Source organism: Netta rufina (genome assembly GCF_964035555.1).
Source record: "Netta rufina genome assembly, chromosome: 23".
Classification (NCBI taxonomy): domain Eukaryota; kingdom Metazoa; phylum Chordata; class Aves; order Anseriformes; family Anatidae; genus Netta; species Netta rufina.
The window spans coordinates 6,857,800-7,080,919 of NC_140147.1; the positions used below are offsets into that span (position 1 = coordinate 6,857,800).

At 45.2% G+C, this 223,120-nt stretch overlaps 9 protein-coding genes across 16 annotated transcripts; 6 read left to right on the plus strand and 3 right to left on the minus strand.

Moving 5' to 3' along the window:
- Positions 1 to 42,651: 42,651 nt before the first annotated feature.
- Positions 42,652 to 44,759, plus strand: CITED4 (Cbp/p300 interacting transactivator with Glu/Asp rich carboxy-terminal domain 4). Its single transcript, XM_084300509.1, has 2 exons — positions 42,652 to 42,693; positions 42,906 to 44,759. Exon 2 carries the CDS (start codon positions 42,918 to 42,920, stop codon positions 43,530 to 43,532), a length of 615 nt encoding a protein of 204 aa, XP_084156635.1. The 5' UTR covers positions 42,652 to 42,693; positions 42,906 to 42,917; the 3' UTR covers positions 43,533 to 44,759.
- An 18,130-nt stretch (positions 44,760 to 62,889) lies between these two features.
- STX12 (syntaxin 12) lies at positions 62,890 to 78,157 on the plus strand. Its single transcript, XM_084300504.1, has 9 exons — positions 62,890 to 63,073; positions 66,623 to 66,692; positions 68,576 to 68,675; positions 70,496 to 70,633; positions 71,499 to 71,542; positions 73,400 to 73,505; positions 74,004 to 74,076; positions 74,247 to 74,329; positions 76,728 to 78,157. Exons 1-9 carry the CDS (start codon positions 62,962 to 62,964, stop codon positions 76,818 to 76,820), a joined length of 819 nt encoding a protein of 272 aa, XP_084156630.1. The 5' UTR covers positions 62,890 to 62,961; the 3' UTR covers positions 76,821 to 78,157.
- A 1,080-nt stretch (positions 78,158 to 79,237) lies between these two features.
- PPP1R8 (protein phosphatase 1 regulatory subunit 8) lies at positions 79,238 to 105,781 on the plus strand. 2 transcript variants are annotated; one of them, XM_084300872.1, is made up of 8 exons: positions 79,238 to 79,368; positions 95,006 to 95,066; positions 100,085 to 100,238; positions 100,863 to 101,083; positions 101,710 to 101,854; positions 102,417 to 102,481; positions 103,095 to 103,448; positions 104,013 to 105,781. In XM_084300872.1, exons 1-7 carry the CDS (start codon positions 79,307 to 79,309, stop codon positions 103,446 to 103,448), a joined length of 1,062 nt encoding a protein of 353 aa, XP_084156998.1. In that variant the 5' UTR covers positions 79,238 to 79,306; the 3' UTR covers positions 104,013 to 105,781. The 2 variants fall into 2 exon arrangements, with proteins under 2 accessions (XP_084156998.1, XP_084156997.1); XM_084300871.1 differs by having other exon boundaries at positions 103,095 to 105,781.
- A 9,962-nt stretch (positions 105,782 to 115,743) lies between these two features.
- THEMIS2 (thymocyte selection associated family member 2) lies at positions 115,744 to 123,437 on the plus strand. Its single transcript, XM_084300599.1, has 5 exons — positions 115,744 to 115,854; positions 120,884 to 121,024; positions 121,142 to 121,342; positions 121,531 to 122,754; positions 123,313 to 123,437. The coding sequence occupies exons 1-5, from the start codon at positions 115,761 to 115,763 to the stop codon at positions 123,405 to 123,407; spliced, it is 1,755 nt and encodes a 584-aa protein (XP_084156725.1). The 5' UTR covers positions 115,744 to 115,760; the 3' UTR covers positions 123,408 to 123,437.
- Positions 123,438 to 126,521: 3,084 nt separating this feature from the next.
- On the minus strand, positions 126,522 to 131,343 carry RPA2 (replication protein A2). Its single transcript, XM_084300836.1, has 9 exons — positions 131,282 to 131,343; positions 131,058 to 131,152; positions 130,861 to 130,962; positions 130,633 to 130,746; positions 129,574 to 129,648; positions 128,828 to 128,941; positions 128,394 to 128,504; positions 128,125 to 128,219; positions 126,522 to 127,351 (listed from the first exon to the last, which is right to left on the minus strand). Exons 1-9 carry the CDS (start codon positions 131,295 to 131,297, stop codon positions 127,267 to 127,269), a joined length of 807 nt encoding a protein of 268 aa, XP_084156962.1. The 5' UTR covers positions 131,298 to 131,343; the 3' UTR covers positions 126,522 to 127,266.
- A 295-nt stretch (positions 131,344 to 131,638) lies between these two features.
- On the plus strand, positions 131,639 to 137,471 carry SMPDL3B (sphingomyelin phosphodiesterase acid like 3B; the record flags this gene model as incomplete). Its single annotated transcript, XM_084300600.1, is given in 8 exon segments — positions 131,639 to 131,952; positions 133,387 to 133,484; positions 134,038 to 134,181; positions 134,762 to 134,934; positions 135,082 to 135,262; positions 135,845 to 135,978; positions 137,096 to 137,437; positions 137,439 to 137,471. Coding segments are annotated over 8 exon segments (1,419 nt in total).
- A 1,926-nt stretch (positions 137,472 to 139,397) lies between these two features.
- On the plus strand, positions 139,398 to 142,665 carry XKR8 (XK related 8). Its single transcript, XM_084300464.1, has 3 exons — positions 139,398 to 139,715; positions 140,570 to 140,766; positions 141,636 to 142,665. The coding sequence occupies exons 1-3, from the start codon at positions 139,423 to 139,425 to the stop codon at positions 142,373 to 142,375; spliced, it is 1,230 nt and encodes a 409-aa protein (XP_084156590.1). The 5' UTR covers positions 139,398 to 139,422; the 3' UTR covers positions 142,376 to 142,665.
- Positions 142,666 to 144,208: 1,543 nt separating this feature from the next.
- EYA3 (EYA transcriptional coactivator and phosphatase 3) lies at positions 144,209 to 205,783 on the minus strand. 7 transcript variants are annotated; one of them, XM_084300747.1, is made up of 19 exons: positions 205,679 to 205,777; positions 186,555 to 186,646; positions 183,886 to 183,980; positions 179,367 to 179,410; positions 176,614 to 176,696; positions 174,645 to 174,711; positions 173,716 to 173,858; positions 167,772 to 167,909; positions 163,084 to 163,166; positions 161,386 to 161,569; positions 157,294 to 157,433; positions 154,982 to 155,065; positions 154,363 to 154,452; positions 152,536 to 152,594; positions 151,441 to 151,601; positions 149,275 to 149,389; positions 148,745 to 148,866; positions 148,373 to 148,473; positions 144,209 to 147,552 (listed from the first exon to the last, which is right to left on the minus strand). In XM_084300747.1, exons 3-19 carry the CDS (start codon positions 183,916 to 183,918, stop codon positions 147,472 to 147,474), a joined length of 1,728 nt encoding a protein of 575 aa, XP_084156873.1. In that variant the 5' UTR covers positions 183,919 to 183,980; positions 186,555 to 186,646; positions 205,679 to 205,777; the 3' UTR covers positions 144,209 to 147,471. The 7 variants fall into 7 exon arrangements, with proteins under 7 accessions (XP_084156873.1, XP_084156874.1, XP_084156872.1 ...); XM_084300748.1 differs by lacking the exon at positions 186,555 to 186,646 and having other exon boundaries at positions 176,614 to 176,693; positions 205,679 to 205,783; XM_084300746.1 differs by lacking the exon at positions 186,555 to 186,646 and having other exon boundaries at positions 205,679 to 205,783.
- A 2,241-nt stretch (positions 205,784 to 208,024) lies between these two features.
- On the minus strand, positions 208,025 to 213,970 carry PTAFR (platelet activating factor receptor). The gene is made up of 2 exons (XM_084300560.1): positions 213,877 to 213,970; positions 208,025 to 209,649 (listed from the first exon to the last, which is right to left on the minus strand). The coding sequence occupies exon 2, from the start codon at positions 209,589 to 209,591 to the stop codon at positions 208,545 to 208,547; it is 1,047 nt and encodes a 348-aa protein (XP_084156686.1). The 5' UTR covers positions 209,592 to 209,649; positions 213,877 to 213,970; the 3' UTR covers positions 208,025 to 208,544.
- Between the last annotated feature and the right edge of the window lie 9,150 nt (positions 213,971 to 223,120).

Here is a 223,120-nt window from a genome sequence, read left to right on the forward strand (position 1 = left end):
ATTTCCAAGGAACAGGAAGTTTCAATGGGAAAAGGAGAGAGAGACAGTGGGGCTAACCAGAGGTATTAGACCTGCCCCAGAAAAGCTGCAGCAATACCAAAGAGCAGTGTGATTCAATCTGCCTGCAGCTCCAACTGTAAGGGCACATCTCCCCAGCATGCTTGAGCATGGGAGACAAAGGGATAAAGATATATATAGATAATACTAACACAGAAGAGCTTCACTGGAAATAATTAGCCCTTGTTAGGAGAAAATCCTAGGGGGAAATATATATGTGTGTATATATATATATATATATATATATGTGTTGTTGTTGTTTGATTTGGTTTGATTTGATTTGGTTTCATTTGGTTTCATTTTCTCTCCCTGGCCAGAAGATTCCCACTTCTGTCCAGCATTTATAATCTGGGGCCTTTGAAACTGTATTTTTCTTCATCACACTGGTCATAAATTACAAACTCTAATGAAGTGGATGATCCTGGGCTACAGGGTCCTGAACTGTCCAGCAGCTGGTAAGCTACCTAATGATTAGCCTTAATTAATAACACCATTGTAAAAGTGTCTGGATCTGCCCAGTGCAAGTGCATCTCCTGATTTTTCTTCAGAGCTGCTACATGAAAGTATGTGCATTAGCTGAGTTTTATTTTAAAAGGGGTTAACTTGTGCCCTCTTCTCCCCCAAGCACAGTAACACAATCAATCTCACAAGAGCTGCTTGGCTTTCCCCTCCCTACTCTATCTGTTACTTCTTGGTTCTTAATAAATTATTCAGCTTTCCTAAATATTCATAGGGGTCTCATTATCAACTAATTTTGCTTATTTAAAACAACTGCATAATCAAAACACTATAGTGTTTCGCCTTTCTTACAGCAATTAATTATTCATGTGCTGGGAATCTGCATTTAAATTTATTGATTCTTTAAAAGGCACATTTTTCACACTGGGGTGTGTGTGTGTGTGTGTGGAAGAAACACTGGTTATTTCAGTTTTGAACATTTTGTGAACATTTTGGTCCAAACTCTCATTTAAAAAAATCATATGGTGTTTTCCCGGGAACAGACGGCAGGCAAACCCATAGCATCATCAAATGCACATGGAAATCCTGAATGCAACAAAAGGGAGTGTTTTCAACATTGAAATTATTCACTTGCACAGTCTTGACTTGCAGCCTTTTCCTAGCATGCTGCTACTGGATTATTGTTGCAGCATCCATTATACAATGACTTCTGTGTGTCTTTAGGTGCTCTCAGTTGAGCCACAAAGAACACACTTGGCAAGGAAGGGACATCTTGCAAAGGTATGCGAAGCTATCAGTATCACTGAATTCACTCTGGGATTATCCATCAAAGAAAGCACTGAAGACAAAAGCGCATAGAGGATCAAGGAGGAACATGCACCAAAGCATGCAGTCAGCCTTCAGGCCTGCTCAGCCACTAGCACTAAGCAAGGCAGGACACCACACACACACATGCCCCCAGACATACATACCTATTGTTTCCTATACTGGTCTGCTGCATCTGGTCTCATTCTGAACTCCATCTGCAGATTTATATAGAGAAATCCATCCCCAGACCCCACACCCTTCTTGGGTATATCTCTGAGGAGCTGGCCCCATTCTGCTCTTAGATTTACAGAATCACAGGATAATTCAGGCCTGAATTACTCTGGAGGTTTCTAGTCCAACCTCCTGTTCCAAGCAGGGTCAGCTATGGGATCAGATCAGGTTGCTCACAGATTGTCTTGTCTAGAAATATTGCAAGGATGGGAACTGCACAACTTCTGAGCAACCTATTCCAATTTCTGGCTGCCTTCATGGTGAAAATGTTTTTCCTCATATCTTCTGAAACTCTCTTTTTCAGTTTCCATTGTCTCTTGTCCTTCTGTCATGCAGCACTGTGAATATTCTGGGTCTGTCTTCCTGACAAACTCTTTCCCAAAACACTTCTGGTTATCATTTCTCACCAAGCCTTAAAGAAGACCTGCTTAGACCTCACTGTAAGCAAAGAGGGAGTTATAAACACCTGAGCATCTTCCTGTAGTTTTTTCCAGGTGCTCAGTTGCTGGCAGATCACATCTGCTGGTGATTGGAGATCTGAAGGGGAGAAGAAGAGTGTCTCCATGCTCCCCAGCTGAAGTCTTTGGTGTGAATCCCAGTGCACATGGCTCTTTCCTGAAGTATGGAATGAGCCTCCAGTCCAGGGGTAGGTCCAAAAATGCCAGGCAAGATACCATGAATCATACTTTGCTTGTGCTTTTAGGGCATTAGCAATGCTTCTTCAGCTGGCAAGAGTTGCAGATGTGTCAGTTTTTGCAGAGAAGTTTCCATCTTCAAGTCCCTCAAGAGCTCCTGCTTGGGGACACTCCTGCTTGGGGACACTCCAAGCTCAGGACAGTGATCACATCTGCAAAGCCAGTGTCCAAAAGCTCCCTTCTCAGCCCCTAATGGCCATAGCAGTATTCATAGGGAGCCTGGGTTCCTTGCCAGTATGGAAATTTCAGTTCATCTTCAAGTCCAACACTGACCAAAAGCAGGACAGCAGCACATGAAGTCCAATCGGTTTTCAGTGCTGGCGTTCAAGAGGAGCCATTCTGGTAGGGCTGGCTCTGGGCCAGGTGTCCTGCACAGGGCACAGGTTACTGGATGAACACCAGATGGTTAATTTTATAATTTTATTTGTCTCTTGAGAACTAACTAACTGCTTAACATGTTTTAATTTGTTTTCATACTCTTTCATGCTCTCATTAAAAAATAAAAATAAACTAAATCAACAACAACAACACTAGCCACAGGAGGAACATGAATCTGTAAGTTTTGTTATAACACAGCAGAGTACCAGGACAAGATCTCCCTTTCTTGCTTCCCCCGCTTGTCTGTCTGCATAACTGTCTGGCTGGATGGCCCTCTACCTTTCATCTGTTTGGCTACAGCTTCACAGGATGTCATTTAGAAGTACCTGCCACGTGGAGCAGCCTAAGGACTTGATCCAAATCTCAGCCTGTACCTGGCCTGTGATGGTCTGGAGTTTTCAGAAAGGACTTGTTCAGAAAGGACCAGGTAGTGGCAGCCACAAATAAGGCAGAAGGAGCTTGAATAGCAAGATATCTTGCACAAAATATACAGTAGGTTGCTGTGAACAACACCTATGCCATATGTTTAGCTTGAGGCAGTGGTGCACTGTCCTTGAACGAGGGATTGGATCTGCTCCTCGCTGACCATTCTTGGCCTAAGCACTGTGGAGATGCCAGCACAGTGTGTCACAGCAAGGTCACCTCAGAGTTGGCAGGATTACGCTGGTTATAATGCCCTTCTGTGAGTCACTCACAGCTATGCCAACACTCCTCACATAGCACTTGGAGAAGGTAATTGCACTCAGGGTGACCTCCAGAGACTAAGGCACCAAGGAAAAGGCAGGTACTTTCTGGACGTTCTGGATGTCTTCTCAATGACCCAAAAGACATCGCTTCTCCTCCCAGTTTATGACACCTCTGTGATCACAGCCTCCACTGCTCCTCCCTGCAGAGCTCAGCTCCGTGGTCTCTCCACCAGCTGGAGTTTGATGACCTGAATACTTCTGCCCTGTCCCACCTTGTGGTCTGCAGACAGTGCAGGGAGGGTCAGGGCTCTGGGTGAATGATGCAAGAAGGGTAGGAAAAATGGAAATCACAGACAGAAAAGCACCGGGGGATGAGGGCAGGCTAACACTTGGAAACTGATCCTCATAACCAAGGTGTTTAAGATGCTGAAGTGGTTGTTTGTAAAACAGGATCCCATAAATCTTTAGAAAAGAATTAAATTACTTAAGTGAGAGAAAACTTTCCTGAGATAAAGTAGTTAAAACTGCTGCTCATATCAAGCAGATGAATTTTTAGGAGAAATTTCATTTAGGCAGAACAGCAGAAACTTAACAGAAATCCCAGTTGTACACAAAGGGACTTATTAACAAAAATCCTGCTGTAGCAAAGACATGCACACACGTTTAACTTTGCAACTCAGGAGCACCAGTGAGTCTGCTTACATTGCATCTGAGCACTTGTTCTCAGAAGCTAATTTTGTACAGAAAGCAGCCCTGAAAGAGCAGTTTATGGGAAACATAGCCAAGAAAACAGATAACAGGAAAGGAAAACAGACTGTTTCAAGCCTGGGTGCTGAGGAAGTTTAGTGTGGTAAGGAGGTTTTGGTTACTGTTAAGGAAGCAAGTTTGTCCTCTTGTCTTGGAAATCAGCAGAAGGAGGTCTGGGAGTTCAAATGAAAAGCATCTGAAAGACATCAGCATGATTTTAGCTGGGAGAGTGCTCAGGCAGGGACTGCACTCCACCAAGATGAGTCACTTAGCAGAGCATAACCTTTGTGTCACTGGGACAGATCGTATCTTGCTCCAGGAGTTACAGTCCTGTGTGTAAAGAGCCTCTCTGCAAAAAAGTCCCATTCACCACCTTCAGATTGAAATCTACCCTTTTTGGGCCCTTTTCCACCTTGACAAGAAAGGACAAAGGTACAAGAATGCTGGGTTCACACAAAGCACACTGCTGATTGGCACTAACAACCAGGACAAGGAACACCGAATCTCACGCGCAGGTTAACATACCTCCAAAAATCAACCCTGCCTAAATTGCATAAGGAACCTCTGTTGGACTCAGCATTATTGCCCCTTGCAAAAACTGATCATTTTTCCTCTCTAAAATCAGGCCTCAGTCTCAATTTCTGTCTTTATTCTGCCTCAGTTTCCCTGTTTCAGCCCCCTGAGCTTTTTTATCTGGGGATTGCAGTGCAGAACTGGAACCAGGATGCCTGGGAACTGCTGAGGGCAGAGAAGGTGTCATTTTCGACATTTTGTTGGGTGAGAATGATACAGTCACCTTCCTCTTGCACACTTCCATTCCCCCCCCCCCCCCCCCCCCCCGTTAAATGAAGATGGTTCTATTTACCCACATTCACAAATTCAGTTTTATAGTCTGGGTTAATGCTGATTTCCAAGTGAATGCACTAAAGTGTCATCCAGTCCTTAGCACCTACTCAGAGCTTCCCTGATGGATATTCCCCTTGGATATTAGGATAAATTTATTCACTGAAAGAGTTGTGAGGTATTGAACAGGCTGCCCAGGGAGGTGGTTAAGTCAACATCCATTGAGGTCTTCAAGAAACTTCTAGGGGGAACTAGAGGGGAAAACGTGTGAGGAGCGGCTGAAGTCACTTGGATTTTTCAGCCTGGAGGAGACTGAGGGGAGACCTCATTGAGGTCTACAACTTTCTCATAAGAGAGAGTGGAGAGGCAGGTGACAAGTGACAGGACCAAGGGAACAGCCTGAATCTGCTGCAGGGGTGGTTCAGACTGGATAACAGGAAAAGGTGCTTCTCCAAGGGGGTTGTTGGGCACTGGAACAGGCTCCCTAGAGATGTGGTCAAAGCACCAAGCCTGCCGGAGTTCAAGAAGCATTTGGACAACACTCTCAGACACATGATCTGATTTTTTTGGGTGGTCCTTTGGGGACCCAGAAATTGTATTTGATGATCCTTGTAGGTCTCATCCAACTCAGGGATTCTATGATTCTATGATTAAGGACATCCCTTGACTCCTTTTACCTATCACAGCTGTACCACCTTGAGCATGTCCCAGATCTACTCTTCAGAGACAGGTGACTGACTTGCTCTTGACACTGATGACCAGGCAGAGCCCAGCACATACATACCCATTCCCCACCTACCCATGGCTTGGTGTGACCAGATGGGTGGCATGAAGTCTGGAATGTCATAAGAACAAATCCACAAAGAGGTAGTTAATTGTGTGTCTTTGCTACATGTGTCTGAGCAGCTTCCTGCAGGGCCCCGGTGGGTGTGCACACTGGCACCGTCGGTTCACAGCTTGCTGCCTGCCTGCAACCATTGCTGCCCTCTCTGCCTGCCCCATGGGAACAGGGAGCGGCAGGGAACGTCTGCATTCCATAAGAAGCTGAGATACTCATATAGTCAGTATTAATTACAACACTTAACATTTAATTAGAGGTTTCTTTGATTTCCACTGTATACTTAAAGCTGAAAAAACTTTCTAATTGTCTCTATGTTTCTATAGCTCAGGTATGAACTTACACTCTAGCAATGGCAGAACCACTCGGTGTGTTCCAGACCATCTCATGCCGTTACCAGTCTACTACCCATTTACAGGCACCTAGAGAGAGCTGAGAGGGGGAGCCAGTTGTTCCCCATTGACCTCACCCCTTGCTTAAAACAGCATGTCCCAAAAATGGCCTCAAGCAGTTGATCTCTCAAGAGAGCTGATCTCTCTCATCAAGATCCCTTGCAGAGCTGAAGCTATGGGGCCAGTAATCCACAGGGAAGCTGGGACCTCCAGGGACAAAAGACTGCCCCAGTCAAGCTCCTACTAAATGGACTGTAAAAATGATCTGATGTAATGCAAAACTATGCAGACGGATTGCTCTCAGAGTCACACCCTGTGTGTCTCCCTTTGTGCCTGCACCCTCACAGTGATGTGTTCAAGAGCAGCGCAGCAGGGACAGTATGGGGACTTGCATTGTAAAACTGAGTCACACAGTGAAATGCTCCATTCATGAAAGGACACATCCCCTTGCTGCAGTTCCCTGCTCCCTTCCCATTCTCTGTGGCATCTGCAGTTGCTGCCCATGCTTGGGTGGAGGGTATAAGTCACCGTGATGTGTTTGCATTCATTTGGAGCAGCACAGCTCCAGGACTGGAGGGGTACGTGGGGAGCAGTGACGGGCACCATGAAGAGAGAAGGTCCTTGTTTCTGTACTAATCCCAGCACTCTTCCAGGAAGCTGGACCTGCAGATCTGGGCCTAAATTAGGAGTTCAAGCACCCGCCTGGGAATTGAATGTCTATTACCTCAGCTGTGCAGAAAGCTGCTACTTCCTCCAGCCAAATTAGGGGTTGTGTAACCAGGAACAAGAGCACACAGTACATTTGTAAAGTCACCAATTTTCTCATGGAGATCCTCCCCCAGTGCTTGCCAAAGGGACAGGTCCAACTGGCCACAAGCACCTGGACCTTCCCAGCAGCAGGTGTGATCTGTGCCATCACACTCTGCTGTGTCGTCCCCAAACGCAGATAGGAGATCTGCCTGATGCAGCCGCTCCCTGCCTGCCCTGGAAACCAAGCCACCACAGCAGTGAGGGATGTGCCCATGGGCTGCGTGTACAGGAAGGAGGTCTGCTCCACAGAGGTAAGGAGCAATGGGCTGAACCCAACCTTTGAACCTGAAGGCAGGGAGCAGCAGTTGCCTCGTGTGGCTTCCTGCAGCAGCCTTGCCAAACTGCAGCCTCTTGTGTGCCCTTTCTGCCCTGGTGCTGGTCATCACTAGAGCCTGTCATCACTAAAATCACCTGGAGAGGCTTCCTGATGTCTTTTCCCATGGATTATGCCAGTTCCAGCCACAGAGGATTGGAAATCTCCCTCTCTCTTATCACATGTAATGCACAAGCACTTCAGGGGAACAGCAGCAAAATAAACCTGAAGAAGTATATCCTGCAGACACAAAGCAACACACCAAAGACTGCCCATACTGCTTGGAGCATACATGCTCCCATCTTGGCAGAACAGGCCTGGCATCAAGTCAGACTGACCATGTCACAACAACTCCTCTTCAGGCTGCCCCGTAAGAAGGATCCTGCAGCAGCCCTACAACTCCCCACTCCACAGGCAGCACTGGAGCATTGAAGGGGAGAAAGGACTAGTGGTGTTCGTCTCAGGGAGCTTAATTCCCTGTGGCTCTGGGCCCTGCAGAACCTTTAAAGGCTGCACATCATAGAACCAGGGATGTAGTAATAAATATGTCTTCATTTCTGCAAGGGAAGAATGAGAATATGCCCAGCACAGTAGCAATGTGACTACTCCACTCTGGCCTATGTGGATACAGCCAATATAAATCCTACTGAGTCCCCACTCATTCTCATCCTGCTCTGCTTGTGCTCAGGTTAGCATGCCAATACCAGCATGCAGTGGCATCTGCATCAGTGCATCAGCTCTAGCTGCATAGCTGCATAGGGTTAGCCCCAGGAGAGCCAAGAAGGCCCTCTGTAGCCAGGGGTCTTTTAATCAAGATCATCTTTCTCACCACACAAGGAATTCAGCCCTTCTGAGATGGCTGGGGGGTGATTATCCCCACAACTGGGCTAATTGGGGGGAGGAGGGGGGTGGTTAGATAGGAATACAAAACATACATCCCATCAAGCACACTGTGTGGCAAAGGTGGTCAGTGTAGACCCAGCAGCTTTGCAAAGTACCGTGGTCCCATATGGGCACTGGGCTCATCATACTGGGACTATGCAACAGGACAAACCCCAGTCCTCTGCATGCATCAGTTTCTCTGTCTCTTGAAAATGGGAAAAATAATTCACTGTTTTGGAGAAATGCTAATCTGAACTTAAGATTCTGAAGGTTCTATGCATGAGTCTTGTAGGTCTTTTTGAAAGATCTCTTGAGGACTGTCTCCTAAGACAGCCCTGAAAGGGAATGTGGCTGCCATCTGGAACATGGCACAATGGCCTAGGAAAGTTCACATGGAAACCCTGGACATTCCTGTCAGCTGGTGGCACTGAGCGGGGGGGGCGGGGGCGGGTGTGGGGTGCGTGGGGTTCTCTGATGCCAATACTGATTTGGTGAGCTCATGAAAAAATCCAGCTTCACTGTCTCACTGAAGAAAAAAGCGGATGCTTGTTTCCACAGCACAGCACTTGGGAATCCACCTCTCCTCTGTCTCTTTCTTGCCTAAGCCAGTCCATGGCAGGCCTCAAGTCAGATGGTCACAACAGGTCATTGCTTAACCCATAGGATGTTCCCCAAGGACAGAACCTTTGCATTTTGGTCTAATGTCACAGTGGAGTCACCCTGGGAGTCATTCAGCCCCAGGCCACATCTATCCAAGCACACAGCTGGTGTCCAGTCCCTGTGGCAGTGCACAGCCCTGCACCGTGAGACACAGAATAAACAAGCCTGGGGCACAAACATCAAATTGGCCTGGGGATGGGTGGATCTGCTGCTAGCAGGTGGAGTCCGTTGATTCCTCTAGAGCTTGGAGAGAAATAGCCTGTATGACAAGGACTGTGAAAAGGTGGCTCAGCCCTGACAACCGGGTGGAGAAAACGTAAGGAAGAAATTAGTACCTCCATCCCGCAAACAGGGGTTTTGTGTCCTGCTTAACCTCCAAGCACACCCCTATTATTGCTTTTGTTTTTTTTGGGTGCAGGGGGCATCAGGCTCTGCCTCACTGCCAGGGAAGATGGCCCCAGATGTGTGAGAGCAGGGAGAGGAGACCCAGGACATGCTGCACCCTGAAAATCCTTCCAGATTCTTCTCCTCCTCTGTGCCCTGATAATGGCACAGCCTCTGGATGCCCCAGAGATGTTTTGCATCCCCTCTCCATTGACATACCAGCCGAATTCCTGTTGGGATACCACACAGAGCTGCCAGCGGTGCAGATGGGGGTCCTAGATCTTTCAGGATGTGACCAGTGACTCTGCTGGGTACAGCAGGTCTCCCCGCTTCACCAGTGACCTGTGCCTGGGAGCAGGCTACAGGGGCATCAGGGCAGAAAGATCAGCCTGCAAACTTCTCACCAGAGCTGATAACAAAGCACACAAATTCACATCTGCTGCCACAGTGAACCACCCCAGGGCAGCTCCACATGCTGCATGTTCCAGCAAAACACATCTCACAAGAAAGCAGCTGTGATGGGACTCACACAGGGCTGTGGAGGAACCAGGGGAACCACACCAGCTGTGCCATGCCAGCTGCTGCCTGGCTGCTCCATGTTAGCCACTGGTCCCAGCAGCTGCTAGGACATACTGGATCACTGCTGGATGCCAGCCAGGGGTCAATTTGCAGTGTGACCATCGTTGGAGGTTTCTGCTATACATACCCATGTTCCCATCTAACTCCCAAGGGCTCCCTCCTCGTTCTGCTCAGCTAGACTCCCAGCAACCCAAATGGCCCTGAAGGCCCTCCAGGCCATCTCCTGGTGTCACTGAGGACAGCCATGATCCTCCTCCCTGCCCCCCCCCTCCATCACAGCACCTTCTCCCAGCCATGATGCCCCATCACAAGCTGTACACCACTTCCTTTTGACTCAGCCTATTCACATTCACTGTTGCCACAGTCTCCATGCTGACTAACTGCCAGGACATGGGGTGTTCCTTTGTATTTAAAAATTGCAGTGTGCTTGCTAAGCAAGGTACCACAAGGACCCCTCTGGCCTTTGTAGGATCTGTTCAGTCCTCACCTGGCTTGCTGTGGTATACAAACTCTTTCTCTACCTCAGCCAGTCCCAAGGGTTTTCCTTCCCATTTAGGGGAATTACCACATTTGCCTGTGTTTGTTACAAGCTCAGAATGAAACTCTTCAAATTCCATCTTAATGGGAACTTGCCCCTAAGGGACTAAAACTTTTCCTTCACAGCGGTCTCTGTCTGAGCCCTGTGAGTACTTGGAGCTCTTCCCAGTGTTTACCTGGAGCTGCAAATAGCTGCCATTCAGCTGAACTGCATGAAGTTAAAGCCCATATTAGAGATTTCAGCAGAGCAGAAGCTGATCCTCTCTGGGTGGGCTCTGCCCCCCACTTGTCCCCACACCCACCCCACCTGCCCAGCAGGCAGGAGCCAGGTCTTCACTTTGTATCCCACTTCCAGTGGGGCAAGCAAGATACCAGACAGTGCTGCAGAAGAGAAAGGGGGCTGGACATGTGGCCCTGTAGATCTTAGACCTCTGCATTGCTTTGGCTTGATCCAAATTCTGAACCATCACTTTAGATGATTCAAGCTACTGCAAGTGGGTTTCTAGGGTGATGAAAGGGAAAACTATTGGCATTGGTATAATCCCAGTTGATCTGAGTGTTGGGAAAGGCAATAGCACATGTATTTCATTACTGACAGCCAAAGGACAGAGTAATTGGCATTTGAACTTACAGGATAACTGAGGAATGGGCCTGGAGCATCATGCAGTTGGGATGGCAAAGCCCTCCACTTCATGTGCAGCAATGGCCAAAAATGCCATCCTGCAGTTAGAGGAGAGAAGCCCTCACAATGGTTCAGGGACCAAGGGTCTGTTCAAGGCACTGGGAAAACAGTGTGCAATCATCTGGCAAAGTGCAGAAGCAGAGAGTTGGAAGGTGTTGGGCACCTCCTGTGCAGGACAGAGCAGACTGTGACTGCCCTTGACTTCAGAATTAATGGCTAGTCTATGAAAGGACCTCTCCCTGCTCTGATCAGTGCCGCTGCTCCTGAGTAGGGAGCAATGTCTACCTTCCCCATTGCCTTGTAACCTTCCTCTGCCATTAAGACAATTGCCAAAGGAGCTATGGTTCATTGCCACAGTACAGTACGTCAGCCCAGTGTGGAAGGAGCCAGCATTTGTGGGAGGCTACAAGGAAAAGTCTTTTCTTGTCTAGGCCTGTGCATCCAGGGATAATATCTTTCGGTAGTGCTTGGCTGACTCAGTCTGTAATCATAAGTTTATCTCGGGGTCAGGGTGCAAGCTCCCCTTTGGACAGCAGCGAATGGTATTGAGGTCAAATGAAGGATGGTGGCCATGGTAGAGAAAAGGGACTGGCACTCTAAGCCTCACCTCATCTTAAGAAGAGCAGGACAGATTTCAGGTTCAGGTCATCCTTCAGCACCATGCCCATGCTTCATAAATGCACTGCAAGTTCTGTCACAAGAGACCATGGGCCACAGAGATCAAACACTTGCCAAAGAGGCCTGGCTGTTTCACACTGCCCCCACTGATGCACAACATCGTACATTTCTGAATATTCAAGGAGTCACTGGGTGGGCTGTGAATAACCCCCATTTCCCTGCACATTGCTGGTGTCTCAGCTTGTCCAGGATGATCCTGCCTTTTCTGACTTAACTGTTAAACAGCTGCCCCTTTCTGCTCTGCTTCTCAGCAGCCCTAAACTAATGGACTTCAGATGACTAGCGATGAAGGCATTAAAGCCAGGATTTTTAAGTGAGTCAGGAGAATTGGAAGTCCAAAATCCACTGACATTCAAACCTGTTGGTTCCTGGAAGAAAACTCCTTTTTCAGCAATATAGGAGCAGCGTATGACTTTTCTCCCCAGAGATGTGAACAAGCCCTTTGCTTTTCACATGGTGATCAGTCCCACTGACAGCTACATGCTGGCTGTGCAAATGAGGTTCATCGTGCACATAACTTCTGCATTAAAAACCCACATAATAAAAAAAATGAGATGTCATGCTATGCTGCATTATGTCACATTATGTCATGTGATGTCACCCTACATTATGTCAGATCACAAAGCAGCTGTGTCCTGGTGATTCAGTCATTGAGGCTGAAACACTGTCCTCCCTCCTCCCAAGGCAGGTGGTCAAGTATGGGTGACATATGAAGAACACAGAATGTTGTGAAAATACTAAAGTATTTCTCCAAGTAACTATTTTGAAGGTACAAAATGAAATTTCTGAGAATTTACAAGAAAATTGTTTGATAGAACAAGAGTTAACATTAATGCGGAGAGAACGCTTTATGAAAGTTGTCATCCAGCATCAGGTAATGTTTCCCCAGCAGACCACATCACTGAAACAGAATATGCTTCCAGCCTCTAATACAGGTGAAATTCTCTGAAGTCTCAGGGAGAGATTACATTTCAAGAACATTTTCTCAGAAATAGTGGAGCTGGTTGCCTATTGCTCTCTGCAACAGCTATCACTCATTCTGTCTGTCAGAGCTGTGCCACCCCTTCTTATTTGCAATTAACACAAAGTCACAGCACTGTCATTAGGAAAGCTCATCTCTCAGAAAGGCCACTGCAATTTAAACCTAGCTTTAGCCCCTAGTTTCCCATTTGCTATGGCTGTTTCGTGCATAATTAGCCCCTGAAAATGTTTTATCATCAATTTTTAAATCTGGGCCACCCCATCTAAACCAACAGTTCTGGCTGCTCTCCAGAGATCTTTAAACACTTCACGTTTGTGTTTGGTCTGCACTGTGCTGCTCCTTGCAGGTGGAATTGATCTGCATCAGGTGAGGTTTTCTGTCATTTTTCACCAGGCTGCACCAGAGCTGTGCTGAGCACAGCCGAGCAGCTCTGGCATTGTTGATGAGCCGGAAAAAGTCACGATGCTGATTATAGTCTGTCAGCTTCCCTAACCACTTCCAGCAATTAGATTTAAGGACTTTCTTACTAAATTTACAGAAATTGCTTCCTTCCCTCCTGTTCCTCAGAGCAGAATCAGCAGAGCCTGATCCCAGATCTACCCACTTGCACTGTCAGGACAAACAGTTCCCAACGCATCCCGGCCAAACTGCGGCTCCAGCCCTGGTGCAGCCTACCCACACAGGCACCAGCAGGCTTCCTCTTGGCCCTGACCTGGACCAATTACCCAAGAAAAAGGCAGAAGATATTTACCTCGAAGCCAGGTGCACATCGTTGGTCAGGGGAAACAATGTCAGCTCACATGAGCTGGAAACCGGGCTCAGGTCAGGAATCAGGGGGCTGGTTGCTGATGAGTCCCAGGGGATTTGTGCACTGATCTCTTTCCCTTTCCCCTCAGTCCCACACACATGGTTCTCATGCAACTCAAGCTCATCTAATTTCCAAGCTCCTCCGGTTTTGGGAGGGCAGGAGGCAGGGCCCACCCTTCCCCTGCTGCTGCCTCGCAGCCCCTTCCCTTGCTCCTGCTTTGATTCTAGTCATACTAACAGCTACTTTCAGGGCTGATTTAGCTGAACACAAAGCAGTTTTTGCAGGGTTACTTTACTGGCTGATTAACTCCCTGAATGAGCTCAGCCAGCACTAGCACAGAGGCAAACAAGAACATGCCACCAAGGGCAGGAGACACAGCAGGGTCACAGAAACCTCCACTTAGATCAGCCCTAGCCTGTGAAATGGATGCATGAAAGATCAGATCCCTGTGTAACGGACAGTTTGCCTCCTCTCTGCCTGCACTCTGTGTTCCTTCTCTTCCCTCTGTCCTTGGTATAACACAAGCTGTACTTTTCAGTGGCAGACACATATTTTTTTCCTCTTGAAAAGTGCCAGACAGCCCTGTGACACTAAGAAGGAGGCAGAATCTGTACCAGAGTCCTCATCTCCCATAAGGTCCATCCCCAGGAGATAGATCAGCAGACATCCTGCAGAGCACTGCACTGCGCAGTGTGTCCTTTGCACGTCAGACTCAGACAGAGGGTGAGGGAACAGAGCTTCTTGAAACATTTTCAGCTCACAAGAAGCAGTGGCATGAATCCACCCAGAGCCCCAGCAGATGAACATAGACCTGCCCAGGTGAGAGCATCCTGGACCACTTGGGCTAGAGGCCAAGGCAGAAGGAATCTGGAGGTCAGCCATTCTGCTCCGGTACTGGGTTGTCAAAGAAGGTCCTTCTCATTCACCTTAATGCAAACACCCAATAATGGAGGTTTTTGTGCTGTGTGGTGCTGAAGTTTGAAGCGATTCCTTGACAGGAGAAACTGAGGCTGGACATAGCGAAGTCTGGATGTTGTGGTCGTGCAGAATAACTTGAGTATCCCTGGTGGAGCAGGGTGATTAGAGGCCAAACAGTGAGCAAGAGGCAAGCAATGAAGGCTGCCAGGACTGAGGTGCAGCAACAACCTTCCTGGGCAGGTGCACAACTCAGTGGGGGGAGACTGAAATTTCAAGCATGGGAACAAAAGGTAGGGAGCTCTGCATGTTGTTCAAATGTTGGTGAGCAGAGCTGGTGCTGAGCCTTCTCTTCCCCCCCCCCACCACCACACAAAGTGGGGCTGTGTGTCCAACAGGAGCCTGAGATGTGTTTCTGCTCTCCATCACCTTCATCTTTGTGCTCTAGACACTTTCAAAGGTCCTCTTCTTCTAGGGTCTCCCCTGGCCTGTCACAAATGACAAATTCCACTGAAATCTTAAACTCATTTTACTCCTGGGTCTTCTTCCCACATCTCTATTTCCCCCTCTCTAGTAGCTCCCCTTTCCAGGGCAGGGATAAAGACCCTGCTTCCCTCTTGCTTTATAGGATTATGAGGAGCAGCTGGTGAAAGCAGGGGTAAAAGCCTTTAGACTATTAGTGCCAAGATGAGGGGACCTTATAAAAGGTCCTGTCCCTGAGGACCACAAATCTGACTAAATGGCTGTGGAAAATTTTGCACATAGATGTGAGCTACATTGAGATGACTTTAGGTTCAATTGGAGACATGGACACAGAGCAGGATTTTGGGGGGAGCGATAATGTGACATAAAACAGCAGGTGAGCAAGAGCTTGCAGATACAACTGAATTCAGGCAATTCCTAAATATCGCAAGTCAGGCAGGCGGGGCAGGAGGCCGGCGTGGCTGACCAGGAACGTTCTAATGGAGATTAGGCGGAAACAGAGAGTGTTTCGCTACTGGAAGGAGGGCCAGGCATCATGGAAAGAATACAGGGATGCTGTTCGTGTTTGTAGGGAGAAAGTTCATGTGGCCAAAGCACAGCTAGAGTTGAAGCTGGCTGTGTCTGTGAGAGAAAATAAAAAGGGTTTTTTTAGATATGTAAATGGAAAAAGGAGAACTAAAGAATACATAGGACCGCTCCTTGATAGGGGAGGTCTCCTCACAGACGATGACATAGGCAAAGCAGAGACGCTTAACGCCTTCTTTGCCTCTGTCTTCAATGCTGATGATGGGCTTCGGGACCCAGGGTGCCCTGAGCTGGAGGGCCGGGACGGTGGGGATGACAAACTCCCAACTGACCCTGAACGTGTGCGGGATTTGCTACTCCACCTGGATCCCTACAAGTCCATGGGTCCGGATGGGATTCATCCCCGGGTGCTGAAAGAGCTGGCAGACGTCATCGCGGAACCTCTTTCAATTATTTTTCAACGATCCTGGGAATTTGGAGAGGTCCCGGTAGACTGGAAGCTGGCAAATGTTGTGCCGATTTTCAAGAAGGGTCAGAAAGAAGACCCTAGCAATTACAGGCCTGTCAGTCTCACGTCAGTGCCTGGTAAAATCATGGAGAAGATGGTTCTCGGACTTATTGAGGCGCACCTGGGGGACAAAGCAGTCATTGGTCCCAGCCAGCATGGGTTTGTGAAGGGTAGGTCCTGCCTAACTAACCTGATTTCCTTTTATGATAAGATCACCCGTATGGTGGACCAAGGGAAACCAGCTGATGTGATTTTTTTGGACTTCAGCAAGGCTTTTGACACGGTTTCCCATAGGATCCTACTGGACAAAATGTCCACCATACAGCTAAATAAAAACATCATACGATGGGTGAGCAATTGGCTAACGGGCAGGGCCCAAAGGGTTATGGTAAATGGGGCTGCGTCAGGCTGGCGGGCGGTCACCAGTGGGGTCCCTCAAGGCCCCATTTTAGGGCCGGTACTTTTCAATATTTTTATAAATGATCTGGATGTAGGAATAGAGGGTATTTTGAGCAAGTTTGCTGATGACACCAAACTTGGAGGAGTTGTGGACTCGAATGAGGGCGTAAAGGCCTTACAGAGGGATCTGGACAGGTTGGAGAGCTGGGCGATCACCAACCACATGAAGTTCAATAAGAGCAAGTGCCGGGTCCTGCACCTGGGATGGGGAAACCCTGGCTGCACGTACAGACTGGGCGATGAGACGCTGGAGAGCAGCCTAGAAGAGAGGGATCTGGGGGTCGTGGTAGACAGCAAGTTGAATATGAGCCAGCAGTGTGCCCTGGCAGCCAGGAGGGCCAATCGTGTCCTGGGGTGCATCAAGCACGGCATCGCTAGTAGGTCAAGGGAGGTGATTGTCCCGCTCTACTCTGCGCTGGTGCGGCCTCACCTCGAGTACTGTGTGCAGTTCTGGGCACCACAGTATAAAAAGGACATGAAACTGTTGGAAAGTGTCCAGAGGAGGGCTACGAAGATGGTGAAAGGCCTGGAGGGGAAGACGTATGAGGAACGGCTGAGGTCACTGGGCCTGTTCAGCCTGGAGAAGAGAAGGCTGAGGGGAGACCTCATCACAGTCTACAACTTCCTCGTAAGGGGGTGTCGAGAGGCAGGAGACCTTTTCTCCATTAACACTAGTGACAGGACCCGCGGGAACGGGGTTAAGCTGAGGCAGGGGAAATTTAGGCTGGACGTCAGGAGGGGGTTCTTCACAGAGAGGGTGGTTGCACACTGGAACAGGCTCCCCAGGGAAGTGGTCACTGCACCGAGCCTGTCTGAATTTAAGAAGAGATTGGACTGTGCACTTAGGCACATGGTCTGAACTTTTGGGTAGACCTGTGCGGTGTCAAGAGTTGGACTTGATGATCCTTAAGGGTCCCTTCCAACTCAGGATATTCTATGATTCTATGATTCTATGACTGTGCTACACTGAACAAGTGAAGTCATTGCTTTCAAACAGACCCTGGGACTATACTGTGCCCTAAACTTGTAAAGGCTGCTATTACCTCAGCACCAGTCTGAACCATTATTTCTGGAAGTAGATGATTTTTCATTTTGCTTTCCAATTATGTGAAAATATTTGCATTCATCCATGGGGCAGAACAAACTGTTAATCTCCAGGGGGTTGCTCACCTGCACATGAATGAGCCACCATATGCTCAGGCTGATTCTCGCTCAGTGAGCTCCATCAAGGTAAAAAATGGACCAGAAGTAGGCACTGAGCTTTCCTGCAAGAGACACTGCAGTTGGCTGGCTCTCTCAAAGCACATCCTTTACCAGGTATGAGACTCATCTTGAACAGCACAGTGGAGGCTCTCTGGGTCTAAACTATTGGGAGTTCAGGGAAACATCAACTAAGCACCCATACGCTCAGATCAGCCCTTTGGTCAAGCTGTATCTCTTGTTCCAAACATTTGTCTCAGTGACCATACAGGGAGACAGTAATGGGGTTGGAATCACGAATGACATAGTGGAGGTGAATAAGGACCAATTAGTCTGTTTCCCAGTTCTTGTCCATAACCCATCTTCCCTTCTTTCCCTCCAGCATGTCCTGGTCTCCACCAGAGCAGGCCCCACCAGCACCCACACAGAAGATGAAGTTTCTGCCACAGCTCTGCCTCTTGCCTCCACACTCTGGAAGGTACCTGTGCACTCAGGGTTTGTGCAGCCCCTTTGCTATGCTCACACTGGCTCTTGCCCAGGCAACCCCAACTGCTGATTTTTTCTGGGTTCATTAGCAAGGCTCTCCTGTGATTACTGGTTCGTGTTATTTCTTAACTACTGGGAGAATCATGTCCTTGTTCCAAGCAGTATGAGCCAGAAACTGCAGCTTCTGCAAATACCTCATCACATTAGCATTCCCTACACAGCATGCATCCGCATTCCCTCTTTGGATTTGTCTTGCCCTGGGAAAGCCCCTCTCATGAGACCTGGCCTGTCAGCACTCAGGTTGTAATACAGTCCCTCAGCACCATGTCGCTGAGGTCTCCCTGAGCTCATGCACACAACTGTTCCCCTGAGATGAAGCACCCTACAGCAGATAAAGATGGGGAGCCTTGCAGTGTCTCAGAGATCCACAGATAACAAGGCTGTAAGGAGCTGAATTTGGCTGGTCTGACCTCCTGTCAACCCAGAGACATGGTCCTGGACAAAGCACTGGTCCTTGGAGGTATCAGACAATTAGCAGAGGTGTGGAAAAGCCACCTCTCTCAGTTGGCTCCAGCAGTGGCTCTCAGAGTTTGGTGACTCACACTGCCTAAAATCAGGGCCTGCTTTCCCATGTGAAGGTTTCAGCTGACAAACATTGGACCATGTCCTGCCTTTTCTTACAAAACTGAGGCATCACTTAATGCTGGAGATATTCTCCCAAGAAAACTTCTGTGCTGACCAACAGTTATTTCTAGCTCTTCCCTTTTCCTGCAAGGCAATGGGGAATCCAAGAGTGATCTCCCATGTACTATTTTTCCATTTGTTAATCTGAAAAGAAGAGACTATGGTTGGCAGAGAAATTCAGCTGCATGTGCAGAGGAGAGCAAGCAGTGCTACACATCCCAGGAGAGAAATCTAGTTACAGTTGTTCTCATTCTTTGCTTTTTATTTGTTTTGCTTTTCATTCACTTTGCTTAGCACGCTTGTTTAGCTGGCAGGAAAGTTCTTCATCAGAAAGCAACGTCCCTCAATGAAGGGTTCAGAAAAGCTTCTATTCTTGATTTAAAAAAAAAAAAAAAAAAAAAAAAAAAGAAATAAAATGGTCCAGCAGTACCTCTTGAGTGTAAGATTTCTGAGGGTTTCTTTACACCTCTTCTGTTCCTGTCTCCATGCTGTGCATTGGTCCCAGATGGACCATTCATGGGGAAGCACAGTGAGATCGGAGTATAGCCATGCCTGCAGCCCCAGCACTGAGACCCTCGGGGCTATGCCATCCCACTGCAGAGCCAGCTGGGACAACACCCGAATCTGGCTGCTGCCTGAGAACATACCTGCATGCTCGTACCCCCTGCAGGCAAACGCAGGGCTGTACCACCCCCCAGCTGCCTCTCCCACTTTGGGAAAACATGACACAAATGGTTCAGAGGCATGGCCGCCTGTTGGCAGTGCCAAGGGGGGCTCGACTCCACCGGGGCAGCAGACAGAGCGAGTAAAACCTCTGGGAGTACCCACAGACCTCCCAAGGGGTTGCCTTTCCATTGTCTGCGTGACTTTGGAGTTGGAAAGAGATGGAAAATTCCCACAGGAACCATTTTCCCATGAGAAGGACCACACAGAAGAGCTTTTTCTGTATGTGCTAGTTCTCCCCGTGCATTTGTCTTAGGAAATGTAATATCTATAATTTAGGAACACTCTGCAGACACACATCAATTTTGGCAGATTTTCCACTAAAAAACTATCAACTCCCCCTCTTCCCCCCCCCCCAGCTTCTCCTGATCTTTAGCCCCAGGACAGTTTGGTTTTTAACGGCAAACACAGTGCTGCCACTCACAGCCAAACAAAAATCTGAAGTCTCCCATAATATCAAATTGGCTTAAAGAACATTTTAATGATCATTTTATAGCATAATTGTTAAAAAAAAAAAAAAAAAAAAAAAAAAAAAAAAAACAACTGGGGAAAATTAGGTTGGTATGCTTTTTTCTCTATGTCCGAGTCTGAATAATCTGAGTGTCTCTACACAAGACTCTTTTTCTAAGTGGCAGCTGAGATTCTGTTTGACATCTCCCATGGATAGAGCTTCCTCAGGGACAAGAACTTGCATGAGTACCGATTTTGTTTTCAGTATGAGCCCTGGGGCTTCCCAAATGCAAAACCTCAGGCAAGTTCCTCACAAAATGATATGCAACATTGGCTTGCTGCTTCCTTCTGATTCAGGCTCTGCCTTATACAGCAGAAACCAGCAGTGAGCTCACACACACACACAGCAAACCACAAACTAGAGTGCAGTAGCAGAACAGAACAAGGCTGAGCCAGTTGAGGAAAGTTATTATATGCCATACTTGGTGATGGTGAGTCCATGCCTGGAGAGCTCCAGACATCCCTCCAGCAGCACCTTGGTGATTCTACAAATCACCCATCGCTCCATACCACCCAAGGTTTCCAGATCTGCCAAAAATGTGAAAGAGCAACCCAAACAGACAGGTTCCTCATAGCTGCTGTCAGGTGTAGGTATTTTATCACTCTCCCAAGCTGCAACACTGCTCATTTGGAACAAAGATGGTTGAGAAACATTGCAAAGGCATGAGGCATTATAAGAGTGCAAAATATTGTTTCTTGTGGTAGCCTCAAATGAACCAGGCAGATCTTCACTGGCTGTGAGAGATGAAGGGGAGGGAAAGGAATGTGAAAGGAAAAGCAGACAGAAAGGTGAAGGAAGGAGGACGGGGAACCCACAGAGGTGCAGGTGCAGTTCTGTGGCTGTGCTTCTTGTAAAATTGCAAGGAAGCTTGAGGAATGGTTTTCATTTCCCCCCAAAATTATGGTCTGTGTCTGTGGCAAGGGTAGCCAAGTCCCTTTGCAAGGTGGACACAAAACATAAGTGGAATCAAAGAGATGTTGTTCTCTTCCCTCTCTGTGCATAGCTGTCCTCCTAAGGACCCACCGGAGCATACTCACCTCACCCCTCTAGTCACCCAGAGACAGGCACTGTCTCTTTGCTTCATTGAATATTATGCACTTTACACAAAGTGAAATAAGATCATCAGCAGGCCTTGAGAGAGCTCAGCCTCCCGCCTCCTGCTTTCTGCAGCTTGGACCATGGACGTGAGGACTCAGTCCCCAAAAAGGTCCGTGCAGAGAAAGTAGGGGCAGAGTATGTCTCTCCTCACCTACTCCTATGCCCAGTCTGCCCATGCTTCATATTCAGTTGAAACTCTTGGCAATTGCAGCCTAACGTTACAAATCAATCAATGTGACCCAAATGCATTTCCAAATGAATAAACCTCCCCAGTTCTAGCTGGGATCACTGGGAAAGTAGGGTTCATCAGCTTGGCACCGTCCATTTCCCCCACTTCCCCAATGGACGTTTATGTACCTACATCCCTCACCGAGAAATCACTAAAGAAATAGATTTGGAAAGCCAAAGAGAGGATGCTAGGTAATAGAAGCAGCCACAGGAGAAATCAGAGAGAGTCCAGAGATTGGATGGAGTCTTCATGCTGCTAGATAACCCCAGAGACCTTACAGCAGTCATGGAGCCTGTTGGGGAGAGCTCTGGACATCCTGCAGGTGCCTCACCAAGTACTTCACCTACTTGTTCATTGGTACAATCATCCCTGACATATCTTCCATTCTGCCATGAGAGCTCTGCTGTCCTGGGGGCTGTGGGCAGGAGCTGGGCAGCAGAGCCAGGGGAGTGATGGTGGAATGAGATGTGGCCCTTTCTGCTCACATTTCTAGAGATCTCACTGGGTGCAAACACACTGGACCCGCTCCAAGACTCCCTCTCCAGGATCATCACCTCCTGCATCAGTCAAAGCAGCATTTCCTCACCAAGCAGACCTCATCCACAAAGGGTCTGGGTATGTCTGCTCCAGGACCACTGGTTCCTAGCACAAGACTCTGAATGCACCTCACACTCCTCATCCTGCCTTGGCCCCAGAAATCCCACCAGGGCTTCCCCATGTGCTTCTTTCTAGAGACACCAAAGATCTATCCAGTCTGATACAGAGCAACAAGGCTTGGCCCTTTCTGATGCTGGCTCTGCCACCCAGGCTGGATGAGAGCACCCTGTCCCGCCTCAGGAAGAGGGGGGCTCTTGCCCACGGCCCTCCCTCCCTGCTCCCCGACACACACAGCTGCCTGCACCCATGTGGACGCTCGCTGCCTCCTTCCCCTGCTGGGGAAGCAGCTTCCTCCTTGAAGAGCCACACAGGAAGCACTGCGGTATTTATAGATCTCTCTGAGAGCATCTTGTACAAACTCGGGGAAAAACCTACATTCAGTCTCTAACAACCTCCATGCACCCAGGGCTGCACTGGGAGTGGGAGATGTTCTCAGTCCACTCATGGACACACATGTCGTGGGGAGGAGTCTATAGAACCAAGTCCCCCGTACAGACTGGATGAGGAGCCTTTCCCAGCACTATTTCTGCTCTTCTCTGCTGCTGCCTCCTCACTTGCCTCCTTCCATCTCTCTACCACCACCCAATCTCTCTTCCTCCCTCCTCCATCTTTCTCCACTCTTCTCCTCCGCTCTTTGTGATCAAAGCAGCTGTTCCCCATCCAGCCAGATGCACTGAAGAAGGAAAACAAACATGCACATGCAGAGAGCAGTGCTTCAGAGGAGGGAGGGACAAAACCTGCTGCTCTGCATAGGGTAAAGACCAGCAGAACAGTTAGAGAAAGTCAAGGACATTCTGGGTTGTAGGGAAGCCATGCAGAGTGAAAAGATCCCTTCTACGAGGAATTTCAGGATGTCATAATTTGTCTTTGGTCTCTACCAGGCTAAAAGACATGGAAAAAAATGCATACATTATTTTAAGTATTTCCAAGTTTTTGCTTCTATTCTGAATTTTAAGTTATTTCTTACTCTCACATAAAACAGGAAAATACTGAGATTTCAAAACATCACTTAAAGGTACATCTGAACTTCTATCTCCTGGATGAATTCTGCTTCACTTGGCCTCAATTCTGTGATTTCCTGGTAGATTTGTATGCGTCCCAGTTCTGACCCTAACACAAGTCCATTTCGAAGCCTAGAAATGTTTCAGTTCAATTCCAACTGGCCTGGAGGTACCCTCACCCTTAGCTGTGTGCTGCACTTAGACCTCTGAGCAATCTATAAAACACAAAAGGTGATGATCTCCTTGGCACTTCACCACAAATCATTCCTTTCATCCCTACTGCTGGCAAAACTTGCCTAGCAAACTTCTCCTCGAATGGGAGAGGCACACTGAATATTTCCTACCTTTCGCCAGATATTGGGGCCACACAGAGCCCAGCCTGGACGTGCTCAGAGAGGCTTGGAGGAACTGCCACATCCATCCCAAGGGTGACACTCATGAAGAAGAGACCTGCAAACCAGCCTTGAGGTGACCCAGATGTGGCTTGCTGTGCTGATTCTGTGTCAAGAAGGGCTGCTGATGCCTCAAAAGCACATCACCAATTATCATCTCAGCCACAGGCCATTGGCTACATCCCCAGCAAAGGAGACAGACCACTTATTTCTTATTCCTCCACCACAAACATGGAAGTGGCTCTTCCAACAAGGCTGGAAATGGTCTGAATGCACACATTCATTGTCTAGAAGCAGGTCTCCATCTACCCTGAGCAACTATTAGTGATTGGGATCTGGGGAAGTGGGAAACTGTCATCCAAGTGGTAGGTCCTCATCAGAGCCTGGGATCACCCATACACCTTCTACTGGCCAGAAATGGCACTGATCCCAGCTGCCAGCTGCCAGTTGAAGCTAACTTCACTTCTAGGGTTAACCGAAGTGGTAACACAAAGTCCAGCAGCACAGACTGTGATCACCACAGCCATGGGCCTTCATGTCTCATGGAGCTGTTCCACCTAAATCAGACCCATTTCTGGCAGACATGGCTGTCATGTTTAGCAAACACACTGTGTTTGAAAATTCAGTTGTCCAGAAAAATGCTCTTTGTCAATTCCTCCTGTGTTTCAGTTCTGCTGCAGCACAGCTCTAAGGAGAGTATGCAGTCAGAGGAAGGTCTACACACATCTTCCCCAGGAGAGACAGCAACAGCAATCCCTGTGCAGCAGTGCAGCGAACAAGGCAGTGACCAAGGCTTGAATTTACTCTTTTGAAATGACATCTAAAGCCAATAAGGGTACTATCTGGCCTGCATGACTTTCAAGTTATTTGCTGTGGAACAGACGGGATAAAGAAAAAAAACTATCTTCCTCTCCCAGGTCAGGAATAACTTCCAAGAAGTCAGCAGGATTGACTGAGACCTGGCATTTAGTAATAGTTTCTGTATGCAGCTGTCATGGCTGTGTTGTTTAAGACCATTTGCTCGCTTATCGCAACTCTCATGGATCCATTGACACCATCTGCTCCTTCCCTTTCATATACCAGGGTGGTGCCCTGATCCAGCCCCTCTGCCTTCCAGGGCAGGGCAGAGTGAGCAGAGCAGAGGGAGGCTTAGCCAGAGATTTGCTCCAGAGCTATGCCCATGCCCTGCAGAGGCCAGCCAGGCTTTGCTTTGAAAGATCAACATTCATCCCATGTTTTTCCTTTAGCATTTCTAGCCACTAGAGTTTGGGCTGCTTCCTGGTGCTGCAGACAGACAGAGAGCATACAGGCCTGCATACAAGAAGCATGGACACAGCAAGACTTAATGCAGCACTCGCTACCCACCCACAGGCATTTTAGAGGGGCTACAGAACTGATTTTGGGCGTCTAACACAAATAACTACAGCGCTGCCAGTTCTGTAGAGGTGCTATTGGTTCAGTGGACAACTGCAACAGCCTCCCATGCTCATATGAAAACAGAGCAGACTAAAAGCTCATCAGGCCAGGTCCAAGCAGTTTTATTTCTGGAGGGTTGCAGTCTTCAACCTTGTTTACATGCAGTTTTCAATTGTTTTTGAGCCCAGAACTGGTTACTGGTCACGTGTCCAGGGAGGAAATACATTCATAGGATCAGCAGAGATGAGAGAGAGAGAGAGAGAGAGAAATCAGTTGTTTTTTTGTTTTTGTGGTTGGTTTGTTTGTTTGTTTGTTTTGTGTGTTTTTTTTTGTTTTGTTTTGTTTTTTAAGCAGGAAAGGAATCATGAACAAAAAAACAATGCAACCTGAGTGCCAGTCAAATGAACACAACTATAACGGCTTGATTCTTTCATAACATGTTTCCTGCGGAGGGCAGCGGTAAAGTGTGACACAATCACAGCACTCAGCCCTGCACTGCAAGGGTACAGCAGGCAGCATGGTGCACAGAGATCTGCACCCTCCTCTGCACCAGCAACAGCTGGATCTTCACACAACCATCAATACTTCTATTGCTGTAGTATCTCTTCAAGGCAGGACAGGGTTTCCATTCCCATGTTACAAAATGCTCAATGTGTGAGAGGATCTAGGTAACTGCTGAGCACTGGGGCATCTTGCCTTAAACTGCATAGCTGTGCAATTCTGACATCGCTGCCACAGGGCCACTAAAGCATGATAAGGAGTTGCATGCTCAATCACTATATACCTTCAGCAACATGGAGACATGGCAAAGCTGGACAACCTTCTGCATGGGCCCAGCACACTTAAATCTGAGCCATCCTCGGTTATCTGCACTGTCTGAGTACTTCCTCCTCAGTTGTTATGAATGGTCATTTACAAAGAGTGGCCATAATCTCAGGGAGAACATCCAGGTCTGCATGCATTCCTCTGAAAGCACAAGCAAAGGAAGCCCTGAGGTCTCAGCATCTCATTTTGCTGCAGAGAAAGGAGCTAGCAGATGACTAAATCCACATGCTCTCTATCCATTTATCCCATCCCATCCTATCCCATCTCCCTTTCTATGCAGTGTCAGGGGCATAAACAAGGTAACCTAGAAGGACTTACACCAAACAGCATTTTAGTTTATAGGCACAATGTATGAAATCTTTGCTAAAGCTGCATATTTAGGACCTTTTTTTAGCTTAGCAGAACACAGTGTCTTGGCTGTAATGAGACAAGTTCCAATATTCCAGCAGAGAACGTGGGAAAAGTTATTGATGTGAGATAATTCAAAACCCACATGGATTTTGCCATTTAACTACTGTCACTCCTTAAAGCTGAGCCCACAGGGGCTACCAGCAAATATACCATACACCCTCGTTTGGCCTGTTGCCCCTCTCTCCATGCATATGTGTTACCTGAAAAATCTTTCTTGAGTTTGGAAGCTGAAGAGCAAACCCCCGAGCCCAGGGAACAGCTTTTCATGGCCCTATCTTCTGCTGGCAGTGAGCTGGGATGATCTGCCTTTGCCTGTAAACTATTATCTCTCCATGCTTTCTGGGAAAGACCCAAGCTCAGGCTGCACCTTGAAGATAACTGCTAACATGGGAATATTTATGCAGGTCTCTCTCCTGGCGTCAGGCCAAGCTGCCTGTGGTTTGTGGCCTACAATAACAAACGTCGAAGCAGAAGATAGTATTTGTTTAACTGTTTGTTCTGTCAATACTGTAGCTTGCAAAAGCCCAAAGATTGCACAGCCGGAGCTGGCAACTTTTAGGAAATCATCTGTTCTTGCACCAAGAGAAGGGGCCATTTTGCTGCTAGGTGGAACTCTGCCAGGCTTTGCTCCTCTCTGGAGATGCAGGGGTGGGGGTGGGATGGGGGTGATTTGCTTTCCAAGAGAGATGGCTCTGCTCCCTATTACATTCTGTGCCTGGAAGTCTACAGCATAAAACTGTATCCCAGACTGCCTGGGCCTCACCGTGCTTTCGGCAAAAGCCTCTGCACCTGAAGTCTTCTCCTGTGGAAACCCAAAGCCTCTGTCTGTGGCAAGGTCCATGAGCCAGACAACTACTACCAGAGTGCAGCAGTGTGAGGCCCAGACTGTAGGAACCACCAAGATATATGGCTTTGTTAGACTGCAAATACTGACAAGTTGCAGGCCGCACAGCTATTTGTGCGGAGTGGTTTACTCTGCCCTGGAGAAAAGTCCCACAGGATGCCTAGTGCTCCATATGGTAGCAGGCAGCTTAGTGTTTTGTCCTCTTTTGCCCTGAACTGCAAAACTTCCAGACTAAGTAGAAAAGTGCAGATGTTCTATGCTGGAAACTCAGCATGGTCGTGTGGGCCTCATTTCCTTCCTTTTCCAACAGACCTTAGTTTCTTGGAGCACATAAGCTCATAGGCTGGACTTGGCATCCCCCTGGGACAAGAAGAGACCTTGGGCAAAGACAGGTCTCCAACCCCAGGTAGCTCAGCTACACTTGCATTCTCCTGTTTTAAAACTCTTACAAGATGAAGAGTTGTCTTCAGATGGAAGATCGTTCTTGGCTCTAATGTGAATCTTCCTTCCTGCAGTTGAAGATTCTTGGACATCTTCTAGGCACTATGGACATGGCAGAGAGATATGCCCTTCACCTTCACAACAGACCTTCTGTTTGAATACTGTTCTCCTGTCTGCATCAGTTGTCCCTTCTCCAGGATAAACCTCCCAGCACACCCAGTTACCGGGGTTCTGCTGGTGTTTTCTCATCTCAAACACTCTCTAGTTGCTTTACTTCTTTCCTGAAGTGCTGGAGCTCCATGAAAATGCTCCCCTAAGACTTCAGTGTTCACAACCACAGTGTTAGATCTGCTCAGGTGTGCCAGGACCACAGTTAGCCAAACTTCACCACTCACATTTGTGGGTGTTCAGCACTGCAGTTCTAGCTTAGCTACCCCTGTTAGACACAGATTCATACCCCACCATAGGGAAGGTGCAGCAGCATCCAGAAATCCCAGTACAGATTTCACCCTGTGGTCAATTCTACAAAGACATCTAGCAGACATCCCTGCATTCAGTTCAGCTCCTGCTGTCTTGTTGTTTTCCTTTGAAACATGAAGACATCTGGCCACAACTTGGTGCCAGGTGGAGTAATACACATTGATAATAGTGTATAGCCTAGGGCCTTGAAAGGTCCCAGGTTGCACAAAGCAGAGTGAATAAGCAGCAATGTGTTTTCTGGAGCAGCAGGTCTAGCGGGTAGCTGGATCTGTGGGCTTTTCCCAGGAAGCAGGTAAGTTCCCTGGTGAAGCTTGTGAGGAAGAGATAAGTGCAGCATGCAGTCAGAAGAAGCAGAGGAGGGAGGCAGCCCTGGCACCAGGACCCCACCTCTCTGCAGGTCCTGAGGCTGCAATTCTGCTGCCTCCTTTACAGCTCAGTCCCACTTTCCTTTCCTATTTGTGAGAGCACAGCTTTCTGTCTCGAGTGGCTTGAGTTTCTTATGAACTAGAACTGAAGTGCTGAGCTGGAAAAGCTGCTGGTTTCATTGCTTCTCAGAATAGCAGCTTTTTTTTTTTTCTCTAAGCTTTATTTATAAACTGCTGCTCTTGGGATGTTTTATGACAAAGACAGTGAGTCCAGGAAATCAGCAGTGGTTTCTGTTATCTGGAGCACAACCACACAAGAGAGGGAAAAGGGTGTCACACTCCAAGAGCCTGTTCATGGAAATTAGTATCTCATTACTTTGCCCCCCTGAGAGTCAGATATTTATAACCCCTCACATCTCTTCCTGCTCCTTCCTGTCACCAACTTCAAAACTTGTTCCTACTTTTAACCCCACAACAGTAGCCAGCAGGCGACAGTCACATTTCTTCCCTTCCCCCATTTCCATGTGTAATGCTTTGCTCACCCATTGTACAGACAGTTGCACTGCCTGCACTGGTTCAGGTCTGCCCCAGTACAGACAGACCCAAGCTCTCTCAGTGTTTGGTGCACCCATGGTGGGTCCAAAAAATGTAACACAGGTTGAAAATGTAACAGGGAGATGTCAGTCAGCAGCAGAACACACCAAGAAGTTCCCCACAGGAAGACAAAGTGCTTGGAAGCTCAAGGAGATCTCAAGAAAGTCTCAGAGAAGCAGCACCTAGCAAGCACTGTGCAAACTACAATACACGGAAGACACGGACTTACTGGAGCAGGGCCACTGTTCCAGTACTGCTCCTGCAGTGAGGTGCAAGCCCACAAAAATGATGTAAGGACTGGAGCACCTTTCGTATGAGGAGGAACTGAGAAACCTCGGACCTTTCAGCACTGAAGAGGAAGGCCAACATTTTGCACAACAGAATCTGAGTCTCCCCAGGCTTTGGCACTCATGCTGGTAATATGGCATGGGACAACCTGACCTGTATGCCCATGCCAGACTTGCAGGACACTCGTGTTGTTTTGAAGGTGATCTACAAGTGCACCACTTTCTTGTCACCAAAGCCTCACCACTGGAGCCTATGGACAAAGCCAGCTCCACACAGGACAGCCCTGTCCATACCAGCACCTGACTGAGCATCACACAGCTGCCTCAGACAGGAGGTCCTGAGAAATCTTCATGCCCCTCAGTACAGAGCCAGTGAGGACCTTCTGGCCCAGAGCCTGCTGGCTCAGGGAGAGAATACCACAGACAAGGCCGTGATGCCACAGTGAAGTTTGTGGAGCTGAGTGACTTACAGGCTTGTAAGAAGCTGCCACTGCATAGGCCACTTGTGAGACCTACGCTTCCAGTCCTGCTGTGATAGCAAGTGTGGGAAGTCCCTGTGTGCAGCATAGACACACAGACATCATCACAGATGGATGGTCTACACCTTCCCTTGTCTTTCAGGCAGTGTGCATGGATACAAATGCCTCTAGGCCTCTTCCATGAGCCATGCCTGACACATGATGCTGACACAGGGACACCCTTGTATATTTCAGATGCTGTTCATTTGTCTCCCACCATCTTTTCCACCTTTGAAAGTGGATCAGGCCTTGATCTGAATCATTTGGAGCAACTTTGTTATAATACAGTGCTTTGGCCAGAGACCTCCAACCTGTTCAGGATCCAGCCAGACTTCACTGCTCCCCAACTACAGCATCTTGAAGCAATTGCCCTGGGGAGAACAGCCGAGTGGGTGCTTGTTGACTGCCCAGCCACACAGGAGCAGCAAGGGCATTCAGCTATAAGGGCTACCAGTGCAGGATCCCCCTCAACTACATTGCCTTCACTTTCCCCAGCATGATGTGGTCTAGCTGTCCCACATACCCAAATTTCAGGAACCCAAATACTGTACAGGCTAGTCCAAAACACAGGCAACACCTGCCACATTCCTGAGCAGTGACACTGGGTTACCCCATCAAAGGCTTAAAAGCATTCCCCAGTGACCAAGAAATGGAGACTGTGAAACACACCAAGATCTAGATGAAACCATGAAATGTGTATCACGAAACATGTGATCTACAGCAAAGAGTGATCATTCCAGGAGTGTTGGCAAAGTCTATGTGCTAAGGGTGTCACCTACTCCCTATACCTCAGAAAGGAAAACTGCAGCTGCTCACAGAACTTTGAGAAAGGAAATCTTAACTGGGGATAATGCTGGGGAAATATATGCAACATGGATCAGCTCTTCAGGTGACAAGATCAACAGCATGTTGATCAAGTAACCCTCATGGGCTACTTGAAGGCCTCATGTCCGTGTTGGACCTTTCCAGACTTCTTGAGTCCAAACCCAGCACCTTTTCAGTTGACAATCTCCAGCTGAAAATGCCCAGAAGAGAGCTCAGGGACCATCTGGGCTGTACTGCCCTGGCTGCAGTATGGCTCCAGCTTGTTTGTTCTCACCCTGGTCCCGGCAGCCTAGTGCTCCTCTCTGCTTAGCCTTTGGGGAGCCAGCTCCAGGGGTCCCAGCACAGGGCCCTTTGGACCTTTGCCTTGGGGTTCTTGTGGCCAAAGTACAGCTGACAGTTGACTGCAGTGCAATCAGACTGTGGGGTTGAGAGGTGGTGCAAATTGCTATCCAAGGTTGAGGGTGCATTTCATGAGATACAGTGGGCCAAACTAATGCCACATACGCATAGCAAGAAGGAAATCTTCCTTCCCATACCAACCCCCTTCCTCCTTGCTTACCTAGTGCCAGATCCAGCACTCACTAGACCCCTCCCTAAAACAGCAGATAATCCCAGTGAGAAAATGATTCAGCTACCTGCAAAAATGCATTCATTTTCTAAGGACAACACTAACACAACTAGCTCAGCCCAAGAGATGGGAATGCCTTCACAGTGCTGCTGTAACAAACAGCATGTAACAAACAGCATGTTCATTTGTCTCCCAGCATCTTTTCCACCTTTGCAAGTGGATCAGGCCTTGATCTGAATCATTTGGAGAACCTTTGTTCCATGAGCAAGCCACAGGCACCCATACTGGGACATAGATGGAATTGTGGTGGCCTAAATCTCCCCCAGGGCCTCCACTGCTGTCTCAGGTGAAGGTATCTGTAACCATGCAGACCTGTCACCCAGCCTCACGCTGGCACCTCACAAGGGGCTCTGATTTTCTAAGACAGATTCCCATTTCAGACTCTAACCTTTTCTCTAAATTAATTTCAGGCTGCAGAGCCCACTTACCCTCTCAGACCTTACCTTGTGTCAGGAAATTATATCTTTAAAGGGTGCCGGAGTACTAGTGACCCTGCCTCATGTCTCCACAGCCACTAGATCCATAGAGAGACTCAGACGCCTCCCTTTAGATGATCCTACACAGGCTGTGTGTGACCCCTGCGTGCAAGACTCGACAGCAGTGAGAGAAAGGGCAGGTGGTAAAGGGCAGGAAGGAGGGATGCTTTCAGGTCTTCCAGGGCACCAGGCACTGCCTGTAGCTTCTGTGTGACTGGGCACCCATGGCTCTCTGCAGCTTCCCCATAGGATGCTAGCCAAATAGGTCTCACAGACAGGAGGTTTGCCACAGAGTCTGACTTCCATTCTCCTTCATTCATTCTTCACTCCATAACGTGACTCCAAGTTCTGCATCCAGCATCGAGGCAGGGACTTCCTTGCATTGCTTTGGTGCCAGCTGTTCCCACCTCTGCTGTAGCCCACCCCATACCCACAAGCACTATCTCAACACCACCTTCCCTGGAGCCCAGACTGAGGGAACACAATGCTGAGAAAAGAACTAAAAATGCCTCTCAAATGCACACAGCATGGCCACTGGCATACAGGAGGGTTTCTCCCTCCACCTGGCACTCTGCTACTTTCACCAGCTTGTCCCTTACACAACAGATGCCTTCAGCAATCAGTGTTCCCAAAAAGGGCAATTGCATTTTAATCCTGACAACGGCAGCAGCAACTGTTTTCCTAACATTACATGTGCCAATAGCTCCCATGGATTTCAGTAGATATTGGCCCAAAATATACATTTTAGGCTATCACATCTTCTTCTCTGATTATTCCCAATTAATTGATAAAACTCAGCTATGCGTCCAGTCCATTTTCTTCATGTAAGAACAAAACATACCCACATGAAAACTGGGCATCCTCTGGCCATAAGCCCCACTGCTTTGGCCAGCCTCCAGGCACCTGGCACATGTCCACTGTACCAGACCAGTAGTGCTGTTAGAGCCTACTGACTGCCCTGCCAGTGACACAACAAGATTGCTAAAATCCAGGCAGGTAGCAGCAGGACAGCTGCTCCATGAGATATGTACAGCAATGGTTCTTTCACCTCAAATAACAACCGATGTTTTCTTTGTTTTTGAGATCAGAAAGAGGTACTGCTCCCTGTAAGCTTTTACTATGATAAAAAGGATAATGGATTATGTGAGATTTTTTTTTGTTGTTTTTTATTTGCTCAAAATAAAATGAACTTTTTCATGCAGAAGTTTTTCCATTAAACAAAAAAGTACTTATCAGCAAAATCCTTGGCTTAGCTAGCAGTTTTCTCTGCTGAAGCATGGCCTGAGTAGAAATGTCCCATCCAGATCCAGGAAGATGTTGCAGACTAAGGAAATAGCAATGGCCATTGCAGATATCTTCTCCCCAGAGGTGTCTATAGCCTCCCCAGGTGGTTCAGGCTGTGTCAAGGGCCCCTGTAGCAGTCTGTTGTCAGATCTTTCCCTTCTTTATGTAACCAGCAGTTTCTCAGCCCTCACGCAGCAGTGACTCATGCACACAGCTCTGTCCTGTCCTTCCCAACCCAGTGGCTCTCATCAGTCCACAGCCCAAGCCAGGGCTCAGCAGAGCTTCCTGGTTCATTCCCTGACATAGAAGGGGATCTGGCTTTAGGACCAAACCCCAGAGGCTTATCTCCAAAGCCTGGAAAAGCCACTGCCTGCTGTGAGTTCAGCCAACAGCCACCAAACACTGACAATCCTCCATGTACAAAGCCACGTGTTACACAGCCTGACATCTTATCTGACTGCAATGGCTGCGATGTTCTGCCTTTGGAGGAGGCTGGTCTGAAAGCATGACCCCACGCAGCACAGGGGCTGTTCCCCAGTGGCACAGCCTAAGGTAAGTAGCTCCTGCTGGTGTAGTTGATTGTACTAGTGGGCATGTCAAAGCTAAAATCCAGATACATAAACACACGGTGCACTCTCACAGGACACCTCCACACTCTGTCACCATGTGCTGCCAATTAGCTAACAACAACATGATTTGTTTTCAGGAATACTGAGCTGATGAATAACAAAAATAGGAACCTGAGAAACAGGTCTTGGTGACCTGAATCCCAGGCAGCTCTCCCAGAACAAAACTTTCGGTTGTCCCGAGTCACGCACCCTGTTTCTCTGCTGGCCTTACAAACCGGAGCAGCTGGGCACCCAACCCACCAGCAACCTCACATCTTACCAAGGCTTCTGAGGGCTCATCACAGCTCTCATTACAGTCTATGCTCAGACTGCTTAGTAGGTGAAATAGCACTTGAGCATCCTAATGCACTCCAGGGCGTAAGATGGAGCAGGAGTGGGGCAGAGGAAGTACTGTCAGAGCCATGAGGGTCTGGAAATACCAGGAAGAGCATCATTGCTACATCAACCAAGGGAAAACAACCACTGCCATTTGAAAAAGAGGTTGCATAACATGAAGGGAAGAGAGGGCAGATAAATAGCAACAGCTGCTTCTGATGGTAATGCAAGAAACACCATGCTACAGCCCCCCTCCAGAGACTCACCACTGAGGCCCTGACTGCCCCACATCTCCAGACGCAAGACAGTTGCATGAAGCAACTTCAGCAGGCCAGAGAAACCACTAGCAGCTAATCTGCCTGAAGACAGCAGCAATGCAGGCACTAAGAGATAAGAAGAAATAACCTAAATGTCTCTGACTTCATGCCACAAAGGACAACTGCAAGCTGTGCCCTGCAGGACCAAGGAGCATTTGGGTAGTCATCTGGGGAGTCCCCACTAATGCCCAGATCCAGTGCTCCCACTGCCACACACCAGATCCTGCTAGGATGATCCTGGGAGGAACTGACAGAGGGAAAGTGCTTCAGACGGGGTCCGGAGAAGACACAGCCTTGAAATGAGAGCCCTAACTCAACAGGCTTATTGACAGAGAAATGAAGTGCTGCTCCATGCTACAGATACAGCCTGAGGGAAATCAGACCGAGACATCCAGAGAGGCCACATGAGCACAAACTCAAAGGGAGAGCTAGGCCTTGGGCTAAGCAGTTGTTTAACCTGAAGCAGACCCATGGGTTCCTGGCATGAGAGGGCATTAGTGTTTTGGCATGCCTTGCACAGGGAATAGGACACACTGGGGAACCTGGGCAGGAACATCATGGGACTGAAGGAACTGTGTAAGAACAAATTTCCATGTTATTACATGTGGACTGTTCGTTTGTCACCAGAGCTGGCTTGGTGCACCAGCTTGCAGTCCATGGACCACAGACACCAGCTGTCAGGAAACATGAAAGTCTTCAAGGTGGAAAAGAAGGATAGGAACAGAAAATACCAAGAGAGCACCAGCAACGTCTCTGCAAGGCTGATGGCCCAGGCTGTGGCCAGCAGAAGGATAGGGTTGGTGGAACAAGGCTCTGTTCCACAGAGACCTGAACCGGCATTGCCCTCAGCTCCTTTGGCTGCAGCAAGCCATGGGCTGAGCTGGGAGGGGTGACAGCACGGGGAGGAGGTGAGTGGGGACACGTGCAGCTGGGGCAGGAGCCAGTGACGTGCATGGCACGTCCCATACCACGTTGGAGGCTGTGCTGGTAAACCGGTCTGGCAGGCTCCCAGCAGCTCCCAGCAGCTCCCAGCAGCTCCCAGCAGCTCCCAGCAGCTCCCAGCAGCTCCCAGCAGCTCCCAGCAGCTCCTAGCAGCCGTGAGCCAGGTCCAGGCTGCACCTGGGTGGCTGGGTTCTGTTCTGGCTGCCAAAGCAGACCGCACAAAGGAGCTCTCCATGCGGTTAAGAGGGATAAGTGGAATCTTGGCAGGGTGGGGAGAGGCAGCTGGATGGCTGGGGGCCGGGCACTGCACCAGCAGTACTGGGGCTGGCTCTGCTGGTGCAGTCAGCACTCACCATGGTACAGGTCTGAACCCAAAACAACTGCACAAGTGCAGTGGAGAGCAGAGCAGGGCAAAGCTGTAGGGCAAAGAGCCTGGGATGCTGAACAGGACATTGCTGAGCCCCACACTTGCTCTGCAGGCATCAGTGAGAAGAGGCCAGACCTGCTGCCCCCTGCTCTGGCCCAGCAGCTTGGCCCCAGTCCCACCGCTGGTATTTCCAAGCTGGGGTGTGCAGTGCTGGTGGTCCCCACTGCAGGCAGACCCCAAGAACACACAGGAGCAAAGCAGGAGCGAGCCCAGGGAGGCACCTTGTTGTGCCAGGGTCGCCTCCCTGCCACCTTCCCTAGGCTGGAAGTGTGAAGCAGTGAGCAAAGCAGGAAGCAGCCAGCACACGGGGTGTGCTGTGGGCCCAGAGGGAAGCAAGCAAGAGAACACAATTGAGGAAGCTCATGTCTCAGTTGTGTGCGTCTCAGCCAAAGTCCAAAGCAGGAGGCGCTTACAAAGAACAACAGAAAAATTCCAGTGATGTTATCTGCCCCCACAGAACAAGATTAGCCCAGAGGGAAAAAAAAAAAAAAAAAAAAAAAAAAAAAAAAGCTGTTTACAAGCTGGGGCCAGCCAGCTCAGTGGCTGGAGCACACCAATGCGGGGGTCAGCCGCTGGCCTGGCTACATCTGCCACCTCAGAAGAAGCACAAAACTCCTCAATGCCTTGCTCTGGCCTCAGACCTTTGCACCACTTAGCAGCCCTGATGAGTGCAATGCTGCTGGCGGCGCGCGGTCCTGTGTCGCCATAAGAGCAGGCAGGTAGCCGTGCATTCCAGGGTACGTGCTGGGAGCTTGCATGTGAACCCCTGCACACCTGGCCACAGAGAGACCAACCATCTGCAGCAGAGCCATGTGGAGGCACAGCCTCTCCCCCCCAGCATCTTTGCTGCCAAACCCCAAGAAGTTGAAGGAGAGCCTACTTTCCCTGTAGCTGACCACCAGCTGCATACATTTGCTCTCAGCATGCACAGTCCATGCTTCCAGCAGGGCTATCAGGGAGCAGCCTTGTCCTTCACCCCCCTTCCTTGGGACATTTGCACTGCTAGTCTCTGCCTAACACCAGACCTAACACCACTCTGCCTAGCCACCAGACCATCATGGTCCATGCCCTGGAGAGAAGCCACACCATGCTCTCTTTGGATCTCTACTTGTTTGAATTCAAATTAAAGTGCTTTTAAGAGACTATAGTTCTTTCAGGGTTGACACAGCCACAGTTTGGAATGGAGGGTTTGCCCAGCTCGTGCAGTCAGATTCCCCATGTCCTGCTTGGGGAAATGGTGTTTGCCCCCTTGCTTGTCAACATCAGACCCATCTGGAGACAAGCAATAGGCTCTTAGGATAAGATAGGCTCTTTATTTTAGATCTCTAAAATAAGCTGCTGTTGGCCAGTACTCCCCTTTGTCAGAAACTCCTGTGAGACAGAGCTACACTCCGTGTCAAGGAGCTTAATATTTAATTGAACTTCTAAATCTTTGCTTGTTGACATAGTTACTTAAAGACAAATTGGAGAAACTCCATTGGAATTTGCTCCTGGTTCAGTGTTTATAGCACCATTGCTTCAGCTGGATTTCTCAGCTTCAAAGTAGAGTTTTTCAAACCACTGTGATCATCCTTACAAACAAAAAATGACAGCTCTCAGCATTCCTTTCTCCTCTCCCAATTGCCAATAAATGAATCTGCTTGGAAAGCACTACACGTGCAGCAGAAATTCACTGGATCCTTTCAAGATATGGCACAGAGAACTCTAGAAGCTGAGAGTGAATGTTTCGTTAAATTGGATGTCCCGACATAGTCAGATGTTGAGTAGAAAAGTTTTTAACTCCTTGGCAGTGCCGGGAGAGGCAGTGCATGTGCTCTCCTAGAGAGACCATGTAGGAATTGGACCATGAGGAATCCTTTCACCAAAAATGGAAAAACGGCTAGCAAATTCTGGCACTATGAGTGGGTAACCTGGGATCTGGGCCACCTCAAGTCCAGCAAGATCTGTTTAGCCATGTTGTGCCTGGCTCATGCCTCCTCTTTCTCTTCAGGAGGCTGTCACACTGGTAAGGAGCTGGCTATGGTTTGGTGAGCTGTTCTGGCAGCTACAACCCACTCCTACTGGTGTCTTCCTCAGGGACCCTTCCTATTCCTCCTTTTTCAAATTCCTAAAATTTAGGTGCCATCTTTGCATGATTGCAGGGGGTCATGTGAGGACAGAAGGTTCACAGAGAAAGAGGTAGGTGGAAGCTGGTTGCCACCACCCTAATGTTTGCTCCCTGCTCCTGAGAGCACCCAGGAAGACCAAGCTGTAGCAAACATCCTGAGGGGCTCCCAGCCCTGGGAGCTGGGCTTGGAGCATAGCATACAGCCAGGAGCAGTTCCAATACTTCCCAGAGGCATTGGACATCCTGCACAGCTGATCAGCTGCTGTGCTGAGTGACTGTGAACATCCAGAGGTACTGGGAGAAGGGGAATAAGTAACCCTCCAGAGACAACCTACAGTGTGCACGGGCCAGAGCGGAGGGCAGTGGCATGTGGGCAGCTGCGCACCACAATTGTTTGCATGGTCCTTCATGACTGCATGGGAGAAGTGTGGCAGATGTTATGACTGCCTTGCTGTTTAATAGCTGTCCCTCCTGCACACAATGTTCCCTTGCCATTTTCTGCACCTCAGGGAACTCAGTGCTTGCTTTCATGACTCAGATCTGGCTTTGTCCAACCCAAGGTCTTCCCAAACGCCAGAGTCAACCACCCATGTCTCACATTGCTTTGCCCATGGGAGGTACTGCAAGCCAAAAGAATGCAAGAGGAGCAGCTATTCCAATGCCTGGCATCCTCTGTACTTTAGGGGGGAAAAATGCTTCAGGAATCCTTTGTGATTCAGATGAGGAATTAAGTTGATGTGAAGCTGATTTATGCACACTGCTGCCCTGCATCTGCCCACAGCCATGGACCCAGTTACAGCAGCATGAGACAGTTTTACCTGATGAATCTCAACTTAGGTCACACCTCTGCAGATTTCCAGCCTTCCACTCCACATTTCTGCTCTCTGTCTTTGTCCTTCAGTGAGTGGGGGACTGCAAAGGGACTTCTTCTGGATGTTTGTCCTTCAAAGACAAGCTTTGTCCTTAACAGATATTATTTCAAATTGCTTTAGCTTCTATCTGCACACCTCAATTGCTTAGAAACTTGCAGGAGCTCTTCAAAGCCAAGCATGGAGTTAGACTCCAATCCAAGAATTTTTGAATGATGAGGTTCCTCAGATCCTTCTGTTGACACTCAAATATATGGCTCACATGGTTACTCAAATTGTTCTGCAGTCTCCATGCAAAGGTAAATTACACCATATAGCAGTGGGTGGGTTGTAAGATGAAATGTATAGTGGGAATTGCTTGGTCAGAGGAAATTCCACAAAATAACCTGTGCCTGGCCTCCATCCATCAGTACATCCTACATCCTACTTCTAACCACTCTCCACCTCTACCCCCAACCATACTTTGAGAGAGAGAGAGAGAAAGAGAGATAGATCTTGGACTGTAGGTCAGTGACTGGATTTAGCAAGAAACAGTTGCCACATATGCAAAACATTTAAAACATTGCAAAATAAAAGTGTTCGTGTCTCTGCTTACAAAAAGCTCCTGTCCATGCCACCTCTTGTCCCCAGGGTTTTGGGAACATGCAGATATTGCCACAGTGATATCACTGGAGCTGTGCAGTCAATGCATGATGACAAAGGATAAAATATGGGTAGGGAACATCATCTATAAGCAAAACCGCAAGTAATACAAGCTAGCTGTAAAACAGGCTGCAAGCACCCTCCTAAGAATGAAAAGAAAATTTTGCAATGTTCTGGTGGTCAGATTGCTAACTGATGCCCACCCACGTGTGCCTTGACCTGGGACACAAACACACAGGTGGCACTTCCAGATTCCAAGTCATGCAGAGCCAAACTAGTGCCTCTGGAGCAGCAATCTCATTAATTCCCAGACCAGGTAATTCACCCTCCATAACACAGGGCTGATGACACCAGTATAGACAGACTGGGGAAGTCCCATCTCAAGGAAGCTGTGAATGACACACTCCTGGGGGTGGCTTATGTGATGACTTTAAGGCAGAGATGGCCAAGCGACAGCCCCCAGGCTGGATCTGATATGCAGACAATTTATCTGCTTTCCCGGAAAGGCGAGTCTGTCCATGGGCTCATTACAAATGGCAGGGCATGGGGAGATGGAGGAGAGATTGCAAACCTGGGGCTAGACCAAGTCATATGAAGTGCCATGTAAATACAGCTGCAGTGGTTTGGGTTCTTAATACTTGAGAACTCAATGTGACAAGGAAACACTGCTTCTTCTGCACCAAAAAGACTACCGGGCAGCATGAAGTGCATCAAACAGGTCTGTGCTGGTCCTTGTGAAATAAAACATTGCTGCTTAGTGAATGGGAGGTCCTCAAGACACAGAGCACAGGACAATGTCAGGTAGTGTGGCAGACACACATCTCTCTATTGCAGTGCCTCCCACCCCCATACCCTTCCCTTGCAGGCACTCAGTTCCTCTCAAATCACCACAGGTTATGCCAGTGAAACATCCAGGGGACAACATAACAAGATAGATCAGACAGCTGATCTCAGATGAGGAAGCTCCATTTCTGGTCAAATTATTTTCAGTCTGGATGAGTTGCTGATCTGGCTCCTCCTTCCAGAAGGAGAAGGGACATGAACGAGTGTGAAAAGGGAATAGATTTTCATGCTTCATGTACAGTAAGCATGCTCTTTCATCTGCCAACCTGTTTCCAAAGTGAATGAGCTATTTACCACCCTTGGGGTATTCTGTAATTTAAATGCAGAGAGCCCCTTCTCCCTGTTACACTTGTACAGGAATTCCTGCCACTGACCAGAACTTGCACTCCACACTGCACCGCTCCTCCGAGACAGAGAGGCTTTCTTGTCTGGAAAAAATTGCAAAGATGAGGGCAGACACTCCCCTCATGTTTGCTTCTCACCTGGGTGTGCTTCTGCATATGAACTCTCAGTCAGACAGGTATATGTACGTGAGCGTATGTTTATTAGCACTAAAAATGCATTTGTCAAAATCTCTAGAGTTAAAAAACAATCATTACATAATTACATTAAACAATTAAACAACTGATTTATCACTTAGAGGCTCACCAACAACACCTGAAACTCATCCCAGTCACTTAAGAAGGCAGAAGGTGACAAACAAAAGCAGCTCACAGAATGTCCTGGAGGTTAATGGCCCTGTGCTCTGTCCTGGTAAGGGAAGATACTTTCTGTTCCTGGCTGCTTACGTCTAAAAGCTGATGGCTTCTGGGCATTATCTGCTCTAAGCTGCTGCTGCTTTAAGGTGTTTTGATACAGAGATATTCTACACAAGCAACCCTTCAGGTCAGTGCTGTGTGATTAGGCACTCACCTGAGATGCCTGTGCTGCCTAACTTCAGTCCCTTTATGATAGTATATACTTAGACCTCATTTCTCCAATAATGCAGTTAAAAACAAACCTCTTCAGCAACCTTTGAAAAGCTTTGTTGGCACTTCCTTCTGCTTTGTGGGGTCTGTGATCATAATGAATGTGCAGAACACAAAAATGCTACCTAGCTCAATGCAACAATCTGCTCCAAGTCTCCTGAAAAGTGGAACAAACAGAAGTGGAATGAAGTTGGGGAAGCAAGTTTAACTTTGCCATCACCTGCTTTCCAAGTGGGTAGCCATGCAACACTAATACCTTCAAGAAAGAATTCTCTGGGTTCTTTCACAACACAAATATAAAGGGGAAAAATCACCACTGTGCTTTTATAAACTAATAGAAAGTGTCATGGCCTGTAGAGAGCACCAGTGTCACTGTAGGTCCATGGTAAAATAATTTGTCTAACATGGGTCTGTGGACGAGCATATGTGTTCCACTGGGACACAGCAATCAAAAGCTGCACTAACGAGGTAAAGACACTACTGCAGAAAGTTATACTAGCAAATCTCTGCTTGTAACATTCATGTACTGGTAGCTCTGCTTAGACAATATTGGTGCATACCTGCTAGGAGGACACCGCTGGCAGAGTAATCAAGGCACCTAGTCAATGCCACTAAGAACTGACCTCAGTCACCTGGGCTGGTAATGCTGCACCATGTGGTAGCACCCCATTGCTGACCACAGAGCCAGAGCTGGCATCAAGCAAGGGTCCTTCTCACAGTAGCCAGCACCCTCCTGCACCAGGGTGCACACTTATAGGGGCCAGTGTGCTGCAGCCGTCGACAGACATCTGCATGCACATCCTTTGACACGAACAAGAAAGACAGCACAGCCACCAAAATGGATCCCTGCACCCCCAGCCAGCCATGTGATCAGGTAGAAAGTCTTTTTCAGAGGGACACTGGGGAAGAGGAAAGCACTGGTGGGGTGACTCCCTCCTGAGAGCTGATCTTACACTGTTGGCAATATTAAAGGCAAACAATGTTCCTGCCCAGGAAACAGGTGAGGACTATGTCAAATGCAAGAGAACATAATGCAAGCAAATGCAGTTCAAAATGCTTCACGTGAGTGCACCACCATTCCCAACATGCATGGGCTGGGAACAGAAATGACCTGTGTGAGGCTTCACAGCCACCCCAGGCCCAGTCCTTACCCCAAACCATATGAGCCCAGTACTGAGCAGGGATGACCCACGTTTTCTGCAGTCTGCGATCCCTGGAGGAACTGTGGCACCTGTACCACACTGAGGGCTCCCCAGCCCCACACACTGGGGACTCCATTGTTCCCATGCTCCCACTCAGCCACTCCACAACCTCTGCCCTTGTTGGTATCAATGCACACCAGGATCGAGCACGCATCGCCTGTGGGGGCCTTAACACCAGGCAGCACGGCTGCATCTTGGCATCCTGCTCAGAAGCAGAACTTGCCTTAAAGCCTCCTTACGGATTAAGAATCCCCAGCAGAGCATCCGCAGGACACTGGGGGCTGCTGGACTGGCGGCCCTGGAGCCCACCCACCCCTTTCCTCCCCAACTCGCCCAAGGAGCCAGCACCTCGGACCCAAGGGGGGCCACCCGAGCAGCTGGGATGTGCCAACTCCGGTGCCCTCCACACTGGAGGCAGCCGGCACCCCTCCCTCCCTCCCTCCCTCCAGTCGCGCCATGTCGCGACCACGGGGCGCTCGGAGCACGGCTCGCGGAGCTCGAGCAGCCCCATGCCCGCCGCAGCAGCGCCCATAGCGCGGCCCTCCCGCCCCGTCAGGGGCCGGGCGGCCTCGGGCCGCGCTCCAATGGGTGCCGGGGGGCCGGGCCGGGCGGCCCGCCCCTGCCCGCGCCTCCATAAGAGCGGAGAGCGGCGCCCCGCGCCCGGCGAGCTGAGGCGGCCGAGCGGGCGCTGCCGGAGTGTGGACCCTCTGCAGCCCCAGGTCGGTGCGTACCCGCGCGGGCAGACCCCGGGACCCCGGGGCGGCGGCGGGGAGGCCGCGGCTCGGCTCGCCGGGGCGGGGCGGCGCTGCGCCCGCCGGCCGCGGCGAAGGTGGGGGGTGCTCCGGGATCCTCGGTGGAAGCCGTCTGGGACGGGAGCGGGGAGCGGTGCTGCCCGCGGGAGCCTCGCCCTGAGCCGCGTGTCGCCTTGCAGGGACCCGGAGCCATGGCTGAGCACATGATGATGTCCGTGAGCCACGGCGGCGCCGGGCTGCAGAGCTACCGGATGGGTGTGAGTGGGCTGCAGGGACCACCGCAGCACGGGCAGCACGTGCTGAGGACGCTACCCGCAGCTGGTCAGATGATGCCGTACGGAGGGGCTGGAATGGATGGTGTGATGAGGCCGAGACCCAACCTCAGCGGACAGATGAACCACCACCAGATGCAGAATGCGATGATGTTCAACGGCCCGAGCCAGCAGCAGCAATACATGGGGCCAGTGGGCACCCAGCAGCTCATGGCTAGCATGCACCTACAAAAACTCAACACCCAGTACCAGGGTCACCCTCTGGGTATGAGCAACGGGCCCATGGCAGCTGGTGCTCAGCAGTACAGAGTGGGGCCAAGCCAGCACCCAGGCATGCAGCACATGCCCTCACCAGCGCTGACCTTGAATGTTATGGACACTGATCTCATAGATGAGGAGGTTTTGACGTCCCTTGTCCTGGAACTGGGGTTGGACCGGATTCAGGAGCTGCCAGAGCTGTTCTTGGGACAAAACGAGTTCGACTTCATTTCAGACTTTGTTAGCAAACAGCAACCTAGTGCCATCAGCTGTTGAGGGGTTTTGAGCTCCTCCTTGTGTCTTAGTGGTTTTGAGTTTGTTTATAACTTCCTTCTCCACCTGCCATCCTCCTCCCTTCCCATGCCTTGCCCTGTCCTGGATTCCTGACTTCCCCAAAGAGACAATCATCGGACACTGGCTTGCAATGGATTGCTTTTCTCTTCTGTGTGGTTTTTCATTTGGGAGTTCCTGGGGAGGGGGTGTGTACCCCAAACAGAACAGATCAAGAGCTCTTGCTGTAGAGCTGCCTCTAAATGGCTTTAACAGGATTTCTGGTTTAGTAGAAATAATGAACTTATGACTTTCCACAACTAGGCTTTGAGCACAGGAAGTGATGGGCAGCTGGCAACCCTGCTGGTAGCTGGATTTGCTGGAGGATTCTGTCATGCCAACAGAGTTAAAGGATCCCCTGAGAGAGGATTGTCTCCCTGCCTGGTGCATGGTTTGAAACAGTTTCCCCTTGCAAACATGGGTGGGGTTAGATATTTCTTGGGACTTCTTACTGTGACAGTAAAAAGGTCTTCAGTCTTGTCTGTTCAGCTCAGAAAGGGGGGTACTTCCCTTCCAGTAAGCTATTTTTCCTAACTGGCTGAGAAAAATAAACTATGCATTGGGGAAGGGTGTGCATAGGTGCCTGAATGTTCATTTCTGTGAGACTTCAGATCTCCAAACCCATATAGCTAATCAACTGTAAAATTTACTGAGTGTTTGGGCTGATTTAGGCATAAGGCTTAAAGCTGCAGTCTAGCTCCACTTTTTTTCCACCTCTGAAACCAAATAAAGACCATGCAACTGTATATTCCAAATATAATCTTATTTATTTTTTCCTATGATTATTTATTTGCAAAGGGCTCCTTTTGTTATTTGGCTTTGGGACCGCTGGGAATGATGCATGGAGAGTACTGCAGCTTTAAGATGCTGGCTTCAAAAAAAGAAAGCCTGGGATAGTTTTCAGGCTGTTCTTCAGGCAGTCACTTCAATGCAAGGTCTTTATGCTGAACGCACAGGGCCGTGTAAATCCAACACCCTTCTGAATGTGATAAAGATGACTTGATTCCTAATTCCCTTACTCAGAAAAGGTTAAATGTAAAAGCTAGTGGGGTTTTGTTTCCTCTGCTGTCTCTTGTTTCCAGGCACTGTGGAAAGCTCCTGTTAACTCCTAGTTGCTGCTGCCCCCTGCTGCTGACAGTTTCTAGCAGCTGTCACTCAACGACCAAGTGAGAATGTACAGATGAATTTGCAAATAAAAGCTGAAACATTTCCAGTGTGCATTTGTTCAGTGCTTGTCTCTGGCACAGGTGTAGTGTTGAGTACTGGGGAGAAGTGGTTTGTTTTCTTGTTTTTTGCTCTCATCTGTGGGCTGTGAATTCAGTTGCTAGTGTTCCCAACCTGACACCTAAGCTGTAAGGGTTGTTTAGTTTAATGCTTGAACTAAGTCAGTCCTTCAAGTGTGACTGGGAGGATGAGATGTGCTTCCTCTGTACTGAGGCTAGTTTCCCAATGTGGATGGTGGTTACCCTATCATGGTGGCTGCTGCTTGCAAGCTGTGCAGTCCTGTTCCTGCCTGATCCAAGGTGCCCAGACAAAAGGATGGTGACTCCTTATGCTTCTCTCAGACCAAGTGCAACTCTAACAGCTGGGTTGCAGCTATGCTGTTTTCTATACCACAAAGGCTCTGAAATTCAAGACAGCCTTTGGGATCTCTTATTCCTCCACAGCTGAGATTTTTCTTTTTAAAGGGTTGCTGACCAGTCTTCTTACAATTCAGAAATATTCCAGGGATATTCTACTGCCTTGTAGGGATGGGACAATGGATGGTGTTATTGAAACCAGATAACTTTGACCACACTTCAGACTGTCAGATTGCCTGTCACTGTCCCCTGGCCCTGTTCCTTGCACAGCTCAATAGCAAGTGTTAAAGTCCTGTCCTCTCCTTGTGCATAATCACCAAGTTTTTGGTGATTATGCCTGTGTAAGATGGAGAGCTGTCAAAAAGTAAATGGCAGGACTTGTGTTGCAGGTGCAGAGAGAACTGCTTGGGCTGTTTAAGACGAAGAAGAGTTTTGCTTTCTCTTCACAGAGTTTGCACAGAGGTTGTAGTTAAGTGGCTAGGAGTTGGTGACTGGTTTTATTCCTCAGAATGTTAATTTGGGGTTCAATAGCTCTAGGCTGTCGGGCGTAGTTGGGGGGGCAAGCAGGCTGTGTGATATGCTATCATGGCCTGTAGTGTTACAGCTACAAAGCAGGGAACCGTATTCACCCCACAGCTGCAGGACTGTCAACTTCAGCATTCTGTGAAGTGGTTTCCCAGGAACAGGAACACATTTCTCTGTAAGAAGTATTTGGCATTTGATGCAATCTGGACAGAGGGACATGTCTGCATATCCTCTTGGCTCTGTCTCTACATCCTGTTGGAAGGCTGTGCAGTGCAATGTTGGTTTAAATCAGAGCGCAGGAGCTGAAACTACCAGAGATGCAGAGTGACTGTAGGGTCCCAGTCAGAATTGTATTGGGAATTTGTCCTAGCAAGCTCAGTTGAGTTTATGTCAATGCCAAGTTGTTTTGTTTTGTTTTTACAAATGCAGACTTCAGAGCAGGAATGAATTCCTCAAGTGTGTTACCTCTGCTTTTCCCCAAAATATAGTGCTATGGTCAGCCTGTGTGATTTCCTAGACAGCTCAAGCCAAAACCATGTATGGTTTCTGCTAGTGGTTTACTGCTAGGTATTTTCACTGGGGTATACTGGATGAGTCCAGTCATCACCTCTTTACCAATGCCTTCTTGGTTTAGGTGCAGTTTCAACTACGCTTCTTCATGCTGTCTACTTTGTATGCCTCGTGTTAGTCACACATGACCTGCTGCAGCAGTACGAAGTGCAGCTTGGGCTGCTCTATTCTCCTTCATCACCCTGCTTGACAGGGAAATCTGGCCATCCAGGTTTCCTGGCAGGGTGGCTGGCATGGCGCAGTGAGAAGTGCCAGGTGGCATAATGGGGAGACCCAGCTACCTGGGTCTGCAGACTAGTTTATTGAAGTCATTCGAGATTACAAAAAATGCATCTGTGCTCAACTCTGCCTTTCTCAACAAGCTGTCACTGACCTCTTCATCCAGCAGGAGGGCAGCAGGGTGATGGTCCAAAGCACTGATGTCTGCAGGGGGCTGGCAGGCACCACAGAGCACTGCAAACCATTGCTGAATGACAGCACCAATCAGTCTGGACAATGAGGACAAAAGTGGCCTCCATGCAGGATATGTTCTTCCAACCCAAAGATGACTCCTTGTATCATGTGTTTGTGTGCACAGAAAACAGGTGTGAAACACCTCTGATCCTGGCTGGACCCTCTGTTACAATCCAAATAGACTTTGTAATTATGCTCGTGAAGCCTGGATCTTGAGGCAGCCTCTGGCAGTACATGAGCATGAAAGTACAGAAAGGCATATACATCCCTGTCTGACCACACATGTTCTCATGGTGACGGAGTTTGCTGATAATGCTTGGTGGTTCAGAGTAGCAGAGGACTGGAGAAGGATCTGCTAATAGTGACTGACTGGGCGACAGGATGAGCAATGACTGGTAAATATTAAATGATATGTGTAGAATTGATCTTTTTTGACTTCACACACAGTGCTGATCTCTTAAACTAACTAAAGTCCCTCAGGAAAAATCTTAGTGTTATAATGAATATTCCTATGAAAAAATCTTAGCATGCTGTTCAGCAGGAGACAGAAAAGCAATGGGAAGGCTGGAAGTCATTTCTCTCTATTAGGAGAGAAATAGAAAGAAGAATCAAACAATGAGTGTCCTACAGTATAAATACACAATTTAGCTGCATCCTGTGTACTGTCTGTACTAGTGAGTTGTCCCAAATGCTGGCCTTATTATCACAAAAAAAAAAAAAAAAAAAAAAAAAAAAAGATAAGAAAGCTAGAGAAGCTGTAGAGAAAGGGAAAACACCTGAGGCAGATGAATGTTTCACAAAAAAAAAAAAAAAAAAGCCAAAAAATACACTGTGACTCTTCGGCTGGGAGGCAAAAGACTGTGTGGCAAAGTTTTATAGAACAAGTAACAGGGAAGGTGAGTGGGGAATGATTTTCACCAAGTGTAATGGAAGGTATTTGTTGATCTCTGCAAATTTAGGTAGTGGAGGCCAGGTTGAATCCTGAGTGAGCAGAGGTATCTCTTCATGCAACATGTAGCTCAAACAGTAAAGCTCCACCTGAAAGTGATTGGTTGGGTGGTGGGGGGAGAGGATGACACACGTTACATGAATTCTTTTGTATGATCAAAAACCCAGCTGACGGTTAAGAACTGTTAAGAGCAGAGTAGGAAGCTCCACAGAAGCCATCCCTGTATGTCTGCATGGATCACCTCCAACTTGGGCACCATGTGCTGTCCTCCTCCTACTGCCTCCCTGGCTTAGAGAGGGTGGAACTGGGAAAGGTTCAGAGAAGGGCAGCTCGGGTGTTCAGAGCTGTGGGGCAGCTTCTGTGTCAGGCCCGACTAACCAGAACTGTTCAGAAAGGATCTGAGAAGTGATGCTGTTGTTCACTCTTCTGCATGTGCAAGAAACGAGCATTAAAGGAGACCTGGCAAATCACAGGTCCAAAGCAAATTGAAGGAGGTGGGTTTTTCTACAGCACATAGTTGGGCTGTGGGACTCCCACCAACAGGACATTGCAGATATGCAAGGTTGCTGAGGGTTTGAGGCACAGCTGTCCAGCTTCCTGAAAAAGAAATCCACGGAGGGTTTGTAAGCACATTAAAAATGTCTCACTTAGGATGCTGCAAACAAGAGAGGGTTAAGAACTGGAAAACTGGCCAGGGCAGTGACATGTGTGCTTGCCTTATGCCTGTGTTCTTCCAAAGCCATCCACTGAGAACAGTCTTGGAGGCAGGATATGAAACTAGACAGTGTTTTGCCTGACCCAGGATATCTCTTATGGCACAAGATGTGATAGGTGCTGAGACACATGGCTTCAAACAGCAGATAGACAAAAAACTCAAGGAAAAAATCCACCTGAATAAAGGTCCTGGTTTTGATCCAGGATGTTTCTGAGCCACAGATCATTCAATGCCAGAGAGTGAAGGAGCACTGCAAGCCTGCCAGGCTTCCCTCTGCCCTAGGCACTGCTGTCAGATGCACCTCAAGGCAGTGCTGTGTACCCCAGGAACCTATGGTCTGACAAAGCCCAGTGTGTCACCCATCCGTGTGTGTATCATCCCTCACTGTCCATAACCAGAAATTTGGACATGGGCCAGAATTACACCACCAAAAAGAGACAATGTCCCATTTGCAGCCAAAGGGATTGAGGACTTAAGATGATAACTGCTGGGGAAGGCCAAGGCAAAAGTCCATCTAGCCCTGGAGAAGAAATTTGAAAAATTGGGTGATTGTACATGGTCCTTCTGATGCTCCCTCACAGGTTTTGGAAAGTAGTGGTCTGAGGAGCTCCTGAGGCACCCGTTACGTCTTTACCATGTTAAATACACAGCTGTGGACCTAACCACCTAAACATACATTCAGTTTTTAATTCATTGATGTTTTACTTCAGCAACATTTTTTGCCAATGAAATCTGCAAGGGAATTATGAAGGCGTAAGCAAGCTCTTGCTAAGATCTTTAAGCTCTGTAAGCTCCTCTTCATTTTAAACCTGCCACCAATTTATTTTGTTGGGTGCGCCCTAATTCCCAATCATTCCATAGTCATCTGCTGCACACCAATAATGATTTTATAGCTTCTTTGATGCTCCTTACAGAGCCTCTTCTCATTCAATAATCACTTCATGATGTAGATTGTCACTACCACCTTTTTCTGTCCTGTCTAGTTTTACAGGATGGCATAAGAAACAGCAGTAGTTTAAACCATAGATGCATCATGGATTTCTCCAATGCTAAAATTAGGTCTGGCTGTTCTATTTTTCATTCATCCATCAAAGAACCACATAAAGATTTAGACTGGAAGGGATCTTTGGAGGTCATGTTGTCTAATCTCCTGCTCCAGCCAGGACTGTCTTCACTAGATCAGATTTTTCAGGGCCTTATCCAGTCAAATATTGAAAACCTCGGAGGATGGGATTTCTCCAGACCCTTGTTTCAGTGCTGCACTGCTCTCATTTCTTTCCTGATTTCTTCCATTTCAAGTTGCTTGCAGGCTGGCACAAGCATTGACCTGCTATTTTCAGAGATCTGTATGCAGGGACTCCATATATCTCTCCCAGAGGATAATATCACATGTGTGATATTATCACATGTGTGATATCACATGTGCCTTTGCATGTACTGCTATGGTTCTCTCTCCTGTGAGCCGTACTGGCCTAGGAGATTGAGGAAGACCACCTCTGCACGTAAAAGACTAGTGTGATCGTTGCCCAAATGCTTGCATTCCTAAAAACTGCAACCAAGCACCATCCCTTCATTTTCCCACCATCTCAAATACTTTCCAGGGGTGTTCTTGATAGGGTCATTGTCCTATGTACACTACAACTGCCAACTTGTACAGACTGATGCCATCATGTCATAAGATGTTTTGCCCTCCTTGCTGCCCATGATCTGATGGGCATCATCATTTGACATGTATTAAAGGCACAAGCAATCATACACATGACATTCAGGGTGACACTGCCCTGAACTCAAGGCTGGGTTTTAGTTTTAGGGCTCTGTTTCTTCACCTTTCTCTTAAGCCTTGTATCTTTGAGTTTGCAATTGCCTCAGAAGTTTGGGGTGTAGAGTCTTATCTTCTCTTCTCCATACTGCCAGGCCTTCTAACCTTGGCGCTCACAGATTCTGCATCCCTCTCCCCTTAGAAAAAAAAATGGTTGAATTTTCTTGATCTTAAAACAGCAGGAACAGGCTTTGCTCAGTTCCTCTGCAGCACAATCCTGGGGTCAGTTTGTTCCTACTAAAGACACACAGGACAAGAATACAATTTGCTCTTGAGACATCTTGACTTTGCTTGTGAGTCCTCTGGGCTATCAGAGGGGTGAAGAAGGAAGGAGATTTTGCAATTTTCCTCATCTTCTAACACTTCCAAAACACTTTTAGTAAGAAATATTCAGTCAAATATTGGCTACAAGAGAGAACTATCTCAGATATGGTTTTCTCCTCTAGCCATGCTGTAAATGTTACTAGTCAAGCATTCATGGCTCATAAAAAATAAAACCATAGTTATACCCAATATTATCCTGTTCAGTTTCCAAAACAAATTACAGCATTTGCCTCAAAGGATAAGCTGGGTGCTCAGGACACCCCTCACCCAAACAGCACCACACCTACAGGGTTTAATGCAATGCTCTGAACATTAGCTCCCATCCCATCTTATAGGTAAGTGCTTCCTCAGGTCCCAGCTCTCCTCCCATGGTATATGGCAACAGAAAGAGGCAGGGAGATGCATCAGCTGCAGGGCTGGTGCCTCCCAAGAAAGCCATTACTGTGTTTGGACAACACTTAGGCACCTGATCACTGCCTGTTCGCATAGGCTCCCTCACAATAACGTTGCCTCACTGCATTGTCAAGAAATAAGACTGATTTGGATGAAGGCAGCCAATTGCAAACACATGAGTAACAGCTGCCACAATGGGGCAGAATCACTTTGGCTTTATGTAGCATTGCAGCCTGACCCTTCAGGGGATCAAACATACCAGGGTAATTTGGTGCTTCTTTAATTCTGATTTGGTGCTTCTGCTTTTAGCAAACAGAAACTAGAGTTAGGCCTGCTTATGTGAATGCCAGAAACATTGGTGTTAACCCCTGCTCTGGATCCTCAAGTTACAAGCACCTGCCAATGAGGATATGTCTAAGAAGGATGGTGTTGCTTGCCTGAAAGAAGAAGAAGAAGAATCAATAATAAGAAGAAGAATCAATAACCTCTTCCAAGGCATTGATCAAAGCCAGTTCCCAAGTCCCTTAGCAGATCCAGAAGTCCTCTTTTGACATGTCCTGTATATATATATATATATTATATATATATATTGACTGTATAGTCCACACACCACTGAACATCAGCTGTCTGCTGCTTGGTGCTGATGTTTGAAAGGAGGCTAAGAAGTCTCTGTTCCCACATCCCAACATGCTCCTTCCCTTATGCAGAGTGAGGAGCTAAGAGGAACTCACCGTCCTTACTCCTGATGCTGCTTAGTCAGTATATGAGAGAAGTGAAGCCACAGACTCTTTAGGCCTCTTGTCAAAGAGGCATGACAGATGAAACACATTGAATCAAGCTGACTATCCCTTTTCAAATTACTCTGGATCACCTCAGAAGTCCCACAGCTTTATTTGTAATTGAACTTGCTAAGCAGCAGTTTTGTATCAAGCTGAGGTTCCAGACCAGCTCACACTGAGCTGTGCACCTCAGAAAGAGAAACTAAGAGAGTTAAAGCTGGCCCAGTGCAATGACCTGATGCACATTCCCGTCTCCAGCTATAGACAGTGCTACTAACAAGTTATTTGCTCCAGTAGCTCCTTTTCCTTCTTACTTTGCAGTCTCTTTTCAGAACACACTGCACCAGGTAAGATATTTCCAGCTGTGGGCAGAGCTTGCTCTATGACTAATCATGCATATTCTCCAATGTGTACTTAAATCTGTGCTTTACCGTGGCACCTGCCCACAACCAAAAAGAGTGAGCAAAATCAGGGTCTAGGGAACGGGCAGTGCTGGTGCTCACACTCTCTTCTGCTTCCAGAGCTAAGGTGTTTGCCTAGGGTTCAGACCAACAGTCAAAACATCAGTCTTATAGTGAAAAAGTCTGTTGGCTTGAAGATAAATTCTAGTGAAAATTCAAAACAAAGCATGGGTAAATGTCATTGCAATGCACACAGCTCCTCTACATAAAGGTAATGCCACGTGAGTGTAGTTTCATCTGTATGTAGATGACAACAGATAGGCTTTAAGGAATTACAGTATCCACAAAGCTATCAGATGAAGAAGATGTCAGGTCAAGTCTTACTTGGATATCTTCAAAGGAGGAATGTCTAATATAGAGGTTGGTAAACTTCTATTTTTACCTCTATTTAGGTAAAAAATCCGTTGTTTCTATTACTGCTGAGACATCAGCGTTGCTGCTTTTCAGATGTGATTTAAGGAACCTTTGGGGTCTGTCACATCTAGGTCTATAATTCTTATGTGGATAAAAGGGAACCTGGAGCAAATGTTCCACAGATCATCTTATTATCTGATAGATTTGCCTTCAAAAACCCAAAAACCTCATGCAAGGTGTTTTAGTCCAGGGAAGACTAGTGACAAGTCCATGAAAATTATTTTTGTTCTGTCAGGTTAAAGATCTCTTCTAATATGTAATCCCTTCTAATATGTAATATGAGAAGGGCTTAAGATACACAGATCTCAAGTGACATTTATGATGCACATGGAACTGACAGTCTTGGCAGACTTATACAGTAAATCCACTACAACACCAAATTTCCAAACATCAGCAGTTTCAAACAGTAGTTTCCATTCTAAATTTCCTAATTTGTTTCTTAATTACATGACTCTCCCAGTAAGAGTGTGGAAGTGAAACCAGAAATGAGACCAACATACCAACAAGAACAAATGAGCAAAACATCAATGAATGAGCAGATCTAGAGTTCTCTACTAAGGAAACTGAAAAAAAAATAAAAATCATTTCAATAAAATTATGAAATATCACTTTGTTTCTCTGGAGAGAAAGAAACAAGTTTTGCACAAATGCATTTGAGAATGATCTAAAATCCTCCCCTAGCATATGAGACAGTCACTGCTCAGAATAAGGAAGTTTTGTAGGCACTGTACTGCCAAGGCACTAGGAATCCCCTAAAAAAACTTTTGCTGTATATCATGCTCTCTGCTGGCCTGCACAGGACATAAAGCCTCCTGGGTAAGAGGGTAGAAGTGATAATGCAATTAACTTCAATTAATTATGGATTCCTAGCCAGTGCACAAAGCTTCCACGAAGAAGATGCCTACCTTCATACAGGTGACTGTTCTGTATATAAAGGGACAAGCCAAATCCTTCTGTGGACATAAACAAAATAATACAACAAATGAACCAACTTTGAGAGAAATATTGATCCTAGGTCTGGCAGGCAACTTCAGATGATGTGTAGAGAAGCAGGAGTCCTTCACCCAGACACAGGCTGCTGTGATCTGGAAGAAAGTTCAGGTTTATGAACAGGCACCAGCACTAAGTGCACATGTAAACATTATATACTTGCTGGGCTTGGAATGACAGCTTTGGTGAAATGGCTTTTCTTTTCCATCTGAAGATTTCTCAGAGAATTGCTTTCATTTCATTGTTGAGAGCTGTGGGATAGGAGATCTGTGACTGTAGCAAACGATGCTGGAAGCTTTTTTGGCCTCTTCTACAAATGCCCTCTTTGGAGGGCTTGGGGCTTTGCAGGAAATGGCAGTTAGGCATCTGCTGCCTCATGTGATGTACATAGTACTGCTAATGGCACTGAGTAGGAGTGAAAAAGAAGAGCTGACACACAAGTACCCCCATACGAGCCAGGACATGGGAAAAAGTGGGGTGCCTCCCATAGTTCATCTGCATATCCATCTGGATCTGCAGGAGCCAGCCATGGGCTCAGGGTCATGCACACAGAGACATGGAAGAGGGTCTGAAAGCACCAGCTGTTGGCTTGATGACTTGAAATTTTATCTCTCTTCTGGGTCAGCAGCCTCATGTATTCTCTGGTTTCTGGATCATGGGGAAGGGCATCACAGGCAAGAAGAGAAACACAGAGGGGCTGTGCATCACTGAACAGCCAGGCAGGCAAGTTGCAATCTCTTGAGAATGTTACTGTGGAGAATTCATGGGGAATAGTCCCGGTTTGCTGAACCCAAGTTCTCCAACTGAGGTAGGGATTCCCAGGACCTTCCACATGTCCCTGCCTGAATGGAGATTAGGAAAAGCAGTTCTTTGCCAAATTTAAGCAATATACCAGAGCCAAAGGGCTGAGCCCATAATAAAAGCTTTGCAAGTGACTGCTTTTGCAAGCATCTAATCCCAGCCTGATTCCCAGTTCAACCTTTGCCCTGAAGGAGGAAGAGAGAAGGGGGAATCTGCATCTTGAGTTTCTGATAAAACACTGTTGATTAGAAAACACAGTAGGAACTCTGTGATCCATCTTTCTGCAGTATTTGTAAGATAAGGGTCTCTTCTGGGGCATGTAGCTGTTCATGGCACATTACAACACTCACGATTTTCAGATGCTGGTTACAGTCTGCCGTTAGGTTGCTTCATAATTGCTACACCAAGGTATGGACCAAGTCCTGCTCTTCCTGTTTCAACTGTAAATAGGAAAGACGGTTGCAGGGCATTAGTGAGTTGAAAGAAGTTTTGACAAGTCGGTCAAGTCCTAGTGTCAGTTGTGTGTGTGTGTAGCTCAGATACAGTGAAAACTTTCAGTCTGAAGAGAGACATATTGCATTCAGCAGCCTCAGGAATGTATATTCTTTTCCAGATTTGTCACAAATATCCCCAAGTTCACATTTCCAGTGAATTCTGCAAGTTCAGCCTGCTACAAAAGTTCATGTCTTACCCATGACCAGTGAAATATCAAGGGGGTGAAAAGACCTCATTTCCTCAGTTCAACAGTTTTCTGATCTTCTCCCTCTCTCTCTCTCTCTCTCTCTTTTTTTTTTTTTTTCTTTTTTTTTTTCCCCCAAGGTCTTCATTGATTCCTGGCCATACGTGTTCACCCTCATTTCTCCACCTGCATTTCTCCAACCTGCATTTGTTGTGCAGAACCACACTGAAGTCTGTCTCTTCCTGCATGGCTGGAGGGCTGTGTAGTCCTCTCCCAATCCCGCTCACAGCTCTTCCTTCTTCTGATATAAACATCCAAGATAAACCAATATAAATCCAATACAAACCATAAGAAGGAGAGAGAGAATTTTAATTCATTCTTTTATTCTCAGCTGAGCACCTGTGTATTGTTTTGGCAGCCACACTGGTCACCTGCATGAGGCTACCGAGAGCCAGATCACAAAAGCCGGAAGCACATCACTACTGATGGAAAAATCAAAGTAATACTCTGATGCTGTACTCTGAGCAGTGCCAAGAGCAAACTGTGTTTGCAAAGGCGACACAGCTAGGATGGGGAAGGAGCAGTATTTTTAATAATTAAACATATTCTTAGCTTTCCTGGAGCTTCTGATGGGTTTCAAAAGTGTCCCTGGAAGAAGAGGAACTCAGCACTGCCCCACAGAGCTGCTGGTCTGCTGGAGTGGGACAGGGGAATTTAGGAAGCGTGTTGCTCAGGGTCCCTTCAAAATGAAATTATATAACATCCTGAGAAAGACACCTCATGGAGATGAGATTTGAAGGTACCTATTTCCCTCCTTTGGCAAGAAAGAAAAGCAAGCTAAGACTTGGAGGTTATGTTTTAGACATCTCAGAGCAGACAAATCCTACCACAAGTGTGTGCATGCAGTGAACACTCCACATTGCTCAGTGAGTTGAAAAGACCGCTAAGAACTGCTGTTGATTTCTGCCAGTACACCCCAAGGATCATGCTCTTCCAACTAGCACAACTGTTGCACATGTCAAGAGCATCACTGCCACAAATGACTAATTTCTCCTGCAAAGCCTTTGCAAAAATCCAGGGCCATAGACAATGCTGACAGCAAAGTGTTTAAGGTTGAAATAGATAATCACTGGAGTTTGGTAACTCCAAAGAGTTATTAAAAGCTGTCAGTGCTGTATCGTGTCCCCAGCAGATGGTCAGCAAGATCTGTTTGCTCCTGTCTGAAGGACCTGTGAGTGAATTCAAGACAATGAAAGTAACGCTGCAAGAGTTCCTGCCCCCCTGCACGACAAGGCTCGGCAGAGCAGGCTGTTTATAAATAGCCAGTTTCAGGAAAAGGCACTTTCCGTTCTGGTGTCAGTACATTCTAAAGAATAAACAGCTTTCAGAGCTGAAAAAGCCCTCCTTATATTTTCAGTATGCAAAACCCTGCATCTGCCTCAGTGTGCTCAGCAGGCGCATGCATTCAGGGCACGCAGGCAGCAGGAGCCCCCAGCCCACTGGTTCATGTCGTGCACAAAAGCATTCGCTGCAGTTTTTACACAGCCACTGGGCAGAAGGGAGGCTCATTAAAGCAGGATGCTCAATCAGTTCCTTCATTTCTGCACTGCTGACCAGGGTTGTGTGAGATCTCTGAGGAGCATTAGCATGTTGGAAGAGTATGCATGGTGCAAGGGTACGACCTTTCATTAAAAGCCCTTCACAGGTCACATGAGTTGGAACATAGGCTAAAATACATAGTATGCCCAGAAAAATAAATAAATAAATAAACGTAGTGGGAGAGTGGCAATGAGTAAGCTAGGAGCAAAGGGACGGATCCTGCTGCTCCTGATCCAAGAGCAGCAGCTGACCCCAGGAGCACCATGCAGGAACTTCTTTAAGGACCTGGTTTAAGTCAAAGTAGCTCACAGGCCTCTCTGTTAAAGAAACAGTTTCTGAAATCCTGGCACCTTCTGAAAAGCAGATCCTGGCTTTTCCTTTGCTCTGAGAGCAAGGGACTATTTTGATGCCTGAGGGGTAGGGGCTGGAACTAGACAGGAGGGTTCTCCAGACAGGTGGGTGGCCTGGCTCTGGCTCTTGTCTCCCACCACCCTCATCACAGAGGTGAGGCAAAGCCCCATGGGCAGCTGGGCCTGCTTCCAGCCCAGGGCCTGCAACTTGGCTTTCAGCAGTCGGCAGCGTGAAGCTGAGGAGCACAGGGACATGCTGCAAGAAGGGACACTTGGGGATGTGGCGCCTGACGCAGAGGAGGCTCAGGGGCCATGAGAGGTGAAAGCGGGGCCCTGGCACCACGCCAGCCGTGGTACCGGGACAGCCCCCGGCCCGGCTACCCGCGGCCACCAGGGAACTCCCGCGGGGCGCTGCTGCCCCCCGGTGGCCCTGCTGAGCATCACAGCCCAGTCCAGACGCGGCACTGGGGGAACTGGGTGCTGGGGGGGTGCCCTGCGTCATCGCTACGAAGTGGGTGCTGGCCCCCTCCTTCCCGTGGCCGGCTTGGGCTGTGTGTGGTGGCAGTGACACCTCTGCATTTCGCACCCACAAAAATCAGAAAGCAGCCAGGGCCCTGATAATCCTCCTTGTCACCAAGGCAGGACGCACTGCAAGCACACTGCTGTGAACGGGATTTCCCTAAAAGCTGTTTTGGCAGCTTAACACCTTCTGCAAAATTACACTTCTACCCCATGAGCTCCCTATGCCCTATCTCCCCACCACTGGTACAGAAATGGTCCTGGTACCCTGCCATGGGCTCTGCTCTCGCACTTTCCTTTAATCAACACTGCTGCAGCTTTTCCTGAAATAAATCCAGGCCAACAATCTTCTTTTCTGCCTGGTCTTGGGACTGGGTATTGCTATAAGCACAGTGGGAACACAGAGGTCTCACCAAGCCACGCTATGAGTTTGGTGGAGATTGCCTGGGTGCAAGGACACCGTCTGGTACAAAGGCACCAAGACAGCTGACAACTCCATCCCCTCTCCATTTCATCCACACAGACTCCAGAACAGTCTCTACTTTTAGAAACTTCCCAAGCATTTTGTGGTACCACAGAAAATGAAGGCAGTGAGGTCTCTGCCAAAGCTTGACATACACAGCCCTCTGTGCCAGCACACACCAGGTGGTCAGCCATGCTATCACCAGCGTCCTGTCCTCTGCTTCCACTGGTGATAGCCATTGAAGCCTAGGATCCTGGAGAGGCACTTTTTTGTAGAGCTCCACTATACAGCTCTTCTGCACCTACAGCCACCTCCAGCACAGTCAGGAAGATCCTCCAACTCAGAGCAGCTCAGATTTAACATGTCATTTGAAGACAGAGCAGAAACACATGTTCTGCTTAGGTGACATACCCAAGCAGGAATGAGTGCATGATGCCTAAAAAGACTTCCAGGGCTTCCCAGACCCACTTCTCAATGCTCAGATTACATGTGCCTAGGGAACAGCTGTCTCTCCAACAGCCAACCTCCATGACCTGCTCATTTCCAGCCAGAGAGCACTTCTGCCTGGAAATGAGCTACTTCCCACTGCTGATCAAGAACAGTAAGAAGCAATTATGTGTAATCACCTCCAGAGCAGAACCGGTCCTCAGAAGCAACACTGTGACCTCTTCACCTGCCAGAAGGGCTGTGTTCACTAGCAATTCCATTTTGCACCTATGCACATCTGCAGTCTCAGAAACAAAAACAGTAGACAGAATTGCAGTTTGCTGGGCTTCCAGGCATCACTTCAGTTGTGACAATCCATGATGCTGATCTCTGTATTTTTCCTTCTCTGTATCCTCTCTGCTTACAAATCTTTCTTTCAGTTGACAGGTGTTGTGGTTTAACCCAGTCAGCAGCTAAACAGGTCTGTTACGCATCCAACCAGACTGAGATTACATATTCCACATCCTGTTTCCCTCTCAAGAGATAATTCCAGATTAAATTTCTGTTTGTGAAGATGTTTAATAGATCTCTGAAGACTCCATCATCACTGCAGGCACTCTGGATGTGGTAGCTATTTTTGTACATGATTGGATTTAGCCAATGAAGAAAGATCTTAAATTCATGGTAGCAACATGTAAGCTAGTGACTTTTGTTAGGGTAATACAGCGTACAGATAGCTGGGCTTGAATCCAGTCAAGGCTTCCTTATATACGCATGCTCTCTCTGCTGTCTGTTCCATTGCTTCCCACAGCTTTTTTTTTTTTTTTTTTTTTTTGGTGTGTGCGGGAGTATTGTTCCTTCAGCCCCATGACAAGCATGCCACCGAGATAGGACTAATCTTCCTTGGAGGGCTGGAGATATTTTTTTTAGATACATCTAGAAACTAGGATGAATTTACACTGATGAGTCTATAGGTAAAACTGCAGTGCAGGTGAAATCCCTATCGGGCAGTAGCAAGTGCTGTCAGAGAACCTGTGCACTGCCCTGGGCTACATATGCCACAAGGTCCCTCAGAACCAAGGGATTGCCTGCATGGTCTTTTTTTACCACTTATATGATCTGCAGTCTTGGTTTCTCTATAGTGGTCCCACTTCACTGAAGAAGTGTGCAAAACAAGATAATGGCAATGATTGCATGTTTGAGGAGTTGTTTCTTCAAACACTGAAGAATTCCCCACTCTGTGCTTACATAAAATGGCTGTAAACCTTTTCTTATAACTGGGCTTTACTTTTTCCACAAGGATGGACAGAATTGGAGGCAGGAGATCTTGGTACACAACATGGATTGATTTTACAGTCAACAGTTATGCCTACCATTGATGGAAAACCTTTGTATTTAGAGTAGGAATTATATGGCATCAGGAAGCCTAAGCTGTGCTCCCTCCCACCCCCATGGATCAGTCAATGTGTGCAGTGAAATCTCATGACCCACAGATTCCCGTCTTTTGTAATTAACATTTTTATTGGTGACATGTCCCCCACCCCCAATAAATAACTAAATAAAAACATCTCACAGGGCATAAAAGCAACTAGATAAGATGCTGGTTGCTTTCAACAGACAATATGATGTGTAAATTATCAGTTCAGAAATCTACACAACAAAGCATATCCATCTTCAAGTGACTGGCTTTTTGTCTGTCACCCCTTCAGACCTGACACTGGCAAAACAGAACAAAAGAGTAAGAAAAGGATCGCTTTTTCTTGTATATAAGAGTGTCATTATTCCTCAAAGGACAGAGGGAGTGTGGGATTTTAAACATCAAACGCACCACACTAAAATGCAAGTTCTTTCAGAAGAGCAGCTCACCCAGTAAAGTACACTGTACATCTCAGCTGCAGCCAAACAATTCCATTGTCATCATAGATCTTTGGAAGCCGTGAATCTGTTTCAGTCAAGAAGACAGAGATCTGGATTATTATTGTACACTTATGTGGGAAAGAAATATATATAATATATATATTAAAGTGCTGCTTCTCTTTTTCAGTGTTTATTTTCATGTCCTGACAATGGTTTGCTTATTTAGTGTATTTAAAAGAGAACACTTTCAGAACAAGTTACTTCCTACCACAATCCAGCACATCCATATGTTTCCCTTTCTTCAATTTACTTTAATAAATCTTTTTTAGGAATATAATTTTGCAGGGGGCAGCAGGGAGGATTATATCTTCTACTGTGTTTTGAATTTACTATATTCTATGTCAAGTTAATTTCTGTTACAAACAGTCAATCTGGGAAATGACTGTGCTACCCTCAGTGCATTCTCCATTGCTTGCCTTCTTTGTCTTAAGTTCTGTTTGTGTTCACTGAAGACACATTGACTTGTCAAATGTCAGTGTGTGTGCTACCACTCAGAATCTGCACATTTGTCTGTGTGCTGCATCAAGCAAATGAGCAGTCAAATCAACTTCGACAAACTGTTGACATGCTTCAGCTTAAATAAGTGCCTATTGCACATACAGGTCTGGGGTTTTAAAGCAAAAATTAAAACAGAACAAAAAAAAATCAAACTAATTTTACAGCCTTGGTTTGAATAAAATTAGTTGTCCAAACAAATGATATAACTGATAATTCAATTTAAATTGCTCTGCTATCTTGACAACAGGCTTTCCCTAAGAGCCAGTATGTGTGCGTTATATTTTCAGACGCAATTATAAGCAGTTGTTTGCGGAAAGGAACAACCTTTCCGCAAACCTTTGTACCAAAGGCTGCCCAGAGAGGTTGTGGAGTCTCCCTCCTTGGAGATGTTCAAAAGCCATCTGGACTTGGTCCTGGGCACCCTGCTGCAGGTGTTCCTTCTTGAGCAGGCAGTTGGACCAGATGGACCCAGAGGTCCCTGCCAACCTCAACCATTCTGTGATTCTGTGAGGGTGCTCATAATTGTCTTTGAGAACACTATAATAATGGAAAGATAAGGGATAAAGTTTAATCCTGAACTGTTATGTATGCTCTACTTTTAAACAGTTATTCATTATTCTCCCTGTGTTTTATTGACTAAGGTACTGGTCTTACATGGCAAGATTTTGGTAGCAGGGCACTGCAGGGGAGGGCTATGTGAGAAGAGCCCAGAAGCTGCCCCATGTTAGATAGGGACCAGTTTCAACCAGCTCCAAAAAGAACCCACCACTGGCAAAAGCTGAGCCACTGAGTGATGCTGGTTGTGTCTCCCTGAGATAATATTTATGAAAGGAAAAAACTGCTGCACAACAGCAGCTGGGAGAGAGGATTGAGAAACTGAGACAGAAGGAATCCTGCAGACACCAAGGTTGGTGAAACAGGAAGGGCAGGAGGTGCTCCAGGCACTGGAGCAGTTCCCCCGTGGCCCACGGAGAGGACCATGGTGGAGCAGGCTGTCCCCCTGCAACCTATGGGGTACCACAGGGGAGCAGATCTCCACGCTGCAGCCCATGGAGGAGTCTCTTCAGGAGCAGGTGATCTGGGGGGAGCTGCCACCCATGGGGGACCCATGCCAAAGCAGTTTGCTCCTGAAGGACAGACCCCATGGTACGGTGCCATGTCAGAGCAGTTCTTGAAGAGCTGCTGCTGGTGGGAAGCCCATGCAGGAAGGATGGCATCCCATGGGAGGGACTCCACGTTGGAGCAGGGGCAGAGTGACCATGAACAAGCAGCAGATGAAGTGTAATGGGCTGACTGCAACCCCCATTTTCTTCCACTGCTCATGGGGAGAAGATACAAGTACATGGATGGAAGGAAGGTTATAGTTTGCTTTTCGTTCTCATTGCTCTAGTCTGTTAGCAATAGGCAATAAATTACATTCAGCTCCCTATGCTGTGTCTGTTCTGCCTGTGGCAGTAATTAGTGAGGGATGTCCCTGCCCTTATCTCAACCATGAGCTTCTTCATCGTATTTTCTCCCCCGTCCTTCTGAGGGAGGGGAGTTGAAGAGTGGTGTGGTGGTGCTGAGCCATCTGCTGGCTTTAAACCACAACTATATAAATTCTAGGCCTTTTACAAAGTCAGTATCATTCGTTGCTTTTCAGAGATGCTACAGCAGAACTCTTCCCATCTATTCCCAAGGCCTAAAATGTTGACAGTCTTGTTTTGTACTGCTTTCATGAGAGCACAGATTATGCCCAAAGGCTCGTCTGCCCCTGTTCCCGGCCCTGCAGTTACACATCCCCCTCCTTCTCTCCTGCGGGTTTTAGCGCTTGGCCACAGCACGAGTCCGATCGAGACACCGCCCGACCTGACAAAACCGAGGAGTTCCTTCCCTCAGCCCAGCCCAAGCACCAGCACGAGCCCCGGCAGGGGCAGAGGGAGGTCGCAGCTTCCCCCCTCAGCCAGCCCCCGCTCCGGCCGCGCTGCCTGGAGCCACAGCCCCGCCTCGGGGCCGCCCCGTCGCCACGGCACCCGGCGGCCCCGCCACGCCGCGAGCGCGCAGGCGCCTCACGCACAGGCGGGCGCCCCGTCAGCGGCGGCCGCGCGTGCGCAGGGGCCGGTGGGGCGCTGGCAGCTGGGCCCGGCCGAGCCGCGCCGCCTCCGCCCGGCCATGTCGTACGGCCCGCTGGACCCCTACCGGCCCGGGGCGCCGCCCCCGCCGCGGGACTTCGGCGGCATCATCCAGACATGCAGCGCCAACGTGCAGCGCATCGCGCAGTACAGTGAGTGCGGCCGGGACCCGCGGGGGGATGGAGCGGAGCCCGGCGGCCGCCGCGCCTCACCGGGAGCCCCCCGCGGGGGGAGCCCCGGCAGGGTCCCGGCGGGGCGGGCGGGGGCCGAGAGCCGGCCGGTGCGGCAGCTCCGCACCCGCCTCGCTGGGGTTTAACGAGAGCTGGCGCTTGTCAGCTGCCGCCAGCCCGGGCAGCGTGCGCGGTCGTGGCGTTTTTATCCACCCGCGGGAGCCCCCCGCGGAGCCGAGCCCAGCCGCTGTCGCCCTTGGGCTGCTGCTCCGTGTCTGGGTGCCTTCGGGTGTGACGCTGCCGTGTGGAAGTGGGGAGCCAGAGGTCCTCACCCCTCCTCGTTCCGGGCATCCTGGAGAAGCTGCTGCCGCAGGAGTTCCTGAAGGCTTATATTTACTTGCGACTTCCTCTTAAATTACTGAGCAGAATTATGCAAAGAAATGTTCTGCTGCCGAACAGTGTCGTTAACGAAATGGCGTTGCAGTTTCTTGGGCATATGTTTGTCGTTAGAGAATGCTATCAATGTCGTAAGGTAGTCATTGAAATTCTGTTACTGATCACTGAAATACTGCTTACAAATTGAATCATTTCCAAAAGAGTTATTGATACAACCCCTTCCTAAACATGCTGCCTTTCTAAAAAATAGAATTAGCTGTCTAAATGTATGCACACAAAGGCAAGGTCAGTTGAAAATGTTTTTTCTACTGTAAGATGGTGACTTATCCAGTTTGATTACACAAAGCTATGAATGTTGCTGAGACTGCTTTGCTTCTCCTCGGTCATGTTTGTTTCCTCTTGGTATAGCCATGGCTGCCTGTAAAATTGCTCCCTAGTTTGCCAGATAACATGGCTTTTTTTTTTTTTCCCTTCCATGGGACTTCTCTATGATCTTCTAGTTAGTTCAGCTTCTCTTATTTATTGTACGATACTCCACTGTCTCATGACCAGCAGCCTTCCTATCTCAGTGTGCCGCCTATCTCAAATGAAACAAATAGCCTTACAGTTTTTTATCAAGGTAGTTGGGAGCACACAGAACATCTGATTTACTATTATGGTAATTAACTGTGTTCTGCATTTATAAAAGACTTCCATTCAAACCTGAGAAGAGCAACTGAAGCCTTAAGCTTTCACATTCCTCATTTTATCCCTTGTAGGGAAAAACAGCAACCAAACAGTGGACACAGCTGAACTTTATTCACTCCTTTTGGGAAACTCAGTAGAATTAGCACCTCACACAAAATGTGCAGTGAACTGTTGGAGGGAGCTGGTAAAACTATTCCTTGCAAGGCTCTATGTTACCTAAACATCTAGAGGAGAGATTAAAATGCTGTAAATAATCTGAAATGCATAATAGTCTGTATATGGAAGACTTTACAGCCTGAAAAAGTATTTTTAAATTGAAAACTATTGGCAGAGGAGGCTATCTATATTGATACTTATACCCACCATCTAAAGAATAAAGGTGAAGAGCTCCAGCCTCGTTCTTTGGCCTCTTAGGGGCTTTTCTGTCATTTAATGTAGATTCTGCGCATTGTTGTTGGCTGAAATAAGCTAAGCACAGCAGACTGATCAACCTGGCAGAGAGGAGAACAAAAAACACACTGCCTGGCATGGAAGTGAGACTTGTACAGGAATGTTCCTCCAAAGGAGAGAAAAAATAAATAGCAAAAGTATCTAGACATTATAGCACAAATGCCACCTGCCTGGTCCTTGATATCCATACGCAGAACACAGTTGGTGCATTATTTGTCAGTTTAACTTGACTAACAGTGAAATTATTGTGGTCTTGCTAGAAGTTGTGTTTGTCTGAGTGTGTTTGTTGTTAAACAGCTCTTCGCTGTATGAGCTAACAGAAGCCAAGAAACTTGTTATGCTTGCTGTATGCAGAAGTCAAAATCCTTGCCTAAATACTGATTAAATCATATTGTAGCTCCATCTGAATTGCCATTATTATAAGCTGCTGGACATCCCTTTAAAAGAATTGGCTGTTGTAGGAACCTGATATTTCTTTAGCAACGCCTTTTGTTAACTGCAGTGGCATGCTCCAGGCTAATAACAGAACTTGCAATGGTAGGATCTCACTGAACTGCAAGTAAATTTTGTTAAACTCATTGGATATTTCAACACCATTAAGCTGTCTGTAGAACTATATTGAGTTGATCGTTCTTGATCTTGCCTGTCTCACCACTGGAGGGGATAGGATATGATGTCAGGATCAACCAGAGCCAACCAAGCACTGTACTGCTGTCGTAAGTGGTGCTCCTAAGATCTTTATTTTAATAATGCTAAAAAATGTGCAGCTACAGCAAATGAGCTTGCTGATCTGTTCAAGTATAATCATCTGAGGTAGAGAAGAAGCGGTAGTTGCGTTTCAGAAAGGTTAACAGCTTAATGCTATTCATACTGTGGTTGCATGATACTTAGTGCCTGCACAAGGGAAACCGTCGAAAGAGAGTAATATGGTAAAAAGAGGGCTAGAACATCTCTTTGGCTACAACCTGATTTCAAATTGATGTAAGATAACTGTGAAGTACACCAGTGCTATCTGTTGTACTTGAAAGACTGTGCCAGTGCTGCAGCAAGTTTTGGCTATAATGAGTAGCATAATTCATATATATATATATATATATGTGTGTGTGTGTGTATATATATATAAATATAAAAAACCTGTTAGCAACCTGTGCAATTAGTTCAGATCCGTTTTTAAAACAGAGCACTAATACATTAAGCAATTTTAGAATATGTGAAAATGGCAACACAGTCATAGAATCATTGAATGGCTCGGGCTGGAAGGGACTTCAGAGATCATCTATCTCCAACCCTCTGTCCTAGCCAGGGATGCCACCCACTAGAATAGGTTGGCCAAGGCCCCATCCAGCCTGGCCTTGAATGCCTCCAGTTATGGAGCACCCACAGCTTCTCTGGGCAACCAGTTCCAGTGCCTCACCATCCTCTGAGTGAAGAATTTCCTCCTAATCTGTAATCTAAATCTCCCCTCTTTTAGTTTAAAACCATTCCCCCTTGTTCTATCACTATCTACCCAAGTAAAGAGTCCATCTTTTTTATAAGACCCCTTAAAGTATTGAAAGACCCCAATGAGGTCTCCCCGGAACCTTCTCTTCTCCATGTTAAACATGCCCAGCTCTCAGCCTTTCTTTGTAGGAGAGGTATGGCCTAAAATGCTGAAATAAGGTTGTTAGAAACAAACAACTTTGTTAGTTCCAAAAAGAGTGAGGAAAGAGGAGCATGGCATGCCTTTAGCTACAGGTATTTGCCTTCAGGATACGTACACCTCTCTATCATGTTCTTAGATGAAAAGTTGGTCTAGTAATCTAGAATGCATCTAAATGGGGATGTTTAAAATGCATTCTTTGCTTTAAATGCAAAGCATAAGTGGTGTTTTACCAGCCTGAGTTAAGTGAAATGTTAAGAGAAATCCTTCTTTAGGAGAAGCGGGAAGAATAACTTCAAAAGGAATAAAATACTCTAGAACTTGTCTTACTAACTAATCTTGTGATCTCTTTATCATAGCTGTGCAGATAAAGAATTTGATGAGCCAGCTGGGAACCAAGCAGGATTCCAGCAAGCTCCACGAAAACTTGTAAGTATTAACTGAGTTAACTTTTATGTAGGTTCTTTTAGTTGCCTCTGTATTCTTAGAGAAACAGAATAACTTGCTTTGGGCAGATGCAATTTAATGTAGTCCTACAAAAAAAAAAAAGACTAGATGTGTTAAGTAATTTGCAGCATGTGCCTCCAGGACTCTGGAGAAGCCATTCTAAGCTGCTGGATAGGACTGACTAGAAACTGGTATAGAGTATCTAAAAAGGGTAGTAAAGTACAGCTAATGCATGGCTAATATACTGAGGACTAGTCTTAATAGCTTCACTTGTGGTTTAAAAGGAATGAATGGCATACTGGGTACTTAGTCCTCACGTAAGAGCAGTAAAAAGCAGCAAAGAAAAGTCTGTGCATCTTTTACAAACTTGAAAAGCATAAATAGCAAGTTATGAGAAAAACAATTTTTGGAGTAAGGAAATTTGAAAGCGAGTTCTTCCATTATCTCTTGTGTGACTGCACCTTGAAACTCTGAATATCCAACATCCCAATTTTTTTCTAATAGTGGATTTTTGGATAAACGCATGACTCATGGTGATAGTTCATGCTAATGTACATTGCATTTAGAGGATGTGATCAGAGTCAAAGAGAAAAAGGAATCTGCTTTCCTGAGCTGTTCAGGTGATTTAACCTGTACTTAATCAGTAGATCAAAGAACTAATCACTGGTGACCAAATTAACGTATTTCCACTCTAATTCTGTTGCGGAAATGGCTCTTCTTCACTAAGATGTGAGTGGTTGTACTCCACAAATTGTCAGCTGCCATACAAATTTAATACAAAAGGCTTAGATGGCTTATGCAGTTCATCTACTGCTGGACAACTTAGATAGTAATGCAGCCTGAATATGCCAATTCATGTGATCTGTTGGGCTAAATAGCTGCTTTTCACTTAAACGGACGTGGTGTAAGAATAGAATTATTAAGATTTGAGAGGTCTGGCTGAAAAGTTTATCCTAAAGGAACATTTCTATTAAAAAAAAAAAAAAAGTGAAGTCTGATTGTTTCAAACTCCCCATTTCTAACCTAACACTGGGTGTGCTACTCCTATAGGCTCCACCAAGAGACATCTCTCCATATTGCCACATTTTCTGTTTGATTGCTTTGTAGAATTGTGGCAGTTAACAGGCTACTCAAGGAGTCAATCCCTTCAAGGGGGGATAACATGCTTGATTGAAGTGATTCCTTTTCCTTACTTTTTTTCACTCCTAAAACAGTATATAGGTTGTGTGTCTGCAGTTGCTTGGCATGGAACAAGGTAGCAGAGGGAGAGAGAGATGCTGTCTGAATGTTTTTTCATTATGGCTGTAGTTAATAAAGCATCTGTCTTACCTGTCCTAAATTGTACTTGTGCTGCTGTGCATGTGGAGTACCCAGATCTGTTGACACATCTTATACCTATTAAATTCCAGTACAACTTGATCCTTGCTTTATTATTGTATTTTCTTGGTCTCTGCTGTTACATATACACATATGGCTGCCAAATGAAACTTGCAGTTCTGTTCTCTGAGAAGCACTAATCTTTCTAATAAACCACGTATTTCATGTACAAGATGATGTCTTAACATTATACTTCATGTAACCATTGGCTTCCTGTAACTGCAGTACTAATGGAGGTGCTGCTTCAGTAGATCCTTTGCACTGATAGCTTTGAGTCTTTATGTTGTGACTGAGTGGGGGGTTTAAGGCCTTTATTTGGAAAAGGCCTTGCATTTCTCAAAGTAGAAGCTGTTTCCATTACTGAAAAAGGATCCATAAAGACATGTGAACCCAGAATGCTTTCTTGGTTGATATTGTGAAAACTGAAATGCTCAGAGACTGCTTTTTTGGAAGAAACTTGTATAACTGCTTCTGAACTCTTATTTTAGACAACAGCTACAGCATTCTGCAAACTGCCTTGCCAAAGAGACCAATGAATATCTAAAGGAGCTGGGGTCTCTGCCACTTCCTCTGTCTGCTTCTGAACAGGTATGCACACAGAATTTACATGGAGGATGGGTTTTTTTGGTCCCTTTTTTCATTAAGCTAACTTAGAACACAAGTTCATTGAGCTTGAATTGGCACAGCTGAAAAGACAGCAGCCTTCTGCAGTGAAGACAGTTCTTGAAGTGGGAAAATAAATTAAGCTGGCTATGTCCTGACTATGACATTGAGGTGGGGGAGGGACAACATGACACTTTTCAACAGCAGCAAATAACTGTAAATGTTTATGGAGACCTGCATATGTAGTTCTTTTTCTGAGTAAATTTCTGAAAAATACACTTGATCAGGAAGTGTTTGGTGACATGAGGGTGTTTTAGGAGAAGAGCTTAGTGCAAACTGCATGTCAATATGAAGTGTGATCCTGCAAAAAAGTTTTCCCTTGCATGTGATTCATTAGCTGTATTGGGGGTGGGGGAGGGAAGGAGCTCTCACTTTGCTCATAGTTGAATAAATTTGGTGAGGCAAGGATTATGATTGCTAAACAGTCCTTCATGGTCTCCCTGTGGGAAAGGACAGTCCTCTGCTGTTGAAGTTTTCTCGACTCTACTTTAAATCAGTACTGTGGTATTGATTTATATGCTTTTGTGATACTCTCGTGGGATGATCTGTGGTCAGCAGCTGTTTTCTTAGTAGATCTAATTCTGTATTTAAAGGTTTAAATGCTAGTTGTAAGCATGGCCATGTTTTGCATGTTTGTTCAGCAAGTATTTTTCAGTTTATCTCCTTTTGGTGAGCAAAATTGACATATGCATGTTGCTGAATGTGGCAGCAACTTCTGAAGGTAAATGAAACCTGATGGAGCTGTTCAGTCAAAATCTGTAGGAGCTTGTATCGTGTTGAGGATCTCTCCTGGCAGAGGGGCTATTGCTTCCAGACAGCTCAGATGAAAACTGCAGAGTATTATAAGGCTGCTGTAGCAGCTTATGCAGGGGAGAACTCATTGAAAATGCTTTTTTCTTAGACATCGCTGTTGAATTGATACAAGCTTGTTGAAGGATCACAATACTAGAAAGCTTGAGAACAGCTGTTCCAGAATACTGGAGCCCTGAGACAGCTGTTGTAAATCTCTGTAATGGAAAACATAATTGGCCTTAGTATTAACTGTCCTTGGGACAAGTTTTTTCCACAACTTCATTTTTCCCATAACTGGGATGTCACAACACTCAAAGGAGGTGATCTAGGGAAGCTAAATAACTTGATACTAAAGAAAAGATAAACTGAAATTGTTATTCTATCAGAACGGATATTCTGATTAAAATAACAGCAGGCTTGTGTGGCATGGCTGAGAGAGACAGCTCACTAAGCTGGGATAGTGGGGCGTGTTCTTGAGAACAGACAGCCCCACACATCCAGAGTTGTTCTGCTGTGCTCAGGCCTCCTTTGTGAGAAAGTTAAGGTGATAGCCTTACTGGGAAAAGAGGGTATTAAGACGAATTGGCTAAGTAAAGGAATAGAGGGTTAAAGTTTGTAAGTATCTAAAAGGTACGTAATTAAATGAGGTAGATTACTGGAATGTGTTTTTAATAAACTTAATAGTGTAGAACTCCTCTCTAGTTCAGTCTTAATTCTCTGATTTAAATCTAGTTTTGTGTTGCACAAAACTTTTTTCTGCACTAACAAGGCGTAGACATTTGGTATGGCAAATGAAAATATGATGGGCTTTTTGTTCTCTCCAGTTCCAGATCCAGAATGGTGGAATCAAAAGATCACTTGAATGGCAGCGTGTTTTTTTGATGTTTTGGAGTGTCTGGTTACAATAAGTGAATGGGAATATCTGAACACTTGTTTTTGTTTCAATTCTTCAGCGTCAACAGAGGCTTCAGAAAGAACGTTTAATGAATGATTTCTCCGCAGCCTTAAATAATTTCCAGGCAATACAGAGACGAGTATCAGAGAAGGAAAAAGAGACTGTAGCAAGGGCAAGAGCTGGATCCCGTATTTCTGTAAGTACGTCACTACAAAATTCCTACAAATAGAGAATTACAAGTGTTTTCAGAGATTTCTACTTGCCAGTCAGCTTCATATCTGCCTACTGACACATAACTGAGGCCTCAGTACGTTATTTTGTCATTCCAGATGTCATAAGTACTAGGCATTCATTTTAATGTGCTTCTCCTCAACGTTAGTAGAAGAGGGAAGGAATCCTTGTAGTTGCAAATGTTGTGGAGGATGAGATGGGAAGTCAAGGTACAGCTAATAGCTTAGTTTTGCAGGCTGGTCTTTGACATCAGCCCTAGGCTATAAAGATTGAGGTTGATTGGAAGCTTACCGTAACTTAAATTACATTTTAACCTCGCGCTTTATTTTATTGTAGCTTCTGTCTTGCTAGCATCTCCAATGTATATTCAAATATTCTCCCTATTCTCCCTGTTATGTTTTTACAAGAGCTCCTGTAGCTCTTAAGAAGTCATGATAAAAAGACCAGTGAAAGCATTTTTCTCCCCTTGTCCCAAGTCTTTGTATTAAGTATGCATTCTTAACTTGTACAAGGGAATACCTTTATCACTTGGTTTGTGCTCTTAAAAAATAAGTGACAGACAATGACACCTGATCTGAGTGAACAGACTCACTCTTCATCTCTCAGTTGCATTTGATATTTGCTGAGACAATCTAAATTTAAAAATTAAATCTGAAGATGAATCTAAGTCTAGTTTTAATTACCTTAAGTTAAATCTGAAAGTTGAAGTGACAGTAGCATTCTCAAAGAACTGTCTGGACAGTACATGCCTTTGTCTTTTAGATATGTCAGTTGGTTTTGCTGCTACTTCTGGTAGTCTACAAGTCTAATAACTCATTTATCTCTTCCAGGCTGATGAGCGGTTCAGAGAAGAACAGCTAGTTTCATTTGATAGGTAACACTTCTTGCATTCTTGTTTTTTACTGTTACTTACGTATAATTAAAATCATTGTAGTAAGGTATATTATTGTAACTTGGGCAAAGCTCTGTTAGCTAAATGAAAAGCCAAAAGATGTGAAATGCAATTATTACAGTACTTGTAATATACAGCATAGAAAAAAACACTAAATATGACAGTATTTTACTATACTTAAATGTAGGTTATTGATTACTGCCCCAATGGAAATAGTACAGTCCCTAAAACGTAGCAGTTGGAGCTTCTGGTTTTCTGGACTGAGCACGAGATTACCAGACATGTTTTCCATCACCATGACTCTTTCCACAAAGAGCTTATTCTGTACCTATTCTATAGGTTTGGGTATTATCTAGCAGCTAAGTTAGAGCTATTACAGACTAGTGTACAAGGCTGTCTTAAATTCAGAAGCCCTGGACATAATAACAAATTGATGTTGCGATGCACAACTCAACATTATGATAGCGTCAGATGCTTGTATAGTTTCTGCAGTAACAGCGCTTGCATAGCAAGTAAGTATGCAGCATATTTTATCAACTCTGTAGTGTGAGTAAAGTGAACTTTAGACACTCCAAAAGTTTGTGATTACTGTGTCAGTTTCTACTATATGTATTTTAGAAATGCAGGGTGAAATATGTTGGCCCTATCTGTATAAACCTCCTAGTGTTCCAACTCGAGACCTAGCTTACATGTCTCATCTACCCACACTCCCTCTGCAAACTGTGCTGCATCTGATCAGCTGTTTGGTATGCATCCCCTTTGTTAGCCCTGTGTTTCCATGTACTGAGTCAGAACTGAAGAACCCACGTTGTTCAGTTATACATATGCTGTGATGAGTTTGAAGGCCTTGCTTACTAAAGGAAGGGGAACCACCTAAGTACCTGTTCATGCAGAGGCCTTTGGCTCATTGAGATATAGGAGCATGAGGCAGCGGCTACTCCGCTTTTAAAATTGTCCTTGTGTGCTACATGTCAGAAACTTCTGCCTTAAATACCTGAAAACCCTACGGTCATCTCAGAGCTGAATTCCAGTGTTTCAGCTGTCTATGATCTAGACATGTAGCTTGATTTGGTTTCTTTTTTATATGTTGTGTGATTTAGATTTCTATACCCAACAGGCATATTGTGACATTAGTGTTTTCAGGTACACTTCCCTGATGCTACACTTGAACTTCTTATGCAGAACACGGAGATGACCTTGTACTATGTGTGCTGTCTTCACTGCAAAAGTTTGTGTAACATACAGTTACAAAGTGCTGAAATCAAGATGGGGGTAGATGAGGTGCAGAGTTCTTTCTTAACGTCTCTCTTGGCGTGTGATTTAACTTGCAGTTCTTAATTAAACTAATTAAAATATACTCTTTATTCGTATCTCCAAATGCCAGATAGCAAGTGAGCATCTTTGAACTGACATGCTTCTCAGGTGTTCTTTTGTTCTGATAGTGTTGTGCTTGCAGGCTACTTTCCACCAAGAATTTCACCCTTATTGATCCCACCTTTTGGGGTGGATGGTGAGAGGAAAGGAAGGTACAGATATTAAAAAAAAAAAAAAAAGTTATATAACATTATAGGCAGTGGTCACATCCTAGCATAGAATATCATATGCGTGTACTGTTTTCCAGTTCCTTCACATTTCCTGGCCTGTCAGTACTATGCAGTTGTTCCTGTTTGTAGTTGTCATAAATCTGCCTCTGTATCTGGTTGCAAGACCAGGAACTTGAGAGATTGTTTTGTAGGAGTCTTTTCAACTTCAATTCACTGTTACTTTTTATAAATTTAGTATGGAAATAAGCCTTTGCTGAAACAAACAGTGTCTTATTTTCTTTCCATCTCTTCCTAGTGGTGAAGATTGGAATCAAATGCAATCTCAGGAAGAAGATGTGGCAATAACTGAACAGGACCTTGAACTTATTAAAGAAAGAGAAACAGCAATCAGGCAGTTAGAGGTGAACAGTAGATTCTGCATGGTTAACAGTATTTGGAGATGAACCAAAGAAGTTGTGTAGTGCTAAATAATGGGATGGGCTGAAGAGACTTGAAGGTGGAGGAACAGAGTTCCTTGTAGGGAGGATTGATGCCAAGATCAATCTCCCTGCTCCTGTTGAAGGAGACTAGGTATATTTTCCTTCAGTGAAAGGAAAGATCCTGGTGATCCTTCAGAGGTGGTAGGAGCAACTCATGTCACAATGTCCATCTCAATTCCCTACCGTGCTAATTGTTAGTGGCATGAAACAAATAGTGAGTAGTGGGAACTACTCCCACTACTAGAGGAGCAGGCTTTGGTGTTAATCCTGAGTTGCATCAACAGTAGCATCAAGTCCCTTATGTCAGTAAATGATGGTATCTATTCTGTTATTTCAAGCAATGTTCAGAAGAGGTACTAAGAATGAGGCTTAGAAAAGCTGTAACCAGTGTTTGTTGTAACTTGTCAAATTTGTCTTCAGGCAGATATTTTGGATGTCAATCAGATATTTAAGGATTTAGCCATGATGATTCATGACCAAGGAGATATGATTGGTAAGTGTTTGGATAATAGGAAGTTTCTCTTTAGTTTAATGGCGTCATCTGCCTGCATAGTTCAATTTTTCTGATATTTTGTATAAAAAGTATCATCACATTTCTGATATTTTTTTCTAAACAGTGAAGCTTTGAATTCTTTTGCAACACATTCTCTTATTTTTCCATAGATAGCATAGAGGCAAATGTGGAAAGTGCAGAAGTTCATGTGGAAAGAGCCAGCGAGCAGTTACAGAGAGCTGCCTATTATCAGGTAAATTCTATGTGCTTGCGTTATTATCAATGTACAGGTGAGCAATAATGGTACAGGCGTAGCAGGACACATATTAAGGATTGTATCACACCAAACGAGCTATTTAAGAACAGCTTGTGCAAGCTGGCATTCACACAAAATAGTTCTGAAAGGAATAGATAAAGCACTTAAGTCAAAAAAAATAGTATTGAATTTAGCGTTCTAATTCAGATGAAGGAACAGACAGACTATGCATTCTCTATATATGCTTAGCAAGTTAAATATTCGTCTCTTTGCCATTCTCAGGAGAGGGCAGAACAGTTCTGCTAACAACAAATTATCATGTTGTGCCCATCTTGTAAACATCAGCCAAGCCAAAATTACATGTAAAGATGCAAAAACAAATAAAATCTTTGCCCAGATTAAGGAAATTTCTGATGACCTGGTTTTACAGCAACTTTCTAACCACTCAGTTTCTATCCTGTAGTCTGACCTTCCTGTCCCATTCACTCTTTTGCAGTGGCTCTCACTGCTGCTTAAATCTCCTTTACAATGCTCATAGTTTTCTGTAGCATCTGTTCATTGTTGTTCATGGAAGTGCCTGCCCAGTGACAGGATGAGAGGCAGTGGGCACAAACTGGAACACAGGAGGCTCCATCTGAACGCCAGGAAGCGCTTCTGCACTGTGTGGGTGACTGAGTGCTAGTAAGAGGCTGCCCAGAGAGGTTGTAGAGTCTCCCTCCTTGGAGATGTTCAGAAGCCATCTGGACTTGATCCTGGGCACCCTGCTGTAGGTGTTCCTTCTTGAGCAGGTGGTTGGACCAGATGGACCCAGAGGTCCCTGCCAACCTCAACAATTCTGTGATTGTTGTACCTTACGTGTGGACTTAGGTTCTGTGAAGGAACAAGGGTTCTGCTGGAGTCAGTCCTATAAACGCTTCAATGCTGGGACTTCAGACTCCCATACAAAGTAGAGAACTGGACGCTCTCAAGCTATTGAGTGGGGAGATGCTGGAAAGCAATAGAATTCCAGTGCTGTTTAAGCTGCAAGGAGGGGAAGGTAGCTTTTGCCACCTGGCCACATGTAGTATTCCCTGTCTCCATGGCTTTCTTACTAATATTTCAAAACTTTTAATAAATCCAAGTCTGGAAGCAATTAGGCATATATTAGATGTGTTTTTCTGGACAGAAAATGAAGTATTATAACTAGTCTCAAATCCTTAAAGTTATAAATATTTGGTGTATGTAGACAGACTAGTTTCCTACAATGAATAAGATGATCAAAGCTGTAAAGTCCAGGTACAGTAACTATATATTAAATCATTTAAACTGTAGAAATGCGATGATACCTCTGCACCACTTCCAAGTTGCTATGTGGAGACTGCATCAGAGGACTAGTGTTTTTATTTGTTTTACCTAGAAAATCCAAATAGCTAGAGATGTTTAGCTTTCCTTTGAAGCCATGGGGGCATCGCTTTGGATGAAAAATATATGGTAGGCATTAAATTCCCTTTCTGTAGCTAACTTGAAGTAAAGCTCGTGTTTTCTGTAAAAGTAGCAAATCTTGTTGCATTTTGACTTAATTGACTGTCTTGGACCACTGTGCTCCTAAGCTAGCTACATTTAGCTGCAGGATCATGCTGTTTAAGGAACATGCAAGTGTACAGACTGCTCTGGTTACTTCCGCTGAGTAAGTATGGATATTGAGTACTCTAGTTCACTGAAGCTAGTTACACAGAATCACAGAATTTCTAGGTTGGAAGAGACCTCAAGATCATCGAGTCCAACCTCTGACCTAACACTAACAGTCCCCACTAAACCATATCCCTAAGCTCTACATCTAAACGTCTTTTAAAGACTTCCAGGGATGGTGACTCCACCACTTCCCTGGGCAGCCTGTTCCAATGCCTCACAACCCTTTCAGTAAAGAAGTTCTTCCTAACATCAAACCTAAAACTCCCCTGGCGCAACTTAAGCCCATTCCCCCTCGTCCTGTCACCAGGCACGTGGAAGAACAGACCAACCCCCACCTCTCTACAGCCTCCTTTGAGGTACCTGTAGAGAGCGATAAGGTCGCCCCTGAGCCTCCTTTTCTCCAGGCTGAACAAGCCCAGCTCCCTCAGCCGCTCCTCGTAGGACTTGTTCTCCAGGCCCCTCACCAGCTTCGTCGCCCTTCTCTGCACCCGCTCAAGCACCTCCATGTCCTTCTTGTAGCAAGGGGCCCAAAACTGAACACAGTACTCGAGGTGCGGCCTCACCAGAGCTGAGTACAGGGGGACAATCACCTCCGTAGCCCTGCTGGTCACGCTGTTTCTTATGCAAGCCAGGATGAAACATTAGTTACATTAACTGATAAAACTCTTGCTTCTTTGTCATCATCTGTTCTTGGTATAAGTGGCTTTTTTTCTTCTTTCATTAGAAGAAATCCCGTAAGAAGATCTGTATCCTGATTGTTGGTCTTGCTGTGGTTTCTATAATCATAGTCTTGATTATCTGGCAGACAAAAAACTGAAATCTTCACATGGAACCTTGTCTCATTGCTGAGAATTCCTTCTCCTCCCCCCAGCACCAACAGGCTGACTAGTCTCAGAAATGAATTGACCACCCTGAGAGAGCACAAGCTGGTACTACTTATAGTAATAGCAACTAATATTAGCAACTAATGTGCAGATAACTAGTATTTGGAATTAGTGAACCATGGAGACAGTATATATCAGTTTATATACAAATTATATTGTTTTATGTAACTAACATCTTGTGGTTTTGCTTTCTGTAATGTATTATTCCCTGTCCCAACTGTACGCTGAAGTGTGATCAATAATTGGAGATGTCTTGTTTTTTGACAAGTGGCACAATCTTAACTTTTTATATGTGTAGGTAACTTGTTGGACTGGAATAAGAATGACATTCAAAGAGGGCACAACAATAATTTGCACTACCTTAATTCATCAGTTTCTAAAGTCTCCAGCCCCATGGTTTTTATTAGTCTCCAAGTGGCTGTGTTCTAAATTCAATTGAAGAGAGATGCCATTGCAGATCTGAAAGGCAAGGAGAAGTATGTATGGATGATAGTTGGAACCACTGTGTACTTAGTAACTGGTCAGTTTGGCCTTGAGGCTCACTGTTTTTAATTTCCGTGCATGGCTTTTTTTTTTTTTTGGAACACATAATTTGAGGACAGGGATGTCCTTTAACTTACAGTCTGTCAATGCAGCTTCCTTAGAGAAACTAGCTGACTTGTTATTAGACAAATAAATCTCTTCCAATGCTGACTCAAAGCACTAAAATACAGTTTAGCTGCTTGGTCCTAATTGTTTTTTTCAGGGAGAAAACTGTGGAAATATAAGGAAGTGGGCATTTCCAGGTTTACAAGCCAGCAAGATAGATGAGTTATAGGTGAAATCTTGCATCTTGAAGATTATTGTAGTGTATTAGCAAATATTGTATGGCTTGTGAATGTCTGGTATTTTCCATTCTTTATGAAATAAAGTACAGAAATTGGTTGGGTGAAGTGCTAGGTTTTTGAGACTGTGGATGAGCGTGCAAATGAAAAAGATTGCTGGTTCCAACTGTCTTGCTAGCAGAGCTGGACAGAATGTAGCAAGCACTCCTCACTGTGTAGCTCTGAACTGACGTGCACTGAGGGAACAGCAATCTGTCCAAAGCCCAACACAGTGTGGTAAATGCATCATACTGACCCATTTTGTATTTAATCCTTATTCCATGTCTCCTGTATAATAAAGTAAATGTGAAAGCTGGGAAGGGAGGATGTTCTCCCAATTGCACAGTGGTTTGCACTATTGCGCCATCATTCCATCTAATAACTGTTAATAAACACTTTTAAAAGCCTTTGTCACAGCTTCTTTCTCTTGTGATTTAGACACCTACCCTGCTTTATATAAGCAACAGCAGTGTTTCTTCTGATGTTAATTGTGTGGGCCCTGATTCTTCAGAATGAAACAGCTGAAACCACTGATTTTCTCACATGGATATAAACCACAGTAGCTGATATAAAATTGAATCTGATGCAGGTAAACCTTGATTATTTGCAGAGCAGTAGAACTTGAAGTCCTTGCTGAAGCTGTACTGTAAAATCTTACTAGAGAGCAAGGAAACTGACTACGTGTTGTTCTGCTCCTTATTTAAAAATAGATCCTGCTGCTTCATGCATTGTCTGCTGTAGGGGGAGATTCCTTTGGATCTTACACCTCTGTAAGAAATGAAAGAGCTTACCCCCTCCCCTGCTTTAAGGCAAGCCTGGGTGCCTTATTTCCAGCCAATTTCAGGCAGTGGGAATTGAGAACACTAACCCAGCTCCCTGGACTTAGGGTTGCTGCAGTTGCTTGACTCCTTTGTCCTCCTTGCTTTGCAGCAGCTACACAGCTAAGCTCCACAGGAACTGTTTTGAGCAGCAATCCTGAGTGATGCTCAGAAGCGTGAGGAGTTGCAGTGAGAAGCGCGTCTCTGCTGCAGCAGGAGCGGGTTGTTGCCACGTGTGGCAGGCTCACGGGTGGCTTGCGCTGCGTAGAGAGCTGGGGAAGGGATGAGCTGATTTGTGGGAGCAGCCGCTCTTCCTGCAGGGCTCTGGGTGCTTGACCCTTGCAGGAGCAGCTCTTGTTGGAGGGAGCTGCTCTTGTTGGAGCTGCGGCTCCAGAGCCGCCTGCTGCCCGTCCCTCCAACTCCAGGTACCGGTAACGGTAACGCGGTGCGTGGCGAGTACCAGCTGCCATCTGCTTTGTCCTCTGCCGTTCGCTGAAAGGCGAGACGCCGTCGCACGCGTTAAAGCGAGGCCTGGGAGCCCCGTTCTGTTTGCCGCCGGCTGCCCCCGGGCCGCCCGCAGCCCTCCCGCTCCGCTCCTCCGGCGGGGCCCGGACCCCGGCTGCCGGCTCCGCTGGGGCCCCGCCCACGGCGCCGCGCGGGGCACGCCGGGATCGCGCCCCGCGCCGGTCCTCCCGCTTCCCAGCCTGCCTCCGCCCGCCTGAATGGGGCAGACGCAAGATGGCGGCGAACGCGAACTCGGCCGGCGGCGGCGGCCTCTCGCTCTTCGAGTGCCCCAGCTGGTGAGCGGGACGGGGCCGAGGGGGCGGCGCCGCGGCCGGGGCTGGCGCGGGCGGGCGGGTGTGGGGAGCCCGGGGCGGGCCAGGCCGCGGGCCGGCGGCGGCTGACGGGTGCGGGGATGGGGCCGCCGGCCCGGGCCCGAGCTCCCTCGTTCTGCAGAGGCGGTCGCGGGCAGCGGCGGCCGCGCTGGGCCTGTCAGCGGTCCCGGCGGGGCGGCTCTGCGGCCATCAGCGGCCCTCACCCGCGGCTCGGCGCTGTGGAGGTGCTGCGCCTCCTCCCCAGGGCCCGAGCGGTGCTCGCGGGGTGTGCTATGTGTGCAGCACAAGAAATCTGCCAGCTTGAAACCAGCCTGTTTGTTGGTTTTGCGTTGTGTTGAATTAAGAAGCCAGGGCAAAGCGATGAGCTGGAGATGCAGCCTTAGGAACGTGAATTTTGCTGATTTTAGATTCGTAGGAAAGGCTCCGCTGGAAGGGACCTCTGGGAATCATCTGGTCCGGCCTTCTTCTGAAAACAGGGCCTTAGGTGAGGCTGTCTGGGGCCCTGTTTTGCTTAGCACTTCTGAATAGATGACTAATAATAGGTCTCTGCTGTGCCATCTCCTTCAGGTGCCGCATCGCTGATTATTCAGGGGATGTGTGTAGTTTTAGTTTAAGTCACATAGAAAGTGACACGACGTTAAAGCTGAAAACTCAAGGGCTTATATACTTGTACAAGCTAGCCACATATACCTGTTCATGATTGCAGTCTTTAATTGCATAGTCATCTGGATTTTACTACGTCTCCTACTTTGTGATGCTTGATGGCAGTGCTTAATCCATAGATGCTTAGTGAATGTGCTTTCAAATTTTTACACGCTCTATAAGTGCCTGCTTCCGTTAGTACAGTCATTTAAATTTTAAATAAAAAGTATACTGAATGTGTACAATATCAAGTATCTGTGTGAGGCAAGATGGCTGTAAAATAGTGATGTGATAGAGTTAGATAAAAACAAAAAAAATGTTCAGTATGTTCTGGATGTTCAACTTGAAATTTGAAACATAGTTTTGTTTTTTTTTTCTTAGCATTTTTATACAATAGTGTTCACAACTTAGATTATATTTGGTGGTAAATCTGAACAATTTCTGCCTCTGAAAGCCATAGATTGAACAGCTGGAACAGTATAGCTTGCTAAATACCTCGTTTCAGTCACTTGTAAGCTATTGCAGAAGAATTCCTAAATAAATACCATCTGGAGGGCAGGACTATATAGACTATAACTGTGAGGGCCTCTTCAGCTACGTACTTCCTAACTTCCGCTACAAACAGGACAGGGTCTTACAGACAGACGGCTTTCTTCATTGTGCTGGTGCTGACCTTACTTGTTTTTGAAGCACAATCCATTGCACTGAATACTAAAGCAATGAGATGGGAGTCAGGAATATGATCCAAGCTGGAGTTTTCACGCCCAGAAGAAAGGAGGTCATGGTCAGGCACTGAACTGTTCAGGCCTGTTTCTTTCTGACAATTCCAAGCTTTTTGGTGATTATTTTCTTGCAATCTGTATGTTCTTTTACCATAATTTCCTAAAGTACTTCATAGGTAAACCAGAGCTCCTATGTGTACGCTCTCTTTGTGCATTCTAAGGGAGCTCTTTATTTTTCTTACTCCTCTATTGTATAGGTGCAAATTGTAATATTTTAGGTACTGAGTTAGTAAAAGCTGTATGTTTACGCAAGGATACTTAAAAGGCATACCTGATACAGTTTGATCTTACTCAAATTGTCATGCAAAAGTGTGACAAAGCGAAAGATTCCTTTTTGTGGGAAAAAAAAGTTTTGCTTAACGCTTGTTTTGAAACAGGTAAGTTGTTTCATAAACCTAATAATAATAATAATCTGGATCAGGAAAGCAATACAGATAGCTACCAGTACAAGTGTGTTTGTTTTCTGCTAAAAGTACAGGCAACTCAAAATGGAAAATATTAGGCAGTCATGGCTAGTGGTATTCTACTGTCTCATCCATTAGGAGGGAGGAGCTCTTCTCGCTTGTTCGATTTATTTACTTATGGTTTATTTTTCTTTTCTGGAAAGAGAGTAGAATATATTTATTGTTAAAGCTTTATGTGACTTCCCTTGGCATCTACTGCATTACAGATTCTCACAATTTGAAAGTAGTTATTTCCTCCAGGGCAAACCAACAAGCACACAGATGTGACGTTGAATAAGTGATGGGTCTTTCATAGCTAGGATTCTCTAGAGTGAAAATAGCTTGCAGTGGTATCATTATTTGAAGCTCTGACTTCCAGAAAATCTCAGTGTATACATAAGCTGCATGAGCATTGAAAAATCTTTTGTCTAGGTAGCAGCATAGATCTTAGCAGAGAGAGATATAACCATCGAGTTAAAGGGGATCTTCGTGGTGAGGAGCAGCTTCTTCTGCAGTGAGTTCTTTTCAATCTAATTAACCTACACTAAAATCAAAATCATAGACTTTACCTATCTATTTGTTTTCCTGCCTCCAACTGTAACTGCCGTGGGGACTGTGAACACCCATCATAAGAGAAATATATCTTAAACATAATTAGAAGTAGTTTTTTTCTTGTCTTTAAGTTATTGACCATGCTTTTGATGTCTGCTCTCATTGTTTTATCTGTTCTCTCCTAACATGGATAATGTTTTAGTATCCAGTTTCCAGAGAAGACTGAAAGGTTTTATTGGCTTAAATGTTGGACTTGGAATTAGTTCTCATGCTGGTATGGGTTACTTCTTCATAGTTCATAACATACTCTTTCTTACATTTTTTTTAAAGTATTATTTCCAATTATATTAAAGTATTTCTTTTATATTAAAGTATTACATATTTTAAAGTATTATTTCCAACTAGGTTTTTTACTTATGCATGTACTGTAATTCTTCCATATGCATTAGTAAAGACGTAGACTATACGTTTTAAAATTGGAATGAAGTTGTTATAAAGATGTTGAAAATGCTTTTTGTGGATTAAATTTAGGCATATCATGAGATTAGAAAATGTCCTTATAAAACAATTACTTATCCTGGCTTTACTAACACACTAGCATACCTTCTGAGGTACCTTTAACGAGTAACAGTAGTTTATATCAGATATAAATGATCCGGGTCCACTTTTGATGAGAGTATCATGATTTAAATGGTTATTGTCCATCTCTCCTTTTCTCCTGGTTTAACCTGCATTTGGGATCAGGAATCTCTCCTTACTTTGTCTGGACAAACCAGTAGTTGGGGTTTCAGGCCTGTTCTAGAATGTATATACATATAAAATACTATGTCTTAAAAGTAACAGTGGCATCTCTTCAGTTCTCTGAGCTAAGAACAGGCTGTTCTTGGAAATTATTTTACACAGATCCCTGGACAGGGCGTGCTCTAGAGTTCTGGAAATTCTACCTTGTCCTTGAAGTTGGTCATGATGATGTGCATGGTAGTCACCTAGGCCAACGTTTTAGGAATTGGCTAAATTAGGCTTCTGAGTCCACATTTAGAAACCTAAATAATTGACCTGATTTTAAACTAACACGATAAGATTAAAGTTGTCCTGTCTATGTCCTTAACAGCTAAAACTCAAAATTTCTCTTTAGGCTGGATAGGATTTGATTTCAGTGAGGCTGCTCAGTTTCAGCTGGGTATAGGTGTTGTAACCCTGCTAGTATGTCAACACTGAACCCTAGAGTTGTTGAAAAGTTACTGTCAGCTCATTTGTTTGACTTCAGTTCCATTATTTGGCATTTCTTAGTTAGCATCACATCCCAAAGCATTAGTGGCTTTGTCCACTTTTTCTGAAATGTTTCATTTCTCGTTGCCCCTTCCCTGGTTAAGCTCAGCCTAGACTAGTCTTCATCTTCTTGACTGTCCATACCTACTTCTTCCATTACTGTATGGTTCTGCAGTAGCTGGTTTGCCATCAAGGGCAGAGATCATCTATACAAATCCCTCAGAGTCATCCTGGCATAACACAGAGCATAACACAGTGCCTCTGGAGCATGAGGCGAAGAAACTGAAGAAAAACATTGTTTAGTTTCTAATACAGAAAAACTGGTGACAAGTGTAGTCAACATAAAGATGTCAGAGTACTATCCAGTCCTTTTGGTATAATTCAGTGTAATTTGAACATGAGAACAATAAAAATAAGACAAAATACAGAAGTGTAGGGTGGACAGTAGAATCACAGAATATCTTAAGGTGGAGGGGACCCAGCAAGATTATTGAGTCTCACTCCTTGTCCAACACAGGACCACCCAAAAATCAAACCTTATCTCAGAGCATTGTCCAAATGCTACATGAACTCAACGGCAGGCTCAGTGGCATGACCATGTTTCTGGGGAGCCTGTGCCTGTGTTCAGTCCCTCTCTCGGTGAAGAGCCCTTTCCTGATATCCAGCCTGACCCTCCCCTGTCCCAGCTCCATGCCGTCCCCTCGGGTCCTGTCGCTGTCCCCACAGAGCAGAGCTCAGCGCCTGCCCCTCCGCTCCCCTCACGAGAGAGCTGCAGGCCGCTATGAGGCTTCCCCTCAGCCTGCTCTGCTCTGGGCTGAACAAACCAAGAGACCTCAGCCACTCCTCATGTGTCATGCCTTCTAGACCCTTCACCGTCTTCATAGCCCTCCTTTGGATGCTCTCTAATGGTTTTATGTCCTTATACTGTGGTGCCCAGAACTGCACACAGTGCTCGAAGTGAGGCCGCAACAGCACAGAGCAGTACGATCCCTTCCCTCAACCGGCTAGCAGTACTGTTCCTGATGCACCCCAGGGTATGGTTGGCTCTTTTGACTGCCAGAGCATGCTGATGACAGGTGCAGAATCCAGCACTTGCTCTTGTTAAACTTCATACACTGCTGTTTGCCCAGATCTCTAACTGCCTAAATTAGGAATCTCTAAAAGCCAGAAACTTAATATTCAGAAATAAAAGGATAAAGTGCAAGTACATAGGTTAATCACAGAGTGACTGTCATTGACTAGTAACATCATTGTTCATAAATAGATAAATAAAAAGACTAGTACTCCACTTGATGTGTAGTAGTATGTATCTCTGTAAAGAGTCTTAAAACACTGCTGTTTTAAGAAGGTACTTATGAAAAAGTGTCTTTTCTGTTAACTGCATTTAGGAAAGCTCTGTTTGGATTGAAATAGGTGCAATGTCCCAATTCATAAATGGAAAATGGAGATCTTACTGAGACAGAACAGAGCTCCAGTTGCCCCGTAAATAGAAACAATGCTGGTGTTCACTGGCTTCATATTTTGAAAGAGGGACAAGAGGGATGGTATTGGCAATTTTAAAAAAAACAAACAAACAAAAAAAAAACACCACAGCTAAAGGACAAGAACAATAAACAAATTTAGTATGGAAATGAAAAAAATTGATGAAAAAATAAGATAGAAATGAAACTATCCAAGTAAGAAGGCTTTTGAACAACTGTCTGGTAAGCATAGTGGTTACAGCAAGATGGCCAGCCAGAGCAGTGGCTAGCCTTGCTGATATTTTAAGTCCTTTCTTTTCTTCCTCTGATTGCTACAGGGAAGTTCTCACTCAAAAAATGTAGGTATAGTTTTATCAAATAATTGTTCAATTGTTGCTCACTACTTAATGAATGAACATGAATTTCTGTTTAATTCAGTGTAGTTCAAATTGAATTTTTGATGCCATGAAACAGTATCACAGAATGGCCAAGGTTGGAAGGGACCTCTGGAGATCACCTGGTCCACCCCCACTGCTGAGCAGGATCACCTCGAGCACCTTGCACAGGATGGCATCCAGGCGGGCTTTGATTATCTCCCGAGAAGACTCCACAACCTCTCTGGGCAACCCGTCCCAGTGCCCCCTCATATTGAGCCAGAACCTCCTGGGCTTCAGTTTGTGCCTCTTGTCCTGTCGCTGGGCACAACTGAAAGGAGACCAGCTCCATCCTCTTGACACCCTCCCCTCAGATATTTATACACACTGATGAGCTCTCCCCTCAGTCTCCTCTTTTCCAGGCTAAACAGGCCCAGATCTCTCAGCCTGTCCTCATTCAACAGGTGCTCCAGTCCTCTCATCATCTCCATAGCCCTCCTCTGAACTCGCTCCAGTAGCTCTATTTCCCTCTGGTACTGGGGAGCCCAGAACTGGGCACAATGCTCCACGTGTGGCCTCAGTCAGGCCGAGCAGAGAGGCAGAATCCCCTCCCCTGGCCTGCTGGCAACACTTCCGAATGCAGTCCAGCATCCCCTCAGCCTTCTTGGCCACAAGGGCACATCACTGGCTCATGGTCAGCCTGCTGGCCAGCAGGACTCCCAGGTCCTTCTCTGCAGAGCTGTACTTAATGCCTTTTAAACATCATTTTCTCAAAACATCTAGTTGCAAATGGTCAGAAATGGTGGCTATGCAGTCAATTCTGCTTCCATTATTAAATAAAACAAAAACAACAACAAAAAAAGAGAGCTCCTTGAGTCTGAAACTCTTTCCACCCAATTTCTAGCCATGCACTATGACTCTTTCTTGTCACTCCTCCCCCACCACTCCTTTACGCAATATACTCTAGTACTCTGACAAGGAGGCCACAGAGGGATTCATTCCAGGCTGTGCTAGCAACTACTTTACCTTTAGACAGGTCCTGAAAAACCCCACAACTAGGTTTCCCACATGCAAAATATGAAATAATGTCTGATCCCTACCAAAAATAAGGTAACTGTGGTACACTAAAATGCAGACGTTATTATTACAACTTTTAAGGCTGAAGGTTATAGTTCTGACCACCCTTTTTGTTTATATTTCAGAAAGTATGTCAAAGAAAACGTTGTATCAAGCTTCTTTTGCTTAGGCTAAGGGTACTTAAACCTGCAACCCACCAGGCTGTCACACAGTCAGATGAGCTGCTCTGCTCCAGCAGCACCCTGTTCCTAAAGATCTCAATGCTAAGATTCAGACTAAACAGAAACTTTCTCAACATTTGACTTCTGTGGAATAGAGTTGCAGTATGCATCTTTATTACTGCTGTGGCATTGGAAAAATCAGAAGATTTTAAGTGACTTTGTGAACAGACTTAGAGATATCATGTCAGACTAAGCACGGCAACCAAAAGAACGAACACATTACTTCTTGACAGTTGTGTAATAAAAGATTTTCTGAAGACATAGGTGAAAAGGTCTCCTAAGCAGAATGTTATATAAGTCATTTAGGCTTGTTCTACACAGGGTGATAGGCAGCCTTTCATTCAAAAGTAGCAAAGGAACACTGCACCAAACCCTTCTCTGAGATATATGATTGACTAACCAACACTATCTACATAAGTCAGAGAGCACATTGGAATACTGTTCAGTTTTGGAAGATGCAGCCTCTTAGATTACACAGAGATATGATCCTATTTAGCATGAGCAGAACAGTTAATTTTCATGTTCAAACATTTAGGAAAGCAAAAACTACTGTATGGAACAGCTACCAAGAAGAGCCAAGTTTGGTGTTACAAACTCTGGTTAGTGCTCCAGGTACTGGTGTATGGGAACACTCACCTCCAATGTTAGTTTTGTATTTATCGTATATCTCTCGTACCCTGCGGTAGCGGAATGCTAGTTTTCTCATCCAGTCCACTCCACCTTGGACACCAACTGATGAACTGTGATTTGCATTACTTCCTGAGCCACTGAAGCCATCCGTGGAGAAATTGTAGTTGCTATTAAAACAAAAAACAAATCAAAAAAAAAAAAAAAACACAGATCTATTAAATGTGCCACAGCAGCAGAGCCACTATGGCTGGGTTGCAGATTTCAGCTCTGACAGCAGCTAGAAAAGCACCGTGAAGAACTCTGCACAACCACCACTGCACCCCTGATGGTGGAGGCCAACTACTCTGGGTAATGTGTTCTAATACCCACCCACACTTGCTTTCAGTTCTCAACTGCTGTACTGAAATTTATTGATTCAACTTCTCTTGCATACTCCTAATACAAAATCCAACTTTTGCTCTTCACTCACTTCTCTGCAATACAGAACATCCTTCCCACTAACCTCTCTCATTCTGCACTGATAAATCCCTATGTAGTATTTTCTACAATACTACAGGAGGCAGGATCCCCTCCCCTGGCCTGCTGGCAACACTTCCGAATGCAGCCCAGCATCCCCTCAGCCTTCTTGGCCACAAGGGCACATCACTGGCTCATGGTCAGCCTGCTGGCCAGCAGGACTCCCAGGTTCTCCTTTGCAGAGCTGCTCTCCAGCAGGTCACCTCCAGCCTGTACTGGTGCTTGAGGTTATTCCTCCCTGTGTGCAGGGCCCTGCACTTGCCCCTGTTGAACCTCAGGAGGTTCCTCTTGGCCCAACCCTCCATCCTGTCAAGGTCCCTCTGAACGCAGCACAGCCCTCTGGGGTATCAACCACTCCTCCCAGCTTTCTGTCATCAAACCTTTAGTTCTCACTAATAGCATATTTATGGTTTTGCTCTCAGGAATTAAATTCTGTGTATGATTTCTAAATTTCCCTGTATTCCATAGAGACTTTATTTCTGTATAAGTAACCAAGGGAACCATAGTGAACCGGTAAAATCTTTTACTGCATGTAACTGTGCATTGTAACAAGCAAATAAAGTGCCAAGGTGAAGTGGGGCAAATGCTTTGAATCATAGAATGGCTTGGGTTGGAAGGGACCTTAAAGATCACCTAGTGCCAACCCCCTGCCATAGGTAGGGATGCCACCCACCAGACCAGGTTGCCCAGGACCTCACGTGGTTCTCGTGGGCCCACGTCTCAAGCTTGTCCAGGTCCCCTTGGATGACATCCCTTCCTTCTACTGACACAGGAAAGGTCATCAAGTTCAAACTTGAAGGATTTTTTAACTGAATTTCTTATAGCTGAAAGTTTGGCAAGAAACATTTTAATGCTTCTAAGAATAGAGGAAACCGTAAATGTTTCTTAGCAACCTGTATTATTGAAAGTTGAAAAGCCTTAACCGTTATATTTCTTCCAGACTGAATGAGGTTGGATCAGGATTACTGGTCAGCTCTTTTGGCAACCCTCTTCATCCAATTTGGGAGAAACCATTATGTGTGAGCTGAAATAATTACCCAAAATGTATTGGCCTTAACTTTGTTATAGCACCTCTTTGTGTTAAGTCACCTAACCAAGTTACAGTGCTAGCTTGGTCTCAACATCTGTGGTGTTTTTGTCAAGCTTTGAGAAAGGCAATTGACTTATTTCTGTTGCTGATACACAAGATCACTAACATCAGCCTGTGTTTTGATAAGAGGGGGGTCTTTATTCTGATTTCTTTCCATGGGAAAGAGCTTAAGAATGGTAGTACTAATTAAAAGCATCAGCCAAGATGGCTTCCTGTTATGATAGTGACCAATAACTTAGGCACAAGCCCTGTCTATTCTGACCTCTTGACTACACTCTTGGCTTTCGGCTACCAGAAGTTAAGGATTTTGTGAGCTGAATACTGTGTCTGGATGGTCGTGTTCAACAACTAACACCAGACCTAATCTCCGCAAATGTTCTCATTTTCCTTTGTTATCTTACAGTTTAACTCCACAACATCAAGTGACAGTGCTTTCTGCACTGTTTTCAAATTCAAGTCTCCTCGTTTCCTGTGTTTCAAGAAATAATAAATACGCTAGCTTTGTAGCATTCATTAAGAGGACTAAGAGAATAAATACTTGTGTGTTGTTTGGTTTTTTTCTCCCCTGAAGAGAGGTAGTCCTGTTTATTTTTTCCCCCTTGTGCAAGACCTGGTTATTGTTCTTGTTCCCTTCTCTACAGGGTAACAAGAGCTTTCAAGATTGGAAAATGTTTTATTTCTGTAGTTTATACCTTTTGATGTCTTTTGTTTTTTGTCAGCTGTTGAGGAGTGTTCTTCTGATTCTTTCTGAACAAAGTCATGATGGCTCCAGGTCTTTCCTGAGTGGCAATAAGGAATTTGGAGGTCATAGTTGCATATGTATGATTGAGGTGGTCTTCCTCTGTTGCATGTATAAGCAGTCAAGAGTACTCTTTCTTCCTACTCTTTCCCCCCAGAGAGTCTTCTGAAGCAGTTGTTCTGTATCACAGGATTTATTTGCAGTATTGTAGTACAATTTGAGTTTCTTACATAGTGGTTTTCATAAGTGATTTTTCTCATTTGTTCATTGGCTCCCTTTTTTCCAGACTGCATAAAAACATCACAGAGCCCTGACTTTTGATCATTTACATTCCCTTGTGGATTACTGTGTCCTTTCCCTGTCACACCTCAATTTTCATAAGACCATTTGATAATTTTGTCAAAAGCTTTTTAAAAATGATGGTCTACTACACCAATACCATTGTTGACGTCGTCTTAGTTGTCTCCAGCAATTCTGGTACACTGAGATATTACTTGCCTCTTCAAAATTCAAGAATGTGATTTCTTTCTCGTATTATTTTTAAGTATTATCTCAAAGATAGAAGAAGCTGTACTACAGATGGCTAGCTTAGGCTTCTCTGTGGTCTGGAAAAGGAACAACTGAAGGATACGTTGGATGTCTTGAATAGTGTACAGAAAATCTGTAGAAGACAAGTATTTGCTGTCCTTTTCAGAATAACCAGGGGTTGTAAGATGAAATTAGTAGCAGATTTGTGGCCAAGAAGTGGAGATGGTACTTTAGCTCTTTGTAGGTGATCTGTGAAACCATTTGTGTAAGATTCTGTGAATGCTTTAAGTTTACAGAGGTTCACAGAGCAATTTATGTGGATACCTGTGTGTATAGATGCCAGCTCAAGGAATCTCGTGGCTGCTAACTGTTGGAAACCAGGAAAGTATTGCTGTTTGAGGCGTCCCATATTGGTTACTGGAGGTGATTTTCTTTTGCAAAAGGTTCTATACTCTTTGTCACTTTGGTCTGCCCAACACAATTCCATAGGAATGCAAGAGATAGAGTTCTTAATGTTTATCATACAGAAACAGCAATGGACTCTTGATAGCACTCTTGTTTTACAGAGAAGTGGTCTAAAGGAACTTGAATATAGTATTTTTGGACTACTGTGTAAGTAGTACACATCTTTTGTGTGTTTTTGAAGAGAATAATTCTAAGGAAAGTTCACCTTGCGGTGTTGGAAAAAAATATATAAAAGATTCCATTAATCCATTTGGGAATATTTTGAGTGTGAAGGCAGTCCATTTTGTAACTCCCCATCTATTCTACAGGTAGTGAATAACATGCACTTTTGTTTCATTGTCTGTTGGTAACATTTTTAGTGTCATTTCTCTGCTCATTTGTCATAGTCCATGAATATATGCACTCTCTCTTGCAGGAAGCCAAATGATTTGGCTGGTAAGTATCATGTTTTTTCAACATGCCATATTCATAACTCCTTCTCATGATACTCATCTAAGTAGAAAAGAAGCTACTTCAGTGCTTGGTTGTATTGTCCCAAACTAAGATGCTCCTTCAGCATGGTAGTTGTCTTGGCATTATTACAGATGCTGAAAGGAGCAGAATATGTGTAATTCAAAGCAAGAATTGCCCTTCTTTAAAACAAGAAAAATGCTTCCCTGGCATTGGAAGAACTGTCATGCCCCATGTATGGTCACATATCTCCAAATGAAAATATTGTTGAATATTGGAGTACAGATTAGATGACTGTTGTGGTCAGACTGCTAGTCAATTCCTGTGTCTGCTAGATCCTTTTTGTAATGTTTTCTATCTATTTCCCAGTCAGAATCTGAATTTACTGTTTGTAGTTTCCACATTGCCCATGAAATATGTTTTAAAATTAGTATCATTGGTTGATGCCTTAATTTATCTGAGAGCTGAGGGTATTTTAAGCAATAGATTGCTGAACTCTTAAGTGTAGAAGACTGATACTTGGAGTCTCTTAGGATATTTCGCTAAATATCTGGGTTTTGCATTTAATTACTCCTTTTTACAAATTGCCATAAATTCTCATTTACTGACACTTACTTGAGTTCCTTGTACTCATTTTCAGTGAAGAAAAATTCTAGTGTAGGGTGTCCTCTTAGCTCTGATCAAGACAATTAATTTAATGATACTGTCATATTCTCCTTTCCAATCAGCTGTGCTAATTCGGTGGAAGGCTCCTCTTCTTCCAAGTAAGTTTTGGAAGATCCAGTCTAAGTATATTTTGTTTCAGTTCAAATTATTAAATTAATGGTCAGTAACAGTCCATTTGCAGGTCTGATTTTAAGGTCATATGCAGAATGCTGGCCTGTAGAGAGTAGAAGGTGCTCAGGCAGTGGGGATTGTGATATGCGATCCGAAAAGTACAGAACAACCTCTTCTCTGTCAAACACAAGCACTGCTGATGATAACTTGTGAAGTGAGATCACTTGTCTCATAGCAGTGCTAAGCCAGGCTGCTCATACCTGCTCTATGGAGATAAGATTCTGTAGACCTCAAGTAACTTCTCCATCATTCACAACAGTGTAGGAAGAATAATTTAGTGGATATCTTAACACATCGGTCAGTAGGAGAAAGAGAACGTTTTTGTATCGAAAATGAGAGAGGGAAGACTGTTCTCTAGACTGTTCTCTTCTAATCAGTACAGTACCAACTTTCTAATAAACTTTCTTCCAGTAGATTTTTGCAAGTGGTTTCTTTTCAGTGTTTTACCTCCTTGTTCCATTAGATTGGGGGTCTGACAGGGCAGAGCATATGAGGGTTGTTGATACTTCCAGATAGAGCTGTTAATACTGATACTCAGTGACTGCAATTAATTAGTTTAGAACATAGAACTTTTTTTTTTATTAAGGTTTTTACAGGAATCAAACTTCAGCAACCTTAGAGTGACATTGATCTAGTCTTTTCTAAAGGGCTTTTCTTACCAGAAGTGATTTCTGTGAGTTTGATTTGGTAGTATGCCAATTGGTGTTTACTGCCTTAACTGTGTTCAGTCTTTTATAGGCACAGGTAGAGAGGGAAGTTTACTGTCTGCAAAGGATTCTCATTCCATAAGAAACCAGAGAATGGATAAATTTTTAAAGCGTCTTAATTCACAGCTGAGGACAACATCTTCCTCTGTTGCTGCTAGGCTTTTTTTACGAGTTCAAAAGTAAAGGTGAAGGTAAAAGCAGATTTAAAATAGTGACATTTTTCATGATTCTACAGGTAGGTTGAGGATGTCGCTAAAATCTTTTTTTTAAGACATGCAGACCCTTGAAGAACCAGGAAGAGCTCACTGAAGAGGGGGAAGCAGAGGCAAGACTGAGTAAGGGGACTTGTTTGTAGAGGTAATTTGCTGGAAGGCTTACTGATTTTTAAAGGAGGTGTGACAGCTTTTCTATCATGCAAGTAAGGCAGGCTTTGCAAAAATTATCAAGGGGTGTTATATTGCAGAGTAACTAGAACTTGGCAATTTCAGTGGAATGGAGAAAAACAAGTTTGCCAGTGCTGGAGGGAAAAAGAAGAGACACTGAGAAGTGGACCTGAGGAGTAAATCTGTGAATGAAATCTGTCTTACAATGAAAAATGAGAGCTGAGACCTTAGAGCAGCACAGGGAGAAAGAGCGCGTTGCCTGGCTATGTGGTCCTACAGGAATATTTAAGAGGAGATGGTCCCCTAGCTGTATTTGAGTGCTTGGCAGACTCAATCTTTGTAAAACTAAACATCCACATAGTGTAGCTTCACTGGGGGCATTTTTACTTGCTGGTCTTTCCCCACACTGCCAGAATCCCATTCCTAGGAGATAGTCACCATTTTAGCAGACTGCCCTTGGAACCTTGATTTGTCTGCTTAGGGCAACAAAGATGGTAAAGTGTCTAGAGGGGAAGACATATGAGGAGCAGTTGAAGTCACTTGGATTGTTCAGCCTGGTGAAGAGGAGACTGAGGGGAGACCTCACTGTGGTCTACAGCTTCCTCACAAAGAGGAGCGGAGGGGCAGGCACTGCTCTCTGGTGACCAGCAATAGGACCCAGGGAACAGCTTGAAACTGCAACAGGGGTGGTTCAGGCTGGATATCAGGTAAAGGTTCTTCACTAGATCACAGGGGTGATCAAGCACTGGAACAGGCTCCTCAGGGAAGTGGTCACAGCACTGAGTCTGCCAGAGCTCAAGAAGCATTTTGCCAACACGCAAACACACAGTCTGATTTTTCGAGTGGTCCTTTGGGGACTCAAGAGTTGGACTCAATGATCCTTGTGGGTCCCTTCCAACTCAGATAGTCTATGATTAGACACTTTTCCATGCTGCTGTTTGTTTTTCGTCCAAAAGAATAAGAAAGTACCAGCTATATCCATCTTTGATATCTTATTTTGGTACAAAAACTTGTGAAAGTCCAACTGGCATTTTCAGGAAGGGCCAGGGAGAGATCTAAGCAGGCTGGTATAATGGATTTGAAGCAAGAATGAAAAACACATGTGCAATACTTGAGAAAGAAACGAAGTAGGAATAATAGAGGACCGTGTTCATGTATGAAGTTATCTAGGAGAGCATTGGTGTAGTAACCAACTGACACAGAATAGACCTTCAAAACGCCCCAGGAACAGAAACATCTATATTTAACCTCTTCAAACAACTTTCAGGGGACCTTTCTTCTGCAACCATGTTGAGAATGTCACTGCCCATTGTCACCATTCTCTTGGCTTGTGTGCAGTAAGAAAAGCAGTAAATGGGAATGTGATCTCTGTGGTTCTTCTGAAGGGCAGCAATGCAGCTGAGAACTGGGTCATCGCTATTTCATAGAAAGCCTAATGCAGCGACAGAGACAAGCAGCAGTGATATTATCAGTAAAGCAGTACTACAAATACAGATTTTTTTAAAGAAAAAGATTGTTTGCTCTGAGCAGTCAAAGATCTTGTGTTGTGAAGGGCAGCATATCAATACCACAGGCATGTCGTGACCACAGAATGCCAAGCGTGTTTCTGATGCTGCTAATGCTTTTGTGTTCAGATATGTGTTGGCATTGCTTTGCTGTGCATTGTCGAGTCCTATATGCCTCTGTGCTCCCTTTGCCCAGGTGGAAATAAAGCTGACAGGAAAATCTGCTTCCCAGGGTGAGGAGGGATAGAGCCGGAGGGATGGGGGAACTTAGCTGTTTGTGTTTGAGAATTTGGTGGAGAAAGACTGTACAGTTGTAGGATAAGTGTCTCTTTGCTGTCTAATGCTGTGGTCTCTTCCATGCTACCTGTGTTGGTAGGAAAGGTTGATTACAGGATGAGCATGAAAGAACACCAGCCATTGGCCAACGTTTTTCTATATTGTTACTAATATGCATGAAGCCCCCTTTAGGCTTGTGGTCGTTACCATTTCTAGAGATGAGCATGGTAGAAGTTTCAGCTCCTCTCCACAGCTAAGGGATCTACTGCTTTGAAGGTAACATGAGCAAATGGAGCCTTCAAGCAAGTCCTTAAGTGGACAGGTACATTCTGTCCTCTTCTCTAGTTGTTGGGACCTTCCTGTTGGGAGGTGCTCTGTTAATTTTGTAAATTAGCTATTTTTTGGCTGGAGAAGTAAAGCTTGAAATACTTCGTGTTCTGTTAGTTTAAAACATACCGTTAAAAAACATGGTTTGTTTGTAGTCAGAAGGAATCTGCAGGGAGGAAAAAGACAATCTTTGGTAATTTCATATTTTTCCTAAAATAAATCTGCTTCCTTTTGTTTAGTCAGTAGATCTAATACAGTATTAGCTCTAATACTGATAAACCTTTTACCAAATATTGTGATGTTATATTTAACTTCCTTTGTTTTCCAGGGCAGGAAAACCTCCACCTGGCTTACATCTGGATGTAGTCAAAGGAGACAAACTCATTGAGGTATGAAAGTAGATGTTGTATGAGCTCGGTATATCATATATGTAGGCACTAACAGTAGAAAATTTTCCAATGTTTTCCACACTTAGAAGTATTTCCCTTCTCTCTGATGTTTGTTATTTTCAAATCACTGTTACGTTCTGAAACTTCTGAATGAAGTGGAAGTGTTTTCCTTTGCCTGTATTGTCTCTACCTATGCAGTGCTTTTATCAGTTATCTTCCTATTAGATGCAATGTTTGAAGGGATACAAAACTGCAGTGTTCAGCTTTGAAACAATGATAATTTGATCTCTGAATACTAACCCTGTCCTAGTAAGAGAGGAAAAAACAAAACGTTTGTGAGGGAACTCAGTAGTTGGCAGAGGCTTATTGCTTCCAAACTTAATTTTGGACTAAAGTTGCCATTTTGTTTCCTACAATATACTTGTATATGTAGTATCAGACTGGAGCCAGAAGGCACATTGTCTTAGGAATTTCAGGAGCAGGAACTCAAATAACATGGGGAAAGAGATCTCAAATAGAAAAGACTAAGAATAAAAGTTCATGTTATGCTCTAGTCTGAGGTACTCATCTGGTCAGTTCACTTTTTTATGTTGTTTTACAGTAAGGTTAACTAGACATCCCATATTTTACAAGATTGTTGCCCTGTCCTATAGCATGAAATACAGCATGATCTTCATCCCATGCTCTAGATCTAAGTGAACACAGATGTGAACAATTTTTATTACTGCAAAGGAGTCTTTCTCCTCTATTTTGTGTCGTCTTAGCTCTCCCTGTTGAGTCATATTATTGGTGTTGTACTGATTGACATTCAGATTTTTGAAAAGGAGATCTTTCAATCAAAAGTAATAAATTAAAACAAGGCAGCAGGGGGAGGGGAAGCTTATACCTTTGGTGACAGAGAGGATGCAAGCCAGTGACCCTACTGTAGTCATTAAGAGACTTCTAACCTTTGATTGACTGAAAAAGACAAAAGTTTCTGGATTACAGAAGCTTACAAAGTTGAGTTAACCCTTATGAGCAGAAGTTTGGAAAATTAAGAGCTCAATGTTAGATGAAGGACTTAAGGAACCCCATCCCTGGAGGTGTTCTAGGCTGGGTTGGATGGGGTCTTGGCCAACCTGATCTAGTGGGTGGCATCCCTGCCCATGGCAGGGGGCTTGGAACTAAGGTGATCTTTAAGGTCCCTTCCAACACAAGCCATTCTATGACTCTGTGAACTTTCTGTCTTTCCTGGTTTGTGCTGTATGCTACCACAGGAGCATCGGAAAGTAGCAAGTATTCCTCCTAGTGTCTAGCAGAGAAATTTCCTCTTTAAAATTTGATGAAGAGAGCATAATATGGTCTGCAAAGGTAAGTGGAGATCTTGCAAATAACCTTGTATTTTTCCAGGCCAGAAACCACTAAAATGATTATTTTTAGTGAAATAGTCCATAACTGCTGGTTTTACAGATTGTTTTGAGAGAGTACTCCTAGTCCAAATTTGAAGACACAGACAATTGGCAAAGCTAGCCTTGACCTATGAGAGATCTTTGCTCGGCCTTAGTTTGAAAGCAGAGTCACAGAATTGTAGGGGTTGGAAGGGACCTTGAGAGATCATCAGGTCCAGCCCCCCTGCTAAAGCAGGTTCCTTTGAGCAGGCTGCCCAGCTAGATACTAACACGTTTATCACATCTTCACAGTACTTCATTAGATGATACAAGACATGAATGAGTTGGCTCCTACCAGCCACTTGGACTGCATTGTAGCTATCCCTCTCCAGCTCTTCCTATGGCTTTCAACCCCATTGCATTTTCTGTTTTCAAGCCATGGCCTGTGTCTTCAGCTTCTCATGGTACTGTTATGGGTTCAGAAACATTTTTAGAAGTTCGAGAGCTGTATTAGGGCTGCTTCTCAGCTCAGCCTTCCGACTGCCATCCTACCAGTAGCACCTGGGGTAAGGGTTGTATTTGGGATAAGGTTTTCCACTTTTCCTTTCAGGCCATGTAATGAGATAGTGAGCAAAGCCTACAAAGTTTGTTTGTTTGTTTTTTTCTGGCATGTGGCAGGTGGCCAAACATAATGCAGTCTTCCCACCTTCGAGACTTACTCTATGAGACCGGCTTTTTCTTACCATGTTTCTTTTGGATTTTGGAGAATGGAGAGCTTTAGGATGAAAGAGTTTATATGGAGCTCTCTGCTAAATTCATCCATAAAGGCTACCATGGGAGACCCGGCTGGGAATGAAAAAAGGCAACAGAACGCTATATGGATCCTGAGCATGCATCGTTGCTTTTGACAATGGACAAACAAATTCAGTGTTGATAAACTGGCAGTCCTGGTGTCCTCAGAATCTGAGAAGGGGTAGTTAGGCTGTGTGGACCAAAGCTTTTGGATCTACAGAAGGCCCAAGTTGGCTTTGTAAGCCTGGCGTCTCCTTCTGTATTGGGGGAAAAAAAAAGTGATACAACAAACATCCAAATTCCTTTTTCCTGCCATCAACTCTCTTGATAACCTAAAGGAGTTCTTTTGCCATTCCAAAGCGTAGTGTTAGCAGCCATTGCTAGTCTGCTATCCAAGTACTCTGAGGTTCACTGGGGAATGTAATAGCACAGAGATAAGGAATGACTGTAGAGTTTGTATTTTATCTCCTTAGTATCTGATGTTGGTTATCAGTGTCAAAGCATCTCAGTGAGGTACAGTTTGACTGCCATACAGTGTGTACCAGTGTGTCTGTTGTAATCACCATAACTGAGAACTTAAGTCAGCAGCTATACATAATGTACTGTGTATACGTATGGGAACTCTTCAACAGATGAGCATAATTTGGATCTGATACATCTGTTTCTGGTTTTGGTTTGGGATGTGTGGTAAATGGTTTTACTGTTCTTTATCTTTCATAGTAGGCAGTAGTAACCAACTAAGAACATCCTTAAATCTTTGTGATTATTGTGCACTTGATACTAACCGAGCCATCTGTATCCCAGGTCTTGTATAGAGGTCTGAGGTATACTTTGTGATTGCTGGGTCTGAAAAGTGCAACATTAAAACAAACCATGAAGTGTTTAAGCTCAGTGTATGAAGGATGACACTGGGTTATAGCTCAGAGGCACAAAAATTGTAAGAAACATTATACTGAAGTAAAGCCAATAAAATGATTTTTGCTATTGGTGATTTGTTGCAACATTTCAAATTTATGAATTTGTTTCAATCTTCGCAAAATGTCTTGAAACGCTGTTTAATGAGTGTAGGTTCCACAGGTGGAACCGAGCTTGGCAAGGGATGCAAAGACTAACAAGAAGGGATTCTATAGGTACATTGCTCAGAAAAGAAAGGCCAAGGAGAGTTTTCCCCCACTGATGGATGAGAAGGGAGAACTGTAGGAACAGACATGGAGAAGGCTGAGGTACTCAACAACTTCTTTGCCTCAACCTTCACTACCAGCAGGCTTCCCAAGTCTTTTGTTCCCCTGAACCTGTAGATGGGGGCTGGGGAAGCAAAGTCCCACCCACTGTACGCAAAGAGTGGGTCCAAGACCACCTGATGAAACTGAACAAGCACAAGTCTATGAGCCCTGATGGCATGCATCCCAGGGTCCTGAAGGAATTGGCTGATGCAGTTGCCAAGCCTCTCTCCATCATATTTGAAAAGTCCTGGCAGTCAGGCGAACTCCCTGGTGACTGGAAAAAGGGAAACGTTGCTCCCATTTTTAAAAAGGGTAGAAAAGTGGAGCCAGGGAATTACAGACTGGTGAGCACCACCTCTGTGCCTGGCAAGATCATGGAAAAGATCCTCCTGGAAGCAACGTCAAGGCACATGCAACACAAAGAGGTGATCTGAGACAGCCAGTGTGGCTTCACCAAGGGTAAATCATGCCTGAGCAATCTGGTGGCCTTCTGTATGGAGTGACTGCATCAGTTGACAAGGGAAGACTGATTGATGTCATCTACCTGGACTTCTGTAAGGCCTTTGACACGGTCCCACATGACATCCTGATCTCCAGACTGGAGAGATGGATTTGATGGGTCAACCATTCAGTGGACAAGGAGTTGGCTTGAAGGTCGCACCCAGGGAGTTTTGGCCAGTGGCTCCTCAGGTGGAGGCTGATGACAAGTGTTGCCCCTCAGGAGCCTTTCCTGGGACTGGTACTGTTTAATATCTTGATCAGGCTATTGAAACGTTGCGTGGGCTTTGGTGAATGTTTCAGAAAAGCAGGAGAAACCATCTGTTAACAAATACCTAACGGATTGCCAGCTTTTGATTTGTGCAGCTGGAAGTGTCACAGGTCAAATTAAGCTCTTGCAATGCAATGAGGAAGATGGCTGCACTGCTTAGGTACTTCAGCATTTAGGCATAAGGAGTTCCTTTTAGTAAAGTATGTTAGTAGGAATATGTTGTATACACCATAGAACAGTGTCAACATGTTCCTTTGGTTTTCTTAGGTGTTTTACATGACTGATATTACAGTATGCAAGATCTTCCTTGAAGAAGAGATTAGAACTAGGATGAATTTTAAGAAGAAAGTCTAAAAATTAATAGTTTGCTTGAATAGGCCAGTATGGATTCATATGACAGAACATCTTTAGTTTTACATCTTTATAATAAAGGTCTTAAATCTATATGCCCATTTCTGTTTTGAAATTTTATAATTTTGATGTTCTATATTGGACTAGAGATCATTTAGCATAGATTCCTGGTTTCAACAAGGCCCGAGATCATCTGCCTCAAGTGACACATAAAAATCATTGGGAGTGGATGTGGGAGAGAACCTGCTGTAGCGAGACACTCATACTTCCTGCCAGACTGTCTTACATTAGCTGTTAAAGAAGGGAATAACTGGGTATCTTCCATATTCAGCTGCTTCAATTTTTAGAAGATGTGAGTTTCTATATTGAACAATCTCAGGAAAAACTGAAATATTGATCGAGTGTTGATGCTTTCCTTTGAATTTGCTCTCTTTATTCATGGTCTTGAACTTTTTCAGGAAGATCCAAAAGATTATAGGAGTCTAATATGTTCTTCTGTTTGATATTCTACCTCAGAAGCTCATAATTGATGAGAAGAAATACTATCTCTTTGGGAGAAATCCTGATCTGTGTGATTTTACCATTGACCACCAGTCTTGCTCTCGGGTCCATGCTGCCTTGGTCTATCACAAACATCTCAAGAGGGTTTTCCTCATAGATCTAAACAGCAGTAAGTAACATGACATATAACCAGACAGAAGTACTATGTTTCAGTGCTTAAACATCTTTGAATGAGACATTCCTTTTCTTTGTTATTGTTGTTTACACTGTGTGGCTAGATGGCGGTAATCTAAATTAAATTAGCACCTTAGTGAACGATTGGCAATGGTTAGGAGCAATAGAATGAATGCTCCAGTCAACTTACTTCTGCTTCACTTGGTGTTGAAAACAGTATTTCTAGACTCTTAGGAGTCTTCCTTTCAAGAGAGAGGAAGAAAGTGACTTGAACTTCATTTTGCAATTATAATGAAGCTTTCTGTTCTGAGGGCAGTTTCCAAGAACTAAAACCTGACATATTGAGGGAATGATTCCAGACATGGTCCATTGAGACCTGCAAGAATCCAGAAACTAAATGATGTTTATTTTCATGATTTTCTATGGGCTGATGTAAGTTATCTTAGTTTGTGAGATATCAGGTAAAACATACTTAATAACTAATGTTTTCAGCAGTATTTCAGTGACTTGTATTTCATGGCAATCATGTACAGCTTCTGAACATCTCGAGTCATAAACTTGAATACTGTGAGCTCAAGCAGATGACTTACAGACTCTTCCATTCTGATGTTTTTTTCAGCACATGGCACATTCTTGGGTCATATCCGTTTGGAAGCTCACAAACCCCAGCAGATACCCATTGACTCCACAGTTTCATTTGGTGCTTCTACACGGGCATATACTCTGCGAGAGAAGCCTCAGACACTGCCATCAGCAGTTAAAGGAGATGAGAAAATGGGCGGTGAAGATGAAGAGCTCAAGGGTTTGCTGGGCCTGCCAGAAGAGGAGACAGAACTTGATGTGAGTGTGATGTTACATTGTACCAAGATGGTATATCCATCTAAACAAATGGCATTCCCTACTTGTTTGCTTGGTTCAGGTTCTTAATTTCTTGTTCTTGAATATATCTTCTGGCAGAAGACACCTCAGACTATACACAAATCATCTCGTTCTACCACAATAAGCCTGTTTTCATGCTGCTTTCCAGAATCAGTGCCCTAATCCTACTATTCCAATTATCTTTTTGCAAAAGGTTGCAGAGAGCTCCCTTGTCTCTCTCCAGTTAGCATTGCCCTAGGTCAGGGGTGATTTCCCCTGTTATTTGGTGATTTCCCCAAATAACAGTGAATGCAGCCCTGTTTCCTACAGTTAGCCAGTGGAGAAGAAAAGCAGTTTGCATAATGGTCCAAATCCTCTGTTCCAGCAGAGTCAGCTAGAGCAGGTTGCTGAAGACCATGGTCAGTTGGGTTTTGAATATCTTCACAGACAAGATTCCCAAGCCTTTCTGGGTGATCTGTTCCAGCACTGAAACACTTTTTCTTCCTAGCAGTCTAAAGTTGAAGCTACAGTGGGTACAACCAGTGATTAACACAGACTTCATACGCTAGGCACTTAAACTGTTTCTTCTTCACATTTTTTTTTATTAGAACCTGACAGAGTTTAATACAGCCCACAACAAAAGAATTTCCACGCTAACCATAGAGGAAGGAAACTTGGATATTCAGAGACCAAAGAGAAAACGAAAGAATTCCAGAGTGACGTTCAGTGATGATGATGAAATCATCAATCCTGGTAAGTAGTTGGCTTTACTCTCTAGTTCGTGACTATAAATACCCTCTTTCAGGTGTTCACATAGAGATTCATCATGGCTGTAAACAGATAAGGAGAACAGAAATTTGACAGTGAATATTTGAGAATATTCTGCTATTTCAGAGAAGCTGTCATGTCCTACTTAAGCCTGTGACTTCTACCTTTTTCATCTCCCTGCCTTGTACAGCAGCGGCTTTTAACCCAGAACTCCATTCTGTCTGAACAGTGTAAATAGACTGTCCATCCCCATCCCCAGAGCACTTCTGCATTTTCCTTAGTGGAAGTGCATTTTCCTTAATAGAATAACTGATAGAATAGAATAACTGATGAACCCACCTTGAGACAAAACCACTAGGTGTCCCCACCCATACACTTAGCTCCTCTTTTTGTTTAAGCATGCTTGTGTTTACTGAGGGCTATTAGAGTGCTGGCTTTTAGAAGAGAAGGTCCATGTATCAATTCTTCATATAGGCTGCTTTAGTTGACAGATGTTTTATCTTTTTCTGTGTTGTTACTGAAAGCTTCACTGTTCTTGCCTTTACAGAGGATGTGGACCCGTCTGTTGGGCGTTTCAGGAACATGGTACAGACAGCAGTAGTGCCTGTTAAGGTACATAGTAACTTTTAACTCTCTATTTGATCCATTATTACATTGATGAACTCAAAATGTGGATTACACCTTAGAAACATAATGCCCTACTGTGGGAAATATTTTATAGTTAAGGAGAAGTATTGCAAATTTATATTTATATTTATTTATTTATATATATATGTATAGAAAAGCAATTTGACCACTTTCCTTAAAGTCCATCTTTAGCTCCTTTCTTTAACACATGGGATCAATGGCATTTTTTTTCCTTCCCCAAAGAACCACTTTCCAAAAATTCAGTATGGTAGTTCTAGACATCAGTTAAAATTGTGGGAAGTATGGAAAACAAAAAGGGAAAAATGAGAGATTATTTGGTTGAACAGTGTAAATGCTAAAGATTTCATAAGGTTGTTTACTAGAACTAGCAGGGTTAAGATTTCCCCCAAGATAAGTATGTTGCCAGTACAATATTTAATTTGAATACTCTAGGAAGATATGAAAACTTCCACTCATTTCTTTATTTCAAGTGGCTATTTGAGGTGCATTTTGGGAGGAAAATGGCATTGGCATCCAGTTTAAATAGCTTGCTTATTTCGTATATTTTGAATAATTCTCTAAATACTTTCCTCCGCAGAAAAAGCGACTGGACAATCCAGGCTCACTGACCACAGATGATTCTGCATCACGGCGTATGCAAAACTTTCCCTACAGTGGAGGATTATATGGTGGCTTACCTCCAACTCACAATGAGGCGGGTTCCCAATCACATGGCGTCCATGGGACAGCACTCATTGGTGGTCTGCCAATGCCCTACCCCAATCTTGCCCCGGATGTGGACTTGACTCCTGTTGTACCCTCAACAGTTAACATGAACCCAGCTCCAAATCCTGCTGTCTTTAATCCTGAAGCTGTGAATGAACCCAAGAAGAAGAAATATGCAAAGGAGGCATGGCCGGGCAAGAAGCCAACCCCTTCCCTACTGATCTGAGTTAGGTTTTGTTGAGGGAGGGTGGGAGTTATGAACTCCACAAACTGTTTGTGTGTAGTATTGTCCTTTTGAAATTTTAATGTCCTAACCAGATGTAATATGGAGATTGGAGAAGTGAAATAATTCTTTAAAGATCTATCTTCAAACATTTTTATATCTGTTAAAAAAAAAAAACAACACAAAAAAAACAACAACAACAAAGCAATATAGCTACCATCTCCCTTTGAACCAAAATATCTGGCAGCCTTTTCTTAGCCTCTGTCCCCTGAGGTCTTTACTCTGAATTTTGATCCATAAGTTGAAGGGGCAGAATCACACAATTTAATTATCATTTATGGCATGACCCTGCAAATGAGTGTATTTAGGTGTCGTGCTTACTATGAGTAATGTTGTTCCTGCTGGGCTTGCTTATAGCAGGTCAGCTGTATCAGAAGTAAATGTTTGTGGGGCCAGGCCTTTCAGAAATCCCACTGGTCTGAGTTCTAAAACTTGCAAAATACAGGCTAGCTTTTATTTGTACCTTTTCAAAACCCTACCAATGTGAGGCATTTTTTTTTCTCCTAGTTCGGCTGCAGCTTGTTTTAATTTCCACCTAAGACACTACAACATCCTATGAGTTGATGGGTACCTGGAGTTGAGATTGACAAGGAATAGATGGACTTCCTTAGTTGTGGAGTCCAGTGTTGCACGATGGAGTGCCGTGTAGATGGATAAAGGGGTACACGCATGGATGGATCCGAGCTTGTGTTGGTACTAATGGCAGCATACAAGCATGGCAAGTCTAGGTACGTTTGACTGTTGGATAGACACTACCTACAGCATACAAATAATCATTGACAAAGTAGTGATAACTTAAGGTGGAGTTAACATAGGGGAATACACTTTTTTTTAAACTTGGTGGCCCTTTTAACTTAAATAATTTTGCTTTTATTTACAAATGGAACTTGTGTGCTTAGAGTACATGAGATATGACAAGGCACACATGCAAATGAGCAGCCATAGTGTCAGAGGATTCATATGTGTAACAACTAAAACTGCAATCTACACACTATTTTGGTTTTTGGCTGCTAGTAACAGTGGGTAGGAATCAAGTGCTACCTAAAGCTAGAATATGAATTCCTAGTAGAGGGTCTGCCTCACCTTGAATAAAAGAAGCACACAAGTTGGTTTCATGGCATTACTTTTTTTTTTTTTTTTTTTTTGACTACTTAATCATTTTCTCCCATTGAATAAAATGAGAAATGTGATTTGGACTATTGCTTTACCCCATCAAATCCACAGTTTCAGATTTCAAAATCTGATTCAAACGTATTCAGACCCTATGACTTTATAAAAGGTAAGGCCAGAGCCCTTTCTTTCTTAGGTTTATTTTAATATTTTTTTTTTACATTGCATAATGCAGTTCAGCTACATAGTCATATTCCTTTGTTTGGGGGAATCCTCCAGGAAATGTGTACTAAAATGGCAGTAGTATATCCAGCTGTTCATTAATGTGTACAGTACTGTAGCTACCTGGCTATGTAGAGTTGTGAAAATATGATGGTTGCTGGAACAGTGCTGTTTTATAATGCATCTGCTGTGCTGTAGGCACTAGACCTGTTTTGAACAGATGCTCCGAAATCAGTGCAACTTCTGCATCTGCAGAGTGATTGCTTCTATCATGGTATTGAGGTAAAAAAGAGCTAGTAGCTACCCTGTTCACAAGAGTGATGCCTTTAGAAACTGGCTTGTTCCTCTCCATGCCTTCATATCTAGCTCAAACTGTTACATGAATGAATGCGGTAACTTCTTCATGATATAGTTATGCCACTCTGTGCATAGTTGCTATTAAAAATGACTCAGTCCTGTTACGTTCTTCTTTCAAACACTCCATACTCTCAAAACCTTTCTCACTTTAATTTTTAATTTTGCTTCTTTACAGGATGTAGTTTTCTTTTTCCAGACAGTCAGTTTTATGAAGGCAACTCTTTACGGTAAGACTAGTTAGAGCAAGTAAAAGTTGAACAGGTCGTCTTTTTTCTCTTCTTTTTTTTTTTTTTTTTTTATTGGGGTTTGGTAGGGTTTTTTGTTTGTTTATTTTGCAAGTGGCTCTTTGCAAGAACTTTCTTGAAAAGGGAAGCTTTACTGAAAATTGGTTTTTAAAGCTCTTCTCCTCCCTGGGTTTTTACAAGCTCTCATTATTTCAGAGCTTAGAGGCCATAGCTGGCCAGTACAGGAGGGGACAGTATAACATCAAGGGGCTTTGTACAGAAGTTTGTACACTTGTGTAATATGTAATAGGCATTTTCACACTTTCTGTTGAGCTTTTTACCTGTAACCTTTACTATGTTGTAAATTAAACGCAAATTTTGCCAGTTTGGAGAGTATAGTGTGTTCGTTCCCAATCTACACTTCTGCGGTAGACACTGCATTGTCTTGTGGCCTGTTAAAGGATTTCTGCTATTGCAAAATGCAACTGTCACTGAAGGGCTCAGTAGCTGGCTCAGGCTGCAGCCCTTAAAACTGCTGCAGCTTCAGTGCTTGTGACCTGCTGCTTTGCTGCCTTGTGCTGCAGTGCATTGCACTTCGCACACAACAGTGCCACTTAACAGTGGGTTTTAAACAACAGTTGGCATTTTCTGAGTGGAATTCTGGTTCTAGCAGAATTCTCTCTGCAAAAGTTGTTTCAGAGTCTAGCTTAGCTGTTCTCATTGCTGCCTCTGGCCTATGTGCCATCCTTTGTCACTGTGTCTCTGCAGCTCATCCTAAACTTTCAGGAGAGCTTTATTAACAGCAAACTGGGACTCAGTTAAAGATAACCATGGTTCTTGCCATGTAATATTGAGAGGGGTTCCTAAGCTGTAATAAATTTAGTAACATTTAGGCTATAGATTAGTATTTCTTCTTAATCCAGCAATATTTAAGCATCTGGAGCAGCTGTGTCTTCATTTTTGTCTGACAGCAGAAGAATGGATCTTCACAGAAATTAAGAAATCTGCTGATCTACCACAGGTAGAAATAGTTAGTATAGGTTAAGCAATTAGCTTTGTGGTCTGACTTTTTAAGGGTTGGGGTGACTGGCAGTTGATTTCTTAGAAGAGTATTAAAAAGGAGGAAACTTATATGATAATCTAAAGCACTCTAATGCAGTCTGCAGAGATGGAAATAAAGAAGTGGAGAAGTGTTTGGAGCTAAATAAATGATTGATCTAAATAATAATGGGAGTGTTTTCCAGGAACACTGTCCCTGAAGCATTTGTCAGATTGTAACGAGGTTGTATTTCAAAACCAGGAGAGAGAAGAGTAGAACAAGAACCCAGCAGCCATCCCAAGAGCAAGTAATGAGCTTCCAGAAGCTATCTATTCACAGTGTGCTTTGCAATAAGATACCAATGTTTTAGACCCTGTGAAGAAGTTCATGATAGACTGCTCCTGGAGAGGAGATAACTGCTCCCTGGGGCGTTTTAGGAATAGCTTCCATTTCAGAACAGATGAGTGTTCCAGGTGAAGTATGTGCTCATGCAACTACACCAAGTGCTTTGAAACAGCCAGTGTCATTGGGAAGGACTGCAGCAGAGGGATGGGCTGAAGGATGTGGATCAAGACAAGCCAAAGAACTGGGGCTGTGTAATGGCTGTTAATGGTCTCCAAGGTCAGATGGTGCTTGAGAGTTTGTTTTTCAAAAGCAGACTAATACAGTCAGATAATGTGTAGATTCTCTAGACTCAAAACTGTTTGTTTTAATCTAGCAGTGGCAAGTAAAGAGGAAAAAAAATCTCGCTTGAACCTCTGCTCAACACCAGGAAAAGCTCATTCATACAAGCTCCGTGGTGCTACTGAGACTATGCTGCTTGTGCTGTGTAGTGGACAGGAATGTTATTGCAAGGTGGAGAGGGTGAAGTAGGATTGTGCCCAGTTTAGGATAGACAGCTGTGTGATTTGGGTCACCATCTTCTACCCCTGAAAGTCCCATAACCAGTAAGCGGTACCTGGCATAGTGGCAACAGCTTACTGCATCAAACTGTGTAACTGTGATGCTTTTCCCCACGTCCTTCAAGAGGTCTTGCATCTTCCAGAATAGCTGTCCATCAGTTTTGATTGTTGCTCTGGTGTTGTCTTTTGCTTCTTGTGAATCCTCCAGAAATGCTGTCCTCTTCAGAGAAGCTGTAAGAAGGGGAGAAGCTGCTAAAGAGCCCATATCAGTGCTGTTCTCCATGCTGTGTATAGCTGTATGTCATATCATCTGGCATATTCTGACAAATTCAGGCACGCTTGCAGAACATGGTAGAGGAGGAGAAGGAATCTTAAATAACAGGTGTGCTCCAAGTACTGCTCTGGTTATTCTGATATGTCTGCCATGGTTAAAGTTGTTCACTGCTGCCTTGCAAAGATACCCAGATGGCAAGCTGCCAGCATCTGTGCAGAGTTTTGAGGAACTGGCCAGTAGTACTGGCTTAACCTATCAACGCTGGCCATAGCTGGCCACAGGGGCTTTTTTGACTCATTTCTGGACTGCAGTGGATCAGTTCCTGACAGAGGCTGCTCACCTATTTCTAGGCGTGTCTAAGAGGCACGCCTCTTGAGTTGAGGCTCAAGGAGCACCAGAAGCATTTTTCCTGGTGGGTGAGCAATGGTATGTTTATGCCTGTATCATGTCAGGGCAAGTCCTTACTGAAACGAGGCACAACAAATTGTTTATCCATTGTCTTTGTGAAAGTACTGGCTTTATGATTTCAGGAGTTTGCAGGAGTTCATTCTCTATTAGCCTTTCTTCTATAAGCATAGTAGTGTGCTCAGTTAGTTTGATAGCGATTTCAGTTTGGTGAAGATGAGGAAGAGCCTGGAATTACTGTTTAACCAGTAATTCCACTGCCTGCTTCAGTAGAACTATTGCTAAAGCTCAGACACCTCACAGCTCTGATACTGCTTGCTTTTTGACAGGTCAGAGGTGGTTTGTGATCCACTGTGGAAAGCGTTAAAAACCTTCAAGGTGAGGATACTTCAGGCTGACACTACTGTTGCTTTGGTTGTAGCAGCTGACTTAACATTTCTCCTGTGCTAGTCTTCCTTGAGCCCTGCTTGTGGGATCTCAATTCCTGCTTCTATCTGAGGAGCTCTGATCTCCTGCTTGTTGTAACTTCAGGATTTCAGGTGTAGTCAAACAACAGTAAGCTTAGGACTCTGAATGACAAGCAGGGCAGGATGACTTGAAACTGCCTAAAATCTGTGGAAACTCCAGTGGTCTGCCCTGCAAGGTGAGGCAATTCTTTAGGCAATTTTTAGGTTTCCCCAGTTGAGTGTGGACACCAGAAGAGCAGGTGGACAACTTTGGTCTCTGTAGATGCTCATGGCAGTGTGATTTCCCACCAGTGGCCTGAAGCTGACCTGGCCAAGCCTTGTTCCTGGCTTTCCTCTACCATACAGCACAGACATCATCTGTCTGTCTCTGAGTGCCTCTACTTCTGTCTGCTTCATTTTGCTTTCTTCCAAGCAAGCCACATAAAGACAATGGAGACTAAACCCTCAGGACAGGAGCATGAAAAGTACAGCAGGTACAATGAAAAGTGCTGATAGCTAATCATCCTACCTGAGCCTGCGAATACTGTCCAGAGACCAAGCTGATGGCTAAAATGGACGGAGTCAGAAAGCATGTGCTGCAAGCCCAGGTGGGCTTTTAAAGACTACAAATTTAAAGACTAAATAACAAGCATTAAATTATCTGATGTCATGTGGTACCCTGTGTGTGAGAATAGGAAACCAGTGTTTTTCCAGCTATCCACCAGCTGTCACCTGCACAGAAGGGACACAACAAGATGATATTACATCTCCTTGAGCATCTACTGCAGGGGCTTGGAGAGCAGCTAGCAGCCCTATATGCTGGGGTGGAGTATGTCCTGTGTTTGCAGGGACTGCCCATGCGGTTCGAGAACCTGGCTATTGGCTTTCAGTTCAGTGTAGATCCCAAAATATCATTTAGAACATTGCACAGCTAAGGGATTTGCCAAGGGCCCAGTCAAGTTTTCAGTAGCACCCAGAATTGTCACCTCCATCTGATGCCGAGTACAACCCAGGGCAAGCAGCAGACAAGTAGCTTATAGGGTGCTCTGAGTATTTTCAAGAGAAAACGAAACCATGGGTTTGGTGTCCCTTTTCAAGCCCACCTGTCTCCTGCCAAAAAAGCTCTGCACTGACTGGCTAGGCATGCTCCTGTGAGATGCTGCATGTAAGATCTGCCATCAAGCTCAGTGAAAACTGAAATAAACCACATTAATGTTTCTTCAGCAGCCTCCTCTCTGCCAGGAGATGACATTATCACAGAATTTCTAGGTTGGAAGAGACCTCAAGATCATCGAGTCCAACCTCTGACCTAACGCTAGCAGTCCCCACTATTATGCGGTGTTTCAGACAAGCTGTCGTGCTATAGAAAGAGCTCGCCTTTGCATGCAGCACTGAGGTTGGTAGACCTTGGCCAGATGCCTACCAAGCTGTTCCCTTGCTCCCCCTCCTAAGCAGGATGGTGAGGAGAAAGTAGAATGAAAAAAACTCACTGGTTGCAATAAGGACATGGAGATCACTCAAGGATTACTGTCATGTATTAAGCAGACAGCCTGGGGAAGATTAAGTTCATTTATTGCCAACTGATAACAGAGTAAGGCAGTAAGAAAAAAAATAAAGCACCTCCCATCCCCCCTTCCCTGGCACAACTTTGATCTCAGATCTTTTGATTTTTCTACCTCCTCCCCTGAAGCAGTGCAGAGGAGAAGATAATGGGGGTTGCAGTCAGTCCATTACACATCATCCACCGCTCCTTCTCAGTCGCTCTCTGCCCCTGCTCCATGTGCCGCCCCTCCCACGGGATGCCGTCCTTCCCAAATTGATCCTGTGGGGGCTGCCCACAGGCAGCAACTCTTCAAGAACTGCTTCCGCATGGCTCCGTACCACAGGGTCCATCCCCCAGGAGCAAACTGCTCCAACACAGGTATCCCATGGGCAGCAGCTCCTCCCAGATCCCCTGCTCCTGCCTAGGCTCCTCTCCATGAGTTGCTGGAGCGTGGAGATCTGCTCCCATGTAGCACCCCATGGGTGCAGGGGGACATCCTGATCCACCATGGGCCTCAGGAGAACTTCTGCCCCAGTGCCTGGAGCACCTCCTGCTCCTCCTTCACCAACCTTGGTGTCTGCAGGATTCCTTCTGTCTCAGTTTCTCAATCCTCTCTCTCCCAGCTGCTGTTACACAGCAATTTTTTCCCTTTCTTTCCACAGAGCTCATGGCTCAGCTCTGGTCAGTGGTTGGGTCCCTTTTGGAGCCCTCTAGAACTGGCTATTTTCTAACACAGGGCAGCTTCTGGACTCTTCTCACAGAGTCTCCACCCATCCACCCCCAGCCCTCGCTACCAAAACATTGCCTTATAAGCCCAATGCATGTTTGCACTTCCCTCGTCATACTTGGTCATCAGCCTAGGAGCACAGAAACTTCATGTGAGCTATATGACTTGTTTGCTGAGTGCTCATCACTTGCTCATCACATTGTGGGTTTTTGGGTGGAAAAAAAGCCAGTTCCAGGAAAAATAAAAGTTTCCTTTAAAAGGGCTGCTTCTGTCCACTCTGTCTTTTGCAGAAATAACTAGGTGAAACTTGTAATAGCCCTCTGGCTGCTGGCAGTTGTTAGCCAACAGTTGTTCCTATTTTGGTATCACTGGGCCCTTCTGTTATGCTTCATATCTTTCTGTTTCCTTTTAACCATTTTGTCTCAGTTACTCCATATGCAGGAGAGAATATGCACTAGGATGTAGGTGTCAGTTGCTTCTTGATGACCAAAATCCTGGTCAAGATGTAGGTGACACCCAGTCACCTACTGACACCCAGTTCAGTATTTGAATTTCTGTGAATCATTTTCAGCATTTTTTTTAACCTAAATGTGCGAGTGATGTAGGTATGTAGGTAAAATAGCTATTTTCTTTCATCACAAACAAATGCTCAGCTGGAGGGGAAAAAAAAGCATTTGCATTCACTTTACTGTCAGTGAGCTGAACCAACACGGAGATTGTGGCAACTTCCTCTGATTGTAGTAACTTCCTCTTCCTGTTACTTCTACTGTCCATTCTCACCCTTTTTATATGCTTAAGTAGGGGTAAGGATCCCCTTGAGAGGAGTTTCCATCTCAGTGCTGTTGGTGATCCCTCTTCCTCGGCCTTTGAGATGCACAGCTTGCGCCAGCCTCTGGTCTTAGTGAGGAGCTGGGTGCTGTTTGCTGGGAGGAGCAGTGGGTCACGTTCTGATGTCCTCTGCTGCCTATGCAGCACAGTTGGAGTACCTCTATGTGCTGTCCTACTGTCAGGGCACCCCTGTGAAGGGACTGCCTGCAAGGCCTCTGCATTTCAATTCAGAGAGGTGGAGACAGTGGTCACAAAGGGGCCCCCAGCCCAGGGGCCATGTGCCTAGCCCACGCCTAGGTCCCTGACCTCAGGCTCAGGGTGCCTGATTTGTCCTTTCCTTTCCTGGTCCCTGTGGGGAAGTGAGAGCTGTGTGTGGAAGGGGGTGGAATTTGTGACAGCAGCAGTTCCCAGGGCCCTGCATCCTCTGTCCTGTTCCTCCTTTTGCAGGCAGAGCTAGCAGGAAGATTCCAGCCTGGCGAGAGCAGGAGGAAGTGAAAGCATTATGTTCGATTATTTCCACTCGTTTATTCAGCCCAGGGTTTTGGCTGTGTTTGGGATCACAGAGCCCTGACAAGTTTGCTGCCGTTTCCTCCTACAACTGCTCGGTTACTTTGCTTCCTGCAGGCATCCCAAACCTCATGGGTCCATTACACATGCTTCCAGGTAGCTGCAAAGCATTAGCCTTGTTCACCCCTCCCTTGAACCTGAGTAGATAAAATCAGGCTCAGGGCTAAGCTACCATGAGAGCACAGTGGGTGTTGCTGCCCCCAAATCAGAGCCAGTCAGCCGTATGGGCTGTTGTCAGCCAACTTGGACATCTCTCCCTGCCTTAAGTCCAGGCAAGGGGCACGGAAACAAGCGTTCAGCCCAAAACAAGCACATTTGAAAGACTCATATGACGAAGGAGAGTAGACTCTTGTCTCAGAACAGAGATGGAGGAGTTATCTCCCCCCTGCCCATGAAGTGCCCCTGCACAATAGATACAAGGTTCTAAGGCAGGAGAGAGGAGACTCCAGGAGAACAAGTAAAGACCTCGGAAAAAAAAACAAAGAGAACTGAGAAAGGCCGACCACACAAAGTTGGATCAGTCTCCCAACTGCATCAAAACTAGTGCCACAAAAATGGCGCAAAGGGTGTTAGTCATTGGAGACTCCTCTCTGAGAAGCACCAAGGCTCCCATTTGCCATCTGGACAATCTCTCTGGAGAGGTTTGCTGCCTGGGGCCTGTATTTGCGGTATTACAAAGAGACTACTAAGTCTGGTGGGTTCCAAAGACTCCCACTTCCTACTTTTTCAAGTAGGATCAAATGAAGCTGTACCAAGGAAACTCTGAAATACCAAAAAGGAAAAATCCATGTCCCTTGGAAATATGTTGAAGGGATCAGGAGCGCATGTAGTGTTCTCCTCTGTCCTCTCAGTTCGTGACTGGGACCCAGGAAGAAGGAGACAAAGTGGCCAAGTGAATTGGCTGCAAGGCTGGTGCTGTGCCAAGGTTTTGGGTTCTACAGCCTTGGACAAGCTTTTGAGAGACTGGGTATGCTGATGCTGGATGGGGTGCAGCTGACCATGTGGGACAAAAACTCACTGACAGCAGCCCTGCAGAGAAGGACTTGGGGGTTCTGGTAGACGAAAAGCTCGGCATGAGCCAGCAGTGCACACTTGCATCCCATAAGGCCAATTGTGTCCTGGCCTGCATCAAAAGAGGCACTCTACACCTTGCAAACTAGCATCCCCCTTGATCATGTTTCCTTGTATCACTAACCTGCTCTGGGAATCAGGGGCAGGTGGACCTGCAACAGTGTCAAAATGCAAAAATGCATCAATGAGCAGAGCTGCACTAGTGCTGGGTTTCCTGTGTGCTGTTTCTGCTTGGGTGTTAGTTTTTCATGTCTGTGGGATGAAACTTCAGGAAAGACCAAGGGCAGTCTTTGGTATCTTCTCCAACTACAACCAGTTTGTTAACTTGGTAAACTATAGGCTGCTAAGCTTGGGAGCAGCTGTATGGTATTGATAGTTAAAATACATACATGAATGTATTTTGTTAGCTTTACTAGAATTCTCACAGTTCTGTTTAAGCCACTGTATGTTTCTGTCCCATTTCATTTAATTTCCCCATGTTTTCTTATTTTTAAACATATTTTTATCCACCCCTGGATATGATAACAAGCTTAATGAAGTACATGCTAAACATATATGGCTATAACTTGATTCTCCATCCAAATTATGCTAAACATCACCCTGCGGGGGGAAGTTTAAGTTTAGAGTATAAAGGAAAATTGTTAGTGTTAGAAAAAACAGCATTAGTAATAGCATTAGTTAGATAGAGTGAGAAAAAAAAATTAGAAAAGTGGGTGGTGGGGGGAGAGAAGAGATTGGAGACCTAGAAGAGGCAGTTGAAGGGCTGTGCTTCTTCTCCTCCACCAAGACAAAAATGCCTTCTTGGTAAGCTCTGCACCTTCACTTTTTGGTGAGGAATACCCCACACAGTATTTTGCTAGCACTGTTATTATATATTCGTGCTATTGCAATGAGTATATTTGTCAACAGCAATTGTGAATGTGTTATATCTTGTTGACTTATTAAATACTTTCAATTTTGCAAAACAGTATCAGCAGAAGTCCTTGGCAGGGCTCTGAAACAGGCGATCATTTGACTACCTTTTTATGTGACACCCGAAGGGGGTGGTTTTGGGAGCTGGGCTAGTTTTGTCTGGTGAAGAGGAGGAGAAGGGTGATCTAATAGCAGCCCACAACTACTCAAAGGACAGTTTCACAGGCAATGGAGCCAACCTGTTCCCAAAAGTGGCAGACAAGACAGCAAGGGCCAATGGCCACACCTGCAACCTGGGACATGTAAGGCTGAGCAATAGGAAAGTATCTCAACTGGGAGGGATGTGCAGCCCAGGGACAGGTCACTGGTGAGGTGGGCGAGGGTCTCCCTCCCTGTAGGTTGTCAAGACATTGGCACAGCTGAGCTGCTCTGGTGCCAAGGATAGTCCAGCTCCAAGTGGCAGTTTGGCCTGAAATCCTTTGGACACCTCTGCTGCTACGACATGCTTGAAGGCAGACTGAAATTGTCTTCTGTGGGGGAATCACAGTGCTCCAGCACTCTCTGTCTCTCTGTCCCTTAGATTGCTTTGTGCTCTTCTTAACAATGGGAAACATACACATTTCTGTGAAGGAATTAAGAAATTCCTGTTCAGCAAATGGAGTCAAAGTGGAGCAAGACACCTTTTTGTGCCTCATCTATTTAAAAATACCTTTCTTCAAGTTTTATTTCTACATGCAGGCCCATCCTCCTGCTGTTCCTAGCCTGCAGCTTCAGTTTGATTCATGAGCTAAGTTGAAGGAAAGTTGTTAGAAAGTTGAGGCTCACCAGGAGCTGCAGATCTCAGAAATGATGTTTCCATCTCAGCCTGTGTGACTGGGGTGTGGAGCCTGTGGCCATGGGGACTGTGCTCCACTGCTTTGGCAAAGGACAGCCTCATCTCTATGGGAGGCCAAGCTGGGTGCTGCTGCCTGTGCTGGACACAGGAATGTGGCTGTTGTCTTGCCCAGGGCTGAGGCAGCCACACAGAGATTCCATCTGGACCTGCTGGTTCCCCTCTGCTCCTCTGCATGCTGAACACAGCCAGGGCATGATGCAGGAGAGATTTGTGACTGGGGCAAGTGGAATCTGAATGCCTGGAGTTGAGCAGGATGGAGGTGCCTGTGTGTTTCCAAGGGGTGAGGGCTGCCTGGACACAGCCCTTCACTAGCTCTGCCATGGTCTGTTCAGACCTGGCCTCTACCCCAGAGCACCATCACTCTGGGGTAGGGCAGGCTGGCACATGGGAGGTGTGCAATGAGGACAGCCTGGGCAGGACGGGCTGGAGCATTGGTCCAGCCAGGACAGCACCATGGCAGAGCCAAGGTCTGTGCCTTTGCCTGCCTTCAGCACCATCAGCCTGGGCAGGGCAGGGCTAGGAGCCACCAGGCCGTGGGTGACAGGAATTGGGCTGTCCCAGCAGCTCATCAGTCTGTTTACATAGACTGGAGAGCTGCCAGCAGCAAGTATCTGGAGCAGGAACTTTCCAGTGCTAGAAGCAGAAGTGAAAACCATGCAGAAGTGAAAGCAGAGCCCAGAGTTGTCTTAGTTCACTCCCTGCAGAGGACCCCAGAACACACAGCAGCACAGGCATGGAGCCCCTCTCCTTCCAGGAATACATCTGCTCCCTGGACCCCACCACCCTACCCCGCATCCTCAGGATATGCTCTGGTGTCTACTTCCAAGGTGAGTGCTGGGTGCCCACTGCCACAAAGGAGTGCCCCTAGGCTGTGCCACCTCCCCCTGGCCCTGAGAGATGAAACCTGGACCAGTGTAATTTCCTCAGATGATGGTCATGTTGGTGGCGAGATGCAGTCAGAAATTAGCAAATGTTTTTGCTGGATTTCTGGGGCTTCCAAAAAAAAGTGGGAATGCACAGTGGGATCCTGCCCACTGTGCCAACACCATTGTGCAAGATACCATCAGGACTTGTGAGATTTCTAGCACTAGGTCACACTGACTTTTAAAGAGCAGAAGCAGTGTTCTAATTCTTTTTCCCTGAAGCTCAGCAGAGATGGATGTTTAGCTCTCCCAAAGAGCCTTTGCCATTGATAACATCTTAAATTTACTAAATGAGGAGAACTGCCACAGTTCATTGAAACAACAGCAGTTAACGTATTTAGCAGTTGCTGGTAGTTGCGGTGAGGAGGCTGGAGCAGAGCGGGATGTTTGTCATGAGTCCATCTCAGAGGGGGGAGAAATTTTAGGCTGCAAAATGTTTGGTAGCAGCTCATTGAGTGCAGAAATTCAGGGTCAGAAGGGGTCATTGCTCATGGTGGATGGTATCATGGCATGGCAGCATAGTCTGAGGAGTTCCTGCTCCATGAAAGGCAGAGTGTCCCAGAACATACTTACCCTGTCCCTTCGCAGTGTAGTCAAGTACCAAATCTTTCCCACAGCTTGGAAATGGTGTTTGCATTTGGCATGCAATTACATTGTTCAGTCTCCAGCCATTCCTGTTGTACTCTTCTGCACTGTTTATCTCCTGTGTTACAACACCTGCACTGCTACCAGCACTGGAAGCTTTTCAGGGCATGGATTGTACAAGCTTCTAGGTATTTCTGACTGCTTAGAAATAAGTGTCAGCACAACAAAGACCCCCTGGCCAGCTCTTCCAAGGCTCCCAGCTACATATACCCTTGGCTGCTGGTAGATGGTGTTAGACTTTCACAGGCAGATGATTATGCACCAGGGGTTAGTCAGCATTGCACCCTGCAGATGTGTTATCTTGCAGAGATAACGTTTCTTAAACATTTTGAGTTGAATGTTTCTGGATTTCCTGTCATTACTTCTGGCTTTCTGTTTTGGGGACTGCAAGTGGGCGGGGAGGGTGTCTCCAAGAACTTAAACAAAACTTCTGCCTCTCTCAGCCCTTTCTCAGGCTCCTCCCTCAGCCAAACACTCTTCATGTCCTCCACATTCTTGTTAATATTTCATGTTGCAACAGCTGTGGCTTGATGCCACGATAGCACCAAGGAGCAACTCAGGTTCCTACATGGACCAGCCACGAGCCTCCTCATGCAGAGCCTGTGTCTCACTGCCACCCAAGGGAGCCAATCCTGCCAGGCATGTGGGGGGTTGTCGTGGTTCCGCTCGAGTGGGCAGCCAAGCTCCACCACAGCCGCTCTCTCACTCCCCCTCCTCAAAGAGGAATGGGGAGAAAATATGTGAAAAGGGCTCAAGGGTTGAGATAAGGATGAGAAAATCACTCAGTAATTAGTGTAACGGGCAAAACAGACTCGGCATAAGGAGATAGTAAGATTTATTGCCTATTACTAACACGCGAGAGAAGTGAGAAAACAAAGGAAAAAAAAAAAAACAAAAGCACCTTCCCCCCATCCACCCTCTTCCACCTCCTCCCCCCGAGCGGCGCAGGGGAACGGAGGAATGGGGGTTATGGTCAGTCTACAGCACTTCTTCTCTGCCGCTCCTTCTCGGTCACTCTCATCCCCTGTGCTGTGTGGTCCCACCCACGGGATGCAGTCCTCGATGAACTGATCCGGCGTGGGCTTCCCACAGGCAGCAGCTCTTCCAGAACTGCTCCAGATATGGGTCCGTACCACGGGGTCCATCCCTCAGGAGAAAACTGCTCCAACCTGGCTCCCCTACGGGCAGCAGCTCCTGCCAGGTCACCTGCTCCACCGTGGTCTCCTCCACGGGCTGCAGCGTGGAACCCTGCTCCACCGTGGTACTCCATGGGCTGCAGGGGGACATCCTGCTTCACCATGGTCCTCACCACAGGCCGCAGGGGACTTCTGCTCCGGCACCTGGAGCACCTCTCCCCCTCCTTCTACACTGACCTTGGCACCTGCAAGGCTTTTTTCTCATTCCCTTGACTCTCCCGGCTGCTGTCTGGCGCAGTGTTTTTTTCCCTGTCTTAAATATGCTCTCACAGAGGCGCAAAACAACATCGCTTATTGGCTCAGATCTGGAAAACAATGGGGCCCTTCCCAAACATCAGGCAGCTTCTAGATCTTTCTCACAGAAACCACCTCTATGGCTCCCTGCTACCAAAACCTTGCCACGTAAACCCACTACAGGGGTTCACAAGGTCTCTGCACCATGGCACAAGGCATGGCTGTGCTGTGGGCAGTGCAGCCCTACTGTGTGCATCCTCCAGTTTCAGATCATGTCCTCGATACTGTCACAGTGTGGCTGGAGGGGGACCGGTGCTTGCATACTGCAAGACTTTCTGATGCTTTCGAGTTTTCATTCACCTCTTCCTGGTTATTTTTCCATAGTAATTTCCACATTGAGGTTCTCCCTCTCCTGAGGAAGAGGTCCCAGGGGCAGGCACTCTGCGGCTGTTCTCACCTTGCTGTTTCCCCTACACTCTGCAGAGCCATGCTCATTGCTGCAGCTGTGCCTGTAGCCATGTCCTCCTTGAGCACAGGGATGCCAGCCAGCTGACAGCAGTGTCTCCAGCCTTGGCTCCCTCTGGCCCAAGCCTGCTGACATGGCTGTGCATGTCAGTACATCATGCCATGGTGTTTTGGGTTTGACCAGTAAGTGGGACTGTCAGAGGTGCCAGCTCAGTCCGTTCACCCAGGTGGCCCATTGAGCTCCCTGTCTGCCACCACTGAGCCTGCAGACCAGCTCTGTCCTGACCCATGCAGCTGCCAGCCCTCCTCCCTGTCCATACAGCCCCTCCATGGCCCCCTTCAGCATTCTGGGAACCCACAGCCCCACCACAGCCCTAGAGTCCTGTGACTTCCCCAGGAACATTGGTGCACAGCAGCTGTGCCCTGGAAGCATTTCCACACCATGCAAGCACTTCCCACATTTCTGCAAGAAGCTGATCCTTGCATAATCCCCAAAGCTGGTGCCACCTGCAGCAGGCAGCACACACCACCCTCTACCCCAGCCACATCCATCCAGCTCCCTCCAGTTTCCCCTGCCCATGGGAAGAGTTAAAACCAAAGAGGTCCAAGTGTGCGCACGAGCAGCCTGAAGTGTCTGCTCATGCTCAACCCCAGTCAGGCCCATGTGCACTAGGACACTCAAGCTCAGCCCACTGCCAGAAAGAACAAAGCCTGCAACAGGGACAGGCTACAGCTCGGCCTCTTGACACTGCCATGGGACTCATTACAGACAACCAAATACAGGCCACCACCATGTAAGTGGTATTTGGCAGTGATACAGACCATGCCCAGACTATTTGTGGTGGGAACTGCCAAACTCACAGCGTCGGTGGTGTTGGCAGGAACCTCTTGTGACCATGCAGGCCAAACCCAGGCAGGGCCATGCTGAGCCAGTGGCACATCCAGTGCCACATCCAGGCAGCTTTTGAAGATCTCCAAGGAAGGAGACTCAACGAAGTCTCTGGGCAAGCTGTACCGATGACGGACCACCAACACAATAAAACAAGTCTTCTAAAGTTCATAGGAAGTCCTCAGAACTTAAGAGCTTATTCCCATCCATCGGCAGGACTTTGAGCTTCTCTTTGTTGAACTTCATGAGGTTCCTGTCCTCACACTTGTCTTTCAGCCTCTTGAGTGCCCTCTTGGACAGCAGCATGACCCCGCAGTGTATCAGCCAGTCCTCCTGGTCTTGTGTCATCTGGAGGTGCTGAGGGTGCTCTCTGCCCCATCATCCAGACTGTTAATGAAGATGTTAAGCAAGATTAGACACAGTATTGACACCTGGGGTACACCACCAGTTACTGGCTTCCAAGTAGACTTTGTGCTACTGATCACCACCCTCTGGGCCCATAACCCAGTTTTCAGTCCAGCACAGCAGGCACTTATCTAACCCATACTTCAGCTGCTTCTCTACAAGGATGTGATAGGAGACATGCCAAAATTTTTGGCGCCAAAAACCTTACTGAAGTTAAGGTAAACACTACCCACTGCTCTCCCCTTGTCCACCGAGCCTAACGCCTCATTGTAGAAGGTGATCAGTTGGTTAAGCACGATATAATCCCCTATTGATAATCTGGGTGGGCTTTGGCTTTCCTAACCCCAACCCTGCCTTCTAGACCATATCACTATATTCCTCTTTGGTCACCTTCCCCTGCTGCCACCTCTCGCAGGACTCCTGTGTATCTCTGAATTCAGTCAGGATCTTCTAGTGTTAGATGGAAGCACCAATCACCTGCAGATGTTCTGAGGAGACAGGAAGGGACAGCTTAGAGGAAATTCAAAGGTCTGAATCTAAAACCCATCTTTGTGTCATTCTGTGTGTTGTTAACAGAGATTAACAACGGTTAAAAATGCTGGTAGAGGCAGATTCTTCCAGGAAATCCTGAGGGATGCTGGTTGCTCAGCCCTCTTCAGCTGTGCTGAGCTTCACCACACTTGGCACCAGAGTGTCCAGCTGCAGCCCCACTTGTGCAGGACAGCAGCAGTAGCAGAGAATGTGGCCTTGTGTGATCCGGAGCAATCTCTGCCCACTGGTAATCAAAGCATGTGGGCTCAAAATCAATCAGCCAAGCAGAAATAAACCCATTTGTGAACAGATTGCAAGCAGCAGCTGATGGGCTTGGCAGCAATTGCTTCCTTCACCACTCCCAGAGTACAAGTGCCCATACTGATGGGTGACAGCTCCCTGTCCCCATGCTCTGAGAGGAGGCAGGGGATAACAGAGTTGCTGGAGCCACTCCACAGCCACATGTGACCCAGCTGGGCTGTCTGGGACCATGTGGGACACCTGCACCCCACAGCCCAGTCTCAGCACAGTGACTGTCAATGACAACATGTCTCTCCTCTCCCTGCAGGGTCTGTGTATGAGATCTCAGGCAATGAGTGCTGCTTGTCAACTGGTGACCTGCTGAAAATCACAGCTGTCACACTGCAGAAGGTTGTCTGTGAGAATGTGCACACGGGGCAGACAACGGAGCTGCTGCCAACATTTAAGGGTGAGCAAGAACACCCTGCCCCAACCCACCACAACCGAGCCCCATGGCACCCCATAGGGCCCTCCTCACTGGGAGGCCCTTTGCACCTGTCAGGGTCTCATCCTTGCCCTCCCACAGGTCTTTTCCAGCCTGCCCTAGATCTGGTGCCATACTCCACGCCACAGGGACCCTTCCTGGGGGTCAGCGGGAAGAAGGGCCTGACGCTGCACCAGGCACTGGAGTGGAGGGGCAGGCAGACACAGCCACTACGGTGCCCCACCATCAGCCCCCATGCCCTGCTCCTGAGCCCTGTCTATGAGGTGCAGGCCACCATGAACCGTGAGTCCTGCTGTGGGGCCAGGCAGGGGTGCTGGGGGGTGGAGAGTGGGGGGGGCCTTATACGAGCTTGTTGATAGGGCCCTGACACGGGCAGCATGGGTGGTTGCAGGCAGGGTGGGCACAAGGTGAGGTTCTCTACAGCATGGGAAGAGGGCGAGCACAAGATCAGAGTGGTTCTGCCCCTGCAGTGCGACGGGATGAGGTGAAGATCCCCTCCACGCTGGAGGTGGATGTGGAGGATGTGACAGAGGAGTCGCAGGACGTCCACTTCTCCCGGCCACTGCTGCTGAGCGAGGTGCTGGGGATGGAGGAGGTGCTGCCGACACAGGCCGAGATCCTGGAGGGGCCCCACAGTGCCACCATCTTTGAGAGTGCCTGGGTCTCCCGCCTGCGGAAGGGACAGCGGCTGCAGCTCCACAGCTGCTCCCACACCTGGAGGGTCCTGGCCTCTGCCCGCAGCGGTACCCGCCGTTTCCTTCTCTCCAGTGCCTACCAAGGCCGCTTCAGGCGGCGGCCCCGGCAGTTTGCAGGGGTGCAGGAGCTGGCAGCCAGCCTGCAGCCTGGCCAGCAGCTGCACGTGGTGGTAATGCAGGACTGTGAGGGCCACGAGGACGACGTGCCCCCGCTCAGTGTGGGTGACCGGCTGGAGGCCCGGCAGCTGCTACTGGCTGGTGCCAGCACCCGGCTCCTGTGCCTCCGCCATAGTGAGGAGGAGGGTGAGGAGGAGGAGGGTGAGGAGCTGCTGCTGCCCCTGGATCTGGGGGGCAGCTTTGTGGAGGAGGTGTGTGACAGCAAGAAGTACAGGCTGACGGAGCTGGTGGAGCTGCTGCCACTGCCATGCGATGTCCGGGTGGTGGCCACGGACCCAGCGCTGGAGAGGGATGTGCTGGGCTCCTTCCCTGCACTGCGGCTGGAGGCCCGCATCACCCAGCCCTTCCTGGTCAGCAGCTTCTGTGAGGAGCCAGATAAGGGCTTTGAGATCCCACCCCAGTGGTTGGACCTCTCCCTTGTCCTCACTGAGGAGCCTGTCTGCTCCCAGGCCCCCTCCACGCACTGCTCCCATGTGGAGGAGCTGACTGAGGCCTTCTACTACAAGCTGCTGGCGCAGCTGCCGGGTGGCTCAGCCCCTCCACCCCCACGGCCCCCCAAGCCGAAGGTGGCCAGTAGGGATGTGCAGGTACAGCCACGCCCTGCCCCAGAGCAGGACAGGGCACGCTCCAGGGGAAAGCGCTCCCAGGTCCCCAGACCCACCACCAGCTCCCAGACACGCCTGGCTCAACCACTGCCACCGCCATTGGTCCTTCCCCAGAAGGTGAAGAGCCTTACTACCCACCGGAGCACCCCCAATGAGTACAGCCCACGTCCCCGTCTGCCGGCAGCTCCCCGGTCCCGCAAGGTTCCCAGTGACACAGGTGAGAGCACAGGGCCCCCAGTGGCAATAGCGGGTTGTATGTATGTATTACATGTGTTTGTATTGTTGTGGGGCACTGCTGGCCATGAGGTACCTGGGGCTGTCCCCATGGGGACATGAGGCAGGGATGTTCTGCTGAGGAGACCGGCACCCAGCCACGTGTTAGCCCAAGACCAGCTGGGTTTCTGTGGGTGGCTGTCCCATCCTTTGTCCCACACATGGACCGTGGCATGAGGGAAAACAAGGTCTGGCCTCAAGGGCTATTGAGAAACAAACACTGTACATGAGCACTTGGCCTTGACCTGCTCTCAAATGCAGAATATTCCTGCCCCCCAAATTGCAAGGGACCTGTGGCACTAGAAGCCAGCGTCTATAATGGCGAGAAGCCTTTTTCCTTGCAGGCACTTGGCCCCAGACTCGCTGGGGCTACCTGGTGCAGGTACTCCTCCTGCACCACCACATCAGGGAGGAGGGGAGGGCAGGCAGGGGCATCTCCCTGTAGGGTTTCAGCCATGCTCCAGCTCCATTTATGTACATAGTCTGTACTTCTCTCTTGCAGACATGGAGAGAAGCAGTGATGAACATGACTATGAAGTCATTGAAGAAGACATTCAAAAGACAATTAAAAAAATGCAGACTGTTTTTCCTTTCTAATCATCTGGTTTCTGGAAGCTGTCCAGCCTCTGAATATTCTTAGATCTTGTATTAAATTAAGGCTATTAAATAGCCTATTTAAATAAAGACTAAATACAACCTTAAGGGTCCACAGCACAACTTCCACCTGCCTCGATGATGCAAATAATGTGCCCCCCTTTCCTTGAATGCATCCTGGTCTGCATTAGCAGAGGAGTAGCCAGCAGGTCAAGGGAGGGGCTTGTCAAACCTCTGCTCTGCCCCTGTGAGGCCCTACTAGTGAAGACTCCAGTCCAGCATCCAGGTCTAGGGTCCCAACCATAAGAAGGATGTGGGGCTGTTAGAGTGGGCCCAGAGGACCATGAAGATGATCAAGGGGCTGGAGCCCCACTCCTACGAAGAAAGGCTGGGAGAGCTGAGGCTGTTCAGCCTACAGAAGGCTCTAGGGTCACCTCATCGCAGCTTTTCAGTACAGGGAATTATAGAGAGGATGGAGAACACGGTTTTGCTTGGACAGTGACAGGACAAGGAGGAATGGTTTTAAATTAAAAGAGGGGAGATTCAGATTATGGGTTAGGGGGAAATTCTTCACTGTAAGGGTAGTAAGGCACTGGTACAGGTTGCCCAGAGAGGTTGTGGATGCCCTATCCCTAGAGGTTGGATGAGGCCCTGAGCAACCTGATCTCGTGGGTAGCATCCCTGCTGATGGCAGGGGGATTGGAACTAGATGATCTTTAATGTCCCTTCCAACCTCAGCCCCATATGATTCTATGAATGCAAGTAGCCCATATGCCTGAGGAATGGCCACATATGCAGACTAAATCCTCCCTGCTCTGCTGTAGCTGGCTGTTTTGCTATGGATTGCATCCTCTGCTGTCACTCGTCTGACTCTCCAACTGCACCAGAGCAGCAAACAGTTGGGCAACCATCCTGGGAATGGAGCAGTCACCAAGATGTCATTGAGGTGCTGGCCAGGGCCCTAGAACACGTGTCTCACTCTGCTCCTACGCACTAATATCATCCACACACTTTCTGCATAATAGCTTGGCTGGATCCTAAGGATGTGCCATGCTCATAGCCATTTCAAATTGAAAAGTTTAGAACAAATTCTTCTCTTGCAGTAGTTTTGCTGGAATCTACTAAAGGCTCATGAACCAGCATCAGCAGCTTTCTATACATCCTACTACTGGACAAAACATTGCCATCCTGCCTGACTGCTGCAGTGCCAGGCAGCACCAACACAGGGCAATTTCCAGACCTAGGTACTTCAGATTAGAAGCAGGTACAAATCAGAGCTGGAAAACAAACTTCTCAATTCCTTTACTAGTAAACTGTTGGAAAAAATAATAATAATCTCTCAGTAAAGTGTAATTTTGGGTTGTTTTTCAGTTCATGTCCTTCCTCACTTAGGGTCTAGAGAAGATTTACCAAGTTGCAGAGAGCATCTCCTCCCTTCTAACTTGGCAAAAGCCCTACATGGGATTTGAGCTGGTTTCCTTCTCTTTGTTCTCACCCTGTGATTTACAGTCAGTATCAGGGTCCTCTCCTCAAATCACAGCATTGTGACTAAGACACTGACTCTTGCTGTTGAGATCATTTCACTGAATACTCACCAAAGCAAGAACTCATCTCTCCTGCAAACAAGCACTATCACCATTTATAGCACCTAAACATTATGTACAAAGCTTCAACCAAGCAACCCACTGCAGCCATCCCAGAACATGATTTTTGCTTGCCCTGGAGGAAAAGAATAATTGTTGAACTATGGCTGAGGAGGATGAGGAGAGGAGCAGGAGCTTGGATTTCACCCTTAGCTCACTCATAGCTTTAAACATAGGCATTTTTCAAAGCAACAAACACTTCTGTCCCCAACAGATCCAAACCCTACACCAAATTGTCCTGCCAGACAAAAGCAGATGTCCTTTGATGCTTTGAAGAAAAAGCCAACTGGGGCCTAGGTAAAGAATTCAACTCCCTCTACAGCTGAAGACATTTTAACACTCCACTCACAAGCATTTCATATAGTCCTACAACTTCCTTTACTGCAGGCAATTCCACTCATCTTCACTTCCAAAAATAATCATTTTCTTCCTAATCTGCACACCACCTGCAAAATTGAAATTATAGTACTTCTGGCTTCTAGGTCTGCTAGTTTCTATAGCTGTCTCACTTGCTACACATCCATAGTATGATTTAGCCCCAAAAAGTACACCACAGGCTACAGGTGTGACACCATCTGAACCTGCGCAGGACACATTGATTTTGCTACAGCATTAACAACAGTAGCAGGTCCCAGTGTGACAAATGGGCAGAAAGGGAAGAACTGCTTTTCCAAAGCCAGGTCACATCATCCCTCTCAGATAAAAAAAAAATCTGAACTGAGACCCATAGCTTGCAACTCCCATGGAAGCCAGCTGACAAGCAGGGAGCACAAGCCCTCAACTGCACATGCATTCTCCAAGAGGTCCCATACTATGGTGAAAGCAGCAAGCAGCTCTCAAAGGACAGGTCAACACAGTGCAGCAAACCAGGCTCCCACCTGGTGGGCAGCAAGCACATTTCAGTTTTATCAGCGTTCAGCTTGAAAGATCCCAGGTCCTGCTTTTCCACAATGCTAAACACATTTGCCACAGAAACCTTGCATCCTCTTTGTGAGACCAGCTATGTTCTTTACAGGTTCATTGTGAACAATGCTTCTGAATATTTATTAACTACTCAAACATTCCCATTGACAATTGCAAAACAATTCCCAGGAGGTAGTTTTCAGCTTTGCATTTTATACAACAGGAAGTACGTCATGAATGAGAACAGATATTCTGAAGCAGCTGTCAACAGCATGCTGCCTCTCTGAGCAAAACAGGATTGTAGAGAAAGGAGTTGCAAATTTGTTAACTCCACACCGATGCAGCACCACTATCCACATTGCTGCTTCCTAACTCAGTGTTTTCCTCTGTAATGTCTTAAACAAACAAATCCCACTACAACTTGTTACATGATATATAACTAATTTCAGCTTCAGCTAAAGTGCTTTTGGTGGCAGAAATGATCCTGGCTCCATTTAGAACACTGATACAACTTGTAGTTTCTTCTTTCAGTAGTAGAATTATTTAATGTTTTCATGTCCAGATGTTCTTATCAGTTTGACATTTTAAACCAACTTACCAAGTTAAGAAAATTTAAACCAGTTTTAAAAGAAATAAGTATAGTTGACTAAATCCTCAGAAAGCATGGGCTATGCTTTTACCCACACATCTAAGTTTTATCAGCACCTATGTTTTCTTTCTTTAGGGAAGAACAAAAGCCTCTAGAGCTACAGAAGCATGCAAGACTAGCCAAGTTAAATTTTTATTGGATATAAAATTCAAAAGCTCCAGTAATAAGATTACCTCATAGTACAAATATAGATTTAAATGCACAAACTAAACTAATTACAAATCTAGTCATGATTACTGTACACAGTGGAATATTAAGCTTGGCTACCCACTTTGTGAATTAAATGGAATGAAATGTGTGGTAGTAGAAACAGCTCTAGGAGCAAAAGTCAATCTGCCCACAACAAGATTAGAAAGAGTTTTTTTTCTAACAGTCATTCTACTAAGAGACAAAAACAAACTGAAGGCTCTGAAGCTTTGAGTTCAGTTTTCCCATATTCGCTTATGCTTCCATCACATGGTCACGGCACAGTAATCAAGTCCAGTCAACAAAATCCTCCTACATGTTCTGCTTGTCCTTGAGTTCCAACGTGTAGGCACTCACAGAATAACTGTGACTCTTACAGGCTAGAAAGAGAAAAGATCACCTTCCACATTGCAAAGCTTGACAGGTTAACTTGAAACATAGACAAGCATTTGCTTAAAAACAAATCCAGCTGGAAAGAACTTCACTCAGCATCCGTAGACTTATAGTGATCATCATCCACAGTGGAGTAGATGTGTCCCTCACTGCTAAGGAATTCAACTGCTTGCCTTTGAAGAAAAAAAAAAGTCAATTGCTAAGCAGTCCACGTCAACACTTTTCTCTCAGGTATTTCCTTTCTACAGCACCCCTTTCCCACTGTTCCCTTCCAGCATCTTCCAAGGGATGCTCCCAGTGACTGTATCTTTTTAGCACTGAAAAAGCTGCTTCACAAATTAGTAGGTACAGAAAGATTTTGAAAGCTATGTCAGTATGATCCCCCAGCAATTCTCAGTCTCTAAGAACAGAGAAGGCCACAACTCTCAGCATTTTTTTTTCCAGATAAAAGCAGAACCTATGGCTCTGGTTCAAACAGTATAGGACACAGGAATATAAGACATTAATACTGTCTTTAAATTTCACTGTTCTTCTCAGTGTCAGGAGGAAGTCATAAGAAACATCTAAGGAAACAAACAAAACCAAACACCACCATCCCCCACTGTATTCCAAAATTTTGTTTGGGATGTAGAGAGAGAAAAACCAGTCCTTGAACAGGTAAAAATACTGCTGAAGCACACCCAGGTACCTATTGCTTTGCTACTGAGCTACTGAACGGCTTGTTTTGAAAACAGAGAGTGTTGCACTTTTATCATCACTTCAACAAACCATGTCTCGTTCTAAACCGTTTCACGGAAGAATTCAAAAGCTCAGGCTCACTACTACATGAAATTACCAGCCCTGCTAACAAAGTAGGGATCTAGCCTTGCCCACTATTTTCTTCTTTGTCTCCTTTTATCAGTCTCTACCCATATTTCAAGCACATCCTTTGTTTCTACACACTTACTTGATCGTTGACATGCTGACATTGGGGAGCTGAAGTTTCAGCTCTTGAAGACTCATACCTTCTGGGACAGGGCAGTTTTTAATCAGGTTCAGCACCTGGAAGAACATGAACTACACCATTAGCACACAGCTAAGCTTCTCTATCTGCATTAGATAGCAAGGTCAAGGAAGAATTACCAGTCTTCAAAGAATAATCACTGCTTTATCCTACATCACTCTGCAGCAGCATCCACTGCAACAGCTGTCTCTGGAGAACCTGCTTGCACCCACCTGACTCTGATGTGCTGTGAGTCCATTCACCGGCAGACTGCCACCTCCACCATAGCCCCCCATGTCACCTATCCCAGCAGAGGTAAATGACTGAGGCGCTCTTGATGCTGCCTGCAATTACAAGAGTAGAAGAACTGTGGTTACACAGGCTGCTGTAAACTCAGGGCATGAAAGACTCAGTGTTACATATCAGAGAGACAGTAATTAAAAGCAGATTTCCAAAAGAAACCAATGGGAATTGACTACAACACAATGTCTCTCCAGGGAAGCCAGAACTCCTGTTACACCCTCACTGTAGCTCTTCAACAATTTCAGAATTTCCATCTCCACAACTTGTATACAATTTCCCCAATGAGCCAAGAGTTCACTCTCTTTGAGAGATAAACAATAATCCAGTAACGGCTAGCATGGAATCATGATCTTGAAGTACATACCGTAAGATTTTTTCTGAGGATCATATGCGCATTAACAATCTCTAGGATGTGCGTGGTGAACTCATTCATGTTTTCCAGAGGCATGATCTTAAATGCCACCAAGCTTTTCTTATTCTTTCAGAGATTAAAAAAATAAAAATAGAAAAAACAAGTACAGTACAAGTCAATTAACAAGACAGCTTTAGCAGAATGTGTTTAATCATTCCAGCCAGGAACAGGGACAGTGGTAGGTAGGGAGTTTTTCTGCACGTAACAAGCAAAGTTTTTGGACTTAAGTTTTCATACGTGATCATGCAAAGCAGTGCAGGACAAGACAGCTTCTTTTTTAAATGGCTAGTAACTAACTGCACTTTGCTTTAACACATGCAGCATTATTTAAAGGGTGACTATTATGAGACAACCCTGCTACATAATATGCTGCAGGAAGCATCCCCATTATCCAGATCATGGTCTAAGCTCAACAGGGCAAGCATCCAATAACCTGGTGGCCAGTACTCTTTTCCACTGAAAATAATTTACTGATAAACAGTGACATTTTAAATGCTTCTTCCACCCTTTTGATTTAGTAACGAGTGATTCATACAGCACAGGCAAAAACATTCAAGGATTTTTCCACAGAAAAATATAATCAAAGATCACAAATAACTGGATATTTTAAAGGGAGCCTACTAACACTTTGTCGGATTCACCAATCCTTCAAGCCACTGCTCCTGCCTCATTACTTGAGGAGTAATATATGACCTCACCTGGAAGGACCGAAGATGACCAGCTACTTTTACATAAGTTCCTGGAGGTACCACAATATTCTCGCCACCTGCCTCCTTACAGAGAGGAAAAGGAGAAAGCAAGGTTTTGCTATTCACGTTTCCATTTCTCAATTATCACAATCAATGACTTGAGAAAGGAGATGTAAAGTCTCAAGCAAACACAAATCATATCTGTTCCTATGACCATTTAGAGCAGTTAGGTAAATATAACTGTAAATGAAAAATAGAACTTATTGATAACATAAAATTGAACTTATGTTAAACATGCAGTTAGACAATGTCTGCTTAATTACTCTTACAGAGCTGTTCAGTGGAACTCTGCTGTTCACTTGAAAATGCATTTCCACACTACCAAGAAAGGTAGTATGGAAAATTGCCTTTTCCAACATTACAGGCAACTAAAACATAGATGAGAGACTGCATTCATGCACTTGGAAGGGACCTATAATCTTGAGGATCCAGCTGGGACCCTGGATTGAACCACAGCATGTCCTCATATTTGGAAAAAATATGGCAGGAAGAGCAACAGCTTTTTCTTTACTTCCACACATCAGTGCTTTTGCAACTTGAAAATGCATTTAGATTTAAAGGCTTGCTATATCTGCATGAAACTCCAGTGAAAACTAGCAGCATTTCAGGAATCATGCATAGGAAGACGACACAATGTGCACTGATACATGTCTTAATCACAGTCACATACAGAATCTCCTTCACTCTCTGGTTCTGTATTTCTTACGCAGAAGTACTGAGCATGCATCTCTCAGTACAGCAATGGTTGAGCTTCAGCAGTGAAACTCTAAAAAAATTATCTGAAGAGATTCATTGTAGAACCACGTACGAATTACAAAACAGGAGAACAATCATGCAGAACACCAGCGATCTCTATTACAGCAACATCTTTCTTGGCTTTCAGAAGCATGTTATTCCCAAAATACTTTTCTAAACAGCTATTTCTTTTTGTTTGTTTGGAAAACTATTCTCTCCATAGATTCTAAGCGCCTTCCACATCGCAGCCTCAGTACCAAATCTGGTGCTTACATCAGTATCGACCCACTGCCTAACATCCATCGGCGCTGCCGTCATGTCGTCCACTTTGTACAGGATGTTCGTCGGCGCTTTCTCAGCGTGCCGAATTATCCCCATGATGGTGACCTGCGTTTGAGGAAGGCCGAGTCAGCCGGGGAAGGCCCGAGGCGAGCGCGCTCCTACTCACAGCCTCCCCGCCGGGCCTCGCCGGTCTCCTCGAGGGCCACCCCCGACGCCCACCTGCGAGATCTCCACGTCCCGGATCCTGAAGGTCTCCTCGACCTGCTCGGCCGCCAGCAGCTGCGACACGGTGCAGGGCACGATGTTCTGCGAGCGGGCGCGCTGCGAGGGGAGGGCGGCGCCGTCAGCGACTCCGGGCAGCGCCCGCCCGCCGCGGCCCAGCGCTCCGGGCACCGGCCGCCCCGCCGCCCGCCTACCTGCTTCTTCTCCGCCTGGGTGCCGGTGGGCGAGCTGAAGCCTCCCGGGGACTGCGCGTAGCCGCCCGCGGGCCCGTAGCCGCCGTCGAAGTTACCTGGGGAGGGAAGGGGAGAGCCCGTCAGGCGGCGGCGCCGCGCCCTCCGCTAGCGCCACGAGGGGCGGCGGCCCCGGGCGCCCCCCGCCCCCGCCCGGCCCCAGGCCGCCCGCCGGGCCCAGCCCGCACCGTGCCCGCTCCACATGGCGGCGGCGGCGGCAGCGCTCGGATGGCGGCTGCCCGCCAGCCCGCGCGCACCGCCCCTCCTCGCGCCCAATCCGCGGGCCCGCTGCGTCGGCCGGCAGCCAATCGTAATCTGCCTTCTTCCGGCTCTTCCCAATGGGGGGAGGCCGCAGGGAGGCTGGCAGCGCCACGTTGAGTACTGGCGCTGCCCGGCCGCGCCGAGGTGCGCGGCGCTGCGAGGGGGCGAACGGGGCGGGGCGGGGCGGGGCAGGGCAGGGCAGGGCAGGGCAGGGCAGGGCAGGTCAAGGCAAGGCACGCCTTGGCTCGGCTCGGCTCGGCAGGGCACGGCAGCCGCTGGCCGGCATGAAGGCGGCCGTGCTCCTCCTGCTGTGGCCGCTGGCCCTGGCAGGTGAGCGGAGGGAGCGCGTCCCGCTGCCCGTCCGGCGGCCCCGAGCGGCGGCGGGGCGCTTCTGGCACGTCACGGACCTGCACTGGGACCCCGAGTACGAGGCGGCGGCGGCGGCCGGGCGGGGCTGCCCGTCGGGGGGCTCGCAGGCCGGGCCGGGCGCGGGGCCGTGGGGCAGCTACCTGTGCGACGCGCCCTGGAGCCTGCTCAACTCCTCCGTCTTCGCCATGCGCCGCCTCCTGCGGCGGCCGGACTTCATCCTGTGGACCGGGTGAGGGCCGGGCGCCGCGGCCGCCTCCCCTGCCCGCTGGCAGCGGCCGGCAGGTGGGAACCGTGCGCCACGGGCTCCTTGGGCTCGCCGCCTCGGCGGTTCTCTCGCTTCTCTGAGACCGCGGCAGCCGACCGCTCGTGTCCGCGTCTGTAGGGAGCTTCGGCTGCGAGGGGAGGCCGGCAGATGCTGGAGGAATTGTCGGGGCCGGTGCTGTGGGTGTGCGTGCTCTCGGGTTGTGGCTTGATCCCGCCTTCTCCGAGGGTCGCCAGGGCTCGGATGGGAGCCTTGAGGAGAGACCGGGGAGCCGGGCGGGAAGGGATTTTTGGCAAACGTGGGGCTGCCTGTGTGGTAACCGTTTTGGAGAGGTGAGGTCTGGACTTGTCTTATGGTGTAAAACAGAGGCTTGGAGAAGAGCTGAGCGAAGCTGGGGGAGAGAGTGTGGCTGTGAGAAGGCCTCTCGATGAGAGCTGTGCTTCCAACAGACCCATCAGTGAGAAACGAAGTAAATGAAGGGGAGGTGTTGCGATTCACCATGCCTTTCTTTTCCTTTAAATTGTTGCCAGCTCTGGCTGACTTCACACAGAGCGTGAATACCTGAAAAACTTGCAGGTATGGGATGTGCTGTTTGTGTTGGTGCCCAAAACCCTGCCTGTTAGAGGCATTAGGAGAAGGAGGCTGGAAAACAGCTTGTGGCATTTCTTCAGACTGTCCTGATTTACAGCGCAGTTGCTGAATTCATTGTTCCTGCTTTATATAGTGTGGAAGACTGTTCCTACTCAGAACTAGTTATGTCATTGGTCTTTATACTTCAAAAGAAAAAATCAAAATAAGAGTAATTTTCCCCCAGTTCTTTGACGTTGTTTTGAGTTTTGATCTTCCTCTCTGATGGGCTGGCTTGTAGTCCTTGATAGCCCAGCATCATCTGCAAATGCCGTAAGCGTATTAGTGAAACTACTGGAGTGTGCGTCTGCCAGATCTCAATGATTGCTGCATTAATGAAGGCATCCATTTGTTTCATTTTTACTGAAAGAGTTGTTATCCTGCTGTTATCTTGAGTACAAACAGACTTGTTTCCCTATTGCTGATCAAATTTTGCCCTGAGATTGCAAAATGCTTTCTCTTTTATGATCTCCGATCAGCTGTAGCATCTATTAAATGTTCTGAAGTAGGGTGAGCCTCCATTTCTTATGCTTGTGTACAGTTTTTTCAAGGTATAATAAAGTGGAGCAAGTTTTCACTTTGAGTGATTCCCTGAAACTCCTTCAGTGCTGTGGCCAGAGAGCATAGTGCCAATTCCTACCCTCAAAAACCTCCAGCTTTATCTTCTAAAAAGAAAACAGAGGGCACAAGTGCAAGTTCTCTGCCTTGCTCATCACTTTAAGCATATGTCTTGCTAGACAAAGGCATTGACCATGCTGTTTCTGTTTTTTTCAGAGATGATACTCCTCATGTCCCCAACGAGAGTCTTGGAGAAGAAAAGGTTCTGCACATAATTGAAAATCTGACCTCTCTGATAAAACAGGTATTTCCAGGTAGGACTTGAGGGAAAGAGAAGGGGAGAGAAGTACAGTTTCATGAGAAGTACTAACCGGTGTGGAGCAATAACAGAATAGGGAAGGGGGAGGGCCCAGAAAGGCTGTGGGCAATAAGACTCCTTTGTCCTTTGGTTAGTTGCTCTATGGAGTGAGGCATGTTTGAATTGAGGCACCTGATGCATTCTGGTTAACACAGAAGAGAGGGGAAAAAAAAGTTTCTGTAATCACTCATTAAGACAAAAAAGCTTGCAAAAATTCTTTTTATTTTATCTGTCTCGACAGTGGGGGAAGGAGTGTTACTAATGGTGAGAGCTCATTGATTCATCTGTAAAGCCATGTCTTTGGGTAGCTTGCTCCAAGTAGGGATTGTCTCTGCAACATTGGATCCCGTCAATGCAACCATGTGTATGAGGTGTGGGTGATAATGCTCTTATAAAGCTCTCAAGCCATGCTATTCTTTCTGAGTCTGCAAGTGCATTGAAGAGTTTTGATGAGGATGAACTCTGAAACAAGCATGGACTTCTCTGTGCCTCCTTTTCTCTGTCTCTAGATACTAAAGTCTATGCGGCTATGGGCAATCACGACTTCCACCCCAAGAATCAGTTCCCAGGAAAGGGGCACAGGATCTACAACCAAACAGCTGAAATGTGGCGTCCCTGGTTGAATGAAGCTTCTATTCCCCTGTTCAGAGCAGGTATAGCACCACTGGCTTGTATTGGCAGCACTCTGGAGAACTGGGGCTGGTTCAGAGAATACCACAAGTCATCTTTCCTTCTTTTAACACTCAGAGCAACAGTATTTTCAGTGAAAGGGTACAATTTAATGCTGATTTCTAGCACTGAGTTCTCCTGCATGTAAGAAAATAAATTTCTTTATTCTTTAATCTCTCCTGCTTTCTTTGAGTTACTGGCAAGTATCCCTGCAGAGGATGCACAGTGGTAAGCTTTGGTGGGAGGAAGTGTGTTCAAAGAAAGCTACTGGTACAGGCCAACACTGTGGCTCTCTACAGCTGCCCAGCTCCTGCTCCTGCACATTGTCCTTGTGCAGCATCTACCTTCCTCTTGAGAGGCCTAAGAGGGGCAAGAGATGCATAGGGAAGAGTTGCACCAAGTACACAGCTTGGACTGGTCAGAGCACTGTTGGTGCCTTGTCCAGTGATTCTGCTGTGGCTGTTGAGAAAGAGAGCTGAGAGAGGTGGAAACACAGGGATCTGGGGTCATGATAACCAACTGGACCAGACCTCCAGCTCCTCCCCTGATGGTTGCATTTTGCAGGAGCATTCTACAGTGAGAAGCTGCCCTGCCCAAATACAAGGGGGCGAATGATTGTTCTCAATACCAATCTGTACTATGATCAGAATAATGAGACAGCTGGCGAGGAAGATCCTGGAGGGCAGTTTCAGTGGCTGGAAGAAACGCTGACCAATGCCTCTAAAGCAGAAGAAATGGTATTAAAATAAACAAACTTCGCAGAGGGCTTCTCCCAGCATGGAAGCTCTTCTTGCCCCTGATGCTCCCCTCTGTTCAGTCACTGCCAGCCAGTGCTCTGTAGGAAGTATGGGCTCTGTGTTCAGTGTGTCTGTTCACTTTTGTAGGTCTACATTGTGGGGCACATCCCTCCTGGTTTCTTTGAGAAGAAACGAGGCAAGCCCTGGTTCCAGAGTGATTTTAATAAACGATACTTGAAAATTGTGCAGAAGCACCACGGAGTGATTGCTGCCCAGTTTTTTGGACACCATCACACAGACAGCTTTCGGATGTTTTACAGTGATACAGGTACTGGTTCTGGTCACCCACATCTTTTCAGTGACTGCTAGCCAAATACAGCTGGGAAGCCAGAAGAAGCTTGTTTTTATCTTACTTTCTAAAAAATTTTGTAAAATGCTTCGGTCAACAAAACACAACAATGGCCATGATCCTTACCCCCAACCTGTATCTCCTGCTCTCCTCCCTGTTTCCCCTCAAATTCTGTAGTTTTCTGTTGATGCCACGCTGCTGATCTTACTCCATATTGATGGGCTTTGGACATTAGCTGAGATGTAAGGGAGCAATTATGAACCTTTGCATTGTGTTTGTTGGTAGTGCTCTGGGTGGCCTTTGAGTGTGGTTCTCTTGTGCACCCCTCACCATAAGGGTCTTCTACAGCTGTGGAAAGCCTCTTCTTAGTTGCAGCAGTCCCATGTTCAATTTCTCATGCTGTTCAACATGCACACACTTCAGGCATGCACTGTTGGAACTAAGGCTGGTGACAAAGCTGTTTGCAGGGTGATCTGTTCCTGAGATGCTCACTGTAGTCTGGGCAGTGTCTGATACAAGCTGGGGTCTCAGATTCATGGTTTGTTTTGCCTTTTCATTAAGGTTCTCCAATCAATGTCATGTTCTTGGCCCCTGGAGTGACTCCCTGGAAAACAACATTACCTGGAGTGAACAATGGAGCCAACAACCCTGGGATCCGGGTGATTGACTATGATCCCGACACACTTCAAGTACAGGTAGGTGATCCCTTTGTACTTTGCACTGCAGTTTAGAAGGGTGTTTTAATTCCTCCCTGTGGTTTAAACAGGCAGAACTACAGAATAAAAGAGGCTTTGCCAGAGACAACCTCTAACCAGATACTTCAGTCTTGTAGCTAGCACAAAGTTTTAGTAAGAGCGTCAGTGAGTGAAGGCAAAGTGGCCACATTCAGCTGGTCCAGGCCTCCTGCTGGAATGCAGTCCAGACCAGCACAGGACAGACTTTGCTATGTTCTTTGTGTCTTTAGTTAGTCTCCTTTGATACTTGCTTTACCATGCAAGCAATATGGATCACAGGACTTCTCTTTGGGAACTGACAGACGTGTTGACCCCCCTCGAAAACATATGAACTGTCTAGAAGCTTATTTGGGTCCCTCCTAACTGCTGAATTGATTCATTTATAATGGGATCTGAATTCAGGTGAATTGCAGGGTCTGCTTCTGTTTGATTTGTCTCTTACTTGTGAATGGTGTTTTGTGCCTTTCTTTGCAATGGGTTAAAGCAGCTCTGGATAGGATAAGAAATTTATTCTTGTCTGTCCTAAAATACACTGTATAAGGCAAGGGAGCTAGTGAAGCTGAGAGAAAAAGGGCAAGAGACTGAGAACAGAACTTTTGAAAAACTTTATTCTTTACATTGCTCATGTTTGAGAAAATAATTTAATTCAGTAAGTTACACTACTCCAGGCCTCAGCTCTGCCAGTGAACTGTGTTGAAGATATATACCAGAGTGATTTTAAAGTAGGCCAGGCACAATATTCCTGATATTTGGAAATAAAAATCAGACAAAGAAAAGCCATCCCTTCATTCCTTATGAAATAGTGAATGGGATAATGCTGCTTTTGTGGTGTGTTCTGGAGGCTCTCACCTGCATCGTCTATCCCCAGGTTCACATGTTGATAGAAAGCCCCTGCTGGGAGATGGCTCGCCCCTCATTGGGCTGGGAGATGTGTTACTTGCTGCCAATCTGTGAATATGCTTCACTCTGTTACGCACTGGCATCTGGGAGAAGGGGCTGATAGCATCCTAGGCAAACATTTCACTCAAGGGCTGATCCTCTCCTGATTTGTCTTTGTTCGGTTTTTCTCACTCTGCAGGATATGGTGACTTACTACTTGAACTTAACACATGCCAATATGATGGGCCCAATATGGGAGGAAGAGTATAGGCTGACGAAAGCCTTCCAAATCCCAGATGGCTCTGCACACTCCATGCAGACAGTGCTAGAGAGGATATCGAAGGATGCAAAGTACCTACAGCAATATTATGAGTTTAATTCTGTCAAATATGACCTCGACCTGTGTGGGGAGGACTGCCGTGTTGACCATGTTTGTGCCATCAGAGAAATCGATTTTATGAGATACAATGAGTGCGTTAAAGCCAACAGCTCTACTACTGCCATCACCAGTGTTTGCCTTTTATTACTCTGCTTGCTCTTAGGGGCTCTTCAGTCCCCAGCAAGCAGTCTCATGAGTTAGATCAAGAATGAATGAGGAGAGGACAGTTTCACAGTGATTCACAGTGAATTAGCAATCGTGAATGCTTTTGGAATTGAGAACTTATTTGGAAACTAAGACAAAATCAGCGTCTTTTAATAAAAGTTCTACGATGTCGATTAGACCGCTTCTAGAAAGGCTCTATGTATCAGTGATTGCTGTGTTGCCTTTTTGTGCCAGACTGACATGCATCAGAGAGTTTGTCTTCCTTCCACTGCGACTTCTGAGGTAGTTGCAGAAATCAGATGAAGTCCAGGCCTCCCCATGAAGTTTAACTTGCCTTCTGAATGTATGAGAACTGTGAGCTGCCACATGCTCCTGAGGAGCCTGCTGCCAGCTGAATTCTTCATTTTGGCACACACTCCTCTGCTGAAAAGATGGCAGAAAAGGTGGCCTGAAAAGTTTTGGTGGCCTTGTACAGCAGCAGCTTTCCCTCTGGTTTGTGAGCAAAGCCAGGTGGGGTTAGTGCTTCCTTTTACAGTGTATGAATTTCAAAAAAGTTTAGGCTATGACATTCATATGTCAGTGTCCAAGATATGCTTCCAATATAAGCTTGATTTTATTTTTATTTTTTTCCAAGTACCTTCTGTGTTCTGATAACTCTCATACACTTATTTTCTAACTTTTTGCAAAGCTGGGCATTGCAAACTGACATTGACTACTTCGCTGTTAAGAGAGACTTAATGATTTGGTAATTTGCCCGCTTTGGGCTTTGCTCAGCTTCCGTAAGAACCACAAGGGAACAAATACAAAGTAATTCTGTACCCTCCAGGTACAAGTGGATGAGCCAGTGAAGAAATACTCTGTAAAATGCAGATTCCAGGGGTCTGCAGTGAGCAGGAGCTTGTAAGGCAGTAGGGTGTTGCTTGTAATGCAGTAGGGTGCTGTATATGGACTGAGCATCCTGCTGTATCAGTGCAGTCCTAGGCTACTCTTGCAGGCTGTCTGCATGGTACCTGCAAACCATTTTGCTGGAGGAGGTTCAAAGAATGGAAAGAGCTGCAAAAGGAAGGATGAAACCAGTCACCTGTGAGCTGAGCTGTGTAGGTTAGGCATGTGGGTGTGGTGTCAGGCCCATAAGAGAAGTGGCAGTGGAACAGAAACAAGGACACAGGAGGAACGGCCTTCTGCAAAGCTGCAGCTTGGCAGAAGTTGGTATTTACCCCGGTACAGCCCAGGAGTGTATACAGGACCAGTGTCACAGCACATACAGGTGCCAAGGATGGAGGGATGCAGATGTCTGCTCTATCAGACCGTCGGGATGGTCACTTCCAGCCAGTCCTGGGACAGCTGGTTTGGTGTTGGAGTCCTTGTAATGGCCCAGGCCCTCTGTGAGCATCTGCCCTGCAGGACCTGAAAGGGAATGCTAGCGGACTGCGAGCATTTCTAGGTTTTGCTGTGTCCTGAAAATCATACTGTTTGCATCAGGATTGCAAGTGTCAGTACTTCAGACCCACTGCTCTGATTTCTGTCTGTCCCATGATCTGTTTTGCAGCTTCCTGAAGTGGGCTGGGAGGGGTGGTAGGGGGAAAGCAGCCGGGGCCGCAGCGCGGGGAGGCAGCAGTGCCTGCGGGGCCGGGCTGGGTGGGGTGCAGAGAACAGGTGCCCTGGGGCGTGCTCGGGGCAAGTTGTGCTGGGACGTGACAGGGTCCCAGTGACAAGCCTACTGTAAATCAGCTGCTGCGTACGGACTAAGTGGGGGGAAGGACTAAAAAGTTCATGGGGAAACAAAAACGTGCCGCCCAGCACCGCCAAGGCTGCGCTTCTTTGTCACGGGGGGGAAGCAGCAGAGCCGAGGAGCCGCCTCTGAGGGCGGGCCCCTGGGCCTCAGGGGCCGGGCTCGAGGCTGCCGGGCGGGGAGCGGGGCCGGGGGGCGGCGCTGCCGGGAGGGCCGGGCCGGGCCGGGCCGGGCGGTGGCGGCCCCGGGGATGGCGGCGCGGGGCCCGCCGCGGTTCGGGCCGCTGAAGCTACTGCTGGCGGCGGCGGGGGCGGCGGCGGCGGCGCTGGACGTGTGCGCGGACGCCTGGGTGGCGGCGGGGTACGCGCGGGCCGGGCACCCCGGCTGGGCCGCGCTGGGGCTGGCGCTGCTGGCCGCCGCCTCGGCCGCCACCCAGGCCTGCAGCTGGCTCTGGTTCCGCTCCGACCCGGCCGCGCTGCGCCCCGAGCTGCCCCGCTGCCTGCTCGCCGCCCTGCACCTCCTCCAGCTCGGCTTCTTCTACAGGTACGGCCCGGGGGAACGGCCCCGCTTTCTGCTCCCTCCGCGGCCCCGCCGGCCGCCCCCGGCCCCGGCCCCGGGGTGGGACCGGGCCCCGCCCGGCACAGCCGCGGCCGCCTTGGGCGGGACGGGCCCGGACTCGGCCCCGCGGGCTCCTGCGCTTTCGGTCCCGAGGCAGGGCCGGTCGTCACCCCTCCGCCCGCCCGGCTTCTCCTTGCCCCTGGGTGCCGGCCCTTCGTGGCGTGGCAACCAGCGACAGCGAGCAGAAGCGTCGAGACTGGACGATGCCTCATTTTTTTACAGCAAATATTGTGCCTGCGTCCATCTCTGTTCCCAGGAGCGAAGATCAGCTCCCGAAACAGTGGAGCAGAGCACAGATCCTCTCTTGGCTTTTGCTCCCTCCTTTTTTCAGGGGGCAGCATGGCCATGGTGTTTCTTGCCTCCCCACTGAAGGAGATGACCCGGCTGCTTGCTGAACATCCTCCGCAGAAATCAGTGGTTAAGTCGGAGGGGAGGACACGCACTGCTCTGTGCCTCTGTTTTCTTTTTCCTGATGCACAAGCAGCAGATGTCAGGGGCGGAGAAGCTCTTGTACATTAAAGACCTGGAAGCTGTGCAGGGGGCACGGGGCAGTTACTGCGGGACCCTTCTGGTGGGGGCTGGCACCTTGCTCGTGTACCTCTGTCATGGGGAAGGGAATTGCTTCAGACCAAGTTGAAGTGAGCAGCAGCTCCAGGCTCGGACTTGCTGGTGCCACGTGTCCCACCAGGGCAGTGCATGGTTGTCAATGGGCACGCTGCTGCAGAGGCATCTGCAGCTGGCCCCATGCAGCTCTTCACCACAGCTGTGGCCCCGTGCAGGTGTCTCCACGCTCTGAAGCTGGGCTGGAAGGTGTGCTGGGCAAAGGCAGCATCGGAGGAGGAACAGAACCGCCTGGCCTTTTTCTCCCATGACATCAGCATGCTACGCCTCTTTGAGACCTTCCTGGAGAACACCCCGCAGCTCACCCTGCTCCTCTACGTTATCCTGCGGACAAACAAGGCAGAGCCATCCCAGGGTGAGGGGGCTGAAACTGGGGAGAGGTTTTGAGGCTGCAGGCTTGAGCTTGAAGCGCAGAAGGGACCTGGTAGGATGTCTGCAGGCTGTAGGACCGAGCAGGATGCTGTTCTTCTGCATCTGCTTGTGGTTCTCCAGCCATTCATGTCTCACATCCGTTGCTTCCTTGACAGAACATGCAGGAGGGTGGACTCGGGCCTGTGTGGCCCACTGGCCTATGTTGGGCCTGGAGAGGGACCTGGGGGACCTTTGTGATCCTTCCCCTGCGTCTCCTAGGCTGTGCCTGAAGTGCACCCCCCTGCACCTACCTCACCTTGTGGTCCTGTATAGCACAGTTGCCCTTGGCCAGGGCCCAAGGGTCAGGAGAGCAGTCAGGAGCATGCTGGGGAGCAGGGAGGTGCTTTTGGGGACACGTGTGGAGAGTGGAGCAGAGCCCACGGAGGAGGTGCTTTGGTACCCATCTCAGAAAGGGGATGAGCCCCCTAAGTATCCCTGTGAAGAAGCAGGGAGCTGAATCATGTCCTGGCTCTATGGAGGCAGAGCTCTTCTCCTGCCATTGTGGGCTGGGGGTTTCCCTGGCTGGGGAAGTGGGCTCTTTGGTCCTGTTGCCGCTTCCCCATCTCCTGGTCCAGCCGCCAGGCTTAGGCAAGGGAGAAGTCCTCCAGGAGCAGCACCAGCCTGCTCCTTGCGGAGGGCAGGAAGCCAGGGAGGCAAAAGAAGAAAAAGAGATGCTGATGCTCTGACTCCACAAAGCTGCAGCTTTGCATGCTGGTGGGATGCACGTTTTAGCAATGTCTGGCAGAGTGATATTTGGAGCAGGGCCAATCCCAGCTTTGTCTGCCCTTTGCATCTCTGCTGCTGTGTTTGCAGGACTGGGGATCTGCACTGCCTTCCTGTGTGTGACCTGGTCTCTGCTGGACTATCACCAGTCCCTGCGCTCCTTCTTGCAGGACAAGTATGAGCTGAGCCTGGGCTCCTCAGTTGTCTATTTCCTGTGGAACCTCTCCCTCACCTGCCCCCGCATCCTTGTGGTCGCCCTCTTTGCCCTGCTGTGGCCCTACGGCGTCGCTATTCACTTCCTGCTCGTGTGGCTGGCGATGTTCCTCTGGGTCAGCTTGCAGGGCACGGACTTCATGGAGTCACCTGGCCCCGAGCAGCTCTACCGGGCCATTGTGGCTGTGATCCTGTACTTCAGCTGGTTCAACGTGGCTCCAGGGAGGACACTGTACCGCAGCATCATCTATCATGGCTTCATCCTGGTGGACAGCACGCTGCTGGCCCTGTCCTGGCTCTTGTGCCGCTCCCCTTTGGACGAGCACTTCTACCTCATCCCGGTGGTCTCTGCTGCCCTGCCCTGCTATCTTCTGGGGCTGCTGCTGAGAGTCAGCTACTACAAGTGGCTGCACCCCAGCACACGAGCACAGCAGCAGGGCAGCTATGATGAGGTAGATGCCAACAGGAGGACCGATGGGCTGGAGTTTCGGACTGTCTTGGAGCCGGACCTTGTGAACAGGAGGATGCAGTGCCTGGCCCAGCACCAGTTCGTGGTACCTGTCCTGGCAGAGCAGCATTTGCTGAACGGGGCTGCTGCTGCTGACGCTGCTGTCTGAGGCCGGGTCCTCCAGCTCCTCAGGAAGCAATCCTGCCTCCTCAAAGTGGTCTGACTTGCTGGGGAGATAAGTTTGCTAGTTCTCTCGGTTATTCCTCTGTGTGCCTCAGACTCCTGTTTTGGACAGCTTGGTGCTACATCCAGGATGCTGGAGGGGCTGGGCAGAAAGCTGGGGAGATCCTGCGAGTGCCTGGCCAGTCCCACGGCACAAAGCAGGGCTCCCACTGCTTCACTGGAGGAAAGCCACAGTGCTCAGGGCGGAGGCCAGTACATTGTGAATGCACTGTTGTGTCAACCTTTCTCATTATTTATTATTAGGCTTTTCAAAAAAACAAACAAAACAACTGTTCATCCTCTTTGTCTGTGTCTCTCTTAGTGCCTGCTGCCAGGGTTGCTCCTCATGGATGTGGCTGCTGGTAGTAGAGAGCTCATTTTCCTTGGCAGCAGCTGTGGGGTGTTTGTGGTGTGTTTTCCCACTTCTGGTGTATTGCTGTTAAGGTCAAAAATTGCCCAGTACCGAGATGTCACTCAGAGCCCTGCTGAGAGGGGCAGAGAAGAACGTGAGGGCTCTGCAGCCTGGCACCCACCTGGGAGAGTGGCTGCCTTGGGAGGGCAGCGGTTGTAGGGTGCCTGCACCTCTGTAGGGTGTTATGGGGTCCTGGGGTGGGATGCGGGGCAAGGGGGAGGAGTCATGTGAGCAGTAGCTTCACCACTCTGAAAACGTGAGAGCACTTTCACACAGGGCCCTGCTCACACTGCCCCTTCATGCCCTTCCCGCTGTCCAGGGAGATGGGCAGTGCTGAGCTCAGCTCTCTTCAAGAGATCAGCTCCTGTGCAGAGAGAGGGCACGGGACAAAGCAGCGCCTGCCTGCAGAGTGGCCTGTGCTGGAGTTTCTGCAGCCCCCAGCAAGCCACTCCTCCCGCATTGGCACTTGCAGAAAAAGCTTGCGTGAGCAGGGTAAGAGGCACTTGGGCAGCAGGCCCTGCGCTGTGCCCGTGCTCTTGTCCCTGGGGGCAGCTCAGGGCAGCCACAGCACAGCTGGGAGCTGGGGCCAGGCCCTGGGCACAGGCTGGTAGGGCTGCAGCTTGGTTCAGCACTTCTGGCTTAAATGTCACCTTACAGTCTCTTTGTAGCCATTCCTACCACCACCAACTACAGCTGTGACCAGGCTGGAACAACCCAGGGTCGGTTTCTTGGCTGTAACAGTGGCACAGGGCTGAGGGCCGGACATGGGGCTGCAGCATGGGAACTGTGGCAGAGCCTGGGCCCATTGCCTGGACACACAGTGCTTGCCCAAGCAAGCTCCAAGGCAGCTCCTGGCTCCTTCTGCTGTTGCATGGCCCACCACAGCCCCTTCCCCATCCACCCCCTGTTGCAGGAGGGGACTGGCCCATACCAAGTGCTTTGGGAAGGGCGGTGCAGGGGAAGGCAGCCAGATGCAGCTGAACTGCTCCTGTCCCATGAACCTGCCACAAGATAAGCCCAGGGCAAAGGCCTGGTGCAGCAGCTGTGCTGTAGTGCCACTGGAGGAGGCTGGTTGCTGGACTTGTGCAAAAGGGAAGGGGGTGAAAAAAGGGCAGGGTTTGTGCCTCAGTACCCAAGCACAATGTGACTTCTGTGGGCAGCAGAGCAGAGCCAAAGGTCATGGAACTGCACTGCTGTCTCCTGCAGGAACCCCCAGGAGAGCAGGGGCCTCCAGGGGCTGTGCTGGGACCTGAGGCGCAGTCACCCAAATTCCTTTGCTACCACTGATGGCCTCCCAGCCAGGGCCATCACCAAGGGCAGGGACCAACTGCGGGGAGGGGCTGTCAGAGAACAGACTGAAGCACTGACTATAGAAAATAAAGACTTTATTTTTTTTCCAGTTCATAGGACAGCTCCCGTTACACAGAACACAAACAGGCAACGACTGCGCAGCCAGCAGCCCCTGGGGCTCCCCTCCTTCCGCCATGCTGGGAAGTCACTGCAGAAAAGGCTGCTGTGGGCGCGGGGGGCTCCTGCTGCTTTCTGCACCACTGTAGGCTGAGGGCCAACACTGGCATTTCCCCCAGAGCATGTGGAGGCACCACACACTATGATCAGATGGTTGGTTTTTAAGACTCTGCATCTGCAGTTAAAAGCAGGGAGGAGGCCAGCAGCTGCTTGTGTGCACCCAGGCCAGCTCAGCAGGCCAGCAGGCATTCGTTCACGTAATTGGATTTATCAGCAGTTCAGCTTACAGCCAGGTCAGGAATAACAGGAGAGCAAAGAGACACAGAAGCAAATCAATGCTTGGTTCTCATGTGCTTGGCTGCCACATGAGAGAGAGGCAAAGTCTTAACATCAGCCAGCAGAGTGGAAAAAAAAAAAATAGCCAGGTCAACCTTTATTATTAAACAAACACAGAAATGTACCATCAACCTCCTATTATAAAAGTACTTTACATACATTCAAGGAGACATTGTATAAATATCAGTATGAAATGTCACTGGCTGCAATAGGTCCACACTCAGCTAAAATTTTGCTGCCATCTTAAAGTTTCTTTAAAACATTTTAAAAGTAAACAAACACAAAGCAAAGCCTGCCAGCTTCTGGGCTGCTTGATACCTTGGTTTCAGCACTCGCTGTGAGTGCCTGGGCAAAACACATCCTACCTCCTAGCATGGACCAACATGGCTCTCCTGCAAGCAACTTTAGACGTTAGTGAAGCAGAGAGGCCACTTGCCCATGCCAGGCAGTGGGAGGTTAAGGCACGTGTTTCCATCCCAAAGTTCAGCTGGCTGGAGTACAAGACATGCTCACAGGCTGGGACATCTCCAAGCCTGCTTACAAGACCTTTGGATGGGCTGGGGACCTGCAGAGACAGACTTAGGAACCAGCACAGATTCTTCCATAACTTAGAGATGTCCTGATCTAGGAACATTCCAGAAACAATGGAGCTGCTTCTCTACATGGCTCCCTTCCTCCCAGATATGCTCTTTCTGATGCAGTAACAAGTCTTCTTCAGAGCCCTCAAATGAACCTAACTCTCAGCCCTGTGCCATCTCCACTCTCCCACTCTGCACAGCACTCATGCTGCTGCTAAACACCAGCATGCACCCACAGCATGAAAGCAGAAATTGGCTCCTCAGGTTTTCTGATGGGACAAGAGCTCACATTGCTCACAGGCAGCAGATACTACACGCACAGCACAATCCTGAAGCAGAGGTTTCCTGTGAAAATACGCAGACCCAGAGCGTCTGCCTGAGATTGAAGTGCTAGGCCAACACCTAGCAAGGAGCTGGATGGAAAACAGATGGCTCCCGACTCCTGGCCATCTTGGAGTGAGAAAAGCTCTGATTTTTGTATATTTTTAAAACCAAAACTGGAGCTAGGAACATCTGGAACAGAAACCTCCATGTTCAGTCCCTCAGCTCTGGGGGTCCAATGCCCTAGCACCATTTCAGCAGTGGTGACCAGAGCCAGCACAGGGACAGACACCAACCTGTCACTCACAGGCCACATCACAGTGCTTGGGCTGAGCCAACACAGGAACTCCCCCAGCACTGATGGAAACGATTCCTCAGTAATTAATGCCATGAAAGGAATGCAGCAAATATCACCTGCTTCTGTAGGCACAGCCTGAGTGGGTCAGTGTCCTTCCAAAATGACAGGTTGGGTCTTTCAGGCCAGACCCAGATGAGTTATGCTGGGCTGCAGATGAGATCTGGAAGAGTTTGGGTGCAACCGTGGTGTTTGCTGAGCCCCACTACACACCTCTGCTTTCCCTGCTGAGCCAGACATCTGGCCTCTGTACAAAAACTTCAGGCACCTGCTGATTTTGTGCCATCAGGGTACAGGCAGGTAGCAGACACCACCAAACACTGCCTGATCTCGCACAAAACCAGCTCCCTGTGCTAGCACCCACCCACTCTTCAGCTGGTTATTGCTGGCTCGTGGTACCGCAGGTCACTGACTCCAGCCTTTTTTTATGAGATAGTAGCAAAAGTATCAGTGTAACCATCACTTCCAAGGTCAGTGTGCCCCAGGTTGGCAAGTCACAGTGTCTTACAAAATTAAGTCCCCCTTAACAAGGATTTTGTTTCTAACTATGTAGAGTTAGGCTAATGCAAAGAAGAATATAAGAAAATTGAATCTGATTCTACTAAAAGGAACATACTCTCACAAATGGAGTCAGAAAAGCAGAGGTGAAGATTAGTTACCATATCCTTCTTTGTAACATTTATGAGGATTTAGTTCTCTCTCAAATTATTCCTCGTACAAATGAGGTTTCTGTTCACTTCTCAGCACTATCTGCAATATTGTCGTGCTGTATCTAATGTTCACAGGCAGTTTCATTTTCCCATATAAGGAAAATCTGTGGGATCTGCAGTTTGGGTTGTGGATTGCTGGAATCCAACACCCTACTACTTGTTAACAGTGTTTGGAGCCATGTGCAATGTAAACACATTGACTAGAAGCCAATGGGATCAACCAACAGCAACACTGTCCTTTACGAGGAACCCCAGAAACTTTCCCTTATCTTTTTATTTTCCAGAAATCCCGCACTGAAGAAATAATGTAAGGATATCATAATAAATTATCTACTTTGAACACCCAGGAAAGGAGAGAGGACACACTTTCACATCAGTAGAGGTATATTGACATTTTCATTAGTATTTCCCATGGAAAAAAACAATAGCTCTTTTCGGCTTTGCAAAACAAGGGAGATTCAGCTCTGCCGTCAGTATTTTTCTATAAAAATAAGGTTTTATGTTTACTTGGGTTCTATAACTAAGCTGAATAGAAAAGCAGAAGTATCTGTTAGAGCCTTCTCCACTGTATTACCCCTTCACTCTGGAGAGTACCTGCTAGAAGAATTCAGCTGGCTTCTGTGAGTCTCTTCAGACAAGCTCTAGCTCTGCTGAGTCTAGTGCTTCTTTATAGGACACCTTTTGTACTTGGCAGGGCCTATGCTCCTGAGGAAATGACCTGGCGTCACATTCTACTGTACAATTTGCATTAGGTGTATATTCTTCATCAAGCTGAAAATTGAGTCGCCAAATGTATGAGATTTCTGCCTCCCCAGTGATGAAGGGGGCTTGCAGGAGCTGCAGTCACACCTTTGCTCCAGTGTCTTACAGGAAGTCTAACTCAAGGGCTTGGTGAAGGGACACAAGGTCTGCGTGGTTTGTGATCCTCCAGAAAGGCATGTTGTGCTGTAACAAGAAGATTAACAAAGTCCGTTTTATTCGAGTGATTTTGCAGCTAGGTGGAAGCAGTCAAGGTACACCTGCAAAGTTGTGCAATACAGCATTTGTAACAGCACATACCATGCTCAGGACGGATCCCAGCCGTATGCATACTGGCATCAGAACCTTATCTTATCTGCACAGTAATTCATGATGGGTGCCAGCACTATCAGCCACTTTGGGCAGTCATGATGGAAACTTCAGATGAAAAGCCTCCGAGACTTCAAGGGAATCTGTGTGGATGACAGCTCTGGCACATGGCAGTCAGTGTGACGCCTGAGAGATGCTGTCCTGACAGTAATCCATGCACCTAACTGCCTTTAATTAACATGAGTGAGCAATCTACTCAGGCTTGTTCAATCAAACTTTTTGCTCCTTATCTGTAATTCAGACTAATAGTAGATGCTGTGTATTGATCTGACTGCTGGCAATCAAGTCCTGACTCCCTCAGTGCTTCTGAGAAATCACATTACCCTGATTAATAGACTCATGCTATCATCAAGGCCTGCCACATCAAGATACTGTCCCTGTAAAAACAGGGACAGTGCTACACTAACAGACTGCAAGTACACATGAACTTCTATCTTAGACAAGAGTAGAACAGAAACTTTAAACCCTCGAGCCAGATAACTTCCCATCTTAATGTAGTAAAAGATTTCTTGCAAAGTTTCCCCTCTCTGCCTCTGGCCTGAAGAATTCAGCCTTGGAAAAAGAGTACCTGCAATGAAAGACTGTTACTGTAACCTCCCTGTACATCAACCCATATCCCACCTCTGCAGAAACCCACCTGCTTAGCTGCAACCTCTTCATCACGCCCATCTCCAATTACCACATAGGTGACTTTCTTTCCAAATCGTGACACAATCCTCTCAAAACAGCTTTCTTTGCCTGCCAAAAGGGAATACCACTATAATAAGCCTTAGGCAGAGACAAACAGAAGCCTGAACTAACCCTTTCTTCCCAGAACAAAAATACATTTTTGTCTTACTGGGAGCCCAGTTTGGTTCATAAGACCAGAAGCCACCACTATTAACATGGCTAACTGCATCACAGCAGTCACAAGCAGTTCTCAGCTGCAGAAACTGTGTTTCCTGTGTAAAAATCTTAGCTAGCCCACAAAAGACACCTCTGTGCCAGGTGTCTCAGCACAGACCCTTACCTATTTTTGTAGCACTATAAATATTTTCAATGGGAAACACCTCGCCCAATCCATATAGAAGAACTTTGGCAAGAGCTGGCACCAGTTGGGTGGTTGTGATCAGGATGTTCACACAGTTTTTTCTAAAAGAAAAGAAAAAAACAACACTTGTAAAAGCACACCTACACCTCATAGTGCTGAAGGGTACTCTGGGCAACTTGCTCAGCTTTGAACCAAAGTGCCATGAACTTTGCTGCCCTGCTTCTCTGAGTCTTTGTAGACCAAGATTTTGATTTGTTTGTTTTAAACAAAAATTCTGAAGAAATGTGATTTTTTGAGCACAGTCCTATTAAGAGGACTTTCCTAGCCAAGGATGTTGTCATAGGAAGGCCCCAAAGGGTGCTCAGGAGTGGGGTTCTTGCACACATTCACTTCATTTCCTAGAACCTGTGACAAGAAGCAGTAATGTACTTGTGGGCATTGCTGTAAGTGCATGCAAATCTAAGACAAAATAACTGAGAAAGCAACGTACACGTTTCCAGTTTCCATACCTGGACTGTATGAGTAGCAGGGACTTTAATGCAGTTTCCAGCCAGGAATCTGTTAAAACTTCTATATCAGTTCTCAGTCGTTGCAGAGCTTCCCTCTTCTGTGGACTAAGAAGGCCTGGAAAGCAAGCAACACATTTTCTCAGCTGCATTGGTAAGCCCTGTGCAGTTCTTAGGATACATACAACAAAATGTACTAACTCATACAAAAAACAAGGAGGTGTCATGTGAGGTCACAAGCAGCAGCAAGGGAAGGAATTCCTGCAGTCACCCTGTCAGACTTCCTGCTCCATACAGGCCCAAGGACCCTTCCCATCTTAATCACAGAATCAGAGAATCACAGAATGGCCGAGGTTGGAAGGGACCTCTGGAGATCACCTGGTCCACCCCCACTGCTGAGCAGGATCACCTCGAGCACCTTGCACAGGATGGCATCCAGGCGGGCTTTGATTATCTCCCGAGAAGACTCCACAACCTCTCTGGGCAACCCGTCCCAGTGCCCCCTCATATTGAGCCAGAACCTCCTGGGCTTCAGTTTGTGCCTCTTGTCCTGTCGCTGGGCACAACTGAAAGGAGACCAGCTCCATCCTCTTGACACCCTCCCCTCAGATATTTATACACACTGATGAGCTCTCCCCTCAGTCTCCTCTTTTCCAGGCTAAACAGGCCCAGATCTCTCAGCCTGTCCTCATTCAACAGGTGCTCCAGTCCTCTCATCATCTCCATAGCCCTCCTCTGAACTCGCTCCAGTAGCTCTATTTCCCTCTGGTACTGGGGAGCCCAGAACTGGGCACAATGCTCCACGTGTGGCCTCAGTCAGGCCGAGCAGAGAGGCAGAATCCCCTCCCCTGGCCTGCTGGCAACACTTCCGAATGCAGTCCAGCATCCCCTCAGCCTTCTTGGCCACAAGGGCACATCACTGGCTCATGGTCAGCCTGCTGGCCAGCAGGACTCCCAGGTCCTTCTCTGCAGAGCTGTACTTAATGCCTTTTAAACATCATTTTCTCAAAACATCTAGTTGCAAATGGTCAGAAATGGTGGCTATGCAGTCAATTCTGCTTCCATTATTAAATAAAACAAAAACAACAACAAAAAAAGAGAGCTCCTTGAGTCTGAAACTCTTTCCACCCAATTTCTAGCCATGCACTATGACTCTTTCTTGTCACTCCTCCCCCACCACTCCTTTACGCAATATACTCTAGTACTCTGACAAGGAGGCCACAGAGGGATTCATTCCAGGCTGTGCTAGCAACTACTTTACCTTTAGACAGGTCCTGAAAAACCCCACAACTAGGTTTCCCACATGCAAAATATGAAATAATGTCTGATCCCTACCAAAAATAAGGTAACTGTGGTACACTAAAATGCAGACGTTATTATTACAACTTTTAAGGCTGAAGGTTATAGTTCTGACCACCCTTTTTGTTTATATTTCAGAAAGTATGTCAAAGAAAACGTTGTATCAAGCTTCTTTTGCTTAGGCTAAGGGTACTTAAACCTGCAACCCACCAGGCTGTCACACAGTCAGATGAGCTGCTCTGCTCCAGCAGCACCCTGTTCCTAAAGATCTCAATGCTAAGATTCAGACTAAACAGAAACTTTCTCAACATTTGACTTCTGTGGAATAGAGTTGCAGTATGCATCTTTATTACTGCTGTGGCATTGGAAAAATCAGAAGATTTTAAGTGACTTTGTGAACAGACTTAGAGATATCATGTCAGACTAAGCACGGCAACCAAAAGAACGAACACATTACTTCTTGACAGTTGTGTAATAAAAGATTTTCTGAAGACATAGGTGAAAAGGTCTCCTAAGCAGAATGTTATATAAGTCATTTAGGCTTGTTCTACACAGGGTGATAGGCAGCCTTTCATTCAAAAGTAGCAAAGGAACACTGCACCAAACCCTTCTCTGAGATATATGATTGACTAACCAACACTATCTACATAAGTCAGAGAGCACATTGGAATACTGTTCAGTTTTGGAAGATGCAGCCTCTTAGATTACACAGAGATATGATCCTATTTAGCATGAGCAGAACAGTTAATTTTCATGTTCAAACATTTAGGAAAGCAAAAACTACTGTATGGAACAGCTACCAAGAAGAGCCAAGTTTGGTGTTACAAACTCTGGTTAGTGCTCCAGGTACTGGTGTATGGGAACACTCACCTCCAATGTTAGTTTTGTATTTATCGTATATCTCTCGTACCCTGCGGTAGCGGAATGCTAGTTTTCTCATCCAGTCCACTCCACCTTGGACACCAACTGATGAACTGTGATTTGCATTACTTCCTGAGCCACTGAAGCCATCCGTGGAGAAATTGTAGTTGCTATTAAAACAAAAAACAAATCAAAAAAAAAAAAAAAAAAAACACAGATCTATTAAATGTGCCACAGCAGCAGAGCCACTATGGCTGGGTTGCAGATTTCAGCTCTGACAGCAGCTAGAAAAGCACCGTGAAGAACTCTGCACAACCACCACTGCACCCCTGATGGTGGAGGCCAACTACTCTGGGTAATGTGTTCTAATACCCACCCACACTTGCTTTCAGTTCTCAACTGCTGTACTGAAATTTATTGATTCAACTTCTCTTGCATACTCCTAATACAAAATCCAACTTTTGCTCTTCACTCACTTCTCTGCAATACAGAACATCCTTCCCACTAACCTCTCTCATTCTGCACTGATAAATCCCTATGTAGTATTTTCCAAACATAACAACTGCCTCTCTAGATCACAGCTACAGTTCCACAAGCAGATGAGCTGCTTTACCAGCTCATGTCTGGAGGAAGCAGGTTCTGCTTCACCACTTTCTCCATATTTCTTTCTCCCTGACAGACAGGCACTTCTCAGACCTTTCCATGAGCCAGTTCAACTCACTAATGCAGCAGAATAATTATCGCCCTGTCTGACTATGTATAAAATCAGCTCACAGGGAGGTGCAAACTGTAGGGAGACTTTCAAAAGTCAAAATCATCAAATTGGAGTGCGGATTCTCTACTCATTACACATTACTGAGTATATAGGTAATATTCAACAGTTCAACAATGCAATTCCCATTATAATTCCAAAAGTTTTTTTGTAGGTCTTAAAAATAAAAAAATAAAACACCCAGCAAACAAACAGCACTGGTAGAGTTTCGGACCCTGCACAATGCTGGCCTCCATTCCTTAACCCCATTACAGTTTGGTTTCTTTCTGAAGCCTTGCAAAATAACCCAGATTGCATCAGCTATACGTTTCATGCATTCTTCAGTACGTCACCTTAAATCTTGGCCATTATCATCAGATGCCACGTCTTCTATGTGTACCTGGTCACACTCCTGATTAAAACAGGAAAAAAAAAAAAAGCAGAAGCCACTGTTGTAATCCAGAAACATACCAAACTGCAGATTAAAAGAAGCATGATACAGAACGATCCCTTCACATTTGCCAACAACACCAAACACAGCTATACTGCCTCCAAAAACTGATACACAGCTTCCATTAGCTTTGTTTTCCATTACTTCCATTGGCTTTGTTTTACTTTGCACCACCTACAAGTCCTTGCCAAGACAGAGATTTGAAGCACCAGAAAGGTCAGAAAAAAAAAAAATTGTTTTTTTTTTTTTTGCAGACAAAAAATGGCATTTTGTCTGCAAAGAAGAAACCTCAACACTTGCTGAACAAGTTGAACTGATAATTCACTTATCGTCTGAAACCCTTCTGCCATTTCACAAAAACAAGCTAAACAAAAGCAAAAGTACCCCCAAACCATATTATGTGGTCGACTGATGATACTCCGTTTAAACAATAACATAATGGTCAATTTTCTTACTAGAGATCCACAGCATAAATCTTGGATTGAAATATCAATACCTTATTGCTTTGACATTGCTGCTTAGTACAGCTGACTTAACCCAGAGATAAACTGCAAATACCTTAGAACTACAAGCAAATTTTCCCCACCTCAAAAATTTCCCACTGCAACTACTACCAGCAGCAGTGAGTGATGTTGACTACATAGTTCACGTGTCAGTGACTATCCTTCCAGTACGAGAGACCTTTTTTTTTTTTTTCCCCTGGGGCAGAGATGTAACTGCCATTACCACTTTTATGAAATTCACAGCTGCCATAAATGTAAACTTAATTTAAGTTTCCATTTGCATTAATAAAAACATCTTGTGTTTTCCCACCATGTACACCAGTGATGCATCTACATTTAACTGGTCACTCTTCATATTCAGCCTTCATAAGATTAAAACTAGACCTGAAAATTCTGCAAATTAGGTTCATGAATCCATATTTTGTGCTCAAATTTCAAAGATGACATAAGTCAGGAAATCTGTTTCCAACCACTAAATTCCAGACTATGCCAAAATTCCACACCTCTCCAGATAGCTTGCTTTTCACTACTATCTGATAATGTCATAGCATAGGCTATTGCCATAATTCAAGGAAAGATTTATATTCAGCTTCTGTGAAAGTGCAGAACAGACAGATGTATTTAATTTGGCAAAGAATACTGTGCATGAAAGAGGATGGACGCTGAACAGACGTCCCTCAAGAAGAAAAGGAATGGGAGAGCAGCAAAGACTGCTTGTGAGAAGGTAGCACCTCCATAGGTACAGCCTGCTTGTCTGTGGAAGCACATCCTTCATAGTTGTTACACAGTCAGTGTGACCTACTGGTTCACTGGCTGAGACTGTCTTTTCTTTAGCCAAAGCCCCAGGAACAAACATCCTACAGGTCACCTTTTTCTCCAGATCTCTGGTCTCTATTTCAAATATAGCATCAGCAAAAGCAAAATGCTTACCAGTCCAGAATGAAACTATAATACAAAGTAGGCATCGCTCTTAATGTTTTCAGGTACAAGTAGAAACCCATAGGAGAGCTAGGAGAGCTCATGACACTGGAAGTGTCCAGGATGCCCCTGTCTCAGATAAAAGAGAACAAACACCCCTTTGATTTGGCTGTGCTTAGCACCACTTAAGTTTTGGCATAGCATTATTCATTATTGACTTGCTGTGAAGCACATCTGCCTCCACAAACTCTGCAGTGTAACTCTAATTAATATGGAGTTTTTCTTTTCAAAAAACATTTGCCATGTACCTCTAAGTCATTGAAAAACAGGTGAGTATCAGCTACTTCAAAAATCATCTCCTCCATTGACAGACCAGACCCAATTACTAGAGTTGGATCCTGACAAAACAAAAAGAAAAAATGTAAACTCATCATGGTTACAGGCTAAAAGCAATTTATGACAAATCTTTCATCAGTTACTTTGTACAGAATTTCAAACGTCTATCAGGAATGATGTAATTCCATCTGGTATACACTGACTCAAAATGTTAAAAAAAACACTTTAGTACTTCATGGCAGGGACTGAAGCACTTTCAGAAGCAACATATACATTCTAAAGTCTTCAATGTATTTTGAAAGAGAAAAAATACTTCTTTTGTACTATGTCCTCAATAATTCCCAATAATGATAAAAGCCATCTGACGTTGTTAGGAGGATAGTGTTTGTGATGTTAATCTAACTTTGTATAATAATCTAACTTTGTATGAAGCCACATCTAGTGTTCCTTTTTCCCCCTTCAATTTGCAACAAGTTAGAAGTATCATACTACACATTTACAACAAAATAGAATTTTCTATTCCTTTTCCAGAGATCAACATTTACTCCTGTATAACACATGATTTTTTTTCCACATAAAAGACAGCATTACCTTGCCATATTTTTGAGCGTAAGACCCTGTGAGAAGTGAATGGAAGATTATGATGGTCTCATCCAGGTCCCAGAGAAACACTCGCTGGGTAGAGAATAAAATCAAGTCAGAATCGTAGAATCATTAAGGTTGGAAAAGACCTGCAAGATCATCTGGTCCAACCATCCCCCTACTACCAATATGACCCACTAAACCATGTCCTTAAGCAACAGATTCAACCTTTTCTTAAGCACCCCCAGGGATGGTGATTTTACTACCTCCATGGGCAACCTGTTCCAATGTCTGACCACTCTTTCTGAGAAGAAATGTCTCCTAATTTCCAACCTGAACCTCCCCTGGTGCAACTTCAGGCCATTCCCTGTTGTTCTATCACTAGTTACCTGTGAGAAGAGGCCGACCCCCAGCTCCCCACACCTTCCTTTCAGGTAGTGTAGAGAGCAACAAGGTCTCCCCTGAGCCTCCTTTTCTCCAGACTAAACAACCCCAGTGCCCTCAGCCACTCCCTTGCATTCCAGATCCTTCACCAGCTTCATAGCCATTCTCTGGACACATTTCAGGGCCTTGATGTCCTTCTTGTAGTGAGGGGCCCAAAACTGAACACAGCACTCAAGGCATGGCCTCACTAAAGCTGAGCACAGGGGGACAATCACCTCCACGGTCCTGCTGGCTGCACTATTCCTGACACAAGCCAGGATGCCGTTGGCCTTCTTGGCCACTTGGGCACACTGCTGGCTCATGTTAAGATGAGCATCAACCAACAGTCCCAGATCCTTTTCCTCTGCACAGCTTTACAGCCACCCTGCCCGAGGCCTGTAGCGCTGCATGGGGTTGTTGTGGCCAAAGTGCAGGACCTGGCACTTAGCCATATAGAACCTCATCCCTTGGCCTCTGCCCATTGACCCAACCTGTCCAGGTCCCTCTGCAGGGCCTTCCTACCCTCCAGCAGATTGACGTTTCTCCCCAACTAGAGTTGTAGAGTCGAGACAGTTCAAGTACAATGCTATAATAAAGGAACAACTTCTAGGGTTCATTTTGCAGTTAGTTGCAGTATGCAACTAACAGATAGGAACAACAGCGTTCATCTCACAGACTAAATACATTATTAGTTAAACTCTTCCAGCGTAGCGTGGTGGAGTTTATATACTGAAACAGGGCAACTATACACTCCGGGTAAGACTCGTTTGATCAATTTTTTTCTCAAAAGCTTCTCCTGTTTTTATAGTTATAAAAGCAAAACACTAGAGTGATAATGAAATTTAGAGCCCAGCTAGGGTAGATATTTACTGCTGATGATGTAGAGAGCAACAGGTAAATGACCTTGGTGTTTATCAGAGACACCTTTGTTAAGATAACTAAAGGGGATTGGCTGTTGTGACTAATAGAATTTTAGTACAGAAGGACTTTGACAGACTTGAGAACTGGGCCAGCAGGAACTACAAGAAGTTCAGTAACTGCAGATTCTGCATGTGGGGGTAGAATAACCCCTTAAATAGGTCCAGGCTGGAAAGAGCTGGACAGTACATTGGATACCACGTGCAATATGAGCCAGCAGTGCACTCTCCCTGTAGATAAGATTAACTGCATGCTGGAGAATATGGTGAAGAACTGATGGAGGGAAGGTGTTCCACTCTGTTTGGCACTGGGAAGGTCACCCCAGAATACTGGGTCCAGTATTGTATCCCCTGTTCAAGAGGTATGTGAGGAAACTGGAGAGCAGTCAGCAAAGGGCTGCTGAGGCTGACAGAGCTGTGATGGTTTATCTTGGCAAAGAGGACACTAAGAGTGATCTAATAGCAGCCCACAACTACTTGAAGAATAACTGCAAAGATAATTGAGACAAATTCTCAGTAGTGACAGATGGAAAACTGCAATGGAAAAAAGAACAGGCAAATTCCAGCTTGGGAGATTCTGGATAGAGAAGGAAAACCTGCTTCCCAAGGTGGGTGTGGTAGTCCCAGGACATCAATATATAGATGCAGGATCTCCAACCTTGGAGGTTCTTAAGACTCAACTCAGCCAAGTTATGGTCATCCTCTTCTAGTGGTGGGGAGAGCCCTGCTCTGAGCAGGAAACTGTGCTGGAGACATCCAGATGTTTGCTCCATTGACACTACTACAATTCCAAAATGTGTTTAAGTCGTGCTTGTCAAGGGCCACTGAAGAACTAATTTGGGCCAGTTCTCAGATAACAAGGATCATAGGAATTTCCTACATTATCCCCTTTCATTTCCATGTACACAGGAGGAAGGAAAGAGAGACCTTTTACCACCACACCATTCTGTAGTGCTACCTGTAGAAAACATTAGTACTTACCTCCAGTTCACTGTCCTGTGAGGAGGAGGTGTCTGCTTTCCTCTTCCCTCTGTTCTTCCCAGGGATGTTTTTTCTTGCCTGCTCATCTAACTCTTTACTTGCTGTTGCTCTTGACAATGATGGACTTGTGGATGCATCTCCTGCAGAAAGAAATCACAGAGCTCTCATCCCCTCATTTCTCAAAACAGACACCAACACAAAACTCACAGCATTTGACCACAAGCTTCCCCTGCAACAGGTAAGACACCTTGTGTTATTGAAGCAATAGTAGTCGAACCATTGTTAAAACACAAAATATGATTTCATTGTCCCATCATTTTAAAATAGCTTTGTCTCCTGAATTCAGTACCTGTCAGGACTGACCTACTTACTGCATTCTGCTGCAGTAAAAGACATAGCACCCTTCAACCTAAGGCCTGTAAATCCCTCAAAAGTCTCTCTATCCTAGCACTGCTTTATTCTTCATTTGTTTCTTTTAATGCTTCTTGAGAGTTTCTGTCAGAAACTCTTAATCTGGAATGAAAGTACAAAGGAAAGTATTGAGTAATGCCTGTCCATCCTAGATTTCCTGGGCTAGTGAAATGAATTTTCTGTGCTGAGCAACCCTATATGAGACATGCTGTTTTCAGCATACACTACTCCCTCCTGTTCCACTGCAAAATATCTTTAGAGTAACAGTTAAGCAATAGCCAGTGTATGGAGTTATCTGGAGTATGTTCATCGTACACAAATCCATAGCATGATGACTGTACACGAGACAGACTACAGCTACATTGCCCAACCATTCCCCCCAAAACAAAACAAAACAGATAAAAAACAGGGATGTAGTTGGCCCTGGAGACAAAGGCTTGGCCAAGCAGCATGGCCATGACTGAAAAGGGATACATTATAGAGCCAATTCTCCAACCAGTAAGAACTCCTCTCACCAGGAAAGGGTAAAGCAGCATCACCAAGTAAATAAATGTTTTAATGTGCAGAGTACTATGACAATGGGAGACACCCTCTGAAACCTCTATTAACACTTCACATAGAAGATTTAACATCTTAGGTGTCTGCCTGACTTATTCAGAAATAGAACCAGAAGTTTATCAGGAATGCAGAAAGGAATAGGGTCATCCATGTCCTCAATCCAGGGATACCAGATGGATGACCTGGACCAGTTTTTGACTCTGGAGCCAAGACAACTTGAAAGCTTTTGAATTTGGCCTGGGTCTTGAGCATGAAGCAACTAATGAACATGCGCCAATTCCTATGAAAATTCACGTAGAATGGTGAACTCAAGAGTACTCCTGAACTAAGAAAATGTCACTGAGAACGTTAACAACTGGGCCATTCTCTGACTGGTGGCTTGAAGTAACAGGTCAATTGCTTGGAGCTTTCATAATCATGTAAAAACAGATTCAGACGTGTAGATTTCCTGCTGTTTGCTCCAACTAGAGGACAACTGCTTCCTGAAAAAGGCAAAGCACTTGAAGCACCATGCTTCTTGATTTACAACATCACAGCATGCTTTTTGTCATCACCTTGCTGTGGTATCCCACAAGGTAAAGATGGGTTGACAAGAAAGGTATGGACAACACCTCCTGTCTTAAAAAAGGACTCGAGCCCTTTTGGAGCTACAGGAGAATATGATAGCTCTCTCTGGAATTTGGGGAGAAGTAACTGTTTCCAAGTTCTATTTCCCAGGAATGGAAAGCCCAGTCAGTTGGACCCTGTGGACTAGCCAGGAATTCTGCCCAGCCAGAGCTCACAGCATTATCAGCAAAGTCATCCAGTAGTGATATCTGTATTCTCTCTTTGAGGGGAAAAAACAAACAAACAATCAAAAAGCATTTAGAAAGACACCAATTATTGACATGTAAAAGCAAGGAATACAGGTGTACTGAGGTCAAAGTGTTAATTATTACTATGGGTTAAACTACGCAATTTGTTCTGAACTGAACAGCAGTTCAGAAGCAGCTTTCCCAAAACAAAATTTTGCATGCAGAGTTCTCCTTCTCTGTGCAAAGAGGACTGAATACACTCAAAATCTGGCATTTGCCTAGTAGATGGGTTTTGCCAAAACAATAGTAGGTATCTGGAATGCAGGTCAAGTTATTGGGGATATATGCGTCCAGGAGAGAATGCTCTGGTGAAATCCAGCTATCAGAGACAAGCCTCAAAAATAGCTCTGAGGCCATGTTCACAGGGCAGCCACTCAGCAAAGCACTAGATGGACTGAGACCCCAGAAAACACTGTAGAAGTTACAAGGAATTAAGAAAATAAAGGTCCTGAGATAAGCTTAGAAAAAGGCAATATTTAAAGCAAAAGAATCCAACTATTGGTTCAGTGTTCCATTCCCTTGGACATCTAAGGAACCAAGGACCTACAGTGCACTCAGTACACTCTGTGTACTTATGCCCAAGGCATGCAGGGAGTAGGTGAGCTAAGACATAGCAAGTTCTGTTTCTAAGAGCCTGTGACACAATCATTCACAGGACAAAAAGATCTATGGAAAATAACAAGCAGAAAGGAAAAAAAAAAAACATTATGAAGACCTAATTGTAGTCACTCTTCTTTAAAACACCTAAACCAGAACTTAAAACTTCCAGCAAGCACCAAAGGAGAGGGTTTAAACAGCAGTCATGCGCTGACACTGGTTATCAGATAGGTACCCACGCAGCTGCTTGTTCATTCTTCCCTCCCGTGGGCCAGGGGAGAAAACAGGTAGAACAAAAGTGAAAAAAATTGTGGGTTGAGACAAAAACAAGTCTTTGTCTTGTAACAAGAGAGGAGGAAAAAAAAATCAAAACCAGGTGCTGCAAAGGCCCACCACCTCCCACAATGGGCTGATACCCAGCCCGTCTCTGAGCAACAGCTGCCTTGGAAGCCAAAATGCCCTGCCGCCTTCTTCCTCTGTGTCAGTTTTTATTGCAGAGCATGTCGTTATATGGTATACATGTATATACCACATATATATGGTATATGTATTTGGCCACTTTGTATCGGTTGTCCCTGCTGTGTCCCCTTCCAGCCGGAAGTGTGCTGTCAATACTACTTTGGCCAGAAATCCAAAACACAGCACCATAAGGGCCGCTATGAAGAAAGTTAGCTTCATCCCAGCCAGACACAGCACACTAACAAAAATAAAGTGAATCTACAACAGACATCAGATTTCATTTGGTAAGTGCTCTACGACAGAAACAGAATCTCGTAACACCTTGTGTAAGATGCTGGAGGAAGCACTAAGTCTTTGCTTTTATTGTTGTTAAATTTAGAAAACTGTAATTTTGTTGAGAAAAACCTTAGTCAATCAATACCTCTGCAAGCTGGTACATTATATAGCATTAGTGGAGAAGGTCAGCCAAAGATGTGACTTCTCTAGAAAAGTCAGTTAAGTCCCTTTCTACATTTCTTCTAATAACAGCTAAAATCTGCCCTGACAAGTGTCAGGTAACTTAATGCTATGCAGAGCTGTTCACATACAAAGCACAGCAGCTTTCAATGGTTTACATGATGAAGCAGACAGAAGAGAGGAAAGTAAAGGATGCGCTCCAGGGCACATCAGAGACCAACTCATTGAGAGGTTGTGGCCAAACTACAGCTCTTAAAAATGCATGAGAAGTTCCAAAGGGCCTCCTTACCTGGGTTTGGCAGCTGTGTAATATGAATACCTGGCTGCAGGAAGGAAAGAGCTAGGAGCTATCAAGGCTGGATATCACATAGATGCCCTGGAGCCCACGTGGACACCCAGCCCGGACACATGACAAGAGGCAACATACCCCAGAAAGCTGCTGTCAACTCCCCTTCCAGTCACCCCCGGAATTCCCTCTCTCTACAGCATTCAGAGTATATGGTGTGTGTCTCCCAAACCACAGTAGTATAAGATTTCCAATACATAAGTCTGGCTGGCCCACCACATAGTCTGCACATCAGTAAGACAGAGTGTGACGATGGAAACAAGCATCCTGTCCAGGATTGCACAGCACACAAATGTGCTTCAATTACACATTTTGAAATAAAGTTTTCTCCATGTCTGCACACTGTGTTGTTTATCAAAGGTATTAGCCACCCTGTTACAGATGCCACCCTGTTAAAGATGCAACCATTACCAGAGGAATGTCTCTGCACCGTCCGTGTAGGCACCATGGCATTTGTTTTTTCAGTCGGATACGTAGTCGTTGCTAATGCAGTACTCTCCGCGCTGCTGTCTGCTGGTGTTATGGCCCCAAAGCCAGAACTTGGGTAACATGTCTGGTACTGACTTTGGCCAAGGATTGTGTATGTAGGATATTCCTATTAGAGGAAAGGATTAGTTATGACAGGACACTCCTTTCAGAAAACATTCTATATCATGGTGACTTTTATACTAGAATATGCCTGTCAAAGAAAAATGTCAGCAAGAGCATAGTCTGACTTTGACTTTATGCTATTACCTTCCACAAACATAGGAAATCCCCAAGAAAGGATTGAGAGAGATGACTTCCCAATAGCCTCCACAGCAGGGAAGTTCTGCCCACAGAAGGCCAGAAACCACAGGGATTTTCCTCTGCCTCTAGTTTCTTCAAAAATGAATTTATATGAATGATGTGACAGTAATAGGGGAGCATCCAGTTGATGCCAAGGCATCAGTCCACTATCTTCTGGAATTTGTGTCTTTGTCTTGTGTTTTACTTTGATACCAGATGTACTGACAGCAATAGAGAACGGCTCTGGCATTGACTCAGAATAAAATCCCAGCCACAAGAGATAAAGGATAAAGTGCCTTTATTCATGACCTGTCTTCAGAAAGCAATTAAATTGCACACTGTGATTAAAGATATCTATTTCTGAAGACAATTTACTCATTTCAGAGTTGATCACTGAAATCAGAGGGCTCCTGAACTCAAGCTATACTTGAGGATTTTCATTTCTGCTACTGATAGTAGAGAAAATAGCCACCCTCTAAGTGCCATGTCACATTCTTCTGGCACACTGCACACTTCCAGTTCACTCAGGGAGTTTCTTGAATTTGTGAACATGCATCAGGCAATTCAGTCTGCATTACAATCCAGTCAAGATTTTCTCCTTAAAATTCTAAGCAAGTTTATGCTAACGAAAGAACCTTAAAAAGCAGCAGTGTAAATATACAAGGAATTTGCTTTAACCCTTGGATTTCCCACAGCTCCTGTATTCTCCTTCTGCAAAACTGTGATGTTGAAGGGTTTCTTTGCAATATCTGAATATTCAGACTGGCAGTTAACTGCTGCCTGCAGGAAGAAAAGAGTTATTACCCCACAGTAGGACATACTGGAAGGGCTCTGTTCTCATACTGGAAGGGCTCTGGGCTTTTTGATTTTGTTTTATTCTAACTATCAGAACACATATCTCACTCAACTTTTTTGATTGTGTACAACATACATTCCTTTTCTTGCTGAGGGAGATCAAAGGTATTCAAAAGATGTCCAACTATAATCCTCCCTGTAGTTTGGTTCTAATACTAGTTCTATTGTTTCTTTTCCAGTGTCTCTCATGAAGAAATCTCAGTGCTCTGTTTAAGATTCACCACACGATTAGCGGATAAGGGCAGAGCTATGGACAGCTCAAATAAGTTTGCTGTGAAGGTCAAAGGGAAGAGCAACATCGTCAGAGACACAGCAAGAGCAATTTTGCTGACTTAGAGTAACATAATGAACCCTATAATTTTAGTAACCATTGTGCTCTACTTAAAGTTGTGCAAATATTTTGCTTTCTTCTGTTAGTTTTGAATAATGTGTTAAACAAAGGTGAATGAGATGCTGCACATAAATATAGCAAGGAGGAAATTTTACCTGTGAGATGCTGGCTACGGCTGATGTAGAAATATTGACAACAGTCGAAGATGTAGACACGGGATTGGCATTGGTAGTTGATGCTGTAAAATTAAGAATTACTTCATATAAATATATATGTTTCAAGAGAAGTACGAGAGACAAGACCAACCTAAGATGTAAAATAAGTTAATAAGTTCTTACTGGCTTAGGTGCAAGCATTTGTGCTTCCAGCAGAGCTCTGCTTGTAATGGCCAAAAAAGTGTTGGGGGGTATCTTGAAACCAGTTAAATTTCCACCGGGCTTACAGGGGAGGAGAACTGACACACAGTGATCTTTAAAAACATCATTTTCAAGTGTTTCAGAAATTTTACCTAGAGCTTTTAAAAAGATTTTTCCCCCTCTGTGCCCGCTAAGCAACTGGAGTTTAATCAGAATGGCTACATACCTTTACTAAAAGTTTTGAGAAGACAGAAATCACATTCTGATGTTTAATTATAAGCAATTAAAAATGAATCAGAATAAACAACAGACATGAAGCGTGTTTAAAATCAGTTCAATAACAAAATGCTTATCTGTTTGCATTGGAATTAGTATGTTTAGTTTAATTAGATCAAAAAAAATAAGGAAAGAGTAAAAATATTTCAAAATATAATAAGGGTGCTTCCTAGTGGAGAAGTGAATACATCTCCCCATATATATCCCTGTAAGATTACAACTAGTTTTTTGGATGAGAGTTTCTGAAATAATTTGTCAACATGTAGGACAAATTGTTAGAGACATCTAGTTGTTAGTAAGAATTTTAAGATGTTTAATACTCTTCACATCACTGCATTCAGTTCTTCTAAAGTACTTAAGAGGCAACTAGACCTTCCGGGAACAACTCATGGCATCTGCTATATGTCATTTAGCAGATTTGATGATTTTACAGTGACAAGGCTATAACATTAAACATTACTCCACAGAGTTTCAGGAACCTCAAGGATTAGTGAAAACAAATACAGAAATAAGTACAAACAAAACCAGCATGTACTAAACCAAGTGCCACCAAGAAATATTTTCTTTTGCTAAACCTAATTTCTTTACACGCAAATAAAACCAAAAATTGTTAAGAAACTTATGAAAAGACTTGAAGAAATCCACAATATCACCTAGTTTACCATCACTCTGAGAAAAGCCTTTCTGTAAATCACATCCACGCAGAATTCACCCCAAGACTGAAGAACTCAACATCCTGAAGACTTCAGTCTTTCTAGCCCAGAGAAGCTGCAAAGGGGAACAGACCACCACGAACTCTTAATCAATATATATTGTATTACAGCAAGCACAGGTACTACCTGGTAAACAGCTCCTGGAAAGAGGAATCGATCCAAAATATGCCTCAAAAAAGGTGAAAAACAAAAGAAATACATCTTAAAAGAAGTGCAGAGATACACAGTATTTACAAGAGGTGGGAAAGTGAAGTGGCCTCTCTACAGAAGCAAAAATAAAGGCAAGTGATTAGCCCCTGGGAATCCCCTCACAGATAGGAGCAGCAGTGTTCAAAAACAGGTGTAAGGAAGTTTTGGGGGTGAACATTTAGAAAAAGGAAAAAAGGCTGCACTAAACAGTAATAACGGCAATGAAGATATTCAAGTGCATGTTGTAGCTATGCAGCTACTAGAAGCAGGAGATGTGAGCATCAGGGACTTGTCAGATACTCCTCAAATGCAATTGCTGAAGAGCAAGGGATAGTTTCCAAATAAAAATCCTTTTAACTATACATATTACAGAAACAATCAAAGCTGCTGTTTATAGTAAGAAAATGCCACCTGGCAGGGCACTGCAAAGCATGGATCTCCAGAAAAGCTCCTTGCTAACACAGAATGAAGCTCATGGGAAGCTGGAAGAAATGAACTACCAAAGTTGTTCTACCACATCGCTCAAAATTATCATGGAGAGCAAACAGAAAGAGATTCACCTCTGCAGTGCACTGAAGAGGCTGCTTCTCCACTGAGACAGATCACAGAAGTTTAAAAATAAACATAGCAAAAAACTTCCAAGAGCTGGGACTCTGGTTAAAAACACAGACCACCCAATCCCCAACTTCACTGTTTACCTTAACTCCAGTCTCATTCCAAGATTACTTTTTTAATTATCCTGTATCTGTAAAATGTAACACATCAGATCTTTATAAATGGCTTCTACTACATAGATCAAGCAATTCTTTCTGCACAGGGGGTCAGCACCTTTGCCTCTAAATGGGCCAAAAACACACAAAAATGTTTTGCATGGATGTGCCAGAAGGGATTTTTCATGATCATTTCCTGATCTCAGTTTTAATGGTCCTGTAAACAGCAGTCTTTGCCTTGAAGCTGCCATGTCTCTTTCTCTTCTGATTTCTCGTTTTCTCCCCCACTTTCAGAGCTCGTCTTCAGACCTTTCATCCCTAACTCCCCTGCCTCATTCATCCCATTCTGTCTTGCTTCAGTTGTTTTCAAAGATCCTCTTTCAAGCAGCTTCATGTGCTGGGAAGGGAAATGGTAATTAATGCATTTTACATTTCGCTTGGCTGCATTGCTCACATGGAAGAAAGAGGTGAGGCAAGAAGCAGCCATCCCTCCCATGTCACTGTCAGCACTTCACAGAGCCTCTGCTACTTGCCATCACAGCTACAGCTTGCATGAGTACAAAAAGCAAAATTCTCAGTCACTAAGCGCCATCTGACCTATTACCAGGGTTTAAATATCATTTTAGTTCAGTCCACCATTAGTCTTCAGACTAAATTGTATTGATCATGCACTGTAAACACGTCCATTGGGCCAGCAGCACCATACAACTGTTTAGCACTCTGTTTTGTTTGAAAAAAAAATATAAAAAGATAGATCTTCAAGAGATCAATGGTCTTTGTCCATCCTTCCAGCTCCTGTTCTCCACTACCTCCCCTGCACCACCAGTCCAAACAGAGACTTATTTTTTCACACTTTCAAAGTGCAGTCCGAAGGGAAACTCTTCTCACAACATGAGACTCCTAGGCCACATTCTTACAGATGTACAGGTCAAGTATTTTAAAATCTTCCTGCGAAGTGAGGACTGACAAGTGATTTCTTTTACCTCATTTATTCCCAGGGATTTACCTGCTTGCTGTAGCACACCAGCTGACAAAACTGCCTGAGGTCATATTATGCAGAACTATTTCTGACAAATTCCCCTTTGCAGTTAGGGCTAGTGCTATAAAACATTACCATTTATTCTGCCAGTTGAAGTACCTGGAGAAGAGTTATATTTAAAGAATGGTAGATTTCCAGTGGTATACTTCTAATCACAAACTATTAATATGAGAAGTAAATTGAGAATAAACACTATACTGTGCCATTTACCGTCACAATGAAGCAAGGCTGAGCACGTACCGTGACATAAAATGTCTTTCCTATCACTGAAAGACATGCTAAGGAAATCTATTATCTAATTATTCTCCTTTACTTGGCACTCGTTAGAACACATCTGGATATGGCATTCAGTTCTGGTCCTCAAGCACATGAAAAATGCTGCTAAACTTGAACAGGTCTGTCATAGAACTACCCAAATGGTCAGAAGCTGGAGCATGTGCCCTGCGAGGGGCATGTTGGAGCTATGCAGCTACATAAGGGCAGTGGGCTTCTTCAGGCTGGAGAAGAGATGGCTTTGGGGCACCTAACATCAGCCTGCAATATCTACAAGGAAGTAATCAAGAAGACAGCGCCAGGTTCTTTTTGCAGGTGCACAGACAGAGAAAGAGATAAATGGTCAAATGGTCAGATCATGAAGGAGAGGATGTTCTGACTTGACAAAAAAAAAATAAAATAAAATCATGATGACATTCTGTCACTGGAGGTGGTGAAATCCCGATCCTTGGAGGTTTGTGAAACCCAAATGGATAAAGCCCTGAGCAGCCTGGTCTGAATTCAGTGCCAACCATTCTTTGAGCAGGAGGATGGACTAAAGATTCCTGAAGTCCCTGAGTTATTCCATGAAAATATCACACATGAAATAGATTAAGCATTCCTGAAATGGTTCCTACAACCTATAGAGACAAATTTTCATAATTCATCACCCAAATGTAAATGGCAAAAATTCAGTCTAAAAAAAGGGTAACTATTTGCACATATTTGCCATAAGCTGATTGCTATGGAAGCTGATGAAAGTCAGCACACAGCTTTCTTAGATGGGACACTTTAGCGGTGGGAATACCTGTAGACTAGTTCTGTAATCACAAATCCACTTTCCAAGCTGGAGGCCTCACACAAGCAAGACAATATCCTGCTGTGCGTGTGTGGAGGGAGGGGGGGAGCATATACATATAATATAGGAGCCTTCTACTGCCAGAAGGAAATAAAAAAAATCCAGCCTGAGTCAGTACATTTACTGACTTCAAGCTAAAGACCAACAACAACAAGCTGCATGAACATTCCCAGTAAAGGCATGCAAGAACACAACATTTAGTCTCCTTTCCCCATCCCATTTGCTCTTCACCCTGTTAAGTCCATCAGCATGGCACCAAGAAGCCAGCCAGGTGCATACAGAGGTACGTAGCAAATACAAAGCCAAATACATACACACGCTCAAATAGAAAAGAGACAAAGCATAAAGAAGCATGCACAAACCAAGAACAAACGTGCAAGCCTCTCTATTTGTGGTATCTATACTCAATTAGGTGGAGAGAGATGCAGATAAAAACCATGCCAAGTTACCTTCAATGGAATAAGAATAATGTGCTGGGCTGGGCTGGCTTGTGGTTAACCCTGTAGTGCAGGTAAGAACACTGTGCTGACTTGTAGATGGAGTCTGAATTAAACCACTTTCAGGTTTCATACCTGGCCACAGTGCACCTGAATCAGATAAATTGGACCAGTTATAAACAAATATGCTGGGACCAAACAGCATGCTGCTACCTCAGATTAAGATTTTTTGCTTGTCACAAAAGCAAGGAACAAATCACACATGGAAAATGTTTAATTTCTGCATTAGGAAGCCCTGATTGTCAGGCAGCACATGGGTTAGAGCTGCTGACAAAACTTGCTGAAAGAGAAAATTAAAACCACCAACAAGACCAATTTCCAAAGCTTTCAATTAAAAACCCATTAGTGTAACAGTAAGACTCACTGCCACGTAGGTATAAAGGAACTGCTAATACCTCTGATGTTTTGGGCTGAGTTTCACAGCACTGTAAATGACCTCAGCTATTACATAGCAAGGCTGGGGTTGGTATCAGTTAATGTCAAGGTCAACACTTCTACTGCTTCACTGGATTTTGGGTCAAAAACAACTTAAAAACAAGCTAAAAGTCAGTAAAAGAAAAAAAAGGGGGGGGGGGGGGAATCTGAAAGTTTCCTCTAACTTTTCTGCCATTCTAGAAAGTATTTGTAACAATAATGGCAAAAGCACACCTACAGCAATGTGATTTTTAATTTGTATGTACAAGGCACACACAGGAAGTGTGGTTTTAGCTCAGGCACTGTGTTACGGCCTAGTCTGCTGTACTAGTGACAACAGCATCTGACTGCAGTAACTCATCTGGGGCCTGGCTCTTCAGGACTTGTCAGGCGCTTGTTGTTGTTGTTGTTGTTGTTGTTTTGCTTGTTTGTTTTTTGTTTCTGAATTCAAATTTCATCATTTCTGTTTCTTGCAATTGTAAGCCCCAGGAATCCAGCTGGGGTCTGAAAGATGACTGTCAAATACTCAAGACGCTCCAACTTTTCCACCCTCCTGGACCAAGATTTGTTTCAAGGAAGTAGAAAAATTTTCACTAGGAATAAGATACTGCGCTTTTAAGTTTGTATAGAAGAAAAGTGCGTTCATTCTTTCAGTACCAGACTGACGGGATAAAAGGATGCTGAGGTCACATTTTTATGGGATTAATGACTCAAAATTATCAACCCAGAGTATGAAATACATCTAGTAGTTAAAGCTGCTGCAGTCCCCATGGCAAAAGTCTAACCTGCCTGGGGTTAACCTACAGCCAGTTAAATGCATTTCTCCTTGGCCTGCAGTAAAAAAGCAGGTATTAGCTCAGAAGATGCACTTAAAAACAAGCAGGAGCGTGCAAAGCAGAGGGACAAAGGGCATCTGGAGCTAGGCACAAAGCTCAGGGCCAGCAGAAAGATCAACCTCTGTCTTAAACCCCTTCCAATTCAGGGAGGAAAGCACCAGCATCATGGCTACAAAAAACAATTGCAGCCTTTCAGCTGCTCCAGCAGGATGAGCCATGGGCTACAAGCTCTGAGTCTCTTAGGCAGAAGGTCACAGGAGATCCTAGAGCCAGACAAGGAGTATCTCCAAGAGCTCACTCCTCATTGCAGCTTTGTCAGAATCAAATTCTGCAGTGGTTCTTTGAGATTGGGTATGTAGATAAATCAGTCAGTCACCTATGAGTCAAATTAACTCACCCATCTGTCTATCTGTATAGCCACTCAGGGTTTGGTTCTTGTTTTTGTTATGGTTTCAAACCTTGAGAACCTTGATAATCAGCAAACAAAAGGGAAAAACTGATTTAAGGACAATTGCAAACATATTGCAGAAATTCCAGGACAAAACGTATGGGAAACAAATCCTTTAAGGAGAGTAGAAGGCATTGTTTTTGTTTAGTCTGGAAAGGGAACGCTACAGTCTTCAATTAAGTAAGTAATTTTTAGAGAGGACAGTAACCAGAGCTCCTCACAGTGCGAGATAAGTGGACAAGTAGCAAAGGGCATTGATATCAGACATTCACAGAATACACCAAGGTACCTAACCACTGTGATGGTGAAACACAAACCACCTCTGAATGCTGTAGGATAATCATCATACACTGGGTTTAAAGCCAGATCAAACAGACATGTTCAGAGGTTTTCACAGGGTTGGTTGGATGCAAGTGCAGGAGCTAACTCAGTGTGTGTGTGAAGACATCTTTCATACCCAGCTTTCCACGACCACCTCTTTGTCATCACTCAATGTACCTTTCTACGTGACACTCTACATTCTGTTCAGAAAGGCACACTCTTGCACTGGCAATGCACATCCTTCCCTGTTGTCCTGCATTTAGAAACTAGTGCAGCCTCCAAGATGACCAAGAAAGCAGGATAAGATGGATGTAAGACTCCTGCACATCTGATGGCAGCACTGCAGCTGAGGCAGAAGAATGTCATAGGACACATGTACATACACAGAAAGACCCCACACAGTATAGTCTACCACATGTATGTTTTTCTGGAGTAAATGTAAACCATCACATCTACAATATTTCTAACACAACCTTAAAGCCACGCACATACAGCTTGTATGTCATTACTCTCATTTTAGTCTGTTTTTTTTTTTGTTAAATAAATCTCTCCAGACCACAAACATGTTTTGTGTGCAACAGTCAGCAGAGCACTAAACAACAGAGCACTAATCACAAAAAAAATTATTCCAGCACAAGGACAAGTGACTAACAGGCATATATATGTACACATACATGTGTGTGAGTGTATTCACACATATATATATACACGTGTATACACACACACACAGAAGGCCATCTTTTCTCCAAAGGCAGCACCCTGAACTGAGTGATCTCAGGACTGTGTTTGCTTTTGTCAGCTGCTTCAACTTCATGCATAAAATACACCTGCCTTGCTCCAGTTAAGAAATCCATGATGTCTTCTTTTTGACATAGAAGCAAATGCACAGTAATAAGACACACAAACCTTTGGAGAAGGCCCTTTGATGTGCTGGTAAAACACTTGACCTACCTGGCCAAGTTCTCACCTGCTCAATGGAGATACTATGAGCAGACAATTTCTAGACTTTCCATTGCATCATGCATATTTAATCCTCAACGCTCCACCGGACCTGTCCATCTTCTCAGTATGATCACATACGTACTACTCCAGTAATGGAAATCATACTGGAAATGTATGATTTTAATATTTCCCTAACACTTAAATTCAGAATAAAAAAATTGGGTATTTAATAGTAGTCCATGAAAACTTTACCAATGCATTTCAGTAATTGATCACATTTCAAAAAATATTTAATGGACAAAAGTTGCTATGAAGTTAATAGAAAATGCTGATCTCTTGCCTAGATCTTCAGAAGATACTTTGAATGCAACAGAAGTTAACAGTTAATTAACTAATTACTGGCAAATTCCACAGACTTTGAATTAAAAAAAAAAAAAAAAAAAAAAAAGATAAAAAACCACCACTGCCACCAACAAAACACCACAAAAAAAAAAAAAAAAAAAAAAAAAAAACCCTACCAAAAAAATCTACCACCCCACCATGAAAATTTCATAGACAGGTCTAAAATATCTTTTAAAAACATCTTGGCCTACAAAACCAAACCAAACCAAAAAAAAAATAATAAAAAAAGGAAACACAGCACAGAAAAATACAGAGAAGCAGCCTCAGTGCACTGTCCACAACAAACTGCGAATAAACACCAAACAAGTGAAGGAAACGACACCACCAGATGCACCAGAAGATCATGAAAGCAACGGGAAGGCACCCTGGGAAGAAGAGTACATTCCAATGACCATACCACAGAGTCAGGCACTGTCTGTCAGTAACGGACTGTTTGAGAACACCCAACACTAATTCACAAAAAAAAAGGACGAGTACAGTGTTTAGAAAGACAGCAGACAAACTACAGTGGCAACTGAAGACTTGGGTCTGGACATGATAGAAGACAGACTAGATGATCTTCAAAGGTCCCTCCCAACCCAAACCACTCTACAATTCTGTGACATCAGCATCAAAACTCTCCATGCTCATTCATCTTTCCAGGGACAAGCTCTCCTGAAGGAATGACTGGAGAGGTCAGAAATCACAACGGACATATTTGAACCTTACTGAAGGGACTGCGCTAGAAGTGCAGAAGCAGCAAACATCAACAGCCACCCAAATGCCCCTCTTCTCCCGAAGAGCCTCAAGTCTCTCTTTAAAACAGCTCTCACACCCTCAAAGCTCCTACTTCATGTCTTTCAAGCAGTTACAACAACATATCTCAGCATTAATACAGTGCTAATGTGATTTGGGAAACACTGATTAAACCCTAATGAGCCAGCTACTACAGAATTATCATTATATTCCTAAGGATACCTCAATGACAAACAAAAACTCCTTTCCAATAATTCCAGCTATATGGGGGGAGAGCGAGAAGAAAAGGGGCTGGAGGGGAAGAAGTGCATACGTAAGTTTTACATGTTGACCATTTTCATAAAGATAACAATTTGTGCCAAATCACATGGTAGTTTAGCATATCTAATAAGAATGAGCACAGTTGCATCTGCTTTTCCACACCATCTTTTAAAAATACCATGACATATCTGTTGTTTTGAAATATATATATATATATATATATAAGTACTGGTTCTGTCAGTGGCTAGCAAGCCATACATGTTGCTTTGTTTTTATACAATTAGTTCTTCAGCTATAAAAACCATCGTTTTACACCCAGAATTCCTAAGATTTTAGCACTGAAAAAAAATTGGCAAGAGGCTCTGTTAAAATAGCTATGCAATATGACCACAACCCCCCAAAACAAACGTTTCATTGCTATCTCACAGCTGCACAGCTCACTGACAACATGTTTTCTCCTGTGTTACCTGCGTGGAAGGGTGATGCTCTCCCCTCTCATTAGAGCTAGGCACTGAGGGGCAAAACAGCCTCCGCCACCACACATTTTTGAGAGCTGGCAACATCACACATTTTCATATATGAAACCAAGCAGAGCGAGATCAAAAATGAAAAGAGAAGTTTAAATGTTAATTTGTAATAATCAGTCACATAATTTCATAATTTCTTAACCATTTTTTTCTCCATCATCTGTCACTTCAACATATAGAGCACGAGAAAAGACCAGATAGCTCCTTTCACTAACTCACATCTCTCAGAAGTAGATGTTTCTGTCTGCACTACTCATCCCCAACACCCTTTATACTTCACAGAGAAAAACAGCAATTATATTCTAAAACAGACCAAGACCCCAGGAGGTGTGTCTTTCTCTCCATGCTCTATAAGGAAAGCACTTGGTGAATAGCTCAAAACCTCTCCATCATGCTTTAGATGCTCAGTTACAACAGGACACTTATCCTCCTCCAATCATTTGCAAAAACTGCAATGGCTGATAGAGGGAGGGCGCAAGTATCAGAGCAACTTAAGCAAACTTATTTTTTGAGAAAACTCAAGAGACATTTTAGCATGAAATCTGCATTTGGTGAAACATGAGATAACAAAAAAAGTCTTATTCCTGGCCAGCAAAAAGGAAGGGAAAAATATCTTCAAGCAGAGATGATCTAGTACGAGGCTTTGCATGTTTTCACTGACCGGGAAACTGCACAAATGCAGCTATAACTGGAAAAAATGATGACCCCAAACTATGAAACATCTGGCAAGCTTCATGGATAGACTTTCAAATTACTGGCCAGGAAAACAACTTTGGGAAAATAGGATTTTATAATGTTAAGTCCCGTCTAGAGGTATCTCCCACTAAATCAGAGCTATTGCCACAAAACCTCTTTCTCACATTTCACTTAAATCCACAATTTAAGCCAGGCATGTGCTCTTCTATATGCTCTTCTCTCTAATACATCTAGTTAAACTTAACATTTGCTTTTTAATGAGACACAAAACAGTAACTACAGGCACTAAAAGTCTTTGAAAATTTACTTCTTACCGAAAGGAGGTAGTCCGTAGGTTTGGGTGGTCTGGGGGTAGATCGTGTAGGGCTGAGATTGCTGTAGTGCTTGGTACTGAGTCTGACCAGGGTAAGGGCTCATTGTTTCCGATACAGGTACAGAAAGGATATGTGCATATGGCCTTATTAAAAAGAAGGAAAACAAAACAACAACAAAAAAAAACACATTATTTACCTTATGCAGCTTTCAACCTCCAAGCCAGAAAACACCTTATTAAATTGCTTCAGAAAGAAGAAACAATTCACACTGACACACACTCTCAGTGTAACACCCACTCGTGTTTCCTAATCTGACAGGCTCTTGGTTTGCTTGTTTCTTCCAGTGAAACCAGAGGAAGCTCTCTCCTTCACAGCAACAGAACACTACTTCTTTCTTCTGGACTGGGAAGGCAAGGGGAGAGGGGAAGAAAGAACTCCCTTTTCCAATAGGCATAAGCAGTTAGTTTCAATCATCCTGCCTCCCAGCATCGATTTCTAAAGCTAATATTGTATAGCACTATGTATCAGAACTAATGGAAGAAAGACTATACAAAAGTAAGCATGGGGGATTTAGACCTACTATTCTGTGCTATGGGGAAAAACTATTAACATCCCCAAATGTGGTAAACAACCAGCAAAATCTCATACTTCCCTTATATTCATTTATGTCTGCCTATTCCTCAAATACTACAGGCAGTATTCAACAAGACTATTGTGTTGCTAATTACTTGAAGATGCTCCTTCATCCTTGTGAAGGTAAGACAGCGGCCACTGAAGCCAAAGGGTGACTTCTACTAGCTTCAGTGTCCACAGCAGTCTGTTGCCTAGCAGATATGAAAGCGCAAGTAAAGCATAACGGAAGTGCATAAAGATGCAAAATATTACTTCAGAAAGGAGTTACAACATTTTATAACAATTGTTCAACTTACTTTGTAGAATACATTTGTGAGGTATAATCATTTGATGACCTTGGGATATAATCTGTGCATGTCATAACTGGAAAAAAATAGTTTATATAATTACACAGGAGATTTCAAAACCCAACAATTAATGTCAATTAAGTATCACCATATGCAGTCCATTTTAACCAACACACAGTATTTAACAAAAGTTTTTTAGTTCCTTGGATATCTGTTTTAAAGTGAATTCTGAAAAAAAAAAAATGGAGCATTAAAACACAACAAAAATGTTCTTGCTGATTCAGAGCAGGTAAATGCTTGTCAGTACCACTTCTCCCTTTGTAAGTGTGCTTCCTCTTTACCACCTGGTGCCATCAGCTTTTGCAATTATCATTACAAAACCTCGATTTCAACTGCAGCCCCCATGCTTGCACATACCAAATGGCCTTCATGTGCACTAAGGTTAATGTTTCATTTCTGTACCCTGGAGCAGACACCTGAGCAGGTGGCGGTTTTGCTAAGCGTCTCTCTTCTCCCTCCCCAAGCCTGGGCAGTGCCCAGGCCTGGCATAGTACAGCTCATTTTCTGCTTACACAGGGGTTCGCAGGCTCATTTTCTCACATGAACTCGGTATGACTCCTACCAAAGAAGTAAGAGCAGAGAACATGCTTTCCTGCGTACTGCCTGTACCCACAGCATGGCTCCAACAACCTCTCTTTCTTTGGAAGAGCTGTTGCCAGCTTAACAAACTCAATCCCACAGACCATGGGCTGAGCACAGTGCACAAAGCTCAGAGTCCGAAAACGGATGACCTCAAAAGAAATTTGACAATTGCATGTAATGGAACGCTTCTGGTTTTTAACATTGTCTATGGTTCTAGAATACCTCTTATGAGACAGTTCTCAATGATAACACTGGGGTGGAAAAGGGTGCCATTAAAAATATTGAATTCAGATGAGCACACCCGATAAATACTCAGTTGTCCATCAAACTAGGGAAGTGAGGATGTGCAGGACCCCTTGCACAGTTTCTAGCACCATACAGCCCCTCTCTTGCACAACACCTCCACAGAGGACTATGGTGCAGTCATCTCCAAGCTAAACATAATTTTTGGCTGTAAGTCTGTAGAGTGCATGGGTTTATCAGTTCAGTTCTATAAACACCATACCCAAATTCTTAGCAAACACAGCTGTGCTGCTTATGGATCCATACAACTTCTAGAATTTCTAAATGCCTTTTCCAGATAGACAGCAGATTTTGCAGGCTAAAACTTCTGATAACTCCCAGAACTGCAACAGCACATTGATTAAAACAGCAAACATGCAATCAGTTAGCAATGAGAAGTTATACATTACATATTTTCAACTAAGTTGAACTGATTTACAGTTTCAGGTAACTACAGGCAGTCAGAAGTATTCTGCACAGAAATTTACTTCCATAACAGCCCCAGCCCTCTTTTTCTAAAGGGGAGGATAGATTCCACCTCTCCCTTACTATGCAATCTTTTTAATTTTCTGCCTCAGTTTCCCCTCCACTTACTTTAAGGAATTTCTGCAGACATTAGATAAAGTTCAGAGTCTAAGACTAAGTGTATAGTGTATTATTAGGAAAAAAAAAAAAACAAAAAAAACAGCTGTGTAGAGATAATGACTTATAAAACTAATATCTTTTATAATGGGCATTATTATTGATCAACACAACCCTTCTCTGAAGAAAAACAATACACGAGGCAGGTAAGACATAACAGTAACCAGCAGCAAGTTTGGGGACAGTAATACAGAGGTAGATAGCAAATGGTATCTGCACACTATCGGCCACACAAAGAGAGGCATTAGTGCTTTGTTAGCACCACAGGAAACCTTCACCTTACAACTGATAGTGAGGATAGGCAAAAGATTACAAGGAGGAGACAAAGCTAGTACTTGATGAAGCAAAATAGTAAGACCACTGAAAGAAATGAGGAAAGACACCAAGAACAGAAAAACTCTGAGATACTTACTCTCACTTGACATGGAAAGGTTTGAACCAAGGTTTGAAGATTCAGGTTTCTGATCGCTGACTTCTGTGTTGCTCACATGACTGCTAGGACAAATAAAGGCTAATCATTAGCATTATGAACCTTTGCATTAACATCCTTGGGCATCTTAACCCTGGGTTTCAGCCTTCCAAACTGAGAGAAACTGATTCTTAACAGAAACTAGCTCTGCACGCTTTGGTATTTCACACAGACATCCTAAGAGACAGATCTGCAACTCTGATTAGACATTAAACTGTCATCACCTTCAGCATGTTAACTCACCAACTGGTCTCTGGATACGAGGCTATATCTTCACTGACAGCTCACCAGACCTAGCAACTTGGTGCTGCTGCCCGCAGTGCTAAGTATGAACTTTCCTCCTGGCCACCTAATCCCTGCAGTTCAGGCACCCACCAGGCTCTTCCATGAGAGTTTAATTTGCTAAACCAGCACAAAAAATCATGGAGTTGTTTTTGCTTGGACAATAGACTAAAACTTGGTGCAGGGGGTGAGCTACAAGCAGGAACTCCTCCTCTCAGGAGCAATAGCCTATTATGTTGTCTCCCTCACCCTGTAAAACTGCAATCTGAAAACATCTGAATAAAACAGATGTCTCAAAACTTCGTGAAAAGCTGTGTTGCAGAACTAAAAATAATAAAATTAACAATAAAATGAAAAAACTAAAAAAGTAATTTCATTAAGAAATTAAATGTTCTTCATACTCTACATACAACACCAACACTTACGTGTAACTAAAATATCGCATTAAAAATTCAATATAATCTAGTAATTGGGCAAACATTTCTAAAGTATAAAACTGACACCCATCTCAAGGATGCTTAAACACTGGCCTTCAGGGCCAAACCCAGCCACAAGGCAACCTCCCTTGCAAGTGGGTGTCTGAGACAACAGGGCCACAACACACCACTCCCTGCAGCATCGGCTTAGCTCCTGTAGGCACAGGGGAGGAAGAAGCTGAGGAGAAAGCAATTAACCAGTAATGCCCATGGAGCTCCATCCAACCCAGGAATGCCACCTCCTGGCTGTGACAGCCCCTTGCTGCCCTGCTCCTTGTGACGGATGGGTTTGAGATAACCCCCTAAGGCTGGGAGGCAGTGCCAGGCAGGGAGTACAGCTCTCCTGGTAGAGCATGAGGGTATGGAAAGAGCTGAGTAGTGAGTGTTTGATTTCTCACACATGTAAGAATTCTTTCCTTCAGCTGGAGAGAAGGAATGAAGCTTGATCAAAATGCATTATCTGGCTTTTTCCCCAAAAAAACTTTATAAATGAGAATCCTTGATTTTTATTTTTTTTAACATTAGTAGCTGAACAGACTTCAATAACATATTTTGAGTTTTGCAAGAAAATAACACTTTTGTGAAGACTTGGGGCACGTGTCTACTATTATTATTGGGGAAAACAATCCTGTGATTCTGTGGCACAGATAGTCAAGTCAGTGGCTGCTAAATTGCATGCAGTTTGTAAACAGATTGAGAGCTATAGAGCTACTTCTTTAGATCACTTCCTACGGAAAATGTAATAGCAGATAAAATAAAATTTCTGGTTATACCATACTTGCCCATGTTTCCTCTTTTTCTCATTGCTACTCCACTACTCACATACCTGTGCTCGTGGGACACATTCATCCCAAGTGCTTTCATCAGAAACAACTTTTCAGTTCTCCCCAGCTCACAGAGAAATTGTCACTTGTACTACAACTGCCTTATACCACAGAGAGGTTCCCACAGACCAGCCTTACAAACAGAGCATGGTATATTCAAAGGGTTAAACTCTCTTATTCAGCTGGATGCCTAATGCTCCCAGGACAGACTATTCCCACTTACAGTCCTTCCCTTCCCCACTTGCAGAATTGAGTTAAAACAAATAAATTCAAAGTACTGACATAGCTGAAAATCACGCTGTTGTAGAGAAAGAGGCACTCCTAGGCTAGGCTCATCTCACCTGACACTGGCTGGAAATGGAGCTTGCAGCAATTAGCTCAAGTTTCTAACTTTTAGGCACACAATGAATTTCACACACTGTTTGCTCACTGTTTCCTGTCAAACTTTTTCCTTCAATATTCTTTTTTTAATAAGTATATAGCTACTAGTATAATTCCGGGCTTCCATATACTACACCCACTCCTACATGCATCGCACACACTCTCCTCACTCACATTGGAATGTCAAAGGATCCACAAAGAAATCTTTCTTCAGTTGTTGCTGTTACTCACAGGAACAGAATAAAACCAAGTATAGCCATTCTCTCTACATATAATAATTGTGATTAACTCCTGAACATGAGAAAACTTCTACTATGCAAAAATAGTGCAATACAACAGCTTTAAACAAAAGATGCTATCAGATTAAGAGCTTTTAATTTCTTAAAACAGTCATCCACATGGTTTTGCTGAGAAACGCAGCATAGATTTATTGAGTCTGTCAGAAGAAATGCATGTGCAGTGCACAACAGCCTCATCAGATTCTGTGAACAACACGATGCCTGATGATGCAATTAAAACTCTCTGTAGTTAGCTTTATAAAAGCTTAACACCAATCAGCATTATTTTTTTTTAATTGGGAACTTAATCTCAAAATTATAGCCAATACAAAACTGAGTTATATTTGCCCTCTGCAACAAATACAGTAATATGCAAGCTTCTAAATTGGAAGTTTATAATCATATAGAAGCACTAGTAATTGTTCCATGCTAAAATTAAATTCAAAATTGCGTACCTCAAGCTTTGTTCTCTAGATTCCTGCATCTTGGCTTTTTTCACCTGCAAAGACAGAAATGTTCGGAGACACAACTAAAAAGAGCTGTCCTTGACAGAATCCACATACACAGACTTCCATTAGCAGATCACAACTGGTTACTATAGAGTTCGCGTTAGTATCTAAATACAGAAAGCCTTGCATTGAACTCCAGAGCTAACCACTGTAACCATGGATTCTTCATCTCAAAACAATCTTTTTCTAAATTAGAAAAGAAGTTCTGCAACTGAATGTATTAGCAAATTGCCATGTTCCTTAAATAAATAACAGGAGAGGATATATACAGCTACTTAAGTCTGATAAGGACTATTATATAGAAATTAGATAAAAGAGCCATAATTTTTTTTTTTTTTTAAATCTTATTCTGCATAATTTGGTACAGCTGCCAAAGGCTACTGTTCCTTGCTCTTTCTTTAAGTAATGTATAAAGATAGGAACTTAAATATTTTTCCTGTTCATATCAGTAATAACTTAAGAGCTCTGATTTTCATTTCTGAATAAAAACAATATAGTTGAATCCAGTTCCCACAGAGTGTATTATACACCCGGAAGTACTGCCTTGAGCACAAGTTTGGTTTCTTGCATGCAAGCTACAAATACTATTTTGAAATTCTGGGTGGGATGAAAGGGTTAGTTTTTTTTAACCTGTAGCTCTTTGAGCAAGGTGTTCCCCTATCTCCTCCCTCTAACAGAAAGTTTTGCAGCCTTCCAAACCCCTGGAACACTTTTAGATGCCAACTATCCTGTTTCTGTACCGAAGCTGCACTCCGTTCATCCCAGTTCCTGCAGGGCACTTAGGATGCAGCAATTTTTAGCATCTCTCTTCTGCAAACAGGGTCTGGGAAGGCATGTGGTGCAAATAATGCACCAAAACAGCTACAAGCATTACAAACCACTAAGTTGAGTACAATGGTCAAAGAAAGACTGCTGCCACATACAGAAGTTGCTAGCAGAAAGGCCTCACTAAGTTACTCCAGTGTTTCTCCCTGCGGAAGTATCAATAAAAAAACAGGAACATGCAATTTCAGCATGAGATGCCAAAACGTGTTCAAGACGCTATTTATTTATTTATTTAACTGAATTAATAAAATGCTGGTGAATTCCTGATGGGAAGTGGGAAACAGTAGGCAGAGGTACAAAAGGATTCAAGGCAGCAGCAAGGGGAAATGAGTAAGAAAAAAGTTAGGAAGTAAAGCTGGCAGGAGTCTTCTCTCAGTCTTTCATCTCCTCATGTCTTAGAGTGGGAGGCAGAGAGAGAAATCAGCTGGCCAAAAGTGGGGCTTTGCAAGTACACGTTAATTTTACTGAAATTATCAAGTCCAGAATGGAACAACTGTTCCTGTAACACCTCTTCACAGTCAGGACCCCAACTCAAAGTACTGCTCTGCCTGTTTCTGTCCCAGGACTTAACTTCCATCTTCCATTGTGCCACAAGGCTACTTAGCGTGCCTTATCTTCCTCTGAAGGGAGATCTTCTATCCTCTGCCAGAAGCCTGCTTTCTTTGTTGCACTCAAAACAATATTTGAATGAGTTTTGCTTTAAGTCAATAGCTAATTTCATTAAAATATCAATAAGTATCTGTAGAGAGTTTCACACTCCCTTTTTAAATGCCTCTAGAATGGGATAGCTAGTGCCAGCATGCAGAATAAGTCAGCAAGACAGCAATTTGATTTTCACATCCCTGTCTTAACTAGCTAGCCTTGGACTGGCCTCATCATCTGCAGGCTTTTACGAGCAAATCTCCCAAATGTCTAACCGCTAAGTGATAGTATTTACAAAATCTTGAAACTTTGGTGGGATGCAAAAACCATTTCCTGCCCATCACTAATCCTTGCAATTTACATTACAAATTTAAGTGTGAGGGAACGGTTTTAAACATAGTCTTTCACGGACTTGGAAAACATTTTCTCATTCTCCTGACACATGTTGTAAAACATTTAATGCAGGAACAGCACCTAGAAACAACAACTTATGGATGATGTCAGGGCACAACAGGAGAGCTCTGTCACGATGCACTATCCTCCCAACTGAGCCCTGCAAGACCAAACTCTAACCTCGAGCCTTATATGGGGCCCCTATTTATCCTCTCCTGTATAAACCTTAAAAAAGCCTGCTGAAAGTTCTGCCAGAACCTCAACACGCATACTTCCCTGACATTTCCTGACAAACTTCTCTTTTTTTTTTGTGTGTCCCCTCTCAAGTGAAGAATCGCATTTTGAAAATTTTTCATGCAGGAGAAGGCAGTTCACTGCTTTTAAAAACAAGAAAGGGAAAAGAAAGGAGGGAAAAGGAAATCAAAAAGATATGGTCCACCTCAGTGATCCAAATTTCATCTTCAGCAACTTCAGTTTCACTGAGCTGTTTTGGTGCACTAGAATGAATGACATGTCTAGTAAGGTGCATCTTTGCTCCCACCTCAATCTTCCCATTCCATTGTCAGTTTGGAGGTTATGTTGATCAAAAAAAAAATAAAAATACTTCTACCCAAATTACTCTTGGTGCTGGAAGACTCTGGTTCTGCCACAGATCGAACAGCTGTAAAGCACAGTTGTACTTTTAGAGTCAGAACTGAAGTGGAAACAAAATTTTCCTCATGCTGTCAAAATAACAGTTGCTGTACAATAGAATCCAATTCCCAGACTGATACTCAGACTAATTTTTAAGCCAGAATGGAAACACGAACCCCTCCCCACTTACAACTAACCAACAAACAAGATGACTTCTTGAAGCAAACACCGCCAAAGCAATTTAAGTCCATGGCAATGCCATTGTGAGCAGAGTCAGGAATGTGTACACTTGTTAAGGCTGCAGAATTTTAACTGCCATCCCTCTGGCAATTTCAATTAAGAAAAATCTTTAGCCTAAACACATAGCCACCCTTTTTCCTCTATTCTTTTAGCAACACTGAGTCTTCCTGGATCCCTTTTCAACTGTGTGCTGTCCATGTCACTGGCTCTGGTTTGCAATTGCTGTCCAATATGAGAAGTCATCCCAAACCTTGAGCAACTCAGTGGATGTCTGCAGTAACACAAGTTCACAATCCCTTTTTAAAAGATTTTTATAATTTTCTGACATTTGGGATTAAATTAAAGTATTATAATATCAACTGCATGCATTCATAATGCATTCACTAGAGATTACAATAGAAATATTACTTCTTTTAGCACATTTAGCACTTATTACTTAATAGCACTATTATTTTTTGTCATCAGAAAGGTGGGTGGGTCACTTTTGACCATTTTTCCCCAAATTTCCCTTTGCTCTCTTGCTTTGCACGTCTGTTTTTCTAGCACTGAGTTGCACACACAAAATATTCCATTTTAGTTCAGCCCTGAAAAAGGAAGAAATATTTGAAAAACAGACACGATCTTACCTGTTTAACATCCACGGCAGCAGTATGTGGGGTAAGTCTAACATTTGATTACCAACTACATACTGTGTACATTTGGACCAATTTTTTTAATTTTTTTTTATTTTTTTAACCACCGGTCCATACCAACATAAGTAAATGATCTGATTTTGGCTTTTCTTTTTCTTTGCTTCTTTTGAGGGGTAGGAAGGGGGAAGTAAAATACATTAAACTCAAAGTCTGGTGACTTCTATATAGGCTCCTTTCTGGATTCAGTTATCAACAGTTTGCAATAAACATTATTCTTAGAATAAACATACTAATCCTCTTGCCATAATTAAGAAAAGCAAAATCATGTGAGAAAGAAAACAAGTTTGTACAATATAAAATCTGCGCTACTAGGCAGAAAGGATATTAAGTTGGCTTTTTTATTAGTAAAATTAACTTGTTTAAAGAATGATTTCACTAAAAAAACACAATACTCTTTCCTTCCTCCTGTAAGAATATGCCACTATATTCAAAATATCATCTCATTCAACAGTTGTGATCAATATAGTCTCAAATTCTGTCTCAGAATGACTGACTGGCATAAGGTATATAAATGAAATTATTAAGAAAATTTTCAGCAGACAATTACATAAGAATCTGTTTATAGATAATGCTCTCGTGTACCAAAACCAAGCTGCATTCAGTCTCTTATGCCCTAAGGAATAAAGTTCTATGAAGACAATTTTGATTGTATAAGGATGTAATTAACAGATATTCCTTTTTCTCTATACACATTTAATTCAGTTTTAAATCCAACAAATATCTGGAGTTCAAAGTTTTTAAACTAGAAAAAAAAAAACTTTAAATGGTCTGATTTTCTGAGCAAAGCAATTGTAGACATATTCTTACATAGAAAGATTACAGAATTCAGGCATGCAAAACTATTCCTTTTTTTACTGTTGTGTGTGTAGTAAATTACATGTATAACAAGTTTTATTAACAGTAAAATGATTTTTCACCTCTAGATAAATACAGTAAATATAAGGTTTATTGTCTATTATTAATTGAAATAACTATACTGAATTTATGAGATCGCTTATTAGTTTTACAGGTTCGTTTTTAGTATTTTTAAATGTACTTACTGGTTGTTCGGGTAAATCTTGTGGCTCTTCCATGGGTATTATTATTTTAATGCTTAAATGATTCAAATCGTGTGTTCCTCAGCAGTCTTCAAAGTCTGTCAAAAAAGGTGTTCATAGCTTTATGTACTTTTGGGGGTCTTATCATTTAGGCTATCAGAGAACATTAATTGTTATATATTCCACCCACAAGCTTTCTAAACTCATGTTGCCATCTCCCATGTAAGAGACAAAATTCATATATGGAAAGATTTCATAAACAAGGGATTTAGCTTTAAGCTTCAAGATCCAAACAGACATTCTTAATCACGTGGCACATTTCTACAACACTCACTTGTACCATAGTGACTACAGAAGCTAATGTATCAATCAGACATACACCATGATTTTAAAGACACTTTAAATGATCAAGTCTGGTCTACTAGGTCAGTAAACAGAGTGATTCAATCTAACCTGTTTTAATTTAGAACATTTATATAACAAACACACAAAAAAAAATCAGGACAAGACCGTACACCTAAATGTATTTACATGCAGTACTGTCTATTGCCAAATTCACAATGGAAGTTTATTATTTCAATTGCATCCTTCAAGAAGAGGAGTTTGATTAATATTTGCTTCCAAAATATAACATTTATTTTAGATAGTAACCCAGTAGTATTTAGCATAGAGTTCTTATATACTATACCGAACAGCTGTTGTACCTCAGGTTTTAAAACCGTGAAAAGGAAATGTTGTGAGTTATTGTCACAACCTTATTAACTTTTGCAACTTGCTGAACAAAAGATAAAGATGTGTCCTCTACGGCTTTCTCCTCTACCTGACTACTACCCATAAACGATGTTTTCCTATTTATTCCATTGCTCTTCTTTGACCCCCTCTTCTCAGAGCCAATTTATTAAACACAAACTCTAACCTCTTCAGACAAGCTCTATCTCAGTCATACCAAAAGCAAGGAGACGTTTCTGCTCCCACCTCGGCAGAGTTTTCCCTTACATATGGAAACATGTCTGTTATTGCACACAGAGCAAAATCCTAAATGGATTACGGCAATTAGAAAAAATACTGAAATACACTTAGTGGTTTGGAAGAAACAAAACACAGCAACAATACATGTACCTACTCTGCAGAGTTAACAATCTACTCCTGCCTCCCAGCCATGAAACTTCGCTTTAAATCTTGGTGGAAATGCAAAAGGCTATTTACTCAGCTCTGCTTTCTCATTCCTTTCCTTTTTCACATCCTGTCTAGAGCTTTCAAGCACCTTCACAGTATAAAGTCCTGCCCTTGAAAACAGACTGCACAAGTTAACAGAAACAATTTTCCAGTGTCCCCAAAACAACTGCTACTTCCCTCTCCTGACCCCTGCCAGACCTACCTGAACTCTTAGCTTATACATCTAGTCCACTCTCAGACCTGGGCGGCTGCTGTGAAGCACTCCACTCCAACCATGTGGAGGCTTTGGAGGCTGGAATAACTTCATATTATCCATGAAAACACGTATGATTTATTTTCCCTTAATAGAGGAAAGGTAAAGGTCTTAAACGCCAGGGTAGAATTTCATTGAAGATTTGAGTATTTTCCAAGGTTGCCTCCATAATCAAAGGCTACTTATTCTTACCTTTACTGCCTTAACTGTAAAACAGCTGAAGTTACAGTAAGACGTTTCAATAGCTCAGTTTCTTCTCCAATGAGTCTACATACATACAAGAAAGTGTGCAAATTACCATTGTCACCATTACCATTTTCCCCTACCAGTTTTGTTATTATTTTAAATATAAAATCTTATTTCCTTTTTATTATAATAGGAATAATACAGGAAAATCAAGACAGAAGAAAAACAGTGGCGTTCAAAGATTAGGAATAGCAGAGTGGAATACAATTGCCAACTGAAACGATGTTTGATTTTGATATCAACAAGCCCGGTCCTGTCCCTTGTCCTTTGGTTTTGTTATTTGACACCATTTCATTGTGTAATTACTTAAAAAATTCCCAAACTAAACTCTTCAGTATGAAAAAAGATTTCAAATCAAGCTTTGAACCATACAGCAGTAGCCTCCCATTTCACATTTCGTTTTAAAGCTGTGAGCAGTGCTTTCATTTTGGTTTTGAGAGGTCACTAAGTAATAAGACAAAAAGATTCCAAGAGTTCACATTGGAACATAGAACTGCATCATGGAAAGGCTTGGGTTGGAAGGGACCTTAAAGATCTTCTGACTCCAACCCCCCTGCCATAGGCAGGGAATGTGTTAGATACACTATTCAACAAAACTCTTTCCAAAAGACATGGGTGCCTTGTAGCACCTGGAAGCAAAAGAACAAAGCAAGGTAGATGAGCAGTAACTTCTTGTTTAGATGAGAAGGGAAAACTTGACCTCTAGTGGCTTCACGTTGCCTTCTAGAGAATAATCCATCCCTTCAGAAACTGCAGGTTGGGCAGAAGGCCTCTTGGAAAGATCTAGTGTTCATAGCTGTTTTTACAGAGAAGCAGGCTGAACAACTAGAAGAAACAGCATGCATTCCTGGGTAACAAGGATGTGATTAGCCACTAAACCTGCACTAGCTGGAAGTGATAAGAGTCTTTCTCTAGCAAATGCTTCCTACACCACAAACAATTTAAGCTGACAAAACTGGAACTGCTGCTGAAGGAAGGGTTCCTGCTTCTCCCTTACCTCCAGCAACCCACTCTGGCTCGCCTGATATCCCTTCCTTTGTCTGGCAAAGCATTTGTGTGGCTGAGCAGCAGTCTGCATCTGATCTTGTTCTAGGGAAAAAAACAAACAAACAGGAAAGAGCCACCCAAACACAGCACTTCTGCTTGATACTTCAAGTGGGACCAGCTCCAATTTTACACAGTCCCATGCTTAGAAGATCCACAAGGGAGGAAAAGGTGCTAGAGCATGCAAGCAGTAGAGGAAAATGCCCTTTTTCATTAATAGCCACTGTAACATCATGGTTTCATTTACTGTTTCACTTATGTTTCACTTTGGAAAAACTAGGGACACTAAGTCACTGCGATATACCTATGGCTCAGCAGCCTTTCCATCTGCATCATCTGCCCACCTGCCAACTTCCGCAGAACATCTTCACGACCTCTCAGGCTGGCCACAGCCGCGAGGCAGACCAGGAGCTCACCCTGCTGCTGCTGGCACCCACAGGCGCAGGGCTGTGCAGGGAGCTGCCTTGCTCGCTGCTCCTGAGTGCGGCTGCCAGCAGTTTCAGCGCAGACACCCCGGGAAAGAGGATTCAGGGAGCAGCTGTTCTGGCTACATTGGCTTCGCTGGCAGCACCCTCCAGCAGGGCTAATCCCCCCACTTGGGGCAGCACGCTGCCCTCTGGCCACCCCAAGCAGCTCTGGGCACTACAGGCTGCCTCCAAGCCGGGGTCAGCGCCAACAGCACAGCGCAGGGCTTAGGTTTCCAAAAACAAACCCAGCACCTTGCACCTGCTCAGTGTGAACTACCTTGGGCTATTACCTTACCCGGCAAACAGCTCTCCCTGAACGAAGTTGATTTTTAAAATCTGAAGACAGACAAATGATTTTTTTTTTTCAGCATCTCAAATCTCATATTTTTAACTTACATAAAACTCGAGGCATCTGTGCTTTAGGTAAGTTCACCACACAGTTTCTAATTCTTTTAAACCATAAGCAACTACAACGGAAGAGATACCAAAACAGATCTTCGGTATCTTTAATTCCACAGAAAGTCCAAATCGTTGCAGTGACACCCATGACCATAGGTGACAGATCACTCTGCAGAGGAACAGGGGCTGCCACCAGTTCTGCTCCCCCTTCCCATGCAAAACCACAACTTCCCACAGGTGGTTCCACTACTGCTTGCTAACATCTGAAAACAAGAAATCAGTGATTAACAGCTTTGGGAACAGCTGGGTATGGTCACTTTTTCTGTTTACATCTGTATTTTCTTTCTTATTTTATTGCTTGTGAGGGGAGGTCTGAGAAGTTGCTTCTGATGTCAGAATACTTCCACGGGCCACTAGGCTTATGAATGAAAAAGCCTCTACAAAAGATAACCGAGTGTGCTGCGAAGCATCATGTAGCTTAGTGAGATGAAAAATATTCAGAACAATGAAAGAGTCAGGACTTATACTCTGGAAAACTGGCAAGATGTTTTTTTTTCCCCTACAGGGTATGGTTTTCATTATTTATCCGATGAAATTTTTTTGTAATATCTGACTTAAACAATATTTTTAAATTTATTTGAGACTTGCTGAATAGTGATCCTAGTTTAATTCCAACTTGCCCAGAACACCAACAATGTAAAATATCCTGGATAGGTGTTTTGCACGTCATTTTATCTTGCTCACTCAATTTATTGAAACATACTATATAAACTTCAAAACAAGTCATTAAAGCATAGATATGGAAAAGAGAATTACACAGATTAGTTGTCTGTCTTCTGTTCTGTACAGTATCACTATGCTACTAATTCCCTATTAAGAGCCCTGGCAAGCTATGTACAGTTTCTTGCACTAAAACTTGGTTTTAAAAGTCCCCAAATGCAAAGTCTAGCTTGATTATTTTTTTTAGAACTAGAAATTATAGATATAATTTGCAAAAGCTACCTGCTACTAGCATCAGGCTAGACTGCTAGTCCTTTTCATTCTGTTCTTTTCAAGCTCATCTGATTTGGCTTTCAATATAAAATTTCGGCTGAGGAACAGTTCTCTCAAGCTGCAAATAATTAAAATCAAGGATACTGTGATAAAACCAACAAGCTGTAATTATAGCGATTAGAAATAAAGCTGCTTGAATATGGTTTTATATTACTTTAAAATAGCCACTATTTCCCTTAGGGAAAAAAAATAAAAAATAGTTGGTCTAATGAAATTAAAGCTATTAAATAGAAAGTTGAAATGAAATGTTTTGTATATTTATGCATAATAATGTGATCTGTGCAGTTACTTCCATTCCTTATTTACTCAAGGGCCAGCAGCTTATCACGGAGAGCAATGGATATAAGAATTAAGCAAAAGCGGAGTCTAAGCTTCTTCTATTTTCCAGTGGAGCATTTCGTGGCAATCTGTCCCATTCTGCCACACTATGCACACACAGGATCACAGAGTTCAGCCAAAGTGATTTAAACTCTCACCCAACCAGAGCAGGATTTCTCCTGGCTATACGCTTTTACTTTGTGCTACTCTGGGCATCATCCCACTTTGGTCAGAGGAGCAGAACCTAGCACAGTGGGATGTGGTGAATACCTCCCCCCCGACATTTTTTTATTTTTAAGTTTTATTAAGTACAAAAGGAAGTAAAAGAGAGAAGAGACATATTAACATTACTATACACTGCACAGCTACCAAGTGCTTTTTATTCTGCAAGTTCATCACCTAAGTTTTAATCTTGAGACAAAATAGGCTAGCCACCAGCTCCCACACAGGGCACGAGCTGTTGTTTGGGTAGAACTTTCTTGTTCGATGGGAAGCTCTTTAAGCTGCTGTGAGGAATTGAACAATTTTGAGTACTACGCTTCACTTTTCCTTCCTTCAGGCAAAAAGAAGATAATGCTTTAACAATGTTGTACCATTACAACGATGCAAACAAACTGAATGAGTAAACAGATGCACTGGCCTGTCAAATGGTCTATCTGGTAAGTTGGAATACAAATTCAAAAAGCTTTAAAGACAGTAAGAAGAAAAGCGAGTCACAGCATTCACTACACTAATGCAGTTCCAGTGACGTGCAAAGACAGAGAAGAAAGAGCAGAAGAAGAGGCCCATCTAGGTGCCCTCTTCCACTACAGAACAAAATCCAAATCCTTTGATTGCACACATAGACCTACAAAAATTATTGTGAATCTTCACATTTGTTAATTTACAAGTATCATATTAAGGCCAGACATTCAGCATCTGACAGTCTTCCTACAACTACCAAGCAGATGAGAATATGGCCATTATTTCAGCATTTGAAAATACAAATGGAAGAAGAGGAATAAAGAATTCAAACTTCTAACTTCAAAATGTGAAAGCCCCAAATCCTACTTAGTAATATTATCAACAGTCAACTCCTCAGGCAATAATAGTCTTGCTCTCCAGCACAATCCTTAAAAACTCTCCCTAAAATCCATCTTAAGGGCACCATACAGTAACACAAGCTTTGGTCTGTTATTTGCACCTTCATCACACAGTTCTCTGACGTGTTCCTTTTGTAACAGCAGAGAGTAGCCATGAAAAAAAAAAAAAAAAAAAAAAAGGAATAAACTTAATGAATGAAAGTTGTGCTACACACCAGTCTGTTGATTTCCTATCTTTAACAATTCAGTGGATCTCACAGCAAAGATTTATACTCAGCTATTCCTCATTCTCCATGCACACACCTACACACAGAGATATTTCCAAAATATTGTGAAGAATACCAGAAAATAAACCTTTGCCGTGAGATCTGCTGGATTGTTTACTGCTCCCTATCCATGTTCTCTTCACATCTTTATTAACCAGGGAAGACTCAGAATAAAACACTGTAAGAGTTACAGGGAAGGCAGATTATACGCCTTATTTTTGAAGGTACGAGTGGCCATGACAAGCACATAAACACAGCTCCGTAGGACATAAGGTTCATGGTTTGATTAAAATTTCATAAACTAAAAAGGGAAGGAAAAAGTGTAGGATATAAAAATTGAGAAAAATACTGAAACTAAATATGGCAACATAAATAGGCATTGATTAGGTTGAAAATGGATTTCATTAATAGGAATTTTCATGTTATTTTTTTAACCCCCTGAAGTGTGATTGACACAAAGCATGTCTGCAGTTCAGTTAGCTTGAACAATGACACGCATGCAGCTTGGCTGCCCAGTTCTTACATAATTCTGTTAAATTCGATTTTGAAACATAACAGGGAAATTTTTAATGGGGAAATGAACTGCACAAAAGGAAAATTTGGAAATAACAACTTCATCTTTGAGAAAAACAACTCCCACTGAGCCCAGAAACAAGTTGATGATTTCTTCTCCTTAGAGCTTACATTTGCATAGCCCACATGGAACAAGAACACAGAAGTGCCATTAACCTTTTAGTTACAAAACAAAGTACAATAATTTATATACACATGAGAAAAGTAAAAAAGTCAGTTAACTCCTCTTTTCACGAGGAAATCTAAAACTTTTTTTTTAGATAACAATGAGGTTATCTAAAACATTTTTGTTTTAGATAAAGAATAATTGGGTTGCAAATTTCTGGAGGTGCAGCTCTGGAAAAAAAGAAAAATGATGCTTGTCTTAAGAGCTTTTTAAAACAAACTTTCAGACAATGGAGCATATTAACTTCCATTTCTAGATGCCACTTTCAACACATTAAGAGATTTGTAAAGTTACTGAAGCAACAAAATACTGAACTTTTTAATCCTTTATCAGTCAGACAAAAAGCCTGCATCATATTAACCACAAAAAGGTATTATTTACATTATGCAGCTCTAAACTTTATTTTCATTAAGAGATTTTGTGTATACACATAAACAATTCATATAGCTACTACCACACAGTACCAAGAAATTAAGCTAAGTTTCTGCTAGACAGAAACTGTTTCAACACTCAACTTTCACCATTATTTTGTTAAAAAGGTTGTAACTATAGTAAATTTACTTATTCCTCCTGTTATTTTGCATTAGAGGCAGCCATGGTATTTATCACTGTGCAATCAGTTCTGCGGACATCTGTAGCTATTTGTGTCTTAGCAACAACAGTTGCTAGAGTAACCTGCTCAAAAAAATTAAAGAAAGAATAAAGTACTGGATATTTGAGATTTTTTACTAGGAAAAAAACAGTTTAAATGATTGTGTTCAATACTCAGCTGCTCAGTAACAGCCACTGCCTCTAATTAAGCATACTTCTTACAACATTTGCTCCACAGGGCACCAGCCCTGCTGGCAGAGGCAGGTAGGAGCACCGAAACACCCTCCTGGCCAGACCAACGGCCTGCCTCGCCCCGAGCAGCGCAGTCTCCAACAGCAGATGCCACCCACAGGGACAGCGTGTGCAAGCCTGGTCGCCCTGCAGACCCCTCATGCCCCCCTCCAGCAGACACCACAGTAGGACTGCAGGGGGACACAGAATCACACAGAATCATCTAGGTTGGAAGAGACCTCCAAGATCAGCCAGTCCAACCTCTGACCTAACACTAACCAGTTCTCCACTAAACCACATCCCTAAGCTCTACATCTAAACGTCTTTTATTTAAAGACCTCCAGGGATGGTGTCTCCATCACTTCCCTGGGCAGCCAGTTCCAATGTCTAACAACCCTTTCAGTAAAGAAGTTCTTCCTAATATCCAGCCTAAACCTCCCCTGGCGCAACTTAAGCCCATTCCCCCTCGTCCTGTCACCAGGCACACGGGAGAACAGACCAACCCCCACCTCGCTACAGCCTCCTTTAAGGTACCTGTAGAGAGCAATAAGGTCGCCCCTGAGCCTCCTCTTCTCCAGGCTGAACAACATCCCACCTCATCCTCTAGCCTCACCCCCCAGCGCCCACACAGACCCGATTCCCAGGGGATTTGCTCAGCCCCTCTCTGAACCTGCTGCTGTCAGTAGCCACTAAAACGTCCAGGGGCAGGTCACGCCTGCCATGTAAAGAACCTCTCCATTTTATGCCCATCTCCAAAACTGGTTTCTGAGTGCCTCCAGTCCTAGTATGGCAGGACTGGGTGCACATCCACCGCCTTCAGGATTTTGTACACATTGATTACATCCACTCTCCAAGCCAGAGTCCCAGTCTTCAGCCTCTCTCCATATGGCAGCCACTGCATTCCCTGTCATCCCTGCCCTCCTCTGCTTCCAAGACACAGAGATCTGAACTATCTACAGCATACAAGATGTGGGTGCCTCTACAGTTTTACAAAGCTGTGTAATTATGTCTCTCTGTTTGCAATGCTCTTCCTAACAACAGCTAACATTGCTGAAGTTGTTTGTTGTTTTTTTTTTTTTGGCTGCTATTGTACACTGTGTAATTATTTCAATGAACCATCACCATCCTCAGGTCCTCCTCTCCAAGCCTTTTCTGAGTTCAACTTTATGTAGGTACGGTTTAGATTGCTTTTTCCTAGATGAATTTAAAGTAATTTGCTGCTTTTCCTAATTACTCTAAATTCATCCAGGGAAAAGGAATCTAAACCATATCTGAAGGGCAACAAGAGGGACTTATAGGGCTTCTGTGGGCACACCGGCAGCAAAAGACCAAGACAACTGTTGGTGAGCTGCTGAGTAGGGCAAGTGATCAACTGATGAAGAACACAGGTAGAGCTGAGATAACCCAATGTTTTCCTTACTTCAGGCTTTACTGTCAAGGCCAGCTCTCAGGTCTTCCAAATCCTGGTGCCCAGTGTCAGGGCGCAGAAGAGGACAGCACCACACATACAGATGGTACAGCTGGTGGCCTTGGGGATGGCTCTTCCAGAAAGCTCCGTTGGAGACTTCAGCGAAGGTCACTTCACTGCTCCCTGCCTTGCAAGCTGCGTTTGAGCTGAGACTCGCAGTTTTGGCACCTTCCTGAACAATACTGCAGCTAAATGGTATGCCATGCCCAGATGGGTACCCTTCAATCCAAACCACGACCCATGGACCAGCCTCTGGGTAGCCTCAGACCCAACTCATCAGTATGGAGCTGCCTGGCACAGGACGGTAGCTAACCATTTCCAAATGCCGTTCTGACCCTCACATGATTTCCCAGCTTGACCTCAAATCTGCCCATGGACCCATGTGGCAGCCTCTTGCCTTAGCCTAACCACCAGCCAGCTTGCCTTGCTCACCCCTTTGGGTACTGACAGACTGTACCCTTGCTGGCGAGGACACTGCTGCTGCAAATACTGCTACCATACTTAGCTCCCCTTCTTTAGGGGTTGCATGTCCCTGCTGCTCCCTGACACTATCACTGCCAGAGAAAGATAGGTTAAAGACTGCCTTAAAAAAAAGTACATGTATGTCCACATACATGTCCATAAGAACATACAGACTGAAAAGGGAGGTGGCCAGTGTCACTGTAAAGGTGCTCTCTATCAATTTTTGAAAGGTCGTATCAATCCTCGGAAGTCACTGATAACTGAAAAATGGCAAATGTCACCTTCAAAACAGGCAATAAGGGAAATACAAACCAGCCTGAGTTTCTTTAGTGGCCCAGAGGACTGCAGAGCAAATTTACATGGAGACCATTCCCATGCATGTGAATGGCAAGAAAGCAGCTGGGAAGAGCCATCGTAGATCCATCTAAGGCCAATGGTTCCTGACCAACCAGACTGCCTTTTCTGCTGAAATGATGGGCTCCATGGAAGAAGAGAACTGCTGACTTCATTTCAGTAATGCAAAGTCCCTCAGCATCCTTGCAGCCAAACTGTGCAGGTATAAACAACGGACAGACTACCCAGCAGATGAAAAACTGTCTGGACTGCCAGATTCAATCTAGGTGAAGTGCCAGGTGTAGAGCCATGGAAGGAAGGAAAAAGTTTTTAGAGCTGCTTAGCATGGTAAAGTGACACTGGAGTAACCTCAAACATTTTTAAAGTTTGGTGCTTTGTTTTCATGAAGCAACTTCTTGGGCACAAAATCTATCCTTTCTGTTGCTCAGTGCTACTGTGTATGGGGATAGTGTATATTTTTTTGGGGGGGACAAAGAAGGAGCATGTCCAGAGAAGGGCAACAAGGCTGCTGAAGGGCCTGGGACACAGGTCGTGTGAGGAGCAGCTGTGGGAACTGGGTTTGTTTGGTCTGGAGAAGGGGAGGCTCAGGGGAGACCTTGTTGCTCTCTACCTGAAGGGAAGGTGTGGGGAGCTGGGGGTCAGCCGCTTCTCACAAGTAACCAATGAAAGGACTAGAGGGAATGGTCTCAAGTTTTGCCAGGGAAGGCTTAGGTTGGAAATAGTCAGTTAGCTACAGACTGGTCAGCCTCACCTCCATCCCTGGAAAGGTGATGGTGCAACTTATCCTTAGTGTTGTCTCTAGACATATCAAGGATAAGAGGGTCATTAGGGGCAGTCAACATGGCTTCACCAAGGGGAAGTCATGTTTGACCAATCTGATAGCCTTTTACGAGGTTGTAACCAGGTGTATAGATTATGGTAAGGCAGTGGACATGGTCTATCTTGACTTCAGTAAAGCCTTTGACATCATATCCCACAGCATCCTCGCAGCTAAACTGAGGATGATGGGGTAGCGAGGTGGACTGTGAACTAGCTGGGGGGAAGAAGCCAGAGAGTTGTGGTCAGTAGGACAGAGACGAGTTGGAGGCCTGTATCTAGTGGAGTTCCTCAAGGATCAGTAGTGGGACCAGTGTTGTTCAATATATTAATCGATGACTTAGATGAGGGAATGGAGTGCGCCATCAGCAAGTTTTCTGATGACACTGAACTGGGAGGAGTGGCTGACAGGCTGGAAGGCCATGCTACCATCCAGTGGGACCTTGACAGGTTGCAGAATTGGGCGGGGAGAAACCTAATGAAATATAATGAGGGCAAGTGTAGAGTCTTGCATCCGGGCAAAAACAACCCCAGACACCAGAATCAGTTGAGGACTGTCCTGCTGGAAAGCAGTGAAGGGTAAAGGGACCTGGGGGTCCTGGTGGATAGCCAGGACCATGAGCCAGAACTGTGCCCTTGTGGCCAAGAAGGCCAATGGCATCTGGGGTGTATCAGAAGGGGTGTGGGTAGTAGGTCAAGAGAGGTTCTCCTCCCCCTCTACTCTGCCCTAGTAAGACCACATCTGGAATACTGCGTCCAGTTCTGGGCCTCTCAGTTCAAGAAGGACAGGGAACTGCTTGAGAGAGTCCAGCGCAGAGCCACAAGGATGATTAAGGGAGTGGAGCACCCCCCTTACAAGGAAAGGCCAAGGGAGCTGGGTCTCTTTAGCTTGGAGAAGAGGAGACTGAGGGGTGACCTTTATAATATTTAAAAAAAAGTAAAGGGGGAGTGTTAGGAGGACAGAGCCAGGTTCTTCTCAGTGACATCTAATGGTAGGACAAGGGGCAATGGGCACAAGCTGGAACATAGAGGAGGTTCTGCTTAAATATGAGATAAAACTTTTTCATTGTAAGGGTGACAGAACACCAGAACAGGCTACCCAGGGGGTTTGTGGAGTCTCCTTCTCTGGAGATGTTCAAGACCCACCTGGACTCATTCCTGTTTGATGTGGTTTAGGTGTTCCTGCTCCGGCAGGGGGACTGGACTAGATGATCTTTCAAGGTCCCTTCCAATCCCTAACATTCTGTGATTCTGTGAAATTAGAAGACATAAGAAAGAGCGATCAGGCATTCAAACAGGTTGCCCAGGGAAGTGGTAGAGTCACCACCGCTGGAGGTGTTCAAGGAAAGGTTGGACATAATGCTTAGAGACATGGTTTAGCGGGTGACATTGGTAGTAGGGTGATGGTTGAACCAGATGATCTTGGACGTCTTTTCCAACCTTAACGATTCTATGATTTTATGATTCTAATTACAGATCTACAATCTAACTACTGGCTGGTAAGAAAAAGCAACCTACAAGAGCAGTTACTGGAAGCAATATTAACATCATCATGACCAGAATGATGGGACAGAATGCCCCTTCATCCAGTCTATGGATAAGAGCAAACTGGGGAGCTGAAGTTCAAATGCCTGAAAGGCAAAACTGCAAGTACCATGACATGCTGGAGGAGTGGGCTGGCAGGAACCTCATGAAGTTCAACACAGACAAGTACCATGTGCTGTACCAGGGATGAAACAACCACATGCAATAGGGTTGGGACCCAGCTGGAAAGTCACAGATCTGCAGGAAGGAAACTGGAGATCCTAGTGGACAAGAAGCTGAACCCAAGTCAGCTGTGAGCCCTTGCAGCAACAAAGGCTAGGCACAAGCTGGACTATGTTAAAGCCAGCACAGCCAGCGGCAGAGGGAAGTGACCACTCTGCTCTATCTGCGAGATGGCATCAAGAGTACTGTGTTCAGTTTTTGGCTTCCTAGCATGAGAAGGAGCCATAGCGTCGAGCCAAAGGGCCATTTAGATGAACAGGTGGCAGGCACACGTGACACCCAGGAAGATGCTGAGGAAACTGGTCTTGTTTAGCCTGAAGAACAGAAGCTGAAGGAAGTAACAGAAATCTACTTGCTGTCTTCCACTGCTAAAAGAACATCAGAGAAAAGACGCAACCAGACTCATCTCAAGTGCCTTGAGAAAGAGGTAATGGTCACAAATTGTAACAAGGAAAATTCCAGCTTGACCTAAGGAAAAAAATCTTCACTGTGAGAGTGAGTTGCACTGGAGAAATGACCCACATGGATGGTGACATCCAGCCTTGCACATTTTCAAAACCCTAGCGGACAAGACCCTGAACAACCATCTCCTGTGAGAAGAAGACTGAAGCAGGCAACCTCCTGAAATCCCTTGTAATCCAAAGCATTCTGTAATTCTGTCCTTTCACCAGCTTTCCATTGGTAGTGAACCTTTCCTCTAAACTTGGGAAAACTTAGCTTCTTTAACACAACTTTGCCAGAGGTTTTTTGAAAATCAATTATACCTATTGCTTTCATCTATCCACATACTTGCCCAACTCCCATGGTTTAAGAAGGTGGAATTTTCCTCTACATAATCCATGCTGACACTTTTCCAGCATTTTCCAGTAAACACGTATTTTCTTTCATAACTCTCTATCGTCTCACTGCTGCTGGATGTCAGTCATCTGTAGCGAGTTCCCAGGGTATCTAAAGCAAAACATCTTTAGCAGTAACATACAAGGAATTCACTGACCTTATCTGTGATGGTTTTATCACACCCCTCAGGTACCCACTCTTTGACCCCTGATCACCAAGCAGTCCCACACAATCACTACCTGACTTCCTTCTTTTGATGAATTTAGAGAATGTTTTACCACTGGTTTGAGCTTCCTTTTGCAAGGTGCTCTTCAATTTCCTTTTTACCCCTTTTAATTCCGTCTACATTTCACCTGCCACGTTGCAGATTTTCTTGGTCTCACCTGGGCATTCTTTCCATTTGTTAAACATTTATCTTTTCCACATGATGGCTTTTTTTATTATTTTTTTTTTTATTTAATTTTATTTGGCAGCTTTCCCACAGAACCACATAGAGATTCTGGGGGTACAAACCTTAATTTTTTTAACAGCTTTCAAGCTGCATGTAGGCTACATTTTGTGCAGGCCTTTTTAAGTTTCGGAGGAAACTGTAAACAACTTAATTCATTTTTATGTATTTTAATTTTTTGTAGTTGAACATCCATGTGCTGAATTTATTTGGTCTGCTGTCCCTTTTCACCCAGTGACAGCTAATTGTACTGTAGTTGCTATTACAACTGTCCCATTTATAGCTCAAAGTAGATTCTATGCACCACCACACTCAGAAGACAGCTTCTCTTGTAGGTTTAACATTGGTTTCTGTAGGAAGCAGTCATTCATAGTCAGAAAAATGTTCACTCTGTATTTCTTACTGATGTGCCATGCAATTAGTCTCTGTCTAGGTAGCTGAAATCTCCTACTACTACTCCTGTAAATTTGCCACTTCTTTGATCTCATATAACGGTTCCTGATCACTATCACTGTCCTGATTCAACAGTTGCCAGAATAATCCTAGTAGTATATTTAAGGTCTGGGATCTTCACCCATACAAACACGTACTTCTCTTTTCCTGTATTTTTAATGCTGTTACCCTTTATACAGTCTTTCATGTACAGTGTTTTTCTCCCACCAAATATTACCCTACTCTACCATTCCTGTAAAGCTGACATTGTTGCATCCCAAACATGATCTCCTTCCACTGTATCTTACAGATACCTGCTACAGTACAGCTAGGATTTGATGCCGGTCATGGTAGTTCTCAGTATCAAATCAACATCTGTAACCACACTTAAAATAATTGGTGTGATTACAGGATCTACAACTGGTTAACGCTGTTGTGTGAAGAGTCACCTAGAACAAGAAAGAACATATTTCATTTATGATTCAACAACCTAAAACCTTATAACTGGCTTTATATTATCATCAACAGGTATCAAACAAACGTAGGCTTAGATGGTAAAAGATTAACTTCTATCTTCTCACCACATCTCACTTGCAAAATCCTTTTCCTTCTCTGCTCTTAGTAGGTCAGCCAAGTTTCAAAGAAGAATGAACTCCACAAATAGAAGCAACATCTCCTCTGTTAGGTAAAATCCAGGCAAAGAGATATATGATGATTTTCTTCCCAATCCTGTATTAAAGGTCTCCTTTCTCCCCATTATCTCCTTCTTTCCTGTTAGTTCAGATGCTCTTCAGTATCAATCATAATTAGTAAATGCTGTCAGTGACCAAATCAAATGCAATCTAAGAATCTATGACCTGATCCTGAGGATGACATGTATTATCTTTTATAAAAACAGAGAGAATGGGCTATTATTTATTTATTGTACGTTTTTAATAGTTACTGTTTTGTATTGTTTACTTTTATTGTCTACACACCTATTCTCCAGACTACAACAATCAATTAAAAAAAAAATCTATATACAAATCCCCAAAAATAGTACAAAGTTTCTACACAGGCCTCAGAAGATCTTGTAGCCAGGAAAACAAAAATTTCACACTTAAAAACACATTCATATTTCCTTTGTCTTCCCTGATGTCTTTCCATATGTTCTCATTTCCATTTTGTTCTTTCATGCCATCACTTATTTGAATTATCTGATAGTACAGTCATTGCATAACGTTTTTAGCCTATATTTAGCCTATAAAAGCTATTTTCAATTAGCCTATATTTAGCCTATAAAAGCTATTTTCAATTCAAGAGTACTCAAATATAGTAACTTCTAAAAGTGATGTCTTGTTCCCATCAACTCTCTTCTCCAGAAAACAAAGAGTATATTTCTAGACAACTAAATTTTGGTGACATGAACTTTCAATCTTTAGATCTGTCCTACCTTCAAACTTTTTCTTTACTATTGAGAAAAACAGCTTTTTCTCCCTGCATCATTCTTCCAAGTCTTCTTCTAAAAGTAGCAAAGAAGTGCATTCTGGCCAATACTTTAAAAAAAAAACAGGAGAGTAAGAAAAAGAGGGTATGAATTATTGAACACTGCTCCAGGCACCACATAAAACAGGCCCTCTAACCTTCTGGTATGTACAAGTGTTGCTTGATTCCAGGGAGAAACAAACAAGATCATGAAGATATCTTCATTGCTATGGATATATTTTCCTTCAGACCTTATCACTGAGAATTAATCCCTAACCAGACAACAAATAAATCCTAGCAAAGATAGTGCTGTGTGTTCTGATGTTTCTGATTATTGTAGACTAAAATCTGGAACGCAAAATGAATTTGGGTGGATTAAGCACTACATCATTGTTTTACCAAGATATTTATAATTAGTTGAGTTGCAGCAAATGATATCATGCATTTTATTTTTAGCTGAAACCAGTTGCAAAGTGAATCACGTTATACAAACTACCACAGAGGTAGTCAAAAACCATTTAACTTTACACTGTGTTAAGCTGCAATTAGTTTTGCTTAGCAATTGGACTGGGCAATGAATGCAGGCACAACCCATTTTTGCTGCTCAGGGCGCCTGGCTGGCTGTAACACTTGTGACTGAGTGCCCACTCCCACCAGTGACTAATATGCCCCAGGTTTCGGCAGAACCAACAGTGACACACACCTTCATGCCTGCAAGGCTAGAGGAAAGCTCACTGCCAGCTCTTCCCATCCTCTGAGCAACAGGACACTTGTGCTCTTTCTGGCACAAATCACAAATGAGGTGCAGTTCTTCAGAGACATCTTGCACAAACTTCTGCAATGAGATCTCAGAAACTTGCACAGCTGACAGCATAGTGAATTTTGACCAAACATAGAAGATGATTTATTCAAAAGGCATCAGAAGGAAAATGAGAACGGTGAATATTTTATTTCAGGGCTTTTCTTACTGCATCTCAACAAGGAATTATCTTCTTGCTCACCACATGAAACTGGTAACCTTTGAGAAATAAAGTCCACAGTATTTTCTACTGCCTTTTAGCTCCAAAAGCTGTTCTCATCAAGATACTCCCTAAGTGCTGTCTTCTTTGAGTTGAGCCTAAGCCATCAGTCTGCCAAAAATGCTGCCTTCAAACAGTCTGCTTTTTACTCTCACCATTGCAAAAAAAAGCTGCATGACAAACACATTTGCAACTTCTTTGATCTCATATAACAATTCCTGATCACTGTCACTGTCCTGGATTACGACAGTGTCAGCCTTTAAAAATTAATGTCTTCCGTAAAGACAATCATATGTTCCTTACAACAGCATCCACAAAAAAGTTCACATCGTTCAGAGACTAGAGAAGCTCAGACAACAACTTGTTGCTGTTTTTTACTTCAGCATAAAGGTAAATTGTTTAGGTCCTCGAATGCTACAATACAGTTTAATAATTCAAATAACTGTCAAGCAATATTTGCCATCTAATTTTAAAATGCTGAGAGTAGTGATATCATTGACTTATGGTGACATTTTGGCTTCCTTCAGGTCAGGCAAGAATAAGTGCTTTATAATGTGTTTTTTTTTAAGCCAGAAGAATTAATTTTTTCCTCATACACAGAATGTCAACCTAGCAGCAGGCCTGGCATGACAGATAACTACTGGATTGAAAAAAAAATGATACAGTAGAAAAAGAAGAATAAAACCTTTGTGCCCATACAGTTCTCCAGAATACCAGACAAAGTAACAAAGAAGTAGTTTGTATTATCTCTGAGTCCCTTTATCTTTTAGAAAGGCAAACACAGTGCAAATGGGACCAGACTTCTATATAAAATTTCAAAACCTGGAATCCACAGAGTTGTTTTCCTTTGATGTTACTTCCCTCCATAGGTAAAAGAGAACAGCTATGCCTTTATCAGGAAAGAAGAGTGGAGATTTTTTTTTCAGCAAACCCATGATAAAGCCTACTTCAGAATACTTCCACGTGGTTTTCATAGAATCATCACAGAATGCTTTGGGTTAGAAGGGACCTTAAAGACCATCTAACTCCAACCCCTCACCATGGCAAGGACCCCTCCCACCAGCCCAGGTGTCCCCAGCCCCATCCAGCCTGGCCTTGGGCACTGCCAGGGATGGGGCACCCACAGCTCCTCTGGGCAGCCTCACCACTCTCACAGTAAAGAATTTCTACTTTGTCTGATCTAAGCCTTCCCTCTTTTAAAAAGACTTTTGAAAAGAGCTGTCACCTCTCTTCGCTGAACAGTGATTAGTCATCTGTTTTTTCAAATGATACAGGTACTAAATACTGAATATGCATTCGTCTTCCATGCTCATCTTAAATCAATCATAACTAAGGAAGAATTTGTTAAGCTCTGTCAAATATAATAGCGCAAAACAAACATCATGGAAAAGATGTTAGTATGAGACTATTTTGTAAAATTTTCAAAATGGAATTACACATCATAGTACGATATTTATAGAAAAATAAACCATCACCCAAGGTTTAAAGCTGCCATACACTTTATGTTACGTTCCAGTTGATGACTTTCATAGAAACAGATCTATCAGTATTTAAATCGAAGCAACACAAATTTCAAGTCTCAAAGGAAGCTCTTGGGATGAGAATAGATAGCTAGACATGGAGATCTCTCAAAAGGAGAAACCCATCTTCTGCAGAACTGAAGAACCATTCAATTGCCCCTGACATTAGACAAGCCATATTCTTAATCCCAGTAGTTTATCTAAGAGATGAAGAAAAATCCCAATCAGATTCATCACAATAGTAGGCTGTTTTTCTAAATACAAATCTGTTTTTTTAGTTATATAACCCAGTTAAGAACTGTCCGGTGACATCCTGGGAAAGACAACACAGCAGTAACTGGTGTTGTGTAGATCAAAAGGACACCATACACTGAAGAGCCTACAGTGACGTGCTGTGTTTCCTCACCTCCACACTATTCTAAACACCAGGTTTGTGTAATGCATTAGAATAGGAGGGAAGCTGACCCCTTGCAGCAACACCTTAGCTGAAGCTCTAGATGTGGCTGCAGGAAGGAAGAAAAGATTTGAAGTTCCTGCCTCAGGTGCTGGAGTACCTTCAGTCACAGCACCCACATGAGCTGACTTAATCACTGCTAGAGAAGGGCCACCAGAGAGAATACTGCTGAAGAGCTGCTTGTTTTGCTTCCCTTTAACAAATTAAAGGAAAAACTTCCAGAGAAATTAGGATGACAAAAAAAAAAAAAAAAGAGAGAGAGAGAGAATAAAATAAGGATAAGACAAAGGAAGGAAAAACTGAAAAATGCCTCCCTCAACTTACAACTAACCAGCACATTCCACTGGTCATGGTTTGGGTGACCAAAGAAAACACAAGACGCTGCAAGAGACAACATTGCCTGGAGTTGGATTGTGCTTGTAGACATTGCTGGGTAGGAGATCATACAGAAACCTCCTGTTTTTAAATTCTCATGTGATTCCATTTAAGCACTCAGAAGTTATCTGTACATCTCCATCCTGACAGCTCCTTTTTCACTTGCAGAGAGGAAATAAAAAATATTCCTATTTCTGATAAGTAAGAATACAGGCACTGAGTTATTCATGTCCACCCTCAGATAAGATCTGCTGTAAATCTTCAAGCTTTATGCATTATGTGACTTATGAATGAGAATGCACTACTTGTCAGGTTTTTCATTCAATTACAAAAAATGTTTTTGTATGTTTTATCCAGTTTTACGTGCAACCATATATAACCTTCAATGCACAAAAGCCAGGACACAGCATGCTTCACTTGCTGTACAGGTACTCCAACCTGCTAACACAAAACGTGGAAACCCTTTTAATAAACTATATGACATAAACTCATTCAACATCTCAATCTTTATAGGGCAAAGTTTTAAGAAGCTATAAATCCTTCAGAAGTCAGCAATTACTCAGGAATTACCACAAGTCACACACATCTGTGATGGGGAAGTGACAGTTCTGCAATCCCATCTGTCACACAAACAACACACAGCAACCAAGCCATAACTGCTGCTGCTGTTGAATGGAAGAGCTAAGATAGAGGTAAAAGCCACAAAAGGACACTGTGCAGTAGTTCTAATGGTTTGTGAACTGCTAGACCTTAACCACAGCTACTTTGTAAATGGTTAGAAGTGGGAATGTAGCTGTGTAATGTTGGTTGTGTGGTAAAAACTGGATTGTGGAACTGCACAACTAAGAAGTAATATATCATGGGGTGATTTTTTTAAAAAAGCTAAATTGATAGCTACATTTTGAGTACATTATACATTTTGAGCTACATTTTAAGTCATTAGTTTTGTAGATTAAGAAAACTACAGTCTTTATGCATTTTTAAAACTAGCTAATTACAAAAACAGTGACTTGAAGTATGTGAATTGTCCTTATTCTAAACAAAAGCCTATCTTATTTGGTATCTTGAATTTAAGATAATCAGGAAGAAGCAGAAGAGAGGAAAAACAAACGACAGAGGCAGGTGACAATTGTAAAATTCTTCTCCTACCAGCTAATACAGTTGACTTAATTGCTAATCAGAAATTACCAGACCATGGATTAAGTGCATAACAGGTGCGGAAGTAGAGGCAGCTCCATATGGAACGAGAGGTCCACCACAACATAATCTGTTTGATGATTTATCTGATTTACTACAGTTATGCTGCATTAAGGACTAGCTCTAGTCTGGAAACAATTTAGCCACACGATGCACTGCAGAGACCAAACCAATAAGGCATGCTGTGCTCCACACATGCTGACCTCGCACACAAAGCTTCAGCAACTCTGCAGAGCATTCCCAAAACCAGGAATGTCCAGCAGAGCTGATCTGGGTCCAACACAGCTATAAAGCCCAACTAGTCATGGTACTACCAAGCTCAAACGCATCGTCTTGGAAATAACTGCACAAGCTCCAGCGCAAACAACAGTTAAATGCATTCAGACTAAAATGTACAGATACATTTATGGATGTTAAGATATTCAAATGCATCCAGAGGAGGGTGCAAGAGCTGGAAGGCATGCCCTATGAGGAGAGGCTGAGGACACGTGGGTTGTGTAGTCTGGAGAAAAAGAGGCCAAGAGGTGACCTCCTTGCTCTCTGCAACTCCCTGGGAAGGGGGAGCACAGAGGGAGATGCCGGTCTCTTCTCCCTGGGATCTGATCACAGGATGCATGGGAATGGCACAGAGCTGCACCGGGAGATGTTCAGACTGGGCATGAGGAAAAATTTCATTACTGTGAGGGCAGTCAAACACTGGAATGGTCTTCCTAGTGAGGTTGTTGGTGCCCCATGTCTGGCAATGTTCCGGAGACATTTGGACAGCGCACGCAATAATATGCTTTAATTTTTGGCTAACCCCGAAGAGGTCAGGCAGTTGGACCAGATGATCTTTGCAGGTCCCTTCCAACTGAAGCGCTCCATTCACCGCCTCCTCGCAAAGCCACCGCAGACTGCGCGAGGCTGCCCTGAGGCGGCGCTACCCACCCCTCGTGGCCCTGCGAACAACCCGCCGACTCCCGGGCGCGTCCCGAGCCGCCCGCAGCCAGCTCCTTCTCCCCGCTGACCCCGCGGAAGCCGCTCCCCTCCCCCCGAGCGGCGGCAGTCACCGGGCGGCTTCAGCCCCGCAGCTCTCGGCTGCTTCCGGGCCCCGCCGTGCTGCGGGGGGCGGGGGCGGCGGCGGCCGGGCGCTGAGTGCCGGGCTTCGCCCCGGCCGCGCTCCGCCAGCGGCCTCCGTTACGCCGGGGGGGGGGGGACGCGCCGCCCCCAGGCGCCCCCGAGCCGCGGCCCGCTGGGCCCGCAGGGGCCGGCACGGCGCCGGGGCCCCGCGGAGAGGGAGAGCGGCGCACGGCCAGGCCCCCGCTCGGCGGGCTCTTACCGAGAGGCGGCTCCGCGGCCGGGCCCGGGAGCGCGTCCCGCATCCGACATGGCAGCGGCGGCCCCGCAGCGCCTCGCCCCCGCCAGCGGCGGCTCGACCCGGAACCAGAGCGCGCTCGGCCACGGAAGTGGCGCCGCGGCCCCGAGGCGCCTGAGCGCGGGGCGGGGCCGGCCCGGGGCCGGGCTCGGCGCTGGGGGCTGCTTCGGGCGGCCGTGGCCGTGCCCAGAGGAGCCCCGGGGCCCTGCCGCTCGGTGCCGCGTCCCGGGAGGGTCCCGGGGTCGCGCGGGCGGGAGTCGGCAGCCCGGAGCCCCCCACTGCTGCGCCGTGCTTCTCGTTCGGAGTTTCGCTGCCGTGGGTGTTATTTGTAAAATAGCGCAAACAGCGCGTCACTTCTTAGCCTGAGCGTCAGAGCAGCCAGAGAGAGAGTGTGGTGTTTGTCGTTGTTTATTATTTTTTTTTTTGTCTGGTAGGTGTCTGGTAGGTTTTTTGAGAGCGCAGACCTTTTTTCAGAAGTTGCTTCCCCTGTGAAATTATTTTTCCCTTCCCTTTTAGAAGGACAAAACTTGCTGAGGTTTTAATTTTCACCTTTAGTTCACAGTTCACGTGGTGATTAGAAGGACAAAAAAATATACCACCAAAATCGAAAGGAACACAAATAGGCTGTCAAACCAGCGTTGTCTACAGATACTGAGGCTTTTCCCATAAGGGTAAATACAGAAAGATGACAAGACGGGATCTTAAAGTCCAAAACCCTTGGAAGAAGTATTTTATTTAGAATAATTTTTGAGGATCAATTTTATTGCAAATTAAAGCACTATAATGCATCACTGCTATAAAACAAAGTAATTTCAGGAACAAAAGTAGAAGCTCAGACTGTTTTTTAAAATGCATTTTTACTGACTTAATGGTTGCAACATATCTTTCTGAAGTGTCCTCAGAGTTCTTTCTCCATTTTCCCCTTTCCTCGGAAGCAAGTTTATATTTGTTCTCTGAGGTCACACTTGCCTTACGGTTGCCTTCTGTGGAGCAAAGCATATTTAAAAACAGTAAGTAACCTACACTGTAAGCTCTGCTGTAAGCTTTCTAGGAATCAATAGAAGACCACATCACATAGAATAAGGCCTTCCCGTTTCTTCTAAGAGTTACCAAGCTCAGCTGTTAAGTGAGAGTTAGAGAGTGTTAAATTTATATTTATTATATAAATAAAAGAGTATCACAACGTCAGATGCACTTTTCCTGTCATCAGCCAGTCTCCTATGTAGTTCGAGGAACCAAAAGGTTGTAAAAAAACAAGTAGTTTCCCTTCCCTGCCCTGCCCTGCCCAATTTCCTGTGCTGGATTGAGCAATTTGGGTCAGAAACAGGAACCGCAATTGTCTCGTGATTTGTAACAGAACTCAGCAACACTGGAAAACCATTTTGCCTTAGGTCCCTACTGACTGCAGCAAGCCCTGAATGCGGCTGGCTCATCTCAAGTGTTTCCTAAGTGCATGAGTTACACGGTACACCACATCACTGTACATTTACTGGTTCACTCAGAAAATGGCCGTGGACTATGGCCAATGGCCAATGGACTAATACTTCATTCATGGTAGGATATCAAGAACCAGTCAGCTTCATTTCTTCACTACAGAAATAAAAAGGCTGGGGGAAGGAAATTATGCACAGCTGCTTTTTGGAATCCTAAGTTTAAATAAATAAAGGTTAAAACTCTTCTGTATTTTTATTCTTTTTTCTTCTCACAGTAATGACCATGCTGACAACAGTCTTCTGTTAACTGGAGCCTCCAAAGTGAAAGTGGATCTCCACAAACACATGCAGTCAGCCAAAAAATACCAAACTTTGTGCAAGAGGGCACTTACTTGCCCAATCTGCAATTGTACAAGAAGCCAGGGCAGACAACAGTCCCCCTTGGACATAATGCTGATTTGGGATAGAGGCTGAGACACTGACAATTTCTCTTCCTTTTCTCGCCTTTGTCCAGTTACATGTCTAATTCAAAAGCTGAGAGCAAAGACAAAAGTTCATAATAGCTGCTCCTAGGCATCTGTGAAGTAAGGACCCCGACGGACCGTGCAAGTATAGGTGCATCTCTTTTCTTTGATGGCATTGTGAGGAACTCCTTGGTCTATGTCCCTTCTAGCCACTCAGGAGCTTCTTTGGCTCATACTCTTTACAGAACCATGCAAGCTGCTCAGAAAAGTTACTCAATTATGATAGCAGCTCTGTGTGTTCCTCCAGGTCTTTCAGAAACCTCATACAGGTCAGGCACTGGATTCTTTTTGGGAGCTGGGTGGGCAAAGAGCAAGGGATGGTGCTACCTGAGCAGCTGCTCACTGCAGGCACTCGATGTGTTTCTTTCAGGCATATTGCCTGAGCTGTTGTCAGTGCCCTCAACCCAGTCAGAAAGTGCTTTTCTCACAGATTATTACAGGTTCTAATTCTGCTAGATGCATGTGATAGAAGGAATCACAGGATGATTGAGGTTGGCAGCGACCTCTGGGTCTATCTGGTCCAACCCCCTGCTCAAGCAGGGACACCTAGAGCAGGGTGCCCAGGACCAAGTCCGAACAGCTTCTGAACATCTTCGAGGAGGGAGACTCCACAACCTTTCTGGGCAGGCTCTTCCAGTGCTCGGTCACCCACACAGCACAGAAGTGCTTCCTGATGTTCAGGAGGATCCTCCAGTGTTCCAGTTTGTGCCTGTTGCCTCTTGTCCTTTCACAAATGAGCATTCATTCTTCTATCTAAGGGATAAAGGGGATATAATATCCTGGTCCTCTGTTGTGTCCCTAAATGCCTTCTCTTGAGAAAAGATGAATGACTGATTCACACTTCCCAGTCTCAGCAATTAGAACCCATCTGACCTAAATCCTAATGGCATCCTCTTGGTGAATGGTGCCCTCAATCACTGTGTCTGTGGTTTGCCTGGAGCACTTTCGACTCCCTTTCATGCTTTTCAGGTTTTCTGAAACATGCTTCTGGAATTTCTTGGTGAGGAAGCAGTAGATGACTGGGTCCAACACACAGTTCGTACTCAAGAGGCACAAAGTCACTTGGTGAGCATCATTGAGTTGCTGGCGCAAATTACGGTTCTCTTTCTGCCATTGCTCCAGAACAGTCAGTGTCCAGGGCAGGTCCACAATGTGATGAGGTACAAAGCTTATGATGAACACCACAAGCACCGTGCAAACCATCCAGAGCGCCCTTTGCTTGACATGAGCACTCTTCCGCTGCTGCCCTGATTTGGAGAAGAGGGTCCTGATAATGACAATGTTCCAGGCTAGGATAAATAAAAAAATGATACAGAAGACAATGCAGATGATGACATGAATGGCAAGAACAGGTGTAACATTGCTAGTAGAGTCATAGCGCTCAAAGCAACGCGTGTAATTCTTCAAGCCAATTTTCTCCACATTAGTATTATCTTCAAAAGCATAATACAAAGAGCTGCCCACTGTTATGATCCAGATAGCTGCTGATAAAAAGATACCCCTTCTCCGAGTGGTAAACTGAGCAGCTCTAATGGGATTAGTCACGGCTTGGTAGCGGTTGTATGTGATGACCATCAGAAAGGCAACAGAAGCGTAGGTGTTAACGAAAAATAAGCAGCCAGCTACATTACAGAGGACCTTGTGCATGAACCAGTCTCCATCGTGGTGATAGTAAATAATCCACAGTGGCATTGTAATCAGGAACAGCAGGTCAGCTATTGTCAGGTTCAGCATGAATATCTTGATTTCATTGAGTTTCTTGGTGTGATAAATACGTCTGAAAATCCAGAGCACGTAGCAGTTGGCGACAAAACCCAGAATGAAAATGATGCTGTAGAATACAGTGAAGAGGTCATAGCGAAATAGAGAGTCTATTGTGGTTGCACTACCTTCAGCACCACCTTTACCCTCTCCAGACATTGTGCTGCTGAGTGGACACGTCTGATGCAGAATTTCCTGCTCTACCTTTTCTTCTTACCTAAAAATATAAAGCATAAAATGACCTGATTGGTACAGTGCCATTGCTAAGCCAAAATCCACCTTTCATTTTCAGCTGCCTATGACCACAGGAGTTTTGCCCCATGCCCTGGTTCAAGCTGCAGGTACCTGCCCTGTACAATTGCTCCTTTCTTCTATCCTGTTTCCATGCCATTCTACCCTCTGTGACTTCATCCAGTGTTGTTTTTTTTGCTGCACTGCAGATCTCAGATCACTAATTTCAAAAGAGTTTTCTGTATTAAGGTTCTTACAACAGATAAAATCACTCTGCTCCCAGATAAGTAGACTGAGCTTCTAAATCTTTTACTATAAGCAAACAGGTTTTCCATTTGTCTTATTTTTCCTGTGGCTCTTTCTTAATGCTTCCTAACTTGCCTATATTTATTTTAACCTAGAAATTCCAGAACTGAAACAATGTCTAGTAAAAATATCTCACTAGTGCCGCGTTTCCAGAGTTGGCTTTTATGTGTTTTCTGATTACACTCGCAAAGATTTTGTTTTCTTAGTTACAGTCAATGCAGGGTCAAACATTGACTTCATAGGCTGCCAGACCTCTCAGAGCTCTACTGAGTGAATGATGTGAAAGATGAGTTGCTAGTTCTAAAGGGTGATGTTTTGTTGTACATTCTTGATTCTTAGCTACAGCTATCTTTCTTAAAAGCCTGGTTGTTGTCTAATGTACAATCATTTTGAATTCAGGTTGTCATCAAACCAATCTCTCTCTCTCTCTTTTTTTTTTCTTTTTTTTTTTTTTTTTCCTACCATTTCTGCAATGAATGCAATTGTCAGCAACAGCAATTCTGTACTTTCTTCTGTCATCGAAGCTACTGACAAACACAGTCTCTAATGAGACACTTTCAGGATTTTAATATTAGTAGTCCGCACCTCAGTTAGTATTTCTTCAGATTTTACCTACGGTTTTGACATCAAATTACTGCATCATCAATACTGTATGTGTTCTTGTCCCACATTTGTGTGAGATTCAGTCTAATCCCTTAAATACTTTAACCTGCTTCTTTCCCTATCCAGAGGATGTACATTCCTGTTCTTGGCTGTAGCACCAATGACCTGTGTGGCACTGGACAGGTACTCACCTCTTCTTGATACATCTGCAGATCTGCTGGTTTTTTGCTCCCTCTGAAAGTCATGGGAAGATAACTGACTAGAGCAGGGAAAGCAGTTTGAGAACCACCAGCAAGGGTACGAGGTTGCTCATTCACATCACACTTCCTGGGTTTGTAACTAATTTGAGTCAACAAAGGGTTTGTAAAATGTAGAACATGGTGATTTACCTTGAGAAAGAGTACACTTTACCACTAGTCATGATGCCTAAATTTATTGTGCAAGTTGTGGTGGTAATGCCAAGTGCTGAACAGTGCAATGTGCTTGTCTTGGTTCTGCCAGCGCCATAGACAGCAAGCTTTTTATCCCAAAGACCACTGCCTCCTCAGAAAGCACCATCCTGCCTCAGAACTTTCTGCATCTTCCCCAGCAGCAGAGACATGAATCCCCAAGTCACCCCCTCTGAGTTGAGTCACTTATGTGCCCATGTGCCAGTGGTTCCTCATTTACACATTTGCAATTTTCCTCTGCAAATAGGGAAGTCAACTCTACATCAAGAACACTCTCTTTCCTCAGAAAACTCTGCAAATGCCTTTGTACTTCTTCACAGCTTTTAGGAGAGGAAGGTGGTAGTCACCTTCCCATGCCTGTCCCTCCTTACTCCTCACAGTTGCTCTAAGGACATGACAACTATAGATGTCCACAACTTGGTGTTGGACCTTCCCATTGCTGCTTGCTGATGGACAGCACCAGGCTTTGTGTCTAAACTCAGTCCTTCAGCTGTCTTCTGTATGAAGAGACTCCAAAGCCTGGGAGTTAACAAGTAACTGTCGCGGTACTAGTAGCTGGCCAGGTGTCACATGCATCTGCACTCTTTCACCTTCATCTCTGCTGAGAACCGCCTGATCTCTAAAAGGTAGTACCTGATCCAGGAGGCTGTAGCCAGGCGTTGAGGATGGCCTCAGGGTCTGGCTGCAGAGATCTGGCACCTCCCTGACGAGAACAACATCTCAGCTCCTGCTGCCCTGTGGAGACGTCCCAGAGCAGGCAGGGGCCTGTGCTGTTTCCTGTTATGACTTTGATTCATGCAGGACCCAAAGCAAATCATACTAGTCATCTTATGGCTCCATTTCCACCCCTTCATTTGTGGATGAAGAGTGGTGATAATCACAACATGGTCTTAAATAAATGTCTGTTAGACACGGCTCTTCCACTTACTGAGGCACCATCCCTGCTAAAGGCATAAGCCAGTCGAAAAGGTTTGCATCTCTCAGCTCAGAGGCACACCTAGCAGATACATACGCTTAAGGGAAGGGATGAAGAAAGACTTGTGGGGCCTTTGTGTTTTATACACTATTCTGATGTTAGAATAAGAAAGAAAATCAAGTCCTAATTACCTATGATCATTAGAGACCTTGTGGTTCTTTCAAATCTGCCTCCTAAACCCCCAGTTCTAAGTAGCTGCCAACTGCAGCAAATAGTTTTGGTGTTTGGGACTGGAATCTTTGGAATGAGAGATGCGCTATCACTGTAGCACTAAACCTGAATATACCCAAAGTAGGTACCTGCTGCAAGGAAGTCCCTATACCCTGCCATTTCTGGTGCTGCACACAGGGGCTCTGGCGGACTTCACTGCTGGTCTTCCCAGGCATGCCCATCACCTGCCAGATTTAGCAGACACAAGCCTGCGTTTCCCCGTCCACTGCAAAGCTGTGCACCTGAGGATAGGTTTGAGCTAAGGGGCTGCACTTTGACCAGTAGAAATGAAAGCAAGAACATGCTCTACATTGTTAAGTCTGCTGGAAACCTCTGGCAAAGGTGCAGGATGGGTGACTGGAGATGACAATGCTTATACAGCCCTGGCAAGACTTGGTAGAGCTCATCTGTCTTGACAGTAGTAGATCATGCAGTGTCAATGCCACAGTCCTTCAGGAATTAAAATAGAGAGAACAGATCAGTTGGAAGGGACCTACAAAGATCATAGAGTCCGACTGACCACTTGTCCTGGGTTTGCCTGGGACGGAGTTCTCTTCCCCACAGCAGCCCACGTAGCCAGGACAGCGTTGATACAGCACCAGTGTTTTGCCTATTGCAGGCACAGCATCGGGGCTGCATCCAGCCCCCACAGCCAGCAGACTGAGGGTGGGGAAGTGGTGGGGAGGGGACATGGCCAGGGCATCTGTCTGGAACTGATTAAAGGCATATTCTGCACCATACGCTAACAGGGTCAGCAACAGAAGCTCAGAAAGGGGAAGGAGAAAAATTGAGTTATTTTTCCTTTCTTGCTTGTCAAGCCAGGTATTCTACAACATACAGCTAGAAGAGAGCATGGCACCCTCCCCCTCTAAATTTACTCAATGCCAACTTTACTCTGCAGCCTGAGGAAGTTGAGTTCACATTTTCATGAGATGTCCTCAGCCCTAAATTCTGGAGTACCATACAGGGAATCTCACTCATTCTCTCCCGTTGAAGTGGTTCCCCTTTGCATAAAACACGTAAACTTTAAACTGAAAGAGAGCAGATTTAGATTAGATATAAGGATGAAATTCTTCACAGTGAGGATGGTTAGGCACTATAACAGGTTGCCCAGAGAATTTGTGGATGCCCAATCCCTGGAAGTGGGGATAGGTCGGACGGGGTTTGGCCAATCTATTCTAGTGGAGGTTCCCTGCCCATGGCAGTGGGGGTGGATCCAGATTATCTTTAAAGTCTCTTCCAAGCCAAACCATTCTGTGACTCTATGGTTCTATGAAATGTTCTCCATGTCAGCAGAAGAGAAAAAAAGAGTGGTGGTTGGGTTGTAGGCTGGCTGATGTGGGTCCCGTTCACTGCAGCAGCAGACTGCATTACCAAAATCCTTGGTATCTGTAGCTCAAACCACTGCCTAGTACACTAGTACCTCAACCAATATTCCTAAGCGGTTTATACTGTCAACTCCACTGTACACAAAACTAGAGATGAAAGTAACCAGAGGCACAGCAGAGTGTGGCAGGGATGAATACTTTGCTGGTCCCAGTCTCTCCAATGGGCCATGCTCTCCCAGTAAGGATTTACAGCTACAAGGTGCAAAGACCACACTAACAAAAGCTATGGCATCAGCAAAAGCATTTCTCAGCAGTACCAATAAAGTCTATTTTGTGCTTACCACAGGCAAAGGGATTCAGTGCAGTATGTCCATTTTCAGCTTCAGTAGAGAAGTGATACAAGTCTTATTGAAGGTGCTTGGTCCTCTTCCAATTGTTATATTCTTTGACAAGGGTCTGAAAGGTGCCCACGCAGGCAGCTCTCAAGAACAGGACACCAATGAGAGCAACTGCAGCATGACTGCAGAGTCACTAACGAAGAGGAAATGTGTGACCTCAGCTCAAAGGAAATGAGAAACAAAATAAACTGTAGAGGAAAGGCAATTAACCACAGTGAAGATCTGGAAAGTCCTTAAAGCTGTTTCCTCAAAGTATCTCTGCTTCTGATAATTGTGAAAGTTGGGGTTTTCCTCTAAAGGCAGAATAGGAATCCACTGTCTGTCCCTGTTTGGACCTGGGATTAGCATTTGAACATCATTTTTCCAAATAGATGAATGGCAGAGGCCAGAAGAGTTTTGACTTAAAAACTTTGAGGAAAAGAAGTGTCAAGAAGCTCATATATCTCACAGGCAGACTCATTTCCTAGCAGGGTCTTCTTCACATTTGCGTTGGGAATAACAGACCCAGGAATCCAGCCATTGCAAACCTCCTTTTATCTCAGGGACCTTCAAGCAGGCACTGAGAAACCACAGCATAGCAGATCTTCACCTGAACCATCCGTCTTCACATCCTGACCACCAAGATTTGGGGCAGCCCGAAGACTGTTCATCACAGTAATGCAAATCACTGTGGTGCTCAGGGGGACACCAGTGACAAACAAAGCTGGACACATGGTCTTGGCTGTGCCAGCAAATTCCAAACTGCAGCTCCCATGCTGGGCAGCCCTGGATCAATGCCAGGACATACCACCCTCCTCATCAGCAGGGAAAGGGGACATAGGCAGATGGCACAAGGTGCACAGCAGCAATGCTGTTCTGTGGAGATGCTGACTTTGACCTGCCTGGCCATGGGCATGCTGAGGTGTGCATGGGCATGCTGAGGGCTGTGCAGCATTGGGGCAGCTGGTGATATGCCTGCACCCACCCCCCTGCTATGCCAGTGCCTTGGTATCCCCTGGCCAAGGGCAGACAAAGCCCCAGTGCTGATCTGGACTTCTTTGCCTGGGTCAGTTCCTCCCTGGATCTTCTCCTGCACCAGCTCCTGGGGTGCAGGCAGCCTCTCCCAGGGCCATTACAGAGCAGAGTGCCTCGGTGTGGTGCCCTGGGCCAAGCAGAGCCTGGCAACCAGGATTTCCTGTTGCCCTGGGCCCTGCCTGCCCAGGCTCCAAAGCACCCTGGGATGCACAGGGACAGCACAGGCTCTGAAAAGAAGAGTGAGAGCCCTGTCTGGAGCCTCTCATGCTCAGTCACAGGTGAACCTGAGAGCAGCTGCCATATGGGGCCCTTACCTGAATCCCCACAGCCTCAATGGGTGGCACTGAGGCCAGTGGACACCTGAGCCACCCTCCCCGTCCCCGCATGGGTGATTTCTGCCCCTAGGACTGGGTGCACCACAGACATGGCATTTGCAACACAAGGTAGCAATGCAGCATCGGGCAGCTGACACTAGCTGCATGAGCCCTGAACTGCTGCAGGATCACCCTTACCTCCCACAACAACAGCATGGGATGTCCAAGGAACACAGAAGCCAACAGGACCCAAACTCCCCTGGCACGAGGGCAGGGGCAGCACTGCACCAGCATGGGAGACCCTGTCCAGCCTGAGCAGGGTGGACCCTGCCTGGGGCTGCCAGCATGGAGCAGGGAGAAGCGTGCAGCTGGGTTCTGTCTGTGGCAGACCATGTCAGGGTGACCAGAAGGGTGAGATCAGGCTCCTGCATCAATGCTACAGATCTGTGCTGGAATGGAGGCTGCAGCAGTCTCCTTCCCTCCATCACCTGCTTCTTCCCTCCATCCCCCTTCTCTATCAGCTGCTGTAATGTAAAGATGGACCAGGGAATCTAATCCTTCATGTACTGGCCAGAGCCCCATTTATGCCCACACAACTGATTCTGGGAGCTTAAATTAAAAACAAACAAAGAACACTTCAGTGACATTAGGTGTTAGCCAGTCCATGACTTTTGACAGAGCAGGCATTGAGACTGTCTTGTCACTGCAGAAAGGGGAGCATTAGCAAAGGCTATAGCAACTGCAAAACAAAGTGTGCTGTCCTGCTGCAGCCAAGTTCTTAGAGGAAATGAAAGCCCAAGAGGTTTTGGGCTGGGGAGGAGTTCTTATCAGAAATAATTTCTCATTTTTCTGGGGCTGCAGCATTGCCTGTTTCTGCGTATGTGATTTCGAATCCAGTATTAAAACACATCTTTGTTTCAGTGGCCCAGCTTACTGAGTGGTACTGGCAGTTTTTGACTGCTCTGTTCTCGGTGTAATTTACCTCTCATCCAGTCCTAGGGAAGCACACAAATTCTGACAACACTGAATGCTATGCAAGACTAAGTCCCAAGAAAAACAACAACAAGCAAACCTTGAACATGCCTTTACTTTTATGAACCAAACACACAGTCTAATAAAAACAAATATATAAATTTTTTACTATAACTTACTCCCATGTGACTCCAGCACCTCCCTGGGCAACCCATTCCAATGCCTAACTACTCTTTCTGAGAAGAAATGTCTCCCAGTTTTCAACCTGAATCTCCCCTGGTGCAGCTTGAGGCCGTTCCTTCTTGTACTAAGAGTTTCTGCTACCCATCATACAGATAGCAGAAACTCTTTGGTTTAGGAGATACGGTATTATCAGCAAATATATGGAGGCCACTTTCCAAGAGCAAATCCACATTTTATTAGTGGAGAAAAGCTCTCTGTGGTGTACAGAGTAGCATTTTAGTGGATAGGCTTTGCATGCATTTTGAACTGCTCTGTTCAAGAGCCGTGAACAAGAACAACAAAATACCGACCTCTGAAAGCACTAGCCACTGCCCGCAGGATTAGAGCTGTGCAGTGCAGCATGCTGGATAAGCACACAGGTGAATGCGATCCCTGCCAGTCCTGATCACTGTGTCGAATTCTCTAGTGCCAGGACAGGTCTTTGGAAAGATGTGAAGTTAATTTTTCACCAAAGTGGATGGTGAGCTGATGCTAAACATTATTTTCTGTGAGTTTCCACTACTGATCTCACAACAACAACACAATTTCCTTTTGCTCATTACAGGAAATAAATACTAAATAAACTCTGTAGCTTTCCTTAGTGAGCACTTTCGAGCCTGGCACAACACATCCCCACCTTATTACCAAGTGTGCTGGAATGTGCCCAGGAGCTTGGTTTGCTCAGCTGCAAAATACTTTTCCCTTGACTGCTGAGATCCTCAGGGGTCAGTGAGCAGCTACTTCCCAGTAGCCATTTGACAGCTGCAGAGAGGGCTTCAGCTGCCTACAGTGACACTGCTGGGAATGTCACATGTCCAGCAGTCTGGCAGGACATGCTGCTGCCAGGAGCCAGGCTGCCACATCAGCCGTGAATGGAAGGGGGAGCAGGGCTGACTCTGTCTGGCTCTGGCACAGGGAGCCCAGTGCAGCCCTGCCCCAGTGGGCACGGATGTAAGCTGTGGAGGCCATGGCATAAGAATTTGTATCCTACAGCTCAAGGCAGCTCAAAACTGGGGGTTATCTCTCAACTCACTTCCCATGGACCAAACAGAATGCGTTTGGGTCCTCATCTTGTTGTGGGGATCATCTTAAAACACAGACCTCAGAAAAACTGCAACTGATTGAGCTGCACAGCTGGGTCCCTGTGCCCCCACAGCTCCACACTGCAGGGGTGACCTCCTGGCAGGGCCCCAAAGGCAATGCCATGGCCAGCAGCACTTCTCATCACTGCTCACTGGGCTCCCAGCATGAATACACACACCCCTCCCCAGGGCACCGGCACCGGGACGGCAAGGGTAAGGCTGGCTCTGACATGCCACAGCTCAGAGATCTCGGGGGCAGGGGGCTGTGCAGCCAGACCATGTCCCTAGACATGGACAGGCAGAAAGAGCCTGCAGTGCTCGGGGAGGGAGGCAAGCAGAAAGGGGACGATCCTCTTACCTCAGGGCCTGCTGGCCCAGCAGTCCCCAGCCCAACGGGTCCCTGCCGTGAGCAGAGCCACCGGCAGGGCTGCACTGGCAGCGTGTCCGTGTCTAGGAGGAGAACCGGGACAGGAAAGAAGGCGCTGGCCTGCAGGTGAGTGACTCACTTCCCTCTTGACACTTGTGACATGGTTTAGACATGCCCCGGCTGCACCCTTTTGCACAACACCAACTCCTGTGGCCCTTCCTTGAGCAGGCTTGGAAATGGCTGTGCGAGCTAGGGCTTTGGGCATCGCCACCCTGTGCCTTACAGGCCTGGCAAGGGGCAGCTTGGCCCCGCAGCAGGGTCACACCGGGGCAGGGCTGGGCACGGCCACAGGGGGAGCAGGGACCCTGTAGGTCTGTCTTCTGTGCCTCTCCTTTCCTCCAAGGCACCAGGGCTGGGACCGCCATAGCAGCAAGTGCTGCTGTGTTCAAAAATGTCTCCGTGGTAGATGGTGACTTGCTTGCAGTGTCAAGATGATACTGCTTTGTGTGGGAGTCCCAGTATGGGGGAACACAGGCCAGGCTGTGGCAGTAAGTTTCCTTGTCCTCTCTGCAGCATTATAAACCCCTCTCAGCTCTTGTTCTCCTCTGTTCCACCAGCTTGGGAAGAAAGGGTGGATGAGACATGTGAGGGACCCACTTGATCTTGGCCTTGCTGTTGTAGTCCCCAGGGCATACAGCTCTGGCAGTGTGCTCGGGTCCCGTGTGGCTATTCCCCTGATGTGTATGTTGTACTGCATCACTTACACTATGGGCATAATATCCATCTGAATCACTTATATTGTAACGAGAGATCACATGTTTCTGTCTGCTATCTGTATTCACCATGGCTTGTCTAACAAGGAAATACTGTTATGTTTTCTTTGCTGTTAAGAGCTGGCACTGGTTTCTGCAAGGAAAGAGGCATGAGGTTTCTGAGGGCTGAGACAGCCCTCAAGGGCCAATCACAACTGGTAGGTACACAAAGGCATACTGAAAGCATATCAGAGCAGGAATACAACCTGCACTGTTATTAGAAGGAACCAGGTGTTTGCACATCCTGTAGTCTCCCTATCTAAGCCTGCTAGACACCCAACTGCAGTGGTGCAAAGCTACTGTAAATACCTGGATTTCCCAGCAAAGATATACCAACTTAATTACAGCCATTCTCCACAGAAAAGGCTGCCAGCATGCTCTCACTGTGATTAAAGAGAACTAGGCTGTGACAGGAGGAGGGCGGCCAGCAGAGTGGCCAGTTAATATCCCCTCTGCTTGGTACTTACATTTCACTTTGAACAGTTTTTGCAGCAATAAAGGGGCATGGAAAGCTGCAGTGGGACTGACAGGCAGCTGCCACTTGGCCTGAGCCTTGGAGCACAACCTACAAGGAAAGGCTGTGGGAGCTGGGCTGGGATAGGCCAGAGCCTGAGGGTCGATCTGGTGGCTGCCAGCAGCTATTGGAAGGGAAGCTGCAAGAGGGTGGTAGCAAACACTTCTCAGTAGTGGCAAATGGTGTGACAAGGGACAACAGCCACAAACTGAGGTGCAGAGCAGTCAGGTGGACATGATGAAATTTTCTGTAGGAGGGCCATGCAGCCCTGAGCCAGGTACCCAGAGAGGCCAGGGGTCTCCAGCCTTACCACAGCAGGAGTTCTAGAGAAACGGACTTCAAACGCTCCTGATGTAGCCATGCACGCTGCCAGGCCTGAGGATAGCTTGCTGGTGCCCAAGCAAGGGATAATGCCCCATTTCTGCTTATGAATTGCAGGCCTTACAGCTCAGCTGCCTGACCAGGGGAGGCGTTGCTTGCACTGTCGCTTTTAAGAGGAAAAGGAAGCTAAGACAGCCCATTTACTCTAGATAACAACACTGCAATAGCCCAACACATTTTTAGGGAAATTTGCTATGCTAAGTTGTACTGGGTTTATGTGGCAAGATTCTGGTAACAGGGGCTGCAGGGGTGGCCTCTGAGGTTTCAGAAGCTGCCCCATGTTAGATAAGGGCCAGTTTCATCCGGTGAAAAAAGGACCCATCACTGGCCAGAGCCAAACCAATACACAACATTGTTTATGCATCTGTGAGAGCATGTTTAAGAAAGGAGAAAAAATTCTGCTGTGCAACAGCAGCTGGGAGAGTGAGGAGTGACAACCAGCCCTGCAGCCACCAAGGTCAGTGCAGAAGCAGGGCAGGAGGTGCTCCAGGCACGCAGCAGCAGTTCCCCTGCAGCCTGTGGAGAGGCCCTTGGTGGAGCAGGCTGTCCCCCTGCAGCCCATGGGTCCCACATGGAGCAGATCTCCACGCTGCAGCCCATGGAGGAGCCCCTGGTGGAGCAGGTGGATGTGGCCTGAAGGAGGCTGCGGCCCATGGAAAGGAGCCCAGGCAGGAGCAGGGGGTCTGTGGGGAGCTACTGCCCATGGGATACCTGTGTTGGAGCAGTTTGCTCCTGGGGGATGGACCCTGTGGTACGGAGCCATGCGGAAGCAGTTCTTGAAGAGTTGCTGCCTGTGGGCAGCCCCCACAGGATCAGTTTGGGAAGGATGGCATCCCGTGGGAGGGACCCCATGGGGCAGAGAGAGTGACCGAGAAGGCGCAGCAGAGACGAAGCATTAGGGACTGACCGCAGCCCCCATTCTCTGTTCCCTGCACTGCTCAGGGGAAAGATGTAGAAGAGGGTGGATGGGGGAAAGTGTTTTTAGTTTGCTTTTAGCTTCTCACTGATCTATCTTGTTAGTAATAGGTAATGAATTTTATTAATCTCCCAGGTCTGTGTTGCCCACGACGATAATTGTTGAGTGATCTCCCCATTCTTATCTCAACTCTTGAGCCTTTTGCATAGTATATTCTCCCCCTTTCCCTTTTAGGAGGGGCAGTAAGAGAGCAGTTGTGGTGGAGCTCAGCTGCCCAGATGAGTAAAAGCACCCCATAAGCCCAGCCTCTGTTTCTCTATTTTCAGTTATTTTAAGAGAGCATAGAAGTACTAGGAAGATAAATTCTCTTCTGGAAGATGAGGAGAGCACCTGAACTTGGTCTTTTCCACATGGGTCCCTCTAACCAATGTTGCTGTGGCTATAGCTAATCCCCCAGAACTACAGTTATGCTCCTGAAATAGAAATTGCACATGGCAAGAGTTGCTATAGCACAAGGAGAAGGGGTGGAAGGAAGTTTTTTTCCATGCATTACAAAGACAGGACAGCTCTTTAGGAAAGAGGAAGGGTGGAAGAAGAAGATACAGCCACACAGACAGTGTAAGAAATGTTATGTTGGATGCAAGCCATAGGGCTCAGCGCCATGTCCAACAGCAGCCAACAGATGATGATCAGAGAAGAAAGTGAACACGGTATAGTGCATCCCTTATCAAACTCTACCAGCATCTGCCAATATGTAGCAGAAACTTCCTCAGCTAGCAGTTACACTGGGATCTTTATAAAGTATTTATGTGAACACATGCATGGATGAAAAATTATTAAACACTCCTGTCCTCAATGATAGTCTATGCTGAGTTCTGCAATCCACCATAGGAAAAGTACTTATGTGTCTTTTGAACCAATTCCTTGCTATTTTCCCTCCATTACCTCTTGTTCTCAGGTTCAGGAAAAGAACAGCTTTTGATGTCCTGTTTTCCCTCCATACCACTGCCTGTTTTCACATACTCATTTTGAAAGGCAATACACTAAAGCACGTATAAAAATAGGCATCTATGTAAACTGTAAGGCATGTCCACAACATGGCTTCATAGCAAAGATGACAGTATTTCCCATTTCACTCTGTATCTTTGCCCCGTACTCTGATTTATATGGTTCCTGAAGAGCAACAGCTAATTTAGAGCACCAAATGCATGCACCAAACTAAGATAAGTGTTAAGTAATACAATGTCTCAGCAAGAATGGATTTCATCTCTATCTTATCACTCAGTCTTTCTGCAGCCATCGGGACTTGGTTTAGGCTTTACCAAACAGCTTTTCTACCCAGAGAAATCTAGTTTACCTGGCAAACATCTTGTGAAATCTAGACCTAGACCTGTCTACATGTTCAGGGGGACACTCCACTCATCCCTAGACTATAAAGTAGCACCAAACATGGAAGTACTGCACCCTGTCCCCTTTAATCCAAAAGGGAGGAGGTTCCTATTGCAGTTTCCCTTTTTTTTAATTTTCTGGTACAAGTAAACTTGTAAAGGCCCTTTCCCATCCCACTATCACTGAACAGCAGAAAAATCTCCACAAATTGCAGATGAAGGGGAAGGCAACCCCCCTACTTTAGAATGGAACCAAAACCTTCAGGAACAATTTCTGGATTTCTAAAAAGAGCTGGACTCTGGTAGACCGTGGTGTACCATCTCTGGAAATCAGACAAATAAGACAAATTATTTCCACAGAAAACTAAAGCCAAGACCCAACTGTAAGGTGCTTGCATACCTATCTGGTACCTTTCCTCCTTCCCAAAGAAAAAAAAAATAAATCCTTACTCCTACAAATGTATTTTCTTGTCGTACATAGCAAGGACAAATACTTAGTCTACATGGATCACTGACCCAAAAACAGCTCTAAAGATGGAGATATGAGGGATTTTAGGACTTGCATCATTTCTATGTCTTGTAATTAAACAGTGAGTTAAAATTCAACCTATCTTGCTGGTTGGCATACATTGCAGAGGCCAGGCAATAGCCCAGCCTGCATCTGTTGGGCATCCACATTGTGTGTTCATTTCTTTCCCACCCAAGAAATTCAAAACAGTTTGCTTTTACAAAGCCTGAATGCAAAGGGAAGGTGCTTTTAGTTTCTCACTGCCCTAGCTTGTTAGTAATAGGTAATAAATTTTATTAATCTCCCTATGCTGAGTCTGTTTTGCCCATGACAGTAACTGTTGAGTGATCTCCCTGTCCTTTCAGCCCTTTTAATTGTATTTTCTCCTCCTATGCCTTTGAGGAGGGGGAGTGGTTGTGGTGGAGCTCAGCTGCCCACCTGAGTAAAACCACCACAGAGAAATACTGCATGTTCAGACATACAAACATATCATAGGCAGACCAGGAAGAAAGGAAACAGGAACAGCTAACTTGAAAATGAACACCATTGTTTATAAGCCATGTTTTGCTGCCCCAAACGAGTCACACTCGGTGGAAAAAATGACTCAAACTGAAGAAGCTCAGAAAATGATTACTTCAGTGACCTGGGCAACAGGCTACACTCTTTAGAGCCTGTGGTGTCATTCCACTGGTCAAAT

Excerpts from the sequence above, each read along its gene's own strand:
- CITED4 (XM_084300509.1), top strand. The coding sequence starts at position 42,918 with ATGGCTGAGCACATGATGATGTCCGTGAGCCACGGCGGCGCCGGGCTG.
- STX12 (XM_084300504.1), top strand. The coding sequence starts at position 62,962 with ATGTCGTACGGCCCGCTGGACCCCTACCGGCCCGGGGCGCCGCCCCCG. Across the intron at positions 66,693-68,575 it reads AGCAAGCTCCACGAAAACTT|ACAACAGCTACAGCATTCTG; the intron begins GTAAGTATTAAC and ends CTCTTATTTTAG. Across the intron at positions 73,506-74,003 it reads CAGCAATCAGGCAGTTAGAG|GCAGATATTTTGGATGTCAA; the intron begins GTGAACAGTAGA and ends ATTTGTCTTCAG.
- PPP1R8 (XM_084300871.1), top strand. The coding sequence starts at position 79,307 with ATGGCGGCGAACGCGAACTCGGCCGGCGGCGGCGGCCTCTCGCTCTTC. Across the intron at positions 79,369-95,005 it reads CTCTTCGAGTGCCCCAGCTG|GGCAGGAAAACCTCCACCTG; the intron begins GTGAGCGGGACG and ends TTTGTTTTCCAG. Across the intron at positions 100,239-100,862 it reads CCTCATAGATCTAAACAGCA|CACATGGCACATTCTTGGGT; the intron begins GTAAGTAACATG and ends TGTTTTTTTCAG.
- THEMIS2 (XM_084300599.1), top strand. The coding sequence starts at position 115,761 with ATGGAGCCCCTCTCCTTCCAGGAATACATCTGCTCCCTGGACCCCACC. Across the intron at positions 121,343-121,530 it reads GGTGCAGGCCACCATGAACC|TGCGACGGGATGAGGTGAAG; the intron begins GTGAGTCCTGCT and ends CTGCCCCTGCAG. Across the intron at positions 122,755-123,312 it reads CAAGGTTCCCAGTGACACAG|ACATGGAGAGAAGCAGTGAT; the intron begins GTGAGAGCACAG and ends TCTCTCTTGCAG.
- RPA2 (XM_084300836.1), bottom strand. Across the intron at positions 128,942-129,573 it reads GTCATCTTCGGTCCTTCCAG|AATAAGAAAAGCTTGGTGGC; the intron begins GTGAGGTCATAT and ends AATCTCTGAAAG. Across the intron at positions 128,505-128,827 it reads TCCTCAGAAAAAATCTTACG|GCAGCATCAAGAGCGCCTCA; the intron begins GTATGTACTTCA and ends TTGTAATTGCAG.
- XKR8 (XM_084300464.1), top strand. The coding sequence starts at position 139,423 with ATGGCGGCGCGGGGCCCGCCGCGGTTCGGGCCGCTGAAGCTACTGCTG. Across the intron at positions 139,716-140,569 it reads CAGCTCGGCTTCTTCTACAG|GTGTCTCCACGCTCTGAAGC; the intron begins GTACGGCCCGGG and ends GGCCCCGTGCAG. Across the intron at positions 140,767-141,635 it reads CAAGGCAGAGCCATCCCAGG|GACTGGGGATCTGCACTGCC; the intron begins GTGAGGGGGCTG and ends CTGTGTTTGCAG.
- EYA3 (XM_084300746.1), bottom strand. The coding sequence starts at position 183,918 with ATGGAAGAGCCACAAGATTTACCCGAACAACCA. Across the intron at positions 173,859-174,644 it reads TCACAAATGTATTCTACAAA|GCCATATGCACATATCCTTT; the intron begins GTAAGTTGAACA and ends CTTTTTAATAAG. Across the intron at positions 148,474-148,744 it reads TTATAGTGCTACAAAAATAG|GCAAAGAAAGCTGTTTTGAG; the intron begins GTAAGGGTCTGT and ends CCCTTTTGGCAG.
- PTAFR (XM_084300560.1), bottom strand. The coding sequence starts at position 209,591 with ATGTCTGGAGAGGGTAAAGGTGGTGCTGAAGGTAGTGCAACCACAATA.